General features: G+C 48.6%; 6 protein-coding genes across 17 annotated transcripts; 3 read left to right on the top strand and 3 right to left on the bottom strand.

Moving 5' to 3' along the window:
• Positions 1 to 3,014: 3,014 nt before the first annotated feature.
• ACVR1C (activin A receptor type 1C) lies at positions 3,015 to 11,265 on the bottom strand. The gene is made up of 2 exons (XM_038142727.1): positions 11,128 to 11,265; positions 3,015 to 3,381 (listed from the first exon to the last, which is right to left on the bottom strand). The coding sequence occupies exons 1-2, from the start codon at positions 11,198 to 11,200 to the stop codon at positions 3,041 to 3,043; spliced, it is 414 nt and encodes a 137-aa protein (XP_037998655.1). The 5' UTR covers positions 11,201 to 11,265; the 3' UTR covers positions 3,015 to 3,040.
• An 8,942-nt stretch (positions 11,266 to 20,207) lies between these two features.
• ACVR1 (activin A receptor type 1) lies at positions 20,208 to 66,040 on the bottom strand. 2 transcript variants are annotated; one of them, XM_038142642.1, is made up of 10 exons: positions 66,007 to 66,040; positions 37,506 to 37,578; positions 36,679 to 36,945; positions 36,011 to 36,228; positions 33,580 to 33,679; positions 32,708 to 32,854; positions 30,415 to 30,690; positions 26,553 to 26,750; positions 22,390 to 22,520; positions 20,208 to 21,481 (listed from the first exon to the last, which is right to left on the bottom strand). In XM_038142642.1, the coding sequence occupies exons 2-10, from the start codon at positions 37,555 to 37,557 to the stop codon at positions 21,347 to 21,349; spliced, it is 1,524 nt and encodes a 507-aa protein (XP_037998570.1). In that variant the 5' UTR covers positions 37,558 to 37,578; positions 66,007 to 66,040; the 3' UTR covers positions 20,208 to 21,346. The 2 variants fall into 2 exon arrangements, with proteins under 2 accessions (XP_037998570.1, XP_037998571.1); XM_038142643.1 differs by lacking the exon at positions 66,007 to 66,040 and adding an exon at positions 57,671 to 57,693.
• A 15,866-nt stretch (positions 66,041 to 81,906) lies between these two features.
• Positions 81,907 to 91,088, top strand: UPP2 (uridine phosphorylase 2). Its single transcript, XM_038141998.1, has 7 exons — positions 81,907 to 82,081; positions 82,672 to 82,789; positions 83,817 to 83,975; positions 86,103 to 86,217; positions 86,790 to 86,999; positions 88,223 to 88,369; positions 88,818 to 91,088. Exons 1-7 carry the CDS (start codon positions 82,056 to 82,058, stop codon positions 89,408 to 89,410), a joined length of 1,368 nt encoding a protein of 455 aa, XP_037997926.1. The 5' UTR covers positions 81,907 to 82,055; the 3' UTR covers positions 89,411 to 91,088.
• A 10-nt stretch (positions 91,089 to 91,098) lies between these two features.
• CCDC148 (coiled-coil domain containing 148) lies at positions 91,099 to 136,646 on the bottom strand. 2 transcript variants are annotated; one of them, XM_038141990.1, is made up of 15 exons: positions 136,558 to 136,646; positions 125,363 to 125,432; positions 124,176 to 124,297; positions 121,411 to 121,514; positions 120,789 to 120,871; positions 120,464 to 120,627; positions 120,112 to 120,207; positions 119,839 to 120,020; positions 114,250 to 114,388; positions 112,027 to 112,233; positions 98,830 to 98,970; positions 97,492 to 97,610; positions 94,300 to 94,417; positions 92,626 to 92,766; positions 91,099 to 91,566 (listed from the first exon to the last, which is right to left on the bottom strand). In XM_038141990.1, the coding sequence occupies exons 2-15, from the start codon at positions 125,415 to 125,417 to the stop codon at positions 91,420 to 91,422; spliced, it is 1,818 nt and encodes a 605-aa protein (XP_037997918.1). In that variant the 5' UTR covers positions 125,418 to 125,432; positions 136,558 to 136,646; the 3' UTR covers positions 91,099 to 91,419. The 2 variants fall into 2 exon arrangements, with proteins under 2 accessions (XP_037997918.1, XP_037997919.1); XM_038141991.1 differs by lacking the exon at positions 120,112 to 120,207.
• Positions 136,647 to 136,921: 275 nt separating this feature from the next.
• PKP4 (plakophilin 4) lies at positions 136,922 to 204,214 on the top strand. Of its 10 annotated transcripts, XM_038141981.1 has the most exons (22): positions 136,922 to 136,982; positions 164,993 to 165,126; positions 175,016 to 175,128; positions 179,641 to 179,675; positions 183,840 to 183,971; positions 184,124 to 184,317; positions 185,138 to 185,693; positions 187,404 to 187,595; positions 189,047 to 189,257; positions 191,591 to 191,723; positions 192,774 to 192,987; positions 193,916 to 194,099; positions 194,407 to 194,524; positions 194,970 to 195,161; positions 195,303 to 195,476; positions 196,291 to 196,441; positions 198,503 to 198,698; positions 199,462 to 199,546; positions 199,654 to 199,771; positions 201,817 to 201,948; positions 202,639 to 202,712; positions 203,148 to 204,214. In XM_038141981.1, exons 2-22 carry the CDS (start codon positions 164,998 to 165,000, stop codon positions 203,397 to 203,399), a joined length of 3,585 nt encoding a protein of 1,194 aa, XP_037997909.1. In that variant the 5' UTR covers positions 136,922 to 136,982; positions 164,993 to 164,997; the 3' UTR covers positions 203,400 to 204,214. The 10 variants fall into 10 exon arrangements, with proteins under 10 accessions (XP_037997909.1, XP_037997914.1, XP_037997911.1 ...); XM_038141986.1 differs by lacking the exons at positions 136,922 to 136,982; positions 175,016 to 175,128 and adding an exon at positions 180,092 to 180,120 and having other exon boundaries at positions 164,992 to 165,126; XM_038141989.1 differs by lacking the exon at positions 136,922 to 136,982 and having other exon boundaries at positions 183,840 to 183,965; positions 203,151 to 204,214.
• Positions 204,215 to 211,346: 7,132 nt separating this feature from the next.
• Positions 211,347 to 218,586, top strand: DAPL1 (death associated protein like 1). Its single transcript, XM_038141999.1, has 4 exons — positions 211,347 to 211,621; positions 215,076 to 215,163; positions 216,770 to 216,833; positions 218,321 to 218,586. Exons 1-4 carry the CDS (start codon positions 211,576 to 211,578, stop codon positions 218,438 to 218,440), a joined length of 318 nt encoding a protein of 105 aa, XP_037997927.1. The 5' UTR covers positions 211,347 to 211,575; the 3' UTR covers positions 218,441 to 218,586.
• The last annotated feature ends 429 nt before the right edge of the window (positions 218,587 to 219,015 follow it).

Genomic DNA, 219,015 nt, shown 5'->3' with positions numbered 1-219,015 from the left:
ATAGATAGATAGATAGATAGACAGATAGATAGATAGACAGATAGATAGATGATAGATAGAAATAGATTATAGATGATAGATAGATAGATAGATAGATAGATAGATAGATAGATAGATGAATATATGATAGATGATAGACAGATAAAGATAGATAGATAGATAGATAGATAGATAGATAGATAGATTATAGATACATAAATAGATTGATTGATAGATAATAGACAGAGATAGATAGATGGATAGATATAGATAGAGAGATAGATAGAGGATAGACAGAGGATAGATGGATAGATAGAAAGAGGATAGAAATAGATAGATAGATAGATAGATAGATAGATAGATAGATAGATAGATAGATGGATGATAGATACATACATAAATAGATTGATAGATTGATAGATATAGACAGAGATAGATAGATAGATGATAGATTGATAGACAGAAATAGATAGATTATAGATGATAGATAAATAGATAGATAAATAGATTGATAGATATAGATAGATGATAGATACATAGATACATAGATATATAGATAGATAGATAGATAGATAGATAGATAGATAGATAGATAGATAGATAGATAGATATAGATAGATAGATAGATAGATAGATAGATAGATAGATAGATAGATGATAGATACATAAATAGATTGATTGATAGATAATAGACAGAGATAGATAGATGGATAGATATAGATAGAGAGATAGATAGAGGATAGACAGAGGATAGATGGATAGATAGAAAGAGGATAGAAATAGATAGATAGATAGATAGATAGATAGATAGATAGATAGATAGATAGATGATAGATACATACATAAATAGATTGATTGATAGATAATAGACAGATAGATACATAAATAGATTGATAGATTGATATATATAGACAGAGATAGATAGATAGATAGATAGATGATAGATTGATAGACAGAAATAGATAGATTATAGATGATAGATAGATGATAGATTGATAGATATAGATAGATGATAGATACATAGATTGATAGGTGGATAGATAGATACATAGATAAATAGATTGATAGATAGATTAGATAGATAGATAGATAGATAGATAGATGATAGATACATAGATAAATAGATTGATAGATGGATAGAGAGATAGATGGCTAGATAGAGGATAGATAGATAGATAGATAGATAGATGATACAGATAAGGCACAAGAGACCTTCCATAGCCAGGTGTCTGTCCCAAGTGCCACTTGTCCTATGTCTGGGACGAGGGGCTGGCCCCTTGGAGCTGTCCCCACGCCACCCCCTGGCAGCATGAGCAGCGTGAGGAAGGGCTGTGGGGCCAGGCCAGCGCAGACACCTCACTGCCCTGCTACAGTTCCCACTGACACGGGCTCCCCCGAACCTGCAGAGCAAAGGGCTCAGGGTAAGAACTCATTCCTCTTTTTGGGGACTGAAATATGAAACCAGAGGTTTTGCAAGTCCCAGCTCCAGTGCTGGAACAGCAATGTGCCTCTGTCAGTTCTCTAGAAATAGCAGCTTTCTTCCCAGCTTGGAGAAACCACCCTGGCACTTTATTCCTAGAGCATGACCACAGCTAGTGCGTCCCTTCTGTGGTCAGCTGAAAGGAAAACAATGTCCTAGGGTGACTTGATGAAGCTTGTGTCCCCAGCCCTCCGTCCGTGGGGATACAAGCATCATACAAATGATCCTAAAATTCAATAATCCTGATCCCTGCCCCGCGGCACAGGTGAGGCTGCTGCCAGGGTTCACCGGGAGGTGACAGTGCCCAAGGCCCCAGCAGCTCCCCGTGGTCTGCCCAGCCTTCCAAATTCCATTAAGGACTGCATGATAGCTTCTTAAATTCAAGCAATAATTGTAAATTGGGTCTTAATTTGCATCTTTCTTACCTGCAACATATCTCACTATTGTAGGTATACAAAAAGGTGTTAACTGATAAAATAGAGTATTTTCCCCCCCTTTTTTTTTAAAGCCTGGAATAAACACAAAATTTGGATTTTCTTTCCAAATCTTGGAAAGAAGAAAAAAGTTAAACTAAAATGATGCTAAAAATAGTATAAATGCTTATTTTTAGAAAGCACCAAATCAGCTTCGTTACACAACTTTGAGCCTGGCAGCCTCACACACGGCACCAGCTGGAGACACACCGGGCTCCCGGGAGTGCCACCCTTTTCCTCCCTCTCACTGGGACCAGGAATCTCCCAGGCTCCCATCCCTGCTGAGGGACACACCGGCTGCCTCTCGGGCTGCTCACACCACCCCCGGCCACACCGGGCTCAGACTGCTGGAGCTGCCTCAGCCAAAGGGTTCCCACCGTGCCCGGGGGACCCCCACTGCCCTGCCCAGGACAGCGCCCGCGGGACATCGAGGCCAGCAGCGGGGATGGCCTTGGGAAGGCAGGAGATTCCCTCTGCTGCAGGCACAGCTGCAGTTTATGGTCTGCTGTCCGTCAGTTTATGGTCTGCTCCCTGTCAGTTTATGTTTTAGGCAGAGCTGCAGCTGATGGTGAGCTGTCAGTTTATGGGTTTAGGCAGAGCTGCAGCTGATGGTGAGCTGTCTGTCAGTTTATGGTTTTGGGCAGGGCTGCAGTTTATGGGTTTAGGCAGAGCTGCAATTTATGGTCTGCTGTCTGTCAGTTTATGGTTTTAGCCAGAGCTGCAGTTTATGGTTTTAGGCAGAGCTGCAGCTGATGGTGAGCTGTCAGTTTATGGGGTTTAGGCAGAGCTGCAGCTGATGGTGAGCTGTCAGTTTATGGTTTAGGCAGAGCTGCAGCTGATGGTGAGCTGTCTGTCAGTTTATGGTTTAGGCAGAGCTGCAGCTGATGGTGAGCTGTCTGTCAGTTTAGGCAGAGCTGCAGGCGATGGTGAGCTGTCAGTTTATGGGGTTTAGGCAGAGCTGCAGGCGATGGTGAGCTGTCAGTTTATGGGGTTTAGGCAGAGCTGCAGCTGATGGTGAGCTGTCAGTTTATGGTTTAGGCAGAGCTGCAGGCGATGGTGAGCTGTCAGTTTATGGGGTTTAGGCAGAGCTGCAGCCGATGGTGAGCTGTCAGTTTATGGGGTTTAGGCAGAGCTGCAGCTGATGGTGAGCTCTCTGGCAGCAGCTGGAGCACCCCGCCGTGTGCCCAGCCAGCCCCGAGCCCAGGCTGCGGCACTCACCGAGCGGCAGGCGCAGCGTGATGTTGTTGCAGAAGTCGGTGTAGCAGCACTCGGTCTTGGTGACGTTCTTGGAGCTGTGGCAGAAGACCTGGGCGTTGAGCTCGGGCAGGGACACGCAGGACTTGACCACCTCCTCGCGCCCGTTGCTCATCATCACCGAGGCCCAGCAGGCGCCCTCCGTCTGGCAGGTGAAGTTGGTGTGCTCGCACAGCTGGCACACGCACTGCAGGCCTGCAAACAGGGCACAGCCGTGGGGACCAGGCCCTGGGACCCCCGGGACACGCAGACCCCCGGGACACGCAGACCCCCGGGACACGCAGACCCCCGGGACACCGGGCCAGCTCCGGCGCAGGGCCGGTGCTGGGAACGGGGTGCTGGGCTCAGCAGGACACCCCCGACAGCACAGGTCCCCAGCACCCACCCGTGACAAGTGTTTAAATCTCAGTGCCAGGGGATTTTATAGATGTCACCTGTCTTTCGTGGTGGAGAGGACTGGCCACCCCAAAAAGCAGCTCCCCTGAAAGCCGGGTCCCAAATCCACGGCCCCCCTTGGCGTCCCGTCACCTGCCCAGAGCAGCCAGCTGTGCCAGAGCTGAGTGGGTGGCAGCCCCCAGCCAGGGCACCCACGCACAGCAGCCCAGCACGGGCGCGGGCGCGGTGACAGACTGCTCCTCCCGTGTGTCCCGGGACGGGGCACCTCGTCCAGCCCGCCCTGTCAGGGCCAGCTCCAGCTCCACTAGCCTGAGCCCTGCCCTGCCCAGGACAATCATTCTGGCCATAAACCTTTCTGTTTCTTTCGGGATTGTGGGAGAGAGGGGCTTCCTTTTATCTAGGGATGAGAAAGAGTTGAAAAGTAAAACATGGGCTAGTGGTGGGGTGCTGGGGGCACAGCTGGGCTCGGTGATCTTGGAGGGTTCTCCAGCCTAAACCATCCCACGATTCTGCAATCCCAGAGTCCCCGGAGGAGCACAGAAGTCCTGACAGACATCAGCACAAGCTGGGGGTGTTTATCTTCAGCTCGGGCCCACAGCAAACTTCCCTGGCACACTGTGTGTGCAGGGTGAGGCTGGGCCAGGAGCTGCTCCTCGGCTCTCCCGGGGCACGGGAGCAGCACCATCCATCACACACAGCTCAGCGGCCAAATCCCTCCTTAAAGACATTTCCCTGCTCCTAGGGCCGCTGCCAGGAGAAAGATTCATCAGACCCAAATGAATTAGAGATCCCGCAGGAGGAAAACAAGACACATCATCACCAAAACTGCAAAATAAAAGCATTATTGAGGAAATGAGTCTAAGATTGTTGCGAGTGTCTTCGGGGCTTTAGACACGTCATTATGGTGTTTTTCTCCCTTTCTCACAGTCTAAAAATAAAATGGAAAATTATCATTATTACATCATCTGCAGTGGATGACTGACAGATGTATCCACACTCTGTTCTTGCAGGTTACTTGAGAGCAGGGCAGATCAAAACTGCCCCTGCACATCCTGAGCAGCCCCAGGGGCCCCTCCGAGCCCCACAAACACAGGGTGAGGGGAGGATGGCTGGGGAGCCCTGTGCCCCCACCCTGACCACACTGAGACAGCCACAGCCACAGGGCCGTGCTCCACCAAACCCTGCCCTCACACAGGGGAAAACGGAAAACTGTGGCTGAGCCTGTTCAGAGACAAGATCAGAGTTGGAGCTGTGGGAGACAAGACACTTTCCTCACAGAAGGCTTTCACAGCCCACTTTTAAATATAATTCTACAAAAGCAGAAGCCTCAGGTGCCTCAGATACCTGCCTGTGCTGCTGGCTGACTTCTCAGGCAGAAAATTAGATAAAAATCACAAACCAGGCACAAATCCTTGACCCTGTTTTCAAGAGCATTTGTGTCATCCAGAACCCTTCATTAACAGAGCAGAAGGGTGATTGAACTCAACATAAAAATACAGGTTTCTTGTTCCTGTGCTACTTCAGCTGCCTCAGCTCTTGTGGAGCCAGGAGAGGAGCCTGGCCCCCTTTGAACATTCCCTTGGGAAGATCCAGGCTTTCCCCTGCCACCCCACTGAGCAGGGGGTGACAAACCCGGTGTCGCAGCCCCCTGTGCCTCAGCTCCTCACAGACACCTCCTGCTGCAAGGAGCCGGTGTCCCAGCCCTACTGCCGTCCCCAGGGACACAGCCCCCACCAGAGCTCGTGCTTTGCCTGCTCTGCTCCATCGGGAACGCCCCGGTGCTGCTCCCGGTTATTCACAACTCCTTCCCTTGGAGAGGACTGTCCAGCCAGCTCCGTAACCAGCCCATCGCAGCCCCTGGTGATCTATCCCAAGGTTCACACTGCACATCCGGATCATTCTGCTCCAGTTTTCCCCCTCTGCTGCCCCAGAGGAGCCAGGAGGCATTCCCCCCAGCCAGAGGGGCAGCAGCACAGCGATGAGAGATCCTGCCCTCACTGCCCAAGCCAGCACCACCTGAGAACTGCTTCCCTCCAGAGCACAGCAGGAGGAAGAATTTGCAACTGAAATCCTGCATGCAGCAAGAAAGGTTTCCTCCCTCCCCAGAGCCTCCTGAGGACCCTCCTGGCAATGCCCGAGGGGAGGCTCTGTCTCAGGGCAAAGCCAGGGCTCCCACACCCTGGAAACCAAGGAACGGAATAAGGCGACTGCCCAAGAGCTGAAGGATCAAGGAGGCAGGCAGAAAATGTGCTCCCAAACGTTCAAAATAAGGCACTCGTTAATCTGGTAATGAGCAGGACTCCTTTATTTGCTCTAGCACAACAATTCCCTCAAAACATTCCATTCTCTGGTTGAGAAATCAGGAGAAAGTGAACGACTGAAGCACGGCATGGCTGCAGAGAGCATGCCAGGCATCCCGAGCCGCCAGCAGCAGGGCCAGCTCTCTGAGCTCTGCAGCAGTCCCTCCCGAATGTGCCCGACCCTCCCCAAAGCCCATCACCCCACCCCAGAGGGGCTGCGCTGTCCCACCAGCCCTGGCTGAGAGCTGGGCCAGGGCCAGGGCAGGACAGGGCCCCCACGGGCTCCCTCTGGCAGGGACAGGAGCCACGGACAGGCTGGGACACCGGATTCTTGGATGAGTCCAACCATGCATCGAGGGCAGGATGACTTGGTCTTCAGAGAAGAAAATAATCTGCCTGGCTCCCCCAAAAGGCGACATTTCCTGCCTTTTAGTTCTCAGTGCCACTGCCAGACACCACACAGGACGGGCAGAGCTGCCCTGCACTGAGCTCTCGAGCAGGAGGAGCAGGGCCAGCGCCCCTTGATGGCCAGCAGGGACAGGAGCTGGGTCTGTGTGCTTCCACCCCTCTGCCAGCAAGGGTCAGCCGCAAGCTCGTGGATCGCTGAGCAGCGAGTGAGACGCTGCAGGGGAGCAAGGGGTGGAAGAGCAGGGGTTCCAACACCAGCTTCATGAAGACAACAAATCACTCAAACACAGTCATGGGCTGTGCAACTTCTAAAGTTAAACGGAAGGAATTGAACACTTAACACAAGCCCACATACCAGGGGGCTAGCAGAAAACTGAAAATTAAAACTCTGGTTTTTAACAGAGCTTTTTAACTAAAATGTCTGGGGGAGCGAAGCCCAGACCTGCCCTCTCTTATGAACCACACAAAGTTCTACACCTCAGCACAGATTAACAGGGCACTAATCTTCCACAAAGTCATAATCCACCACTACTCACCATAGCTAGCAGTACAGCATTTCAAAATTAAATTGGAAAGCAAAGATCTAAGTGGCCTGACGGGAGGAAATGCTGAATATCCAGAACATTTCCATCTTTGATGATTTTTTATGGTCATTGTCTGTTGTGCCCTTCTAGATACACTTCCATTTCATTTCCAAGTGGCAGACCTGGGGCTCCCGAGGCTGTGGGCTCTCCCCATGGCCTGCGTCCCCTGGTCAGGACAGGCCCCAGTGCCAGGACACAGCTGCCCCTGGCCACCCCATCCCTGGGCCAGGGACTCTTCCTCTCTGCAGGACACACTTGGCCCTGGCTGACTGGGCTCAGAAGGGTCCCAGCTGACACAAGTTTCACTGTGGGGCTCAAAGGAGATCCTAAACATTACAGACTGGCTGTTTCCCACTGTCCAGCCCCTGGCGGGTGATGGAGCCAGGACAAGAAGCAGAGCAGGTCCCAGTAAAGGTGCCGTGGGTCTGGCACAGCCCCTGTTCTCCAGCTGCACAGCTGCTGGGAGCTGACCACGGCAGGGAAACTGTGCTGCCAGCAGGCAGGGCAAGGGGCTGGCAGCAGGCAGAGCCCCAGGGCTGGCAGCAGGCAGAGCAAGGGGCTGGCAGCAGGCAGAGCAAGGGGCTGGTCAGCAGGCAGAGCAAGGGGCTGGCAGCAGGCAGAGCAAGGGGCTGGTCAGCAGGCAGAGCAAGGGGCTGGCAGCAGGCAGAGCCCCAGGGCTGGCAGCAGGCAGAGCCCCAGGGCTGTCAGCAGGCAGAGCCCCAGGGCTGGCAGCAGGCAGAGCCCCTGTGCTGTCAGCAGGAAGAGCAAGGGGCTGGTCAGCAGGCAGAGCCCCAGGGCTGGAAGCAGGCAGAGCCCCAGGGCTGGAAGCAGGCAGAGCCCCAGGGCTGGAAGCAGGCAGAGCCCCAGGGCTGGCAGCAGGCAGAGCAAGGGGCTGGCAGCAGGCAGAGCAAGGGGCTGGAAGCAGGCAGAGCAGGGGGCTGGCAGCAGGCAGAGCAAGGGACTGTCAGCAGGCAGAGCCCTGGGGCTGGCAGCAGGCAGAGCAAGGGGCTGGTCAGCAGGCAGAGCAAGGGGCTGGTCAGCAGGCAGAGCAAGGGGCTGGTCAGCAGGCAGAGCAAGGGACTGTCAGCAGGCAGAGCCTCTGGGCTGGTCAGCAGGCAGAGCAAGGGGCTGGTCAGCAGGCAGGGCAAGGGGCTGGCAGCAGGCAGAGCAAGGGGCTGGCAGCAGGCAGAGCCCTGGGGCTGGCAGCAGGCAGAGCCTCTGGGCTGGTCAGCAGGCAGAGCAGGGGGCTGGCAGCAGGCAGCCCGGCTCTCGGCAGCAGCTGGGGCAGGGGGAGCAGCAGGACAGCCTGCAGGCAGAGCCCCGGGCTGGGCTGGGCGCTCTGGAGCTGCACAGGGGGAACGGGGGCTGCACCAGTGGCCCTGACTGCACAGCATTGCAAAACAATTCCACCACGGAATCACTGAGCTGTTTGGGTTGGAAAGGCCTCTGAGACCGAGCCCAACTGCTCCTGCATCTCTGCTGAGGTCACTGCTAACCCACGGCCCGAGTGCCACACCCAGAGGGCCGCCGGGTCCCTCCAGGGATGGGCACTCCATCACTGCCCGCGCTGAGGCACCAACAGCCGCGGGACAGTGACACCCACAGAGCAAACAGCCTCGGCCGAGCCCCGGCAGGGACCAGCACGCTCCCACCCTCTGGGAGCAGAGGGCTGTGCCTCCCCGGGGAGTGCGGGGCAGCTGCAGCTCGTGGGGAGAGCACCTGCAGGAGACACCCGGAGAAGAGGCAGCCCTGCTCTGCCATGTGGGATCAGATGCTGCCACCCACCTCAAAAGGCACAGGAGAAGCAGGAAGAGTTCCAGGACAGACAGCGAGGGCATCGGGCATTAAGAAACTCAGCTGTCATGTCAAAGGCAGTTCTGGAGAGGTGTGAAGGTTCTATGAAGAAATCATAGATCACACCTAGAAGATGAATGGGGTCGGGTACTCGCCATTTCACAGGTACTCAAAAGCCCTGGGCAGCCCAGGTGTCACAGGCAGCACACTGCCACGGAGCAGGAGGAAGCTCTCCTGTCCTGTCCTGTCCTGTCCTGTCCTGTCCTCTCCTCTCCTCTCCTCTCCTCGGGACTCTCAGCAGCTGCCACAGCGATGACAGAGGCAGCAGCTTGCAGCCCAGAGCCCCCCACGCCTTCCTGAGCCCCCCAAGCCTGCCCCATCCTCCCCCCTCCAGCATCTGCTGCAGGGCCAGGGGTGCGGGGGACCCCCCCAGCACAGCAGGGACAGATCCAGCCCCAGCCACGGAAGTACAAATTTATTCTCTTGTAACACATTTCTACAGAAGGCAAAACCAGAATTTTTAGCAATGACAAGTCTTAAAAAAAAAAAAAAAAAAAAAAAAAAAAAAAAAAAAAAAACCAAAAAAAACAAAACAAACACAAACAAACTGCTTTTTGGACTATAATGAAAAATATGGAGAAGTTCCCCCTCTGGAGAGGGCTCCGAAAGAAAACATTTGGAGGAAAAGCTCCCTCTATAAATATACTGTAAGAAGGGCTGATACCAAACAGGACAAAATCTAGAAAGTTGTAGAAAAGCAAGGAAAAGAATTTGTTCTAGAATTCAGGAGAAAATGTCTTTGAATGAGAGACATCACAGAGCTCCCGAGTTTTGATTTCTTGAATAAACATCTGGGGAATGATCTTATAAATATTTGCAAGTATCGTTATTTTGGAGAGAGGAAACTGGATGCTCAAAATCCCCACTCTGGAAAAGCTCAGCAGCCAAGGAAAACCCAGCAGGCAGGAGCTGGGTCCAGGCATGGAAATTGATATTAACAGGGCAGGGAAAGGGCTGCAACACCCAGGGAAATTACTTGTGGTGGAATAAGCTGCCAAAGGACATTTTTGGGTTTGAACGGGCGAGGTCTCCTGGGGAGGGTTGTGCTTTATGGGGCACGAGTGACACGGCAGAGCTCTGTGAGCGCAGGGATTTTGTGTCAGGCAGCTCATGCACAGAGCTGAGGGAGAACCTGCTGGTCCCAGCCCCGAGGGGCTGCGGGTCCAAACTCCACGGGGAGGCAGCTGCGATAAGCCGGGCTGACAGCCCTGAGCCGCCGCGAGGCTGGAGCTGCTTGCACAAGAGAGCCCCCAGCACGGCACGCTCCCAAAGTCACACCGGAGCGCTTTGACAAGGAATTTTCCATCCAGACAGTCACACTGCCTGTCCCCCCTATTGCCACACATGTGCCTGTCTGCCCTGTGCGCACCCCCGGGCCCGAGCCGGGCTCCGGGCAGGGCGGGAGGGGGACCCTGCGCTGCCCCCGCAGAGGGCACAGCAAAGCAGCGCTCGCATTCCCGAGGCAGCCAAACCCGGAGCGATGCCGCCGTGCTCTGGGGGCTCTCCGGAGGGAGCCGGTGACAGCCACGGCGCTGCGATGCTCGGGTTTAACTCGGGCACCCCGGGCTGCCCGTCCCTGGGGTCGCTCCCAAACGCGGCGGAGCTCCAGAGGAATAAGGAGAAGAGCCCTTCCCGAGCAGGTTTACACCCTGTGGAGGCACCAGAGGTTACCAGGCGTGCAGAACCGCGCGGAAGCCCCGCACAGCCCGCAGCTGGGCTCTGCTCCTGCTCCCCGGCCAAAGCAGGGGTGCTGTGAGCAGCCGGATGGGCCGCTGGGAGGGAGGGCACGGTCCTTCCCCGCGCCCGGGGCTGCGACCTCCCCCTCTGCAAGGTCCTGACGAGCACCACACAGGGAAACTGAGAAAAAGCTAAAACCCAGCGAACCTAACAGAAAATTGTAAAATATTCTGTGGTACGCTGCCTTGCTGGTCTGCAAGGGAGCGCGGGCTGAGGTTTTAAAGGGCCGACGGAGCCCTGCCGCCGGGGACAGGAGCCCGTGTGGAAGGACCCGGCCGCCTCCGGTGGGCACGGGCACCGCAGGGCACCGGGAAGGGTCCTCCTCCCGCCGGCACCGGGGCCGCTCCGCCCGGGGATCTGCCCCCGAGCAGCCCCGGGGCGGATCCGCCCGCGATGCCGTGGGAAGCCCAGGGATCAGGGATTCCGCTCCGGTAAGTCCCCGCTGACCCAGTTATCGGTACGCGCGGCCGCGATTAGAGGCACCGAGAGCCCGAACCCCCGAACGGCGACGGGCGCACGGCCGGGATGGACAAGCGGGGCTCTAGCGCAGCACCCCGAGCATCGCGCTCCCCGGCTCCCGCTGCCGCTCCCCGGATCCCGGTGCCGCTCCCCGGCTCCCGCTGCCGCTCCCGGTCCCGCTGCCGCTCCCGGTGCGGCCGTACCTGCGCAGAGGGACACGGCGGCGCCCAGCAGCGGCAGCGCCGCCCGCAGCGCGGAGCCGGGCGCGCCCCGCATGGCCCCGGGGCCGCTGCCGCTGCCGCTCCGGGGCCGCTGCCGCTCCGGGGCCGGTGCTGCTCCCCCGCCGGCGCCGCTCACCGGCCCCGCCGCCCGCGGCTTTAGCGGCTTTAGCGGGGAGGGGCCCGGGCCGGCCCCGCCCGGACCCCCGCCCCGCTCTGCCCCCGCTCCGCGGGCCGGGGGCGCGGGCTCGGCTCCGCCGCCCCCGGGAAGGGCAGCGGGGCCCGGCCGGGCGGGGTCCGGGGCGGCCCCGGGCGCCGGGAGCGGAGCGGGCAGCGAGCCCCCGCTCTCTCGGCCGCCGCTCCCGGGGCTCGCCCGGCCCCGCTCCGCTGCCCTCGGGGCTTCTGCCCGCAGAGATGCGCAAAAGCGGCCCCGGGACAGGCACGGTTTTTGGTCTCGGGAGTTTCGCAAATCCCCATCAGTGCCCTCTGGCTCCTGCCCCGGGACCGCTCCATCAGGCTGCTCCGGATCACCCGCGAGCAGCAAGGCGCTGAGCAGCTCGCAGCGCTGCTGCAGCCTCTGAATGGGTTTGAACTAGAAGAGATCTAGATTAGATGTTACGAAGAAAAGCCGTGGCACTGGCTGCCCAGAGAGCCTGAGGCTGCTCCATCCCTGGAAGTGTTCCAGGACAGGCTGGCCGGGGCTTGGAGCACCCTGGGACAGTGGGAAGTGTCCCTGCTCATGGCAGGGGGGTGGCACTGGACGAGCTTTAAGGTCCCAGTCAACCCAAGCCATTCTAGGATTCTGTGAATACACTTTCAGAAGCAAAAATCATCTGACTAAATTCCTTTTGCAAAAATACAAATCGCCCTCCACCGCGGTACTGACACAGCAGAGAGGAAACCCCAGTATTGGTGTTAAACAGCACCAGAAAAGGCTGCTCTTGTACTTCTTTCTTTCCAAAGCTGTCATTCAAATAGATCCCGGGAAGACACTCAGGACTTCCGTGTCACCCCCTCCTCAATTAACTGTGATGGGCATTGCAGCACCGTGGTGCAGTGAGGCCCAACGCAGCAATCACTACGGGCTGATGCTCTATTGCCCTGAACCACACGCAGCAGAGTGCTGCACACCTCGCTGCTGGGGAAATACTGCAGGGGGTTAGAAAATGCCTGCCAGGATCTAATAAAATATGAAGGTTTGGGTGTCAGAGCAATAAAACAGTGGAGGAGAAATTGCTTCTGTTTCCTTTCTGGAAGCCTGGAGCCGGTGACTGCTCCCTGCCCTCCGTGTCCTGCACCTGCTCAGCCATCCATCACTTGCCAAGTACCTGCTAAGCCACGTATTCCTTTCCTGGAGATCCCAGCTGGCGCTGGGAACACCAGGAGGGAACACTGGCTCCTCAGCAGCACCAGGCACTGCTCACCCTGCTGTCAGACCAGCCACGGCAGCGCTGGTCCTGGCACATCCGTGCTCGCTCCCACTCCTTCCCAATCTCACAAACAGTTCACTTCGTTTGCTCAATGCCACTAGAAAATGTAAATACAACTCACTCAGACTCTGTTTTGGTTCACAGCACGGAATTGTTCTGCTTCTCCATGTAAAGGAAGACATAAAAGCAGCAATTATGTAATTAGTTTTTCTTCAGGTTAAGAAAGAAAATGTACAGAACATGTTTACTCACACTTTGCAGAAGCGATGAAAAGAGTATCTCCTGCACTTGTAAAGAAGGTGAATCAAAGCTTTTATTAAATAAAATAATATATATATACTCAGGGACCTGAAGGCTGGGGTCCTGGTTATCCATCACCACTGAGCCTTCACCCTCTGCCTGATCTTCCTCAGGCCTTTGGCACAACAAACACCAGCAGAAACCAAAAGAACAAGACAAGGGATGGGAGGGGAAAACCCAGCACGCTTTGAGGCTGTCGTGAGACAAATGTGCTCCCCAGCTTGGCTGCTCGCATGGCACGGCTCGCGGGGGACAGGAACAGCCTGTCCTGGGGATTTAAGAGTCTTTGGAAATAGGTACCACCAGAGAAACTTCTGCTGACTGAAAGCACTCTCAGAGCTGGCCAAAAGCCGAGAATTCTGTTTCGTAATTTGTTTTGCTCCACATCAGGACAAAACCAAGCTCTACTGAAATTTTGTGTAAAAAAACCCAAAGGGAATCCACAAACTCCCCGGCACAGGCAGCAGGTCAGCAGTTACCCCTGCCCTTGGTCCTCTGCCTCCCACATCAGCGTCCTGGATAGAGAGCAGCCCTTATCCCCTCTCTGCTCACCCAGAAATGCCATTAAACCATCAAAAAATTCGGATCAGGCTGGTACATTCTGGCAAAAGCATTATACTGTTGGCTGGGGCAATTAGAACAAGAGGTGAAAAATTGCCAGGCTGTTCCAAGAAACATTTTACAATTCTTCAGTCCCCCCTCCCCAGATGCTGCTTCCTATGGCTCTGAAATCAGGCGCACAGCAGCCCGGGGTCTCCTGGAAAGGTCACTTACAGCGGGTGGGGGCCTCTCTGATGAGTATGGAACTGCTTGGAGCAGTGGAGCATCGGGCACAAGAGCTGCTCAAAGAGCGAGCATTAGTGTAGTTAGAAAGCTATTTATCATGGGTTGGGTTGGGCTGGAAGGACCTTACAGCCCCCCCTGTTCCAGCCCTGCCCCGGCAGGGACACCCCCCCAGTCCCAGGCTGCTCCAGGCCCAGTGCCCGACATGCCTGGGACACTGCCAGGGATCCAGGGGCATTCTTGCTGCCCAAGCCCAACCCTCCGTATTTCCAGTGGGAAGCTTCCAGCAGCTGGTTTGGAACCATCTCCCAGGGGAGTGAGAGGAGATTTGCCAGAAACAGCACCCGGGAAACGGAACCATCCACCTGGAACGGCTGGGATGGCCAAAGGCACCAGACTGGAATGAGGGAGAGGGCCAGAGCTCTTCTCCTGAGGGTTTGATTTGAGCTCAAGACCCTCATGAAACAGAGCAAAAGACACTGACAACATGGAATTGTGTCAAGTCTCTCACGATTTTTTTTCAAGTGCTCGCAGAGGAGACGCAATTGCAGGTTCTCTCACTTCAGCAAACAATTAGAAACAGCAAAAGACCTTTTTTATCTCCTGGTGTCAGCGTCCTTGCTCCCAGCGAAGAGGGGCTGTCACATGTCCTGGATTCCCACAGAATCCCATCACAGGAGTGACAGAGTGCCCAGGTGTGAGCGTGTTCCCGGGGCAGCTGAAGCACCCGAGGCACCTCTGGCCCGGCCTGGGGCACGGCAGGGCTGGACCCGGGCAGGGAGCAGCCCTCCCCAGCTCCTGGGGCTCCCTCGGGCAGCCCCAGCTGCCCCGAGCTCCCTGCAGGGCCAGCCCTGCACACAGGACACGGCCAAGGCAGCGCGGCCGCAGGCGCTGACGCCCGACCGCATTTCCAGGTGTTCCAGAACATTCCAAGAATGAAAAGAGAGCCATGCTGTGGATCTGAAATATCCATGACACTTGGGAAAAGGGTTTTTGGGTGGTGAAAACTGGAGAAAACTGCTGCAGAGACCCGTGGGGGAGGAGATGGGGGCGATGCAAAGCCCTTGCCTCCAGCTGGCAGCACACTAAGGGCGTCACCATCTCTCAAGATCCAAAGAGCAAGATGACTGCAAGCTTTAATGTCTCTAACCAAAAATCCCTGGCCTTGCCAGGTGCGATTTCCTTCTGGCACAGTTTTTCACAGTTGACACATGGCTTATCTCTGAGCTTGAACAGATGAAGAACAATACACAGGGATGAGAGGAAGGTATGCGTGGCCTTTTCCAAGCTGTGAAAGCCACCAAAAAACACCCAAAAAAACCTTTTTAAAAAATCTCTCCGTGATACCCACTGGAAAAAGAAGAATCCAGGTGTTGAAGCTGAACACAGCATCAGCTTCTCATTTTTTGAGAGGAAAAGTTTTTAGCACAGAAGCCAAGACGTGGACTTGCTGACACTGATGCCAGTGTGTGAATGCTGTTGATTTTAGGAGACCAGGGTAGCTTGGGGACAGAAGTGGACAGCCACTGCACTGGAGAAGGCGCTCAGTGTTTGGGTGGGGGCTGCAGTTGGAAATTATTATTAATAAAATTATTAATTACTGATGTTAGATAACTAAATTATTAATTACTGATGTTAGATAACTTTTAAAATCCACCTCAGAGGTTCAGACCTGGGAGAGCAGAGCCCTGAGGAAGGGCCGGGAGCCCCAGGGCTGCGCTCTGGGTTTTGACACAGAGCTGGATGTCACACAGCGTGACACTGTGGCGCCAAGGGGGACACTGGGCCGTGTTTAAAAAAAACCAACAGCCCAACAAGTGCCTCCCCCAGTGTGAGAGCTGGCACACTCTGGTGTGCTGTCCCATGGGCACATCCCGGGCCTGGCCCCAGAGCCCCGGGCAGGCACCGAGTGGGGGCATCCAGGGTCAGGTGTCCAGGTGCCCCAAAGCCCCGGCAGAGCCTCCCACAGGCCCAGGGGCTGCAGGACAGGGCTGAGCCCAGTGGGAAGCTGCAGCCGTGGGGCAGGTGCGAGCCATGGGGCATTTCCCAGCCGTGGGGCAGGTGCCAGCCGTGGGGCAGGTCCCAGCAGTGGGGCAGGTGCCAGCCGTGGGGCATTTCCCAGCCGTGGGGCAGGTGCCAGCCGTGGGGCAGGTCCCAGCTGTGGGGCATTTCCCAGCCGTGGGGCAGGTGCCAGCACCCCTCCTGCAGCCCCTTCCTCCAGGAGGGGCTGGCTGGGCATGAGCTGGGCCCAGCAGAGCTCGGCCCTGCCTGGCAGGCTCTGGCTCTCTCCCGGCGCAGCTCCGTGGGCCAGGCACCCAAGGGTGCTGGGATTTTTCCTTCCAGCTGGGAATGTAAAGCCCAGGTGCTATTCCCAGGTGAGAGCACCTGTCTCAGTACCTCAGTAGCTCGACATTGGATAAAACACTTTTCCCACACAGACCTTATCTTTTAAATGTATGCTGTGCCTGAGATTCTCTATAAATGGAACAGCACCTGGAATGTCTTTGCTTCCTTTCTCCAGTGCCAGCCACTGCGCCAAGGCTCAGCACTTTGTACAGCAGACATCTTGCTCACAGGGAAGAGAATTGTCCCTATCAAAACAGTTTAATTCAGGTAACTAAAATTCCAGAAGGCTTCACATGGATTTTTGATGGGTAATTCCAGCCCAGAAGGCCCACAAGGGAAGTTCCAGCAGAGGGGGAGGAAGCCTTCAGTGACTTCCCACAGCAACACTAACTGGAGTGCCCGGCCTCAGGCTGCTGCCAGCAGCTGTCCCTCCCCAGGACAGCCTGGAGGGCCCCATATTCCTGACCAGTAACAAACCAGCCTTCTGCATCTGGAATCGTGGGGTCACAGGCTGGTCTGGGTTGGAAGGCCCATCCCATTCCAGCCCCTGCCATGGGCAGGGACACTTTCCACTGCCCCAGGCTGCTTCCAGCCCCATTGAACCTGACCCGGGACACTTCCAGGGACCCAGGGGCAGCCACAGCCTCTCTGGGCAACAGAGAAATCCAAACAAATCCCTCCATTTCCTGTACCCCTCAAAATGTGGCGCGGCCCTGGTTGCGTGCAGTCTGCCCGTGTGACTGCGGGCACTGTCCCTGCCAGCAGCACAGCTCAGTCCCAGGCAGCACTGCTCATGAGGGCTGTTCTTCCAGGCTCCGATCCCCAGCGAGGCAGGGCTGGAGAGCTCCGTCCTGGCTGCTGCACTGCAAACCCGCCAGACACATGAATAATTCAGCTGCAGCAGGGAACTGCCTGTGCCATCGCCACAGTAATAAACGCTGCGACGCCCTCACTGCAGCAGATTATGTGTGAGAATTCCAAATCCCTTTAGAAGATTAGATTTTGGTGGAGGTGCTGGAGGAGCCCTGATTAATGAACACGCTGGGAAGCAGCAGGGGAGGGGAGGCTGGGGTGTTCCCTTCACGGGGAACCTCCCCCCTGCCCAAGCCCTGACAGCTCCAGGGAAAAGCAGCGATGAATGCTCTCCTGTGACTGTCCAGGCACCTGGAGACGAGGTTGCATCACTCAGGTAACGCTTCCCTGGCTGCCACTGAGCTTTCCCTCTCTGCTCCCAGGCCTGCCACACTGCAGTTCCCAAGAGGGAGCCCAGCTACTGCTGCTGGCTGTGGGCAGCACGGACCCTGACTGTCCTCAGCAGCAACTGCACATCAGGACAGCACGGTGGAGCGTGACTTATCCTGTCAAGGCATGAGAGCTTGCTAAGAAATAACTCCCAGGGATTACTTTCCTCTTCACTTTCCTGGTTCACATTTGCCAAAGAGCACCCAATTCCAACACACACACTCTAGCTGACACTTCAAATCGTTCAGTCGATGCCTGGACCAGAAGTACTTCAGTGGCGGGGGGAAAGTGAAATGTGTTATAATAAGCCCTGTGTGCTTTGCTATGCAGAGGGCACTCCTCAGAGCAGCAGCAGCGACTGTGACCTTGCCCAGCACACCCAGGAGTGCCCAGGACTCCCAGCACTGACACTGCCACCCTGCCAGTGGCTTTTCCAGATAATCTCCTCTACCTAAGACAGGATACAGAGTATTACTGGGGTGTTCCTGTGGTTCATGGCTTTATCCTTTGGTCGGTTATCCTGTGTGTTCAGAGAAGGGAATGGAGCCCCAGGAGCAGCTCAGGGAGCTGGGAAGGGGCTCAGCTGGAGAAAAGGAGGCTCAGGGGGACCTTGTGGTTCAGCACAGCTCCTGCCAGGGGGTGGAGAGAGAACCGTGGTGTCCTTGCCCGTATCCTGCAGCACCCCAAGCAGCCCCAGCACAGCTGACAGCCAGCACCCAGCGCTGGGGCTGGAAAACCCAAACCCAGCCCAGAGCTGCTCCCAGGCTGCAGCCAGCGCTGCTCCAGGACCAGCCCTTGGCAGAGGATGCTGCAGTGCCAAGAGCTGGGGCAAGTATTTAACAGGACCATCCTCCTAATGCCCAGTGAGATGCTGTGAGGCAGGGGTGGAGGGACACAGCCCAGCTTCCACCAGCACGGCCAGAGCTGTCACCAGCCCCCAGCACCACTGGTGCCTCTCACCTCCAAGCCCTGCACTGGAAAACTCCGGAGAGGCGAAAACTCCAACCAAACACCTGACCACGCACACCACACTCACACTGCACACTGCACTGCCACCTCTGCCTCTGTCCCCACCCTGCAGTGCCACCTCCTGTCACCCTGCTGGCCTCACCCCACATGGCTCCCCAAGAGCCTGCCCTGCTCCCGCCTGGTTCCAGTGCTGCTGCCTGTTCCTTCAGCTGCCACGGAAAGGCAGGCGTCCCGGCAGGCCGGGGCTCTGCAGAGCTGCAGGCAGTGCCCCTGTCAGCTCCAGCCCAGCCCTGACCCCCAGTGCCATGCCAGCCCGTCCCCCCGGGCTGCAGCCGTGCCCCAGCCAGCCCAGCACACACACCAACCCAAAGCAAACCTAAACACAGGCAGGCATCTGAACGCCTGTCACAAACTAGAGAACACTCACCGAATCCCCAAGTCCTGGTTTTTTTCATCACATGTAAGGAGGGCCCTGGCTGCTGTGCCAGCTCAGGCTGCTCTGCAGAGCTCCATGCTGCCCCACACACCTGGCTGCTGCTGTGCCAGCTCAGGCTGCTCTGCAGAGCTCCACGCCGTGTCTCAGCCCCTGGCAGCACCTGCCCCACACGCCTGGCTGCTGCTGCTGCTCCTCCTGCCCTGGAATGAGGCATTGCACCCGCCTGGACGGGACAGGGAGCACGGCGCTGAGCAGGAGCTGCAGAGGCAGCAGAGCAGAAGCTGGCAGAGCTGAAGTGCCGAAGGGAACCTCAGGGAAGTGTTTTACCCCAGCAAGGAAGCGTGGAGAGGCCAATCCCTGCCCAGAGCCTTGGATCACCGGGGGATCCCCAGCCTATGGATAAAGGAGCTGTTTTCCAGGGTGAGAGGGCACTGCCACTCCTGGGCTCCTCCACGGGGCGTCAGGAGGGACAGGAGGGGATGCAGAGCCCAGGCACAGGGACAGGAGGGGATGCAGAGCCCAGGCACAGGGACAGGAGGGGATGCAGAGCCCAGGCACAGGGACAGGAGGGGATGCAGAGCCCAGGCTCAGGGACAGGGACAGGAGGGGATGCAGAGCCCAGGCACAGGGACAGGAGGGGATGCAGAGCCCAGGCACAGGGACAGGAGGGGATGCAGAGCCCAGGCTCAGGGACAGGGACAGGAGGGGATGCAGAGCCCAGGCACAGGGACAGGAGGGGATGCAGAGCCCAGGCACAGGGACAGGAGGGGATGCAGAGCCCAGGCACAGGGACAGGAGGGGATGCAGAGCCCAGGCACAGGGACAGGAGGGGATGCAGAGCCCAGGCACAGGGACACGGACATGGAGGGGATGCAGAGCCCAGGCACAGGGACAGGAGGGGATGCAGAGCCCAGGCACAGGGACAGGAGGGGATGCAGTGCCCAGGCACAGGGACAGGAGGGGATGCAGAGCCCAGGCACAGGGACATGGAGGGGATGCAGAGCCCAGGCACAGGGACAGGAGGGGATGCAGAGCCCAGGCACAGGGACAGGAGGGGATGCAGTGCCCAGGCACAGGGACAGGAGGGGATGCAGTGCCCAGGCACAGGGACAGGAGGGGATGCAGAGCCCAGGCACAGGGACAGGAGGGGATGCAGAGCCCAGGCACAGGGACAGGAGGGGATGCAGAGCCCAGGCACAGGGACAGGGACAGGAGGGGATGCAGAGCCCAGGCACAGGCACAGGGACAGGAGGGGATGCAGAGCCCAGGCACAGGCACAGGGACAGGAGGGGATGCAGAGCCCAGGCACAGGCACAGGGACAGGAGGGGATGCAGAGCCCAGGCACAGGGAAGCCTCGGTGCCCACCAAGCCGCCTCCCCGGGGCTGGGGACCCTGGAGCACGGCAGGGTGGGGACAGGGACGTGGCCAGGGAGAGCCCAGCACCTCCTGCTGCCCCTCTGCAGCCTCAGCACCGGGGAGGGCACGAGCAGCCCCCGGGGCCTGCAGGTGCAGCCCACCTGATCCCTGACAGGCAGACACACAACCAAACACTCCCACGTTTGACTTGAAAACATTCTATTTAATTTATACAAATAACTACTAAATAGAAAAAGTAGATTAAAACAAAATAGTTATTTTTCTGGCAGAGTTTAAATGCATATTATATAGCTTAGAAGAATTAAATGCATTTCCCCCACAGCATTCATGACCTAATATTCTAGTTAACTCCTCCACTGCTTTCCTTTCCCAGATCAGTAAGATGCCAGACACAAGGTCCTGTGGGAAATGGCTATATATACGTTCCATATTCCAACTGAAAATATGGTACAGACCACACACCTACAAATGTGAAGCACTTAAAATGTGACTATCGAGTTGTAATATGATAATACAGAAAACAATTCATGTTTCAGGTTATATTGTGTTACAAAAACGTCTGTGTAAGAAATCATGAAAGAGGCCACATAAAAATAAGCTTTAACTTTATGCACTTATTTTACAGTTTAAAAAACTGGCAAGTGCACTAGTAATAAATAATTTGCAAGTTTTGGATAAACAAGAAATTCCTAATGTTCAGCATTATTGTAAACATCAGTACACATGTAAAATGCAGCTAAAGTCTGACAGTTACATTTTCAGTTTACCGAATTCTTTTCCTATTACTCAGGCATAGATCAATGCAGGATACAGCCAATCATATTTTTGGCAAGTCATGTCGTTAAAATTAACAGTGACAGTGCAAGTAAGGAATGCAAAGAATTCCTAGTGCAATAAAGAAGAGAAGCACAGGCAATATTGCTGATTAAAATTTACCACTTCCATGTGTTCACCTTGGGAGTGATTAGGAGAATTAAAACAAAATATTAAAAAAAAAAAAGAAAAGGGAAGAAAAAGGAAACAAAAAAAAAAAAGAAAAGAAAAAGAAAAAAAGCTGTTCAAAGCCATTGTTTAATGCCCTGATCTTGTCTTAGGATTTCTCTGTCTTCCTTCAGGCCACTAGCTGAGCCACAGCCCGTCCAGCCGAGTCCTCAGGTGTGGCCAGGTGTGGCCAGGTGTGGCCCGAGCAGTGCAGGCGCCCGGGGCCAGCTGCTCCCCAGAGCTCCAAGCAGCCGTGGGGACCAGGAGCTGCCTGGCCAGAGCCCTCCGGGCCAGCCAGGTGCCTTCCTGCCTTCCCGGGAGAGCACCACGAGGAGAGGGTCAACAGTCAGCTTTCAGTTTGTCCAAGGAATTGTCAATTTTGGTCAAAGTCTTTTTGATGCGCAGGGCTGTCAGTCTGGCCGAGGGGTTCTGGTACCAGCACTCCTTCATCAGCTTGGCAAGGGACGTCAACGTCTGGGGAGAACAGAAACCACGCAGCTCAGGGGCCACTCCCAAACAAAAGCCAAGGAAGCACTGGCTGGGGCCAAGCACCCACACAGAGAGGCTCCATTGCCTAAGGAACGCTCCAATTCCAGAGCTTCCCACTGCTCATCAAATACAGAGCTTACATGCTTAGAAAAGCTCCTGAAGTCTGATAACTTCATTAAAGCAAGAGCACAGCTGCCCACGGGCTGACTGGAGTGACCAACTGGTGCAACTTTAAACAACTGAGTATGGGCATTTTTTCTAATTAGGCAAACAGTACACAGAATTTCTCTTCAATGAAACCAACTCCTGCAGACAGGAGGCAGCTGGGAAGGTACAGAAGTTCTGACTGTGATTTCATCATGCCCAGCGAGGTTTAGCTGGCTGGGCTCCCAGCACAGGGCACAGCTCCACACCCAAACCTCCGAGACGGGCACTCTGCCTGCCCAGACCTACACACTGCAAACTGACTTCCACAGCTCCAGGGTAAGGACAAAACAGCTGGGCAGCTGGAGAGGCCAGACCAATACTGATGAAGAAAAATTAACCTGAGCATCATTCTTTCAAGAAGAACAACAGCCCCTGTCTCGTAGGCAGGAAAGCCCAGCATTCTGTTGTGTGTGCCTGCAAGCCACAGAAAGCCCTGGGCCAGCTCCTCCCCTTCACCTCCCCTCGGAGGGAGAACAACCACGGGGAGAAGCAGCCGCAAGGTTTTTTGCTAAATCATGTTCCTAGAAGGCCAATCTGTGAGAGGCTCAGACCTGCAGCTGTCAGTGTGCCCAAGCCAGGCCAGCACAGCCCACCCTGCAGGGTGACGCTGCTGACGAGGCCACGGAGACCCTCCCCTGTGACAACTGAGAAAGCTTCATGACAAAGAGAGGGCAGCACACACTGACCGGGTCTGAGAACCATCTGTTGGGAATGTTGGGCCTCTGCTGATCCACACAGACCACTTTCCTCATGTCTTCAAAGCTGGGGTCGTTCGGAACCAAGTCATAAAAGGGTGGCTTGTAGTCTTCCACGATTCCTGGTGAGACACAGACAGACATCACTCAATGACTGTGACAGCAAACAGCATTTCTGCAGGGACAGAGCCAACACAAAACCCACCTAAGAGGCACAAAAATCCTGCAGAACTCAACCCTACAGTGTCACGCAGCCTCCGAACAACAGAGCAGCCCTCACTGCCCCAGGAACAGCTTTTTCTGCTCACAATGTTAATTGATTGGCTCATACTGCAAGTCCACAAAGTATGAGCTATACCCAATTTGCAGATGCTGGAGCTGAAAGGAGGAGAAGTAAATCCCTTGCCAAAAAGCAATGCTTTGTGCAGCTTTCCTGCCTACCAAAAACCGGGATTTCTACAAGCAAATAGAAAAATGTAAGGCCTGCACTGGGTTTCTAACAGGCTCAACACACATGTTGGTGCTTCTGTAATTCCTGAAAGATCCATAAGCATGTCAGCATTCACAGACCCTCAAGCAGGTGTTTCAAAGCATTTCGTTCCTTGTTATGAAACCAGTAAAATCCCCAGGGTAACTGGCACCACATGCCACCACAAAACCAAACACCCAAGAGCCTGTGGCACTCAGGAGCTCGATGCATCTTCATCAAATCACAAACTGGTTTGGGCCAGGAGGGACCTTACAGCCCATCTCATTCCATCCCTGCCACGGGCAGGGACACCTTCCACTGTCCCCGGCTGCTCCAAGCCCCATCCAGCCTGAAACCCACAAGCTGGCCCTGTCCCAGGGTTTGGCACTGAACCAGAGCTGTGTGTGTGCTCCCCCAGCCCGTCCCGCGCTCACAGAACGCTGCCAGGCTGGAGCCCTCTGCCTGCTGCCCAGGACACACCTGCAGCTCTGACTCCTCACTGCATCAGGCTCACCAGCCATCTGCAGGCAGCCCAGCCTTCCCAGGAAGCCAATTTACAAACTGGTGCTCAAAGACAGGCGTCTGGGTCAGCAGTGGGGAGGCCCTCAGTGTCCAGCAGGAACAACAAACAGCTGCTGCTGACAGGAATCCCACAGACTGAAACCTGCTGTCCCACAGCCAGACAGATCCAGGAGAATCTCTGCTGCTTTGGATACCCTGAAACTGAAAAGAGGTTCTCAATCTTTCCTACAGCAGCTGAATTTTAGTTTTCCTGTTGTATTGGAGATGAAGATCAAAGTTCCACAGATATTCCTGTGCATACTCCACAAAAGTCTGTAAACTCCTGTCTGCGGTGATCAGTCAAAAAGGGAAATAGCAGATTACAAGTGCCTTGGAGAACAGTAGGGTTATCTGGAGCCTGTGTACCCAAGCAAGTTCCCAGAGAAGCACCAGGCAGCCTGCAGTTTGCCCGGTGCTGTTCTGGCATGGACACAGGGCAAGTGACGTGTGCTGTGTAAAGCAGCATCACCCACCCTCCTGCTCAGAGCAATTCCCAGCTGCAACCACCAAACATCGCTGCTGGGCTGAATGCCCATCTTAAGAATCCACTTTCCTGTGAGACCTCATGAACACAACCCCCTCTGCCCTTGCTGCCACACCTGCCCTGCAGGTAAGGCCTGGCACGAGACCAACACCCAAATGCAGCTGTCACAGAGCTCTGAACACGCTCCCAGGGCCACGAGGCTGTAACAGATGAACTTTATCTCTGCAGAGAGCCTCTGGCTCCAATTCCCCATTGTCATGTGCTCTTTCCCAAGCACAGGGCACATAACTGGCTGCTGCAAAGACACGCAGCACTGAGGACAAAGGAAGCAGGCTGGCCTTTACTCCAGAAGCGCCTGCGGAGCGCTCTGAGCCCTGTCCAGCTGGCGGGAGCCTCGGGTGCCAGGGAGCCACTCAACCTCTGTCCCACAGCTGTCCCCACTGACCCGTGACACGCTGCCCTCGCCCACTGCCGGGGACACCCGGCTCCCTCTGCACAGCCTGGAGGTGGCTTCTGCCGCTTCCAGCCACCCTCCTGCTCCGCTGGGGCCGCTGGCTTCTGCTCTGCGATCACCCGCAATCCACAGGCACTGCACTGGCTTCTCACCTCCACTCCCTGCTACTTCATGGACTCCCAGAATGGTCTGAGGGGGAAGGGACCTTAGAGCCCATCCAGTGCCACCCTGCCATGGCAGGGACACCTTCCCCTGCCCCAGGTGCTCCCAGCCCCACCCAGCCTGGCCTTGGGCACTGCCAGGGATCCAGGGGCAGCCCCAGCTGCTCTGGGCACCTGTGCCAGGGCTGCCCACCCTCACAGGGAACAATTCCTAATTCCCAATCTCCCATCCAGCCCTGTCTCTGGCAGAGGGAAGCCATTCCCTCTGTCCTGTCCTTCCATCCCTTGTCCCCAGTCCCCCTCCAGCTCTCCTGGAGCCCCTTTAGGCCCTGAGCTCTCCCTGGATCCTTCTCCAGCTGAGCACCCCCAGCTTGTCCCAGCCTGGCTCCAGCCCTGGGACACATCCATGGCCCTGAGCTGACTTTAAGTCCAGCTTGTCCTGTGCATGCACAAATCTCACTGCCCAAACCAACACAAAGCACAGCAGCAGCTCCAGCCTCGCACAGGGAACAGCAGCCAGGGCTCCTCTGAGCAGGATCCACCTCTGAGCTTCCGGTGTCACTGACACTGTGGAACAAGAGCACAGCCCCAGGAACAACCATACAACTCCCGAGGATGTGAGCTGTGAGTGCCAGGCACCAGGCAAGTGCTGAACCAAGGGAGCACATTCCAAGAGCAGGGACACCCTCCAGGGAACCAGCACTGCTCCAGCTGAAGAGAGGCAAACACAGCTTTGGGGCCTGAAACCACATTCTGAGCACAGAGAAAACGCTGGCTGGCTCCTACTGCAGCACACAGACAACACACAAGTACTTCTTTGTGCCCAAGGAGCTTCCTATCATGTTTTCCTCCTCTTACTAAACAAGAAAATACCAAGAACTGCTGTGTCACCTGGAAGACCACTGGGTAAGCCTTTAAAAATAAAAATAATTAAATCAAAATAAATAAAAATTAAGAGCTACCAGCCTTAGTAGTCATGTTAGAACAACTTCAAGGTCTTTGTGAGCTGAAGCACTAAATGAAGCTGAGTCAGTGGAAGGCTGCCCACGAGCCCAGGAGAGCACAGGGAGCTGATGAGTGCCTCTGGCCCCCCAAGACACCACCCTGCCTTGCTCCTGCAGGCTCACTCCCAATGCCAAAGTCTCACTGCAAAGCAAACAGGGTTATCACAGTGACCACCTGACCAGCCATGATTCCCACACAGCTCAGCACACAGAGGCCAGGGAAGATGTTTACTCCATCCCAACCAGCACAAGGGCATGGAATTACTTACAGCAAGAGCCAGGAGTACAGAGCAACTGGTTCTGTGCACTTAGTGTCACCAGCACCTGAAACTTCAGACTGTCCTGATGTGACCATGGCAGGGACAGATCTGCGTCACCTGGAGTGTGTCCATGCTGGCACTGAGCTCAGACAGAACCAAATCCCCAGAGCACACACCTATAAGCAGGTAGGTCTGCAGTCCCATGAGCTCCACACCAACCTGGTGAGGCTGCCAGCCCCATCCACCCCTTCTTGTTCAAGAGCAGCTCAGGTAAAGCCTCTGTGAGCTGCAGCTGCTGCAGCAATACCTGTGTCCAGCAGCAGAACTGTACCTGTGCACAGGCCAGTGCTCCTTTCCAACTTGGTAAAGCAAAGGCAGTCCTGAATTCTGACACCTACTGCACTGCCTTTCTCTCTGTCTTTTAGGGTTTGTCATGAGAAACAGACAGCTACAAATATTCACCATGGTTTAATGACACAAGAAGAAGGATACAGATCTTTGATCTAAAATTTTAACCAAGGTATTTGATATGAATTATGTCTCCAGGACTTGGAAGGAGCAGGGGACTCTGTTCTCTGCCCTGGCAGGAGGGGCAGCAGCAATCACCCATGTACCCAGCACAGCAGCAGCCTCCTCAGCGTTTCAGGGGCCAAAGCCCTGCGGGGCCAGCACGCTGCCGTGCGCTCCGGGGGCAGGTGCTTTGCAGGGATCACCCCTTGCTCACCCCTCCAGAGGCAGGGGAAGCAGCCCCGGGCACTCACCGTTGCTGACCATGCGCCTGGCCACCTCCCAGAGGACCAGCCCGAAGGCCCAGATGTCCACCCGCTTGTAGGAGTCGAAGCAGTCGGCCTGGATGGTCTCGTCCAGGACCTCGGGGGCCATGTAGCGCTTGGTGCCCACGCGGGGATTGTTCCCCACATCCAGCTGGTTTGTGCTTTGGGAATGCATGACTGCAAGGCCTGCAGGACAGAGAAACAAGGCACGGGTAAGTGTCGCTGTGCAGGGCGACACGGCGCAAAGCACCGCGGCTCCATCGGAAGGGTGCCTGAGGGAATTTATCAGAGCAACATGTTACTTCTATAGTTCTCCAAGATATTTACATTTACTCAACTGACACACGCATTGCCCATTGGTCATGGGCGAGAAACAAAGGTCTCAATGGGTGGACAAGGAGCCATGTCATTCTGTGAGCCAGCTGGAGTCCGTATCTTTTACCCTGCTCTCCTTCATCACGTCGCCATGGTGACAACCTTGGTGTCTCCCTCGGGAGAGACCCAGGCCTTTCCTTATCTTTAGGAAGCCTTCGTGGCTCACAAGAACAGCACAGAATGTCTTTCCTACAGGTAAGTCCCCGTCACCTGCAGCAGCACACGCCTGAAGGCCCCGGGAGCAGCGTGCCCGTCAGACGGTTCTGAAAGAGGAGCCAGGGGCCCAAGTGCCCGAAGACCAGCGGGGTCAGCTCCAAACCTGCCAGCAAAACCAGCCCCTGCAGCCACAGACAGGCCCCGTATCTCCCAAGGGATTAGCATCAAGCACTTTATTGCACTCTTGCAAAACACTGCCATGAAGTGTTTTGCAGCCACTGGATGTCCCCAGCACCCCGGGCACGGATACGCAGAGGCCAAACAGCTGCTGCTTAGAACAAAACAATTTTACACAGCATTCAAATTTATTTATAGACCTTTTGGGTAGGTGGATACACCCGAACTGTGGGGAAAGGAGAAGAAAAACACTGCACGAAGGATACACACAAGTTAAAAAAACAGAGCTGGAAAACAAAAACACTGTATTTGCAGCAGCTTGAAAAATAAACATCCTCAAGCAGATCTAAAATGAGTCAGACAAAACCACTCTACCTGGTTTCTACTAATTACTAAACATTTAAGCAGAGAACATTATGTGAGGGACCAAATTACTGTAAATTTGGAAACGCACAGAGCACTCATTTGGCCACGGTAAACAGAGAGCACTGCAAATTGAGCAGCAGTGGGTGCATGGCAGAGCCAAGCGACAGAGAGGGCGACGCAAACTCTCCCTAATTTCCTCAACAAATCTTCTAAGAATGACATATACTACTCACATTGAACAGGAGCTTATTTTAGGTGAACCTTAAAAGGCTTTTTACCTCAGTGCCACAAAAACTAACCTATCACCGGATCATTCATTTGCCTTTCTTTCCAAAGAACAGTCTGGTCTTTAACGCAATAAAAATTTGGAAAACACTCTTCTACAATTCAAATGCACTACAAGATATTTCAAGCTGATAAGAATATGCTTATGGCACCTCCAGAAAGATCACAGAATACTTTGGGTTGGAATGGATCCTAAAGTTCATCCAGTCCCCCCCCCTGCCGTGGCAGGGACACTTCCACTGTCCCAGATTGCTCCCAGCCCTGTCCAGCCTGGCCTGGGGCACTGCCAGGGATCCAGGGGCACCACAGCTGCTCCGGGCACCTGTGCCAGGGCTGCCCACCTCCACTGCAAAACACTTCTCACACTTACTGTAAATCGACCCCCTTTCAGTTCCAAAGCACCTCCCCCTGGCCTGTCACAAGAGGCACTGCCAAAGTGTTTGTCCCACCCTTCTTAGGGACACCCCATGTACCATCTCGTGGCCCCAGCCTGATGAGAAGTCTGCTCCCAGATCCAAGTACTTCTGTCAAATACTGACACATACACTTTTATGTGCTATTTTAAATTCATATTAGATTGTATCATACAGTATGTATGGTTTATATTTTTTCCTTAAAAAAAGCTTGCAACAGCAAGCAAAGGTCAGAAACCACATTTCCTGGCCAACTCTGGAAACACCAGGACTTCGGAGAACACTTTGATAAAAATCATAAAACTTGACCCAAACTGAGCAAAACAGCTTGCAGAGGCTGACAGGGCAAGGTCTGCAGCCAAGGGAGGCCAGCAGCACCCACACAGCACGGAGCAAGCAGGGCAGAGGGGTCAGGGCTGTGACCCAGCACAGGCACCCCTGCTCGGGGGGAGCTGGGCAGCAGATCCTGCCCAGCCCGGGGCTCTGCAGGCCCGCGGGGCACTGAGCAGCTCCTGCCGTGAGACACCAGCTCCCAAACAGGAACCTGCTGCTCCGAGCAGCCCTCTGAGCACACAGCCCTGCGTGCTGCCCCACGGAGCTGCCCCGCGGAGCTGCCCAGCACAGGCACCTGCACCCTTGGATGGACACAGGCAGAGCCTTGCCAGCTGACAGACTGAGCAGGGAGGAATGCCATCCACTCCTGGGCTCTGTCACTCAGCACGCTGAGCCAGCCTCTGCTGCAGCTCCTGCTCCTGATCCCGGGGGTGCCACAGCAGCCCCCAGCTCCGCATCCTGACAGCAAGGGACCCGAGGCTGGAAACAAGACAGAGCCTCCCAGAAGAAAGGGCAATGCATGCCAGAAGCAACAAATTCTTTGGTCGGTTTCCCTTATGAAGGAGGAACATAGGAAAAATGTGACAGGTATACGTCTGAGGAGTTCACATTTTAAAAAACAACTATTTTAAACACCATAAAGACTAATCAGGAAGTGTTTGCTGCTGTGCTCTCTTAGAAAAATCCCTCAGACCTCTGAAACCTCCAGATAAATAGTGTAGTAGACTTCACTGTACCAGTGCCATGTCAATCAATGTCTGGACATGCTGCACCTCCTCAAAGTGAACTAAAATTTATTTAAAAGCCAGACTCTGACACTTCGTATTTTCAGCTTACTGCTGCATTTGTTACTGTTCCCACAGCAAACTTCCAGAGGCCCAAGTATGTGGCTTTCGTGTTTTCCTGTCTGTATCTCAAGTCCCTCAGGCACAAGTGACAGAAACTACACAGTAGAATTATTATTTTAAAAATTCCCATCTCCTGATACGTGTTTTGCCTAGGCAATGGTGCCCCTATACAGTTCTACCACTACTTTCTCCCTTGTCTGCAGAGAAAAGCAAACAAAGTTACTGTCAGACATCCCTGCCAGGTGTGAACAAGCCACCCTGCTGTGCCTGCTCCTGAGCACCCGCGCATCGTGCCTCAGCTCCAGCCGGCCCCAGGGAGCTCGCTTCTGTCCCAGAACGCTCCCGGCTGCAGCCGACAGACACGGCTGGAGCACGGGGCCAGCAGCACGGCTCAGGCTGCCTGCGGCAGCACACGCTGCTCCAGAAATGCCCGGGGATGGGAAACGGCCCCGAACAACGCAAACCCCGGGAAACGGCCCCGACAACCCAAATCCCGGGAAACGGCCCCGAACGACGCAGACCCCGCGAAACGGCCCCAAAACCGGGCCGCGCGCGGCGCCACCTGCCGGCCGCAACGGGCACTGCGGCAGCGACCGCCAGGGAGCGACGGCGGACAGGGGACAGCGGGGACACGGGGGGGGGGACAGCGGGGACACGGGGGGGGGGGGGACAGCGGGGACACGGGGGGGGGACACGGGCGGGGGGACACGGGCGGGAACCATTGCAGGTCACGGACAGGGGTCATTGCGAGCACATGGACAGGGGTCACGGACAGGGGACATTGCAGGTCACGGAGAGGGGTCACAGGGAGGAGTCACAGACACACCCCCCGGGCCCACAGCACCCCTGGCTGGCCCAGCCGCCGCCCTGGCCCGCGGGAGCAGGGGCTGCGCTCACCCAGGTCGGCGATGCAGCACTGCCCGTTCTTCTTGACGAGGATGTTCTTGCTCTTGAGGTCGCGGTGGGAGATGGCCGGCTTGCCCTGCGTGCCGAAGATCTCGATGTGCAGGTGCGCCAGGCCGCTGGCGATGGACAGCACGATGCGCAGGCAGCTCACCGTGTCCAGCGTGGTCAGCTGCAGGTAGTCGTACAGAGAGCCCATCTCGTGGTAGTGTGTGATCAGCCACAGCTGCGTGCTGGAGTTCCTGGAAGTCATATCAGATGCAATAAAACCTAGAGGGAGAAGGAGAAGCGAGAAAATGAACTGACAGAGCTCCTTCAAACTCCCCGAGAAGAGCAGCTCAGCTGGGCAGAGCAGGCGCTGACAATGCCCGGGGTGTGGCTGTGACCCTGGGCAGCCCATCCAGCCAGCAGCGGGTCCCCTGCAGCTCTGGATATTCTGTGACAAGGTGATCAGGACTGCGGGCCCCTCCTGCAACACACAGCTTGTTTAATTACAACTGCCCTGCGGGCACCGCTGCCGCGAAAGCAAACGCTGCGACTCCAACTCACATCTGTCCACAGCAACCCATTCACATACTCATCAGTCACATCAAAAAACTCTAAAAATATTTTTATTTTTCCTTCTTTTTGAAGGACCTGGCGGTGGGGAAGGTCCCAGTCAAGCAGAAAGACCCCAAGGCTGTAGCACATTTGCTGCTGCCCACTTGAGAGGGTCACACTGGAAAGCAGAAACACCTCAAACCTCAAGCCAGGAATAACCATTTCCTATGGTTATTCCAGAATAACCATAACCATCCCCATTTTTACAGTCCACAGGCAGCTAGGGCAGGCTGCTGAGAAAAGGGCCCAATGCAGTGATCTTCTATGAAGAAACAGAGAGAATTTTCTGTTCAAAACTCCCGAACCTCAAGAACTGCCTTCAAAAATGTCATGTCTTAAAACTGAACCCCAAATTCAGGGGAAGCTCCCTTCCTGTCACCTCTGCATATATCCACATACGACCCCAACAGCTTTAGCTGGGAACAACAAAAGTTTTACTCCCAAGTCAAAGGAACAAATCATGTTTATGAAAAGCTCACATACATTAGTCAGAAAGAACACCCACTGCCTTCTCTCCTAAAGTCAGACTTGTGCACAATGTGACATTTCTGTAACCTGTGATATTGTTTAATATTGCATCATAAAAGTCCCTAAAATAGCCAACAAATTTGACAGTCATCAAGAAAGACTAAACACAGGCAGAGCACCAAGGCAAACATGCAATGTAATTTCAGCCAAGTCACTTGCTCTCTTGGGAAGGGAAGTTCAATAATCCACATTTCAGGAGGCCACCAAACTATTTTTGTAGCAACAAAGGAACTGCTTCAGGAAACACACAAATGTCTAGCAGAGTGAGCTAGAGAGCCAGGGAACCTTCTCTGACAGGAAGCAAGAATAAGGAGCCAAAGGAAAACTGACTGAAGAGAGATTTTGGGTGAGGCAGTGTCAGCACTGAAAATGTGCTGTTGCTTTTATTTGCAGAGGTGGCACACCAGTGACAGAAGGGCACGTCTATTAGGAATCAAAGGGCTGCTTAAACCTCAGACATGGCTCAACAAAACACAGCCACTTTCCCAGTTCTCAGAACCAAGCACGTGAGGTATGAGTGATGCACAAGGTTCATTTACTTTCCTATTTACAGGGAAAAAGATATATCATGCAGCTATAACTGAAGTTTAAACACCAAAAGAGCTTACTTTTACCCTGAGCAGAACAGTTAAACAGAAGAGAATACTGGATTCATATTGCACTTTACTTAGCCTTCAGGAAAAGTATTCAAATCCCTAAATCTCATTATAAACTGCTCCCCACCTTTTCTCCCTCCATTTCTGCAGGGAAACTGAGATTACAACCCAGCAGAGCTCCACCAGAGCTGGCAGAGCTGGCACACTGGGCAGGACTCTGCCACGAGAGCTGCAGGAGCCAGTCCCTTCCACAGGGCTCTGTGGCACCTCCACTGCTTTCTGTGTGCCCAGCTGCCCACAGCTGGCTCACCTGGCTGATTAACTGCTTCCTGCTGGAATACTGCAGAGCAGCAAGTCACAGCTGCTGTGACACACTCCCCACCTGAGACTCAGCCCCTCCTGGAAGCCTCTCCCTGAAAACTCCTCGTCAGCCATTTATCACAACACAAGAACCTAGAGACTGTGAGCTGCTGCTGAGCACGCAGCCTTCACAGGTGGCCTGCCCAGGTACCTCACCTTTACACCCGCCACACCAGGATGCAGAATGTGCTTGTCCTACTTACCTAAGATATTCTCGTGCCGCAGCAGTACAGTGTTGTACAGCTCGGTTTCCCTGAACCAGGACTTTTCATCCCTAGAAGAGAAGATCTTCACAGCTACATTTTCTCCTTGCCACTGACCCCTCCAAACTTCTCCGTAACGGCCCTTTCCTGGTGGGGAAAACACAGGAGAAGTTGTCAGCTCAGCAGCAGAACTCGGCTGTCATGAACCAAGCACCACACCTGCTGGTCTAATCTCTCCTGCGTGCCCTTCTTACCCCTGGAGTCACACTGTGCTCCAGCAGCCCTCATTTTTCCTGGCTGCTTGGCCTGCAAGCCCTGTGAGTGTGGATCTCCCCTCCCTGCACCCCAGTGCAGCACAGAGGGTTTGAACTGGGAGGTGCCACCATGAACCACCAGCCATGAAGTGCTTTTGCAGCACGTGGCAAGGTCAGTGTGCACAACACCGAGCTCTGAATTCTGCAGCAAAGAGGACAGGAAGGAAATGTAACGCTGGGGATACAGCCCTTACACTTCTATTCCATCACCACCCCTTGCAAAATGAAGATTTCAAGAAAACAAAAAGCCAAACCCATCCACAAACAAAAAAAGGATTAAAAACCACCCACCCCACCAAAACCAAGCCCTGTCCCGTGGAGATCTGGACATACTGTCTGCAAGCCAAGCTTCTCACCCCAATAGCTTCCTCACCCCTTCAGTGCCTGCTCAGCATCTTGGCTCAATGCCAATGCCTCCAGGTATCTTTGACCCAAATGCCCCCTAAACTCAATTAACACTACCCAATTAATAATAAAAATATGCTGAAGGAAAATTCATTGAATCCTTAAAACTAACACTAAAGCCCTACAAAAAACTAACCCCCAGAAGACACTGACCTACACACTCCACGAGTGTGATCTGGCGAGCCACCGTTCTCTGCACCAAGAAGGGAAGTCCAGAGCCACTCCCAGATGTGCAGGAATGGTCCAACAAATCCTGCTCAGAAGGAAAAGCAGAAGTTTAGGACCCATGAGAAGCCCCGTTTTTCCCTGTTTAGATGCACAAAGGACAGGCTAGGTTAAGTCTGGGGATATCTCTGTGGCTCTGGGGATGCCATTTGGTCACTCGGGGTCAAAGAGCATTTGTCTAGTCAGTCACTATTTCTTTAGTAAGTGTAATAAATACATGGCAGCAGATGTCTGTGCACTGGAAGCCCACTCCTGGCACACCAGCTATCCTCTCTCACGAGATTCTGCCCTTTTCAGCACTTCACTCCTCTTCTACTTACCTTATGTCCTCTCAGCTCTGCTTCTGATAGCTATTCAAGCTGGTGCAGGTATTTAAAACCAAAACCAGTTTTCAAATAAATGAGGTGAGGGGATTTTCCAGCATCACCTACACAAGATCTGCCATTGATACTCCAGAAAAACTTCTGTAACAGATCTTTCTTAAAAGCTTTATCAGTCTCTGGTACTTTTAGTGCATAGAAAGCAGACTTTGAGCTGTAAGCTTATAATAAACATGAGTGAGATCCTGATAGAATGTTAAAATCCCATTAGCCTTGTAAAATGCTAATGCCCAGCTACTTTTACAGCCAGGAGTTTTGTATTAGTTCAAAGCATTAACAACTATTGCTGGGCTCTTTCTTTACAAAGGAAAATAGGATAAAAAAGTCTAAGTGTAATCAACTTTCTATTATTTCCTGAAAACTGCATTGCAGCGCTTGGACCAGATATCCATGAAATCTCATTTAGTCTAAGAACCCCTTAACGAGTGCTCAAGAGAAAGAATCTAGGAGTGACAGAGACCACCTTACTTTTTAACACAAACTAAGGGCTCATTTTCCTTCCTGCTCGCATCAGAGGCAAAACAAAAGCAACAAAAACAAAAATCCACCCCCAAACTTATCTACAGCAACTGTAAAAACAAGATTTGAAGAGGCCAGAGCTCCTTCCACTAAGCAGCTTAGGGCTTTAAGCACTTGCTACACTGCAGAGACTAATCCTAAACGTAAACTTATCTACTGTGTGACAAAACCAGTGACTTAAAACACAATGGAGAAGAAAAATCTGGAATCTAGACGACTTGCTGCTTAGATGAGCGTTTGGGCACAGGAGCTACCAATTACATTTTGTGCATCAGCCACTCTGGGAGGCAGAGCAGCAGCGTGGCTCAGAGGGTCTGACAGCTCCCAGCTTCTCCCAGCTCTTTGAAACACAATTTTGATTTTTTTCTTGGCAGGTTTTATCACCATTTATCAACATTAAATAACTAGAAGTACAAAAGGTCTGCAAATGGCTTGAAGTGATCTTGCACAGATAAGACAGAGGAGCTGGTAAAAGCTGGAAGTCAGTGCTTAAGGACAGATCACCAGCTGCACACATGCCTGGGCCATGGTGGATACATCAAACCAGTATCACGGAATGAAGCTTTGTGGGCTCATTAAACAGAGCCAAAGGCATTACAAAAAAAGGAAAAAATATTAACAGACACAGGCCACTCTTCAGCCTTGCAGTGAAAGCACACTATGGTGGGGCAGCACCAAAACAGAAAATGTTTTCCAGCCTCTTAATGTTGGGGACATTTTATCTCAGCAATGCAAGGAGAAGAAAACTCTGCAGTGCTTCAGAAACACACTCCATCTGCCTGAAGCTTGACTTGCTCTGCTCAGATAAAGCGAGGGACAGCTGCTGGGACATTTGTGCTCTGGCCTCGGCCACCCTGCAGAACGGGAACACTTCCCAGCTCATTGTATTTTCCAGAGACCGCACGAGCAAGAGTGCATCTTTAAAATTGAGCTTTGAGTAAGAATTGCACATTTCTTACAACTCCCACTGCTCCTCCATCAGCAAAATGTCACTGATACCCCAGCCACCCCAGAGTCCTGCTACCGAGATCACGGCAGTCAGGCCCGAAGGTTTTAAATGTCAAAATTATCTGTACTTTCTTCCTCACCTAGCATCACATCTTCTCCAACCTTGCTGTTGGATATCAAACATGCAGCACAGTTCTTCACCTCTCCCATCACTTCAGGGCACCCAACAGTCAGGCACACCGTTTTCATGTGCTGACACTGTTTCCAGGAACACGGGCAGTACAGAGCAATTCTCCAGCTCGAAGGACCTACACTTGCCAAACCCATCTTTTCATTAAAATTCATTGAGATTACAGCTCTGGGAGCACAGGAATGGCACCACTCAAGTCCTGAGGCCAAGTGGCATCCCCTGGCAGCAAAACATGCTCTTAGTGATGTGACCACACAGAAGGAAGAGAGGGGAGTTTGGCAGTGAGGAAAACTCACACCCTGCACACAGGCAGGTCACTTACTGCCAGCGTGCTGTCCCCCACGTTGGAGGCAATGAGGCCCTCGATCGTGCCATACTCTGCATCCCTGGAATTGAGCCTCTCCATGTGGTTTTTCTGTATTCTCCGTATGATCAGCACAGCTACTGCAGAAAAAACTATCAACACTACCACAGGAGCCAGGATAACGATGATTAGTGTTTCCATGCTGTAACCTGCAGCTTCTCCTTGGAAGGTTTGCCCTTGGAAAAGACGGGGGAAAGAAAAAAGTGTGAAAAGAGAGAAAAAAAAAATTTTGCAGATTCCCAGAGAGAGTCTTTAAACCCATTAGCACTGACACCAGCCCCGAGCTCATGCCCACCCAGCGTGATAGGGGCTGTGCCACAGCCAGGTGTGAGCACACCTGCACGGAGGATGTGGAACAGCACAGCTCCCACCTGCACCGAGCCACTTCCCACAGGCAGTGCCTCCATCCTGACCCCAACCCTGCAACCCCCTCGCTGCCCAGCCACAGAGACCAGTCCTGTGGGCACCAGATGTGTGCCAGCAGGCCCCAGGGTGGGGACCAGGGCACAAAGGGTGCCCAAGGAACCCTTCCTTCAGCCCGCACCGGAGCCATCTCTCTCCCAACACGGCGAGCAAAGGCAGCCCCCTCTCGTTTCTCGGAATGCCCTGCAGAACTCAGCCCTCACCCTTGGAGGAGGGCAGCTGCGCTGTGATGTTCATGTTGCACAGGTGCCCCTGGCAGCACTCCACGGCCTGGTTGGGGGACGGGGGCGTTTTGCAGGTCATTTTCCGCTGCTCGTAGACCTGGAAGCAGCCTTTCTGGTAAACCTTGGCCCCGTCATTGATGCTCAGGGAGGCAAAGCAGCGCTGGCCTTGGCAGCGATCCCCGTTCCCGCAGGATATGCCTTCACACACACACTCGTAGGGCACCATCTTCAGCTTCCGCTCATCATCTGCAAAGGGGAAGAGTCGAGGAAAAACATCATCCTGCTCTTAACAGCTTCAGTTAGGGGTAACCAAATCGTAACACAATAAAATCTGCCTAAGGGAAGCGATACTGTGTTCAGGTAGTGCTGAAGAACCACTAAGTAGGAGGTAACGATTCTAATTCAGCTATTTCAGCATGACAAAGATATGCCACAGCAGACACAGAGATCTCTCTCAAGTAAGTAAAATATAAAACTGAGAAAACCAAGTTACTCCCAGAAAGCCTTTACTCAATGTTTTCCAAAGGCTGTTTGTGAAGTGGTGATGCACATCTTTCAGGGGCTCATCTCTCAGAACACCCAAGAGATCTTCAAATGAGCCATTCCTTCCTTTCCATGGCAGTGGAAATACTATTTCCTTTTTCTGAGGCAAATCTTAAACACTCTGCCTGTCACAAAAGCTTCACGTGCACACAGCCGTGTACACCAGTTACAGAAGTCACTTTCCAAAGCCACTGCCTCACCGGAGCAATCACGGAAGAGTTAGCAAACACACCCTGGAAACCCTGACCCCGCACAACACTCACCTTGCCAGCTCGGAGATGGGAACGCCATCACCATCAGTACAGGGAGAATCATCACTCCATCCACCACCCGGAGCTGCAGAGAGGAGACACACCAGAGTTCTGTAAGCTTCCACTGCTGTCTAAAACAGCAACCTCCCCAAAAGCAGTGTTTAGCCTTCCATCAGCTCCCTACACAAACACAACCCAATGTTGATTGGACTCCTTTTTAACTCTGTCTTGTTCTAAATAATTTCCTTCACTTATAAAATCCATGCATTTACTGCAACATCTTTTTACATTCAGAGACATCACATGCAGCTACCATGTAGACACAGAAGCTTGTAGTAGGGAAATATGAACCCTCCAGCAGCAAGCAGGCATGTAATATCAATGATACGTTCTTTGAACCAGCTCCTAGAAAGTTAAATTATTGTTAAACTGAGAAGGTGGTCTGTAAAACTGTATTATCTGGGCTTTGAGGGGAAACGGACAAGATCTCCACCAGAAAACTCAGAATAACTTCTATTAACCAGCAAAAACCATTGCTGGATGGCAAGAAAAAGACTGAGATGTGTTTAAGGAAGATGCTGCTCTCTGAAGAGCAATTTCCCAGTTTAAGGTGTCTCTCCAAGGATTTTCCTTTCGATGGCACAAGTCCATTTCCCTGCTGCTGAAGACAGGTAACTACACCTTGTGCAACAGTCCTGGCTGCCTCCAGCATAAAGCAGAGCCACATGCTCCCTCTAAAACAGGAAATAAAGGAGTGAATTTGCCTTTGTAGTTCCAATCTTTGCCATGATACTTGGTCTGTACAAGAAAATACAGACCACTCTTCACTCCACTTTTTACTGAACTCCCCTTTTTCAGAAACAAGGCTTCTGAAAAGAAACTCTTCTGCAGTTTCTCAGGATTTAACCCAACAGACAGGGCTGGTGACTCAGAATGGTTTGTCTGTCCTGTGCTGGTCAGTCCCTGCAGGGACTCTCTGGCCTAGTCACATGGAACAAACTGCTCCTTATGTGCAGGTATTTGTCTTCATTTTTCAGATTTAATTCTAATTGAAGCAGATGAAAATTGAAAATAAATCTGACATTGTCATTTTCCTTTCAGATCTCTTCTGTTGTGCCTTTTCAAATCATCAGCACTTCTTAAGTGCTCAGTGATGAAAGCCAAGCCATTACCTCTGTATTTATTTCCAGTAATTGATTCGCCATCAGCTAAAATGATCAGACATTTCTGACCCAAGTGCTCAGCTTTCACCTGCACAGGAAGGCCCAGGCAGCGCTGACCATCTCCCAGAACAACACTCTCCCTTCCCAAGACCCATTCCCTAGGGAGCCTCCCCTCCGTGCCCTCGATGCACCAAGGCATCCCGCAACCCCTGCAGATACCTAACCCCAATCGTGCTGGAAACACGATCAGAGCGAGCTAAGCAGCAGGAGCAGGGGCAACCCACAGAGGCGGTGCAAAGCAGAGGAGAGCTGGGAGGGACCTTCAAAATCCTCCAGTTCCAACTCCCCTGCCATGGCTTGGGACACCTGCTCAAAGCCCCAGCCAGCTTTAAACACTGACGAGGATGGGGCATCCACAACTTCTCTGCATGACCTGCTCCAGGGACTCGCCATGCTTCAGTAAAGAATTTCTTCCAAACATCCAATCTAAATCTCTCTGGTTTTAGCTTAAAACTATTCCTTCTTGCCTCCTATCTTGCCTGTGTAAAAAGTTGCTCTTTCTCTTTTTTATAAGCCCCTAGTAAGTACTGGAAGGCCATGCTGAGGTCCCCCTGGGCGTTCTCTTGTGCTGGCTGAACAGCCTCAGTTCTCTCACGCCAAGGAACAGTCAGTGGCTGGTGCTCCAGACCAGCCCCAAGGGGTCGGTGCCCTGCTCCCAGGGCAGGGTGGAGTCAGGATCCCTGGTCTGCCGTGGGCAGAACAGCCTGAAGCAGCCTGGCCCTGCGCCTGCTCACCCAGCAGGCAGAGGCACCTGCCCTCCTCCTCTCCACACACAGGCACTCCAAGGAGCCAAAGCCACCCAGGGGCTGCAGGGATGGGAGCGGGGGAGTGCTCCAGGGGATCCCGGCAGGGACAGTCCCCCCGAGAGCCCTTCAGACAGCAGGGACATCTGGCCCAAGGAAAAGGTGCTTTAAAAAACAAAATCCGAGTTCAGCACTGCTGGGCAGCCTCAGAGGTTAGCCAGCAGCACGGCAGCTCTCGGGCACAGCCAGCTCTTCCAGGTAACTCAGGGTTTGCACTGGTGGGAGCTGCCCCACCTCTGGCACACGTGGGGCTGCCCCGAGACCCCCACACACGACCCCCCTCATCAGGGCATCCCCCCGGGCTGTTCCAGCCCCTCTCCTGCCACACCTGGCTGGGGGAGAGCAGCAGGGCCCCGCAGGAGCCCAGCTCTGCCCTGCCAGGGAAGGAGGCTGAGCACACGCCAGGGTGGGACTGAAGCCACGGGAAGCACACACAGCCCAAACACCAGGAAAACTCTGCCAGCTGCATGGGCTTACCTGGTGTTTTTTCAACCAGTTTATTTGAGTTCCCAAAAAACAAAAATATACACAAGTATATTTGTACACATAAGCCCCTGCCCTGTATTTCTCAGAGGGAGGATGAGGATGGCAATCAGACCCACACCCCCAAAGAGGCAAACGGACCATACTGGACTTTTAACAGATTTTATGCATTTCACAGCATGCATGGTCCTCCCAAGGAAAAAAAGCCCAATACTTCCATTTAAACCCTGCCTCTATGAAGCTGTTCTTCCAGCTGTTCCTTTTCCCAATGCCTCAAGTCTGCCTTTGCTGAGCAGAGCTGTGCAGACTGGCAGCAGCCTGTAGCACACCCACCCCGTGCTCTGCCCACCAAGCCACGGGCTGCAGCACGGCTGTGCAGCCTGGGACCCTGGGGACAGCCCTGGGCACAGCCAGCCACGCCGGGTCAGCAGGGAAGCAGCTGGGAGACAGGCTCTGACCTTTACAAAACACTGACTTTCCCTCGAAAATTATTTGAGAGCATGAGTTCAAAGGTGTTGCTCTCACTGCTCAAAAAAAGTTACTTTTTCAAAGCAATTCCTGCACATACATAAGCACCAAAGTCTGGTTCTAGTGACACCAGCAAGCACACCCCTCCCAGTTACTGTTGTTTAGAGAGAAAAAAAATGTACATTTTAATGTAAGGAACAAAACGTCCCTTAATAAATCCCCACAGGAAATTGCTATGGATTTGAAGATCCATGGGATATCCAGTTACAATCTGGTACCTGAATGTACAAGAACTTTTTTCTCAAGGGAAGAGCTGGGATTTAACCCAGATAAATGAAGAGGAATTAACAACCAACCGGCAAAAATACACAAAAGGTGTTTTCCTTTTGCCGTTTGACTGGAGCTGGAGGCCGTGCCCTATGGAACCGCAGCACAGCGGCGAGAGCCACTAGAGGGCATTGGGAACACGGGCAGGGAGCCGAGAGCTCGGGATGCAGCCGGGATCCATGATCCATGGCAGCGATCCCAGTGCTCGGGATGCAGCCGGGATCCATGATCCATGGCAGCGATCCCAGTGCTCGGGATGCAGCCGGGATCCATGATCCCACAGCAGCGATCCCAGTGCCCGGGATGCAGGGATGCAGCCGGGATCCATGATCCCATGGCAGCGATCCCAGTGCTCAGGATGCAGCCGGGATCCATGATCCATGGCAGCGATCCCAGTGCTCGGGATGCAGGGATGCAGCCAGGATCCATGATCCCATGGCAGCGATCCCAGCATCCCATGCCACACTCCACACCCACAGAGGGAGGCAGGGATCCCAGAGCCCCGTGCCACACTCCATACCCACAGAGGGAGGCAGGGATCCCAGTGCCCCGTGCCACACCCCATACCCACAGAGGGAGGCAGGGATCCCAGGGATCCCAGTGCCCCGTGCCACACTCCATACCCACAGAGGGATGCAGGGATCCCAGCGCCCCGTGCCACACTCCATACCCACAGAGGGATGCAGGGATCCCAGAGCCCCGTGCCACACTCCATACCCACAGAGGGATGCAGGGATCCCAGAGCCCCGTGCCACACTCCAGATGCAGCAGTACTGGACACCCAGGGCAGAGCTGGAGGCAGGACACTGTGCCTGAGCTTCAGCCACATACAGAGAAATATGGATCATTTGGGTTTAACCTCCTCCTGCAAAAGCATGTTATCACTCAAAAACCAGAACTTCTATTGATGGAAAAGTCTCTTTCACAGTGGCAGCTCCCAGATTTCCAAACAAACCTGCCATGCAGTGCAGGCAAGGAAGGGACCCTGGCTCCTGGGCAGGCCAGCTTTGGATTCTGGTGAAGTCCTTTAAGCTGGCTTTGGAAGCCCACATGAACAACAAGCCAGTGGCAAGGCAGATCAGACGCTTGGTGAAGACACCCAACATTACACAGAGACACACAGCTGGTTCAGGTAACAGAGCCTATAGAATCCTTACGCTCTATAGTCACGAAGTCCCAACACTGCAAAATCCACCCTGCAACCACAATGCTTGTTCCGCTGCCACAGCTAATATTGCTCTCTCCTTCCTAAGCAAACTGTGTGCTGGCAAATCATTCCTGTACGGCCTTACAGCAATGTGGGGTGAAGCCCTGTCCTGGGACTGTCGGGACAGCAGCTGCAAGAAGCCAGAGGGGAGAGAAGAACCAGTTCAGAGAACCTGAAACACCACAAGGACCCTGCAGGCTGCTGGGAAGTGGCCTTTAGTCCCCAGAGCCAGCACTGAGCGCAGGCCACAGCAGACAGAGCCCATTAGTGCAGGAACTTCAGGCTGCATTTCATCTCCATATGACACAGACATGGGAACAGGAACATGAGAGCAGCTCAGACTCTCCAGATGAGATCAGAAGCACCCAGATATCGCTGACAGCCCCAGTGGCCCCCTGCCAAGAGCCCAAGGGCTGTACATATTTTGCATGTACCTCACCAGATTCCTATCTAAAGAAAACATCCATAACACTGGATCACACTTGTGCCATCCACAACAGCCACACACGAGCTGAATTCATCCACAGCTGTGTCTTCAGAAGGAGAAATGTGCATTTAAAGGCAATAATTCACAGCTTGCTCTTTAACTGAATCTCACACAAAGGAGGTGCAACCCCCAGCAGCCCCACAAAGGCATTCCTTGCGTCAGACAGCGACAACCTCGGGCAGTCCTTTCTTACAGCCTCAACTGGGTTGCCAGAATTCACAAGATGGAAGCCAGCCACCAACTCCGTTTGGTACCCACCTGCAAATGCACAAGGCACACATCCACACTTCGCAGCTCCAAAAATGTGTCAAAGTGCCACCCAGAGTGAGCACAATACAGAAAGAGTGAAGGATGGGATACTGGCTCTTCTGTACTCGTGTACAAAGCACAACCACAGCACTGCTGAGTAAGAATGAAAACACTACACGAAAGGCAGCTACACAGCGTAAAGTGTCCTGGAAGTTTCTCCCAGTCAGTAACTCCGACACATTCACAAAGAGCCAATCCCTTGGTTCTTGTAAGAAAAAGAAAAGGTAGCAAAGCATGAGTGTCATATAAAAATAAAAACAGCCTGCTCCCAGGGAACAGGAACAGGGCAAGAGAAAACAGCATCAAGCTGTACCAGCGGAGGTTCAGGTTGCATACTGGGGAAAACTCCTTCACAGAAAGGTTGTCCAGCCTTGGCACAGGCTGCCTGGCACTGCCCGGGGCACTGGTGGAGTGCCCATCCCTGGAGGGATTTAGAAGTTCTGCAGACGTGGCACACTGGGTTAGTGGCGGCCTTGGCACTGAAGAATGATTTGACTTCGTGATCTTAGAGGGCTTTTCCAACACAAACCGTTCGGAGATTCCACGCGGCAGCAGGAGCTCCCGTGGCTGCAGGAGGCAGAGGGCATCTGCCCCAGTGCAAAAGCCCAGGCTGTGTGTAGGTATTGCATCAGTACAGGGGTCTTAGGCAACCCTCTGACAGACGGCTTACTCAAACAATGAAGCAAGCACAGACACTTTTAAACTATCTGCAACTTCCCGGTGCCTTTGAAGACGCATGTGTATCTTTCCATACCATTTGCTGCCTTGTGGGGTAAATGAATTCACCAGGAGGCAACTTCCAAGGATTAGCAGTGGCCTGTGGAACAGCCTGCCCGGCAGAGCCTGCATCCAGCAGCACCAGCCCCGGTTCACAAAGGCACTGGCTGTGGCCCACGGAGCATCCACGCTGGAGCACCTGCACGGCGAGGTGCACAGCTCCACACGGGCAGAGGCTGCACACAATGAACACGGGGGGTCTGCAGGCCCTGAGCTGCTCAGGGAATGCTCAGGCTGCACCTCACACGAACGGGGCACCGCACAGGGACCTGCTCAAGACACTCAGATGAGTTACTGAGGCTTCTCACACATTGCACATACAAACAAAGGTGTTATTTTATTATGCTACACACGTTTCCTTGCTGTGCAGGTATTCTTACACGGCACACAGACAGCTCCTACCAGGGGAGCATTCTGCAACTACCAGGAAAAAGGCTCCATCGCACAGCTGCAAAGCTCCTCAGACACTTTCCCTGTTAGACACAAGTCACAGCTATGGACAACTCTGAATACCTCTCTGCCAAGGCCATTCTAGATGCCCACAAAGTGAGGAAAATCCCCATCAGGGTCTGGTGAGTTCATCTGTGCTGAGGCTTTGGGCTTAGGAGGCAAAGAGAGCACCCCTGCAGTAGCTCCTGCTGCCAGACTGCCACACTCCCCTGGCATGGTTCTCTCTCCAAAGACAGTGTACTCTCACATCTCGACACAAAACTGCCAGTGAAGACACAAACTCTCTCCAAACAGAACACCTGGATTTATCCAGCAGCTGTGAGTAAGTCCCAAAACACAAACATTTTCAACTGAGAGATTATTGGGAATTGCCTGTGAAAGCTGTTTCTGAATAGTTTAGGTTAAAATGTTAAAACAGCCACACAAACCCAAAATGCAGCCGGTAACAGTGACTAACTTTCCACCTACTCAAAGCCCACCTCTCCGAGCGCTGGCCTGCTTCCCTGCAGCCAGCAGCGTGTGTCTGTTCCAGAAGCTGCCTGTGTGTGATGAGGGAGTCAGGCAGGAACTCAGCCCCAGGCACCCCGGGCCTGCCCATCACACACCCTCTGCCCTGGCAGGGGACACCCCAGCATCACACATCACACACCCTCTGCCCTGGCAGGGGACACCCCAGCATCACACATCACACGCCGCTGTGCCCTGGCAGGGGACACCCCAGCATCACACGCCGCTCTGCCCTGGCAGGGGACACCCCAGCATCACACATCACACACCGCTCTGCCCTGGCAGGGGACACCCCAGCATCACACATCACACACCGCTCTGCCCTGGCAGGGGACACTCCAGCACTCAGCCCCCCGCATGGGCACAGCAAGGCACAGCCAGCGCCACCGGACACGGCTGCTGTCCCCAGAGCCAGCGGGGCCCCGCAGGGACACCCCAGCATCACCCCTGCTCCCCATACAAACACCACAATCCCTGCCAGAAACCGAGCCCGCTGAACTCGCAGCTCAATGACATCACCACTGCTAATCATTTTCAAATGCTTTTTAGTAACTCGTTAAATATTACACAGCTCGCCTGTTCAGAGTTTCTGCAGAACACTCCAGCCAACCAAAACAAACATTTCCAAAAACAAATCTTTGGCTCGGTTATCACCAACAAGAGTCCTATTTTTTCCCTTAAGAAAAAAAAAATAAAAGGCTGGGATTTTTTTCCTGGGTTTCCCAGTTTTTCTTTACACAAATGGTAAAAACTCATTTCTTTACTCTGGGCTGCAGAGAAGCCTGGGTCTGATGATGTGCACAGCTTCTAGAGACCATCTCTCACTGGGGCACTCCCTGCTGCAAGATAACAACGTGGTCATGTTCCTACAAATGCATTAACTGAGCAGCATCTCCCACAGGCTCAGGGTGTTTTCACACATGCAGGGACCCAGAGAGGTGCAAATGCTTTGTATTCGCAGCCCCTGACGCTATCAGGCCAGACCATTCAGAGCCAAGCTCCGACTGAGGCGAGGGCACTCCCCAGGTGACCCTCAGCTGTGCTGATATTTCACTCCAGTGAGGCCCCTCATTTGCACATCAACAATCCCAGAGAGATTTGGCAGATTTGCCCTGGGTAAACCTGACCCTCCAGAGTTATTTTCAAAGGGCCATCACCGCGAGAATACTCTACTTCTGCCCTTTAGCCCAAGCACCCTACCCTGAGTAGTTTCAGGTATTTTAATAAAAATTAACCAAAACTTTTTTTTTTTAAATTAATTTCATTGCATTGTCAGAATAATACAATGGCAGCACGACTCAGCAAACACAGCCACTAGTTAACATAGAACCATCAAAGCTGGAAATACTATAAACATACACATATTTTCATTTGTGTATATACATAAATCTATAAACCTGAGCAGGGCAGGAGCAGGAGAGGCGCAGAGGAGCCCAGTACGTGGCAGGGGTACCCAGGAGAGACAGGAGAGCCTGGCTTCACACCTCCGGCTCACTGCTGAAGGATTAAACTGGCATTAGAGCAGCATTCTTCAGGAGTGATGGGCTGCTACAAAGTCGGAAAGGTTAAGGGACATGGAAAAGTCAGGTGTTCATTCTGCACCCCACTTACAGCTTAACTGCTCCTAGCCTCAGCCAGCCAAAGAAAAATAACCAACATTTATAGAGCAATCAGACTGAGAAGAGTTCCTGACACTCCACAGGCACAAGCCATGAAACAGCATTTCCTCTCAGCAGAGCATTTCATTAACTATTACTCTGGAGTCCAGAAAACTGAATGCAATTAGCAATCCCAAGGAGGAGGAAACACCCTGCTGTGTAAGGAAGTCAAATCTCCAGAGATTACACTAGACCACCCCAGAATTTTAGCAGCACTGTTCTACAGTTTGGTCTTGCCTGTTTGGACAGGTCAGAGCCACATTATTCTGTTCTCAAATCCAAGATACAAACGAAGCAGGTCCTGCTCCAGCCCTGGTGCTCCTCAGCCTCCTGCCTCCCACCTGTGCAGATGGGACACTCACAAGCAAGGTGTACGAGCCTCATGAACTCCAGGAACAACAGTGAGGGGCTCTCACCGTTAAGGGGAAAGCAACCCAAAGCTGACTTGAAGAAGACAGTAAAGTGAAGACCAGCTCAGGCTTTTCTCCACCTTGAACCTTGCAGTGGTATTTCTGTTCTTCCCACATCAGCAGCATTACCCTCAGTGCTGCAGTTCACAGCTTTACCCTGTTCTCTCCCTCCAGCGTGATCCTCTCCCTCACAGCATCCTGCAAGCTGTCCCCCTTTGTCACCTGAGGCTTTGTAAGGCACCACAGCCTCCACCACAGCTCTCTGTTCCGCTCACATCTTACCTGTGGCAGTCTCACCTGAGACACTGATCCATCCAGCACTCAGGCCTGTGTGTTGAAACAGCTCAAGAACTTCACAAACCACTTTGTCCTGGCATTCCTCAGCTGCTGTTACAGCTGTGTCTACTCTGACCTCTCAGGCAAAGCCTTGTGCTGCCCCTGGGACAGGAGCTGCCCATCACTGTCCCAAGTGATGTCCATCACTGCCTGCTGTGCACCCCTCAGCCCAATCCTCAGGCACCTGGTCACCTCTCCAAACACCAAATGTACCACAATTATACACAATTCTGACACTTCCTTCCAGAGCTGTTTCAAGTATTCCCTTTCCACCTATCCAGCAGTATGCTGTCAAACTCATACATCTCACGTGGCCTTGCCAAACCCGACTGCACTTGGAGATCTTCGGAAAACCATTCCATGGATTCATACAGACTTTGGCTTAATTGCTGCAGAAGCCAAGAGCAGCCGGTCTCAGCCCTATTTAACAGCTAAACTCCCATGGCTGACCTCACACACACTCAGCTGCAGATGTGAAGCACGACGCAAGCCAGAGCTGCCCTTCGGGACCAGTCTGCCTCGGGAGCCCCACGCCTATCAGCAGCCGGGAACAAGGCCACGCTCACGAGACCAGGGAGCTCGTGACACACATCCAGCGGCCATCCCCAAGGTCCAGCATCTCTGCACAGAGCACCCAGCCACGACTGGGAATGTAACACACTGAGGACAGTGAGCCAAAGACCACCTTCACCCACTGCTCCTCAACACAGTAAGCACCCAAAGGTGCTTCGGGCCAACAGCCCTCCTCAGCCCTGGGCTGTGATGGAGGAAGGGATCATTCTGCACAGGACACAAGGCAGCTCTTGCTCACACACAGCAGGTGACCATCCCACTCTTTTTCAAAGAACATCAAGCCATTTTCCTCAGAGCAAAACTCAAAGGAGTGAATGTACTTCCCGCAAATAACCTGCTATACAAACTGTTCCTACAAAGGGTCAAAAAGCACTAAAGCACTGTCAAAGGCATGAGGAAATAAATTTTGGATACTCTGGATAGTAACTGTCACCAACCTGTCAGCCAGATAATGCTGAAGGAAAGGACCAGCAGTCAGTACAAAAAGGTTTCCATGTCCCTACCCTCACTGCTCAGTGGAAATGGAAAGCCAGGTTGGTCAACAAAGCCAGATCCGACTTCACAGAAACCTTCAGCATTTTCACTCATCTTCTGGCCATAAAACAGACTCTTCTGGGTTTCACGCTCTAAAGCTTTCCACTCAAAAACCAAAAAGCAGCTTTAAAAGTCTACCCCAGGTTCTCACCAGCGTAGCTCTAATTGTGAGTGCTCTGAAGTTAGCAGGAACACAGCTGCAGAGAGAAAGCAGAAGCTGCCATGTCTGCCTGTGAGCATCCAGTTAGGCCAGGAATCATCTGAACTTCAGCTGGACTAGACACTAAGAAAACCACAATAAAATGGACTGAGGCATCCAAAATTATTCTCAGAAAATAGGCCAGACCAGGCATGAAAACATCTGGGCTTGGCTTGAGTCATGAACCACATGAGCAAGACACCCCACTGCTGCCTGCGGGCCCAAGTGAGGAATGTGAGCAGCACAAAGGTAGGCAGCAGCAGTCTCCCACACCCAGATTCCCTTTCTGCATCTTCCTCCACCAAACATGGAACAGGCCCTTCATTCTGACATGCCTTGCACATCCCAGTCCAATGGGATTTCTAAGGATGGCATTTCGGGGACGTCAGGTAATGCATACACAATCACAGCTGGTCAGCCAGCCAGCTCCAGGCACATATTCCCACTTCTGAGAGAAAAACAAGGCCAAAAAGGGTTAAACCATTCCAGTCCTGGCCTATGCTGGCACACACATCCAGCTGGCCACCACTGTACACGTTCACTCTGCTACACCAACACCTGGCAGCTCACCCAGACCCTCGTTCCAGTAACTTACACAAACTGATGAGGACAAACTTAGCCCAGCTCTAAGCAGCAAACAGCCAAGACTTCCTATCCCAGAAGGAGTGCAGCAGCTCAGCTCCTCTGTCCCGCAGATGAGTCAGCATCAGCACTATTCCCTTCCAGCTTTGCAGCACTGAGGCAAGTGAAGAGAGCATTCTCACCAGAACACTCCGAGGCCAGAAAGCCCCAAAGGACCCCATGCCACGCGTGGGGATGGGCACTGACCACAAACTGTTACTGCCTAGACTCAGGAATGGCAGAGGGAAAAAAGACTGAGGAGGAAGTCAGCAGAACTTCAGTGATTAATTAAAAATAATCTGCTCATACATTTTGGAAATAAGCCTGACAGGACGAACAGGCATGAAAGAGACACAGGACACAGTATATTCATGCGTTTAATATAACACGGAAAATGGAGAGACTATTATATGTATAGCCTATGGACTAATCCAGGAAATCCCTTCTCTGGCCACCACATGTACTCCTAATGTGCATTTCAGCACTCCTTCTTCAGAGTGGATTGACCTGGGTCCCCTCACGGGAAGGTGCTCCCACAAATGGCTCCAAGCTGCCCAGCAGAGGCTGGGAACTTGACGCCCACATTCCAGGACAGAGCACATCTGCCCTACACCAGGAACAGAGCTTGCAGCTTAGCCTCCTCCATCAGAAATCCAGCATACGCATGCCCAAACCACTCTGCAGCTCACAATGAATGGAGCTCCGGGCAGGAACAAGCTTCAAAAAGCCCGCTGGTGCTCCAAGAGAGAGGCCCAACAGGTGGGAGCCACAGGGCCACGGGACCCCAAAGCGTGCTGGACCAGCCCCTCACCCCAGCTGTGCACCCCAAATCCCAGAGGCAGCTGCTGAGGGCAAGCAGGACGCCACGAGGGGCAAGAATGAACTTCCAAAGGGGGGTGCACACCCGAAGCAAGCCCACTGCAGTCAGAGCTCAGTGTCACAGTGGTGGCACACAGCTGGCACCGGGCATGGCCAGCCCAGGCCTGCCTGCCAGGGACAGCCGCCCTGGCTCTTCAGCACTGCACACACCACTAATGGAGGCTTTATCTCTCCCTTTTCCTGTCAGCTCCGATCCAGACAGGCTGACTCTGTTAACATTAGAATGCTTATTTTTCCCCTATCCACTATCTCCAAGCCAAAACAACATCTGGAACTTCAGCCTGCCATACAAAGAGAGACAGATTGTAACTGGAAAAAGCCACACATCAGCTTCCCAAGCTTTATGCGTTTCTGCTTTTATCTGAACTTCCCACATGTACCTTCCAAACAGCTCCACAGGGACAAGAACTGATTCCTTCATAGAGACGCCCAAACACAATGTAAGGCCCCTTCCATTTCAGAATAACCTCAAATGATTATCAGAAAAATAACAGGAGCAAAACCGATAGGAAAGTTTAGAGTAAGAATTTACCATCTGCTCCTTGCACAAAAGAGAGGTGACATACCAGTGACCTACAAAAGGAAATTAAACAAAGAATATTACTTATGTGTGTTACTTGATAAAGTAATGGAAGAAAAACCTGGCGCCATTTCAGACTACATAAAGGTCCTACTTTAACAGACAGCTGTCTCCAGTGTCATTTAAGTGTGCTTTTTGCTTAGATCATGGTCAATGAATCATGAAAATCAATACAGATGGAAAACATAAAACCACGCTGCAGACAGGCTCAGCAGTGGAGCGTGTACCAACTAGCACCAGCCTCGGCTGGAGAGAGACGTGCCAAATAAACACAGACTAGTTTTTCCAACAACATTTATTTAACTCTTAGTAGTTAATTAAAAGAAGTCATGACTACTGGTTATTTTCTAACCAGCCATCCCACTGCAGTTAAACATGCCAGGCTCACCACCCAAGCTCTGCTCTCCCCCGCGTGTGCTGCCTCTGCCCCGCTCCCGGCCTCACCCACAGCTGCCCAGCCCAGCTCGCTGCTCGGGGACAGAGGGGACAGGCGATGGTGGCCCAGATGCTCTCCAGAGCGGCCCAGCTCCGCTGTCCCCAGCCCAGCTCGGTGCTCAGGGACAGAGGGGACAGGTGATGGTGGCCCAGATGCTCTCCAGAGCGGCCCAGCTCCGCTGTCCCCAGCCCAGCTCGCTGCTCGGGGACAGAGGGGACAGGCAATGGTGGCTGAGATGCTCTCCAGAGCAGCCCAGCTCTGCTGTCCCCAGCCCAGCTCGGTGCTCAGGGACAGAGGGGACAGGCAATGGTGGCTGAGATGCTCTCCAGAGCAGCCCAGCTCTGCTGTCCCCAGCCCAGCTCGGTGCTCAGGGACAGAGGGGACAGGCAATGGTGGCTGAGATGCTCTCCAGAGCAGCCCAGCTCTGCTGTCCCCAGCCCAGCTCGGTGCTCAGGGACAGAGGGGACAGGCAATGGTGGCTGAGATGCTCTCCAGAGCAGCCCAGCTCTGCTGTCCCCAGCCCAGCTCGGTGCTCAGGGTCAGCAGGGACTGGCGATGGTGGCCCAGATGCTCTCCAGAGCGGCCCAGCTCTGCTGTCCCCAGCCCAGCTCGGTGCTCAGGGACAGAGGGGACAGGCGATGGTGGCCCAGATGCTCTCCAGAGCAGCCCAGCTCTGCTGTCCCCAGCCCAGCTCGGTGCTCAGGGACAGAGGGGACAGGCGATGGTGGCCCAGATGCTCTCCAGAGCGGCCCAGCTCTGCTGTGCCATTCTCCTCCACTGGCAGGCAGCTCCATGTCCCAGCACATGGAGCTGCCTGCCAAGGCCAGCCGGGCTGCTGGGACAGCCCTTCCCCAAGGCCACGCTGCTGCCTGCTAAGCAACGACTGCTATCGGAGCAGGAATTCTCATTCCCCAGCCCCCCTGCACCGGTTACCCCACTGCTGGTCCGGGCTGCAGGAAGCGGCCATGCTGCTGCCAATCGCAGTATTATTTTCAGCTGACAATCATGTAAAACCAATTTGAATGGCCAAAGCAGAATGAAGTGTATGTTTTCAGGAACAAACAAAACAAGTGTCACAGGTTTTGTGCCTAGCATCAGAGTTTTAACATAACACAGAGTAGAACCCAATTAAAATAGCTCTCATTGAACGGAATCGGCCGTGGTGCGAGTGGAAGGACAGAGAGCCAGCCCCACATCGTACCAATGCTTTGACAGTCTCATAGCAATGACCATCAGTTCAAACACACAGCTCATGCCAACTCCAGTGAAGCAACAGCAGCATAAGCTCAAAATGGTAATTTGCTGCTGAATACAGACAGAAACTCTATGCAACGCTCAGAAATTAGTCATGTTTTAGCAGATTTTTGCTTTGCACCCAGCTGTTGCTTGTTCACAAGGCACCTACTCACACATTAGCCATTTCCCCTGAAAAGCAGGATTAACTCACAGCAACAGTGCTCAGCAGCACTGACACTTGGCCCCCCAGCCCCTGTCCCCGTGGGTCCCCAGCCTGTCCTGCAGCAGCCAGGCGCTCCAAAGGAAGCTGAGCAGTGCCAGCAAACAAGCAGATCTGAGCTGAAAAACAAATTCTCTATCAATGCTTTTAATACATTATTCTTCTGATAGGAGGCTGAAAAAAAAAAATTACTAAATCAACTCCAAAACCCCCAGAACTGAGTGAATAATATGAACTCACTTGAGTTCATATGAACTGAGTGAATAATATGAACTCACTTGAGTTCAAATGAGCTAGCAAAAGCAGAAGTCACCCCTACTGATGTGCACAGCCCTTTGGGAACACTCACCACAAACAGGGACGAGACTGAGCTCCTTTGTACCTGACGTGTCCCACCAGGGTCTGATGGCAAGGACTCCCCACGCGTGCCTCTCGCCATTGTCAGGACAGATCATCTAGCACTCCTCATGGCTTCCCAGAGCAAAGACAATCACAACCTGGGCTGGCAGCGTGTGAAGCTAGAACCAGTGAGTCGCTGTTGTGGGAACTTGGTTATTGGTGGGGTTTGTTTCTCATGAAGAGACATTTATGCAGCCAAACAAAATCTGCTCTGCCTAGCATTTCCCTGAATCCCAAGAGCACTGCAGCAGCGTTCTCCCAGTACCCACTTCATGACCATGCAGGACACTGAACTGCAGCTACCTACACAAGTTACACCACTGAACTACTTAACCAAGACAAGCACTTCGATCTCGTCTCTTTTCCTGCTCCCATTCTTAACACCATGACCATTTCCACTCACTCCAAGCTCCTCAAAGTGATCATCTGGGGAAGACAAGGGTTGCTGGACACCAGTCAACACTGACCTACTGATAAACACGCTGCTGCAAAAAACCCTACTACTAACGACCGAGCTTTAGCTAAGAACTGTGCTAAGAGAGGACTCCCCTGCTCAGAGGAGCAGCTGCTCAGAGACACCTATTTTTGGACCCGCAACTGTACATTACCTCCTCCAGCAGCAATATAGCCCACATGCCCCTGCAGCACTCAGTGCTCTGCTCCCAGGCTCTGGAGCCCTGCCACTGTCCCACCTCCACTCCCCCAGAGGCAGACAGGCTCCTCTCAGCACCACAGGTGAGCCTGGAGCACAAGGCAGGTCCTGTCTGCAAACTGCTGGGAACAAAAATTCCAAGCAGAGGCTCTGCTCCACGGTCGGTATTTGACCAAACAACACAGCCTCAGCTCACCTGCCACCAGGTGAGGAGCAGCGGGTGAGGGATGTTTGAACAGCTCTGCTGTCCCCCCTGCAAAGGCTCAGATGTCACTGCACCATGACACAGGTACCAGCAGCACCAGCTTGGAGCAGGCAGAACAAGCCAAAAACACGGAGTTCCCACAGCAGGGCTACAAAGAAATCAAACAGCTTCAAAATAATTCTGTGGTGAGCCTCCCAGGGGCAGAGTTGCCAAACTAGCAATTCTAGGGAGGGCTGGACAAGCCAGAGCTGTCTGCAGGTCTGCACGGCTCCCTGGGAGAAAGCAACCCCCTGGCCACCCGAAAATCCAGCCAGGCTGCACAAGCTGCTCCCAGCAAGGAGCACCTCGCTGACTGACTTCAGCACTACTGGAGTGTTTCACTCCACTTGAGCAGGGATGGACTTGGGATGGAACCTTCTTTGGAGTACTACCACAAAAAAAACAACTACAGAAATGAAAAATAAACCCAACTGAGTAATTGTGTGAGCACAATGATTCAAAATTCAAAGTTTAAAACAAACAAAACAAAAAATTCCCCCAAAACCCACACACTTGGAATTTTACCTGGTTACCTGAATTTTTTAAAACAGCATTTTACATTTGTATGGGTGGAATATTCATTTCAGGTTTTGGTGTGTTGCTAAATGCTTCCAAGTTGATCAAGGTGATTTAAGTCAGGAAGTTGAGAAAAAATGAAATAACCAATTTTAGATCTATTTTTGTTCTTTTCTAAGAAAGGTTTAATTGCTGTTGAAGCCAAATGAACATTTGTTTAGAGTAATTAAATAGTCTTTAAAGATCAGTTCCTTCTCCATCCCCCTACTCCAACACCCAGAAACTCAGGTCTCCATTTTTTATGGAAAAGGATACACTTGTTTTGATTCCTCACTCTTATAAATACAATATTTTAATCTTTATTTTAATTGGAGAACAGGCTCACAGTGGCCTGACTGTGCTAATTATGCAAGAAAAATTGTGAATTATGGCTTTTGCAAGTGAGGCCCCATTACTAGCCCAAGGACACAGGACCTGCAGCTCCCGAGCTGGCCTGGGCAGGGGAGTCAAGAGCACCCTGCATCTCAGCTCCTGGACCTGCTTTGCTGCTTTTGGGAGCCCCTGTGCCCGGCCCCACCGGCCCACGCACTGCCACGGCAGCGTGGAAGGTCTGCAACACCCTCTGAAAATCCCTGACCTGTTCGATGGGAGGGAGTACTTAACCACCCTGAACCCTCCCCATGACGCAGCCGGGCTGAGCGTTTAACAAGCTTTATTTAGCATTTACTGTGGGTTTTGATGAAAAACAAGTAAACAAAAATACAAATTAAAGTAAACCCAAAACAGTTCAGCCATTTAAAGTAATTTTAACTTTTATACTCCAGACGCACAATCCCAAAGGTGCCGCCTGTTTCTGCACGACTTTCAGGGGAGAGTCAGCTCAGCAATGAAAATCTCATGAATTCTTAAATCTTTCCAAAAAGATTTGTTCTAAGTCCAATGTAGTCTAAGTTTTAGCTTGCTAGTTCTTAATTTAGAATTAAATCAGATGCTTTTTGCATGTTTTACATGGAAAATATTTACTACGTTCCTTTACTGTATTTAAACGTTTTAAATTACTTTAACAGAGAAGACATGTTCTTTGTGGGTTTTTTGTTTGTTTTGTAAGAAAGTTGCCTTTCAAGATCAGAGAATCAACAGAATCTCCCTTTAAGATCAGATACTCAAATATTTCCTTGGTACCTCAGGAAACTGACCATCTATTACAGCAGAAAACCCACCTTCATGCTCAGCTCTAACTCACATTTGCCATACAAGCCTCTTTCCTTTGGCCTTGGTTTGCTTCTTGACACAGCAGCTACTCAAGGCCCATAATTATCTCCCAAAAACGAGGTAACACATTAAGCACTTTTTCCTCCAGCTGTGGTCCTAAGAACAATTTGGTAAAACCTGCAAGCTGCACCAAGCTGTCAGCTAACACACAGGCGTCTTTCAAACAATTATGACCTGCAAGTGTTTCTGGCTTGTCCAACATTCATTTTTTAATTAATATGTCTTTATGAACGCAAGTTCAGAAGAATCCCTCTTTCACATAAAACCAAACACACCTGTGGGACTGAAACAAGATCAATCACGTCAAAAAAGCCCAAAAATTTTTGGAAGAATATTTCAGAACTTGGAGAAAAAGCCCCACATTTGGTATCCTTTCCCACTGCTGGCACACCAATCCCTCAGAGACTTCATTCCAGCCTCTGGGTCACTGCTGTCTGTGGCTTTGCTTTGGGTTCACATCCCTTCGTGCCCACACTGGCCAGCACTTCAGAACAAACCTCTTCTGCAGCGGCTCAGGCTGGGCTGGGTGAGCCGTGCCCCTCTGGGGACCCCGCAGCCCCCAGGGAGGCACCAACAGGGCAGGGACAAAGGGCTGTGCCCTGCAGCCCCCAGGGAGGCTCCCAGAAGGGCAGGGACAAAGGGCTGTGCCCTGCAGCCCCCAGGGAGGCTCCTGGCAGGGCAGGACAAAGGGCTGTGCCCTCCAGCCCCCAGGGAGGCTCCCAGCAGGGCAGCACAAAGGGCTGTGCCCTGCAGCCCCCAGGGAAGCTCCCGGCAGGGCAGGACAAAGGGCTGTGCCCTGCAGCCCCCAGGGAGGCTCCCGGCAGGGCAGGACAAAGGGCTGTGCCCTGCAGCCCCCAGGGAGGCTCCCGGCAGGGCAGGACAAAGGGCTGTGCCCTGCAGCCCCCAGAGACTCCCAGAAGGGCAGGACAAAGGGCTGTGCCCTCCAGCCCCCACACCTGGGAGCACAGCCCTCACACTGCCCACAGGGAACAGCTGGAAAAGCCACAGTCCCACCCTGGGGGACCCCACATGCACCCCCGGGAGCTTCTCAGGCGAGGCCACCCCAGGCCAAACACAGCAATCCCTTGCCACCAAACTTCTGCTGACTCCCCAGCAAGGGCCTTGCCACGATGCCAGGGCACTGCAGTGACACTGAGCTGTGCCACCAGAACAAGGCAGCCCACCCGAGACCTCCCTGCCGTGTTTCCAGCCTCTGCCCCATCCACACTGCCAGGACAAGGAGCTTGTGCAGCGGTGAACAGCACCAGCTGTCAGCTGACAAGCAGTACCTTACCCTGTCAGAGACACCTGGCCACACGCCTGGCCCTTTGCCATTCCCTCCTCTGCCCGAGTCCCACAGAGCGTCCCCGAGTGCCCCTCTTTCACACTGAACCCTCGTTACTTGTTCCTGTACCGGGGGCCAAACAGCACCTTGGCTCTCCAGAACTCCTTCAGGAGACCCTACAGCAGAGACCAGCTTCACTCCCAGCACAGGGGCTCTTCACCCCACAAACCTCGCAGCCCCAGAGCCAGGGCTGCTCTCAGCTCACGGGCATGAGAGCTGCGACCAGGAGGCAGCCAAAGCTCCGCGTGAGGCTCCTTCCCTCCCCAGGAAAACAAGGATTTGCCAGTTTGTTTTGCTCAGCCACCCTGTGGCACACATGCTCCTCTGTCCAGATTTCCATCACAGACAGGAAAACTGTGAATCTCTGTCCTCAAGGAGGGAACCTGCTGATGTTTCCACTCAGGTCTCAAAAGAACCATCGAGTACCAGGAGACAAACACGGCAGACTTTCCAGAGCTGCCGGGAATGGTTCTCACTGTTCCTCGCAGGAGCAGTGCATGCTGTCTCGGGAAGCTTGCTGGGGCCACACAGGACTGAGGCTGCAGAGCACGGGCCATGGTGACACAACCCCGTGAGGGAACAGCAGCCTCTGAATTGCACCTACTCCACACCAGGGCAAAATACGAGTGAGTTCTCAAAATGCCTTTCTTCTGCCTCCATCTGTTGCTGTGTGCGGCTCTATGGACCCAGCCTTGCGGAACAGCTTCCAGTTAATTCACCTTTTCCATTTGCTTTAGTCCACTCCCCAGAGCTCCATATCCAGTAGATATTTATTTTAAAGCTAAGCCAAAACCATTCAAACGCTAACACTTCAGGGCCTTCAATACTCCTGGTTGCACACAGTAGGGCCTCTTTAGAATAAAGAGCGTCCACTTTGGGAACTAAACCAACATAATTATAATTGGGCTGCATGTCAAAGTTTTACAAATCCCCAGACTGGAAATAAAGCAGGTTTTACTCCTCACAGATCCTTTGTTACAGAAGGCATAAAACTGCACTGCAGCCTCAGGAACACCAATTCCTCACCAGAGATTCCAGGAACTGTGCAAGAAAACTGAGCTTCAAAATCCAGTTTGCTGTTCTGGCTCCTCACTGCATGGCATTCTGGCTTTCCTAATGGAGAAACAAGACAAAGTTCCCTCAAAATCCTGGACACTGTTCCACGTGAAAGTCCAATACATATTTTCTTTGAATGTCTAAACCATGTCCAGGATCAAATCCCAACTAAAAAGATGAAGTCAAAGACTTTTCCAGTCATTAAAACATGCCACTTTTGCATCAGGCATGGAAACACCGTATTTCTTTCAGACTTCTGATGGTGTTTAGGTTTTTATTTCCATTATTAAGGAACAGTCATATTGATTCACTCGTTCTTCAAAATATTACTTGTGTCATAAGGAAGCCGTATGGAGGGAAGGGAATAAACAGGTCCAGATTTTAGAACAGGTTTTGCAGAACAACCATGCCCAGGTTTGCTGTAGGGGTATGACACGAGTCTTACAAATGTGTAAAATACCTACACCGAGACAGAAAAACACCCTATTGTTTCGGCAAGCTGGGACATGTTACTCAGATTATTCTCCACTGGAGGTTGATGCAAACACGCCAGGTCCACAAACACACACAAAAGTGTCTACGTGGCATTTCTGGCACATTTGTAAAGGCCCAACTGACAACCAACTAACGTGGGAGAGCAAAAGCCATGCCAAGGAGTGGTCCAAGAGTTTAAGCAGTGCACAGGCTCAAGGGCAGGAGCCGTGAGAGCAGACACGGAGGAAAGGCCAGGGAAGCCAGCAGCCAGCTCCCAGCCACACCATCACAGCACACGACCCGGGCAGTGAGGTGGGGCAACACAGCCCACCGCGCTGAGCAGGCTGCAGGTGGAGCCTCTCCTATCCCAGCGACCTGAAATAACCGGAACGTTTCTTTCTGGACAGAGACGGGTTCAAATTATGCAAAGAAGCTGGAGGGCAGCCAAGACTCAAAGGCTTTAACCTTCACCCCGACCACAAAGATGCACCTCAGCTCTCACAGACGGGCGTTTGCGAGCTGGTCTGGGCACTAAGCGCTGCCCAACTGAGCTAAAGGGAGAGGAACAAGACATCAAACAGAGATCCTGGGCTACCTCTGGCAGGGAGGACAGCTCCCCAGCCCAGAGATAAGCAGAGATGGTCCCACACCACACACACACCTAGTCACCCCTAGGAAGGAAAACGGGTGGAGTAAAAAGTGCTTGCATGGCAATTTTCATCATCATCACTTCATTTAGACTCAGGATCTAGACAGGTTTTGCAACTCAGTCCAAAAATAAAGGTCAAGTGGAATAAAAGTTACTTAGATCTATGCTCAATATGTAAGAATTCGTGTCCAGAAAAGAATTTCCTACGTTTTTCAAGTATTTATTTTTCTGTTGTAATCACAATCCCCAAGAGAACACACCCCTCCATTTTGCTGTGTTTTTTTTTAATTCATAAGGATCGGTATTTTTTTCATGTGCTAAGGGTACATCTCAAATGCTCTTTCTTATCATTTAACTTGAGCCAGTATTTAGAAGTCAAATTAAAAACAGCCTTTTTTTAATGCACAGCTTATTGTAATTTCACTCCTAAGGAGACAGGAACTTGTTAGTTTAACACTCAGACTGCTGCACTACAAGTTGTACATGCTTTTGTTCTGGCAACAGAAAATTAGGAGTAGAACACAGAGTAATCCTACAAGATTGACTGCCACAAACTCCACTGCCAAATCATCCTCCTGATTCCTGAAACCAGCGAATTGTCCTTTTATTCTCTTTTTTCCCCCACTGGTTCCACTCACATTTATCATCCTGTGCACATACTTTTATACCTCTATCTTTATTGCCAGTTAGTCTTTAAGTTCTATTCAGCAGCTTCTGGAGAATGGAAAATTTTTATTCTCTATATTGTTTATCACTCCAGCCTGGGATTTGCCCAGCCCATGCCATCAAAGTCGATGTTTTAGCAGGCTGCTACCCACAACTGCAGCTGCAGCAAGCAGTTTACTCTCCAGCAGCAGTGAGGGCTGCAATTAAATGGATTAAAAAAGAAATTACTCCTTATGAAGTCAAGAAGAGTTTTAATGTGCAGTACAGACGTGCAGCATGGACACAGCTCTTACCAAGAACCACCCTGCAGCGTATCACCTATCTCTTCTCTAACAGAAGAGCATTATAACGTAACACGATACAATTGATACTCTCTTCAACCAAACCATTATCTTTGCATTTTGTTTTCACTTTTAAAATTCAGCCTTAAAATGACTTTAATTGTTGCAGTCCTCCCACACAAATACACGAGACAAGTTTATTGCAATGGAGAGCCCTAAATAGCACAGTCTGGTTTAGGCTGACTAATACAAACACGCATTTTGTTTAATTTTACATTTGTTCCTAGGGAGATCTCGCTCTCGTCTCTTCCACCTGGCATTCCACAGCACCTGACAGCACAGGACATCACCTGCTCTGGCAGGCTGAGCAGCGTGGGCAGCTCGGGGGACAGGCTGGCCGCTGCTGTCACCATCCTGCAGAGAAGGGGGGCGGGCAGGCACGTGGGACCACCAAGAACGTGTGTCTGAGCACATCCTGGTGCCACGGCCAGAGCCAGGAGACCTGCAGGAGCCCTGCCTGGAGAAGGAGCACAGCAGGTCCAAGGCACACCAAAGGCTGCCATGGTGCACTCAAGCAAGGCACCAGCCTCCACAAACACTCGGAGGCAGCTCCAGCCCTCCGCACTGCTCAGCCACTCACACCCTCAGAAACCCCTCCCTAGCACCAGCACAAGAAAAATACCTGGGGATTACCCTGGGTTGGAAGTGACCTGGCAGAGGCAGACTAAGTTTTACCCAAACGAATGCCTTATCCAGTGTATCACATGGCCAGAGACGCCAGAACAGGAAAAAGAGCAGCACATGGAGAAGGAGAAGCAGGATGACTGACTCCCCTGCCATTAGCAGCCAGTGAAAAGGTTTGCACAACCACAGCCCCGAGTGCCTCAAAGCACTGAGCCAGGAGCCCCAAGCCACCCAGGGGGAGGGCTGGAGGGGCCTGCCGGGGCACACCGACTCCTGAAAGCAGGGCTCAGCAGCTCCCAGGACTTCAAAGGGCTTCACTTGTAGGCTCCGAGCTCTGGAGGCTGCCAGCCGCTCCCGCTGTCACAGAGCCTCGCCAGGCAAACAGCAGACCTGCAATTAAAGAGGTGTTTGCTGGCTCCCTTCTGCAGCTCACCAGCACAGGTGAGGTCTGCAGGCAGACCTCCAGCGAGCACAGCTCACCACAACCGCTCTGCAGGACAAGAACAACCCCTCCCACCAGCCTCCGTTCGACAGCACGGCCAGCACCAGCATGCTGGGAAGGAGCACTCCAGGCACTCAGGACAGAAGGTTAAGTGCTGCAGCAACACAGCCTCTTAAAAAGGCCCAGATAACAGCTTTTGGTGCTCCCCCTCACAATCTTTACCTCCATCTTGGTTATTTCAGACAACAGAAATTACTCCAAAGGCAGCCTTGGACAATCAGCACTGGAGGTCTTGGTTTTAATGAGCTTTTCTTAACAAAGCCAAAGCCTTCCTTTCCCTAAAGCAGACTGGAGTTACTCTACAACAGGCCCCAGACTTTCCAGACCCATGTTTCCAGCAGCACCACAGGCAGGAACAGTGACTTGGTCTGAGCCTGCAGGAGTGTTTCAGAAGGGGGATGCAGTGACAACAGGACTTGTGGGGTGACAGCCCCGGAACTGCCTCTACAGCAGCAACACACACCCCTAACCTGCAACAACCTGACTCCAGAGGAGGCCAGGAGCAGATGCTCAGCAAAGAGCACAAGGACACAGCATAAAAGGGTCACTCTTCCACGCTCCTCTCATTCCAACCCCACACCTCCCAGTCGAAGGTCAATTCCCAAGCCCAAAACTGCATCTGAATCACTGCATTTACTGGCCCCCCACAGGCCTACCAACAGATCAGCTGCTCCTCAAAAGAGTAAGGCTCCTGAATATCCCACAGCAATCAGTCTATAGCTTAAACGGGCTCCACACAAATACTACTGGTTTTAATTTTAAAGCTACTGACAATTGATTACACTCAGTATTCCCCGTTTCTTGCATAATAAGGAATTAGCTAAGACCATCCCTTCCCATTTACTCACATCAATTGTGACTTCAAGATCTCTACAGTATTTCCTTTAAAGCCTTTCTTCCCTTAGCAAGTCAGTTTATTTACACATCACCTCACCCAGCCTTGCAAAACCAGGCTGAGCCAACATCCTGTAAAGCTAAAGCAGGTCCCAAGCTTGAAGCAACTGTGGAGCTGAAGGATATTGGTTATCCCAAGTGCTTAGGGACTTACGATGCCTCTGTCATCAAACAGAACTCCATCCCTTGGGATAAGGGACCTGGATCTGGGGGCTTGAGAGGCGTTTCAGAGCCGGTGGCACAGCAGTCTGCAGGCACAAGCGATGCACAGCACGTTGTGAGCAGTGCCAGCAGAAGCCTGTGTCCAAGCAGCCCTGGCCCCAGCACGCTGCCAGGCACGGGGCAGCCTGCAAGGGGAGCCAGCAAGGCAGGAGCAGGGCAAAGGGGGATCTGCACACCTGCCAGGCTGATCCAGCACCCGACGCTGAGCGGTCAGGAGCGGGTGGACGGTGAGGTCAGCTCGGGCCTTCAGGGAACAGCAGCAGCGAAGGGCCAGCAGAGAACACAGGCACTGGGGCTGCAGGGCTGCTTTCTCCCACACAAACGAGGAGCTGTGGCTTACTGCACTGGCAGCACGGGCACATCCTCACGCTCTGCCAGAAAACAGCTCCCCATGCACCTCGTGGCAAAGGTGTGCTCCAAAACTGCAGCCCCTTCTCTGTGCAGCTTCCCACCAGAGCAGGAATGTGGGAGCGTGTTCTGAACAACCTCAATGCACAGGTGAAAATCACTGTGAAACAGGAACCTGTGAGCACTGTACACACGCAGGTCCAGAAGAGCACACGTTAGGGAGAGGATTACCATCACCTGAGACTGGGTCAGGGGCAAACTCATGGTCCAATGCAACACAGAAAACTATTGCACTACAACCACTGACTGTTATTGGACTGCACTTCTACGCTTTTGAAAGCATTACTCTAAAACCATGTTTTGGCTGCAAACATAGTGGGGAAAAAAGGAATTTCTTTAAAGCATTTCCATGGAATTCCGTACATTTTGTAGTCAACAAGATTTTATAAATTTGTGATCCCAGAACAGTTTTCAAACACGTGTGAATTCAGCTTTCCAACACTGCTAGAAAACACCATCACTCCTGATTTTCACAGACGTGTACAGGATATAAATGCCTTACACCCACAACATGTGGTCACAGAACTCGTCCACAGCAGCGCTCAGAAGGTGAGCATCTTGACAGCACCTGGTATCTCTGTAACTAAGATGCTCTTAAACTCCCAGAGTTGACTCCCTCCGGTCCCAAAGTAACTAATCCATCCCCTAAGCCACGTGCCCACCCCGGCTGAGGCCAGCCTGCCACCGTCTCTGATATCCCTGAATCCTCGTACACAGAGGCACCCTGCAACCACCGTGCCCAGCACCACCTCTGCAACCTGCTGCAGCTCCTGACAGCTGCACGCTGAGCACAACAAGCGTCCAGCCTGTCTACACACACGAGAGCAGGTATCAAGATGCCCATCTGAGAGCTCCAATACCAAGAATTTAAACGAATTCGAGTAGCTTTTTTTTTGGCAGGGACAAGAAGGGCTGAACGGGTGCCTAATTATTTCACAACGGCTGTCCCTAGATCCTATTTTAGCATCGGGCTTTCATTAAATTTAAGCATGACTTCAGAGTACCAGCTGGCTGGAAAAAACAAAAACCACAAACACAACCCACTCACAACACCCCACGGGTGTTCTTTCCCCCGCCCATGTTCTCTGCCTACCCTCACCGAGGGCTTGGAAGACACCGGCTCCATTTGGAAAGCCAGCCTCAGAAGCAGATAAGTTCTGCAGGAAATGGCTATATTTAGCCCTCCCCTTTCACCTCAGCTCCTCCACACACTTGCATTCCCCTGCAAAAGGATCCTTCTACTCAGTGATAGAGGTGATCTTGAGCAGGTCACCTCAGCAGAAAGAATGCAACCAACTTCATAGGTGTCAAAAGAAGAGTGTGAACAATCACCAGAATATCAAATACTCAGAAACTAAGGCATACAATAAAATTGTCACGTCTCAAAGCATGTTGACTTGCAAGCTCCAGAAACACAATATGCCCAAAATCACTTTCTGAGCGGTGCCCATGCAGGGCAAGGCTGGACCTCTGCACACACTATCCAGGTTTTCACCAGTTTTGTCAGTAACTAACACAGCCATCCTATTATCTACAGAATATAAACATGAGGCAACAAACTTGACAGCTCTGCAACTAAAATATTTTTCTAATAAATAATTTTCTAAATTTGTTTCCTAATAAATAATGAAAAAACAGTTAACAATGGTTCCTGGGCAGTGAATATCAGCAGCACCTCTGGAAACATCATCAGCGCCAGGTCAGCAGGACTCCCCTTTCCCAGCCTGAAACTTTGAAACACATTGTAAGACTTAAAAGGGAAAACATGTAAAGGGGCTTTTTCTCCCCTCAAGTTGTTTTGTTTAAATAACAGCTTCACCTGACATAACTCCATCCTAACCATGATTTAGGCCTGCAAGAGCTGATTATTTACAAACCGAGGAGGGTGAGGCGTGAACTAAGTCACAGCAACAGCCCGTAAAGTTTGTCCCAAAATGAAGACAGAACAAAACACAGCTCTCACTCAGTGCGAGGAGACAAACAGGCAAAGGGTTACAGCCAGGAACTACTCCCAAGTCCTGTGCCACTGGGCAAGGAGCACACAGGCCCCCTGAAACAGAGGAATGCAGCTCTTATCCCAGCAAACAATTCCCGAGGGAAGGCAAACCTCTGAAACCACTGCACACACTTAACACCTCCTGGGGAGAGCACAGGGCATACAGGAACTTTTTGTTCCCTTAAAACAGATCTCTAACACCTCCTCCTCAGAAAAAAAAAAAGTTTCGGCCATCAAAGGCCCCAGCCGTGCACTTGAGAGCTCTCCACAGCCAGGACTCCAGCTCTGCCATTTCAATTGCAAGGCAGCCCAGCACTCTTCAAACAGCCCCAGCCCTTCAAGGACAGGGCTCCGAGAGTATTTGCAAAGTGCCTGCTGCATTCCAGGTCGCCACCGTGCCTCTGAAGATGAGTATAAGGATCACAGCAAAGATCGTATTACAGGAAACAAAAGAAAAGTGAAAGTTTAAAAATAGACTCGGCATTGCCCACAGCTAGCTGCTATAGCCACAGGAGTCTTCTTCCAGGAGAAGCTGGGCTTCAATGCAGACCATAAAAACACACGAGATTTGGAAAAAGAATCTGCTCTCTTTTGAGAACTCAACGCATCGTTTTGAAACGTGGTTTTGCACAAACGTGCCAGCTCTGCAGCTGAGTCCAGAACCTGGCAGCTCCCACCAGTACCATCATCCCGAGGCACCGGTGCCTCCCGCACACCTACATGAACGCCAGCCCTTCGAGAACCTGACCAGGGTGAGCTGCTCTCTCGATCACTGCAAAACAAAGAGGTTTCCTTTCAATTTATGTAAAAGTACTGCGAGAAACTGAAGTTCTTGCAGCACTTTTAACAGACAGAGTTGGAAAGTCTGCCGGGGCAGCTTGATGCTAGATTCACAGCCCCCATTTCCCAGAGCAGCATGCGGGTTGAGAGCCGCCAGGTCAGCGTGCCCGCCTGAGCGGGCTGGCCGCGGCTGTGCTCCGGGACCGCGCTCCAGGACCGCGCTCCAGGACCGTGCTCCGGGACCGCGCTCCAGGACCGTGCTCCGGGACCGCGCTCCAGGACCGTGCTCCGGGACCGCGCTCCGGGACCGCGCTCCCGCGCAGCCCGGGCCCGGCAGGGGCCCTTCGCCGCTGTCCCCGGCTGTCCCCCGCGCAGGGCGGGCTGGCTGGGCCCGGGCGCTCCGGCCCCGCCGCCTCCCCGCTCCGCAGTGGCCGGGCAGCCGGGACTCGGGCCTGCGCCCCGCCGCGCCCGGCAGAGCCCGGGCTCTCGGCGCACGGCCGCGGGCAGCGGCACCGGCCCCGGGCTGCTGCGCCTCCCGCCCGGGCAGCCCGGCGCGGCACTGCCTCTGCCCGGCCCGAACACCGCGAGCCAACCCGAGCGGGGACAGCCGAGCCCCGGCCCCGCGGCGATGCCGGCCCCCGAGCGCGGCCGCGGGGCCTTTGTGCGCCCCCCGCCCCGACCCGGACCCCGCGGCGCCGCCCGCGCCAGCCCTCCCGGCGGCCCCGACCCCCTGCGGCGGCACGGACTCACCCGCTGGGCCGGCGCGACGGGACGGGACGGAGCCGGGCGGGCTGGCGGCGCTGCCCCGCTCGGGCCGGCGGGGCCGGGGGCGGCCGCGGGCGGCGGCGGCTCCGCTGACAAAGGAGCGCGGGCGGGGCCGCCCGCACCGGCAGCGGCCGCGCGTCACTTCCGCCCGCCCGCGCCCCCTGCCGGCGCCGCGCGGCACCGCGGGAGCGGGAGAGGGAGCGGGAGCGGGCTGGGGCTCGGGCTCCAGCTCCAGTTCGGGGGAGCCGAGAGCCCGTCCCGAGCAGCGGAAGGAGGCCCAGGAGCCTCCCGGGACGGCGGGCGGCGCTCGGGGCTCTGTCCGGCTGGGCCGGGCTGGCAGAGCCCATGGGGTCACCGGCGCCACTCCGGAGCTCGGGGCACAGCGCTGTCCGTGCTGTGTCCGGGTGGCTCTGCGATGGCCCCGGGAGGAGCTCCCGGCCCGCCCCGGGCTCTGCTCGGGCCGGAGCTCTGCCGCCTGTGCCCGGAGCTCGGGCAGGAGCTCTGCCGCCTGTGCCCGGAGCTCCCGGGCTCTGCTCGGGCCGGAGCTCTGCCGCCTGTGCCCGGAGCTCCCGGGCTCTGCTCGGGCAGGAGCTCTGCCGCCTGTGCCCGGAGCTCCCGGGCTCTGCTCGGGCAGGAGCTCTGCCGCCTGTGCCCGGAGCTCCCGGGCTCTGCTCGGGCCGGAGCTCTGCCGCCTGTGCCCGGAGCTCGGGCAGGAGCTCTGCCGCCTGTGCCCGGAGCTCCCGGGCTCTGCTCGGGCAGGAGCTCTGCCGCCTGTGCCCGGAGCTCCCGGGCTCAGCCCTGCCCGCGGCTCTGGGGCCATCGCTGGGCCCGGAGCAGAGCCTGGGCCTGCTCTGACCGCCCTGCACACAGGGACACATGGGGACAGATGGACACACGGGGACAGGCAGACACACGGGGACAGCCAGGGCTGAGGCTCCTCTCCAGGCTGAGCAGCCCCAGCTCCCTCAGCCTCTCCTGGGCACAGAGATGCTCCAGGCCCTTGCTCAGCTCCAGGAGCTCCTGTCCCTGCTGGGCTGAGGAGCCAGAGCTGGACACAGCACCCAGAGGTGCCTCCAGGGCTGAGCCAGACTGCAAATATCCTGGTACTAGACTGATGTGCTAAATGTTATTAAAAAAATAATCTGACTCCGATTTTCACACCAAATTAATCATAAAGTAGTTATTGTCATGTCATAATTTTTAAAGTTGAAGGTTAACCTGAGTTAATTCCCCAAAATCATATATTCTTCCAAGCGTGCTTCAATCACACTCCAGGTCCCAGGGTCCCGGAATGGTTTGGGCTGGGAGGGATCCCAGAGCCCCTCTTGTTCCACCCCCTGCCACGGGCACATTAAGGTCGCCGTGATGCAAACACGCTGGCTTTGGGTGGCACCAGTGTCCCTGTGCCAGCTGCGCTGAGCCAGCCTCGCTGAGGCTCCTGGAAAGGCACGGGCTTCTTCCTGGGCAGGAAAAGGAAGCGGATTTCCAGAACAACTGCACCAATCACTGACAACAGAGCTCCTACACTGATGTGATGGAACAAGGACATGACTTCCTACATTTTAAATAAGACCCAACAGTCCTGAACAGACCAAGCACATGAGAAATTCCCAAATATGATTGATCTGATGCTCCATGTACATTCTGCCCAGCCCCGTGGCTCAGGGCGTGAGCCCCAGCACTGCTCTGTGCCTCCCCAGGGCAGTGGGGGATGCCAGAGCCTCGGGAGGCACTGGGGAGACACTGAGAGACACTGGGGAAACCCTGGGAGGCACTGGGGAGGTACTGGGGAGGCACTGGGGAGGCACTGGGGAGGCACTGGGAGGCACTGGGAAGGGAAGTCCCACCAGCCCGGCGGTCAGACCGGGGCACCCCGTTCTCCCCGCTCCCCCGGGGCCAGCCGGGGCTGCCCGCTCGGTCCCCGAGCCTGCCGCAGCCCGTGCCCCGGGCCAGGCCGTGTGTGCTGCTGGGGCCGCTGCAGCGCTGCTGTGCTGCACGCTGCATGCTGCTGTGCTGCTGTGCTGCTGTGCTGCATGCTGCTGTGCTGCTGTGCTGCTGTGCTGCATGCTGCTGTGCTGCTGTGCTGCATGCTGCATGCTGCTGTGCTGCACGCTGCATGCTGCTGTGCTGCTGTGCTGCTGTGCTGCATGCTGCTGTGCTGCATGCTGCTGTGCTGCTGTGCTGCGTGCTGCATGCTGCATGCTGCATGCTGCTGTGCTGCTGTGCTGCATGCTGCTGTGCTGCTGTGCTGCATGCTGCTGTGCTGCTGTGCTGCATGCTGCATGCTGCATGCTGCTGAGCGCTGCAGGCTGCGGCACCCCACGGCAGCCGCGGGGCCGTGCAAGGACCGGCAGCGAGCCCAGCGCTGCCCGGGACACCAGCGGCAGCCGGGGACGCCCGGGCACGGGGGTGCTTAGGAGAGAGCGCTCCAAAGCCTGCTAGACCTTGCAGGGGCTGCCGGGGAGGTTTGGGTGCCCATCCCTGGAGGAGCTCCAGGCACGGCTGGATGTGGCACTCCGTGCTCTGCGGGAGTGACAAGGTGGGGATCGGGCACAGCTCGGACTCGATGATCTCGGAGGTCTTTTCCCACCTGACCCGGTGTGATTCTGCTCCCGTGTCACAAGGGACATGGTTGTGCCTGTCCTCCACGCAGGCGGCGCTTCCCGAGCAGCAGCATGAGCCTCTGCAAGGCAGGGGCTGAGGAGCTCGGAGGAGCAGAACGGGAGATGTGGCACAGCGGGGCTGGGACAGCAGGGTGGCACTCACAGCGCTGGGGCCAGGGCAGGAGGCGAACGCTCCTTCCCTCGGGAAAAGGCAGGTGGACAGAGGCTTTGGAAAGCGCTCCCAATGGAGCTCCTTTGTGCATACAGCCCATTTATGCACAGCCCTCCAAACGGGGCCAGGGTTTGACTCACTATGAGTAATAGGAATGTTTTAAACACAGAAAAGAATACTAATTCCCTTAAAAATACAAATAGGTCTACATTTGGCTCAACAGCACAAGGCCGGTGATTTTCCGCAGTGTACTGCCAACCAGCTGAATGTGACATTCAAGTAGCTCAAGTGTAGGTGTTCCTCGGGAGAAAATACAGCTCTAACAAGGACCACTTTCCAAAAGAGAAGACTACAGATTGGGTATCTAATGCAGCTTTTCAAAATTTAACCAAACAGCTACATTTCCAGAAGTGCCAAGTTTCCCTTGCGGCCCCACAGGTGGTGTTGGCAGCCAACACTTCTGAACACCCACCTGCTCATTTGCAGCCTGGAGCACTCTTGACAGTGGTGGCCCTTGTGGTTATCCCAGCTCCCAGGAAAGGGTGACACTGCTGGGCTCAGAGCCACCCCTCACTAACCCCGCGGGGCTCCCAGGAGACACTGCAGCCGCATGGGTTAGGAGCACTTTGCATGGAACAGTTTCTGCTTTACATCTGGTAGAGGAGTATGAATTTTGGAACCTGTCGTTGAGTAACCCACGCATGGCTCACCAAGGGACAGCTGTTGCCAAGAGCTCATTCACAGCCACGAGGGGAACCAGTGCTGGGAACTGGAATTAGGCAGCTCCTGCCCACAGCCTCCTGTAGCTGGATCACGTACAGTTTACATGCCACTGATTTCTAATTAATAGTGAAGCAGAGGGAATAATTAAGTTACTGAAGTAATCTCAGCATCATCTATAAACAGGGCTATTTTTCTGTTCTTTTGAATGCTACTTCTTATTTATCATCATAAGCATCCTTACAAATAAATTTGCTTTAGAAACAGTGCAGGGTTTTTTCAATTACCTTTTTTATAGGTAACATGATTGTTGATTGGAAATTCCAGCTGAAAGTAGAATCTTATCTGTAATAACGTTATTTGGGGAGAAAACCAGGGCTGCGGGCTGAGAGGGATATCATGACAAAGTGTTTGGGTTGGTGGCTGGCAGGGCCATCTCAGAGTCAGAAGTGCAGTCCTGAGCTTTGGGGAGGATCACGGGGCTGTCTCTGCGCCTCAGGTGCCGTGCTGGCACTGCGAGGGCAGCACAGCATCTGGCGTGTAGGTGTTTTACAGTCCCCCAAGGAAAGGTGGAGTGGATCTGATGGGGGTATTCATACACGGCTGGCTTTGCACAGCTTTGCAAGGAGCAGAGTGTGATTAAATTGGGGTCTTCCAGTTCCCAGCAGGAGAACCTCGTGTGGCTTTTTCCGTGCTGGGGAACAGTCTGGAACTTCTTCCTGGGCAATGTTTGCATCAATCGGGTGTATAATGGCATGTCCATGTGAAAGGAGCACTGTGGGCACAAATTGCCACCCACAGACACCAGAATAAACACATCAATGTTATGCAAATACCGTGGTCTTCAGAAGTCTGTGGGCCCCAGAGCACAGCGCACACAGAGCGCGCCTTGAGCTGTGGGGCAGGTTCACCCTGTCATCCTTCCACACAGAAAGCCCTCTCAAGACAGCAAGTACAGCAAAATCAGGCTTCTCTGTTTTGAAACAATTTCCATGGTAACTTGCACTGCCTTGGTTCTTCATAAATTCTGCCTCTCTCTGGAGCAGCTGGGATTTCAAGTCAGACCACTTTGCAATGCTCTGGGAGCGTGGAAACAGCTCACGCAGCTGAAAGATGCCACGGAGGAAATGTTTCAAAGAGGGGGCTGCTGGAGCCCAGTCCAGGCCCCTCGTTTGGTGAAACCATCTCCCTCTGGACTGCCTTTTCAGCTGTGCTGAGCGGTGAGCACTGCTCCAGACCAACAGAGGCAGGGCTGGGGTCTGGCCCAGGCCAGCAGCACCCCTCGGGGAGGGCCCTGGGGACAGACGGAGCCCAACAATACAAGAACACCTCCAGCAAACACTGTTAGTCCTTCTAAAATACATGGTAAAATACAGTTTAGTTGCAGCACAAATGAGGCTGTGCAAGACAAAGCCAGCCTGATAATTGCCTTCAGAGCTGCTGAGGTTTTTAACTCTTTAGCATTATTAACAGCAGCACATAAAGACTTTGCTTATATGCTTGAGGTGAGCTGTGGTACAGAAATAATAATCCAGGTGACCTTCCAAGCTGCTGCTTGTCATGAATTATTTTCTTCTGCCTTGAGGAAATTTCTAAATATATATCTGTATATATGCATGCAAACAAGCAAACCTGGCAGTTGCAATGTGGAGAAGTTGCATCACCGCCCCTCCCAGCACAGCAACTGGCCCGAGCACAGCTGCTGAGAAAACCCCAGGAAGCACTGGGGTTTGAAATTAAAGAGCTTGTTCTAATATTTATCTGTGATGAATGCGACTGGGAGTACATGTATTTCATCAGGCGTCTGTGAGTCAGGCATGTGAGTCACAGAGCGGCCGCGCTGGGGCTGCCGGAGCAGCCGGTGAGGCCTGTCCCAACAGCTCCGCGGCATGCACAGCTCCCACTGACTCCCCAGGACACCCCGAGAGTGTGAGGACAGCACCAGGACACCCCGTGAGTGTGAGGACAGCACCAGGACATGCCTGCTGTCCCAGCAGCTCTGGACAGGGCCTCAGCACCTTCCCCAGTCCTCCTTTTTCGGGTCCTTACCTCGTGTGCGTCTTTACATCACAAACCCCGTGGACTTTGGGGCATTGGGGAGCCAGGTGCAATTCAGCACAGCGAGGAGAGCCCAGCTCCAAGTAATTAACAATAATGTTTAATTGCTACCAATTTGGTTTTACACAAATTACACAGTATTATTAAATTAAGCAGACCGTGTTCTTGCATCTGAGCATTAGCAGCATAACTCATTTTCATGCCGTTTTTTAAAATAGCACTGGTAATTAGTCCTGTGCTTTCCAAGCCCATCACATGCAGTGCTTTGTTTTCAGCAAAACACCCACCAAAAAGTGCTCGAGTTCTCTAATTGCAAAGATTCACTTCACAGGGCTGCACAGCTCCCTCCTGCTCTGAGTGTTATTCAGGAACAGCCAACTGGAATTCATTGAAATTATGCCGAAACATAAACGATGAAAACTACTCCCGAGCTGAGGGGGGAGCCTTTCAGACCCAGGCTCTGCCCGTGGGAACTCTCACCGCGGAGCCGCCGGCCGCGGGGGCTCAGGGTGGAAACCCTGGCAAGCTCATTTCCATGTCACACGCCACTCGCGGATCATCGGAGAGCTGTCCCCCGGGCCACCACGGTGGCTGCCGCGGACCTCGGGGCTCTCAGAGCCCTGCCCGGTGCCAGCCCCACCGCGCTGAGCAGCGCACCAGCAGTCCCTTTGCCACCGCAGCCCCGTGTCGCCGTGCCCGCTGTCGCCGCAGCGGTGTCCCCCGCGCCAGCCCCGCGTCCCGCCGGCCCCGGCGGCGCAGTCGCCCCCTCTCCTTCTGCCTGGCTGGGAAGGAGCTTTTTTTGGCCTCTGCTTCTGTCATCTGGCATTTAAATGTAACGAGAGCTCTCGTTGCTAACATTTATAGCAGCAAAATATTTAAGTTCCAGGCATTGTAACACATGTTGTTCGTGTCCCCTTGCCAGCCCCAGCTGCAGCTCCCAAAGCCTTCCCCGGCTCGACCGGGGCCGTGCCGGCGAGCGGGCGCCGTTCCCGGCTGGGCGGCACCGGCACCGGCACCGGCACCGACCCCGGCACCGGCACCGGCACCGACACCGACATCGACATCGACACCGGCACCGGCACCGGCGCCGGCACCGAGACCGACACCGGCACCGACCCCGGCACCGGCACCGGCACCGGCACCGGCACCGGCACCGGCACCGGCACCGGCACCGGCACATCCCGCTGGGGCTTCGGGAGGGCTCCCGGCGCTGGCTGCTCCCGGAGTGCCGGCACACGCAGGGCGGTGGAGAGTTTGTCGATCTGGTCCATGCGATGGAGAGGAGGAAAGGGAAGGACAGGGCTCTGTCACCAGCCCGCCACACTCCAGTCCCCGGCAGCTGCTGAGAGGGCGGCTCACAGCGCCGGGTTCAGTCCCGCCTGTGCCTGCGGACGCTCCTGCCGCTCCCTCCCGGCTGCCAGCCCACAAAGCGGCCCGAAAGGAAAGGGGGCGAGGAGCCAGCACAGCCCACTGTGCCCGCACGGAGCCCCGAGCCCGCCGCCTGCCCGGAGCCCGCGGTGCCAGGCTGCCCGGGCTGCTCCCAGCGGGGAGGAGGGCGAGAGGACTCGGGAGCAGAAAGCCCCAGCCCCACAGCTATCCAACAAAGATGTTCCTGGCTTCTGAGGAAGCCTAAAGCACCTTCAGCTGTTACCGAGGAGTCTCTTCCTCCTGCTCCTGTTCCATCAGCCCTGTGCCAGGGCAACCTCAGAGAACTGGTTTGATCCACCTGCACCAGGGCACAGCAGAGAAGGACAGCAGTGGCTCCCAGCCTGGCCCCAGTGGCCTAGGGTCATCCCAAAGACATAGGTCCTGGACACACTGGCCACTTCAGGGGCTGTGCAGAACAAGAAGAGACACTTAGGGCCACAGCAAGCAGCTCGAGATGCTGACACCAAAGGCTCAGTCCAGACAACACACAAAATAATCCCATTTTTTAGCCTGCAGATTCTTGAGCCAGGCTTCAGAGCTCTGTCCCTGGGGCTGAACCAAGGGAGCCCTCACCTCTGCAGGAGCAGAGCAGGGGCCAGCAGCCATCTCAGCCACCAGCATCTTCTCCCACTTGTCTCTCAAGACTCCCCATCCCATGTGGGCTCAGGAGGGTCCCATCACCTGCACCTCTCTGTGACAGGCTGCTTCTGCTTGGAGACAGTGGCCAGGTTCTGAGCTGGAAAAGCATGCTGAGTACTTTGGAGCAGCCTTGACATGTGCTCTTCCATCCTGAGAGCAGACACAGGGGAAAGGAGTGGGCTGCAGACCCAGGAGGGAGGTGCTGGATACGTGGTCTCAGCCTGACACCTTCCAGCAGAGACCAAGACTCCAATGCCTCCATAGCACTAGGAGCGGGGTCAGAGCAGCAAGGGACAGGGCCTGAGCAGCTGACAGGGAGGCTGAGGGAGCAGCAGCCATAGTGAGGACAGTTCTCATCATTTTGTTCTCCTAAAGCCAGGCATCAAGGTTATTTTCCTCTCCAATAGCTGATTAAGATGCTGGTTAGGGAAGACAAGTATTTCATCGTCCGACTTGGGACAGGGAACTGAAGACTGCTCACTGTGATGCTTCTGGACAGCTGAAAAGGGACAGAGGGAGAATGTCTGTCCATACTGGAAGTGACCAAAATAACTCAGCAGTGCATGAGAGGGCAGACAGCCCAGCACAGCCAGAGCGTGCCATGAGATGCTGCTGTATTTAAATAAACACCTTGGGAGGGCCCAGATTTCTCCAGCTCTTCTGAGACTGGCACGGCTGAGGGTGCAGCCTGACTCGTGCCCTCCTCCCTGGGTGAGCCCGGTGTGACCCAGCTGGCTGCTGACCTGCAGGGTCCTTCCTGGGAGCACCGCTGTCCTGTGGGATCAGCTATGGCTGGAATATGGTGTGGCACACAGCAGGGTGCTGCTGCCACAGCTCAGCTCCAGAGCACAGGGGGAGCCGGGCAAGGGGATGCGAAGGGACAAACGTCTGTGCAAACATTTCCAGGAATGGGGCAGCCACGGCTTCTCTGGGCACCCTGTGCCAGGGCCTCGCCACCCTCACAGCCAAGAACTTCTTCCTAATCTCTAATCGGAGTCTCTCTCCTCTTTTAGTTTACACCTTGTCCTATCACAACAGGCTCAGCTAAAAATTTTGTCCCCAGCTCTCCTGGAGCCCCTCCAGGCCCTGCCAGGGGCTCTGAGCTGTCCCTGGAGCCTTCCCTTCTCCAGGGGGAACATTCCCAGCTCTCCCAGCCTGGCTCCAGAGGGGCTCCAGCCCTGCAGCAGCTCCTGGCTTCTCTGGGGTCTCTGCAGCAGCTCCAGGTCCCTCTGCTGTGGGAGCCCAGGGCTGGGGCAGCTCTGCAGGTGGGGTCTCACCCGAGCAGGAGGGCAGAGGGGCAGAATCCCCCCCTCCCCTGCCGCCCACACTGGGATCAGCCCAGGACACCCGGGGTCTCTGGGCTGCCAGCGCACTTTCCCAGGTCGTGCCCAGCCTCTGGCAGCCCCTCCTGTCCCCTGGGGTTTCCCTCGCTGTCACCGGGCGAGCAGCGTCCCCCGCCGCCGCCCTGCGAGGGCTCCGTGCGGCTGTGCGCCTGGGAGCGCTGGCAGGGGCTGCTCGAGGGCGGGCTGCGCTCTGCCTCCGGGAGGAGTTCGCAGCGACGCCACCAAAAAGCAGAGGGGAAAAGGAATTCTGTCTGTGCCCGCTGCATGGAGAAACGTTTCCACACAAGGTGGCACCTGTCTCCTTCCTTCCAGCCTCGAGCCTGAGACGCTGAAAGGCCGTGGAAATATTCTCTGAGAATTAACTCCTGGTAAACGAGATGCAGAATCCGTCACTGATTCCCTCGTTAGCCACCGCTTTTCCTGGTCACTCGGTCGGGCACGAATTGCTGCCAGTTAGCGCCGGGGCTGGGCAGCAGGGAGCGGGCAGGAGGGATGGGCTGACGGCAGCTGCCTCCATCCACTCCAAGTGCCCAGCTCTGGGACACACGGACATCCACCGGGAGCCTCCCAGCACCAGGACAGGCCTGGGAGCTGAAGGGGATCCCTGCCCAGTCCCCGCTGCAAATGGGCAGAGGTTTATGTGCTCCAGATCTGACGGAGATTAATGCTCTGTGCCCGTAATTTAAATAACAATGAAGGTATTTTAGAATGTATCTTCCTGCAATCCGCAGACCAGTGCAAGCACTGCTGACACGAAGTGCTTTTGCATTCCCACGCAGGATGCTGGAGAGGCCTGCCTTCCACTGCAGGGCTTTCTTCTGACCTGACCTTCCCACACAAGGAAAATGCTCGCTGTTATTGCACATTAGAAATGCATTGTGGCAGAACAGCTCTGGCATCAAGCAGGGAGGCAGCTCCAGCACTCGCAGGCTAAGGAAGGAGCTGGGCTGTCCTGCACCCCGTGCCCTTGGCACCTGCACAGAGCCCACGGGGCACCCACAGGAGCCCTCAGCCCAGCAAGGGGGCCTGGCACAGAGGGGCTCCTGCTGAGCATCGCCTCTGGCAGCACAGCCAGCAGCCACCCACCCAGCCCTGCCCCAAGCTGTGCGCACCTGAGCACGCTGGTTTTCAGCCATGAAAACCTTGGTGAAGCACGGAGGGGCCAGAGCCCTTACTCGCATCAAGGTCCTTCGTCCTCAGAGTTGCAGAGAAAGGCAGGGATCTGTCTTGAAGGCTGCAAGAGACCACCTTGATTTTCATGGGATTATTTTTAACCCCCATCATGCTTCTCCCACCTGTCTCCAGCTCCATGGTCTCTGCCTGCCCTGTGCTGGCCCAGGGCCTGGGGGCTCAGTCTCCCATGTTGGTAGAGCATGACAGCAGGTCAGGGAGGGCTGCAGAACAAACTCTCCCTCTCCAGCCTTCCTGGATGAGAAGGAGAAAGGACACGGGGACAGAAAATATGATAAACACAGGGAAAAGGAAAGGAATTGTTTGAAAAAAAAAAAACAACAAAAAAAACCAGACTTCAAACCTTCTTGGTTTACATGGGTGCAGGAAAGAGGGAAGAAAGGCAGGGATGGTTTTGCTGGGGTCTTCCATGTATCTCCACAGGGCACTGAAATGCAGAGCCAGCACCAGCAGAACTAAGTGCCTCCCCTGGAACCAGCATTTTTTCCCTTTGGCTGTTTCCATCGCAATAAAGTTGGATAAAGTAGGGTCTGGGGGCTTCATTTTGAAACAGTAGGGCCAGCGTAAGTCTGCCCTGGCATGGAAGCCCCTAATGCCCCATGGAGTGCAGGAAAGTGTCTGAACAGCCGTGCTCAGTGAGCTCAGATCCTGGCAAATCCAGCACATGAGGGGATGGAGCAGCTGCCACCAAGAGCAGCACAGTGCCAGGGCTGAGGACCACCACGTCCTGCCACGCTCCAGCCCCGCGCCAGCTGTGGGCACTCCATCCGCGAGGGGCACACGGGAAGGAGGGCAGCCTGGGGGGCACAGCGCTGGGGCTCAGCCACCCAAGCCTCCAGATGTTTCCTGATGGGAAATTGTTCCTTGTCCTGCTTCTGAGACGTGATTGGGCTTGACAAGCAGCACGGCTTTATGAACTGTGCTTGGGCCTGGCGTCATTTGCCTTATTGTGGCTGAAATCTCCTCCCAGACCTCCCTCCTGTCTGCACCCACAGGCACCAGCGGCTGCAACAGGCACCCACAAGCCCAAAGAGTGAAAGACAAAAGGATAAAAATACCCGTGTAAGAAAAATAAAAGGAAAAGGAAGAAAAAACCCCAGGCACCATCTGAAGAGCAGAGAAGCACTGGGCAGGAAGGGAGAGAGCAGAGAGGGGCTCGCTTGCAGGTCCCGATTCTGTGTCTGCTCCCACCACCACCTGGAGCCACATCCCTGCTCTGTCACAGCAAACTGGGCATTTACACAAACCTCTGTGGGTACTCCCAGCAGGCAATAGCTCACCCATCCCTGTGGGGTGGGAAGGGTTGGAGCAGCTCACCCCCCCCTGCAGTGTGAAGGGAATAAAAAGCAGCATGGAGGAAGGCAAGGGGAACCTACCCCAGAGCGGAGGAGAGGTCCCTGCTGCCAAACTGCCCCACTGTTCATCTTCCTTCTCACCAATTTCATCCTGCCTGGAGGCACAACAGGAACTCAGCCTTGGGAGAAGCAAGACGCCAGAAGCAACGTTTCCTACTGAAGTGGATCCACGTGGGGCCAGGGAAGGCGTCTGTCCAGGATGGGCAGCAGCAATCCATGTGGAGCCAGGCAGAGCCGGGACAGGACCCCTGCTCCTGCAGCAAGCCAGCAGCAAGCCGGCACCAACCCAGCCTGAAACTGGGTTTAAACCTAAGCAGAACCCTTTTCCCAAGGCGTGTGCGGGGCCAGCCTGGTGCTCCTTGCACCTGCAAGTGCGTGGTGCCACCCTAGTGTCCTCAGCTCCTGGGCAGCCCAGCAGGGCAGGACACCCAGAGCGTGGGCACAGCCCCCCAGCTGCCCTGGGGCAGGGCAGGCGAATCCCGGCCTGTTCCCGGGGTGAATCCCACCCTCCGTGGGCAAGGCTGCAGAGAGGGAATGGTGGGAAGAGTGACTTGTCCCCAACTCCAAGGAACATTCCGGCAGTGGAGCAGCAGCACTCTCAGCCCCTCCTGCGGAGCGACACGGGACTGGCAGATGAGCAGCTCCTGAACAAATCCTGAATAGCGACGCAGGTCAGGCAGCTGATTTCTGCCTGAAATAAATGGCTTTGCGGTAGTGCTCCTCCTCAGGGGAAACATGTCCTGACAAGCTGCAGTCACTCTAGTGCCCCGAGGGATCGTAGAGCCTGGTTCCTTTGGGGAGCGTTTTACTGTCTGCTCCCGCTGCCAAGAGCAGCTTTATACCAATAATGAGCAAGGCAAAGCATGGAGCCAGAGCAAACAGCTGATAGAAGTACACATTTTGCTTTCCTGGCTCCGCAGAACAGGCCGGGTAAGGGGAGCAGGAAATTTTTGTGCTGCTGGCACACGGCCTTCCTCCTGTCAGGTAAAACACTCCCCGGTGCTTCTGCTGCTCTCTCATGCCGACTGCCAGCAATCATCGCTAGAGGAATGGATAGGACGTCCCTCGGACTGTGGGCGTTCCTCAGCTCCCTGCTATTGAAGCAGAACTGAGGCCGAGCACAGGCTCGCATGCCCTGCCGGGGGGGTGGTGGAGGAGCTCGCTCCTGCCACGGGCACCACCTGCTCCTCCTGCCAGCCCGACCCAGGCTGCTGGAATATCTCATCCAGCAGCAGCTCCAGGGAGCTGCAGCAGCAGCAGCACGGCGGGAGGGAAGGCAGAGACCAGCCGAGTGGAGAAGGAGCTGCTGGAGCTGCAAGGCTGCCGAGCCCTGGCAGGACGCGGCGGGTGCGAGCTCCCTGCGCGCACAGGCTGCCATCGCTGTCTGTACTAAAATAGCATTTAACTTGACAAGAGGTGTCGGATGGGCGCGGGGAGCGCTGGCTCTCCCCATCTCTTCCCTTGCCGAGAGCCTGTCTACACTGCCATATGTTATTCTGCCGTATCCTTCATCGTGCTTTATTTGTCATCCTCTAGCACATATGGTAACAGCTCCACTGCCTGGCACTTGGAGAGGCTGGATTTAGCTCTGAATCAGGCACAAACAAACACTCACTTGGGGCAGTGCTCTTTGCTTCTCACCATCCCCACCTCCCCACGCTCCCTTGAGGAAGAGAAACAGGCAGGCAGCTGGGCTAGATCAGCACTGCAGGTCCCTTTCAACTGAAAGCATTTTGTTTTAGTATTTTATCCTATCCTGGTCCATTATTCTATTCTATTCTATTCTATTCTATTCTATTCTATTCTATTCTATTCTATTCTATTCTGTTCTATTCTATTCTGTTCTGTTCTGTTCCGTTCCGTTCCGTTCCATTCCGTTCCATTCCATTCCATTCCATTCCATTCCATTCCATTCTGCAGCCTCTGCCATGGAAAGCAGGAGGGTAGGAAAAGAACAGCCACACTTCAGTTTGGGATTTACTGAAAGCCATCCTAAAGAAGAACAACCATGGGAAAAATAATCACGGACAAAGGAGCCAAAGGTGAGGGACTGCTCATACTGGCCAGCAGGGAGCTGACCTGAGCCTGACAGGCCCTGAAACCTGAATGGCCATGGCGGTGGCTGCTGTCCCTTCTCCTCAACGTCACTTCTGGGAAGCCAAAAGCACAATGCAACCACTTCCCTTGGTGCAATCATGTTTGCTCAAACAGAACACGCTGGCTCCTTTTCCCTTGGGCACAGCAGGGGCAAACACCGCAGGAACATTGCTTGCCCACCAGTTCTCAGCCTGACATTCCAGACAGAGCTGTGGCTCCAGGGGACTCTGTCCCTGCTCACTCAGCAGGGACACCCTCCAAAATCTAGCCCTTTTTGCCAGCACAGGGGAGGTCCCTGCCTGGGACTGAGCACACCAGGGGCAGGGGCTTTGCTGGCCACCAGGCAGGGATGTCCAAGCTGGTTGTGCTGGAACACTATTTTTCATAAGAAAATATTTAAGAAGTTGTCCATGTGCTTGGGAAAATTGTTTCGTTGTGGGATGGTTTGAACCATGCAGGGGTGGACGCTTCCAGGTATGCCCAGAAATACTCTGCCATGGAAGGCAGGCAGAGAAAGGGGAGACATGGAAGCACTGCCTTTACCAGCCCAGGCAGCACGTGGGAACGCTCATGCCCTGACACAGAGTCACTCAGGTGTCCAGCTGTCTGTCCATCTTTCCACACATCCATCCAGCATTCTGCTGAACCCTTTCAACCCTGATGAAAGCCCTGCCCAGCCGTGCTGGAGGTGCGTGCAGGGCCAGGGCCTCATGTTCCTCCACCAAACAAGACCAGAGAAGGAGGAGAATCCACAGGAAGCCTCAGCCTGATCCCACCTCCCCCAGAGCATTTCTAACCACCTCTGGCAAACAGCAGCAAACCTTCTGCTTCTGTTCCCCAGATCAGGTAACTCTCACTGGACACGACTGCATGGAGCCCACCGCACAATCTGCTGTGCACCTGAAACCACAGCAATCACACCAAGTGACTTCGGCAGGCAGGGGGTGTGTGCAGCCCCAAGGAAACTTTTTCTGTGCCCCTCGCAGAAATCTGGTGCTTTCTGAAAGAGAGAAGAGTCTCCAGATCCTCATTCTCCAGGAGTGCTGTGGAGCGTCTGTAATAAGTCATTTTTGGCAGGCATATGTGAACAGCATCCAGGGAGGGAGAACTTCATCAGAGCAGAGAACTCCTTCCAGCCTGCCTTGGTATGACTCCAGCAAGCCTGAAATATCCCTGAGAGCTCTGCTCCTTCCCCTTCTCAGAGCTGTCCTGACCCTATCTTGGGCAAGGTACCCAGTTTACATGTTCCCAGGCCACTGGCTTGCAGTGTTTGCTTATTTTTGTACAGGGTTTTGCAATTTAAAGGGTTTGGATGGGTAGCAAAATGGGCATTTGCTCAGGGAAAGGCTTCCTCAGTTACAATTTCTGTCCCTCCCCATTAGGAAAACAGGACCGTGTCACTGCCTGAATGCAGGGTGCAAGTGAGCCCCACACAATGTGCTTTCACCCAATAATTAATTACCTGTCACTTCTCTAATTATCAGAGCTTCCATTGACAATTCCCAGAGGCCAACAGCAAATGCCAGATTCTGCCCCTTCAGCAGCTGCCTGAAATATCTTCCAAGGCAGTGTCTCCTGTGGTTGGGACAGGAAGCAGGACCAGTATCTCCAGTCTGCTCCTGCAGGAGCATCGCACGCTCGTCCCGCAGCCCCACAAGCACCCTGGCTGCCCTGGACTGGGAGCTGTGCAAGGCTGCCCCGGCACACTGCACACTGTTCTGACAGGCTCCTGAGCTGAGACAGGGCTGGGTGCACCATGAGGGCCAACAGTGCTGTCTGGGCATTGCTGAGAGTGAAATTAGCCTCCCCAGCCAGGCTGGTGCTCCAGGAGCTGTTCTGAGCAGGGCTGGAGGTTGGCTACAGCCCAAACTCCGGTTTTGTGCACCCCACACAAATGCAGGGACGTTTTGGATTTGCACCTACTGGGGCCAGAGAATGGCCCAGCTGGCAGAAGTGTCCAGGCCAGCAGCAGTGGCCAGGCTGTCAGTGTCCCTCAGTCTCCAGGGCCAGGCAAACACAGCCCGAGGCGGGAGCGTAGCAACATCCAGCTCAGACAGACCATCTCCCCAGGTGCACATGTGCAGCCACGTGCCCGGTGCCCTCCCCACCGGCCAGAGGGCCAGCAGGTCACTGCCCCCGGCCCTGGGGCCACCAGCCAAGGTCATTGGTGACGCACCTGCCCAAAAAGCCAGTCTGGGAGGAACCGTGCCAGCCAAGGAGGAACCTTGGCACGCAGGCGTGGGCGGTGGCAGGGGGGCTGGCCACTGTTGACCTTGGGAGCTGCACAAAGCAGAGGAGGTATTTAACCCCCTGCAGAGCCCCTTGAAACCTCTTCTGAGCTGTAGACCTCGACAGCTGAGAACACAGGCAGTGTTTTCCTTACCTTTTTGGCAGGGTATCGCTTTCAGCTGACTCTGGCGGAGCCGCTATGACCGAAACAACAGGTTACTCGGGGTGAGTAACGGGAACATCTGAATCTGTTTTAATAAGAGATGAAAAATGTTCTCCAGGTTTCATTTAAGCCTCATTTATAAGAGTAACCCGCACTGTTAGCTGCCTCTCATCTCTTACGGCAGGTGGAAAGGGACAGCAAGCTGGCCTCTGGCTGCCTGCAGTGTCTGCACTCACCCTGCCAGGCAGTTATTTGGGACAAGTGTGAAATCCTGATTTGCTAAGAGCTTAATAAACTGTCACATAGAAAATAGCACAGTACACCACCCCTGGACATTGCTGGCAAAACCCTATGAAGGAAAGAGCTAAGGTAGCCATTGACAAAATCGATAAATACTGAGACATATTTTTTGCCAAATACATAGCTGTAATAACAGACATGTCAAAGAGGTTACCTGGAGCAGTAAGACAGCTGGTCCAAACACCACACACAGCTGGCTTGCCCCTTGTCCCTGTCCCATCCCTTGTCCAACACCAGGGCTGCACGTACCCTTGTGGAGCTTCCAGGCTGCCCTGTGCCCCGCTTCTGCCTGTCCCCCTCCCTGTGGGCACTGCCCGGTGCCCCAACCCCTCTCCTCATTATTTCCCTGCAGGAACGGGCTTGTCCTTGTTAAAAACCCACACCTAGACTTGATGGAGGAGGACGTCCTGTACCACTTGGACTTGGGAACGAAGACGCACAACCTGCCAGCAATGTTTGGGGACATAAAGGTAAAGAGCAGGTCCAAAAGCGAGGCAGCAGCTCCCCCCTGCACAGGCTCTCCAGCGGTGCATCCCACGGTGCTCCCAGCCCATGCTGGGCCCGCTGCTGCCAAAGCTCCATGGGGTGGGGTCTGGCTGCTCAGCCAAAGCAGCCTGGGCAAGGAGGCTGTCTGTCCTTGTTTGTTTTGGACAGAAATCACAACAGAAAATTACCCTTTTAAAAACCTGTAGCTCTGTAAAACCTGATTTAATATTGGCCCCGTGTTGGAGGACAGACAGAAGAGGCATTTGTCCAAAGAATCTTGATCATCATCTACTGGAGACAAGGGAAAGAGAATGTCATATCAGTTTTGGCTGAGACCTGCTGTCAAAACTGACTTGTCACGGTGGCATCCTCTTTAATTTCAAGCCAGAGTCTTTCCCTGGTTGTGCAGGGGAAGAGCCTCAGTGCCCAGGGCTGGAGCAGCCTTGCACAGACAGCGTGGGCTCCTGCTGCCCTGCACCCTGGCAGCAGGATCAGCACTGCCCTGGCAGCTGCACACTCACCCTCCTCCTACCTTCAGCCAGCAGATTTTCCTTTAATATGTAAAATTTGTCCTTTTTACTCCCTGACTTTATGGCCTCTGTGCCATCAGCAGCGCTCACTAATTGGAGTCAGCATTGTTCATAGAATAAATTAACCAGTGAGCTCCTCCAGCATCTGGGTTTGCTTTGCTATCAGGGGTGATACTACCAGCTCAAATCTGGAAATTATTTTAGATTTTCTTGCCTAGGACTGATACCCAAGTATGTGCAGCTGTACGGCTGCCCAGACCCTGGGCAGACGCCACCCTGCCAGAGTGACAGCCTGGGTTTCGTGTTGATTCCTGGTTTTGTGACCCTCAGGTGCTCCAGTGTCCCTTGATTGATGGTGAGGAAGTGGCATCCCGCTGCTTTCTCTGGGAAGATGTGCCTGGCACAGCCACCACCGCCACAGTCAGGCTGGCTCGGGGTGCTTGCTCTAGCCGAGTACCAACACGCTGCTCTTCCGTTCCAGTTCGTGTGCGTCGGCGGCAGCCCGAACAGGATGAGGGCGTTTGCCCAGTTCATGCGGCGGGAGCTGGGGCTGGCGGGCGCCGGGGAGGACGTGGCTGACATCTGCGCGGGGTCGGACCGCTACGCCATGTACCGGGCAGGGCCCGTGCTCTCCATCAGCGTGAGTTCCGCGCCGCGCTCGGGCCGCCGGGGGCTGCAGCCGGCAGGGTCCCGCAGCCTGCCCCGCACGGGGACGCGGCTGGCACCATCTGTCCCTCACATGGCCTCGCCTCCCCCAGCACCCACCCGCAGAGCTTTTTCTTCTGTGCGCTGCTCAGCCACTAGCACCCGTGCGGCCCCAGCCGCGGCAAAGCCGCTCCCGTTTGAACAGCGCTCCCGGCACCCGCACGCTGCTCCCGGCACCCGCACGCTGCTCCCGGCACCCGCACGCTGCTCCCGGCACCCGCACGCTGCTCCCGGCACCCGCACGCTCCCTTTGGAAAGGGCCGCTTTAAACAACAGCCGTGCACGTGTTCTGCTCGGCTCGGTTCGGGAGGAAAACCGCTTCTCACCACACATGAACTACGGAACGCTGCTGGGAGTATTACATCGATACAAGCTCCAAAAGAAAACGCTGGCCTTCTTATTAATTATTCTTTTAGAGCAGGATTTTTGGCACTGAACAAGGCAAAAAGCAAACACGGGCTGTGCTGGGGAGCGCTCACACCCAAAAGCTCGGTCCTAACGCCATTTCTTCAGGCACAAGATTAGTCTGAAGTGTGATTCACAACAGATGGAATCACTCACACAACACAGCTCGTGTTTCGTCCCTCTGACAAACCAAACCAATCCTGACCAAGGGGATCAAGGCCGAGGGAATCAATCTGAGAGGATCCAAGGGGGAGAACTGGCACTAGATTTGCTGTTCCCCAGCCTGGCAGCAGCAGTGACACAGCCAGAAGCAAACCCTCACTGAGCTTGCGGCCATGCACCAGCTTTGGCCAGTGCAGACGGGGACACGGGGCAGAGCACATGGCCGCCCTGAGAAGCATCCTGCAGAGCTGCTGCCAACACCACATTTCTGCAAGTTGCTTAGAAACAAAACTGAGCTCAAACATACAGGGGCACAAACACAGATTCCAGCTCTGAATATTTACAATGAGAATTAATTTTTTAGGCATCGGCGAATCAGCCAGGCTGATGCTCCAGAACAACAACATGCAAAAAGGTTTCATATTTAAAACATGATACAAGGCAAACAGACCATTGGTCTCACAGCCAAGAGAAAGGAGACAAAGCAACACAAAAACTGGCTGTGTACCATAATCAGTGGAGCTTTCATATATGCTTCCTTCAGGTTTTTGAAGGTGATAGCAAAACCAAAAAAATGTGAGGCATTTTCAACAGGAAAAACCAAACTCCACAGCACCAAACATCTTTTGTACTTAAAAGTAAAGCTAAGAAAAGGATGTTGGTCTAGCAGTGGAGCAGAAGACAGATGACCAAGCAAGAAGCACTGGGCAGATGCAGCAGAAGCCGCAGCAGCTCCAGGCCCGCAGAACACCTGGCAGCCCTGGGGAGCAGCAGCAGAGATGGGAGTGGGGCAGCACGCTCCGTGGAGGATGGGAACCAGCCGGTGCCAGCAGTGGGGAGCTGGTAGCCAGACAGGGGCTGGGGACAGAAGGGCAGCAGGAGAGGGAATGTCAGCCAGGAAGAGGGACAGGCAGCCTGCAAGGCACACAGCAAACACCTGACCCTGAAGCCTGTCCTCACCGAGGGACACAAACCCTTCCATTGCCCATTGTGCCCAGCAATGTTGCAGAGATGCTCCAGTGTGGGGTGAGGACAGGCTGCAAGGCACATGGAGAAGTGAAGGCTCAGGTTGCTCTCACTGAAATTCACCACTCCCAGAGCATGAGCAGGACACCACAAAGCACGAGTCAGTACATGGTTTAAGGATTGGCAATGCATGGGGAAGGTCTGGGAGCATTCAGGTGCTGGGATGTAATTTTGGACCTTCCTTGAAGGACTGGCACCATCTGTGGGCCCACACAGGGTCCCCAGGCATGAACACCAGCTCTACTGACTTGAAGAACCTTTAAAGCATTGAGGGGAGGAGAAGAGGTTAGACACCTCACCTGAACAGACTAAAAAGACCCCAAGATGTCTCTTCCCCCTCAAAAAAACTGCTGTTGTCATCGTCAGCAGAGGAGGCCACAGCATAACCCTGAGCTTGTTGCAGTCACGTACCTGTCACCTGCCGCAGTCTCGTGGGGACTGATGCTTCTCTTTTCTCTCCTTCCAACAGCATGGAATGGGCATCCCTTCCATTTCCATTATGCTTCATGAGCTGATCAAACTGCTGCACCACGCAAAATGCCGGGACGTTACTATTATACGCATCGGTACTTCTGGGGGCTTAGGTAAGCAATTCGTGGCCTTTCTTCAGAGCCAAACAGCTATTATTAAAAAGAACTCGCAGCAATAGGTCATGCAGCTCTGAACTTTAGCATTTTTTCAGGTCTCTAAATATCAAACACGGTATTTTGTTTTGGGACAAACCCAGAGAACTTGTAGCGACTGGTTTGGCAGTGTGCACAAAGGCCTTGATTCCACTACAGCCATGTGTCACTTTCCAAAGAGAAAACGTGGATTAGAGGTGACCCAGATGAATCCGTGTCTCCTGGCTGAGGCAGTGGTGCTGCCCATCCTTGCACAAGATGGCAGGGGGCACACGATCCCTGCGAGCCAGAAGCAGCTAAACTCCTGTCACTCAGCACATTCTCACAATCCCTTACCTTCTGCTGATTCTGTGCATTTTACTTGTACATCCCTGCTACTTCATGAATTTCATTATTCTCTGACATCTTTACTCTCTGAAAAGAGGAGCTCTGCAAGCACACGTAGATCTATTGAGATTTTCCTGCTGTGCTGAGGTTTGGCAGCAGGACACAGGTGTTACGAGCTCTGGCAAGCTCAGCTTCCATACCCACAGGGATCGAGGCTGGGTCTGTTGTGATCACCGACACGGCCGTGGACTCCTCCTTCCAGCCACGTTTTGAGCAGGTGGTGCTGGACGACGTGGTGGTGCGGAGCACCGAGCTGGACAAGGGCCTTGCGGAGGAGCTGCTCGCCTGCAGCAGGGACCTTCCTGACTTCCCCACGCTCATTGGCCATACCATGTGCACCTACGACTTCTACGAAGGTAAAACCAGCTTCGTCTGTCCCTCCTCTCCACACACAATGCCAAGTCTTTCTACTCCTCCATGGACAAAGCTATCCAGGGAACCCAGGCCCCAGAAGGGCTGCAGCCAGAGACCCACGTGGCGCTGGGGGGCCCAGGCAGGGCGGGAGGCACCCCCAGAACACACAGTACCACTGCTTGCACCTTGCTGAGTTTGCCACCAAGCTGCTCCCCTACAGCAAGATTGTCACTTCAGAACTACCAAACACTAGGAAAACATTAGGTTGCCTGTGAGATTTCCATAAACAAACTTTGGTTACTCTGGAACCATTTCCTTTGCAAAATTAAATGCTGACTGCAGAGTGGATGGAACGTAATAAATGAAGAATTAATAATCTGAGCACTATTTATAAACCTTTAGATCTGCTTGCAGATGCAGCCATCTGTGTATTGCTTTAGTCCATATTTTATTTAAACAAAAAGCCATTTGAGAGGATTAAAGTAGGAGCAGCAATAAACTGAAGGGCGGTCCAGGCCGGCCAGCCACAGGTAAGCACTTGCCTGCCCCAGGGCCTTCAGACAGTGTGAGAGGAGGAGCTGCACAGGGCACAGCTCTGCTCCGAGCACACAGCAGCACAGCCAGAGCCCCCGGAGGGGTTAGAGGAGAGGGTGGGGATGGCTGCCCTCACTGAACACAGTGTCAGTCCTGCCTGCAACGGTACCTGGAGCTGCAGCAGGGGAGCACCAGGGGCTGGGACCAGCTCCCCGACCACACCGGGGCTGCCCACACCAGGAATGCCTCTGCCAGCAGCTCCAGCTTCCATCCACAGCAGCCTCTGCAGAAAAATTAAATCCACGTGAAAGGGGTTTCCTCTCCTCAGTGTTCCCATTCTGCACAGCTTGTTGCACCTCTTCTGCAGTCAGCTGGCATTTTTGGGGTTGAACCTGGCAGATCTTCACGGCTGCCATGCAGCAATGGCCTGTCCCCACAGAGCACAGCGTCCGCTGGTACCTGAGGGCCAACTCACCTTAACCTCAGCTTTTACCAATGTTGAAACCTGTGTCATTCTTTCCCCTATACAGAGACACATCTTGCTGACTTTAACACTGAGGATGAACTAGCTGCTCACAGGAAAACCTTGTGGGCCTCAGACAGAATGTGGGCACCACTGGACTTCCCATTTTCACCTACGCTCCATGACGCCTGCAAGGCCAACAGTGACAGTTCTCTGCTTCCTTTCCAGGTCAGGGGAGATTAGATGGTGCATTATGCTCTTTTTCAAGTGAAAAAAAGTTGGCGTACTTAAGGAGGGCTTATGAGGCCGGTGTGAGGAATATTGAGATGGAGTCCACTGCTTTCGCCGCCCTGTGTGGCCTGTGTGGCCTCAAAGGTGAGTCCTGTTGCTTCCACCTCCTCCCCACACACAGGCTGAACCCACTCTAAGGGTCCCGTTCTGTGTCAGAGGGCCAAACACATATCCTTAATGATTTTATCTAGAAAAGAACACTAAAGCAAAGTTCATAGTCCAGTAAAACCCAAGTGTGCACTAGGAGACCTGAGTGCGTGCTGGGCAAGCCAACAGCTTGCTCCCTTCAGGCCCCTGCGGACCCTACAGCACGTCCCGGCCGTGCTGCCCCTGAAGGTTTGGGGGCAGCGGAGCCGCAGCTCCCGGCTCCGGCCGTCAGGGCCGGGCAGGAGGGGCCGCTCTCCCCGTGAGGGCCGGGCAGGAGGGGCCGCTCTCCCCGTGAGGGCCGGGCAGGAGGGGCCGCTCTCCCCGCTCTCCCCGGGCAGGAGAGGCCGCTCCGCCCGTGAGATGACCGCGCTCCGTGCTCCCGCAGCCGCCGTGGTGTGCGTGGCGCTCCTGGACCGGCTGGAGGGGGACCAGATCCGGGCGTCCCACGAGGTGCTGTGGGAGTACCAGCAGCGGCCGCAGCGCCTGATCGCCGCCTTCATCCGCAAGCGCCTGGGGCTGCCCCCGCACGGGCTGAGGCCGCGGCAGCAGCGCAGGGCCCGGCACACGCGGCCCGCTCCGGGAACGGCGAGCTGCGGCCCGGGCCGGAGCCAGCGCTCACCGCGGGGCCGAGCGGCCCGGGCCGGAGCCAGCGCTCACCGCGGGGCCGAGCGGCCCGGGCCGGAGCCAGCGCTCACCGCGGGGCCGAGCGGCCCGGGCCGGAGCCAGCGCTCACCGCGGGGCCGAGCGGCCCGGGCCGGAGCCAGCGCTCACCGCGGGGCCGAGCGGCCGCCCCGGCGCGGCTGGCACCGCGCTCACACCGTCTGCGCTGACAGCCGGCTCGGGCTGCGGGACGCAGCTGCACCTTCCTCACTCCCGGCTCCGGCCGCCGAAAAGGACTGTCCTGTTCGGGCCACTCCTGCCCACAGCGATCTTCCTGGAAGGACAGCCCTTTGCTTTGGGCATGAAGACAAAACCTAAGTAAATAATATGAAAATTAATCCACATTTTGACCATTATTGTTACTGCTGTCACAAAGGCCGTTCATATTTTCATTCCTACAGTATTTAAAGATGCCACAAAGAGGCACATGCCAGAGTTTGAGTACAAGAGGGACACCACAGCACCCAGCCGTGGTCAGCTGAGGACCTGACCTTCAAGCACTGGCTGACATTAAAGACACTTTTCTCACTACCAAAACTCACAAATAAGTAACTTCATTTTCACAGAGATATTCTCATCAAGCTTTATAAAAATTTGATTGAGAGTGAACTGCCCATGCTTCATTCCTGGCATAAAGACAGCTGAGCTCTGAACTGCCACTCCTCCCAGCCAAACACACAAAGCAGGGCTGCAAGAGGTGCAGGTTGAGAAGCCCATTTATCATTACATTTTTGTAATTACTATTTTCATGTATGTAACCTGGAAAATTTATCTTTTTTTGTTTAGGTGTAGAAAGATTGATCATGACAGCCACTGTCATTATAAGCATTTCCATTTCCTGAAGGGTTCTGATCAGTCGTGACCAATTCTAAGGTGCGGATTATGAAGTAGGGTGAAACATCCACCTCCTTCCCACAGGAGCAGGAAAGAGGTGCCTGGCCAGGCTGGGGAACAGCCAAGGGGTCCGCAGAGCTCTCCTGGCATTGTAGTGCTGTGTGAAACACCCTTTTACTGACCTGCATGTTCTCCAGGCTCCACTGTTTTGTGAAACCTCCCCAAAATCCTCATTCTGGCCTCACGGTATCACTAAAGGCCCCAACTTACGGTTGCACTGAGGTAGCCCAGGCTTCTATAGACTTCTACTCAGTCTCCACTCTTGGACATTACAGACATGAAAACAACCACAAGTCTCAGCCTAAAAAAAATCTGTGCCCACTATTTCAAAACCAATGTCTGTTCCCTTTAAACTTTCTTTCTCATTAACGTCTCGGTATTTATAAAATATGGCAACTATAATCTCAATTCCACTGGTGCAAATTTTTTTACCTTGTAGATCTGCTTTTAAAGGCAAGGGGAAAAAAAAATCAACTGCCTAGGTCTGGGATGATGCCTTTCTGGGAATTGTCTCACAGCCAGTCTGTTCCCCACAGCAGAGCACTGCTGGTCTCGCCGCAGGAATATCCAGGGAATATCCCCACAGGAACAGACGGCTGTGAGGTGGCCAAGTGTGTTTTAAAAATAACGAGTTACCCCAAAGGAGATACCAAAATAAAAAGCACAAATATACACAGAATTGTAATTTTAGCACAAGCACACCAAGGCTGAGTCCAGAAGACATCACTCCCCCGGCTCAGGGCAGGCTCTGCAGCGTTTCCCCACTGAACTCAGCTGCAGCTCTGGGATTATGCTGCTCCTGGGCTGACCCTGTCTGTCACACCAGAAAATAAAGAAATAAAGACCCCATCTCTATTTATAATTTATATTGAAAAACTAATCTGCAATATTAAATTGAATGAATGGTTTGCAGTAAATATGATGCAGCAAGTTGCCTTCTAAATATAGACAAAGGTTTAAGTTTTATCTTATCATAATCAAGGAATATTAGAAACATTCATGGCAATGAAGATTCTATAACTAAAAAAATCAAATTCTCAAGAAACCTGGAAAGAAAATTGTGGGATTTATTCATGTAACATAATAAAATCTAAAGTATCTGCTGTGTAACTCCTCCTCAAGGTGCTGCACACCCGATTGGCCCGGGCTGTGTGCAGCAGTCCTTCAGCAAGGTGTCCCAGCTCGCAGTCTAAAGGCACGGGGGCAATCCCACTCCAGGAGCACACAGCCCAGCCTCTCCAGAGCCACAGCAGGCAGGTGCAACGTGGCGCAGCCCCGCTCAGAAAGGCTTGGAGGGCTCTAGAGTGGCTGCTCACACCGGGAACCGAGCACTTCTAGGACAAACAAAGGGAAGGTAAGGGAATGTATGTAATTGCATATCGTGGGTCACACCAGAGCCCTGATGCTGCTCTGCCTCTCCGATGAGACGTGCTCTACATTTTAAAAGCTGTAGATTCCATGTCTCTTCTTGGAAGCTTCGGTGGGGGAAGTTTTGACAAAACCTCTCTTGCATAAAGTGTTTTATGCAGTCCAGCTTCCCGGAGAGCGAGCTCGGCACGGAGCCTGGCGTCAGAAATGACCTGTTAAGAAAACCACAGCAATGATCAATAGAAGCCAAAAAGCTCCCTGAGGAGCTGCTGCCTTCCCCCGTGTTCCCCATGCACACAGCCCCAAGTGCAGCACAGACTCCAGTCTCCTCCTGGCTGTTCCTACAGAACCCAAGTGCTTCAAATGCCTTTATGATTTTTCCCACAGTGTCGCCTTGTGCTTACATGGCAGTGCCACCTCCATTTGTCAGAACAACAATTAATCTGAGGGAAATTACTTCTGAAATTTGTCAGAAGTTTATCTGACAAAATCTGTAAGCCTCTTTCCAATCCCTGTTCCATGGTGTGCAGTGGGACTGCACTGGAATGCAAGGAAGAGCGACACATTGGTTCCAGTTCCAGCATCACCTCCCCAGTGCCCAGAGCTGCTGGATACCAGCACTGGGAACATGATCCATCCACAGCCCCTGCAGCACTGGGAACATGATCCACAGCCCCTGCAGCACTGGGAACATGGTCCACAGCCCCTGCAGCACTGGGAAGGAGCACGGGGATGTGCTGGGTGGGTATCACATGCTGCAGCCTGAGCAGCACCAAACCTGTCTGCAGTTGAAACAGACAGAGCCTGCTGAGAATTAAGACACAGGACCCAGATATACATGTTCAAAGCATCTTTAAGTTAAGATTTGTCAGAACCTTGTACATTGGTCAGATTTGGGGAATTTTAATAACCAAACAAAACACACATCTTTCCATTACCAAACTGAGCAGCTTTAAAATGTCTTAAAATGGGCAGTGCTGGACAACTTTAGACAATGTTGAATTTAATCTTTTTCAGTATCAAAAGAAAGCTTTTACACTGCAGAATTGTACCATAGCTCTTCTCTCCATAAATAATTTTGAAATTCCAGAGTGGGAATAATTGCAAATACATTGACTGAGCAGATGGGGAACAGTGAGGGAATTTAAAGATGTCAAGATGTTCCATTTGAAATTGAGGGAGCAGCCTCCCCAGCAACCTGAGTGCCCTGAAACACGAGTACAGCCAGTTCAGCTCCTGCTTCATTTACACAGCACGATTACAGCCCTTACCTGCTCTTCACTGTAGGTGTGCAGCCTGAACAGGGGCTGCTGCAGCTCAAACTCCTCCTTGGCTCCAACGCCCATCCGAGCCTTTGACGCCACCGTGTCAGCCACTGCTCTGGCTGGATCTAATTTTGCAACAACGGCAACCTGAAGACACAGCATGAAAGTCACAATTACTCTGTCAGTGTAGAGCTAAGGGGAGAGCAGGTCACTGTCAGGAGCACACCCTTTGAGAACACCATTATTCACTGTCTTTGCAGTGTGACAGCGGCACAGGGTCAGACACAGCCTGGGCTCAGCAAGGGTGTGTGAGAGAGAAGCAACAGCACCCTGAGCTCTCCAACAGACCCTGCCATCAGCCCCGCTGTCCAACCCGGTCTCTACAAGGAGCCTCAACATTCTGCAGTACCCACAATTCCTGGAAGTCCAGACTTTCTTCTTTTTGTTTCAATGGAAACAAAGGTGCTCAGCGATAATTCACAATTTTACAGAGTCATGGGCAACTGCATTGAGTTATATGCCCCAAATAATACGGCTCTGTTTTTTTCTGAAGTGCATCTGCTTTAACTGTGTAATTTCCTGTGGCTAGATCAATATCAAAGACTCCCAGACACTGTATTGTGCCAGAGTTAATTTTTTTTCATTGCTTACTTTCTTTGTGTTAAAATATTCAGATACAGGCTAATACTACTTTGGAAAAATACAGAAAGATGCACGAGCAAAATAGCTAAAGTCAGAAGTCCATATGAAGAATGGCTAAAACCAGAAAAAAATACTTTAAATTGCATATGATAATTTCTTCATCCATCTCTTTAATAAAATATCACCTTTGTATTTACAGGCTGCCCAAATCTACAGGCCAAATGACTTTAGCAAAGACCTTTCCCCCCCTCCCCATACAAACATTGTACATACTTTATGAAGCAGCATTTCATTAGTGTGAAACAAAGACTAGATGTTGATCAGAAGTATAATGAAGTGGGAGCATCAACATCCCAGGCAAAGGCCCCTCCAGAAGCATTTTCTACTCTGGCAAGAGAATTGACTCAGTGGAAGAGCTCAACAGATCATGACTACCAACCAGCCTCTTTGGAGGAAAAAACAAGGAGATTACATATAAAAATGTAAATTAAGACAAAATTACTCTTTCAAAAATCAGCAGTATAAAAAAAAAAAATTAACCCTAGCAGTACTTTTACTATGACATTAGAAGCATTAGTTAGCATTTTATGGGTGTCTTTTTAAAAGTAATGTGCAAAAGTTTCAGAGACTCAAATATCTCTGAAGAAAAGTCATTCAAGGTGTGCAAGTTTTCAGAATTTAAAAAGAATATAAATTACTCATAAATCTTGCCTTAGACTCAAGGCAGACTTAAGGTTATTGAAACAAACAAAACCCAGAAAAAAATCACAGAAGAAAAATCACATCCAACCTGGAAAAAAACCATCTCTATCTCCTCTCAGATATCAGCAGCTCCTACAGTACAATTCAATGACAGAATGTTCCTGTTGTCAGAGCTGCAGAGGACACAGGATTTATAACAGGAGAGAATGACTGTGGTCAGCCCTGAAGTGCCTTTTACCTCGCTCCTTTGTTGCTTCTGAGAGACGGCGCTCTCAGCTCAGCCTGCCCTGGCAGCCAGGGCTGGCGTGCGTGTGCCCTGCAGCCAGGGCAGCCCACCTGCTGCCGGAGCGCTGCCAGGCGCTGCTCCTGCCGCTGCTGCCGCCGCGCCCGCAGCAGGGCCAGCTCCTTCCTCCGCAGCAGCCGCCTCTCCAGCAGGGCTCCTCGGAACCGCACCCTGCCGAGCACAGGGACACGCTGGGCACTCACTCCGCGCTCTCTGTGCTGCCATTTCATCCCAAAACTGCCCGAGGGTCTCCAGACCCACCTTGTGAGGCCACGCCGGTTCATCAACACCTCAGAAACACAAAGGGGCTTTTTCATTCCAAGGCGTTCTTTTTGTTGGAGTTCTTCAGTTTGGGTTTTTGGGGAAGGGGAGTCTGGGCAGTTGTGCTTTTTGATTTGTTCCTTGGTGGGTTTGGTCAGTTGTTCTTTTAAACAACTCGGCTAACCTTTCAGATTCCATGTCTAGACCACAGATTTTCTCTAGCGTGCTTTATATAGCCCTGGTACTCTTTTTTTCTCCCCCATTTTCTTTGCCAAGAAGAAATGTTCTCTCACATCTGTGTATGGCAGAAGAAATCTTTCCTATAACCCTTTCCATTAAAAGAAACACCTCACTCCCAGTCTTGTCACTGGAAAAAGAAAAAAACAACTTGAGACTTATACCCTTCTTTCAAAGGAAAAAGCTGGAGGTTCCCACCAGTAACTCCAGAACTTTACCCACAGCACTACTGTGCTGCTCCAACTTTCACTGCAGGCATCTTTAGACTATTGTGCAGAGTCTGTTCCTTATGGAGCTATAGATATTTGTTGGGATGTCACTTTTAGTCCTCCTACAGGAGTTGCCAATGCCATGCTTTGAATTTGGAGAATTACCCTCCTTTTGCCCTTCAAATTTGAGCTTGCCTTTAGAGAAATTGAGATGAGACGGCTGCTTCAACTTCAACAAAACATGTATTTTTATTTTCTTACTCTCCAAATTTTAGTAAGTTCAAGGGAGTATAAAACCTGTGCTACAAACTGCAACAATCAGAACTAAACCTACAGTTCTGCTGGTGGCTAGTGCAGACCTCTGTGTCAACAACCCAATCTCAATTAGCAGGACAAACAGATTTATCCCAAGAGTGTGGTACAAGGTACCCCAGAGAGGCTTCCAGTTTCTCACAGTGTCCAGTGTAGTTTAGGCAGAGAAATGCTGCTACAGCAGCAGTGCTCAGGGGTTGTTCTGTGCCAGGGAAAAAGTCTAATCTGCTTTTTACATGGAGAACATTTAATAAAAAGCAGACCTTTTTTTTTTAATGACAAAAATTATACTGAAATCCTTTCACTCTGCTTGAGCTGACTATTGTGATACATTTTAAAATACTCCAGAGTTACCAAACATGAAATTCAGTACTCTGGAAGCTTCTGTGCAAAGCCAAGAAGGCAGACTGGGGGGGATTTGGCCAGGCCTGAGGTCAAACACTCTGTGTGCCCCTGGCAGTTTTCCTGCCCAGGGGAATACAAAGCAGGGCTAAACGGAGGCATTCTGAGGCCCTTCTGTGCCCAGTTTGAGCCAGTCCAGGTGATCCCGACTGACTGCAGCCGGGGAGCAGCCGGGCACTGCCAGGGTCCTGCTCTCGGGGCTGTGCTCTCGTCCCCCACAGGCTGCAGAGAGCACAGCCAGCATTACCAAAGGTGGAGTGTCATTGTCAGCAGGAATGGCACAGCGATGAAATCCACACCCAGGGGAGGCAGACGCCTTGGAAATACATCCTCAACTGCACATCATCTTCCTAAGCTGGAACACCCTTCCAATACTTTTTTATACTTGGCTTTTATACTTGGTTTCAGGTGCCTTTAATCCCTTACTTTGACCTGGTCAGAGCCCTGACTATTGCAATTACAAACTAGGACCTGAATAAACAGAACACCATAGTGACTCTGTGGCAATAGGTTTCTTTTTCATAAACAAACCCAATTCGTTATTTTAAATTAATTCCGTTTGATTTAAAAATATTTTATTGTACCTATTAGAAACTCTATGCGCTATCCAGGCCATCTCCTGTTCTTGGAATAGTCAGTTAGCCCGTTTTTTCCTTTTCCAAAAGACCCTGAAAACGTGTTGGATCAGAACTGTGGTAGCAGCCTGTGCCATGTTTCAGGAGTGTCCTGCCAAGACTCAGAGCCAGTTTCTGTGCTCTGGCAGGCAGCACAGACCAGGACACTGTCAGTTCTGCAGAGCTGCACTGGACATGACAGTGCCACATGTGCACCTGAGCCTGGACAGTGAAATGTTTCATTTTGTACAGGGGGTCAGTTCTGAGTGACAAAACGCACAACATTTACTGACTTCTGATTCACAGCAGCCTGAAGGGGTGATTATTTCCTCCAGTAATTCAAATACACGTGTTCCTCCTCCTATGTGCCAAAAGCACTGCAGGCATGTTTAAGGAAAGGTAGAGATATATTTGCAGCATAAGGACACACTTAATTTAAATTAAGCTGTCAGAAAGGTGTCCTAACAAATACTCAAGTAGTGCTTCCCACAGAATCCTTAGGACCAACTTTAATATTCCAATGCTAATGGCACTTTAATCCTATTTTAATTGCACTTTTGGTCCACACAACTTGGTGGCTTCCTCTATGTAAAAAGAGTCAGCCTGTGCTTTGAGAGCAGTTATAACCAACCACACGCAGGGGTTTTATGCTCCTCTGACAGAGGGATTCCTCTGTGAAATCCAGTATATCTTCAGCAGGCTGTGAAAGGTCATATTGGGCAGCAAAGACTTGGCCATTCAAGCCTGAGCAGGCTCAAGTCCTAAACCCCATCAAACAGGTGAAGAGCATCTACAACTAGATGAGCAATTTAGGACTCTCTAAGGTAATAAATATCTTTGAGTCTATTAAGTGCTGAATGTGTTCCTTGCACTTGCCCCTCAAACAAACCAAACCTGATTATAAATCATTATGCAAAGTGAAATATAGAAGGTCTTATTACTCAGCTACATTTTACGACAGTTTGGTGCTTACAATGGTCTGAAGTTTTGATGGATGTTAATTAATTAATTCAAACTGAAATAAATTGCATCTAGGATACAATCACCTAGGATGCAACCTGACTAGATGGTTTGAAGCATTTGCCAAACAGGAAGGAAAAAATGTATTATCCTCGATGTATTCTAAAAATGAAGGTCAGGAGATCAAAACAAATTAAATTATAAGAAGATAATATTGATACTAAAGGTATTCACATTTAATTTCTTTTACCTTTCTCTGTCTTTGGCCGCTTGTTCAGCCATTAATTTTCTCAATTCCTCCAGATGTTGTAGATCTCTCTCCTCCTGTTCTTGCCACTTGAGCTCTTTCTCAGCCCAATATTTTTTCAGCTAGAGTTTGACCAAATACAGCAAACAAATTAACACTCATTCCAAAGCCCAGACAGTGAGAACAAAGCAAGTAAGAAAAGCATTAGGTTAGAGATTCCAATTTTGATCATTTTAGAATAAAATTTCTATTTTAGAGCACTACAAGCTAACAGAATATTTACTAGGAGAGCAAGAGGGTGTGGAGCACCCATATCAAAAGTAGTAAAATCAGACTGTGAACACTAATTTGAATATATTTTTCCACCAAGACTACCCCTTCCATTCTGCTTGCATTCCCCAGAAAAGCAGCTGCAGTAGAAGGTTATCAGCCTTTTCAAGGATCTAGGATGTAAAATACTCCAATGAACATATGACTGCTGACCCCAAACAGCTGCTATTCCATCTGTGCATGGGCAGAGGGCTGCTCTATCTACTCATTACACTCAGCAAGAGAAAAGTTTGAACAACCAGAATATTTACGGATAAAATGAATATTGGTGGTGGTTGGGTCAGCCCTGGCTCCCTAAACCTCTTCCTTCCCTGTGGTTTCAGAGCCACCTGCCACTACAAACACCATGTGCACAAAGGCAAACACACAGAACGAGCTGGAACAAAAAGAGAAGCAGCAGCAAAGCTGCTCGTGACCTGAGCAGCAGCCCTCACGAAATGCCCCTCTCTGTGCCTCTGCACTCAGAGGTAAAATCTCAGTGAAACAACCACAGGGACTTCTGCCATATCACTCGGTAAAAAGGCCAGCACAAACACTTGTGACACAGCTTGAATTTCTAAAGGATTACATTCACCACAGAGCATTTCTGAGTTGCTGCTGAGCTGCACCCGAGCCATTTCCCAAGGAGTCAGCACACCAGCCTGGGAGCGCCGTCCCCCAGGGTGCCCCTGCAGCTGTGCAGCCCTGCAGGCACAGCGCTGCCCGGCCCCCCTGCTGCACTGCAGCACACAGCTGCAGCACTGCCAGCTTCCCGCGGCTGCACTGCTGCTCAAAGCACAGACCTGCCTCTCTGCTGCTTCTGTGACACAGACACGGTGACTTGCTGAGGCTTTTTTCTAAGAAATGCAACAGAGGAACATAACTGGTGTGTCAGATCAGAGCTGACATTTGCCCATCTCTACATCAATACATAACACTTTACGAGAATACATGTGCTGTGAGATCAGCTGTCGATTTTAGAAGCAATGGTACACATTCATATATGCAGAAATGTATAAAAGTTTCTCATACTTTCTCTTTATCCTGAGCTCTACGGATGGTTTCCTGTTCTCTCTGTAGCCTTTCTCTCTCATCTTCCTTTTCTTTTCTTCTGGCAGCTACAGCAGCTTCTAGTTTAGCAGCTTCTTCCTGCTGTGCTTTCCACTGTAGAACCTGGAAGAAACAGTTGAAGAGACAGTCGTGCAGCAGCCTGTGTAACACTGATCCTGCCAGGCTGAGACTGGGAAGGAAACTCACGTAATCCTCTTACAAAGTTTATAATCTTATCAACAGCACAGCCATTTAGCAAGCACCACCTTTCTGCATGTTCACCTGCAGTTCCCAACTGATAGCATAATATGCTACCAAATCCCATATGAAAAGGTTTTAGGCAAAATTGCTAAAACCATCTCAGTAATTCACATCTCCCTTCAGCACATGGAACCTGAGAAGGGATGGAGACCAAGAGTCACAGAGCAGAGTCCACCTGCAGCCCGTAGCACAGGCCCTCCTGTAACAGCTCCTTGCTCACACCCAGGGCTCACTGCAGTGACAGAGACTGCACCTCTGTCAGCACAGACGGTGCAGCCCAGTCTGGGAGCCCTGCTCAGGGCCCGCGGGGTCCCACACACCCCTCTCCTCCGTGGGAAGAGAGGCAGAGCTGCCCAGCATGGCACAGCTCCCTGCACCCCTGGCTGCAGGGCCTGCCACACTTCCTAAAAAACTTCCTGGGGGTGGCACGGACCACCCCGCCCCGCGTGCCAAAAATCCATTGCTGACCCAGTCCTGACTGGGCTGGTCAAGGGTGACAGCTTGTCCCCACGCCTGGCCTTGGGCAGGGGCTCGTCTGCAGTGTCCCACCTGCGTGGGCCCGTGCACCTCGGGGCTGTCACGAGCTGTGTGCTCATCTGTTTCACACTGCTGTCTACAGGATCAGTGATGTCTCCTTTTTGTTGGCTTGCCAGCTCCTTTTGTAATGGATTTGTCAAGCACTAATAGAGCTCTGCCTTCCTCTGAGGAGCAAGCGTTGCAGCCATTTTTCAGCTGGTTTTCTACACTACAGCACTTTAATACAAAGATATGAAAATGCTTACAATTTTCCCACCTTTACTGCGTTTCACTGGCTGTGTGTGCAGATTATTAATTCTTCTGGTTTGTGCTTATTAAAGATGTTCTGTTTAGAAGTCCAGCACTCCCCATGGTCCAAGGTTCTCAGAGAGCTGCATCTCTGAACAAGGCCATGCTTGCCCTGCTTCTTGCTAAAATAACAATTATACTTTTTTTCTTTGCAATAGACTGAACAATGCTGTGGCTTCTCATGGAGTGCAGGCAAAGTGATAACATGAAAATAACCTGAAAATGCAGAGGGTGCAAAGAGGACAGAGCCAGGCTCTTCCAGAGGTGCCCAGTGACAGGGGGAAGACAACAGGCACAGACTGGAACACCTGAAATTCCAATGCACTCATCACTTCCCTACTGAGAGGCTGGTGAACGCCGGCCAGGGAGGTTGTGGAGCTGTTTAAACCTGGATTCCACACAGCCACCAGCTGTACCTGACCCTGCTTGGGCAGGGGTGACCTCGGGGTCTGGAGAGGTCCCTTCAGCCTCAGCTGCAACACCCGAATCAAGCTTCCCACACACGTGAAACTTGCAACACCGGGGCTGTCGAAATTGAAATCTTCACACAGCAATTTTGCCAGCAGCCTGCTCACGTAGTTTAGCGGTTTAAAAATCTAAAATAAAATGCTAAATTGTTTCAGTTACCCTTCACTTGCCACGCTAATGAACTCAAAAAGAAATGCTTTGAAAATGAGTCAGAAGAACGTGCAATCCTTTCTACCTTTCTTTTGAAACTGACTGAAGCAAAACCATACATAGAAAGATTTAAAATCTGACAACAAGCAAACAGTGAGTGAAATCTGCAAAAAGCATACTCAGATTGGAGCTGGGATAAGCTGCAGCAGCATTTGAAGGAGCTTTAAACTTCTGTAATAACATCACAGATTTTCTCAGCTGATATGAGGTAACAGTCACATTATGTAACCAAAAAATTGCTTTTTGTAAGCCTGGATTTCCCTACATCCTGCTTCCCACTCCTTTCAAATGCTCTCCAATACTGAGGTCAGTGCCACCGGGTGCAGTTCAGGATGCAGCCTCAGTTCCCCCTGTGTCTGAGAACTCTCCTCATCCTCTAGTGGTCTTCCCTGGATATTCATTGATCATTGATCATTCATTATTCATTGATCATTGATCATTCATTGATCTATTAACCAGGGGCCTGTTTGGTTGTTTGATTGCAGCCATTAGTATGGCCATGAACTGGTCTCAACAAAAGCTGCATCTCCCTGATGCTTCAGGGCAGCCAGTGCCTGGAAACCCTGCAGGGAGTCTGGGACGATGGCAGCTCCCTGAAGGAAGCAGCACGCTGAAGCAGTGAGCAGACACAGCCACTGATCTGTCCTGAATCAGCTCCAGTCTCCCTCTTAACCCGTGTCCTGACACCCGACCCTGATGTGCCACCATCACCTCCTGGGGTGTTTCCACGCAGCTCTACCCTTACAGCCTTTTGATCCGGGGCAGAAATCAATGCTGGGACACAGTCTGGTTTCTGGCAGGTTGTGTACAAACAAATGGGCATGACCAAGCACCAAATTCTCAACTTCACTGAGCTGGCAAAGCATCAATCACACAGCAGTGCTCCCCAGACAGAAGGGACGGGCCAGGGACTCAGTGGGTATCTCCACTCCTGCAATGCTCCCTCCTCTGCCCTAAATCACTACTAACACATACATTTACGCAGGGCGTAGAACATGCTTTCCATTTTTAAAATCTCAATTCTGAATCCACTTTTTCGTTTTTCAGTTAGGATTTTAAATGTAGGAGCCCAAGGCCAACCAGAAAAATGGGCAACAAGGATACCAGAGGAGAGTTTCACTGTTCACACTTGTTCACAACACCCTGTTATTATTTTCTGTATTCAGCACATGAAATTTGTTTAGATAATCCCTGCTCCCTCCCATGTTTGTCTAATCCATGCCTTTTCATTAGAGCAAAATAAGAATAATTTCGTTTAAAAACATTTATAATTGTGACAAAAAATGACATAATTCCAACAAACACCCCCCCCCCCACAAAAAAACCCAAACCAACAAAACAAAACAGAACAGAAAAGGAACGTTGGTAAAAGCCAGAAAAGCAATGCATGCAAAATATGTATAATACGTGGCTGTGATTCTGTAGGCTGGCCTTATGCCATGGCTTTTCCCAGAAGAAGAGTTGAAATCATATAGGATAAAATGTTCTTAACAGAGCAGAGGTGTAAGAAGTAACAAAAATTAGACATTAACCAGGTGATTCAAATACCAGTATACTTCAATTTTAAACCACATTTGACCATTGAAATCCTCTGTGCTAGAGAGCAGTTCTAGTCTCACAGCCCCAGGTCACTTTGTGCACCAGGCAGGGGATCCTCATCCTCAAGAGGTGGCAGGAGAGGCTCCCACACCAAACCCACGTGGTGGCAGGTCAGAAATGAGGATCTGGACTCTGGCTCGTGGTCAGGCAGGAGGAGCAGAGCCTGACCTGCACCTCCTGCCCTGGGCAGCCCCACAGGGCTCTGCAGGAGCAGCTCCTGGCCCCTGCTGCTCTGCTGGCCACAAGGCACCCCCTGACGCTCAACTGCCAGCGTTCCCACAGTTGGAGTGTGCCCAGAAAGCCTGCTGCATTCATCGGGAATTCATCTCCAGAGGCAGGATCACGCAGGTCTGGAGAGCAAAAAACCCCCAAACAATAATCCTGCTTCACTACAGCAGCAACCTGGGACCACAGACTGCACAAAAAAATGAACGTGTTCTTGATTGCATTCTCCCATTCCAATCAGTTCAAAATCAGAAGGGTATATTTTACTGTGTCAACAGTAAATATTTTATTTAAATATTAAAAAAAATCCTAGTAGTTAAACTAATATTGAAAACACACTGCAACCTGGCTCTCCATTGCCTGTTCCACAAAACTGTTTTTGTTTTAGCAGTACAAGCACTGCCAACATTAGGTTCTGAAAGTTTTTAATTACAAATGGCATTTCAAGTACATTTCACAGTTCATGTATTATTAGAGGAAGTTTCGCCAAGTGAATTATTAAATTGCTGTGCTGAACAGAATGCATACACACCTTTTTTCAGTTCATTATTTCAATATTGCATATTACAATAATGTAAAGTGCACTACAAACTAATTAAAGTAATAAATTGGTTCCTTCACGGTAACATCTGAATAGCAATAATGTATTTACCATTCACCTAATGTTACAGATAAAACTCTTTTAAAGACAAAACAATGCAGAATGCCACAGCACCACGTGGGGTTTTCTCTGCAAGCAGCAATGACTCTTTTTAAGCAGACACAAGGGGTAGCATCAGGCTCCTAGGCTGGGCACCCAGCAGCACAGGGCAGCTGGCTGCAGTGAGGAGGCAGAGGCCGAGCAGGGGCAACCTCAGCTTTGGAAAGGGAGGAAAACGTGCACGAGGAACCAAAAGGACATAAAATCCTGGGAGGAAGGGTGTCAGAAATGACTGCCCAGAGCTCAGATCACTCTGTGCCACACAGACACACTGAGCTTGTAGAATCCAAGTTCTAAGCAAAAGTTCCCAATAATTGTGTGATAAGGCCAGTAATGTTTGTCATAAGTGAAGGCATAAAAGGCAAATCCTCTGAGATCCCACTCTGATGTTTTCTAGCTCACCTTTTCAACCGTATAAAATGACACAATCTAGATACTCTTCCAGTATCTCACAGAGTTTTATTAATCTCTGAATCACTTCTGCTCATCTTTCCTTATTTATACTATGGTTTGCAATTTTCATTTTCTTCTTCAAATTGTTCACAACTGATTCTAAGAATCCCTGGGAAGAAATTTAGGGGGTCTCTTCAAGAAAAATAACTTCACAAGTGAAGATTCTACATGGTGGAAGAAACCACAAAAAAGAAGAACCACAAAGTTTGCTCACCATGGAAGCCCACAGCAGAACAGGGCCAGCCTATTCATGGTGGGACCAAGGGAACACAGGAGCTGCAGGTCAGGGCTGCATGGTCACCAACAGCAAAATGGGATTATGAGACAGCTAGAGATTCAAATACAATTTAAAGGAATTCAGTATTTAAAAAATCTGACGCATAAAAACACACAGTTTCTCCCCAGGTTTGTGCCACAGTTCCCACAGGTTGTTGTACAAAGCAGGGGGGAGATCCCAGTGAGCCAGAGGCACAAAGCACCATTCCATGCTTCCCCGTGGGGCCAGCACAGGCTGCCTGAGCTCAAAAACCAGCACAAGCACCAGGAACATCGGTATTGGTGGCAAAGCTCCTTGTCCAGCCACTGAAGGTGCCCTTGGACCACAGGACAAGCCCAGCAGCTTTTGGGTCAGTCCAGGCAGAGCCCAAGCAGCCACTGAGAAGCAGGAAACGGGCTCTGGAAAGGATGAGCGCTGCGTTGTGCGAGAGCAGCACGGGCTGCCTTCCCACAGCGCTGCTCAGGCATCTCAGCTCCCCCACAGCTGCTCACGTTGTGCTCGGGAGAGGGGGAAAGCTGGGAGCCCAAAGGCACACTGAGAAATGGTCAGGTAACCACAGTGATCCACTGCCCAAACCAGCTCTAGCTCTCCTCTCCTGCCTGCGTCATCACCATCTCCTCTGCTCAGGGTCTTGCTGAATATAGAACTGAGAGTTATCCCATTTATGGCAAGTCAGAGATACCTCTTGGTTCTTCCAGATGGAAGCCACAAGGCACAGAGAGGAAAAATGCCTCTCAATTGCAAATTTGGATTTAAACCACGTCAACTATGACATTTTTCCTTCACATTTCTAAAATACAGGCTGCAGCCAGAGAATAAGTTGGTGACCGAAGGAATTCTGTTTCTGGAGAAAAGGCCATTTTAGAGCTATGCCTTTCTAGGTGTTCTGAAAAGGAGAAAAAAGCAAAGCAGATATAAAAGGTGATTAAGTCATAAGTTACATGCTGAAGAAACAGCAGGATTGCAACACCAGCCCTTCAGTAAGGATATTGCTTTCCATCCAGATCTTAATGGACACATCATAGAACAAGGAAGATTATTTTGTTTAGATTTGGCAAACTTTTTATTTCCCCACACAAGGTCATTGCTTTCTATCTCCTCTAGAACTGGTCAAACTGAGATCACTACAAGATTAACATGGAAAACTCATTAAAAGGTGACTTTCAGTGCTAGCAGTGCAGCCTCTTTACTTGCAAAGTAGCTCAGCCATTCACACTTCAGGTGGAAGCAGCACATGCTGATCTTTGTCTCCTGCATGAGCAACTCCCTGCCATTCTGACATGCACAAAGAAAGAAAATAATTTTAAGAAAATAGAAAAAAAAGTTAAAAACCCAGTCTCCCATAGAAAAGTAAGGATTTGGTCAACTTCTCTCAAGAGTGATAGAAGTTAAACACATAAATCCCACTTGGGTTAAGAGGATAATAAATCCTTTGGATTTAAATATTTTACAAACTAAACAGAAACATAGAAGTCTGCGTTACAAAACTAACCAGGTTCTTAAAGTCACTAACTGTATGGAAATGTCTCTCCAACAACTACTAAAAAGTACTGCACTCCTTTTCCAAAAACAAGTGTTTTCAACCATACCTGCATTCACCCACAATTTCTCAATACAAACTCCAGTTCACCTGCTCAAACTCCTCCCTGTGTGCCAGGACTAGGAAGAGGGTAAGGGAGGGGTGTTGTAGCCATTCCCTCCTGCAGGACAGAGCTGCTGCAGCTGGTTCTGGGCAGAGCACGATCCTGCCAGGACCTGCCCGGCCCTGCCAGGACCTGCCCAGCCCGGCCCGGCCCTGCCAGGACCTGCCCAGCCCGCTGCAGCGCTGGGCACACAGCAGCGTTGGGCAGGGGCAGGCAGGGGTTTGGGGAGCACATGCCGAGCAGCAGGAGCCCCAGCAGCTGTGCACACGCAGCCCCCAGCCCGGGGAGGGCTCCGTCTGCCCACGGGCACCCCACGGGTTTCACTGCTCCTGGGGGCACTTGCTTGCCAAGACTTCAGAAGCCACAAGCAAACTGTCCCCAACAAAGCTGACACTGCCAGGGAAACGGGGATGTATGGGAGACCTGCTACTGATGTGTAACTGTATTAACTGATAATAATAAAAAAAGACTTGCACCATTCAAAGCCACCACATGCTGACATATAAAATATTCAGTGTTATTTCTGGAAATACAATAAGAATAGGAAGTGTATGTGTGTATTCCTAAATGGAAAGCTAATGAGATGGGTGCCTCAGGGTGTGAGTACTAGAGCTTATAAAAGAGAAAAAATTAAAGTGTATATTCAGAACAGTTCCCTGGAGTCTGAAATATTACAGGGCAGGGGGAGTTCATCCAAACAATATGAAAAAGCCATCATTTTTTAAATTTAGGGAGTTCCTTTTTATAAGCATGGTATGTATCATTTTTCTTTTCTCAGGTGTCAGTAGCCTCCTGAACTGCCACAAGGGTTTTAAAAAGCCAGTATGTCAGGGGCTGCAGAAGGAGAAGTTCAGATTGGCACAGGGGTTCCACATCATATATCCCCAAGCCAGCAAGAAGCATTGCTGCTCACGTGCTGTTGAGATGCTGATGGCAGAGGCCCAGGGCTGTCCTGCTGTCTGTGCTCTGTGGCTCAATGCCTGCAGCTCTGGGGTCCAGCACATTCCCAGCACTCCAAACCCGGGCAAAGCCCGAGCTGTAAATGCAAACCCAGCCTGCCCACGAAGGGGCTGTCTCCCAGAGCTGCTCAGCAGAGAGCAGGGTGCTCCCTCCCCTGGGAACACAGCCCAGCTCTCCTGTGCTGGCAGAGAACGTGTCTGTGTTCCTGGACAGAGTCCTGGCACACACGGTCAGAGGGGAGGCTCTGACAGCAGCAGATACATCCCCATTGTCAGCAACAAACTCGTGTGCTGTTAACAGCTGGTGCTCTGAGGTCTCCAGTAACTTTCAGCACTAAGAATCTGCCCTTTCCTCTCTAAACTGGGGATTCTTCAACCCTGAAAACTTCTTCAGCGCCCAGAATCACATCCCGACTCCACAGGGTCTTGAATGACAAACAATAAATGGTAAAAGCTAACAATTTCTGCATCTGACTGGCCTACACAAGACCTGCAAGAAGAATTAGAGCAGCATTAGAGCATCTGGCAATAGGATAATTAAGAAATAATACATTTACAAGTTTGCTAATCTCAGAAGATAATCTTGTTCTGGCTGTGGTTAGAAAAACAATGGAGGTTCACATCCCTAATAGATTTTTGACAGGTACTCTTGAGCATCTGGTGCTCCACAGGCTACCGCTAAGAGGTTAAAAAATAAATACCAGAAAAGTAGTTAAAAGTAACCGTTTTGATCATTAACAGAATATTGTCTTCAGTTACATAAGTGCTTAAATCTGAAAAAGGGATGTGATAGAAAAGCACTTGAGCACAGCCCTCAGTCATGACCTGAGGAGGAACACCACGCACCAATTTCAGGGAGCAAACTGGTCACAAGGGCTGGGACCAGCACTGGTAAAACTTGGGATGCAGAACAGGAGCAGTGCCAGCTCCCTGGGACTCACAGCACAGCACATCAGCTTTGCTCAAGGCAGTGTGTGAACAGTTTATTTCCCACAGCCTGTCCTTGTAGCTCTGCTCTTTCCTCATCCAGCATTATTGGGAACATCTTCCCATTCTTGACAATGGGAATGTCAACATTTTATTAACATGTGTAAATATTATATAGGCTTAAACATTCACACATGCATAACTTTAAGTAGGCTGCATTTCTATTTACAGCTACTTATCTAAATTGCTTCCTTTAGATAGAGAATTCTCTTTTCTAGACCCATCTGCCATCATATGGATGAGAGCTCCTTTGATCCTTTACAACTGCAACACTTTGGTGCAGCTTTGCTTGCCTGAGGTGCCACTTTCCTCTCTGAAGATCATTCTAAGAAAAGACTGTGGGCAGGAGCTGTTTGCTTGTCTAGTCATCCATCCTCAAGCAACTTCAGGTGTCACTGGACGATTTCAGCTAGAGATTTGAGAGAGAAGGGCTTGTCCCAAACACTCCAGCTCCCACCAGCAGACAGGCAGCGGAGCAGGTTCCGTGCCAGGCTGAGGCCCTGCGTGCTCCTCTGGGTAGCTGAAGTTCTGGGGTGCTGCAGGTTGTTTCAATGGGCCTCAGAGCTCTCAAATCAGCCCAAGGTCTCCTCCCATGCAGCACCCTGCAGCCCCTGCTCCCAAAAGCCTGCAGTTCAAGCCCAGGGGATCAGGCAGGAAGCTGTGAGCGTGCCCTTGGAGGATCCAAAGGAACGCCCTTGGTGCTTTGGCAAGCTGCCCTCGGCAGCCCCGGGAGCACGGGGCTCTGAGGGCACCCAGTCCTGCCCCGGCAGCTACAGGCAAACATCAGAAACACAGTGGGAGGAGATTAACAGAGATAGATCAGAAATAACAACACCACGTGATGGAACGCAGGTACAGGAAAACGGGGGGAACAGACTGGTGGAAGGGCAAGCAAGGCAAAGGTGCAGAGACAACCTCTGCAAGTGCTTCGCGTGTACTGCGCACGAGCTTTGTCTGACCCAAAACACACAACATGTCAGAGCTGTGCTGACCTCAGACTATTAAACCCAGGTTTATTAGGCCTGGATTGAAAACCTGTTACTGAGTCAGAGCTGGCTCATCTTTGATGAGTGTCAGAGTCTGAGACACTTGCTCACATACATTTTGGAGAAATCCTGTAGCATCCTACAGCTCTTCAGCTCACCACAAACATGAGTAACTATATTTAAAATTTAGGTTATTATAACTTCCTTGTAATTTTTATGTCCAACAAATGAATGGGTCAACTCAGTGGTGACTAGACAACACTTCTGAAAAACAAAACCATTCTATTAAGTAGCTTACTATTCAAATATTTATTCTTTTTAAAAGTTTCCTTCAAAATGATTGGATTATAGTCAAAGCACTGGATCTGATACCTCTGGTTTTTTTAATATTCAGTTGTAATATTTCAATGTTGATCTCCTCTGATAGTCACAGCATTTAAACCACTGACTTGGCTACATGCTGAATAGGGAAATATTTTTTTTCCTAAGTTTACTGTCACATCCTTTCTTACAATACAAAAAAGGAGAAGGAAAGCAATCTGCAGGATGCTTTATACAATTTGCAATACCTCTGTTAATTCCACCTAATGCTTTTCTTTTTGAAATTAATTTATCTTAGTTTCTGCCAGGATAAGAAATGCAAGAGCTACTCTCCCAAAATTCACAATGTGTTGCAAGGGATCTTAGCAGTGGAGTGGGGATTAAATCTGGAGCACAAAACGAGGGAGAGAAGAGATTTAAAGGCAAGCAGGCAGACAGCTTTGTGCTGAGGAAGAAAAAGCCCCCCCTAAGCAGCACGCACAGGGATCCAACTGCTCTAATGGCTGCTGCTGTGGGTCTTCCCTCTAGTCTCCTTTTAAAATCATTTTCTATGAAAATGAAAAGTACCAGATTACAAATATTTTAAGATAGATTCAATAGAAAAATAATGTTTGGAATGCATGCAGACCCCTCACCTGAATTTGTGATGTCATACAGCAAGTACTTCAAACCCCAGCTGTGAGGCAGCACCTCCATATCCTCTGGAAAGATCACTCCTCACTTCCTGCCTTACCTGCCTCGCAACGTGGAAAAATTTGCTTCTCTGTGTTGTTTAGGAACAGGAATTTTACAGAGATCAAATTTGTTTTACACAGTGTCTGCTCCAGAGCCCTGGGGGATCAGATTCCCAAAGCACACCAGATCTGAGTGACTCTTGATCACTCAAAGTGTGACCCCTCAGGGTTTGTTTTGTTTGTTTTCCCATGGCAAACAGGGATGTTAAAGACACGTACCAGGCACATTTACTCTTTAAGAATGTACAGTGCTACCTCCCCAGCATTATCCATTTCACATTTTATTTCCTTCAGATGGCTGCCATATGGCCCTCGAGATTTATTTCACCTGAGATTCTTCAGTTGTTCCAAACTTCCTCCTTAGGGACTATGATTTCTCTTAAGGACACACATTGATCTTCCATAAGTTGGAACATGGAATAAAAAATTGAGAGTCCTTTCCCCAGGTAAAAACTACTATAAATATTATTTAACTTTTCTTTATTTTTTAATTACCCCTCCCTGTCAGTCACAAGGCCTAGAAGCTCACCAATGGCATAAGTGCTTCTAGTGCATTTGAAATAGCTTTAAATCATGTATTCTTTAGTCAGTCTGCTGCCCCTTTGGTTTGTTGTTGCCAGAGGAAGAGAACCCCATAAAAGCTGGGTGATTTAGTGTGGTTATTGCAGTAAGTAAACCAGTGCACAGATATTACATCTCTTTCCGTGTGTGCCATCACTTCCTTCCACAGGTGGGGTCAACAGAAAAGCTGTGTCTCCGTGAGGCCTGCTGCTGAGATGGAGGAGATGCCTGTCCCTCTCAGTGAGATACAGCCTCCTCAGAGCACTCCCAGGGTTTGCTTGCAGGTCAATCATTACAGCAACTGCCCTGCCCCTCTGGGAGGGGAGACAAGCACGGCTTCCTGATGTGACCTTCCCAAAGTGCAAAGTGTTAATCAATGGTTGAAAAGGTGGAAGAGCAGCCCGAATCCCTGATTCCCAGTTCCACACTCTTTCCCTCAGAGATAGACTCACTTTTTACCCATCTTATGGATCTCTCTCAGGATGGGTTTTGCCTGTGTGAATTGGTGCTGGACCGAGTTCCCTTTTACCTGCCAGCAGCTGCTTTCCACGTCCAGCACTCTGTAGTTGTGAAGTTCAGAAGTGTAGAAAGGCAAGTCTGTAAAATGAACTATAACTGGGCAAACTCTGAGTTTTCAAATGCATATTACCATCAGTCCAAAACAGAACCCATGGATACATTGAGGATCATTTCTCTGAAAACGAGTGAGCTCTGTGCCCAAGCTCAGCTTCCGCCCTGCAGCCCTTGCAGCTGTGGAGCTGATCAAAACAAGGTCACAATGATATCCTCCTTTAATGAAAGAAATGTTCCTTGTTCATTCCTCTTTTCTGGGAAACAGGTGAGTTGGTTTTGTTCAAACGTTCAACATTTTAACGAAGATCCCCTTGAAGTCACCCTTGAAAAGTGTAGGCCTAATAGGTTTAAGTTTCAAACAGCTCCTGGAAACAGGAGGTCAGAATCCAAAAATCTTTCTGACAATGTTCAGTGCATCTGTGAGAATCTTACATGAAGACAACAAAGTACTCCAAAACCAGCTTCTTACTTCTTGTGCGGAAGAAAAGTAAAAGAAACAAAGGAAAAAAGTGGCTCAAATTCACAGTTCTGGAATAATTGGCCCTTCCATCTCTGCTTGTGCAGGTAAGAGACACACGGGCATTCCAGAAAGGAAGGCCTAGGTAAAAAATCACCAAACACCTCCTCAGCTCCAGAGAACCACTCCTTCCTGCCCCTGGCTCAAGGGAAGGCTGACACAGGAGTCAGAGCAGGGTACTCCCCACTTAGTCATGCCCAGACAGTTTCTACCCCTAAAGTGTTTAGATTCAAACCTTCCTCGCCAGACAGCTCCAGAACACAAGACAGAAGGGCTTTTGTGTTATTGCTAACTAAAAACCAGCATCAACATCAAAATCCTGCCTCACAGAACAGGTTTTACCATGCTTGCCTTCTCGTAGGAAACCTGAATCAAGTGTTTAGTATTTCACTGAAAAGCGAGGGCACAGCAGAGAGAATATTGGTAAAGTGAGAATAACACATCATGCGTGCTCTCAGATGTTCATTTCTGTGCAAGTCAAAAATCACAGAGAGCAGTTTAAACAAATCTGAACATGACTCTCATGCCCAGAAATGGGATTCCTCCTACAAACACCTTAGGCATGAACATCACAACATCTTCCTCTTGTGTCCAGCCGCCTCCCACTTTACTCTATTCACTTACCAAAGCCACACAGGTATTTTTATCTTTTTTCACCTCTTACCACAGTAAATCAGAATATTGTGAACCTTCTATAACAAGGCCAAACAAGTTATGGGATCCATTGTTTCATGTTTTAAAAAGCATTCTTAAAAAAACCCAGAAGGACAGACAGATATCCCTTATTTGCCTGAAAACAGATTCATGCTCATGTAAAAAACTTCACTTTGAACACATCTGTTAGATGCAGATTTGGTGATGGATTTATAACTGAACGTACCTTTGCTTTCAGACCAGCACAGATCTCCAGTTGCTTTTGCCTGCAATCAGCCAGCACCACTTGTGCCTCGTGAGCAGCAGCAGCTTCAGCTGCAGTGGCCACGGCCCTGAGGACAAAGGCTTTCCTGACCTGAGCCCAGGCTGACAGCAGCACCCGGCGCTGCTTCCTGATGGAATGGCAATGATCCCAAGCCTTCTCATGAGCAACCTGAAAGAGGAAGGCATTTCAGAAAGGCTTAAAAACTATTCATCAATAAAATTATAATTCCAGACATGTTTGCAAGCCTGGCTGTAACTGATTTAGCTCCTGTATCCCCAGTATTCCCACGGAATGCACAGTGCAGGCCCAGGGCACTCTGCCAGGTGCCAGGGATGTCACCATGTCCTGGTGTCCTGGGCAGTGACACCCTCCAGCACCACAGCATCCCCCTGGCCCACTGCTCTGTTCAGCTGAGCTTTTGCAGTGGGAATAAATGGAATGCAAGGGTCCCCCCCTGCCCTGAAGGACATAACATAAAAGTAGGTCCTTCTATATATCTCCAATGAGCAGGTCCTTCTATATATCTCCAGAGATATTGGGCACTTCCAGCAAGATGAGGCTTCTCCTGGCAGAGAAACAGGACACCAATAACAGCAATTGTACAAACGCAGTACAGGCAGGAATCAGCTTCACTTCTTTCCTAGCAGGAAATTTGGAAATAAAATCTTAGTTCGCCAAGCAGCACAGTGCCACCATCAGTGTCACCACCTAGCAAAAACGGGGAGTGTTTAATCCAAAATCCACTTTCTTTGGCCTAATTCAGTGAGGTTGGTGAGGATATTCAAGGTTCAAGACCTTGATGGAAGCAGTATCAGGTAAGGCTGCAGGGAATGAGGCAGTAGAGTCTTGAACCTGTCTCATATCCCCAAAATATACAGGGATGAATGAGATTCTAGAGATGGCTGGCTGCTCTCAGGTGTCAAGGGGACCATTCCAGATGCTAATTCCATGCCTCTGGCAGGGAGCAGGGGATGCTGACTCACAGATATTCCTATCAGCTCCTGGCTGGCTGAACTGCACCTCGAGCTTCCTTCCCCACGGCCAAACCACACTCTGGCTCAGCACTCCCACTGCCAGGGCTGCTGCCCAGACTCTCAGGCTCCTGGAGCCACAACACTCCTCAGCAAGGCAGGGGCTGGAGTTTGCTCCTCCAAACACAGAGCTCTCCGAGGATCTGCTCTGGGATCAGGCTCTGAGTGACCCCTGGCCACTCTGCTCAGGGGGAGGAGGCGAGGAAGGCTCCAGGCTGCTGTTCCAGTGTGACACAACAGTGCTTTAACATTTCCAGAGTCATCATGCTAATACACATACCAAGACACATCAGCTCAATGTAGAACTAGGATTTTTAAATTTTAAATGAACCTTCCAAGGTGCAGGGAGACTCTGTAATAGTGGCTGTGCCTAAAACATACCTGCATTGTCCAAAGCACGTGACTATTCAGCCCTGTTCAGTCCAGGGCAAAATTCCTGAAATCCACAAGAACTGTATTTTTAGTGAAACTCTGGCTAATTAGCAGTATCACTTCACTGTCATTCCTTTGCACTAGACACTCCTCAAACACAGGGAAGTAGATGGTCTAAAAATACAGACAGAGATAAGAAAAGCCTCCTACTTTCCTTATGACATCCTGAAGTGTTCTGGCCTCGAAATGGGTTTCTCAATTAGCTGCTATGTGCTTATTCACTGTGGAGTGCAAGAGGAATCAGCAATCAATTTGAAAGCATTATGTGTATAAAAATAGCCTCTCCCTTAGAGTGGGAGATAACTTTCTACTCTTCATGCTATGTATGTGCCACAGAACAATTAAAATAACTATTCCAAGACTGTGCAACAAGGCTGTACATCCTCATGAAAAATAAAAACACCAAGAGAAGCAGAGTGGCATAACACAGCTATAAAACTGTACAGCAGAAACAATGCTAACAAATTATTTTCGTGAGTTTGGCTGTAAGACTATGAGGAACTTAAAAATCTGCCCAGGAGTTGTTTTGAAGAGATGATAGGTTTTAAAATTCCTGCATTTTAAAAACAGGGATGTTTCTTCTTTACTGTGCAGAACAAAATTTATAATTAAGAAACTTTAAAATGAAAACAATTCAATAAACATACATTCTTTAATACAACTGTTCACTAGACAGTTTAAGAATTTGTATATTTGAATGAATAGGTAAACCAGCACTGACCAGCTCCTGCCTGGATTTGTGGGGAAGATACCTCTGCAGCACATCCAGGTACAAAGTCCTCCTCCTCTGAAGATCGCTTGGGTACTGATTGATAACAGACTGGAAAACCCACTGATCTTCTTCCTTCCAGTCACTGTTCCTATAGGAATACAAACAATCCATCCCAGTATAACTCAGCCACTGAAAAGGAGGAGTTTGGTTCTGGACAGCCCAGCCCCGAGTGGGCTCCCAGTCCTGATGCTGTAAACTGATGTCGGGTTAGAGGTGACAAGATCAGATTAATGAAATAAAGCAAACGTACATTGCTTTGCTGATATGACACTTACCGTGTCATCATTTGAGTGAATTGTTCTGTTTGTAATCTGGATTTCTACTGGGGAATGTCCCTGTGTTTCATGCCACATGATGGATAATCAGTGACCCCACAGGGAAAATACAGCGTAAAAAGAACAAGATGATCAGACTCCACCACTGAGCACTAAATAAATGATCAAAAGGGAATGAATGAAGTGACAATCCTTGCACACAGCTAAATGAGGATCTAGTTTGCCAAGCTCCTAACAGCCATAAACCCATCAGCAAGGCATCAGAGTCACCATTTTTTAGAGCAGGATCTATAGTAATCAGCTCGCATGCCTCTGCCTCAGAAAATGAGAGGAGCAAGAAGTAACATCCATCTGAAAGAACACCACAGGCTGGCATGCAGATTTTTAGCCTCCCTCTGAACTCTTGGCCCTGAAGGGATTAATGTCAGGCTGTCATTGTCAGCATTAACATCCAAGCAGCACCACTGAGTCAGACCAAAAGGTCTCTCTAGCCCAGTGACCTGGTTTCAGAAGTGACTACAAGCCCAGGGATAATTAAAAGAAGGCAATCATGAGACTCTACCCACCCCCCAAATTCCTGCTGCCTCCAGCTGCTGCAGTTCCTGCACTCCCCAAGCCAGCAGCCCTGTCTCAGTATTCCATAGCACTGCATCCAGTGAGGTGTTGGAACAGCCTCATCCTTACACAGGAGAAAGAACAGGTGCCTCAACAAGGGGATTTTTGTGAGAAACCTCACAGGTAATTAACATTAAGCTAGACTCCATGATCTACTATTAGAGAAATCAGTAATCTTCCTCTGTGAGTCCTGACACACCTCAACGTGAGGTGACACACCTCAGTACGGTGACACCTGAACATGCCACTGCAGTGACAGTAGTGAGACGGATCTAGGAGCTGAGATTCTGTTTTGTAACATCTTACTTTGGCTATTTCTGCCCGTGCAGGTTGGTGAGCAAACAGACCTGCCTGCAGATTTGAGGCAGGGTGCGATCCCTCCTGGTCGGGGCATTACCCCAGGAACTCGGGAGCGGGGACCAGCAGAGCTGCTGCAGCCCCAGCCCCGGCCTGTCCTGCAGCTCCTCCTCTCCCTGCCCCGCACACCTGTCAGCTCCCTCTGATTTGCAGTCCTCTGATGGCCAGCTAACCACGGGCCTCTGCACTGCTCCAAACTAGGAGAAATTTCAGCGGGAGATCCTCTGGGGAGCAATCAGCTGGAGAGAGAGCTACAAGTAGTTTATTGTAAGTAGGGACAAGCTGACTGCCAATGCCTTGGTTTGTCAGCTGTGCCAAAATTTGTCAGCTGTGCCGAGATTTTGTCAGCTGCTCATAGAAAAATAGTGGAAAAAAAAACCCAAACCAACCAAAAAACCCAAAACAGCATGACCCAGCCCAGCATATTCATAGCCACCAAACACATGGAGAATTTCAACATATCCTGCTGAGTCAATCTGAGATGTCTCCTCACACTTCCGTAAAATTCCAGAAAGGAATATCTCATCTGAAACAAGTCTGAAAAGCGACAACACATTTGACGTGAATATTTATGGTATTATCAAGATTCTGCACTGTCAAGAATTGACCAGGCTGAATGCCTGACCCAAATTCTCAATGTAGAGCTTGGTTTTCTTGTATGCAGCATTGTACCAGAGCACAGCACAATCTTTATTTTGTTTCAGAGCTGAAACACAGCAATTGTCTTAGCGCACAGCCCTGAGGCAGCTGCTTCCTTTGAAACAGATTTACCCAGCACTAATCCCCGGCTTTACACAGCCAAGGAATACAAACCGCTCCAGGGGACGCTCCTGTCCCCGCTGGAATCCCGCACATCCCTCGCTGTGGCAGCGGGGACCGGCAGCGGGGACCGGCAGCGGGGACCGGCAGCGGGGACCGGCAGCGGGGACCGGCAGCGGGGACCGGCAGCGTGTCGCGTCCGTTTGCTGGCACACACAGTGCCACCGTATACATAGTGACACACACAGTGCCACCACATGCACAGTGCCACCGCGACAGAGTGCCACAATGCCACCACAGTGCCACTGTGCCACCATGACAGAGTGCCACAATGCCACCACACACACAGTGCCACCATGACAGAGTGCCACAATGCCACCACACACACGGTGCCACCATATACATAGTGCCACCATGACACACACAGTGCCTCCACAACAGTGTGCCACAGTGACACCTCACACACGGTGCCACTGCGACAGTGTGCCACAATGCCACCACAGTGCCACAATGCCACCACACACACGGTGCCACAATGCCACCACACACACGGTGCCACCGTGACACAGGTGAGAAGCCAAGCCCTGCTGTCGCCGGAGGCGCTGCCCATTGCTGCAGCAGAAGCAGCCAGGCAGGGCCTGGGACAGGAGCTGAACCCACTCCTCTCTGTCCTGCTCCCCATCCCTTTGAAAGGATGCTGCACAGGATGCAGTGCTGAGTCTGCAGGATGCCATTCATCCTTCAGTGATTTGAATAATTCAGAAATCCTTGGAAATTGTGGGGAAGAAAAATACAATAGTGCTTAGAGAATCATTCTAACACGCATCAGTCCAAGCCCATAATTTGTGGGATAGCTCACAACCTAAGTATTGCCCAAACACAAAAATTTGTCTTTCAGCAACATCAAAAAAAAATTAGCTTATAAAATATTGTAATCCTGTATAAGGCTTGAAAACAAAGCCAAGCTCTTCTTCCATTTCTAAAAGCAATGACTAGTGCAATGTGCATTCTATTGTGAATTAAAATCACACAGAACAGACCAGACCAGAACATTATCTTATTCTAAAGTACCTTTTTTGAACATTTTATGTACCAAATTCTCTGTTCCAGACAGTCTGAAGTGTTAAAAAATGCGACGTGCAATGCCAGAGTATGAACTGAAGGTTTCTTTACTGTACAATCAACATATGATGACAGAGGAAGTGAAGTGGCCAGGTGACCCAGCTGAAGTGACCAAGCTATTGTGTTATCATAGAATCACATGCTACTGAGCAACTTCTCAAATCACACAAATAAGAAATAAGTGTATTGCAGGAGGCTGTGTGGTCTCTGGGTACAGAGCAACGACAGTGACTGCAAAGGCTTTGTTCAGGCTGCATGAACAGCAGAGCACAGGGGATACACACCAAGGTCAAGGACCTGTCACTCCATTTCTGACAGCGTTGTCTGTGCCAGCTGGATCACAGTTAGCATGATGAATTATAGAATACTTCAATCACAAGGCTGCATCTTTGCAAACTCATAGGATATCTCCATGCAAATTAGCCAATATAAATGTAAGAAGTGAGTTGAGTTTTACAAACCCATACCTCGGAAGCAAGCAATGCTACAAGAACAAAGTCTTTCTTTTTTTAAAATTGAAAACTCATTTTTTATCCTGTTGTGGATAAGATCATTGGAACCTAAATGAGCAACACATTAAAGATTTGGAGACCAGAAGGCAAACAGAAGTGCCCAAGGTGTGGTTTGAAATCAAATGCCTGAGACGATTGCTGGGGGTTCATTTATGATTCCCTCCGTTCCCAGGTCTCAGGACAGGCACGCTGGCCCAGACTGGGTCTGTGGCCCTGCAGCCTCTCCCAGCCCAGCAGGTTCCTGCCCCACCACCAGCACGTCCCCCAGCTGCATCCACTGCGTGTTTCCCACCTAGAGATCACACCCTCCTTCCTTCAAAGAGCCACCGCACACGTGTTCAGGCTACAACTGATTTTCTTTCCATTGCAAATATGGCATTTTATCTTTAAGTCCCGATATTATTTAATTATTGGTGAAAAATTAGCTAGCTCCAGGCCTAAACTCGCAGCTGGCCTATGATCAGTGAAAATACCATGGCAGATTTTTCAACCATTTTCAGAAATTATGTTGTCTATATCCAGGCCTGTCTATTGTTCAGTAGCACACATGCTGTGTGAGTCAAGGATTTTAATTTATGAATTTTCACCAAAATTGTGTTGATCACAAATTTTGACACAAATTTGATAAAAACTGCTAGAAAGACCTTGTACATATTTAGTGATTTAGCATTTGTCTCAGGTTCTCTCACTGAGGTTGTTAAAACTTCTTATCTAAGAGAAACTATACCAAAATATCAGAGAGAGCAGCAAAAGAACTGCTAAAATTTGCCATTTGTGGCCCCATAAATCAAAACAATTTGGTGGGATAAATCAAAACAATTTGGTGGGATAAATCAAAACAATTTGGTGGGATAAATCAAAACAATTTCAATAAGTGTCGTGTTCTAACAGCCAGGATGCTCCAGTAATAACATACATTATGTTTCAGGTACCACAAGAAGAACACACAGAGTATTTGTACAATCTGTACAAAGGATAAGTAGATCATAGCATCCCTTTCTGTGCACCAGCATCTTCAGCCTGTTTCAGCACACCAGGCTCAGCCAGCAGCAGGGACAGAACAAACACTGCACTGTGTGTGTACACAGAAAACCAATTTGGAAGCAACATCCGATTGTTTTACCAAAGAAATTCAGGGACCTTCCTGTTCTCCTGCCCAGGCTTCAAACCATTCCACTAGCCTACCCCTTCTTAGTCTTTTGACAACCTGAAGCCATCCAAAGGAATACCAGGGATTGCAAAAACAAAGGCCATGCAATGTCTGCAACTCAGGACCTCCTGGACTCTAGACAGCCTCAGCAGAAAGGCTAAGCTTTATATTGTAAATACACAGGTTTATTACATTTCTAGATCATTATGAATACTGCTCTTTCAATAAACATTTTCATTTACAGAAAAATCTCTCCTCCTTTTGGTTATCTGAGTCAGAGCTATATACATATTTTACATTTCTTTGTGATAACAATTACTGCAGTGATCCAAAATTTGTGAAAAGATGGGACCTTTTTATCTGCTTGATTGATAAAAGCCCTGGAGGTGTGTCTTGGAAAAAGACTGTACTTCTCTGTCACAATCTTGCTAGTGTAATTACCATACAGAAGGAGCAATTTCCATTCCTGCAAGAGGACATATGATATACAATATGCAAAGGACATTTGATGCACGCCAGCCTGTTGGTTCCTTAATCCACAAACACACTGCTTATTATTTCAGCTGATAACTCCTGCAAGGACTGGCCTCACTGCCAGCTGTGAGAACAGCACTGTCCAGGGCTGGGCAGTGCCTCCACTGCTGGCACAGAGCAGAGCCAGACCAGCCAAGCACAGCCCCCACAGCTCCCAGATCACACTCGGGCACACAGCTCATCTCTGCCGAGGGCTGCACAGACGGGGCAGTACCTAGACAAAGCCTCCAGCTGCTGATCCACCTCCTGAAGCCTCGCCCAGTAGCCCCTGGTGAGCTCCTGGTACTCCTCCATCAGCAGGGCCTTCAGGTCAGGGTAGGGGCATTCCAGAGACAGCAGCTCGGGAGGAACCTCAAGGAAAAGCCCGTTTTTCTCTTCAGAAGAGTGCACTACTGCCTGCAATGAAGAAATGCTGCTCAGGGCACTACTCTGCACCATATTTACCCCCTCAATGAAATTCTACTTGAACTTATAAGGAAAAGCTTACATTTTCTTTGTACTCCTCGAGCTCTCTTTCCAAAGCCAGACTTTCAAGGATGAGACCTTCCAAAATTGCCTTCTGTTGATTCTTCATAAATTTGATCTATTTCATGAAACATGTTACTGTTACTGTTTCTCTTGCTACAATATGAAAACTCTTATTTAGAAAGAGTCAGGTTTCCAGCCCTACACTGCTACGCTTTTACAGACTTTGGTGAGCAGATTTACACCATGATATGAAGGGGGGTTTATGGCACACTCTGCATGAGAGTTATAGTCTCAAAGTTCAACACAAAAATAAATGAAAATGCTAAAAATATGGTGATAATAAATTGTAAAAATGAAGTTAAAACACCGACCTGCTGTAACACCTCAGCTGAATTGATCTTGGGTTTCTGACAAGATTCTTTTGAGAGGTAACGCTGCACTTGAGACAGCTTGAGTTTCAAATCCTCCTTGAGCTGCCAGACAGGAACTAAAGCGTTTGTTTGATAGGTGTCCCACTCCTTGGACAACTTCTGCTCTGTATGAACATAAAGCTTTATCAAACACACAAAAAATGCTACACAGCACTGTGCTCTGTAAATCTAAACCTGTCAAGGAAGCGATTAAAAAACCCAAACAAACAATGAAGACAATGTTGGCTATTAAAAAATAATTAGGAAGTTAATAAAAAATTCTTACCCAATTCCCTCAAATCAAAAAAAAAGTTGTTCTTATGACATTCTTCATCAAGAAAAGTCTTCATTTCTTCTTCTGCTTTTTGCCTGAAGGAAATGAACATGCATTTTGCAGAAGACCTAATTTCTTACTCATTACATTTGCAAGAATGATGAGCCTCAAATACTCCAATAATTACATGAAAAAGGGGATTCTTTGCCTGGGAAGGTATGAAGTGAAGGCCTTGGACACAAAGAAGGTAAAGAAGCCACAAATGCTCTTGTTGAGTACACAGCATAATGGACAAGAGCACTGTTAATGTCCCCTGTTGCGTGACCTCAACACACAGCCCAGAGACAGCCTCTGAAGGAACTAAAGGCATCTGAAAACTTTAGATACTCTCACAAAGAGAGCCTTCAGATGCTGCAGATCAACCGAACAGCTCTGAGAGCAACATTCCCTGTTCTCCCTGCCCTCAGGTGAGCTCTCCATGAGGAACACAAACCTTCATTCCCCACACAAAAATACCTTCCGATCAGGTATTAGAATCTTTTTTCTCTCAGTGTCCCTTTAATCAATTATGCCAGCCCAAAAACTGTCTGCTCGTCTCTTTAGTAATCACTCATTCTGATTCCTCAGCCCTTACCTGCTCTCACTCAGTCTTTTATATTCTTGCCACCACACCTGACGATGCTGTTTCAGCAGCATTTGCTCTTTGCTAATTTTTGAAACTTGCTCTGCTTTTTTAATCTGCAGGGAAAATTAAAGGTTGTGTTTTGAACATATTCAACAGCTTTATCAAATGCCTTCACATGGAAACTTAAATACTTGTTAATTAGCTTTTATTAAAAACTGTGTTTTTCTAAAGAACAATGGAGTCAAATGTAACCAATTTTCATTAAATAAGTTTGTTGCGTTTCAAATCACAATAAATGAGAGGAGAAAGTGAAAAAAAATCAGTCCATTTTCTCTTTCCTGTCCCATCCCTATGTCCCTGGAAGTAATGATGAGGAAGGATAAGCAAAAGAACAAAAAACATATTTTCTTACTGGTGGAAAGATGAAAGACTGAAAGTATGTCAAGAAGAAGAATTTCAAAAATGTATTACTAAAAAAGCAGTTTTTTACAAAATCTATCCAAGTAGAGGGGCTCTCAAACTGAGGACTTCACAAAAACATTGCTTCACACTTTGAGTAAAATAGGAATACCTGCTTTTGGAACAGATGGAGTTCCTGCTTAAACCAGAGGAAAGCCTGCCAGGGGAAGGCTGCTGAAGTGGAAGCAGCTGACTCGGGGCAGCCAACAATGAAGGAAGAAGGATCAGAAGCCCGAGAGAAGCTTCCTCTCACCCTCCTGCCTCTCGGTGCATGCTGAGGACAAAGCTCCTTCCCACCCTTCCCTGGTGCTCCCTTGCTGTCCCTTTCCTCCAGAGCTGACCCCAGCAGCTCCCACGGCTCCTGCACTGACCCTTTTCCCCTGCCCAGCTCCCCCCTCACACAGAGACATTGCCCTATGGCAGAATGGCAGCAAGGCAAGAAAAATACCTGGGGAAGTCTTGTCCTAGTTCATAACAGAGAGAAGTGAATAAAGACCTCACTCCACATCCAGTTCAGCAGAGGAATGATGTTTCGGGTCAAACTGCTGGGACTCCACTTGGCTCAGGTGGAAAAACCTGCAGCTTTCGTGCCCAGGGCAAAGCTGCAGAACCCCACCACAGCCCCTCCGTGTTCACCCGCACCAGAGCACGGAGCACACGCACCCAGGGACACAGACTGTCCCCAGCATGTCCCCACTGCTGCCCCAGCGGGGCTGGGGACACGGGCTGGAAAAGGGCAGGAGCTGCTCCTTGCAGCACCCACACACAGGCAAGGAAGGGCTGGAAAACTGCAATCACAGCCCCCCAGCCACCCACCACCAAAGCTGAAATGCTGCTTTGGACACGAGAAGCACAGCAGGTGAGCCTGAGCCCGCCTCTGGGGGAGCACACCTGGCTCGGGCAGTGTCCCAGGCAGAACCCAGCTGGGAGGTGGCTGAGCCCTGTGCTGGGCACCACGCCTGCCTTGGGGCTGTGGCTGGGGTGAGGGGCTGCCACGGGGCTGTGGGGACACTGCGTGCCTGTGGCTGGACACGAGGGGCTGCAGGAGCTGCACCTGGGCCTGGCTGGAGTCTGAACACGTGTGTTCCACGCTTTCAATCACAGTGTTACAATACTTGTGCATCAAAGATAATGTCTCGATTTTATTGCTTACACATTTTCACACTTTAAAAGCTACTTATAGTTTCCTCTATCTCATGAAACATATTACTGTTACTTCTTTCTCTTGTTACAACATGAAAACTCCTATATGAAATCAGACTTAGGCAAACAGAATACTGTATTTAAAGCGATTTGAAAATAGTTACATCTTCAAACCAATTCCAAAACTAAGTGAAACAAAAGTTGAAGTACTTCTGTATGTCAAGTTCAATATGCTCCTGAAATTATTTTATAGCAATAGCATTGCTATTTATGTATAACTGCTGCAATATTACATTTTTTCCCTGTTGAGGTGTATTTTTATTTCTTAAGCAGTCAGCAGCTGATTTACCATTTGTTTCTTTGGCTCCACCTCAAAGGAAGAGTAACCCAGCTCTTCAAAATCTGAATGGCTTGAATCAGCAACAAAAAGTAGTAGGTGGAACACATACTAGTCTCTCTGGAGCCTCCACCATATATATTTTACTGCCTACTCAGTTGGAAAACACTTGAGAAGGTGAAAAAATGAAAGAAAGATGAAAAAATAAAGCTTGAATGAATTCAGTAGAATTTGGCATTGCCAGTCCATGACCAATATCTGCCAGAATCGTTGATATATGATACTTACATGCACTAAAGAAGCAATATTATAAAGGAAGTATGTATTTTTTTTTCTCTCATTCACCCTTCTCTAGCATTAAATAAGGCTCCTCTTGTCTTTACCCCTTGAGATGTTCTGCACCAATTCATCCCTTTCTGTCTGCTCCACATTTACATTTTATGGCTATTAAACATTTTTAATCTTCTTTTTAAGGTCTACCTCTGCTTGACTTCTGAAAATCCTCACTTCATTCCTTTTTGTTTGGCTTTTTTTTCTGCATCAGCCTTCCCTTCCCATTTACTCCCACAAATTCTTCATTGCTTCCAGGATTGTGTAATAAGTTTGGGTGAATTTCCTCAAAGCAGTAAAATACAAATTGTTCCTGTCTTTTGAGGTAGTAGAATCCACACATACTTTGCATCCCTGATCTGAAGAAAGTCCCCACATTGACATTAACACATCCAAATCACAGTACAGCTATGAGAAACTTTCCTATTTGACCCCCTCTGGCTGAAAGAAATATGATCTCTGAATTTCAAAAGCATTCTCGTTACAAATAAAACAGAAATCTTACCTTTAACTGAATTTGTGCAGAGGCCATTTTTGCCTCTGCAGCAAGTTCATACAGATGTTTGTAGTCAGCAGGTTTGTACTTCTGGCTGCAAACAGCATTTCTGGCAGGAACCACCAAATTGTCTAGTTATCATATAAAACACATAAGGACATTTCAAATTCTTGAGAAATAATTTAAGTGTGAGCCATAAAACAAAAGCTCTATAGATAGAAATCAGACCCAATGTTTTCAACACTAGAAGTTTTCATACCAGTACTGTTAGCTGGTGAATGACAATTTGAAACAAACACAAACTAATATGCTACCATAAAGTTATATAAGAAATAGTAACCAGTCTTCTGCTTACAAAAAGTTAATTTGAAAAGTCTTTAGTTTACATGTGAATTTAGTTATCAATTCATTTTAAACTTCATTTACAGGCAGAGACTGGGCACTGAGTGGATGGGAGCAGCCCTGGGGACGGCAGCCTGGGGATCCTGTGCGCAAAAAAACTGGGCATGAGCTGGCAAGGAGCCCAGCGAGCCAGCCTGGGCCTGGGCTGCAGCAGAGGCAGGTGGAATTCAGCTGTTAATTCATTTTATGAATGGTGCCAGGGGAGGTGTTCTGCCCCTCTGCACCTGCAGAGACCAACACTCAGCTCCAGGACCCTGGCACAGGGGGACAGAAATCCAGCCCAGAGACCGTGGGAATGGGCTGGAACATTTCTCCTGGGAAGACAGGCTGAGAGAGGTGGGGATGTTTGGCTAGAGGAGACTCCAGGGAAGGTTTGTTGCAGCCTCTTCGTATGTAAAGGGGGCTTATATGGGAAACAGAAAGGCTCTTTACCAGGATCTGTGAGGGACAGCATGAGGGGCAACAGCTGCAGCCCGAAAGGAGGGTGGATACACACAGGAACTAAAGAAGGAATTGTTCCCTGGGAGGGAGGTGAGCCCTGGCACAGGTGCCCAGAGCAGCTGTGCTGCCCCTAGATCCCTGGCAGTGCCCCAGGCCAGGCTGGACACTGGGGCTGGAGCACCTGGGACAGTGGGAGGTGTCCCTGCCATGGCAGGGGTGGCACTGGGTGGGCTCTGAGGCCCAACTCAAACCATAACCAGGGTGCTATAACAGCTCCCACGTGAGGCTGTTAATTGCAGAGTGTTTCAGAAACAGTCGAGAAAACAATTAAACTTAAACAGGAGCATACATACCTCCACCACTGATCCTATGAGCTGAAAACAATGTTCCATGGTCCAGTTCACCCATCTTTATTTTTTATACCTGTTGAGAAACAAGAATATATTTTGAGAATACCAACATTGTGGATGCAATCTAAAAACACTTTCAAAAATATCTATTGTTTTTTTGAGAAGATGTATGTCTCACAAAAAGTGTAGTTAGACAGAAATTCCTCTAGTTTATCTTTCACTTTAGGAGACATTTCATGGGCCTCATACCATTTAGCAGCCAAGAAAAGAAAATTCTATTTCCTTGATGAATTTGTAATGCTGTGACATAGCTCATCTATTCTTTGCTTTATGCTTTTCAAAACGTGAGTCCCTTGATCCAAATGTAAGATCAGGTTTTGAGGTGCTCTTTGCTTTATAGAAATTAAGCCTGGAAAGATCCCACTTTCCTTCGTTTGAAGGCTGCCTGGTCCCTTTGACCCGCTCTGCAGTAACACCTGTGAAACCAGGGCAGTTGTCTGGGCAGCAGTGGCTCAGCTCTTGGTGAGCAGCGTGTATTGAGCACCCACATCATCATGGGTCACACGGGATGTTTCAGATGCAATGTGTTACAAGACATTTCTTTACTGTGTTGTGTATGTGTCAAACCCCTTGCTTTCAATTAAGCATGCATTGGTGTCATCCCAGGTCTGGCACAGCAATAGGAGCAATAGATCCACCTGAGGTGTTTCAGCTGAACTGAATCAAAGCTGAGTCACTCCAGAAGGGAAAGGCCACGTCCAGCAAGGCTCCCCATGAACCCTCTCCCTCAAACCCAGCCGTACTGTGCCAAAATTTCATGCACACAAAATTCCATCTCTTTGTCATACCTTTGACATATGCCTGCTCCCACAGCAAGCAGCAGCACAGCAAACAGTAGAGCAGCAAAATGTGTTCATTTGTGGAGTTACTTGCTCACTGTTCTAGTGAGATGAGCTAGTTTATCCCTACGAATTCCAAGGATGGCACAATGCAACAGGAAGGGTGGAAGGAAGACCAGCAGAAGAAGCGTAAAGGGGACTACTCTGACAGAGAGCTATTAATGTCACTCAAATAAAAAGGTGAGACTGCAGCTGAAGACAGTTTACAGTGTACTTTGCTGTGAGGTGTTTGACACTGCATCCAGCCCTCTGCTGCAGACAGTCAGTCTTCCTCCTGCCTGCTTTTTTTGGTTTCTGATCATCTGAGCACTGCTTCTACTGATAAACTTGGGAAGGGAGTACTACAGTGGCTCTCATCTACACCGTATAATGAAGGCAAAAATAACACTGATGGAAAATTGGGAGTACTCAAAAGCTCTAAGAAGATTGGATCCATCAGAGCCACTTCCCTCTATTAAAACCTTTTATTGCTGTTCCCTGCGCAGCTGCTGCATCAGCGTCATCCTCCTGTATTGCACATTTGGGGAGCCATCATCCTAATCTGGGTCCATCTGGCCAGCTTTACATGACAGGCTTGTGACACAAGACACGCTGTCCTTTTTGAAAAATAACTATGGATACTAGAAAGATTAGCAGCAGCAGAGCTACCCCTCTGGGTTCTGGGTCTTTTTTTTTTTTTTTTTTTTTTTTTTTTTTTTTTTTTTGTTCATTTGGAAAATTGTTAGTATCTTCTTTCTGCTGACATGTTTCTGATTTAATGTCAGTATTTGAAAAAACTTCACACATATTAACCTTAGCTTCACCTCTTTTCACAAGAAACCAAGAACACATCTTGAGAAGAGAACTGATGCCAAAAAATTTACTGGCCATTTTCTGTAAATTCAGGGCTACTGTATTTGATGAACCAAGTCCTTATTCCCTTCTAGCCAACACATTTCTCTCTTCCACAATGATGTCATACGTTTGTATTTGATCTCAGCCTTTCATGGGCATTTTTTTCTGTTATTTAACATTATGACCTAACTAAAACACTGAAAGTGAGTGCTGAGATGGTTCTGGAAAAGGACAAGATCCATATAAATCTGCACTTTATCTTCAGTAACTAGTAAACACAGTAATCAAAATCATAAAAGCACTGCCAGTTATATTCATTTCTGCTTTAATGCAGATATATCTAGAAACCTCTCCAATACTATAGAAGACCATCGAAGCCCAAATTCCAATACCCTGCCTCAAAGCTTTGCTCAAACTTCATTGCAGGCTCTAGGCTGGGAGTCTTGATGCCTCTTAAAAAGAAAAAGTGCACAAGATCAAGCAGCCACAAGTCCCTGTTCATAGAAATCTGTCCCCCAAGTCAGCTCTGCCTACAGCCACCACAGCTAAATCTTTTAGCAGCAGTAAAAAGCACAAGGTTTATCAAATCTCTTTCTGCTCCTTTGACAATTTAGTATTTCACTACTGAACTCTTTTAGGCAATAAAAACCTGTTCTCTTGAAAGATTTCATCTCCAACACAGCCAAACTCTTCAGTACATTCCTAATGCAAGCCCTCACTGGTGCCTGAGGTATATGACTGATGTTTATTCTTACATATGGAAATAGCCAATATTGAGGCAAGACTCTCCTTCCCTTCATTTAAATAGAAATTAAACTCCCCAGTGTCAGTCAGCATTCCTGGAAGAAGCAAAGCCTGGTGCCTGCCACAAACTGCTCCTGGGGATGAGTCAGGTCCAGCCCAGCCCCAGTCCCACAAGCAAGGGCTCCAGTGAGTTTAGCCAGTGATTTTAAAAGAGCCTAATTCCACTGTCTCGATTCAACAAGTTGTTTGCATACATAAACCTTCGCAGATCTGGGTCACCAGGGCCAGTTTCCCTCCCAGCTAACGTGCTGCTCATCAAGAGAAGGGCAGATGGATTTCTGGCAGGGAGGCACAGTGCTTAACGAGCCAGACATGCCTTTTGAAACATAATTTCTTGTGCATGTTTTAAATCACTCGCGTTATTAAATGCAAAAATCAATACTATGGATCAAGTCTTCACAAAGCACAGTGTAGCAGCATCACCAGAGGCAGTACAGCAGGTGCTCCTGGGTTTGTGTGAAGGAAGGATGCAGAACCCTGTGACAGCACGTGCCACAGTCCTCTCCTGGCTCACCTGATGTACTGCTGGGGCTACACCCCAAAAAGGCAGAGCTGAACCACAGATTTACCGAGAACAGCATCAACAGGAACATGGATTATGCATTAGAGCAGAGGTTCCTAGAAAATACAAACCCAGGAAAAATCCCCAAACTCAGAAGTCCCTTATTCTCAGTGCTCTCTTTTGAATATCTGGCTATGTCTTGAACATTTTGTGGAAGGCTTTTTAAAAGATTTTAAAGTTTAATGGAAATGTTAATTGCTTAGCTACTTCACGCTTTCATTTAAAGAAAAAGAAAAAGCATATTAATATGCAGTTGTTGAACCCTCTGATCCTAATTATTGTTAAGGAAAAGCGGCAAAGATTCACTCCCATTGTAGGGTGTGGAGTACAAATAACAAACAAATAACGAGCTTGATCTCTTAATCAGATCCTTTCTCTTCTAGTTGAACTAACTATCTGAAAATGGCACCCATCCAGAACGTGTTAATCTTGCAGCAGTCAATCCTTTCCACAGGAAGAAAATACACAGTATAATACTTCTATCATTCGGTGCCAAAATAGTTTCTAGAAAAATCCCATTGTTTGATTGTAATTTAAATTTGCATTCCCCTAAAGAAAGAATTACAGTTCTCTTTGAAATAAAGTCAAGTCTCAGAAATGGTATGTTCCCAAAAGAGACAGTCCTTTTTGTCTATGATAATCTCATTACTTCCTCATTAAGTAAAACTTAATCCAAATTAGGAAGATCAATTTGAGTAACACTTAAAACAAGCAGCTTCACAGACTGCTCTGTCCCACTGCAGGGGTAGGGAATAGCTCATCTGTTTTCTGAGGATCTGCACATCACAAGGGCACTCTATTTCCCCTCCATTCTTGGAATATTCTTAGAAAATCCAAAAGAAAATAAACTTTAGGAACACTTAAAAAAAAAAAGTTGAAACAAGAAGATTATAAAAAGGAAGCAAATGCTTTAGAAGTTGGTAAGTTGACACAAAAAGGGCAGGAAATGAAGTCACCACGTCACCCTGGATCAAGTGAGTCAGGTGGCATTTTATGTTGTTTTGTTTCAAAGAAAATGTGCACAATCCATTTTCAGTGACCAAATGCAGCTGGCCTGCTGCAGTGAGCACACCTGGCAATTGCAGGTTTGAATGAAAGAGGATGAAATGAGAAAATGCTCTGAGTAGTTAATCATAGAACATTTGGGGTTGGATCTTAAAGCTCACCCAGCTTCACCCCTGCCATGGCAGGGACCCCTCCCCCTGTCCCAGCTGCTCCAGCCCCATCCAGCCTGGCCGGGGGCACTCCAGGGATCCAGGGCAGCCCCAGCTGCTCTGGGCAATTCCTGGCGTGTGGCTGGACATACCTGGGCAAAGTCCAGCTTTGCTGAGCTAAAGGCAAAACTTCTGAGGCATCATGTACTGACTTCTGTAACACAAGAGATTTGCAGAATTTTGTCCTATGTTGTTTTTATTAATGTTCGATTTTTATTTCTATTTATTACCTCCACGTACAACCAAAGCTAGGAAATGAAATAATATGCACAAATATATGAAAGAATAATTGGAAGATGTGAGGCAGAGTTATCCATTACAGGACCCTACTATTTTTTCCATTACTTAATAAATAATAAATGTTTAGTTAAATTGACCTGTGACTGCCTGGCCCATAAAGCATACCTGCTATTGGCTTGGCTGTGTGCAAAGACTTGTTTGGAATGGTGCAGCGAGCAACTCACCCCTCTGCTGCTCTGCATCCACCAGAAAAAACACATCTACAGAATTCACTTAGCACAACAGAAGCAAAGATGCTGTTACACCAAAGTGCAGAGAATCAACATTCCCTGCAACACAACAAAGTACCGGGGCTGTGCGCTTCTTATCAAGAGGCGGCATTTGCACTGTACCACAGGAACTGCAGAAACAGATTCCACGTGTAACACCCCGGGCCAGGGCAGTAAGGATGCAGTTTTACAGGCAGGGTTAATTAAGGAGCTAGACCTCAAAAGGAGCTGCAGCAGATCGGTGTGTTCTGCAAGAAGCATCACGTGTACTAAACCATCAGATCTTGAAATAGCCAATACTAAGTAGTAGCAGAAGTTCAATGGAAGACAGTTAAAGAAGCTCAGAGCAGGTTGAAGCCATTGAGTCACTTAAAAAGGAAAAAAAGAACAACAAAAATATATTGAAGACTGGACTTTAAAAAACCTGTGCAACATATTTAATAACTGGATTCCAGTTGTCAAATCACAGCCCCATTGCTCTTCAGATAAACCAGCCAATGTGATTTTGTTTCCATTGCTGCAAAATGCACAATTGGAAATACACAGCTTGAGAGTCATGATAGCTTTATTTTCTATATCTAGCTAGATCTCAGATTTTACCAAAGCAAGAAGGGAAACAGGAGTCAGGTTCCTTATTTAAGGAATTAGAAAGGTAATTTTAAGCTGTCCTCACCTTTTGCACTTGCCTCTGCCTTTACTGTTGCCTTCTATGTAGTATTGTTAACGAAAGTACTTCCTCCCTACCCCATTTTCATCTAGTTTGTTACTTATGGTTTTTATTTAACAAACCCAAATCTGTATGGAAGGGTTCCCTGCCCCACTGCTGGAGGCCTCTTCCTCACAGCCCTGCTGACAGACCAATTTCTGCACGCATTTCCTAATGAACTGCAGGCACAAGTCAGCTGGCTTAGTTTACGTTGCTGGCAGAACAGTTTAACAGTGCTTCAAGAACATATGACCCTGTCTGAATAAGCCCAGTTTCTCCTTAAGCCAAGACCCTTTTCCCTGTTTAACCGAGGGAAGCTGTGGCTGTCTGGAGCTGCAGCCTTTGCACAATTACAATTACACTTCAGAGCAATCTGCCTCTCACCTGCCTGAGCTCACACCCCACTGCCCACCCGAGCTGCAGCCTTTGCACAATTACAATTACACTTCAGAGCAATCTGCCTCTCACCTGCCTGAGCTCACACCCCACTGCCCACCTGAGCTGCAGCCTTTGCACAATTACAATTACACTTCAGAGCAATCTGCCTCTCACCTGCCCGAGCTCACACCCCACTGCCCACCCGAGCTGCAGGTGGGACACACAGCCAGGGAAACCCCGCGGGGCAGAGAGGACCTGAGGGACCTGGTGAGGTAGCACTGGCACCAACTACTCTGTGGCACTGTCCTTTAAGCCAGCACAGATGATTTTTGTCTCAGTGGTAAAGTGGGAGTCGGAGCAGAACGTTTGTCTGCAGCCTATGAGAGACAAGCCAGAGGGACAGATAATTCATGTGATTTAGGAGCCACTGCAGCTCATTTTGTCAGGAGCATCAGTATCATTTTGTACAGCTTTTGCCAGTTCTGCTAGGCCAAATTCCCAGAGTTATGTGCAGGGAAGCATTTGGCACAACTTCACTTTAAATTATTGCATAATGTTGTCTGATATCTCACTACAAAAAGCAACTCATCCTTGTCTGGGGCCTCTCAGTCACAGCCATCAGAAAAGTACAGTCTGTAAACATGAATTAAATAATCTTTCTGCATATACATTTTCTTTGTTGCCTCCTTATTCAGAAGTATCTCTAGATTTCAGCCTGACATTCTGTATCCCTGGTCTGGTAAGAAAGATTACAATTTGGTTAATTTCTCAACATTTTTTCCAGCCTCATATACAAACTAGTAAGAAGATAGATAATATTTTGTTCAGCAATTGTAGCAGTTGGTAGAAACTGCAAAGGATTTTAGCAGACCTTGCCCTGTCCTTGAGCAGATAGAAGTACCTGCATTGCCCAGAGCTGGGGTGGTGAGGGATTTTTATTTCTTTGTGGACTTTGGGGAGAGTTGTTGTGGGCTTTGGTTGGGTTTCTTTTTTTCTTTTTTTAAGTTTTTTTTACACAACAATTACAAGCTTAGGACCTGAAAACCCACAGAACAGACCAGCTGCTGATGACCTTGTCTTTACTGGACATCTCACTCAGCATTACCTGCCATCTTTTCTCCAACTCATTCTCTTGGCTGTTGCCAAGCTGCCTGCTTATTTCCAGGTGCTGCAGTACCCTAGGGGAGCCCTGACTTACAGGTGCACACGTGATGAAACCCAATTTCACCATTAGCTGGCCTCAGCAGCACAGCTCACTTCAGGACATCCCTTGTCCTGCTGCCCACACACAACACCCTCACTGCGCTCCTGGCACCACGCTACCAGCTGAACAACACACTGGGACAGGATCCGGGGGGCTGCCAGGAGAGGTCACTGAGCTACACTACAGGGCAGCAAGCTGTGCTCCTCAAACCACCTCCATTCCCTGAAACAGGTGTCCAGGGCAAAAGAGGAGCCCCCAGTCCCGCTGCACACGGCTGCTTGCACATTCCTGGGGGCAGGAATTACGGGCAGCAACGGTGCGCTTTGGGAAACTGATCCAACTGGGAAAATAGCGCCAGGGAGGTTTCTGGGGAAGCTGGATCCATTCCACAGAGCAGCCCCCTGCATGGCCGCAGGACCCTGCTGCTGGCACTGGGAAGGCTGGAGAGAAGCACCATAACAGGGCATTACTGTCCTTCCCATGGCAGCTGGGCTTGGCCAGGGCACGGGGCTCTGCAAGGAGAGCATTGTGCACCATCTGCAATCGAATACTCCCACTTGATCCTTCAAAGCCATGCAAGAAAAGGGAAAGTGCAGACAACCTGTCAGTATCCAATAGTTTTTTCTCAATACTTTGTTTTACCACTGGGAAAGAGTAATATCTATCCACAGCAGAGCAGTAATTTTGAATGGCGCTGTCTGAAACAGAATGTTTCTATAAAAGCCCTCAATGAAAAAGCAAAATGTCAGCCCACCACTTTCCTTAGAAATATACCTGTTAGGTGCCTCACCTCCCCAGTTAAACAATAAAAAGTAGGAGAACATTTAGTGCTTTCTATACCAAATGAAATTACAGTTTCAAAATTACCCCAAATCAATTGTATTGTGATTGACTGAGTTGCTGTGACATCAACACAATGGCTTGTAGTAACTTTTGAAATCAAATTGCAGGTTTTAATGAGAGGAAAAACCCCCACATATCTAAATAACTCCCCATGTGAACACCAAACAGCTGTTCATGTGTTGTGTTAGCCTGCCATGCCATCACTCTCTTCTCCAGGTATTTTTTTCCCCCAAACCTTCATAATTTCAGTATCTGGAAGACATTACAGTTAAAGCAGGTAGCATTAAATAGCTTCCAGCAGGAACCAAACCACAACCCCCAGCCTCCCCCAAATAACCGCCCACAAAACCAAACCAACCTAATTCACAAAAACAAAACAAAAAGCAGAAAAAACCAAAAAAAAACCCCAAAGAAACAAACAACACTGTTTTTGTGACTGATATTTATCACTAAAATTAAAAGATTGACATGTCAATGTTCTGCAAGGGCTGTAAACATCTGTGGAATATATATATAAAGCAAGACCAGATTAAGGATTCATTTCAAAATAGATTAAACAAAGCAGAAAAACATATTAATGACTGGAAATTCTGAAGAAACACAACAGCAGTGAAACAACTAGCAAATACCTGTTAACAACATTGCCATCCAAAGCACTGGAAGATGAGCACAGTCAGTTTAAGGGGTCAGATTTAAGGCTCAAGAGAAACCAGCACAGCCCCAAAGGAAAACATGAGACTGGGTTGTTATGAATTGCAAACGCAGTGGAATCATGGCTTTCCAAATGGAATGATACAGACCATCCTGCTTGCAAGTCGCATCCAGAAGAAGGTGAATAAAAAGAAAATGGAATTGTTTGCTGCCGATTTTAAAAGTGATGTAAGAATTTAAACGTGTGTTTGGCAGAGGCCACTTTCAGCTAATGGGATAAGAAATCAGAGAATCAGCCTCCGTGCAGCCCTTTGCATTGGGAAGTTAAGATGGGGTGCCTCTCCACAGCCTGTGTCATCCCTGTTGGACAGGGCTGCTGCACTGGGACACACAGCAGCCAATTAGACAATGTAATGTATTGGCTGCTCAGGGTGCCAGAACAAATAAACCAGCTACGAGGGTATGACTAATACCAGACAGAACCAAACAGCTTTTCCTCACTGACAGTCATTCAATGTATTTCCAAATCTGACAGGACCTCAAAATGTTACTTTCCATTATTTCTCCTTCTTCTGTGCCAAAACAAACCGACTCAAGATGCCCTTCTCCTTCCCAACAGCATTTCTTACCCTTCCCATCCCACCCCAACAGGAAACTCTAAAGCACAGCCAGATTCTGCAGTGCAGGGCTCCGCAGGGATGCAGGCACCTGGAGCAGCCTGCTCCTGATCACCTGGAACCAGCCAGAACCGGGCAGGCCCGGGGATGCCGGGGATGGCATTGTGCCACATCCTGCCCGCAGGCTGTGCCTTCCACAGCCCCCACAACGACATCCAGGAATTGTTCCATTTACCGAGGGGCGAGTGAGCTTCCTCCTTTCCAAAAGCTGTTATCTGTGACAGTCAAGCCAGCGTAGCAATGATACCCAAATTTCAGGTGAAAACCAGTTGAGACTGATATGAAGGTAATTAAATCAATCCAGTACACCTTCAGTAGAAGCAACCTTGCAACTACGGAAGGTCACAGTTCTCGCACATCCCACGTTTTCTCTTCCCTTTATTCTAGATCTAGTTAGTTCACATTCTATCTTTCCTTTACTCCAGCTCTCCACTCTCATTTGACCCTTCCGCCAGTTATTTTATTTCACACCTACTACTCCTTATTTTCCTCAGTTTCTACTGTTATTCCCCTCAGCTCCTGTTTCCCATTTCCTAGACAGAGACCACCCTTTTAGTTTGGTAATATTTGATATGTGGTTCACATGGTACAAATCATGAGATTGTTCAGAGCAGTGAGGACTCAAGACTCCTGTTTGCAGCTGTCAAGGGTTTTCCATGTGGATATCATCATAGTGTAGGAGTTCCTACTGCATTATTCAACATACAAATAATTATACAAATAGTAACAACACCCTCAGAGATTAAATATCTTACCAATCGCCTACATGGTTTCCATGTGGCAGATTTCATTCCAAGAGGGAAATTCCGAGAAGGGACTACATGAGCTTAGAGGTCACTCTCTACATTCACCTGCCTCCTCCTTGTTACCTGCCGTTCCCTCCTAGCAGGGGCTAACGAAGGATAATTGTACCTGCAGCAGCAGCACCAATTAAACCACATGACGAGTTCCTGTGTCCTTATGCCTAAAACAAAACGATGGTTCACCCCATCAAGCACTAAACCGAAAAACTGAGCTGGATGGAAAAACAGACACAAGTGACTGTGTGGATGTGGACAGTGGACAGTGTCACAAGTGACTGTGTGGATGCTTTTTTCATGTTGTTTTGCAGCAGGCTTCCTACACCATCCACATCTATACAACAGGGGAAGAGGGTGAGTGAAACAACCTCTTGAGACAGCAAGAGCTGCTGATTCAAGTGGCCCTGTGGTTTTGGCTCCTCTGAGCCGTTTACAGTGTCCTTCAATTGAGTGGAGAGCGTCGATCGCTATCGTACCTGCAGGGCGCGAGGGCGGGAGGAGAGAATAAGTCAATGGAAAACCAGTCACACTTGGGCTACACCGGGACAGTCCGTTCGGGAGGCTGGAAAGAGAGGAACGGCCCCAGTCACACTCCCGAGACACACCGAGATGGTGGGGCCAGGTCACGCATGGGATGCAAAAAGTTGATCAAGCGTTTAACAGGCCCAAAGCCTGTAATTGAAATATTTTACGGCGATTTGAGGTGTACTGGCTTTTCTTTTCTGCGTCTATGACTCCTCACACGCCATCAAGAGAGTTCGGCTGCTACTGGAAGCGTAAAATGGTAGGATGTTAAAACACTATGGAAAGCGTTTTCCCATCTCTGCCAAACACCTGGACGTAGCCCGTCGGGCCTGAGCGGGCCGTGCGCTCCGCCGGTCCCGCGGGTCACAGCAGCGGAGCGGGGCGGGACCGCGGGCAGCCAGCCGCTCCAGCTCCCGGAGCCCGGGGCACACGGGCCCGGCTCGGCGGAGCCCCGCGCTGCTCCCCGCTCCGCTCCTTCGGCGGGACGGGCGCGGCCGGCCCGAGCAGGGCACCCCGCACCGGCCATCTTGCAACCGGTTGCTCCGTCCATCCACTCACACACCGCTCGCCCCCGCCGCGCTCGGACACTCACCGCCGCGGGTCCGGCGGGTGGTGTCGGAGCCGCCTCCCGCCCGCACGGGCTGTCCCGGCGCTGCCGCCGCAGGCACGGGCCGGGCCGGGTTAGGTTGTGTTGTGTTGGGTGGGGTGGGGTTGGGTCCGGTCCGTCCCGTCCCGTCCCGTCCCGTCCCGTCCCGTCCGCGCCGTCTCCCCCTCACGGCATCGGTAACCACGGTAACCTCAAGTCGCGCCGCCATTGGCGGGTTTAACGCGGAGCCGCAGCCAATGGGGCGCCGCCCCGGGCCGCGCCCGGCCAATGGGAGCGGGCGCCGGGCCGGGCGGCGCGTGACGCGGCGCGCGGGCGGGGCGGGGCCGGCGGAGCGGGCGGCGGGGCCGCCACCATGGAGACCCCGGGGTAGGGCGGGCGCGCCCGGCGGGGCCGCGGGGCCGCTCCGCGCGGTGAGTGCGGGCACGGGCACGGGCACGGGCACGGGCACGGGCACGGGCGGGCCGCGGGCCGGGGCCGCCGCGCGGCGGGGGCGAGGGGGCGGCGGGGTGCGGCGAGGCAGGCGGCGCGGGAGGCGAGGCGGCGGACCCCGGCGGGGCATCGGGGCCGAAGAGCCGTCGTCTCGGGCGGCCCCGCAGGCGGAGCGCCGCGCGCTCTCCGTGCCCGCGGGGCCGCCCGGAGCCCGGCGGAGCCGCCCGGAGGCGCCCTGCGGGCGGAGGTGCCGCCTCCCGGCCCCTGCCCCGGGCGCTGCGCGGCGCCGGGCGGGAGCGCGGAGCCCGGGCCCGCCGGTGTCCGCGGCCGCGCCGTGGGCGTGGGGTGTGCGCGGCGCGGCGCCCGGAGCCGCGAGCCCGGCGGGGCCGCAGCGGGCAGGGCCACCGGGCCTCGCAGCGCCGCACGGCCGCGGGCACGGCGGGGCCGGGCGGGAGCACGGCGGGCGCTGCGGGGGATGGCGGGGCGGGCGGGGGCAGCCGGCAGTGCCGGGCCCTGCGCCCCCGGTGTGCCCGCACGGGGCGGCCGCGGGGCCCAGCCGCCGCTCCGCTGCTCCCCGGAGTCCCAGGCTTCGGCTGCCGCCCGGTGTTCCCGGGCTGCCTGGCCCCGCCGCCGTCGCGGTGTTCCCTGCGCGGGGTTTAAATCCGGATTCTGCACCCTTCGTGTGACCGCAGGACGAGCCGCGCCGCCGTCGCCGGGTGCCGGGCGCCGCGGAGCATCCTCGGCCCGCGCAGCGGGAGCGCGGCTCTTGGGGCTGGAGTAACTTCCTGCGGTGTTTTCTGCCCCTGTCCCCGGTCGCACTCGCGGGGCAGGCGGCGGAGCAGCACGTGCAGGGTGGGGGACGGCGGTGGCCGCGGGGACAGGTGGCCGTGCCGCCGGCTGGCCGTGCCTCGGGCACGCTGCAGTGAGTGCGGGAGCAGAAAGTGCTCTGCAGGTGCCGGTTACCGAGTGCGGCTGCCGTGCCTTGGGCTGGGAGAGCTGGGAAATGAAGTCTCGCCGCAATAAAACAAATGCTGATGCTGAAGCCAGGCTGTTTCGGCACAGAAAAACCGGAGCTGATGACTCAAGCCCCCTCTGGTCCATTTCTCCTCCCGGCTGACGCTCAGGAGACATCACCGGTTCACGGGCAGAGAACTGAGTGTGTCTGAAGTGCCTCTGTTTGCCCCATAGACCTTTGTACTTTTTTTTTTTTTCTAGATAGCCACCCGCTCCCTGTTAATTTCACATTAGTCATTGCTTCCAGATTCCACTGTTTGAAGGAAAAGGTGTGGTTGGACTGAGAGCGCTAGTGTTGCATGAGTTGGCCTTTCAGTTTTTTCAGCATTGTCAATTTTTGATAAATTGGAGTTTAGAGATTAGGAGATTACAAGGATGATAATGTTTTCCCCTTAACTAATAACTGTGTTTTTGAGGTCAACATCAAATAATTTGTTCATTGCGATAAAGATATGGGAACTTACTAGATGTGCTTGTTCAGTTTGTGAAGAGAAAGTAATTCAGTCATATTCATCATATTTCAAGTGCGGGCAGTGTGTGTTGGGGGCAAAAGCTTTTTACTGGCGTTTATATCCTGTAATGTTCCTGTTAAACATTACAATGTTATATGCAAGTAAATGTAACCTGACTGTGGAAAGGTAGGTTGCAGTATCTTTCTCCTTCTGTTGAAATTGCTTGTGGAGTGCTCTGTGGCTGCTGAAATAAAATGCTATTAATATTTTTAATTAAGGCAGAAAAGCTGATAGGCCCTTTCCAGTAAAAACTGTGTCTTTTTCCCTTTCATCTTGTTAGATGTTCAGCACAAATAGCAGTACTGGTACCAGAAGTTCTGCTTTGAAACACAGTTGGAGAAAGTTTTGTGAGAGTCATCTTCTGTGAGAGGGGAGAATTTGTTCTGATTTTTCTTAGAACGTCAACAAGATAACGCCTTTTGGAGTTTGCATTTTTCAATAGTAATGCAGGATCCTTTTTTAATGAACAGTTGAATTCAGTCACACAATGTAAACAGGGACAGTTATAGGATACTCTACCTTTTTATAGAAGCTTCTTGCAATAGCAAAGCAGTGTCTGTAGTGCATTTTGAGGTATTCTTCATATTCAGTGATAGCATATGCTGTGTACAAATAGCAGTAATTTTAATTAGTAATGTGTGTTTGCTGTTTAGTGTAGAAATCTACATTCACTGAGAGAAGACTCTCTGGAGAAAAGCTGCATTTTAAATGAACAGAAAATATAAACAAGAACTTCATGTACTTCTGGTTCACTTTATGTGGATTATTTCAATACCTTTAGTACAGATGAAGAGGTAAAGCAGTTCTGAACTATGGGACTGTGTGAGTAATGTCTACATTTTGTTAGGGGGATTTTTTTTTCTTAATTTTGATGCTGAAAATAATCAAGTCCTGCAACATTTGGTTATTTTTTGGTGCATAAAAGCAGTGGCTAGTTGAGGAGGTTCAGTGAGCTTAACAGTAGACTAGTTTGCTTTAGTATCAGGTTTAGTACTTAGTGTAATGTGGTACAGAAAAGTCCCCTAAAAAAGCAAGTGGAACTTGTGATACTTGTCTGGAAAGGCATAGTTTGTGAGCCTGTTACTGCCACAGTCTGCATTGCTCTCAGTTGCTTTTCTGTCGCGTTCAGCCAGTCAGTGAGTCTGGTGGGTTCCATGGAGGTGCTGGGATGAGCAGCCGTGCTCGTGGAGCAGAGCAGTGCCCGGGAGCAGAGCGCGCTCCTGGCAGGCTGCCGTGGGCTGGACCCCACTGCAGGAGGGTGTCTGGAGCCTGCCCTGTGGGGACAGCAGCTCCCTGTGCCAGGCTGCATGGCACCCCACTGCAGGAGCGTGTCTGGAGCCTGCCCCGCGGGGACAGCAGCTCTGTGTGCCAGGGCTGCATGGCACCCCACTGCAGGAGCGTGTCTGGAGCCTGCCCCGCGGGGACAGCAGCTCTGTGTGCCAGGGCTGCATGGCACCCCACTGCAGGAGCGTGTCTGGAGCCTGCCCCGTGGGGACAGCAGCTCCCTGTGCCAGGCTGCATGGCACCCCACTGCAGGAGCGTGTCCAGAGCCTGCCCCGTGGGGACAGCAGCTCCCTGTGCCAGGGCTGTGTGACACCCCACTGCAGGAGGGTGTCTGGAGCCTGCCCCGTGGGGACAGCAGCTCCCTGTGCCAGGGCTGTGTGACACCCCACTGCAGGAGCGTGTCTGGAGCCTGCCCCGTGGGGACAGCAGCTCTGTGTGCCAGGCTGCATGGCACCCCACTGCAGGAGGGTGTCTGGAGCCTGCCCCGTGGGGACAGCAGCTCTGTGTGCCAGGGCTGTGTGACACCCCACTGCAGGAGCGTGTCTGGAGCCTGCCCCGTGGGGACAGCAGCTCTGTGTGCCAGGGCTGCATGGCACCCCACTGCAGGAGGGTGTCTGGAGCCTGCCCCGTGGGGACAGCAGCTCTGTGTGCCAGGGCTGTGTGACTGGACCCCACTGCAGGAGCGTGTCTGGAGCCTGCCCTGTGGGGACAGCAGCTCTGTGTGCCAGGGCTGTGTGACACCCCACTGCAGGAGGGTGTCTGGAGCCTGCCCCGTGGGGACAGCAGCTCCCTGTGCCAGGGCTGCATGGCACCCCACTGCAGGAGCGTGTCTGGAGCCTGCCCCGTGGGGACAGCAGCTCTGTGTGCCAGGCTGCATGGCACCCCACTGCAGGAGCGTGTCCAGAGCCTGCCCTGTGGGGACAGCAGCTCCCTGTGCCAGGCTGCATGGCACCCCACTGCAGGAGCGTGTCCAGAGCCTGCCCCGTGGGGACAGCAGCTCCCTGTGCCAGGCTGCATGGCACCCCACTGCAGGAGCGTGTCCAGAGCCTGCCCCGTGGGGACAGCAGCTCCCTGTGCCAGGGCTGTGTGACACCCCACTGCAGGAGGGTGTCTGGAGCCTGCCCCGCGGGGACAGCAGCTCTGTGTGCCAGGCTGCATGGCACCCCACTGCAGGAGCGTGTCCAGAGCCTGCCCTGTGGGGACAGCAGCTCCCTGTGCCAGGCTGCATGGCACCCCACTGCAGGAGCGTGTCCAGAGCCTGCCCTGTGGGGACAGCAGCTCCCTGTGCCAGGCTGCATGGCACCCCACTGCAGGAGCGTGTCTGGAGCCTGCCCCGCGGGGACAGCAGCTCTGTGTGCCAGGGCTGCATGGCACCCCACTGCAGGAGCGTGTCCAGAGCCTGCCCTGTGGGGACAGCAGCTCTGTGTGCCAGGGCTGTGTGACACCCCACTGCAGGAGCGTGTCCAGAGCCTGCCCCGTGGGGACAGCAGCTCTGTGTGCCAGGGCTGCCAGGAGCTGCTACTGAACAACATCTTTTGCTATCATGTGCAACAAGCATGTGGACATCTCCCTGGGAAGCCTGTGTTGGTGCGGGTCAGAATTCTGGAATTTTCAGCATTTTTGGTGAAGTTTGGTGTTTTTTTTTCCATCAAGCAAAAATAAGATGTTAAATCCTTAGGAATGTGGTGTGTACTGCCAGTCCAAAGTTAAACTGGTTTGAACTTCAGTAATGAGGTGGGAAAAGACAAAGGCCTGGCGTAGCTTTGTGTGCGAGTGACCAGAAACCAGATGTGAAACTGGGCTGTTGGGCATGGCCAGTAGCTATCACTTGCCACTTGCCTCTGCCTTGATTGCAATGTTGCTGGCAAGGAGGCAGTTCAAATGCTAGTGAAGATGGGGAGTAAACACGCAACCACAGGCAAGCCCAGAGCCAGGGCCTGTGGAAATGGCCCTTCCCAAGGAGCAGGCTGTGCTGGCCCTGGCGGCAGAGCTTGGGCATGGAGCTGGAGGGGATGATGGCACTGAGCGGTCTCTGGGCATGCTTGGGAGCTTTGCTGATTCTCAGCTGCTTTTCCTAAGGCCTGCGAGATGTCCTAGTTCATTGGATAACTTCTCATGTTCTTTTATCCAAACAGAATACTCATTTATTCTGCTCCGGGGAGGTTTGCGGAGGAGGGGGAGGAGGTGGATGAAGACAGCCAAAAACTGCCTCTGGTGACCTTCCCAAAGCTTTTGCTTCCAGTGTCTTGTCAGTTAAATCTCTGCAGCTGGCAGCAGCCTTCAGACCTTTGCTCCTCTCCCTCTTGCTGCCCTTAGTACCTCTGTCCTTTATTTTGAGGCAGACAAGAGAGGTGTGGATTTCAGGAGGAAGGAAGGAGTCCATCACTTTCACGGAAGATTAATTATCTTCTTTTTTGATAGTGGAATCTCCGACTCTGTCGTTGAAAGGGAAGGCTGAAGGAGAAGGGTCGGGGAGTGGTGTGTCATGGCAGCTCAGCTGGGCCATGGGAGGCTGGGGGCCGTGGGGCAGCCGTGTGTCCAGGGCCAGGGAGAGCATGGGGTGGCCGTGTGTTCAGGCCCAGGGAGGCCGTGTGTCAAGGCTGTGTCCAGGGCCAGGGCAGCCGTGTGTCCATGGCCAGGGAAGCTGTGGGGCAGCTGTGTGTCCAGGCCCATGGAGTGGCCGTGTGTCCAGGCCGTGTGTCCAGGCCCAGGGCAGCCGTGGAGTGGCCGTGTGTCCAGGCCCAGGGCAGCCATGGAGTGGCCGTGTGTCCAGGGCCAGGGCTGCCATGGAGTGGCCGTGTGTCCAGGCCATGTGTCCAGGCCGTGTGTCCAGGCCCAGGGCAGCCGTGGAGTGGCCGTGTGTCCAGGCCCAGGGCAGCCATGGAGTGGCCGTGTGTCCAGCCGTGTGTCCAGGCCGTGTGTCCAGGCCCAGGGAGGCTGTGGAGTGGCCGTGTGTCCAGGCCCAGGGCAGCCATGGAGTGGCCGTGTGTCCAGGCCCAGGGCAGCCATGGAGTGGCCGTGTGTCCAGGCCCAGGGCAGCCATGGAGTGGCCGTGTGTCCAGGCCGTGTGTCCAGGCCCAGGGCAGCCGTGGAGTGGCCGTGTGTCCAGGCCCAGGGTAGCCAGGGGTGGCCGTGTGTCCAGGCCCAGGGCAGCCGTGGAGTGGCCGTGTGTCCAGGCCCAGGGCAGCCATGGAGTGGCCGTGTGTCCAGGCCCAGGGCAGCCATGGAGTGGCCGTGTGTCCAGGCCGTGTGTCCAGGCCCAGGGAGGTGGCTCCAGCACAGGCTTGTCCTTTCAGGATGGGCTGTGTGAGTCAGCCCTCCTTCCTGAGGAGCCGGTGGTGTCTGCTGGGAACCGGCCCGGCCAGTTCCCTGCTGCCTCCCCTGCCTTTCCTCCCTGCCGGCGGGAAGGCAGAGCCTGTGGCTGCCCCGATCCGTGGAGGATGTGTGGGGCTGTCTTCAACTTTCTGGTCCTCTTCATTGCATCCCACTCTTACAGGGAAAAAAAGATGACTTTGGAAAGCTGGGAAAAATCCGTTCTTTGAGTATGGTGTTTTTAAACAAGGTGCCATTTTAACAGATTTTTTTGCGTGCTTTTGTTATACATGTGTTTTCCTACTTTAGTTTTAATCAATTTTACTATACTAAGAAAAAGAAGTTGCTATTTTTCTTCAAAATGTCTCCATGACCATCTCTTACAGATGTCCTCCCCTTATTTTTTAACTTTGCCTAGCATTTTAGAGATTTTACCTAGCTAGGTAAGAAATTTCCTTACTAGGAATTGAAGACCAGTCAACTTCCTGTTTAATTGCTTTTAAATATAATTTAAAATATGTCTTTATTTTAGTGGAGAAAATGAAACCAGGAGTTGTTATTCATTTGAGGGTGATTAAACCATTATTCAAGAAATAAGTAAAATTACCCCCCCATGTAGTGTTCTAACTGAAATGTAGTGTGTTTTTGTGAACCTTCAATTAACATTATAATTGATCTAATGTTTTGATTGATGTTGTGATGAACTCATTATTAAAGAGCAGAAAGGAATCTATAGTGAATTCTTTGAAGGTGCACAAGTTGAAACCTGCATTCTGCATCACAGCTCGGTGGGGGATTTTTAATGTATTTACTGTTTGTGCAGGGGTTGGTGGTTGTGGGCAGTGCATGAAATCCCCCGGTGGCTGTGGGATCTTTGGGATGTGTGAGGCAGGTGGTTCACAGCCCCTGTGCAGGCTGGGGAATGAACTGGCCTTCGGGGTTTGCTGAGTTCGTGCAGAGGGGTTTAGGGCACGCCGTTCCCTGATGAGCGAGGTGCATCTCAGAGCATTGCATGGGGGAGCCCTGAAGGGTTTGCGTGTCTTGGGGCACCTGTGCTGGCTGGCAGTAGGGGTAGCTCTGCATCAGGTCGGTCCAAGAAATGCCCTTGGACTGGCTGGGGCCACCTCCAGAGGCAGCAGGAGCAAGAGGGAGAACGTCCCAGGAGGAGGTGGAGGGGCTGAAGGTAGGGACAGTTTTCCTAGTGCAGGTAGGGCAAGGAGTAGCACAGGTCTGGGAGCAAGTGAGGAAAAGAAGGAGCTGTGGTGTGCTGCCAAATATCACCGTTTGTCTTTTGAGGTCCAGCTGTAAGGAACAAGGAAGAAGCATCAAAAAATGTCTAGATTCCTGTTTGTTTTTGTGGGTGCCAACAACTTTCCTGTCTTTATCTTTTTATCAAAAGCTCCTCATCTTCTGTCTGTGGTGTGGCAAGCCAAAGACTGTCATCTGGGCTATGCTGTTGACAGGTTTTTATAAATGGACTCAAAAACATTTGTATTCCACTTGTCCCAATAGAAAGCGCCTAATCTATCCCTTAGTTTGCTCTATATGATCTTACTTAATGCCATCTGTGCTAGAAATCTGATGTGAATGGGAGATTGCCATTTTGTGGTGGATTTCTATCCTCTTCCCCAGGAAGGCAGCAGCAGGCAATGCATCCTAGGTGCTCTGAAAGGAAACATTTTCAGTTCCAAACCCATGTTCTTCCTGTCTTGCCTTGGCAGAACTTCAGTTGTGTAACCTGGGAATTAAGTATTGGCACATTTGTTATCATGCAGGTAAATCTGATTGGTGAAAACTAAAACCACAGAAACTCACCTCTCTCTGAAATGATTTCAGACAAATGATAATTCTTTAACTTCCATGTCAATGTGACAGGCTTAAAGCTGAAGCATTTGGTATCTTTCACAAAATGAACCCAAGGTAGTATTTGTGATGTAACTGATCGCAGTGGCTTCTGGACAGGTGGAGCACTGGACTGTTAACTGGAGACATTCTGTGTACAGGTGTGTTTATGTAATGGTGTTCAACAATCGTCTTCTGCTAATTCATGCTCAAGTCTTGTGTGGTATCTAAAGGTATGTAGGGAAACAGTTCTCAGAAAGACTTAGTATTTTCATAATGTTTTTATTTAAAAACAAAATTACCTATATTATTATTGAGAAATACACAGCAGTATTGAAATTATAGCCTATCGTGAAAGGAGATTTAATTTGTATCATACTGGTGCCTAAACTCCAAATTGACGTGGCCCTCTGTGAAGTAGAGGGAAGTCTGTGCTCCACAGAGCTTACCGGCAGAAAGGCAAAAGTTATGGAACAGCTGGAGAAGATAGCAAGAACATGCCTTTCTGTAACACACACCTTATCCAGGGTGCTTGTGAGCCAGTACTAAACCTGGGCTGTGTCGTTTGATTCAGCCCTAATCAAAGATATGCTGACAGAACTTGCCTCCTGTTGCTGCTCCATAGCCTTCATATCCAGCTGTGTCCTCATAACTAGTCATGAAAATACCCAGCTCCATATTGCAGCTGAAATCTAAAATATTGGCAGTGAGGTGACTGATACAACGCATCGCTTGTTCCTGGGAACATGTTTATGTTTTGGATGGGAGATGGAAAAACATTGAACCCAGAAATCTCAGACTGGTTGTGGACTTGTGAGATGTGCCTGTTTGCTCTGTTATTTGGACTATCATATAAAGAAAGAAAATTCTGAGTTTTCTTAGTTTTGCTATTGTTCCTTAGCATAAATCATAGCAACAGCATACAGTGAGATTTGGGAAAATTCACTGTCATTAAATACAAAATTTTCCAGAAGATAGTTTTTAAAAAATCCTAGTTTAGTGTTTTTCACAGAATAGATAGACTGGCAGAAAAAACTTCCTGTGGTTTGAGAACTTAACACTTGTTAAGGAGTTCTGAAGTTCTGGTAGAGAGCACTGCCTGTTGTGGGATGCTTTTTGTTCAGGCTGACGTAGTCAGTCTTTCAACACTCAGAGTTTTTTAATTTAATTGTGGAACCCAGGTTATTTTTAAGCAGGAAAAAAATTCATCAGGTCATGTACTGACACTGAGACAAAATCAAAAAACTGCAACAACAAAAGATCCAAATCCCAAAAAAAAAAAAAGTCCTGACAATATGCAGCTAAAAAGTGTTGAATTAGCAAGGCACACTGAGTCCAGGAACTGGATTTGTCTGATGAGCTGCTGAGTTTTATTTTGGCTAACTTGAGTTCTCTGGAAGGAACCACCCACTGTCCATTGGGAGCTGCTGCTGCATTGATCCAGTCTGGAAATGTAGTCACACAGTGGAGGAGGATAACATTTTTTGTTAAACTTTATGCATTTATTGCTGTTCATAATGGGTAGATTTTAGATATCTTATTTACTGTTGCAAATATAGATACAAAAGAAGATATCCTGAATCACAACTTCCTGCTTTTAGGAGGTGTGAAGTGCATTGCATTTAGGAAGTCTTGCCTTGTCAGAATACAGCAAATGCTGTTTTAGTGATACAGTTCATTGTACTAGTTAATGTGGTAATATTGAATTGTTTTGTATTACTAGTGTATTGATTTAACATATAATATAAATATTAGTATATTTCAGACTGAAATTTGAAATACTAAAGGAAGTTACTTTTTTTAGATAGCAAAGATAATTCAAGTTAATGCAATTTTTCCAGATTTTTCCTTTGTTTTCTGTGCATCTCAATATGTCACAGGAATCATATTACAGCAGAGCATTTATGTTTACTATGGCAATATTCCAGGGATTTTTGGTTGGTTTTTGTTTTAGAAAGTTGAAGAATGTGCTTTATGCGCAGCGGTGCACACTGTGGGATGGTATTTCCACCTGGTCAGGTGTTCCAGTTCGGAAGGGACCATGCGGTGAAGGGTGTGTTGGTCAGGCCTGTGTGCTCCTCTCACAGGTGGAGCAGCTGTGGAAGTTCCAGCCAGGAACACCGATGGCTGCATGAAAGCCAGTCTGCTCCAACCCAAACAACAAAGCCCTGCTCCAGGCTGGCCTGCTGGGGCTGCTGCAGGAGCACCTGGAGTCCTCAGCTCTTCACTGAGTGTTGGACTGTTTTCCCAGAGTTTACTGAATCCTGTCTTTCCAAACTGATTGTTCTCCAGCTTGGTGTTGTGATTGAGCATGGTGAAAACAAAGGACTCTGCTGCGCAGACACTTTCTGTGTTCGGAAGCACAAACGTGTCCTTTTTCCTTGTGCATGGAAGCTGATGGATCAAGCTTTAGAAGAATGCCCTGGTGTGAAAAGTTCAGGCAGCCTTTCCTTCAGCTGTGCAGCACTCAGGAAGGCCTCATTCCGCAGGCCAGCAGCTGCCTTCTGCTTGTATGGGATGTCCTCACCAAATGCAGAACTGCTGACTCTGAGCAGATCACTTCTGGGATTGCTCTTGCTTCTCTTGGAGCTGATAATTGGTTCTTCCTTCCCCCAGGTTCCCTGACACAGGCAGGCCTTTGGAAGAACTTGTTACTGTTGTCTGCGTGGCAAACAGCCACCTGCCTGTGAGGGTTTTCTTTCCAAATATTTGGCGTGTCTGTCTCACTTCCAAGTCTTTAGTGGGCAAACTTAAACATGTTGGAGGAAGGGGAGACAGGCTGTGCTGCTGCATGGATTGCGTTCGGCTGTTTCCCTCCTTGCACAGGATCTCCAGGCTTAGAACCATCCTCTAGCTGACTGAAATGGTTTGCATCTTGCACAGAATTATAGCCAGAATCGAGATGTTTATCTTGGAGGGTTTTTTTTATCTTGGATTTTTATCTTGGAAGCAAAAATGCCTTGTAAATCCAGAAATTCAAGGGTGGTGTGTCCTTTTCCCTAGTACAAACATAAATACTACATGTGAAAGCTCTGCTGTGTCATGCTGCTAATGCCCAGGAACTAATTAACAACCAGCCCCAGAGCCTCTGCTCTGGCAGTTTATAACAGCCTGGGGCAGGAGGAGAGCAGGGATGTACGTGGGACATCTACACAGGCTTCTTAACGTTGTAAATTTTTACATCATTTATTTTATCAACCCTCCTTTTGTATTGCTGTCTTTTGGATTTATACTTGTCAATGTATTTTATTATTTCTTACACCAAAGTATGAGGTGAAAATCCTTATAGAAGAGTTTAGTCTGTTGAAATTCAAAACTGTAAAGCTTGCTTGACCTGTATTTCAGAACCAAGTTTTGGTTGGTTCTAGACAACAGATGAATAACCACTGTTCTGCAATTTCTTTTGTTGCAAGAATCACTTGTACTTGGAGCTTTTAAAAGATTCCTTACAGACTATAGGAAAAAAACTTCTGGGAAACAGCTAATACTTGGTGTTCTTTCAAAGTATTTACACAACTTTTAAAAATATATTTTAAGTTGGAATTTATCTCCTTTACAATTACGTCCCCATAATTTAGCTGAATGTAGAGATTCTAGGCTGGAAGATGCAGTGTTTGTGCAGCCAGCTCATTTCCTAGTGCAGGCTGGGAGAGAGCCCCGGGGTACAGAACACCCACTGCTCAGGTCCTGTCAGCCGGGATTAGCCAGAGGGATCTCTGCTCTGCTGCACTGGAGCTGTTCTGAAGGGCTTGTGGATAGCTGGGTTTGCCATGTGCTCGTGGTGTTGGGCCCTTTTCAGTCTCTGCAATGGCACAGTTCAGTGGGAATACAATGCTTGTCGCTGAGGATATGCTGTTTTTTGGAATAGGGTGCTTGTTAATGCATTGGCTGTTCTCTCACAAAGTGCATGGAGAGAGCAGCTCTCTGCTCTGTAGTGTGGGGGACTTTGCCTTTCAAAGGCCCATACTGATGTTCAGCCTGGCATGCTCCAAAGCTCAGACTTCTTGCCAATGTACTTTTTCAATATGAATGTGAATCAGTTTGGTGTGTTAAATTTGTGAGACAGCATCATAGATTTATGAACATTAATGTCAAACTTTGAGTTTTAGGTGTGCATCAGTTTTTCACTCAGTTTCCCTTGAAACAAAAGCTGGTGTTTGATATGATTAATTTTGTCCAGGATACTGGCAGTGGGCCTGTGAAACTGACTGAGGTGGTGCTAATCCCTGGTTTATTTCTGTTTTGCCTTTTTTGTCTCGAAGTGTGTGTGTTAGGAGATGCAGTGACTGTGCTTCTCACCTGGCCAACATTGATAATTTCTTCTTCTAGATGAAAGAACATGTCTGTCAAACTTCCTGCAGTGTAGGGTCTGTGTGGGTTTACACAGCAGATTCAGAGAGAACTGTGACTTGGGTAGGGGACAATCAGCGTGTCCCCCACGTTATTGTTTATCTTGGCACAGCTACAGCTGTGATACTCCTTTGGGTATGTTACAGCAGCTGTGGCCTCGACTTGCTCCTGCTGGACTGACAAGATCAGATCCCTCTTTATCCCAGGTGAGCTTCAACCAAGATGTGAAGTCTTGACACAGTACTAGAGGAGGGAGACAAAGTGACTTGAACTAATGGTTTTCACATGCCAGCTTGTACTTTAAATGAGGTGGAACTTGAAGGTGTGATTTTGTGGGTATGCAGATGTTCCTGGCATTGCTGGAGTGCTATGGGTGGGTGCTGGATGCAGTAATAGCTTTGGTTGTTAGTTAGTTGAGCTACTGTATGAAGATACAGGTGTGTGTTTTATTGGAGTCCTAACTGAAATGGCCCTGCCACAGGAGGAAAGCAAGCAAATCCCCTTGGTTTGACCTTAACATTTTCCAGCTGCAGAGATGCCAGCAGAACGTGAATCAAAACAGTACTGCCTGTAAACACATCCCAGAGGAGCCAGCTACTTTCTGCTGGTTTAACTCTGATTGAAGGACTTTGACTCCTCTTAAGGTAGATATGATTTTATTTGTACAAATAAGAAAAAATAAGTCAGGTGTACCGGTATGATAGAGTCCTCTCTATGGATCCTAACTGTGCAATTACAACAGTGGAGAACATAGCCAACAGGAATTCTGTTCTCAAATGGTATATTCACTGTACTTTTTTACTTTTCCAAAATGTTCATTCCACTGGGAAATTTCCTAATTTGTAGCTACAGTGATAAATTTCTTTATGGTCATTTAAGACCTGTTTGGTCTTCTCTCAAATGTTTCCTTATCCGTATTTTTACACCAAGTATTCACAGAAAACAATATCTTCTCAGTTTCTATTTTGAAAGCTTTCTGGTGATGAAAAAGGAGGATTTGGTTTCTTTATCATCATGACAGACTTTGAATTCAGGCAGACCAGCAGAACCAACTGCAAATGTGAGAATCAAGGCCTGTGCCAGGTGCTGAGTTAACTTCCATTTTGTTCTAAGTGGAGCAACACTTCAGATTCTCTGCTGGAAGTGTGTTTTTGGTGCCCTCAACGACAGCATGTGCTGTCACTGTGGCCATCTCGCAGGAGCAGCTATGATCTTCTCTCCAGTTACCTCTTGGGGATGACCTTCCTGACTGTCACACAATCTTTCTTTGGTCATTGTCTGTGACTTGGGTAAAGAGCATTGGCAAGATTAATGCCCCATGCTCTTCTTGCCTACCAAAACCTCCCCAAATTTGGAAGATATGAAGGCCCGTTGTTTTGCCAGTGTTAAGTGTGATCAATCACAAGAAGATTCCTAGTGGATAAACCTCTCTCTGGATGGAGAAGTTAATTCTGCCTCTTTGTCTTCCTTCCCTCAAGCAGGCTGCTTACATAATGAGGGTCATTTGACAACAGAGACTGTGTTTACTTTAGTCTGAGGTACCTGCCGGGCTGTTACCTGGCTGTGTTTTCTCTGCAGACAGATGTTTCTGTCATTCTTAGTTGCTGTGCTGCTTTAGCTTGCTTGTCTCCAGCTTTTTCATAACTCCATTATTTGACTTGGAAAACAGCAGCAGGCAGGTAGATTTCTCCTCTCCCCTTAGGCTAGGAAGGGAACATCAACCTTCTTTTGCATTTGTATCTCTTTTTAAAAGTAGGTATGCTTCCCAGATAAGGATTCCTCTATTAGCTTAGTTACATGCCTCTGTGTGTCATCCCTTCCACTGCTTTGGATAGCTATGGATTTATTTGGGAGCAGGAGATCAGCTCTGCTGGGTTCAGCTGGTTCATATCACCACATTGGTGTCTATTTTATAAGACTGGTTCTTCTTAAATCCACCACCTAACTTACAGTTCTGCCTACTTGAATTATCTTTCCATTTAGAAATTGAATCAGTCCATAATGATGTGCTCCATAGCGATTTTGGCAACTGGTTTTTTTTTTCTGTTCTGTCTTTTAGACTTGAGTTTGTTGAGTAATCTTTTTTATTTAACTGCATTTTTTTGTCACCATATCCATTAAATGAATAGCTGTGCCCTACCACTGTGCTGATTATTTGTGCCTCCATTGATGTCTTGAGCAGCTGGGTCTCACGGGACCGAGATCCTGGTGGTGTCTCTTTCTAGTAGAGCTCACACCCAAAGTGTCAGTGGCCACTGCTAGCAGCTGTCTCTTCTGGAGGTTGTCTGAACAGACTTAATGGCTATGCTGTAACCTCTATCCTTTGTCATGTGCAGGAACTCCAGTTACAAAACTGAACAGCCTTCAGAGAGGTAATTACCTTCTATGACTCCTGGTGACATGACTGTTCCTATCCTTTGAATTTTGCTTTGTTCAGCGGGTCTTACAATTCACTGGATAGATTAAGATTTTAACTAATAAATTCCAAATATGACAGAAGTCTGTTGTGAAGACAGTGAATTGATAGCTTACTAAGGAAGCCTTTTTTTCCTGTTGAAAGTTGGTAGCTTTGAGCATGCTGTACTTTGTACCAGCGCAAGTTTTTCAGTCTTTTGCTAAAGGTTGTCAGTGAGGCTGGGTCATCAGTTCTTTAGAATTCAGTGTGAAACCTGCAGTTCATATTGCCATTCCAGCAAACAGTTTCATGAAGACTTACTTAAGGATAACGGAGTCTAAAGACTTGTCCCACCCCTGCATGGTGTTTGTTGGTGTAAGATGTGGAACAAGTAACCAGCCTTGTGTCAGAGCTTTGTCCTGTGCCAGCTCTACCACCTTTTCCTTTCTTTAAATGCTTTCATTTCTCATTCCTGTGCAGGACAGGGGTAGTGATGGTAGTGATCTTGGCTTTGGAAGAGTATCAGACTGGCTTCACCAAGATGAGGGCTGGCTCCCTGGCGCTGCTTCTGGCCTCAGAGGCAGGCCTGACCCCAGAGGCACGGGTGTGCCAGCAGTGCCACAGTGCTCCCGCTGTCCCTGGCGCCACAGCAGCAGTGTGTGGCCAGGACAGTACTCCTGGGAGGAAGCCTGGGTTGTTCTGGGCTGGATTATCAACCTGGCATGGTTCTGCTCAGCCCTCGTGCTGTGTGTGGGTGGTGGCTGCCCTGCCTCAAGGGAGCCGTGCTCGGGTCCCCGAGTGCCCAAGGACGGCAGCTCTCCAGGATGTCGCCCCAAGACACGCGGGCAGGGTGCTCTGTCAGTTCAGTTCTAAGTAAATGCTGTCTTTTAAGGTGACCATAAGTGACAAGGGACTTCTTGCTTATTCCTGGGCATTTCCTTTCTGTGGCTCACCAAGAGGATGACGGGCAGCAGCAGCATCAGTATTAAGAACAGATAAAAATGGGACAAGGTAATGTGTGTGCATGTTTACCCTGCTCTATGGGAATGTGCTGATCTGCAGTCTGCGTTAGTAACCTTGCTGAGGGCTACTTTTAAAACATATAAAAAAGATTTTGACAGTATTCATCAGAAGATGTGTGCTGAGTGTTGTTTGGAATTAGCCAGCAGCATTACTGTAGAGAAACAACTTACAAAATGTATTTACCATTTTAAAGAAGCAGCTTCTTTGAAAACCTTATTTGAAGTAATAATTATGTGCAGACTATATATATATATATATATATATATGACATTTTTCATCAAGTTTTTGTTGGGCTTTAGTTTGACAAAAGAAGTGCAGTGTTACACATTTCTTTTAAACACAGTATGTGTAAGGTAGATTTTTGAGCCTACTTTTGCCCCTCCTTGCTGGGCATGTTCACATTTGCTCTGGTATTTGCAGCTTTACCTCTAGGTCGTATGAGGACTGAAGCAATAGAGAATGTCCTATATTATATTAAGTTAAAGAATAAAAACCAATGGTGTGAACCTCTGTAGAATTCCTGTGCTATTGCTGAAAAGCTCAGTTTTAAATGTTTTGGGTTTGAAGTGGTCTCTCACAAACAGGCAAGAAAATTCTGTTGGGTGGATATGCATTCTGTTACTATCTGTAATTGGAGCACCTTACTGAAATGGTTCATTTTAGGTGGCATAAATGGTTAGTGTGCCAAGTGTTCTCAGCTTCTGCCGGGCAGTAATGGGGTGTTGGTGGATGCCTCCCTTCCGCCCGGCCGGGGTTCGCTGTGCATCCTGCCCAAGGGATCCCTGCCCCGCTGCCCCTGCCCGCTCCACAGGCCCGGAAAGGACGCTTCAATAGCAGCCATCTGAAATGCAGATATTCCTATGGAGCTGAAGTAAGGCATTCTAAAAATGGAAAGATGTGCCTCTAACTACAATTACCCCGTAAGCGTTACATAAAAGAGCAATAAAGAGCAATCTCGCAAGTGGTGGAAGTGCATTCTTTTCTGCTGGTGTCATCCAGGAGTGTATTTCCTGAGTTGTTGTATTGACATTCTCCTGGACTTGCAGAGAGCAAGCAGGAGCAGGCTTTCTCAGGTTTGAAAGTGGAAATCCCCTAAAACACTAATTAATTGTTGTATTTTCTTAAGACTTAAAATTGCGCAATTTTCCAACTCCCTCCTTGTTACTGAGAGGCTTTGCTTTTTAGCAAAGCTTTTAAACCCTTCATTCTGAGATTTGTGTTACAGCACAGTGAAAATAGCTGGTTGAGTTTGTATCTTCATTGTTGGTAGATTTGCTTATTTAAATATATCAGTATTAATTGTCAGGCATATCTAAATCCTAAGTGAGAACATTTAATTTTTTCTGTTATGTGTGGATGTGAAATGATCTAAAAAATCATGTTTGTTTGAATTTGGAAGGGCAAAAAGGAACCCCTGTACTCCATTTAGAGAAGACGGCCACATTTAAATAATTAATGCCATTTATATTGTCTGATACTGGCAAGAAGGTAGCTGTAGCTCTTTTAAATATTATCCTTGATTATTGTTTTGTCTTTCCTGCAGTGACTTCAGTATTTTGGCTGTTACTGCTTTTCCCAAAAGTCTCTGCCTTATATCCAAACACAGGCAACTTCTGCATAAAATTGGCTTTGCTTTGCTTGCTTTCTTCTGACTTTTCAATTGATCCAGCTTAAAATTGGGTGCACAAAACTTCAGTAGAGCACTCTGGGAAGATTGTGCATTTTCAATGCAGTGCAAAATGGAAAAGAAGCAGGAGGGATCAGTGAGGTACCTTTCTTGTCTTTTCCCTCTCTTTTCTTTGCCAGGGGAAGGTACTTTGATTACAGGCATCCCAGCTTTGTGTTTCCCTCAGAGCTGTTGTTTTGCTGGTTCTCTGTGTCCCCTGCATCACCTGGAGTGTGGGTGAGGGAGGGCTGTGTATGGGAGGTGATAGGAAATTGGGTATTGCTGGGGTCAGTGAGCAGACTTCAGCGTTTGTGTGTTGGGGTCGGTTGGTTTTGAGCTTGCTGTTTGTTTTCAGCTGGACTGTGGTTCCTGACCTCTGTGTGCTGGCCCACCACTCCCTGCTTTGTGTGTCCCCTGCCCCAGCCATGCCCTAGGGAATGCCTACGAGTGCCAGCTTCTGCTGCTGTCCCCGGGAGCCCGGGCACAGCTGTGACGGAGCCCGCTCCCAAGCTGCCTTTCCATGCAAGTCAACTGCTGCTTTGCTTTCAGCTTCCTAAGCAGGCTCGCCTCTCTTTTCCCCAGGGCTCTCACCCGGGCTTTCTTGGTTGGGTCTTACAAAGCCTCATGGCAGTGTCAAGACTTTACACCAAATGTGTTTCTCTAGTGCTCTTGTCATTGAACAAAATTGGGTAGATTTGATAAAACAAGCCCACGCTCTTTCCTAACACTTGAAATTCCAGTGCCTGTTACTGGTTTTGGTGTGCTTAATTGCCCTGCTCAGGAATTAGCATGTGACTAGAATACAGGGCAGGGAATTAAAAGGTAGAAGTAAGATTGGTGTTGTTGTGATGACTATTTGAGATTCCTTTGATGTTAGCATTTAAAATACGTTTGAGTCATACTTTCAGTCTTTCAGGAACTGAGGCAGGAAAGCTATCTAAATTGCATCTCCAACTGGTAAACTTTGATGCAAAATGTTGCCATCTCATGACAAAATTGCATGCCTTTAGCAGATTTTACAGGAAGAAATCTTTTTCACTGTGAGAAGAAAATCGCATCTTAGGATCTTGTAGTGCTGCATAAAGATGCAGTTCTGCCACACAGCAGGAAGCCTGTGAATGCTGTTCTTAAAGTTTCTCCTTCTTTTAACTGAGCATCAGCAAAGAGCCATATGCCTTCCTTCAGTATTTGTTTTGCTTCTTGACCATTTCCACACTTAATCTTCATTCCTTCAATATATAGTTTTCCGTCTCTCTGTATTTTTTTGTTGCTGAATGCTGGATTGCCTACCTTTTGCACTGTGGATGTCTGTTTTGGAGTGTGGTTACAATTATTGACATTATTTAATGTACCATTGACCTGGCTTTTCCCCCCTCTGGCACTTCTGCAAAAGGTTTCCCTGCCTAGCCAGGCACTTTAACCTGAGCCTGCCTAATTTTGCAGCTGTGTTTCTGTCACCTACCCCTGCTACAGGAAGGCATATGGGTCACTTGGATGGGAACAGTTTGTGTGATTTTGTGTTTATCAACATTGGCTCATTCATCTTTCCTTGTGGTTTTCCTCAAATTAGTCAGTTGTCCTTGATCTCCTCTAATTGTGATACCATTTGTAAATTTTGGTGTTTACAACTCTTCATCTCTTCATAAATTATTAGTAGAAATACATTATCTATGGAGTTCTGTGTAATCCTACTACAGTACCTTCAATTTTGAGGGGTGAACAAAATCAAATACACCTCGGAAAATATCACCTTTGGGATATTGGAGAACTGATGGAACTATTGGTAACTGTGGCCTGAAAACCCAGATGCTTGTTGTCTAATTCTTATATTTTGCTTCTGCATTCAAGGGTTTTTTTTAGCTTCTAGCTTGGAGAACGGAAGAGGCAAGAGCTTCATTTGCTTAAAGGTAATAGTTTGCAGGTAGACTGTTCTTGGCAGCAAACAGAGTTTTGCTGTGCTGTCCTATTTCAGGGCAAAAGGAAGAGTAATCTGCAGTTTAGTATTGATGAAACTTCATTTTAGTAAAATCTTTTGCTAAGCGGAAGCCATGTTTATTGGAAAACAGTGGTATTCCTGAATTTATGTATATGGTATGCAAGAATTTGACATTTCCGTAGTAGTCATTTGGGCAGGAACATCCACAGATAGCACTGAAGAACTCGGAAGTGTATCCTGAGTGAAAGCAGGCTTTCAGCATCGTCAGATTTTCAGTTTTCAGGGGCACGGTCGGGTTGCTGTCCCTGCGGAGCGCGGCTGAGCCGCTGCCGGTCCCCGGCTCGTTCCTGAGGCATGGCTGTCCCTGCAGATGTGGAGGCTGTGGTGCCAGGGAGCACACAGCTGCGCGAGGGGAAGCGCTGCTCGCAGCTGCTTGCTTTCTAAAGGCAGGATATGGCGTTGGTAGTGTCCAGCTCCAGACCGTGCCAGGGGTACATGTGACACCACGTTGCTCAAGAGCTGCCATTGTCCAAGCAGGGAGCTGTGGAAGTCTGTAACTCTCCAGCTGTCTTTTGTAGTGGGGATTGTAACTGATAATTGTTATCATTGAGAAATGTTTTTGTATATTTTTCTTTTCAGATATGCTATATGACAAATTGAGATGCATATAAAGGCATATAACATATATTTGGGTTGCTAATAGTTCCAGCTGAGGCATGTCTCCCTGCAGGTAGTGAGCATTCTCTCTAGCAATAACATAGTCACACTTCAGTAATAATTTTGCTAGGAGAAAATACAAGTAGAAATTGAACAGCAGCTGCTGCCATTGTTGTGCAGTGGCCATTTCCATACTTACAGCCATTGTCATTTTAATTGCCATTTGCTTGTTTGTAGTTTTCAGGTGGGAGATGGAGCGGGTACGGGTTTGGAGCTGGGGCACAGGGCAGCAGTGCTGTCAGCACAGCATGCCTGTGCTGCAGGTTCTCAGCTGTCAGTCTGCAAGTCATGTTGTTCTGTGAAATTCATTCTGGGGAACTTCCTACCTACATTAATAGTGTCTATTCCAACACCAAATGGAGAATTTATCCTTCTGTACATGGTTGAATGAGTAATTGATGACTGCCCTAGCCACCTGACTGTCTGTGTGGAAAACCTAAAATCCTTCTGTGATGCTGCGTGTCCCTCCTCCCCCTCAGTCTGTGATAGAAGAGAGACTGAACTTCATCCCTCGAGATCAATCTGCTGTCTGTTTGCTGTTCTGCAGAGCTGGCTTTGAGCACTGTGCTCCGATGAGGCTGTGTTCAATAGCAGTGGATTTGGATACTTCAGCAGAAAAGAGCAACACAGACGTGAAATGGCCTGAAGGGAATGTTCAGATTTGGGGTCTCTTTTTTCTTATAAGTCGTGGAGCCTCGTTGACTTAAACTACTGAAAACTCTATTTATTGCCATTTAGCTTCTCGTACTTCATACATTTGCCAAGTGTAAATGCTCTCCAGACATCCTTCAGATGACAAAGAGGCTTCTTTTCAGGTGAGCTACAGACAGTGCCTCGGGCCTTGAAGGACATGGTTATAAATATGTCTTTATTCAAAATGGTTGTCTTGCTGTATATGTCTGATACCTTCTGCTGAATGGTTAGCTTGAAAGCTATAAAAGATATTAGTCTCGTGAGCATGTTACAACTAGATATTTGTGGATGTAGAATCTTGCCTGCTCACTGGAGTGGAGTTAAAGTATGTAGCCATCAGCCAGAAAAAAACAAAAAACTGTCTTTTCCTAGGAACTGTAACAAAAATATGCTTATCAAAAAGCTAGGATAATGTAAATTTTAAGATTTTGATCAGGGCATAGTACCAAATGGTTTTTGAACCTGCATATATTTAAGTAAAAAACAAAAAATAAAAAAGAGGAAAAATATGTCTTGTAAAGAAAAAGGGATTAGGAAGAGGCTAAATTTGTAGTAAATCAGTGAAACACATCTCCCACATTTCTCAGGCAATGGGTCAGGTGTGTGTAGATTTCCTTTTTGACTGTGGGACTCAGTCTGCACAACTGTGCAGGTGGTTTTTATCCTGCCATTACTGAAGTTGTTTTCTTCTGTGTTTTCATCAGATAAAGTGTTCATTTTCTTGGTTTCATCCTTAAGTCCCCATGAACTTGTGCACTACTGAAGTCCATAAAGAAAACGAGTCTCTGAACACAGTGGCTAGCCTGCAGTTGATGTTTGGAGTATCTTCCCCTGGTGCATCTGGAAATTTCAGACCTTGTCTTTTGTGTAAACACTGGAGCCGTCTTTCGCAGAACCCATTTTTAGTTGCTTGCATCATCTTTGCAAGTGGGTAAGTTTCATCTGCTGCCTCTCCACCCAAAGACATTCTGCAGGCTGGCAGACAGAACGCAGAGCGTGGTTCAGTCTCAGGGAGCTCGAGCACGTGAATCCCTGCCTGGTTCTTAGCTGAGCAGCACTCTGGCCTTGCAGCAGGTAGTGCTCCTACCTGGAAGTGTTCTGACAGCTCTGTGGAGGAACCTGAAATCAGATAAATTTTAATCATATCTTCCTGTAAAAACTAGAAATGTCTTGTTCAGGTTTTGACTTTGTAGTAAATAATGTTAGTGTCCCAGCAAGATGATTTTAGCTTATAGGAGCTTTTCCCCTCTGTACTAATGAGTATTTGTCTAATATCATTGGTAATTTACTATTGTTGCTTGAATTACCCTTGTAGCTAGGTAAATATGAGGATTTTCAGTGAGGGTACCCATTGTTTTTCTCATGTTGCCCTCATGAAATAAATACATTATTATTATTATTGAATTATTCTTCTTATTATTACCATGTCCTAGCTCTCAGAGTTGGTAAGAATTGTATTACCTCTTCAGCGTGAGTTGTGCTGGTGACTGTTCTAACTGGCTGCAGGTCAGCAGCGGGAGGCTCAGAAGCAGGGAACATAGGTAAGAAAAAAATTTGGAAGAATAACCAATGTAAGGAAGGCAGGAGGAATATGAAGGGAAGGAATTAGGAGGTTGTGGAAAAGCACCACTCCTGTCTGGCATCAATCCTCAAAAGGTCTGGCTTTTTCTTGGGCCTGCACTAAAAGAAGTGGGATTGTTCAGTACTGGCAAAGCTGTAAGAAAATAGCAGGAGGACCACTGAAGAGTGGGGAGTAGAGACTAATGACAATGAGAACTTAAAGTATGGTTTACTACCCTTGGTTTAGTGATTTCTCACATTTCTTCTCTGTTTCTCAGTAGTGTGTTCTTGCTTCCTTGTGTCAGTGATTACTTGGCTGCAAGATCAGCTGGCTCAGGAAGACACACCCCCATCTGGTCCCCGAAAGCATGGCTGTGTCAGATGAACTCCCTGAACTGCTGGCTTTGCAGTGTTTGAGCAGACACAAAAGAAGGTGTTTCCCAGGTTCCTTCCCTGTGTGCTGGGAGCAGTGTGAGAGCCCAGACTGGCCTGCTGCTGGAGCCACCGGCTGACTGCCCAGCCCAGGGCAGGGGTCAGTGGAAGGAGAAGGGCTCGGAGGCTTTAGGAGCTGGTGCTTGCGTGAGCCACATGAGCAGAGCAGGGAGCGCACAGCAGGCAGCACTGTCCTCTGAAGGGGCAGTTATGGGGCTGTTTAGGTGGGATTTGCGTAAATCCCACAACTGCCCAGTGTGGTGCTCCCTGCCAAACCCTCCCTGGATGGAAAGCTGAGTCTTTTTGGTGGCTTGGTTTGCTCTGCTTTGATTTACTGTGTGGTTCCATAAAGCTATTTGAGTGAGTCTCTGCAGCAGAGAGGCTGGGAAAACCACTGTTCTCAAAATTATTTTAGGGTATTTCAAACTGGAGGCTTCAAATTGGACAGCTTTGTCTTTCTTGTACACTTGATCTGGACATGCCAGCCTGGAGCAAGGTTGTCATCTTTACTTCTAAATAGAGAATTTGAAAATTCAGAATAGGTGTTAAGAATTTTCTTGGATTTATGCTGCAAGATGAACTATTTAAGTATTTTCCTGAAAAATTATCTAAGTGATTGAAAGACATTATTTTTTACCAGAGACTGAAATGCACAACAAATTCTCCCTGTGCTCCATGTTTCCAAGCTTCTCACATTATACTCTTGAGCCTCATTAGAGACATTTATACCATGCACAAGTCTTAGTTCTGCAACATCCACCAAAAGACCATTCCAGAACATTTAAGGCTTCCAGTTCTTGTGTATTCTTTGCAATAGCAGAGAATTTAGTGTGTAAACTTTGATGTTCAGTGGTGTTAAGATGTAGTCAGGTGTGCTGAAATGCACTGAACAGAGCTATAAACAGCAAAATACATTTTCTGAGTTGTGGCTACAGAGATCCTAGATTTTCAGTGTGCAGGAGCAGTTTGAGAATTAAAAGAACTGGAATGCACAGAATCGTTAAGGTGCGTTTCTGATGGTACCTGTGTGTTCTGCCTGATCTGTCAGTGCCCAGGGCTTGCAGAGAGCAGCCCGGGGCAGGACCTAGGAAGCTACAGCATGGGGCTGAGGGGAATGGGGGTTTGGACAGCCTGGGGAAAATGTGGGAGCAGTCTCCTGTTCTGGGTGATGTCTGACTGCTCAACCATGACAGGCAAAGTAACTGTGAACCTAATTTTTTTGAGGTATGAGATCTGGCTGCTAGTTTTCCAATAATGAATCAGTTATCTATCCCCAGAGGAGTAGTAGCACAAGTCCAAGGAGTGTTTTGAGTGGTTAAATCCCAGTCTTGTATAGGGAAGAAAGAGGGTTTTGTATTAACTCCTCTCAACTTCTTACTCACACCAGATTTCAAGGCTCTCACAAAACCAACTCTTGCTATTTCCTGTTCCTGTAAGGTGAAGATGAGAACCTGCCTTGACTTTGTGAGTTCCTGTCCTTAAGCAGCATCCCTAGACAGAGCTGTGAGGGTGGGGACTGGGCCCTGGAGAGCTTCTCCTGCTCCCTTACTCTCCTGTGCTGCCACCCGAGCCCACGGGCCTGGCAGGAGGGGGGTAGGGGATGAGCAGACGTGTTTATTAGCTCAAGCGTGTACCTAAGTGTTTGTAGGATCAGAGCCAACAGTTGTCTAATGTTGGAATCAAGGTTAGAAAATCAGTAACTTTGCCAAGAAATGTGTTAATTGAAGGAACATCAGTTGAAACAACTGCCTATGCTAAAGGGTGTAGGTCTGTGATTACATCTCTTAGCACTGAGATAGATGTACATTTAACACTGACACCTTCACTAATAATTAATTTGATTGGTTTTTATCTGGATGTTTTTATTGTATACTCAATAATGGGTATATTTTCTGTTCCAATGAATTAGCACACCTTCCAGCCAGCTCAGAAGGATGTTTTCTGGACTGGTTTGTTACAGAAATCTGCTACAGGTGGGTTGAGAAGTTATTCACAGTGTTGGAGTGAGAAGAGAGAGAAAACTATGGAAAAGCCAAATTGAGATTGTTTCGCTGCTGTATTTTGTACTTCTCCCCTGGAAATCCCAAACAGAATCCCTGCCCAAGCAGGCGCTGCCCTGTTACATGCAGGTGGAGACACAGTGGGATACATGGACTAACAAACAGCCCCCTTCTGAGAGAAGCACGTTTGTAACTGTGAGTTTTTGAGACTTGTCCTTTAGATTGCTTAGCAGATGTTTCTAAATAAAGGAAAGGCTTGATTGGGTAGCTTTATTACTTGATATGCTTGCAAATTTATCAGGTCATTTAGAAACCTGAAACACTGAGTTGTAGTCATAAAAGAGCTATGGTAAGCGATACAAAAAATGAGATGTGACACATGGAATTGTGGCATGTATTCTGTGCTTTGGGTTCTTACTGCTTGATTAAAGAAGTGGTTTTCAGAAGTAAAACTTAAAAAAACCCATTTCTATTTTCTAAAACTGTAAGTTGTGCATTTGACTTTTCAAAATCCTATTAGAGGTCGGTTTTTATTCTGCTTGCTTAATTGCTGTTTAATGAGTTCTGTAGAAAGGGTCCTTGAAGCTTTAGTTGTGTGCCCACCTGACATCCAGGTTGTGATAAGCTCAGTGTGGCAGCCTTTGTATCTGCAAGCTGAAACCAATAGAAATAGTGTTTCAAAAACAGCCAGATATGTCTGGTCATTCATTTGTGGCACCTTGGGAGTCAAGTAGCATTTAATGCTGCTTGATTTGTCGAGAGTGAGTTCTGTTCCAGTTGCAGGTGACGGAGGTCCCTGCAGACCTGGATCTCGGCTGAGCACGAGGAATCCCAGCGGGAGCTGCCATGGGTGGTGGGTGAGAGCACAGGGCCGTGCCTGCCCGGGGTGCCCCGACTGTGCTGGGGCAGCAGGGAATGCTCACCGTGCGCTGCGGGCTTGGCCACGAGGAGGACAGCATGGCGTGGTCCTCACAGAGCCATGACCGTGTGAGGGGAGACCCGCGTCTGTGGGGAGAGGAGGTGAGGGGAGAACCGAGTCTGTGGGGAGAGGAGGCGAGGGGAGAACCGAGTCTGTGGGGAGAGGAGGCGAGGGGAGCACCATGTCTGTGGGGAGGGAAGGTGAGGGGAGACCCGCGTCTGTGGGGAGAGAAGGTGAGGGGAGCACCATGGCTGTGGGGAGAGAAGGCGAGGGGAGACCCGAGTCTGTGGGGAGAGAAGGCGAGGGGAGACCCGAGTCTGTGGGGAGGGAAGGTGAGGGGAGCACCATGGCTGTGGGGAGAGAAGGCGAGGGGAGACCCGAGTCTGTGGGGAGAGGAGGCGAGGGGAGACCCGAGTCTGTGGGGAGGGAAGGTGAGGGGAGACCCGTGTCTGTGGGGAGGGAAGGTGAGGGGAGACCCGCGTCTGTGGGGAGAGGAGGTGAGGGGAGACCCGCGTCTGTGGGGAGAAGGAAGTAGAGTGGCTCTTGGTGTGCCTGGGCTAGCATGTCAGGAGTCCTTGCGCAGTCCTGACAGCAGAAACCTTTGTGCAGTTTCTTTTCCCTTGTTCCAGGAGAAAACTGTGGTGTAGATGTATGGTAAGAATGGGCTGTTCATACAGGCTCATTTCAGGGTATGTACAGGCAGCCTCCCTGTGCTTCACCTGCGAGGTGCTGAGGGGAAAAGTCCTGCCATGCTGACTCGGGCTCCTTCTGTGATGTGTTTGGGAAGCAGCTTTTCTTTCCCCCTTTGCAGTGGTGGAAGTTGGTGGGTGACCAGGCTTCTGCACCACAGGTTGCCCCCATGACTGCTCCACTGCCTCTCATCGCTCGTCTCACCTGAGTTTCACCAAAACCTCTTTGATTCCCTCAGTGGCTGATGTGAAACTGCACATGAACCGTGTCTCGAGCTCTTTGAGCAGACTGGAACAGAGTGGTTAATAAAGACCCTGTGCAAGTGCCAGAAGAGCTCGTGGGCCTGAAGAGGAGCCATTCCTCTCGCAGCCCATATGTTGCTGCACACAGAACAGAACGAAAGCATTTGTTCTTACACCAGCACCTCACCTCTCCATTAGCAGCACAGGGCTCCTCTGACAGCACAGGGCTTTGCCTTTGCCTGGGCTCTGCATACAGGGTGAGGGAGAAACCTCGCAAGAGGCCAGCAATCCCAGGAGAGATCCCTCCAGGGTCAACTCAAGTCCCCTTTCAACCCTGTCAGAAACATGCAACTCTGCAGCACAGGTGTGCACTGATCCTGTGCATTGCCCTGTGCTCATTCAGGTGCTCGTGGCTGATACAGCTCCACACTGAGGGGTCTCATGGGTCCCTTCCTGGCCTTGGAGCCCATTTGCAGCCTAAGCATCTTCTCACCCTTTGAGTAATGAATGGAATGGGAAAGGAATCTGTTCCTGGTTGTCTGCCCTAGGAATATTGGGTGAGCTTGTTCTGAAAATCTAAAATGAAATATGGGTTACTTCTAACATTAGACCTCCCAAGCTTTATTTTCTGAAGGAAATTAAAGCGTGGTATCTGTGTAGAAGCTTTGTGAATGCCACTTACTTGCTGTTTTCAAAACGTTAAACACACTTTGTAACTATCTCTGTAATATTGGTTAATAGTGACTTTGATAATTGAACAAATTAATTGCTCTTTTCCATGGATTGGAGTGGTTAGTGTGCTGCCTCTGCAGTAACACAGCTTGGGATTATTGGACGCTAATCCTGTCAGTCCTTTCCACACTATCCATAGCCCAGGGCAATTGCTTCAACTTTAGCATTTTAATTTCCTCTTTTGCTAAAAGAGCATTAGAAGCATGGCTCCCATTAAGCTTTTATTACCATAATTAGTCTCTTCCATAGTTTGTTCTTGACAGCAGAGCATTCTGCTGTTATGTGTCATTCTTCTGTGCCGAACACTGCATGTGGTAAACTTGAACTGATCCTGAGTGTGCTTAATAGTTAACACTAATATTTTTCATGCATCTTTAATTGTGCTAGTTTTATTGACCACCACAAAATAGTATTTTTAAAAATAATCTTGAAGCATCATGCAGCCTACTTGATCCTGCCCAACTCTTGAGTTGTGTTGGTGATTCTGGTCTCCATTCGTGAAGGTGAAACACAGTCACACAACATAGATTGAGTCATGCAAAGTTCTCTGCTAGTTTAGTTAAGTTTGGAAAGCTTCTAGAAAAAAATGAATATAATTCATAATCCTAAAAACTTGGGTTTTAAACATCACTGGCTGAAAATGTAAACTATATTAAAATCTTGTTTTTGCAGGCAAGATGCCAGCCCCTGAGCAGAGCCCAATGGTGGAGGAGGGGCTGCCACAGACAGCACAGGAGACTTCCACAGGCCCGGGCATGGAACCAGAGACTACTGCCACGACCATTTTAGCTTCTGTAAAGGAACAGGTACCTGCCTCGTTTTCAGCAGCTCATCAGTTCAGAGTGTGTGTGGCGTTAACCGCTGTCTCTTGCTGCAGTGCTGCCACAACCATGGCTGTTTGTGTCTGTAGCGTGTGACCAGGGCCACCACAGTCTATTCCGTGTATCGGTTTCAGAATCTGAATTAAGGGGTTCAGTTACCTGCATTAGACAGAAGCATCATTCTGCTATTCTGTATCCCTTGGAAGGTCTGCGCTGCTGTTATAAGTCAGACTGGAAATGCAGGTTTAGTGCAAAGAAAGAGAAAAGCTGGTGTAGAATTGACGCAACATTAAAATCAGCCCTTGTAAGTCCTGCAAAGCCAAGTGTTCAGTGCTGCAAAGTCCTGCACATACAGATTGGGTATGGTTAATTGTACTTTATTAAAAAATGGTCTTTAAACTCTGAGTTTGTTTTCAATTATCAACACCAAGGTACTAATACATTTTAAATCTGAAGAACATTTATGCGTCTAAAGTGATAATTTCTTCAGGAAAAATAAAATTGCATTTGCATTCAAATTCAGCCTTAATTTGTAAAAATCATTCAAGTGGAAAAATAGCTGTTCTACAAGGAAACACTCCAGTTAAAGTTTTTGTTGTTTTTTTTCTTTTTTAAATTTAAGGAACACAAAGGGAGAAGGGATACTTTGGCTTTCATTGTATCATACTGAGAAATAATGATCATCTTTGTTGCCTTTATACACAAACTGTAACATCTGAACCTCAGAATAAATCTGCTTTGCTGTCTCTGTTTTGGAACTTCCTTGAAGATGAATCACAACTTGATTCAAGATGGTAGCTCTGAATGCAAATGATTTAATAGTTCTTACGTTGTTCCATATTAATATTTTTTTAAAAGGTGAGAATTAGATTATATCTTCTTGATATCAAAAATTTTCACACCCATAATACTTTATTGTTAAACAAAAATTTTCCGCAGGATGATGAAATTTGAATGTTAATTTTTGTGCCTAAATTAATAGTTTCAAAAGTAATTTAAGGTGACAATAGCAACCCTAAAAATTTCTTAGCAGTGTTAAAATTAATATTCACATTTGCAGCGTGCAGGATATCACCGCCAGAGGCGGTTGCAGTGTGAGAAGTCAGCCAAGAGTTACAGATACCTTCAGTCCCCTCTCTCCAAACAGTTTGCCTTGTGCCATCTTAGCCTGTCACAAATGGCCGTTAGGACTCATTTGCCTGAAGTACATTGGTGGTGGCTTTCAGTCAGTGCATTTTATGCTGCAGCACACGAGGAGTGTGCTCATGGTGTGTCAGAGCTGGGCTCCCCAGGAGCTGCAGTGGCGGTGTCAGAGCTGGGCTCTGCAGGCAGGGATGCTGTACCCAGGAGCAGCAGTGGCAGAGCTGGGCTCTGCAGGCAGGGATCCTGTGTTCAGGACAGCTCTGTGCTCCAGCTGTGCTGGATCCCACCAAATGAGCAGGGCAGTGCTGTTGGGAACAGCTCCAGACATGAGCGTGCACTAAAGGCTTTTGTTAGTGTTCCTTTGCCTGCCCAAGCAATGTCTGTATCTTTTTATTAGTCCTTGAGAAAAAAATTATAATGGAATATTTATTTCTTTTGAAAAGGAGGTTAAAACCTCTTCCTCTTTCAATTTAAAAAAGGAGTATTAAAGATGTTGCTATTACATAACTAAATTCTGATGAAAGCTAAAAAAATTAAATAGTAATTTATCATCAGTGTTGCACAAACTTCAGAATTGGAGCCTTACTGTGAAATGTACAGACAAATAAAATGAGTGTGAGGAGAGGAAGATGTAAATTGTCCTTCAGTTCTTGGAAGTGATAATATGAAAGAAGTAAGAGCTGAGCTGCTGTTTTCTGGTATTTTTACTGTTGATAATAATTAAGGACACTGACATGTTCAACACCCTTCCTGTGTGGCAGAAAGCCCAGAACAGAATATTTTCCAGTGAAGTTCTTCACTTTATTAAGCTTGAACAGAAACTGCTACACTGTTTGCTGTTTCCTTTGGTACAGGAATTGCTGCGCGGTGCAGCAGGTCAGTGTTTGTAAAATAGAGCTGCCACACCCTGACCCGAGTACTTCAGAAACACTGCAGTGGAAACACAATCAAGAAAAGCCTTTATTATTACTTGTCAAATAGGGCAAGATTTTAACTTAATAAAAGCTTTTAAAATTACTACAGTAGTTCTAAGATAAATAAATATATTCAATTACTTCAAGCTTTCTGCCATAGCCATGAGATGATAGTTATGATTATATAAAAAGTTGCACTAATTAGGCTTTGAACCCTACAAGCTATTTCTAAATAAAGTTCCCATTAGTTTCCATTTGTTTCCTTTTCCTTGGACCTCAAATCAGTTTGAAGCAACTATTTTACCAAACTGGAGTGTGTAGTCTAAATTCTGATCAGTCTCTGGTTGAGTCAGGTGTCAGACAGCTGGGTCCATCTCCCTTGGTCGTGTTTTAGGAAAGGAACATTTCCATTCACTCATAGTGTTATAAAATAGCACAAGCAGAAGAGGTGTAACCTGTGAAGAAATTTAGATCACTATAGTTTTGTGCTTTTCTGACTAAGCTCAAGATCTGTTCTAAAGTGAATATGAGCCCAGGTGGGCAAGAAAGCCCAAGGCACCTGGCCCTTGTCAAAACTTGTGTGGTCATCAGGACTAGGACAGCGCCCTCCCCTGTGCTGGCACTGCTGAGACATCTCCAGCTCTGGGGGCAGTTTTGGGTGCCTCAATATAAGAAAGACATTGAGGGGCTGGAGTGTGTCCAGGGAAGGGAACGGCCCTGGAGAATTCCTGAGGGAGCTGGGAAGGGGCTCAGCCTGGAGCAAAGGAGGCTCAGGGGGGCCCTTGTGGCTCTGCACAGCTCCTGCCAGGAGGGCACAGCTGGGGGGGTCGGGCTCTGCTCCCAGGGAACAGGGACAGGAGCAGAGGGAGCGGCCTCAGGCTGGCCCGGGGCAGCTCAGGGTGGGCACAGCAGGAATTTCCCCATGGAAAGGGGGCTCAGGCACTGGAACTGCCCCGGGAGGTTTGCAGTGCCCAACCCTGGAGGTGTCCCAGGAATTCTGGGGGTGGCACTCAGGGCTCTGGGCTGGGGACAGGGTGGGCATGGGCACAGCTGGGACTCCATGGACTGGGAGGGCTTTTCCAGCCACAGGGATTCTGGGATTCTAGTAGAAGAATTCCTTTTTGAATGCAGGAGAATCCCAAGACTAACTGTAATGAAGCTGTAGCATATTTTCATATGTTTGTCTTTAGGTGAATTTGATTATGGATTTTGACTATTTTGGGTTGGTTGTGGTTCTTTTTTTATTTGTGGTTCTTTTGTTTGGGGAGGGGATTGTTTTCTATGAATTTGTTTTAGAGGAGGGTTGGGATTTTTTTTCCCCTAAAACACGAATTTCACTTCTGAAATGTTACAAGGCTTCCATACTATCATGGGTAGGAGTATCTTAGGAATTGCTGAAACAAGTTTTAAATAAAAGTAAAACATGTCTAAACTTCTGAATCCTGGGGAGTTCTGAACCCTGCACATATGTTTAGTTGAGTTCTCTAGGGAATCTCTTAACCAAGTTAAAAGTAAATTGAGAATTTTCATACTAAAATAACAATTTATTAGAAATTGTAGGGGCAGCATGGTATTTTGGGGGGCTTGGAATATAGAGCAGCTAATTGCCAACTGCTCCTTGTAGGTTTGTGGAATCATTGCTGTTTTCTGTGTTCAAGCTGTATACTGCTGGATTTGGAATGAACTGCTGCTGAATTGACAAGATTAAATGGGATCATTTGGAATTGTGAATTTCATGCTTATCACATTATTTTTCAGTGGTTGGACTGAGAAAAGATCTTCAGGAAAAGCCACCCATCAATGCAGTTTTCAAAAGTAACTGGAATATGCTGATTTTAATGTCTTTGCTAAGACAGAAGCACTTGCAGCAGTGGCTGGTTTTTTAGTTTGGTCTTTGGTCTAGCTGTTTGTGACACTTAGAGATGGGCAACTTTTCACCTTTTCTGTAGTAGATAGGTGACAGAGTAAGAACAATTGGATATGCTTTCAGATGGTAAATACTTGGGTTTCTCTACATGTTTTTCTAGAAGTGTTGTTTGTTCAGGACTTCAGCAAAATCTTTTCCTTTTGTGTAAGTGTATTGAACTGTATCATATAAATAGAGAATGTGCACCTCACTTCTTTCCTTCATTGTTGCTTAAGTACAAATTTTTACATTATTTTTGAGATGCTTTTTATAGGGTTTGGGAGCAGGGAGCAAACCTATATGTTTTTCAGATGGAAACGGAAGGAAGAATGCATTCTGCCAATTTTTTATTGCATGTTAAAACATCTTTTTGACTGAGAACTATTGATATTAAGTCTTGGAGATTTCTTTACAGTTCAGATATGTAGTGCTGTACATTCAGTAGTCTGTGTAGGCATGTCACTTCATGGAGATACCTGAAAAGATACTTACTAAGTGCCCTTTCAGTAATGTGGCACAAACTTTGACATTCTGATTTGCATGCATCTAGTGATCAGTTAGGTGATAAATGTGTGGCAGTTCTGAATTGGAGGCAGTACTTTTTGTGTAATGGACTCCCAAGTTTGGCATGAGTGAAACAAAAATCTTGGTCAGCGTTTTGTGAATGTCTGGAAGAACTGGGGTTTTCTTCCAACTCTCTTTGTGTTGTGTTCAATTGCATAGGTCACTCTTGCCTTCTTAATCCTAGAACTTTGAGGTTTAGAGTTTCTGCTGTTTTCCAGCATTTTAGTTTCAGTGAGTCAAGTCTGAGATGTCAACTTCCTAAAGATCTTATTCTAGAATAAATTTAATGCCACTGCTGTCTCAGGTGAAATAGCTAGCCCATTTCCCTCATCAAAATTCTCTGTACTCCTTTATCCATATGATGACCCAGAAGTTAATTTTCCTTTCTCCTTTGTACTGTTAGGCTTCAGAGGAGAAACTCCCCTTGGAAAAGAGCCTGTCTGGAGCTGTGGGGGCCTCTGAGTATGCTGGAGTATTGACACCTTGTGTAGCACACTTGGTTTAGATTATCAGCTTGTCTGCTCAGCAGCAGCTGAACCCTGGTGCCCAGCTGGCAGAGCAGTACCCTCAGCTCCAGCACTGACTCGAGCTGCCCGAGTGCTGTCACAAAGCTTCCAGAGAGGATGTGTCAGAGGCAGTCCGGGAACGCCTCCAGTGCCTTTCTTCCCTCCTGCCACTGGCAACAGTAAGCTTTTTATAAAATGCTAAAATTTTGATCTCTCATCAGCTAGAGCAGCACTAAACTGTTGTACCAGACTAGTGAACAATGCATGCATAAAAGTATTAAGGGCTTTAATGGTCTGCTGCTGTTGAATACAGAGTAAGTGTGATCAGCCAGTAATTGTAGCTGTGTCATCTCACATCCTGTAATCTGTGATTCTCTCTACACTGTCCAATTTTTTATCTTTTGTCTTCTGTTTTGGAAGATACTGAGATACTGAAAGCATGCAAATGCAGTTGTGTGCGTGAGTAAACTTAATTTTTACAGAAAATATTAAAGTTGCACTAATATGGTTAGTTAGAAGTACAGGCTTTTTCTGCAATAGATTCTGGTAGAGAATTTAAATATTGGGTCACTACAGTATGACATCCATTTTGGAAAATACAGTATTCAGTGTGGGTTTAAGTAGTCAGTTGCTTGATCTAGCTGTGAATTACGGTAGGTAGGAACAGAGAACTTTGCATAGATCAGTGCAAGAGGTTAACATAAAGGAAGGTATAAATCAACTTCTGTTTTGTTTGTCCTCTTCTTTGTTGCACATTTGTATCATGAAAATATCCAAAATATAATAGCCTTTTTTGTAGCACTGTGTGAACTTTCACGGGTGATGGAAGTTGTGTGGCTCTGCACTGTGTTTACAGTCGAGTAGGAAATAGTAAACACAGGGTAAAAATATTCCCCTCAAATGCAGGCTACGCTTTTTTTAGCTGAGTAACTTGAGCTATTGAAAGAGGCTCAGGTCAATTGTTCAACAGACAACTCTTTTGTGATTAGGAAACATTTCAAAGTTCAGCTTACAATTACCTTTATATTGTTTCGTAGACAGCGACATTTGGCATTTGAAGCAACTTCGCATATCCCAGTGTTACTGCAGCTGGGAGTGCCAGCCCATGCTAGCCCAGTCTCCTGCCACAGCAGCCACTGAGGACTGGTCAAGTCAAGAAGCTGCAAGAGATGCCTTTGCTTATTGGAGGCATTGTCTCCCTCTGATGTCCAGCTGCCCAGCCTGGGTCTGGCTAGCCAGGCATCAGCCATTCGAAAGGCATCTGTGACTTCTCTTCGCAGCTTGTGCAATTGCTGCTGATTCTTGCAGAGCTGTCGGTAGCAAACCTTTCACTAGCCACCTGGACCACTGTTTGTTTAATGCTCTCTGTGTTTTTCCAGAGGTCCTCAAATCACAAAAGGGCGGGAAGAAAGTAATCTTTATTCTTCTGTGTGGTGAATGCAGATTCCTCATTCTCATCTATGTTACTGAGGGATAAAAGTTCCTCGTTAACATAAATGAAAAAGGTGAATCTGCAACATGGTATCATGATGGGATGCAGATGGAAGGCACAGAATTGCCTCTAAACCCTCTTCTATTATACAATGCCTGCAACAGGAGAATGGCAGTCTACATGGTCAGTTGTGCTAACAGCATTCCCATTACTTACTTGTTTTCAAATATTTGCTGGCAAGAGCCCAGCACAGTGGTGGCTGTTGTCCCTTGCCCTTGAGCCTCTCAGAGACACTGAGCTTTTACATAGAAAGAAGATTCAGCTGCTGAGATTGGTGTAAGTGGCCTTGCCTGTACCTTGGTGCAATGAAATGTCATCCCAAGTGAGATTCCTGCTGGGCAGAGCTCACCAAGGAAGAGCAGTTGGTCACCTGGTGTGAGCACTGCAACACCAACACAGGGTTTGGCCCTCCTCTGAAAAAAGCTGCAGCCTCCAAAAGGAGATGAGACAGCTCCATAATGTTCTGGGCTCTGGTTTTCACTCACGGCAGCCTGTCTGCCTGCAGTTGGTACAACTGCTTTCCAAAGCGAGCTGCTTTCTTGCCCCATGTGTGTGGGCTGCCTGATCTGGAGCTGAAATTGTGCTTAAAGCTTTTATTGTAGTTTCGTATTAAGAATTATGGCCTGTGGCTTTGCAGTGGAATTTTAGGTTATGAACATAAAACCTGCAGTTCGATAAGGTGATTAAGTAGTTGCTGCTAAAGAGGTTTATAGAATTACAGATTGCTTTTTTTTCCCTCAATGTATGTTGAATAATTTTGAATAAAAGTCGTTCTGGCCAAGCCTGTGTAGTGTGTCTAAGAAGGTTTGTTTGCTCCTTGGCATGCTGTAAGGCAGTGTGTTCTGTAATTTTATGTCTGATTTTACTATGTGCTTGCCACATAGATGTTCTGCTGCAAATGCTAATAAGCTTATTAAGAGTTGTATTTGAGTCCTGCAATGCCATTTTGTCAGTAGCCAGTGCTGTAGGAGTCAGTGAGTTGTGATTTGTGCCCAGGGCAGAGCTCTGTGCAGGGAGCATCCTGTTCAAGAAGTGATCTCTCCCACTGCTCCCAGAGAAGCTGGAGAGAGGAGCAAATTCCGATAGATTCCTGCCAGAGCTAGTGTGCTGTCTGATACCCGCTGGGGGGCTATGGCCAGTGTGCACTCAGAGTGGTGTAAAATTTCATTATAAGGAAGCATAAACTAGAAAGATGATTAATTTAGAGCTTTTTAGGACTTCATTTTCTATAATAATAATAATATGATTTAAGGTAAAAGAAGAAAGTTTTAAGGCAAGAGGTATTCCAGCTGTAAAAAAGACAGTAGCTCTAAAACTATCCATCTTGTGTATTTATGCAGGGATTTAAGACATAGCACCTGCTGCAGATCTCAAATTTAAGAAGGCACATACACAAATCAGCACCCATGGTTTCAAAGTTTGTAAACTGCTGCTTCATTGGACTTCCAGGCTGGGCATGCCAGAATGTACTCAGACTAGAAAACAGCTGGATTTTTTTTTCTTACTATGCTTGCACTTGCCAAAGCACATTGGCTCTTGCTAAGCATCAGCGTGATTTAAAACTGGCAGATGAGTTGCAGGCCTCTTACTCCTCTGCTGTTCAGTGCACTGTGCAGTTTGTGGCTTTCTGGTCAATGCCAAGATCAAGTGAGGAACAATGTAAATAGACAGCTGATGGTGTTGTTCCCAACTCAGCAGTGCAAGTGTCTTTGAAGTGGCCGAATGAGGCTTGGTGGCTTTTTCTCCTATTTCTCCTTATCTCACTTTTTCTGATAGAATACAAGCGAGTTTTGCTTTTAAATGTTGTTTAAATATTGCTGTGTTGTCCACTTACATCATTCCCCTCTTCTACTCTCAAGAAGAATAGAAGTATAGTTCTTCGGTTTAAAATTGCCTTTGAATTTTTGTAGTGGGGCAAAAACCAAGGATTTTTATTTAAATGGGCAATTTATTGCTTGAAATGTTATGCAGCAAGATATTTTCTAGAATAATGCGTTCATTAATGCCTTTATCTGTAATGGAAAGGGAAATTAATATAGATTGGTTGAATGGAAACAATTAATGGCTAGCATGTTTAATTTTATTTGTCTAATTAAAAGATCAGTAAATAACAATAGGTTTAGATTTACATTTTGCATCCATGACATTGCTGTTTAAATATTGGTTTAATCATGAGGAACAGGAAACATGTCCTGGATGCAAACCCACTTTTTCTGGCCAAAGCCAGGGATGTTAAGGTGTTTATTCAGTTTGGTTAGGGAGTTTCAGAAATGTTTGGATGTGTCTACAATCACGTGTCCTCTGGAAGGGCAGGAGTGGAGAGTGGCTGGTGGAAGGGAAATGGTTCCACCCCATTCCGTGTGATGTGGGGTGCGAAGGAGCAGTTTGCAGGAGCTGCCGTCCCTGGCTCCACACAGCTGCTGGGCACTACCACAACGTGAGTCACACACGGGAGAAACCCCATCGGTCATTTGAGCTTTCACATCAAGCGAGTGCTCTGTGTTGCACTTGACCTCTATGTAAGACTTGCTTGGTGCTTCATCTGATTACTGAATATTGGTGTTCGTCTATTTTTAGATGTTTTACCGAAACTTCAGAGGGTTTACAGTATCAGTTTGAAAAATAATTCACTTGCCGAAGAGAACCCTTTTCCCTGGTCAATAAAAGCTAACTGAGGAGAAAAATGCCCTCAATATTCTTTGATGTGACATAGTCTGGATTTCAGAGAGCTTTAGAAAATGGTTCCAGGTTTCAGTTACACCCGTCCTGTGCAGCACTGGTATTTCCCACGTTGCCCTTGCAGTGTTGCGTTCCAAAAGCCCTTTAAAAGGCTGAAGAAGTTTGGTACCCTTGACCAAGAAATATAAAATAAGCTGAACTCTGAAAAGGGGAAATAGCACATCTGTACACCCAGGCAGTTTGAAGTTGTAAATCTTAAGGATTCCAAATACAGTCAGTATGTGGGATAATTTAGGATTTGAAGGTTTGTGGTTGGAAAGGTTAGGATATTTTCCGGTTTCCTTGTTTATAGATTAGGGTGAAGACTGACTTTGTAGGCACTGATTTTGTTAGACTGTGGTAATGTAAGAAGACACAAAAATTTTAATTGCAGGAGTAATACAACCCAAGAATGCTTAAACATGTTTTTCTTTCTGTAACAGGTGATAAATCAATATTTGCATGAATCACTGATTTAAAGACCCATTTAATTTCCACTTTTGTAGTTTATTCACCTAATGAAGAGTCAAAACACAACACACAACTGTGATGAATCAGTGATTGTTTCAGAGTTAATCCACACTCATTTTTTAACATCAAGAATGCTTTTCTTTTTATTTTGAAATTTCAGGAGCTTCAATTTCAAAGACTTACCAGAGAACTGGAAGTGGAAAGGCAAATTGTGGCTAATCAGCTAGAGAGATGTAGGCTTGGAGCAGAGTCACCAAGTATCGCCAGCACAAGGTACAGGTCCTGATGACTTTACTTTCATTTGTCCCAGAAATTAAAGGTTTTTAGTAGTGCTTATGTCCTCTATCCGTATATTTTCACTGATAGCTGTTCACCTCTATTAATATCTGAAGGATTAAAAAACTGCAGATTTGCTGTAAAGAGTTACGGGACAGTTTCAAGAGGCCTCTGTAATGATTACAGTGTATTCCAGACGCTTTCTGAATTCACACCTGGAGAATTAGTGGTTTCCAGGGTCGCCTGGAAACAGCCAGCAAGTCCCAGGACTACCTGTTTTTGGGGGCAGTGCTGGTTAATTTGTTTTGGGGGGGAGCATAGGATTGCTTAGGTTCCCGGTACAGGGTCTGGCAGAGTGGGTAGAAGAATCAGTTATATTGGTGAGTTCAAGAAGATAGCTGTTAGAAAAGTTGAAGAATGAAAATTACCTAATTTACTTAAAATATTTGTGAAAATGTCTGCTTACCTGTCTCAACAAGAAAAGCAAAATACTGGGTTTTGTGGTTTCCAGTTGCTTGTAAGGGGTGATAAAAGATTCTGGAGTTTAGTGCATGGCGTTTTATTAGAGAAATCCCCTGTACCAAGAATTTAAAGCTCCGCGGAGTTTTCCATGCAGTGCACGCAGTTGCGAGTGTGTCGTTGATGTGGTGGAAGCTGAAGGCAGTGCAGCAGCGCGTTCCCTGTGCCGGGTGCTGCAGCGGGGCTGCAGCTCTGCGGGATGCCCCTTTGCTGCTGCGCCTCGCAGCTCAGATGCGTCCCAGCCACGGGGCCGTGCCGCGCGGGGAGCTGGAACGCTGCGCCGCCATGTGTGAAGCACACACACTTTAACAGAATTACATCTTTAGCTTTTTACAGCTTTTCACCATGTTATAAATATTTAATAAATAGTACTTAATTTTTTCATCTGTTGCCTTTTCTTGATGACAGCAGCAGTACAGCCAAGCAGGAAGGTAGGCGACGGAAATCACTGCTTTTCTCTCAAGTGGCACTGTTTAAGTTAGAAATACTTCTCACCTTATGGAGTACTGGCAGGGATAATAGGCTTTAACTGTTTCATGTCATGCAAAACCTGCAAAAGATGCACTGGGAATTGACTTGTCCAGTCTAGGAACTGGAGATCATAATTGTGCTTACATAGTTTTTAAAAAAATAGCACACTGCTTAACAAAACCAGAAATCTGCAGTTTTCCTAAGTGTCAGTTTTGTTCCTGAAGGCCTGCTGTGCTGTGCACAGGTGCGGGCTGAGACCTAGCTGGGACCTCCACCAGCCCCTTCTGCCTTAGCAGAGTGGCAGAGCCTTTTCACTCACTGAGAGAGACGCTGGCCCCTGTTCCAACCTGGAAATTCAAAGCTGCAAAGTTTGTGAGCTGCCACATGAAAATGTAAAGCAGTGCTGGTGACTCTTAGTGTGTTTTCTTTCTGAATGTTTTCATGCAAAGCCTTTTCCATGTATCAGATTTTTACTTTTTCCATATTGGCAGCTGGTTCAATTTTGTATCTAAGATAGCTTTGATCTAAAGCAGTGAAATGGCAAGGAAAAGGTGTGAAATTAAGAAAGGGGCAAAACCAAAAAACAAACAAACAACAAAAAAATCAAATTAATCAAAACCTCAAACAAAAAACCCAATAAACCAATCCAAATCCTTAAAAATACAAGTGAAGAAAAACGTCAAAAGGGTAAAAAAACAAGGTGTAAATGGATTTCAGCACATTTTGTATGCATGCTCCATCTCCAGTTTCCAAATATTTGTGTTACTGTCATATTTGTCTCTATCTTCTCTAATTGGAAACTGTACTTCATACCAAGCTGTTATGATATCTCTAGTAGGACTATTTCTGCATTTCTACTCTACTAACCTAATTCTTTTTCAAGGGTAGTAGTGGGCTAAATTAACATTTTCCAAAGTGAAGCTTGCCACATATGTACTCTCTTTGGATACATTACGTGCTGCTGTCAGGAAGAGACAGCATCAGCATTGTGACTAATCCCAGCAACAGCTCGGCATGGGCCCTGCAGTGTGTCACCACAGAGGCTTTTAAACACTGGGGTGAAATGCACTGGAGTTCCTGCTCAAAGCTGACAGATTTGCTGCTTTCTAAATATTGCACCTGCTAGGTGACAAAATAGGTGATCATATCAGTAGGTGATGCATGCTAGACTGTTGGGACTCACCCTCGGATTGGGGTGACCTCAAAAGATGGAAAAGTCTCTCTTCCAACCCATGCCTTCAAAGGAACACTCAGTAGTCTTCAGTCGTCCGGTTTCAAGGTAGTTTATTGTTGGTTATCTAAAGATTCTCTCCCTGAGCTGCTGTGGCCCGTTCAGCAGGTCAGACAAAGGCACACTGCCCTCCCAGGGGGCTGGTGCCATCTTTTATATCACACATTACATGTTACATGTTTATACCTTTTCCCCAATGCCCATCATCTATATTGAATAGTGACTTTCTACTCTAAACCAATCTGTGAGTGCCAACATCACCAAAGACATGGAGGCTGGGAAGGACAAAGAAAGAGCACAGGGCACACCCAAATCCCTCCATCTTAGAATCCCTGACCCCCATGTACAAAACTCGGACCCCTGCGTACAAGGCTAAAAACCCCCTTGTACAGCACTCAAAAATCCTTCCTTTCACTTCCTGACTACTTCTACTACAATACCTAAACTTTTGTGACTTCTTGTTCTTCCTGCAAGGCTGCTAAATTGTTCCATGGGTCAGATTCAAAGCCACAGGGGTTTCTGGCTGCATGCCAGGGTCTCAGATGCTTCTGGCCTGGGTCTGGAACATCCAAGAATGTCTGAGGGACATTCTGGGTTCCGACACTAGACTTGTTCCAAAATTATTTAATATTTAAGAGTCAAGTTAAATGCTTAACCAGCTGAAGTGTCAATGAAGCATCTTTCTTCCTGTGACCCATGGTCAGAGCAGCCTTTTCCATTCCTACGTTCTGTACCTGCAGAGGAAATTCAAGTAGTCAGGGGTGTTGGGCAGGGACGTGCTCTGGGTTATAGCCTTCCATGTGTGACAATAAAGTATATGTGTGTATTCAGTGTGTGTTACCATTGCCAGCAACACAGAGCCATGTTGCCTCAGTGTGAGGAACTGAGTTTCCAAAAAGTCTCAAGAGCAGAGCAAAAGGGCAAGAGTGGAAAACTTGGTATTCAGGTAGCATGAGAGCTCTGGGGCCAGAGGTTGACTTCCAGACGCCTGAAGTCTGCATTGGAATTCTCCTTTTACTTGAAGTTTCATTGTAACTCTAGTTCAGTTTGTGCTAGCATGTCTCTTTAGCCCTCTTTTGTACAAATATTTTGTTTCCAAAAAGACTCCTAAATGGTTGTTTCATTTTAGAAAAGAAGTATCTCATGCTGTTCCTGTGGCCGAGCTAGTTTTTTGCAATCGGGAGCTGTGGGAGAAAGAAGTGAAATAAAAGGTCATTTAGAAATTGCTACATCTTACCAAAATCACAGTCTCATGCTGATAGTTAGACACAATCAAATCTGATGGACTTGCCTGTTTTTCCTTTGAAAAGCTTTTTATTTGGAAGACAGTAGCTTATAATCACTGCGAAAAATAGTGTATTATTCAAAGTTTGATATTTTATATTAAGAGTGAGGAAATAGATTTTCCCATAAAAATATTTAGACGAATGTTAATAACATATGAATGAATTCTGCATTTGCCTGCATCAGTACTACTGTGAGCACAGGAAAGCACACGACTCGGTGGAAGGACAAAAGGTGAAGACAGTTTGATAAAAAATCAGTATTGGAAAAATGCAGGAGAAGGTTGGGTTTTATGCTGATATCAGACACCTGCTTGGTCTGTGCAGTAGCTGGCTCTGAAGGTGTCTTGCGAACCTGGACAGTGTGACATCTGTCACCTCCTCACTCTCAGAGTTGTAGCTGTGTGTGTCAGGTGGTTTGACTTGTTCTGTACAAAGGATCAGAAATCTCTCTGGAAAACTGGAAACTGAAACAACAGCAAAAAGATGAACAGAAACAGACCTACGACTTTTGAACTGCTTTCCATGTAGAAGCCAGATGCTCTCGAGTGGCGATCCCCAAGCCTCCTTTGCTGGGCTCTGCCGCGAGCGGTGCCTGCCGCTCTGAGCAGAATGCTGCTGGTGGTGCACAGTGTCGGCAGGCTGTGCACGCTGGATGTGCAGTGCTGCTGCACTGGTGGGGGCTGTCACTGACAGCGTAACACCTTGAACAGGAGTTTGTGTCATAAGTTGTGACCTGTCCTGTTGCAGACAGGTTGCACTGCCTGGTGCTGTGGTGTACAGGAAGTTACAGTGAATAATTCCCATGCACTAATAGAAAATTGAACTCGATAGCCAATGGTTTGGTTGTCAGGTGTAAAGCACTGAAGAGTGGTACTTACATGAACTATTTTTTAAGTTTTATCTGCTGGGGGGTTTTGTAAAGGTTTCTATGATTAATTAAAAATAAAATAAAAACTAACCACATGGTTCATTTGTGTGATAATTTTTTTTTTCTTTCTGCAGCTCTACTGAGAAGTCATTTCCTTGGAGACCCTCAGGTATTATCTTTTATGTACAATTTGCTTTAAGCCCAAGTAGATTTATTTTCTTGGCATTCATTGCTGGTTTTGAGACACATATGGAACATTAAGCAGCAATGCTACATATCTTTTCCAAGTGTCTTTCCTGAAGTATGACATTAATGTTTTCTTTGTCACATATGGGACACGTGTTCTCTCTGTTACTGTAAAAGGTGCTTGAGCTTATAGGTAGTTGCAAGTACTTTTCTTGTGTCTTTATGTGCCTTTGCATTTCTGTGTGAGCTGAGACTCTAACATAAGGCTTGTCATGTATTGGGTCTTCCTTGCAATTAACTAAAATTTGCTTGTGAGTCTTCCCCTTGGCAGGTAAGAAGCATGAAAAAAATACTGCATGTTTTAAGCTTGAAAACTGTTGGTTTTTTTTCTTTTTGCAGGTGTTCTTACTTAACTGAGAAAATCTCTAGTAAGTGGAGGTTTTTCTGAGAGTGCTTTTTCTGCTTTTGTATCTTGAGATAGTGTGAACTTTCTTTCCAAAATAAGCATTTTTCTTGTTCTGCTATATCTGCTCCTGGTTATACTGGGGGAGAGGGTAGGGCTGTATCTTCAAGGTGGCATTCCCTGGTCTGTTGGAACAATCCCTTGTGGCCCTGGCAGCCGGAGCACAGAGCTCTGACAGGCTGTGTGCATCAGCTGATGTTTGGCATCGTGGAGTGTCTCTCTGAGCTCCACGGGCTCTGGAGGGATGGGGGCATGTGCAGGAGCCACTGCAGGACAGGCACGGACGGGGCTCCTGCAAGTCACTTGTTGTGCTGGGTCACCGTGTGCCCCTGTCGTGCTGCCCAGAGTGGCCCGGTGCAGTCCCAGTGCAGCTGGCGCTGTGGGGTGAGAGTGCATGAACTGGTCTGCAGAGCCTTCCTGTCCCATTCGTGCTCCATCCATGCAGGGTGCTGTCTGTCCTCGGAGCTGTGTGGCTGCTGCACAGGGACCCTGCCTGCTGCTGCTTGCTCAATCAAGCATTTTCATAATTACCATCGTTGGGATTACTTTATGTGCCATTCCTGGTTTTTGTTTTATTTGGACATTAAGCCCTAAACTTGTGCATAATTGTATTTTCATGGTTTCTATTGCTGCAGCTGAGGGGAGGCACATGTTAGCTTTTTTCTTTATTTTAAAGGTAATATTCTCAACAGCCTACTTGCACTGCCATTTAACTTTTGCTAGTCATGGTGGTGCTTTTCAGGTATTCTTTCAGCAGTGGTTTTAAACAAAAATCAAATTTGTTTTTTCAAGCAACTGAGAAACAAGTCTTACATATTTTTTCAATGTGAGTGTTGGATTTGTGGGTTTTGTTGACAGTTTTTAAAATCACATTGTTTCCCCTTGCTCTATAATGTCCCAATGATATTTCACAACTGGTACAGCTTCCTACTGAGAGTGCTCAGGTGTTGTTTTACTTGCTTATTTCAGCCAGTTGCATCCCACTGCTTTATTTCCTCTTCTGATTTTCCCGTAACTTACTCACTTTTCTACTTGACCTTCTATTAGTCTCTTCTCTTCTCTTCTCTTCTCTTCTCTTCTCTTCTCTTCTCTTCTCTTCTCTTCCTCTTCTTTCATCCAGCTCATGTTTTTATTTTGTTCTTTAATTCTCTCTTCACATTTGTGTCTTTTTCTTGAGAAATCTCATGTGCCTCTCCCTGCTAAGCAGTCACTTGAGATATGGCCAAAAGTTCTACTTCTGTTTCAATGCTCTATGTGTTAATGCAAACCTAGATGTGTATTTTGCACATCTCTATATTCAAAGTAGCCATTCCTGAAGTAACTGCTCAAAAGTGGGCATGTTGGAAAAAAAAACTATTTCTTGCTTAGAAGTTCCTGATCTACGTTTCATTTCCTGTTTACATTTATACTGTGGGTGTGGTTTGGTTATAAATTTTTATTCCCCAATTCACATGAATCTTTGTTTTGTAGAAGTGCCACTAGTTGCTTTATGAACAGTAAAATCTGAAAATACTGAAGATAAAGATGGATTAAACCACTGCCTTAAATCACCTTTTCTGTGACTGTAGGTAGTGGTTTATGTCAAAGGCATCCGTGGATGATAAGATGTGGCTGTAGCTGTAATTGCTTTCTGCATCAGTAGAATTATACAGAATTTTTCACAGAAATATAAAGTGATGTTGTTTTGCAGCTGCTTATAAATAGAATATTAGGTCAGCCATTTATAAGAAGGGTATTATTTTATTCAGGGCATTCCTCCTGTTTTATGGTGGTGGAGTCAGATAGACAACAATTCATTTTATTGTGCATTCTTGCCTTTGTTAAACAGCCTAAACAATCTTTATTTTTTAGCCCTATGAAGGCTTTGGCCTGGTGGGCAGTGTGTGATGGGAGCGAGATTGGGCTCAAACCTCTGTCCTGGGAACATCTGCACTGAACAGCACAATTGGACCTTATTCTTCCCGTGTCTCTCTCCAAACTGATTGTCAGTTTGACATTGATTTAGTATCATGTAATATCCAGTAACTGAGATAATAGGGCCTTGTATTAGATAAACAAACAGATTGAAGTATTGAAGTTGGATGTAATCCTAATGTAAATGTCCAAGTCCTCCAAGTGTTTTATTCCAAAGAACATGGAACACCCACTGGTGGCTGTTACCATCTGGTGTTGAGCTGGTATAACAGGCTGTGAAGTCAGTTCTGGCAGTGTTGGTTCTCTGGATCATTTCTTGGCAAACTGATGATTAAACTAATGGAAGTGGAGTAACCCTTCTTATTAAATCTTATTTAAATTTGGTCATAATACTCCTATTCTAGTAAAATAACTAGCTTCAAATTTTACAAGCTAGTTTTGACTTGAGAATGTACTACTGGTAAATAACTGCTGACTGCCTAGGATTTCTAAGATTTATTGATTTTTTAAAAAATCTGATTAGTGTTCGGGAGTTCTTCCTACTAGCAATTGCTGAGTAATATTTTTAGTCTGAATGTTCCTTATGGCTCATTGTGCAGGTAGTGAGACACCAGCATTTTGTGTGCAGCCACTGGTAAAAGCCAGAGTATTTCTGTGCATGAGGCATCGCTGCCCAGAGCCCACAGCTTCTGGCACCAAGCAGTCCTTGGGGCTGGGCTGGTGCTCCTTGGCACGTCCCCATTGGATTTGCTCCAGGGTCTTTCATGGGTTTCTGCAGCAAGAATTTACGTTTCAGGTGTTACCTTTAAACATGACCTACCTCCGTTGCCTACTCTGCTTCCTCAGAGAGGTTTAGCTTGGATATTAGGGAAAATTCTTCATGGAAGGGCTGTCCAGCCCTGGCACAGCTACCCCGGACACGGTCCCCATCCCTGGAGGGATTTAAAAGCCGTGTGGATGTGTCACTTTGGGACCATGGGGCAGTGGTGGCCTTGTGCTGGGGGAGCAGCTGGGCTCGATGGTCTCAGAGGGCTTTTGCAGCCCAAACTGTTCTGTGATTCTGTACTGCATCTCTGCTGCTTGCTTAACATGATAAATGAATGCTTAATATTTCTGTTAAAATAATGTTGATTCAGTATCCTCAGCTTTGTCCTTTTTTTTCAGACTCTTTAACTTTTTCCTGTCTTCATAGGAGCATTGATGTGCCTCCTTTGCCTTTCCTTACAGCACTGCCATTTGTCTGTACAGTTCAACTGTACTGGCATTCTTGGAACTGAAGTTAGCTTAAGAGGCAAATATTTAGATAATAGTTCACAAAGTAAAAAATATGTATAGAAATTTGCAGCAACTACTGTTCATAGTACACAAGCAGGGATGAAATTCAGCTCAGTCTTTTGCATCTGGAGGTATTGATTACAGGCCCTTAAGACAAGGGTAGCTATCCACTGGGCACTGCAGCACAGTTGCACAGTGTTTCTATTCTTCAGAGTGTACTAGATAATCAATTAATTTTTCATTAAAATAGGTTGGAACATATATTTGAAAAATTAGAGTTGTAGAGCTACATCAAAACTTTCAGGTAAAAAAATTCTTAGAGATTTATATTAACATTTCCTTCCTTGTGTTTGGGAGATGATACCTGTCTGCCAGTAAACTGATTCTGTTTGGTGTAAGTCCTCCATTAGTATGTATGAGAAAATGATCATTATTGAGTTTGCAGGAAACTTGCATATGAAACACTGGATTTATCTAAATAATTTATTCTTTCAGATCCTCCGCCCACCAGTGTAAGCAAACCCCAGGTGTCAGAGGGTGTTCACACCAATGCCTATGATATTAGGACAGAAGCAGAGCAAGGGACTCTCTACTCACCAGAGCAGACATCTCTCCATGAAAGTGAGGGTCTGTTGTGTGCATTTTAAATATTAGAATATATTTCTGTATTGACAGTATAAAAACGTAATACAGTTATGAATGCAACAAATAATAAAGTTATATAATACTTGGTGGACTTGTTAGATTATTTTATTCTTATGCTGGCTTCATATTTACAGGGTCTGTAGGTAACTCAAGAAGCTCAACACAAATGAATTCTTATTCTGACAGTGGTTACCAGGAAATAAGCAGTTTCCATAACAGCCAAAACTTGAACAAGGCAGAGCTCAGACAGCAGCATTCCCTTGGTGGACCCCTCAACAACCACGATGTGGTGAGGAGCTCGCGCGCCGAGGGGCAGACGTCAGTCCAGGTACTCTGACCAGTGCGCTGTGCTCCTCTGGCTGTGCACGGCCTCCAACAGGGTTTGGAGACAGCAGCTGGGCCTCCCTTCCATGGGCTGGAGTTAATGTTACAAAATTAGTCTTTGTTAAACGCTTTCACTGGTTACAAAGCGGGAATGGCTTGCAGCAGAGGCTCCTTTGCTGGGATCAGCACATGTGATCTGGGTCATTCACCGGAGCTGAAGTGAAGTAGCACTCCTGACTGCACAGTACTGCACTGCTATTATCATGTCAAGAAAGTATCACTCACTCAAAATTCATTGTGAAATGGAGGGAAAACCGTCCTAGAAGTTAGCCTGTATGTAAGCATAGTTCTTAAAGGAAGGTGCTACTTGTGTTCCTGTACGTTCTGTGGTTTCTAGCTTTCCCCTCCTTTTTCAGTAAATGCAATGATAGTAAGACAGTAATTGTTAGAATATCTCTGGATTATACCAGAACTCTTTGCATTACTGTTCCTGAGTTTCCAGAGTGGTTGAGTAGTGAGGAAGGAAAGCATAGGCCAAGATTAACATAGCAAGCCAAATGAGAACGAGAAACGGGTGGGTTTTTAATGTTAAATTGTCATTTTATGTACTAAGAAGCATTGGTTTAAAAAAAGTTACAGGGAAACTTGAAGGAATTAGGTTTTGGGTAAAAGCTACACTCCAGCTGCCTAGAGTTGTGTAAATTTGTGAATTTGTGTAAATTAAGTTGTGTGCATTTCCTGCTGACTTCTCCGTCTTATAGGAGAACAATATCCACTCTGTGACCTAAATGATAAAAGTCATAAATGTTTTTGATTTTCAACAGCCTTCAGCAAATACGGCTACCAACCGTGTGATGAGACGGGTCAGCTCGGTGCCGTCCCGAGCCCAGTCTCCCTCCTACATGGTCGGCACGAGCATGTCCCCGTCGCGGGGGTCGCTGCGGACGTCTCTGGGGAGCGGCTACGGCTCCCCCGGCGCTGCCGAGCAGAGGCCCCTGCCCTCCCACGCGTACTCCTCCACCACCCTGCCCGTGCAGCGGGCGGGCTCCCCGTACGCCGCGCACAGACCGGCCTCCCCCTCGGCCGTGCGCCGCGTCGGCTCGCTCACCTCCCGGCAGGCCAACCCCGGCAGCGGCGCTGCTCCCTACCAGACGGCAGGCAGAGTCGGCTCTCCTCTAGCCCTTACTGATGTGCAAACCAGAGTGGGTTCTCCATCCCAAGCTCAGCTGGGGTCCTCTTCCCCGAAGCGCTCTGGCATGACGGCAGTTCCGCAGCACTTGGGGACGACGCTGCAGAGGACAGTTCATGACATGGAGCCGTATGGACAGCAGTACGATATCTACGAGAGGATGGTTCCCCCACGGCCAGATAGCCTCACAGGTGGGTAACGGGCACCGGCCACCGCTGCAGAAAACCCAGAATGCAGTCCTGGTGCTGTGGATGAAGCGTCGCAGCGCTGGGGCGCAGTCGCGGCGCGGGTGCCAGGTCTGTTGTAAACACTGATGTCGAACATTGTGTCAATCGCAAGTTCCTCATGAATACTGGATTTATGATTATTAATTGCTAGCCATGCATTGAATTAAATCCTATGATTTAAGTTGCTAAATGAAATTCTAAGTCTTACAGAGGCATGTCAGCATTTTCAGAGACAAAGTACATTTAAATGTGCATGCAGGCTAAACATAAAGTAAAGCATACTAGCCTGGAGCTAATTTTATGTCTTAGTTCTTTCCCAAAATATATGGCTTATTAGCACTGAATATTAGGGGTTTTTCCCACTGATACTTCTAGACTATCTCATACTTCAAGTTAAATATAGGGTAACCATTTTAATACTGGCTTAAAATAGAGCCCTAAAAGGTAGAATCTATTCATCTGAGAGGTAGTTCTTGTTAACATGCAGTTACTTTACATTTGAAGTTTTGTGTGTTACTGATTTTGTTCTGACCTTCATCTGAATGAGCACAGACAAGGTGATTTTCCAATTAGACCATGTGCCCTTTGAAACAGATGGCAATTTCTGTTTTTTCTTTTGAACCATTATAGTGCAGGAAACTCCAAAATGCTCTCATTCCTCAGTAAAAGACAAAATGTGTCTTTTCCTTCACCTCTGTTTGCAAGACTTCATAATATAGCGGTTTGATAAGGGGTTGGGAATGAGTTTGATGGGAAGGGCCCTGCTGCCCTCTTTGCCTGCTCTAGTCCTCTGTTCTCACCACCCGTGGGTGTGTTTTCTTAGTGATGGCCCACAGCTTTCCTTGCACACACTGTGGCAGGGTGGGGCTGGGATTCTGGGGGGGGAGAAAACACAGACAAAGGATACATTTCGTTACACATCACTACTCCTTGTACTTTTTGTACTTGTAAATTGTACTTTTGAAGTTGTTCTGTAATCTCCATCATTTCATCATCCTTGCATAGCTCATTTCACATATTCTGCTGCTTTGATAACTGCCAAAGCTTTAGTGCCTGCAGTGTTAATGCCAAAGTTGACAAAGTTGTATACATTTTATATGAAATACTAAAAACGTAGTAAGGTGAAAAATACTAATCCAGCTGCAGCATAGCTATTTATAAATACTCATATCATGGGCTATTTAAACCTTTATAAAGAATTTTCTCCATGTGCTTACATTTCTGCTGCCACTATCGAGCAGATGTTTGCTCTTACTGCTGCAGACTGTTTCATGTTCAGGATTACAACCCCTTTAGGCCCTTTGTGCCCTCTGTCATGACAGGATTTCTGTCAAGTCCATACATACCTTGTTATTGCTGAATCTGTACACCGTGTGTGCTGACTCAGCTTTTATTCTCTGTGGTTTAGACTGTAAATGATACCAAAAAATTAAGTCGGGAAATTTCAAGTCGTTACTGTATGGACAAAACTTTTAGTCAAGGAAACGCTGCTTTCTCAGCAAGCCTTTCAGTATGGACCATTTAATAATGGAAAAAATGTAATGAATAAGTCTTTGTAACTGGTAGGTTTAAACAACACCTTTTCTTGGCTAAAGGAAGAAAGATTCCAGCCTGACAGCTCTGTTGCTTTGCTGAAGATGGCCCACTTAGGCACGTGCCTGTGCTTGGTTGCAGGCCTGAGGAGCTCGTACGCGAGCCAGCACAGCCAGCTGGGGCAGGAGCTGCGCTCGGCGGTGTCCCCGGACATGCACATCACCCCCATCTACGAGGGCAGGACGTTCTACAGCCCCGTGTACCGCAGCCCCAACCACGGCACCATCGAGCTGCACCACGGCTCCCAGGCCGCCCTGTTCCGCACCAGCTCCGGTGGGTGACGCCTCGGCTCCGGCCGGGCACGGGGAGCAGGGGGGCACGGAAAGCCAGTGCAGGAGGAAGAACTAGAGGGTGTCAGTTAATGGAGACACAAGCTGGGTTTGAAGGACTTCAAATAACCTGCAGGAATTGAAAGGCTCTTGTGATGTTTGCAGGGAATGCTTGGGGCTATACATCGCTGTCAGCCTGGGGTCAGAGTGTTTTCTGTTTGATAGCACATGCACGGGTACATCTCAGATAAGTGTATTCATGACACACAGGATTTATGGCTTCCTCTCTTGCATTCTCTGTGCATCTCTCTCTTAAGAATTGAGTTGGTTCATGGGGTTTTTTTATTCATCAATACACTAAAACAAGAGCTCGCCACTAAAATTACCTACCACATCTTTCACAGTACAAATACTGTTTTACCCAACTTCTCAACAAAGCATAATGGTAAATGCTACAGCTGAGGATTGTCTATTGAAAGCAAAATATTCATCTGGTATCTCACAGAAGTGCCACTCCTGTATTATGAAGAGCATAGGCATTAGATTAGTATTAGGATTTATTTTCTGTAGAGAGAAATGTAATGCATGTTGCAACGCAGTTTGTTCTTAAGGGTTGATTAATAATCTGTATAGTGGTTTCCAAAAACTCTTAAAATATTAGAGTGATTTAGTTAAGTAACTCTCTAGAATTATTTACAGAGAACTGTCCGGTTCATATGCCATGTTTTCACACACTTGAAAATGCCTTTTTAATGTTTGCTAATGCAACTGCAATACCAAGAGAATAGTGCTGAAGGAGCAACCAGTTTTTGCAATTCTCCTGCCTTCCGCAACCTAGAATAAATGGAGTTTGTCAGGATGTGCCAATGAAGAAATATAACTAGAAACTGGAATTATTTGTTTACTTGTCTACTTAATACCACTTTCCTTGGAAGAACAAGAGCCACCACAACAGCTCTGTTCAGATTGGAAGATGCATGCTCTCATTCCCGAACCGCTCAGCCTCATCTTTGCAATGATCCAGGTGTTGCCTTTTGTCAGGGAAAGTGTACGTGTAGTAAGGAAAAGCAAACTATCATATAAACAATATGAATTTTTGTTTACTTGTTTCTCCTTTTTGGTACAGTTGGTGAATTGATATTATGAACTTTGAAAACATTTTGCAGCTAGATTTCTGCTTGTTGGCATGGGATGCATTTCCTACTTTAAATACTTGTTGAGGGAAGCTGAGGCACGAGTCTGATCCCACCAAACCTTTCATTCTGTAACTAACCTCTCCATTTGCATGGGACGCTGAGGAATTGCTCCATGAAATCTGGCATCGACGTGCAACGTGGAGCACAGAACACTTTGTCAAGACTGATAGTTTTTTTGCTCGCACTGTTAAGTAGGTGTCGCCCCTTCTCTTCAGCAGGCACTTGTTACCTGGTTGGTTTTGACACTGTTTTATCCTAGGCATGGGTAACCTGCAGCGATCCTCCAGCCAGCGTAGCACCCTCACATACCAAAGAAACACCTACGGGCTGCCCCCGGCGGCCGCGCTGGCGGAGCCGCTGCGGGCGGTGCCGTTCCGGCTGCCCGAGCCCGGCTACGGCCGCCTGCACCCCGCGCCCGACGGCGGCACCACGCGCTCGCCCTCCATCGACAGCATCCACAAGGACCCCAGGCAAGTGCAGCCGGGGCACAGCCCTCCCTCTGCCCTGGGCCCTGGGCCCGGCCCAGCCGGCCCCGGCGCATTAAATACTCACATCTCCGCCCTTATTGCCGAAACAGTGAGCACGGGCTGCTGCTTGCAGCGAGGAAAAACAGCTCGTACACATGTTGTTATTATTACGTTTTTCTTTCATGTTTGTTTTTATGGAGAAGTTATTACAGGGAACACAACTTTGATGAGATTTGACTGGGTTATTGAAAATATTTTTAGTAACCTGTAACACTGCAGTGAGTTTTCTCTCTCTATGAATGGGAATTGGGGCTTGAAAATTCAAAAGTACAGACCTAATTTATTTGAATGAATTTGTTATGAACAGCTTGCTTAAATTTCAAAACAAAGTGTTAAAATTACTTATAAATGTGCCATTTTGAAAGTGAACACATGTATTTCTGCAATAATTACTGGTTAGATGTTGCAGATGTCTGTGCACAGTGTGAGCCTCTGACAAGTGTAGTATCATCATTGAAATATACTCTAGACACTGTGCACTAAAACCTTGTACTTAACCTGGGAGTATCAAAGCCCAGGCCGTGCACAGCTTGGAAGAACTTAGGTGCATGTTCAGTGTGGATTTGGAATTAGTGGGAATTTCAGTCCCTCAGATTGCTGGTTCACTGAGAAAGCAGCTCATCCTGGAGGAGCTGGGCTGAGCCATGCCTCCAGGGCTGTCCTAGGGACATGGTGGGCTCCAAGGAAACTCAAGCAGAGAGGGTGACACTGAAGTTTTCCTTTGCATTCCCCTGCTCCCGTCTACAGCGGGCTCATAGCACCAGGCAGTTACCTAGTGTGGGCCAGTCCTGGCATCTCAGCAATGAAAATGCTGCTTTAATGGATTTTGTTATTCCATTTATTAGTGGAAATTTATATGTTTAATTTGTTAATAGATATCGAGAGATGGAATTAGTTTCATTTAACTGAATGGTGCATTCATCCAAATGATGTTAATAGGGTAATCTTAGCTCTAAGTAGTAAAGCTTGGAGACTGCCTGTTCTGGTTTGGTGGCAAGAAGAGTTACTTCTGGCAGGGATGCTTCCCATTCATAGCAAGGAACTTTAAAGAAACTCTGACTCAGTTGTCACGGCTGGTGCACCTTCTTAGCTTGTTACAGAGGAGTAGTTATTACAGAGGAATAGCTTCTACCTTGCATTTAATTTGTTCCAGTTTCTGATGTGCATCCTGGGCTGTGGCAGGAGAGCATGTTGCACAGCCTCAGCGTGGGCTGTTAGGAAGCACACTCTGGAATGAGAGGGAAAACAAGCAGTTTTATTAGAAAGCCAGTTTCCCCTAGGGTTTCCTATCATTAGTATGGAAAAATAAACCTCTGAATTGTTGGGCAGTTCAAAGTGGGCACAGGCCTGAGCTTCCCCTTTGTGTGACTGGGAGTCCTGGGGAGACCTGAATGGCCAGGCCAGCATTAGTCTCGGAACAGCTTCCCAGCTACTGTTCTTGGAACATACTTTGCTCTTTTCTTTGTTTATTTTGGGTTTGGTTTTTGGTTTTTTGGTGGGATGGTTGGTTGGTTTGTTTGTTTGATTGATTGATCGTTTTGGGAGTTTGGCTTTGGGTTTGTTTTAGTTTTTTTGTTAACTTGGATTTTTGAGCCTGGGAAAACTTAAGACACTGCTTTATCCCTCCCCCAGTTCTCTTTTACAGAAGGCAAATGGCCCAGCAAATATTAATTACTATATTTCTAAATCTGCAAACTGGGTGTGTTTAATGACTTTTCCAGGATTGGTCTGCACAAAATCATTGTGGTTTAATGAAGGAGATATTATTTAATGATTTTAAATTTACAATCCCTGAATAACTCAAATCAAGCAAACATCCTGCATCTGATTCTGACAATAACACTTCAGGATGTGCGGGTTTTGTTGAGGTGTAATTGGCTTCTGCCTAGGGAGATCATTAAGCACTGAGAGAAAAATGTTGTGCAGAAATTATGCCCCTAAGCAGCACTGTTGAGGGGGTATCTTTTGCATTATATATTTAACTTTTGGAGAATTTTTGTAGGTTGAAATGTTTGAGTTGGTGTTACTTTAGTGATTATTTATATTTGTGTGGTCCATAAGCCAACTGAAGCACACTGCATTTAGTGTCCTTTTCTAGTTGGAAGACTAAAAGGTGATGAGACCCACTGCTATCCCATTATACCTGGGTTTCCTTCTAGCCCTCTTACTCCAGACCAAACTGAATTGTTGGAAAGCTGTTAAGATGCTCCAGTACTTGTACTCAGCAGATCCCCATCTTTGTGAGTAATGCCTTCTCTCCGTGCTGTCCCCTGAAGGGAGTTTGCGTGGCGAGATCCAGAGCTGCCTGAGGTCATTCACATGCTCCAGCACCAGTTCCCGTCGGTGCAGGCCAACGCGGCTGCCTATCTGCAGCACCTCTGCTTTGGGGATAACAAGGTGAAAACAGAGGTAGGTGCTGCTTGTGCTGCTCTTCCAGGGCACCGCTACCAGGGAATCCAGGCCTCTTGCCTCTTCCCTTTTTCTTCATCATGACACAGTATTTGTGACCCTCTTGTGTTCCTGTGCGTAACAGGTGGATGCTAATATTGAAGTGCCTGGGGGTTGTAATTAGGCACACTCAGATTCTTCCTGTCATAAGAGCTGCATGGAAATTCTATGGAAATCTTTTGCCTTAAAGTTCTCATCCAGCTGAACTCTAAAGTAGGTTTGCCAGAGCCTAGCTGTGTGTAACCTGTTGGTGACTGGAGACAAGAACAACCAGGAGCACTGGAGCGCTTGCACTGGTTTTTATCAAGGTGTTTTAAGCATCGTAGGGAATGAGTGAGCTGCCAGGCAAAGGAAAGGAGCCCAACCCTAGAGAAACAGAGAGGAAACTGTTTATGCCACTGTGATGTGGGGGCAGAATACATCTGAGTGAACATTCAGATTATTATTGAAATTTCTTGAAACTTTGCATTCGAAGACCTGCTGTTTTTGCAAAGCAGCTGTGACCTGTTGATTTGAGGGAATTTGCCTTTTCATTTGCATGCTCTGTGTGTGTGCTAGATGTTATTTTCAGTATAAATTTTTTTTCTGTTAATAAAATGTTGGTTCAACTTTTGTAAGAAGATAGCCCACATAATTCACTGTTGCTGGGAGATGAAAAGGTGGTGGTTTCGATGACCTGGTGACGATCACGGTGATAACCAGCTCTTATTTCCAATATTCCCTGAAAATATATTCTGGGGTATAGGAAATTACTTTTAAAACTGGAAACAAAACTGGTGCAAAAACAATTCTCGGAACACAGCAAGTGTCTGAAAACGACCCTCAGCCATTGCAGTGGGGTGGAGGGAGAGGTTCAGTCCCACGTAGCAATCAAGTCATAAGGTTCAGCATCTGTTTCTTCTGGAAGTAGAATGGGAAGTACTGTTCTCCTAAAAACAAAAGCCTTTACATCTATAGAGTGAGGTGGGTGAGATGAGTGGGTGCTGATGGTCCTGACATTCCACTTTCCAGGTCTGTAGGCTAGGAGGTATCAAGCACCTGGTGGATCTCCTGGATCACAGAGTCCTGGAGGTTCAGAAGAATGCCTGTGGTGCGCTGAGGAACCTCGTTTATGGGAAGTCCACTGATGAGAACAAAATAGCCATGAAGAACGTGGGAGGGATCCCTGCCCTTCTGCGGCTGCTGAGGAAGTCAGTCGATGCCGAGGTCAAAGAGCTGGTGACAGGTAAGCTTGGGAGGGAAATTAGCAGAGAGCTGTGATGCAAGGTGTTTTTCTGGACACTTAGCTTGATCAGTTAAAACAGCACAGACTGTAGAGTCATTGGGAGAAATGAATGCCAAAGTAGTTGCACTAAAGCTCCACTTAGGGTGGATTTTCCCTCATATGAGTCTCCTACACACACAGCAGGTATTTCTTTATTGATTCTGAACGTTTGTTTTATTACCGGCTTTTTTAATCTTTTCTTGACAGCAGTTTTAAATAAGATCTTGCAGAATTCGTAAGATGGATGCAAACTATGTAAATGTGTATAGTATTTAATCTGAATTCTAATCAAGGATGACTTCTTCAGAAAAATTATTTAAGCTGTGTTTTGTGATGTGAAAAAGAAGATTCAATGCTGAGTTCAGCATGTTTTTTGTATATACAGTTCTGCTGGTAATTTACGTCAGGTTTTCTGCTTCTGCATCTGAATGTCATGTTTGGAGACTTTGCTGGGCAGGGGACTAGGGATTTCTGCCCGAGGATAAAAGATGGATAGCAGTTCCATGCTGCTGATGGATGGATGGGACATGCTCTGGGCTTGTTGCTGTTGTTTCCAGGAAGAAATTTTCCGTAGGATTTTTATATCCCTTCTTGCGTGTTCAGCTCTGCTCCCCAGTACCTGACGTCCCTGGTATATGGTGCGAGGCAGCAGGAATGGCAGGGCAGACCATCCTTATCATTGGCAAAAAACCAAACCAAAGCCATGCCCTCCTCCACTGTTCACTTTGTAAACCTCGCTTTCCTCCTTTTGGGATGCTTGCTCTCTGCGTTCTGCCTGCTCCAGAATCACGTCACATCTTTAAATTAATGTCTTTTAAGTTGTCTGTGTTGCTTCATGTTTGTTTGCCAAGTCTCTGCTGACTTTTCTGCTCTGGAAATGTCTTCTAAGGGGTTCTCTGGAACTTGTCTTCGTGTGATGCCGTGAAGATGACAATCATTAGAGATGCTCTGTCCACGCTGACAAACACTGTGATAGTGCCCCACTCGGGATGGAACAGCTCCTCCTTTGATGACGATCATAAAATTAAATTTCAGACTTCCCTCGTTCTGCGCAATACAACAGGATGTCTGAGGTATTTGCTCTTCTAGAATACTTCCTTTTAAAGAGTAATCATGCTATCCAGCAGGTCCTTCTTGTATTGTAATTTTAAAGACAAAGGAATTGTTTTAGTCTATGAATTACAGAGTTCCATCATGTAGACAGCTTTTCCAATTGTCCTTTTTTTCCTAATAGAAAAATATGAAAATGACCAAGTTAGTCACTAAGAGTTGCTAACCAATTACTAATCAGCTGCATAAAAACCTTCTGCAGACTGTCTAATAAGTGATTATCCGTATGTCCTTACATACACCATGTTCCTTTGTCATTCCAACTTCCAGGAACCTGAGCTCTGCTGGGGAAGAGGCGCGAAAGCAGATGAGGTCCTGCGAAGGACTGGTCGATTCTCTGCTCTACGTGATCCACACCTGTGTGAACACCTCAGATTATGATAGCAAGGTGTGTGCCTGTCTCATCTGCAGATACTTTAGTGCCAAACTGTGCGTCTGATCTTGGGGCTTTGTATAGCTCAGCTGGGCATGGTGATGTCCTCAGCTCAACCGGCATCACTCCCAGCCCCAGGTTACTGAGGCACAGCCAAACTCAGCTGTGCAGCACAGGGCCACCTCTTGTTTGATCTGTTTCTTAATACAACAGTAATAAGCTTTTATGCTTTTAATTTTCAGAATACTAAAGAGTAAGCCACTATAGCAGAGACCACTCTTATAAATACTGTCAGATTTCAGAGAGATTGCATTTTCCCAGAGAAGCAGCCACAACACAGCCCAAGGCCCAGCACTAGAGTTTAGCACTTGTGCTCCCAGTGCCTTTTCTCCTCTACTGGTTTGGTTTGTGTCTGTGCGAGGAAGACCTGCTGATGTGGTGTCTCTCTGCTTTGGTTCAGACAGTGGAGAATTGTGTGTGCACCTTGAGGAACCTTTCCTACCGCTTGGAACTGGAGGTACCTCAGGCACGGCTGCTGGGAATCAATGAACTAGATGACTTGTTGGGAAAAGAGTCACCCAGCAAAGACTCGGAGCCAAGCTGTTGGGGGAAGAAAAAGAAGAAGAAAAAAAAAACTTCCCAGGAGGATCAGGTTTGTATTTTCAATGTACTGCAAATACCTCAGATGGGGTTTGGCTCATGGTGTGGGAGGACATAGCTTGACAAGAACAACCCTACATTGAATGAAAATACAGAGGTTTAGTCCGGTTACAAGTCTGCATTCCTTTCTCAGTGGGATGGAGTTGGCCCTATCCCGGGATTTTCCAAGTCTCCTAAAGGGGTGGAGATGCTCTGGCACCCATCGGTGGTGAAGCCATACCTGACACTCCTGGCAGAGAGCTCCAACCCAGCCACTCTGGAGGGCTCTGCAGGATCACTCCAGAACCTTTCTGCAGGCAATTGGAAGGTATGGGAATTCCTGCTCCTCCTCCTCTTTGTAGTCCAGCTGTTTTTTCTACTAAGACCCTGTAATGTGTTTGGGGGGACATGCCATTTTCTCATGTGCATCTGAGCATTCCCCTCTTGTCTGTGCATTAGTGCTCATGTGCTGCAGTTGCATTTCCGCAGTGAAAAGCCTTGGCAAAGAGCAGGGGCAACAAGAGCCATATGGAAGCTGGCCTTTATTTTAAATAAACAGAAAAAGCTTCTTCCAGCTTCATCTTTTGATCTATCAGATCAAAACAATTTTCTGGCTTCCTCTAGCTGTGAATTCTGGTGGGGAGGTGCTGTTGAAATAAGACCAGGACAAATAAATTTACCTTATTTCCATATTCCATTATTTATTTCCATACAGTCTGGCCATTGCATATATAATGTGCTACAAAAGCAGCACATGAGAACACTATATTGTGTCATGTACTTGTTATGGAGAAATTCAAAAACACAGCAAGCATTAATTGCTTCCTTTGCTTGCAGCAAGCCAGCTAAGCCTTTTTCAGTTTGACCATTATGAAACTGGTATTAAAAAAAAAAAATACAAGCAGAACCCAACCCCCCGCTCCCTTTTCAATAATCATCCTCCATTCAGATACTTTCTCTCTTTGTAAGAGGAATGAGTGAGAAATAGCAAAGGGCAGCTCTATAATCACAGAAGAAGCACACATCAAACATGTCATCTCTTATTGGAATGACCAAACATGCTCGAGAGTGCCAGTGCAGCCCGAGGCTGTGTCAGTGGCGGTGCTGCAGAGGATTGGAGGGTAACTGAGGTTCTGTGTCAGTTCGCAGCCTACATCCGCGCTGCCGTGAGGAAGGAGAAGGGGCTGCCCATCCTCGTGGAGCTGCTGAGGATGGACAACGACAGAGTGGTGTCATCTGTGGCCACTGCCTTAAGGAACATGGCCTTAGACGTCCGGAACAAGGAGCTCATTGGTACGTACAGAGCGTCCTCAAGAGAGCACCAGCACCGGGATGTCAGACCTGGGATGGGAAATCCAAGGAGAGATCCCACTGATGGGAACAGCGCGCTTGATGCTTCTGTGTCACATCAGTTGTGTCACATAAATGAGTCCTCCTGGCAGCAGCAGCTTTCCAGAGCAGTATTGCCACATTAGTTTGCTGCTGGCCACCTTTCATGGATGGGAGTCAGCCAAACCAGACAGAAAACCCTCAGTGCCAAATAGGATGGAAACACAGCTCTGCTTCCTTGGAGCTCAGTGCTCACCTGCTTGGGGTGTGCAGGTCTCCCATGTGCTCCTGGGGGATGGAACAGCTCTGCTGCCACGACAGCTGTGCTTTTTTAACAATCTTGAACAGGAAGGGAGGGAAGAAACTTCTCCAGGAAAACACAGATACAGAGCATCATCTGTGTCTTTGCTGAACTAAGTCATCAACAGAGGTGCTTGCTAGAAAAACTTACTGTCTTGTCAGTTCTAATATTTAACCCTTTGAGCATTCATCTGTGCCTTTTTTATCTAGCATTAAAAAACCCCAACAAAATGACAATTGGCTTTCCTGCCTTTCCTGCCCTGAGTTTTCTCAGTCTGTTAGTGTTGAACATGCTTCAGCCTCAGGCTGCTGTGGCTTCAGTGAACCCTGTTAACAAATGGTGTGATATAAAAAAGCCTCATTTTTGTTACAAAAGCATTTTCTGTGTATAGAATGGTGGGGTGAAGGATATAACAACTGTTCATAGAGATAGGAGGACCATTATTCTCAAAAAGAGAAATACAGGTGGACAGAACTTTGTTATCTGTTTCTGAAGCTTCTCATCTGGGACGTTCAGAGTGTGTTTTCCTGCAGTGCAAATGTTACATGTGAGAAATGTGTAAAGAGGGAATCCTGTTCCGTGGCACCAGCCCTATGCAGGTCAGATTCAGGTGATACTCTCTCGTCTGGATGTTTCTTCCATTCCTGGCAAAACTTTTCAGCTCAGGAACAGTCCTCCACCTGCTCCCTCTCCCTGTCAAAGCTGTACCTCTGAAAGAATTTCTGGCCTCAGACACACTCTGAAACAGACCATTGGAAAAAACATTGCCGGATGTGAACCAAGTTCTGCACTACCCCATGCTAGAAATCCTCTTTAGGAGCTTCTTAGGAGCTGTTACAGGAAAGGAGCAGTGGGCTCACAGAGTCACACTGAAGGAAATGAGAGATGAGGACTCCAGCAAATCCCAGTATATGTTGGAACATGCAGCATGTGGCTGAGCTTGCTAAAGGGTTGCCAATGGCAGGGTATTGCTGCAGACGCCATTGTGGGGATAATTTCCCAGTGAGTTTCTTTTTGCCTGCAGAATTCCTTTTTGTTTCTTTTTTTCCTTTCAGGCACATTATGCAAATAGATAGCGAATGACTTTGTGCAAAGCTCTCCCATTATTCACTGTTATGTGCAAATACATGCCTACTATAAAATCAATTAATCATTCAATTAACAGTCCAGCCCAAACAGGAAGAAACCTTGACCTTATCTTAGTTACTGTCCCTTGTGTGCAGCTTATCTCTGGCATCAGTCAGCAACTGGAGCCTGACAGAGCTGAGCGCTGACAGGTAGTAAACAAGGTGAACAGATCATCCAGAAGAAAGAATTTCCAGTTACTGTATGGATTCCTTTAATCCTCCCATAGATGAAGCCCAGCAATGTGCATTGCTCTGTCAATCATAATAAGTAGCCTAATATTTTTCCTTGAACAATTCTTCTTTCTCCAAATAATTCTTGTTTAAAATTGTTCCTCTTTTAGTGCAAAATTCAGCTTCTCACACTTTTAAGCTAAAAGGAAAAAAGAATTCAAAAATTGTCATGTGGTCTCCCTTGGCTGTGTGTAAAGTGTGAACTCTTGGCAGGTTTTGGTACTGTGCTGCGTCTCACTGCCTCCAGCTGCAGTTTTATGCTGAGTCCTGCGATTTCCAGCCTGGATTTCCAGACTGAAGTCCTGCGATTTCCAGTTCCTTTTGGAACTGTGGTTTTGACCTGGTCCTGTGGGTGTGTGTTTCCAGGTAAATACGCGATGCGAGACCTGGTCAATCGGCTGCCGGGGGGCAATGGGCCAAGCATCCTGTCGGACGAGACGGTGGCCGCCATCTGCTGCGCCCTGCACGAGGTCACCAGCAAGAACATGGAGAATGCCAAGGCCCTCGCCGACACCGGTGGGATAGAGAAGCTGGTCAACATAACAAAGGGAAGAGGTGACAGGCAAGTAGGCAGCAAAGATCACACCTGAGCTGTTTGTGTCCATTTAAAATGCTTAAGAATGTGGGAAATGCTTTTCTGAGTGAAAAAAAGATCTGCCTTTGCAGTCTGGGCCTGAGGAGCTGTCAGCTGGAGTCTCACTGGGAGGGAGGAGGCACCAGTACCACTGTCTGGGGCAGTGTTCTCTGTCCCAGGCGTCTGGAGGCTTGTACAGCTGCTCACAGCAACCGTGGTCATGGGACCTGTTCAGGTTCAATGAGTTAGCCAGTCACCTCTTCAACACCTACAACATTAATAAAATATTTGGAGCTTTTCCAAGACATACTCTGTGGGCACCTTTGTCAGGATGTATCCCTGCAACCATGTGCAGCCCTTTGGTCAGTGGAAGGAGAAGGTGGCCAGGGGCATGCCCTCAAACAGCATTGCCAAGCAAGGGCTGGCTGAGGGGAGCTGGTCCTGCCCGTTGTAGCAGGGCTCCAGGGAGACCATGAGACAAGTTCTCTGCTGGCACCGTGGCTGTCTAGTGGAAATGAAACCTGTGAGCTTGTGGTGGGTCGGCAGCAGGAGGCCCCTGTGGCTGGTGGATGGGGCAGCCAGAGCCCCGTCTCATGGTGAGGCTGCTGGCTTGGCTGTGCTCATGCTGGTGATGGCAGGGTCTGCTTTGCCCCACGGCAGCAGGTTCAGGCTGATACAAAGCTCAGGAGCACTGTTCTTTTGAAGAGGAATTCAGTGGCCTTCTAACACTGCCATATTCTTCACCTCTCAGGTCCTCACTGAAGGTTGTCAAGGCGGCGGCCCAGGTACTGAACACACTGTGGCAGTACCGAGACCTCCGGAGCATTTACAAAAAGGTAAATTGTAAAATTAGCTTACGCTGGAAAATGGTGCCACTAAAACTCCTCATTTATTTATAACTTGCTATTTATTCTGATGTGTTTTTCTTTTTGCCCCTCCACAGGATGGATGGAATCAAAGTCACTTTATCACACCAGTATCAACATTGGAACGAGAGAGATTCAAATCCCATCCTTCTCTATCCACAGCCAATCAGCAGATGTCACCTGTCATGCAGTCAGGTCAGTCAGGCAGGGTGAAGGGGACCTGCTGTCCCATGTTTTTAACTCAAACACCTCTCAGTTTGGTACTAATCCCATTTAAAACACAGAGGTCAGGCTGTTGCTCCTTGGTGTTTGAGCAAAGTACTTCACGTGCTCCGAGTGCTCCCTGAACTGTGTCTGCAAAGTGAAATCCTCAATGAGTAGAGCTGGACGTTGTTACCAAGCATTGCCCCGTTCAAAGCCACTCCTCCTGCGCTGTGTGGGGATGTGGAGTGGCCTCATGGAACGTGGGGACCTGGCAGCATAAACAGCAACACACCCACTGTGAGGAGCTCATTTTCATTCCCAACTATGTCATGTTCCGTGAGGAGCTCATTTTCATTCCCAACTATGTCATGTTCCGTAAGAATGAGCAACCAAACCCAAACCCCTTACTTTTCTGACTCCTCCTTGATTATTTCCTACCTTTGTTCCTTCAATGTGTTCAGTGCTAGGATTTAGATCTTCAAGACAGCTGATACAAAGCCTACCTGAAGCCTTCTGTTTTGTCATCATATGGCATTTTATTTTATCCAATTTACTCTTCTAGAAACTATCTAGAGCAGATCTCTGTTAATACTGAGAAATACCTACCTACTGTGACTGCTAAAATTAGTGACCAGTTCCTACAACACTTTTGTTTAATTATTTCTTTACATAAAAGTAACAACCCCCACATATTCCTTTATGAGATGGTTGACTTGAAAAACAAGGACTCCACCAGGGATTTGTTTTCCTACAAGAAGTAAACCTGTTGTGGCATTTGTGCCAGAGTTCCTCTCACCCACCAAGAAAGCCAGTACAGCTTATGCTCAGGGAATGACTGGATTCTACCCAAGTGGAAAAGGATATTCTGACACCAGCTGTCAAATTTCTGTCTCGGTGCTTTCTCTCCCAGGATACACCAGCAGAATAACTGTGTTACTCCAGTTCTTTGAATGACAAGTAGGAAGTAGATGAGCAGCTCTAATTTAATATTCAGAGGATGTTGTATTTCAAAGAGGATTTAGTAAAAATTCCTGATAGGAAGTGTCTGCTTTTCTGCTCTAGAGCACAGCCGAGCCCAGGGGAGTCAGTGGAAGTTGGTGAAAGGCCCACATCCCCAGAGGGGCTGTGCAGCATCGTGCTGAGCACAGCAGATGCCTGTTGGAACAGATACGCTTGGCCTCAAACAGTTGTTCTTGTTTCAGTCACTTCGTCATTAAAACACACATTATTATGTTGACCCGTGTCAGAATTTTAACAATGTGGCATATTTAGCCATGAATGTGCCAGGAAAATACTAGTAATTAAACTATCCATAATAACACAGAATTCTGAGCTATGATGTAACAGACACATCAGTGGAAGAAGATTATCACTGAACTAATATTTTGAAGCAAAATTTATAGAAATTGTTTTTAACTATTTTACTCCCATTGCTGGAGTCTTTCTGAGCCAACAAAGCCCAAGGGATGTGAAGACCAGGGAGGATTTAGCAGAACAAACTTCTTACAACAGGAGTTGAGATTCAGCTGCTTATTGAGGAACACAGCGATCCCTTGCTGGGATCCCCCCATGGCCATTGGCCTCCCAGAGCACACCATGCCCAGGACTCACCTGTGTGTACAGGGGTCCCTGGGGCCAGGTAGGTTGGACAGGTGACAGAGTGGCCTTAAGTATTGTGTAATAACTTAGATAAACCATCACCATTAGCAGAGTATCATCTTCTGCCTCCACACGGTGATGTCCTAGGCATGATACGGTCCCATCTCTGGGCTGTGAGTGTCACAAAAGTCCTGTGTCTGCCTGTGAGCACCACAGAGCAGTGACTGTCCCTTGCAGCCTCTGGTCCCTTGCTGGCAGCTCTAGGGTGTTCACACAGGAATAGCTCCAGCTGTTCTGTCCTTACCCACCCTCTGGCTGAGAGCACTTGGAGCAGGGAGTGGTGAGGAAGGCTGGCTGTGCAAAAGGCTTTTGTTGTCGATGTTGAGAACTTTTCTCTGTTTGGTTGTCAATGCTGAGAACCTCTCTTTTCCCGTCAGTTGGCAGCACGTCCTCGTCCCCGGCTTTGTTGGGAATCAGAGAGCCGCGCTCCGAGTACGACAGGACGCACCCTTCTATGCAGTATTACAGCAGCCAGGGCGATGTCATTGCACATAAAGACATCTACACTGGTAAGAGACCAGCCGAGCATCTTCCCTGTTCCTTGTGGGAGGAGTTCCAGTCGTACACAGACAACTGCATTAGCGGGCTGGTCGCTGCCAGCTGCTGCTTTCCCTTTCCATTCTTTGTATTCCCTGGCTGTGGCACAGGGCAGGGTGTCACCAGCTCTCCTGTTGTCTGTAAAGCTGCCCGGTACCAGAGTAAACACAGATCCCTTTCTATACTGGGAGGTGAGAGGCAGTTGGAATTCTTATTTTTATTTAAAATACTAGTACAGAAAATTGTATTATTATGTACATAATATTATAATGATGATATAATAAATTTTAATATGCAGTTGTATATTATTATATTACAAAATTATATCAAGATTTCATATTTTCTTTGATCTCTCTTTTCCTTCTTACTATGTCACACAAGTAGCAAAACAATAGATGACAGTGACTAAAGAGAAGGAAACACCGTGCTTTAAAGATTTTTCAGTCTGTAAAATGAGAAACAGCAGCACAAACCTCCTGGCTTTGCTGTAACTGCTGCTGAGGGACATTGCCATCATTCTGTTATTACACTGTATCAGTAGCAGGTACTGAAATCTCCAGATTTAATAGTATGGGTGCTACATAAGAGGCAAGATAAAAACCAATAGACTTACGGCTGAATGAACAGAGACTGAAGTTATGCATTAAACCTTCTTCTCCCAGGTTCTAGCAAAGCTTCACCAATTTACATCAGTTCCTACTCGTCACCAGCGAGAGAACAGAACCGGCGGCTGCAGGTGAGCCCAGAGGGGTGTTGGGGTGGCGCTGCTGCCCAGGCCCAGCAGGAGGGGCTCAGCCCCCTTCCCACCTGAGCTGGCAGGGCCTCAGGGCTGCTGGAGCCTGGCTGGTTCCATATGAGTCACATGTTTTAGCACCTTCTTACAGTGGGATCTGAGACCTCTCTTCTGACTTGAGTTGGGTTTGGGCTGCTTTTGGTAGGTATGGCCAGGTTCTGTACTTGAGCTCTAGAATTGTGCACTTTTGGAGTTACTCTCTTCGAGTGATGTAGGAGGAGACACACAGCAAACTCAGGGGCATTTCCTCCGTTTCCCTGGGTACATTTCATAGAGGTTTGAAATCTGCATTACTGTCATGGGCAGAGCTGCACTTGGGTAAAGTATTTTCTCTGCTAATTATATTTTTGAAAGTTTATTTTGATATCATTTTACCAGCAGCATCAGCAGTTGTACTACAGCCAAGAAGATGCCACCAGGAAAAACTACGACGCCTATCGGTTGTACCTGCAGTCCCCACACAGCTACGAGGACCCTTACTTTGACGATCGAGTTCACTTTCCTGCTACTTCAGATTACACAACACAGTATGGACTGAAATCAACCACCAATTATGTAGACTTTTATTCCACCAGACGATCTTCTTACCGAGCAGAACAGTACCCAGGCTCTCCTGACTCCTGGGTGTAGCACCAGAGAGAAAAACCCAGCGTGCTTCTTGTCTGGCTTGAGAAGGACTGGAATGGCCCAGTGTTGTTTTGGTTAAGAAATATGAAAGTGAAAGAAAAGAAGGAAAAAGGATGAATTTTTTTTTTTTTGGGGGGGGGGGGGGGCTTGGTTTTGGTTTTGGGGTTGGTTTTTTTTTTTTGTTTGTTTGGTTTTGGTTTTTTGGGGGGTTTTTTGAGTGAGGAATTGTCAGGAGAAAAAGCTGGCAGGGATGGTTTTGCTCTGCTTAGGTGTTAGGTATCATTACTTGTAGCTCCTGTAGTCTGGTGAGGGTGTGGGCGATGTGATGAAAGGTTTGAGAATTGAGTATGATGAATTTGGAAAGTGTGTAGGTCAGAGCAAATTAAAGCTGATTTTTTTAATGTGAATAAAAGTCTTGTTCTGATAGTTTGTACAGAAAAAAATCCAATTGCTGCCCTTGTTTTATTGCTATTACTGAATGTCAGGATTGTATGCTACTGCGTCATGTAAATTTCTTTGTTGGTGTAAATATGGAAATGCCACATTGGTCTCAAGTGCCATCCATTTGTAATGCAGTGTGTAATTTGAAAAGGAATTTGAAACATCATGCACAAAAAAAACCCCAAAACCAAGAAAGTGTTGTGAATTCTAAGAGGAAAAGAGCCCAAATTTTAAAAATGAATAGTGTAATTTTGAAGCACAAAGTCTATCCAGTATATCCACATCTCTCCCATTCCCTGCCTATTTCATAAGGAACTTCACTGCCATTTTCTATGCACATGGAGTAACAATAAAAATGGAAGTCTCATCCATGGAAAGCTGTTCCCTGTTCATTTTTTTCTTATTATTTTCTCTGTGTGATATTCAGAAACAAATACCATGAAAATTAAGTCTAATTGCATGTTCTTAAGCAGGTGAAACATATCAAAACATTTGGGCCATTTTCCCAGCTCTCTCCAGTGGAAATGTCCTGAATGTGTCAGGCTGGTGGCCCAAAGTGCTAAATCCAGCACCTTCCTACCCAGATTCCTCAGACTTATGTTTTTACTTTTGGTATTGGCAATCCAAGATACTTCAGAACTCCAGCCTGTTTTCTTTCCATCACTCCTCTACCCCTCCCCTTGCTCTCTCAAGGAAATTGAGGTCACCTTGCTGTCCTAGAAATGATGGTCTCCATTCTGACTACAGTCTGCTTGGATTTCTTTCCAATAAATATGTTTGATTATTTTAAGTAACTAAATCACCAACTCTCCTGTGCTGTACAGTCTGTTACTTCTACCCTGTCTGTAACCACCATGATTGCTCCACATCACTGCATTTTCCTTGGGTTTTCAGGGTTTCCAGTATTCTGAAGAAGGATGGGAGAACACTGGGAAAAGGCTAATGAGTTTTTCTCTCAGAGTAAACAGACTGAAGAGACTCCATCTCAGCCAAGGACAGTACTCAAGCACGCATTCTGCATTTGAGTTACCGTATCAAGGACTAACACTCACAAAAGGTAACATAAACATGAATAAACTTTTTGAAAAACAAGGTAAACGTGGCTTTGTCGCTACAAGTAGATCCCTGTAGCTACTAGTCAACAACAGCAGGCACAAGGGGAAAGCTGTCACTGAGACGTGCTGGAAGGTTGGTCATTTCCCATCACAGAGTGCAGGGATTCATTTGTGGCCATCAGGCAGAGGTGAGGGAAGGACTCCGTGCTGCTGCCCCACTTGGAAACCTCTCCAAACACTGCCATGGAAGGAGGGGGGAAGTGACCATCTGCCTGGAAGGCAGAAATCAGCAGCAGGGTTCTTCATTTGCTCACAATTCGCATCAAAGTGATATTCAGGAGTTCTGGTATCTAAAGACATCACTACTTTATTAGAGATTCTAAATATTTTGTATTGAGATAGATACAACTTACAGGGCATTCACTGGTTTAAAATGCATGCATTTTCAAAAAGTACTGAGTTTTCTTTTGGTCTCATTAAGGTTTTTACCCCATTAAAAAAAAAAAATATTTGGCTTGGTTAATGGCATTGTAGTTCAGAGTAGAGGCGGTAATTCCATCACAATTAGACAAAAAGGAAGGCTGACCTTGTTTCCTCCCGTGGCTGGATGGTGCCCTGCACAGAAGTGGCCTGTGGGTGGCTGGACAGGCAGCTGTCCTGGCCTTGCTGGTTATTCTGCTGCCACACCCGTCGCATTCCTGTATGCCCACTTTATAGACTAAATACGGGAGCAAGAACTTTCTATTTTTGCCTTTTCCTAGCACACCTGCCCAGGGAACACTGCTGTGCTGCGTCCTGGGCTGTGTTTGGAAGGGCTACAAGCAACATTTCAGTTGTCCTCATTAACTTGCCTGCCCTCATTCTGTGTCAGCAGTCCCTGAATCTTTAAATAATGTGTTGGAATTGAATTAACTTTTTATATGGTTTGAACAGAAAGAAATGCTATGAACATAGAAAGAGAACCAAAAGCTCAGTATAACATATGTTCAGCAATGCAATGGGCAGGTATGTGTGATGGTATCTCTGAAGAAACGGTGGTATTCTCCTTTTAAAACTCCAGTAAGTATTCCTGTTCTGATACTTGTCCTCACATCCCCCTGTAGAGCTTGTCTCAATGTGATTAATTCCTCAATTTTATTTTTCAATTTCACTCTATTTTTTAAACTGCATTCCACAAAGAAGGGATAACTGTTGTCTTAACTGTTTGTATGAGCCATGTCACTGAAGAGTTAGTGTGCAGCCATAGTACACTCACTGTCAGGCCACAGAAATTGATAGTGCTGTGTGAAACAAAGCAGGCAGCCCTTGGGGAGGCTGCAGCAGCAGCATTTCTGCAGACATCCAAAGGGCTGGATCAGCTCGCCAGGGTCAGCTGGTTCAGTGACCCGCGCTAGTCCTAGGGCAGGCAGTGATATCAGGCACCACATGTCCTTACTGCTTCAGGGCACCCAGATATTAGTAAATACCATTATCCATACCCTTCTGCTGTATGAAACATCACCTTCCCCTCCGTCCCACGTTGTATGATTCGTGTGTAAAGGAATAAGACAAGTAGCAGGATATGTAATGTGCTAATTTTCAGCTAGCTCTCAAAGTCACAAAGATTGTGAAATTAACCATCTGCCCTTTCATTGGCAAAAAGCAATCACACTGAGAAGAAAATCTCCATTAAGAGGGAATTGCAAAGGCCTCTGTCCGTGTGTTGCAACCTAACTCTTCAGAATTCACCCACTTATTCCACTGCCCAGTAATACTTTTTAAACATGGGCACTTAGGTGGATATAACATGTGATGACAAAGATATATCTGTTTAGTCCTTCTGTGGGGAAAAGAAAAAAAAATCTATAATTAAAATTAGCCAGTAAGGTTCCTCTGCTGAATGATGCTGCCCTTTACCTTCCAGCACCTTCCAGCCTGGACACTTCTTTTTCTCCTGTGGTCTGAGAAACAGCCAGCATCCAGATCAGAACCAAGACCTGAACTTGTCCGGCTTCCTACAAGAAACAGGCAAGCTTTACAGATGTGAAGCCAGAGTTATCCTCCAGATTTTATCAAATGCATACTACACGCACTAGCGAACGATAATATCAATACAAACTCCAATGAAAATGTCTGCCTTCACTTCACCTTGTTTGAGACACTTAACACAAAGGATCTCTCTAACATTATTAACTTTGTGCTGAACTACTATAAAACAGAAAATAAAACCAAGGGTGGGGGAAATTAAAGCACGATAAACAAAAAACAAACAAAAAAGCGCTATATACCTGCCCCAGTATATTTGTTGTCTCCATTGGGCTCCTGGAGCATCTAAAACCAGCTATATTGACTCATCTGAAAAAGGTATTGCCTACCTGTCACTGAGTTTAAGAAAACAGCAGTAGTATTTCACCATTCAGTTGCCAGATATAAAACCAGTATCAGTTTGTATCAGTCGCCACAATTTACTAATTCTGACATTTGAAAACAAGCAATACTGGAAATAAGACAGAGAAGGGAAAATACTGCAGAGACATGAGCAGTAGATCTTAACAACAGAGAGATGTGATTTAAAATATGACACATGAGGAAGGTGTTCCATATGTCTGCACGCTAACTGCTGGTTTTAGATGTGGGCTATGTCTGGTTGTCATCCCAAGACACTGGTGTATAATTATGCTAATAGCTGTTAGCTGGATTAGAACACACAGTCTGCTTGGGAGCATAGTGATGGTTGTTCCTGCCAAGTGACTTTTCAAACTTTGCAATCAGCTAATAACCTGCCTGAAGAACACAGATTATAAAGGAGAAATTTGCAGGAATTTGAGAGATGCTGACATCACCACTCAGGAAAATTTAAATTACTATTGTCCTTTATCACACTTAAAATTCTGTGTCTGTCCCCAGGCTTTCCCACATCTTCCTCTGTTATGAAAAAAAACACATTCTGAAAATACATAGAACCATTACAATATAAACTCATTTTTAATTCAGTCATTCACAAATCACTATCATTAAAATAAATCTATCCCCAGCATCAGATGAACATCTCTGAAGTTTGGTATTTATGTGATCAGGAAATGGGACTGAGGATGGCAGGAAAAGCAAGAGATTCCAACTGCACTATCCCATGGCCACAGAAGGATTATTCTCTTGCTGATTATTTTCACCCAGACAAACCAGTCTAACAATTTCCAACAGGTAAAAAGTCTAAATGAAAACAGAAAAGAAGTCTAAACAAATGCAATCATTACATAAAATCAGGTTTACAAATCTAAGCTGGCACAGTGGCATTGTTGAGGTAGTGTCAAGGGCTGCCTGTCAAGAATAGGGTGCTCCAAAAGGTACTATATAAATATGGTTTCACTTCACAACAGCTTCTGGCTTAAAGATATACCAAGTGACAAAGGAAATGAAGTAAAGAGGGTGGAAGAAAAAGAAAAAAAGAAATGGCATATTTTATTTAATGTGGTAAGAAGTCAACATGAACTTACAATTTCTTATTTAAACCAAGTTCCCATCCTTGTCCCAAGAATTCCTAGAGCAGATGTACAATGGCACTAAACCTTATCATTATTACTGCTTTAGGCAGCACACCAAAGCTGTAATCCATGACTGCCTTATGGGGTACGTAATGAAACTTCACCTCTCCAATCTGTGCAGTACAAACAGCTCAGGTAAACAACCTGAAAAAATCAGTATTTCTCTGCTGAGGCAGCGTAACATGAATATCAAACCCCCTTACTCCTGGCCGAGTACTTCAGAGTCAGGTTCTTTTATTCTCTCTCCTGCGGATCACTTCACCTGAAAGAATTTATTTCCCCAATCAAAATTGCCATCATCCACTTCGGGCTAAATGCTTATGGGCAGAGACATGCAGCACCATCAACTTTAATATTTGCAAAGTAAGTTGCTTTTCTAGGGAGGAAATTGCTGCATTTCAAAACCATTTCCTGCCTCATACATACAGAATTAAATATCTGAGCGATCTAGTTTAGACTGGATGTCCTTTCATTTTTTCTGCTTTAAAGATCCAAGCCAGCAGTAGTCACTCATAAGGTGGTTGTTGTGCTATAAATACCTACTGGTTTCTTACTCTATTTTCTCTTCCATTTTTTTACTTCATTTCCTCCTTCTTCAGATTCGACTTAATCACATCCTATTTTTACATTCCCTCTCTCCTTTTTTTTAATCATAGAGATCCAATAACAAGACAATTCCAATTAAATCACGAGACTAACATTTTTTTTCTTCTTTCATGTCTTGCTTTCAGAATCCCTAAAAGAGCAAATTTTTGCGATGAAATGCTTCAGCACAGCAAAGCAGAACATCTTTACAGCAACCTAGGAAAATCTTTTTGACATTATGCATTATGGTTCCAGCAGCTGCCTGCAGATCAGCCCAAGCCGGCCCAGGGCAGTACAGCAGGGCCACCCTCCGGGCTGAGACATAAACTTCAAGGAATCTAGAGGTTTTAGAGGAGCTAAGATTTTAGTCAGAGAGAAGCTTTATTGGAGTCAATTAAAATAAATAAGTAGGCCTTGATGAAGTTAAGAGTTAGTAGTTAACTAATAATTGATTGCTTGTCAACATAATGTTTGGTTAGCTGGGTTTATAATGAAGAATATAGAAACTGATAAATAGCTTTAAGGAACATAATCGTGGGCCTCCTCTGTTCTGAAACCAATTGAAGACAAGGAATGGGAGTTCTTCCAAGGGTTCATTTGTCATATTTGCATTGAAAAGGTAGAAAGGTCAGAACGAGGAAGACTACATTTACTTCCTCATTTTGGGACCCCTCCCCATGAAAGGGACCACCGACCCATTTCAAGGAACACACTACCATGCTTAATGGCTTTTGAACTAATTACCAAACGAACCGGGGGGGGGGAGGGGGGAATGGGATGTACCAAAGCTATGAATATGTATTTGTATTTTGGGTATTCAATACCTTTATAGACAAAAGGACTCTGTAATCACCTGTAAATTGCATTATGCAATGGTGTGCATTTGGGAGCTATCCCCGTACGCTGCCCGGCGCCGCAATAAACATACACTTTCTAACTTTGAACTGTTAGAGAGTTTTTTGTCCGTCACAGTTGGATATCGGTACTAGATCAATATCCATATTGTTTCAATAAATCAAGGCGCCGTGAGCAGCGAGCCCGCAGCCGCCTCCTTCCTCCGCGAAGCGCGGCCGGAGCCGGTGACCCGGCGGCGCCGGGCGCTGCTCGCGGTGCCTGCCCGGGGCACACAGCCCTGCGGAGCGCCTGAGAGCGCCCCGGCACGCATCTCCTGCCACACCCGCCGCGACCCTCTGGAGACCCGGCAGCACCGGCACAGCCGCAAAAACCTCACAGGCACCGACCCGGCGGCACCGGTACCGGTACAACCACACAAAACCTCAGAGCCACTGACCCGGCGGCACCGGTACCGGCACAGCCGCACAAAACCTCAGAGCCACCGACCCGGCGGCACCGGTACCGGCACACAAAACCTCACAGCCACTGACCCGGCGGCACCGGCACAGCCGCACAAAACCTCAGAGCCACCGACCCGGCGGCACCGGTACAGCCGCACAAAACCTCAGAGCCACTGACCCGGCGGCACCGGTACCGGTACAACCACACAAAACCTCAGAGCCACTGACCCGGCGGCACCGGTACCGGCACAGCCGCACAAAACCTCACAGCCACTGACAGCTGCAAGAAACTGACAAATTGTGATAACGATTTCTTCATCCACAGTATTATCCACAATATAGATGGTAAACATTAAAAGATAATTACTTTTTTTTTTTGTCATTTTAAATACCGAAAATGAAAATGTGGAAGAGTTTATACAGTAAATAATTTCAGATTAGCTGTATCTACTTTCAGTTTTTGTGTTTCTAATATGTTGTGTAAAACGTCAATGTTTGTTAAGGTCATGGATTTTTTAAAAGACAGCATATGAATGACAATGTTTTGCTTGTCTCAAGCAGATACTACTGATTGAAGAGGGAAAGATTTACCTAAGTCGACTTCTTTGAATCTTTAGCAATGTTTTTAAAAGTCCCGGCCGCTCACACCGTTCCCTACCCCTCACGCCGCCCTCACACCGCCCCCTACCCCTCATGCCGCCCCCTACCCCTCACCCCTACCCGTCATACCGCCCCCTGCCCCTCACACCGCCCCTCATGCCTCCCCCTGCCCCTCACGCCGCTCCCACAGCGCCCCCTACCCCTCATGCCGCCCCTCATGCCGCCCCCTGCCCCTCACACGCCCCCTGCCCCTCACACCCCCCCTACCCCTCACACCCCCCCTACCCCTCACACCTCCCCTCACGCCGCCCCCTGCCCCTCATGCCGCCCCTCACACCCCCCCTACCCCTCACACCGCCCCTCACGCCGCCCCTCACGCCGCTCCCCGCCTCTCTCACCTGCCCTCACGCCGCTCCCCGCCTCTCACACCGCTCTCCACTGCTCTCCACCCCTCACACTGCTCCCCGCCTCACACCTCCCTTCGCAGCGCTTCCCGCCCCTCACTACCGACTATCGTACCGCCCCTCACACCGCTCCCCGCTCTCACGACCCCGCTCCGCCCCACCGCACCTCTCCGATCCTCAGAAGGCGCTGCCGCTCGGGTCGGTGCGCGGTTTCCTGCGCGGTTCCGTGGTCCTGCCCTGGCCTGCCCCGCTTGGTTCCCGGCGCTCCCGGTTCCGCCATGGCGCTGAGGAGGAGAGTCCCGCCGGGCCGGCGCCCTCCCGCAGGTAGGGGCCGGGGCCGGGGCCGCTCCGGGCGCGGTGTGAGGGACTCTGCCGCCGCAGCGTCCCACGCAGATGCAGCTCCTCCGCGGAGAGGAGCGGCCATGTGGGACCGGCAATGGTGGAGGCGAGTCTGTGGTGCGCGGCCCGCTCTCTCCAGCGGGTCCCGCAGCCGCCCCATCACGGGTGCGCTCGGTCGGCAGGTGTGCGGCTGGCGCCGCTCGGTGATCGGGTGTTATTGAGGGATAGCGAGAGAAATGGGTGCCCATGTTCAATATCTGTGTTTAATGTTACAGCCGTATCCCTCGCCTCCTATTGTAAGGTGAAGAATTTACTTCCCCTCCACCAAGCTCCCCCTCCGCCTCGCAGAGATAGATCTCTCTGTGAGGAAGCCTTCAGCCTGCTGTTCCAGCCGCCGTTCTGCCTGTGCGGCGGCTCTAAGGATGTAGTACCGGGATTTTAAGGATGTAGCGGCGAGTGCGGTGGAGCCTGTGTTTGTTAGGGGAGCGGGTGAGTGCATACAGTGCGAGCAGCTCCTGGGCCGTCCCAGAGCTGTGCGGAGCTGTCTCAAACACACCAGTGCGTGAGCTGTGTCCCGCCCGTTCTGGGGCACACGCAGGGATGCTGCAGGCTCAGCCTTTGGAGCTGGGAGATGGATAGTCACTGCAGGCTCAGCCTTTGATACTTGAGGAACCGTCACTACAAGGCTTTAAACCAATTGGGACTTCCCCTCGGTTTATTAGGAGCAGTTAGTGCCTGAGGAGCACATACTTGTGTGTCTCCCTGTACCCCACAGAACGGTTTTGTTTTCTTGGAAATATTTTTGTTTGAAGTTTTTTTTTTGCATACTTTTACATGAATTTTGGATGTAAATAATTTTTTCATCTTGTCTCTAGTCCATTCCTGGACTTTTGTGTTTGTGGCAGGGACAGTTGAGCTGTACCTGAAAGGGCCTTTAAACCACTGCAGTCAGTGACCTGGAGCAGGTACTGGTCTTTCTGAACTTGCATGATAGTATTCTGCAACTTGTAGACAAGCAAGTCTCCAAGTAAGTCTTGGTGAGGCTGATGTGTGACTGCAGTGGGGACCAGCTTGGCCGAGGGGTGGGGTAGAGTAAGTGGTTTATTCTGACCAGTATTCAGCCAAGCTGTCTTTGTTTTCACTTGGGTTTGTTTTTATGTTGTTTTGTTGTTGGGTGTTTTTTTGTGTTGTTGTTGGTTAGTTTTTTGGGTCCCTTTTTTGAGAAGGGAGCATTAAAAGGAGTGTGCTTCCTTACGTTCTTGTTTTATTTTAAAAATACATGATGTTTTAAAAATGAAAATTAGTAAAGATTTTGTCACTTAACTGTTAGATTACATGGCTAACAGGTCTCTTATAAAAATCAAAAAATTGAACTCTGTATTAAAAGTTTGCCATACCTCTCTATTGCTTTGGAAAGCAAATTACAAAACAGCTTTGAGGTGCATGCCAGATGCACCTATGTTTAACTCTTCCCCCACCATGGCTGTGTGTCAACAGGTGGGACAGCTGTTCCCAGTGGCTAGTTTCAAGTCAGTGCAGAGATGGGAGACGGGTTATTTTTAATCACTGTAGATAACATTGTTTTGCGGGCCTGTTGGGAATAGACACAATTCCAGACTGTCCACGTTTCAGTATCTCTTCCCGTGTTGGGTATTTATCTCCTCCTTGCCTAGCTCCCCTTGTGCTGTGTGTAAAGCCTCATAGTGTTAAAATGTCTGCCTCTGTCTGGGTCTCCTTGCCCTGCTAAATTAAAACTAAAAACAATGCTTGTAACTAGAAATTGCCAATCCTGCATGTGAGGGAAGGTCCCCAAAACAAAAGTTGCAGGTCTAGGTTCAGTGACCTTTTTTTTTTTTTTACCTAATTCCAAAATTTTAGTGGTTTTCCTGTTTGTGGTTTGACTGGTTCCTAAAAAGACAAGAGCCTATCAGTCTGTGGGAGAACACTTGGGGTAACTTGTGTTGGTGTTCTGGGTGAACTTATATAAAGAGAAATTATGTTGAGAAGATCTCTGAGATCTTGAAAGGTGCCAGGGCTTTTTTTGTGTGGTCTGGTTTGTCGTTGATATTTGGTTTGTGGTTTTTTGGTTTGGTTTGGGTTTTTTAACATGCTTTGTCATTCTAGTTTGAAGATGCCTCAAAGACAAGGAAGAGTTTCACACCTTGTGAGCTGAGGGTATTTGGAGTCTCAATTCTCTTTACTGGTAGATATTTGGAAACAAACAGTTGAAACTTCCATTTCAGATACTTTCAGTTTTGCAGTTAGGCTACCAGAAGGACTTCAGTCTAGGTCTCCAGTGTATTTGCAGCTGTAAGATGGCTGGGCAAAGAATTTGCTGCTTATGCAGCAGTGTAATTAACTGTATGTACATCATTTTAGGAAGAGAAGAAAAGCCCAGTCTAGCTATAGCATAACTCTGATCTTACAGCGCTGCCTTGGACATGACTGAGGGAGAATTTCTGTTTCTAACTTTAAACCTGCAACCAGGAAATACAAGGTCAGGAGTCAGATTTGGTAGAAAATGGGCATTAGTTACAGATGGATACAAATGCATTTCTCATGCTAGCTAGTTGAGTAATTCTAGAAACCTTTCCCTATTCTCTCCCTCCCTCAAATTAAAACTCTAGCCTTGATTGTTCACGATCAGAATAGGAGTCTTGCTGAGAGAAGCAACTTGCTAAATAGGATGAGAAAAGAACACTAAGGTTGCTCTTTCTTACTTACAGTTTTAAAACTTAAAAATGCTCTCCTGAAGAGGGAGAAAGTATTTCTATTAAGAAAATGTTTTAGATAACTTTGTGTTCTTTGTTCAGAATTCAATTTTCAGACATGCCTCAGAACTTAAATTGTTGTTGTTAGGTCGCCTGTAGCTTAATTAGTACTAATTGGTTTGGTGATTGGCAGGTATGTTAATAAAATATAATTAAACATGTTGGAACACAAGTACAAGATGAATATACATCTGGTTCTTATCTGCATTATTAAATTTATTCTGGAATATCCTGAATTGATCATGAAACCCTTATTGCTGTTAGTCACATTGTTAAAAACCCTGAAAGTGTTCAGATGGTGGTTTGGTTTTCTTTTTTGTTTTTAAAATACAGATTGGAGATCTGGAGTTTCTGGGGAAGAATGCATATTAACATAGTAAGGTCTTAAGGTTTAATATAGTTGGTGATGCCTGAAACCACTCTGATTTCTTGATTTATGGTATCTGGAAGTTGATTTGAGTCTGCCATGACACGGAATTTTGAAGCCTTTGCTGCATCTCTTTGGCTACTCCTGTGTAAGTGTGTGTACAAGTAAAGCATGGAGCTAAATACTGACAGATGATTTCTGGTTAATGGTTATCTGGGGTAAAAGTATTCTCTTCTTGTGTATGTAATGTGGTATGTAGCTCTGTAGGTATTTTTACTTACACTTCACTTTCTTCTTGCAGTTAAAGCTGGAGGTATGAGAGTGTCTAAAAAGCAAGAAAATGGACCTCTTGAGAAAAATGCTAAACTTCCAGGAAAAGAAAAGTCAAGGTATTACAATGCAGGGCCTGTTCACCCCTGCCCTGTAGTTCAAGTTCATAGGTAATGATCTTTGAAAACAAAGAAAACTCTTATTGTACAAGAGTTTAATTCTTAAATTATCTCGTGCAATTTGTAGATAAAATACTACTGATATTGAAATAAGTATTGACTTAAAATACCCCAAAACCCAACAACTTCAAAACCCAAGGATAGTGCCTTGCAATGAAAGGCAAAGCCTGAATCTCATCTCTACTGTCATGTTTTATGGAACAGAAATTAAAACCAATGTAATACATATCTGTGCCTAATAAAGGAATGGTCTAACAGTTTCCAGTGAAGTAGGAGTAAACTTTAGGCTGTCCACATTCTGAAGGAAATTAACCCACATCAGTTCCCCCAAGGAAGGGTCTTATCTCCTGTATAGGCTATACCCCCTACTTAATCTAAAATCTAATTTGGCTTTTGCTGTTTGTAACTTTATAAGGTGAACCAAGCTGTTTTGCCCTAAAAATGAAGGCATAGTTCTACTTTGAATAAAATAACAGCAACCAGTTGATGAGGTCATTAAAACGAGTATTTTCTTGCAGCTTTTTCAAAGACTGAACATTTTTCCGAAATACCTGCACTTTTCTTAAATGTCACTTAACAAAAAGTTAACCAATTGAAGGATATGACAGTAAAATTTGAATGACCTGTGATGTTCCTGAAATTTTTGATTTCTTTTGTTGTTGTTTTCTTCTGAGATCAGAAGCTTTTTATTTCCACTTGTTGCCAGTTGTCTAGGTGTAATTTTTATCTTCTCCATAGTCATAGTCACCTAATGGTATAAACAGATATTAAATAACATATTTGTCAGTGTAGCAAACTGTCAATTGCTAAATTGAAATGTCAGTAGGAAATGTCTTGCCTAATGCACAGAATCATTAACTTAACTAAAGCAATATTTGCTTTTTCAAGAGTCACATTTATGGTATTTGGGGTTTATAATGATTTTTCCCTACTCCACTTTAAGCTACAGATGTGTCAGTGGATATAATGGTATCAGCAGAAGAATGTGCCATCTGAAGTTCTTCCTGTTGCTGAAGGAAATTATTTCATATCCACAGATTTGTTTATTTGTGGAATATTGGTAACATGGTGTTATTCATTGGAATATGGAGAAGTTAATAGGATAATCTTGTGAAAAAAAAGTTCTTGCTTGACAAATAGTTGCTGTGAAAGGAAACAAAAAGCAGAGGGTGAATTTTTTTCATGGGTCTAGATTGGAATCAAGGAAATGTTTTGTCAATTAGGATATAACTGCTTAGCTTCTGAGAAGTTATTTCACAGTGTACAAAAAAAATCCTTTTTCAGATATTCAAGGATATTTCATATACAGTTTCTTTTATATCTGAATAAAACTATGAGCCTGTCACAGATTTTCTATTGTTCCATTCTGAAACAGCATGCCTTTTTTGATATTATATCATATTTAACATGATGAAAAGATTTAGCTCCAAACCCTGAATACATATTACAAAATGTTTTGTATTAAGTCTGGAAAATGAAAGTGACAAATGCTTGTGTGTTTCTGTGAGATGGAAATGCTAAATACTTTTTTTCTTCTGCTTTACAGTGCTATTGTCAGTTTTGGAAAACCTCAGAACATGGGTGTCTTGGTAGCAGAAGCTCTGAACAAAGTAAGTCTGAAAGAAAAAGTCAGGGTTTCTTTATAAATCTAAACATGAAAAAATGTTAAAAAGTGAAATTTCCTTAAATTTCCTTAAACTGGTGTCTGGCAGTTGCAGGTGTTTCATGTGCCACTAAATGTTCTTGGGATTACCTATTTCTGTAGTGGTTGTGTGGCTGAGCTGCTAGATGGCTAAAACGTACCTGGGCTTCTCTCCTTTCTCTGATTCCACTCCTTGTCACTGCAACATGCCCTGGGTATTTGTGCACAGCTGTGCAGAGAAGCACAGCCAGGCAGCAAGGTGTGTCCTGCTTGTAAAGCTTTAGTGAAATAAGGGGAAGAATTACCAGAGGCATCTAAGTGTGTGGCCAAGCTGGGATTACAGTGCAGAGCAAAACCTTGTCTGCAGTGCTTTATCCCACTGTGGAAATCACTCCAACTTCTGTCAGGGTCCTGCAAAAATACAGAGCTGCTTCAGGGAGGTAGGTGGCATGACTGGCAGGTGCAGGGGACACCAGGAGGGTGACCCAGTGTCCTGCTCTGTGAATGATCCCTGAGACAGCAGGCACAGCATGTGCTATGCTGCCCCATATCTTGCTGTTTCATCTGAGGCCTGACATCACTCGGTCAAGCACCTTTTGACTTCTCCCTTAGGAATACTACGGGATCCTGTAAAATCTCGTATCCCACAGCTGCTAATGGACCCTTCTGTTTATCACATGCTTACAGCTCCTGTCCTGTGTCTGGTTAGGCTGTTGGTGCAGACTTACTCCTGCCCTTTGGAAGAGCTGATTTCACAAGCAGCTCTTTGGTTTGCATGGTAATCTGAAGATCTGACAGTTATCATCTCTTTGTTACGCACTTGCAGTCTTCAGAGTCTGAGCACACAAGAGTTCCTCATCCCTAGAGCTCAGTAAAACATCAGTTGCATAATTTCAACACAAGCCTTTTATCAACAGTTGTGTTTAGAGATTTAGCTGGTAAATCTTGAATTTCTGTTTAGATTTTTTAATGGAGAACAGATACGACTCATCCTCTGTCTTCCACCTGTCTTCATCCCCTCTGTTCTGACCCACCATTTCCTTCTCCTGTTGGTTTCCAGAATCTTGTATATGAAACTTTCTTGCTACTTTAGAATGTAATAGTTAGCTACTGAAATAATGATGATTTTGAACCTGGGAAAATAATAATTTGATTCAACTTACTGTAAACTCTGGCATACTGATTATTTGCTGTGTTTTCTTTATCTTGGAAGCTACTAAACAAGGGAAGAAAAAAAATTTCATAGATGTAGTCAGACTAATATCACTTTGAAAACAGAAATTATAACTAAATATAGCAAGTTACCATGATTCTGTGTAATGATCACGTGAACTTTTTGTGGGTTTAGATTTTACCGCTCCTTTTAAACTACTTTAATAGGATAAAATTTAGAATGAGAATAGCTGAAAATCTGTATTCTATCACAACTTTTTTCTCCCCCCTTTAATGTTACAGATGAGCCACAAAATCCATGCAGCAACATTACAAGTGGCTCACCAAAAGCCACAACCTACCTTGGAGAAGTTCATACTGCCTAAAAGAATTTACATTATTCAACAGCCACGGAAATGTTAAGATAATAATTAAAACACGTTTACTTTAAAGTGAATTTCTGTTCTATATAGCACTTAGCACACTGTGGTGAAGTGCTCAAAAGCTGTGTGCCTTGTATCTTGCTGTGTTTCTGTTACTGACAATAAAATATAAGAAGAGTTACTAAATGTACTCAGGATTTATTACAATATCATGGCTTCTGTCTAACCTGGTGTTACTGGTATGTAGTAATTACTCAATGCCAAAAAGTCTAAGTTTCACTTACTATGTGAGTTTTGAGTGAAGGAATGGGAACTATCAGCTCTATTGTTTTGGGGTTTTTTAGTTTAATGGTAGCAAAGCTGATGTGAACTTGATTCTAAGAAAGCATGACGGAAAGACATGGGGCTTCTTTCAACTGAGCCTGAGGTTTTCCATGCTGAATGCAGGCCTGAGGCTTACTGCTGGATAAATAATTCACAAAGTCCTGTGAAGGATTTCTGTGCAATAAAAGAAGTATTTTTTGCTTGCATTTCTTTCTGTAAGAAAACGCAGCTCCTCTGCAGAGATCCAGCAAGCAGGAAGAACTGAGTGGAAACAGTCTGTTTGAACCTGTT

Source organism: Motacilla alba, chromosome 7, assembly GCF_015832195.1.
Source record: "Motacilla alba alba isolate MOTALB_02 chromosome 7, Motacilla_alba_V1.0_pri, whole genome shotgun sequence".
In the NCBI taxonomy this organism is placed as follows: domain Eukaryota; kingdom Metazoa; phylum Chordata; class Aves; order Passeriformes; family Motacillidae; genus Motacilla; species Motacilla alba.
Note: the sequence above shows the minus strand (reverse complement) of the source record. Positions and strands in the feature narration are given on the sequence as shown.

Bases quoted from the DNA above. Each gene is read 5' to 3' on its own strand.
- PKP4 (XM_038141981.1), top strand. From the start codon at position 164,998: ATGCCAGCCCCTGAGCAGAGCCCAATGGTGGAGGAGGGGCTGCCACAG. The intron at 184,318-185,137 runs GTACTCTGACCA...GATTTTCAACAG, and splicing joins AGGGGCAGACGTCAGTCCAG to CCTTCAGCAAATACGGCTAC. The intron at 198,699-199,461 runs GCAAGTAGGCAG...TTCACCTCTCAG, and splicing joins ACAAAGGGAAGAGGTGACAG to GTCCTCACTGAAGGTTGTCA.
- CCDC148 (XM_038141990.1), bottom strand. From the start codon at position 125,417: ATGGGTGAACTGGACCATGGAACATTGTTTTCAGCTCATAGGATCAGT. The intron at 120,021-120,111 runs GTAAGCTTTTCC...TCTTCATTGCAG, and splicing joins TCGAGGAGTACAAAGAAAAT to GCAGTAGTGCACTCTTCTGA. The intron at 112,234-114,249 runs GTCAGTGCTGGT...TTCCTCTTTCAG, and splicing joins ACAAATCCAGGCAGGAGCTG to GTTGCTCATGAGAAGGCTTG.
- ACVR1C (XM_038142727.1), bottom strand. From the start codon at position 11,200: ATGCGGGGCGCGCCCGGCTCCGCGCTGCGGGCGGCGCTGCCGCTGCTG. The intron at 3,382-11,127 runs GTACGGCCGCAC...CCCTGTTTGCAG, and splicing joins CGCCGTGTCCCTCTGCGCAG to GCCTGCAGTGCGTGTGCCAG.
- UPP2 (XM_038141998.1), top strand. From the start codon at position 82,056: ATGACCGAAACAACAGGTTACTCGGG. The intron at 82,082-82,671 runs GTGAGTAACGGG...ATTTCCCTGCAG, and splicing joins GAAACAACAGGTTACTCGGG to GAACGGGCTTGTCCTTGTTA. The intron at 88,370-88,817 runs GTGAGTCCTGTT...GTGCTCCCGCAG, and splicing joins TGGCCTGTGTGGCCTCAAAG to CCGCCGTGGTGTGCGTGGCG.
- DAPL1 (XM_038141999.1), top strand. From the start codon at position 211,576: ATGGCGCTGAGGAGGAGAGTCCCGCCGGGCCGGCGCCCTCCCGCAG. The intron at 211,622-215,075 runs GTAGGGGCCGGG...TTCTTCTTGCAG, and splicing joins GGGCCGGCGCCCTCCCGCAG to TTAAAGCTGGAGGTATGAGA. The intron at 215,164-216,769 runs GTATTACAATGC...TCTGCTTTACAG, and splicing joins CCAGGAAAAGAAAAGTCAAG to TGCTATTGTCAGTTTTGGAA.
- ACVR1 (XM_038142642.1), bottom strand. From the start codon at position 37,557: ATGATTCTCCCTGTACTGATGGTGATGGCGTTCCCATCTCCGAGCTGG. The intron at 36,229-36,678 runs GTGAGGGCTGAG...GTCTTTTCCAAG, and splicing joins GCAGCTGCCCTCCTCCAAGG to GGCAAACCTTCCAAGGAGAA. The intron at 33,680-36,010 runs GTAAGTGACCTG...CCTTCTGAGCAG, and splicing joins TGGGGGACAGCACGCTGGCA to GATTTGTTGGACCATTCCTG.